This window comes from Metopolophium dirhodum, chromosome 4, assembly GCF_019925205.1.
Source record: "Metopolophium dirhodum isolate CAU chromosome 4, ASM1992520v1, whole genome shotgun sequence".
NCBI lineage: Eukaryota > Metazoa > Arthropoda > Insecta > Hemiptera > Aphididae > Metopolophium > Metopolophium dirhodum.
The window spans coordinates 3,762,378-4,030,185 of NC_083563.1; the positions used below are offsets into that span (position 1 = coordinate 3,762,378).

The following is a 267,808-nucleotide window of genomic DNA, read 5'->3' on the forward strand; positions in this document are numbered from 1 at the left end:
CAACACGTAAAAAAAAACTTTATCTGTGCAACAGCATGCTCTTTTTTTTTGATAGCACTATCCAATCATTTTTTATAAGCAAATGAAAAAAAAAACATAAAACCAAATGTTTAGAAGAAAATAACTTTTCTTGTATTTATGTTATCTAAAATATATGGGAACACTGTTGCATAGATAATTTTCCACCCGATATGTTCAGAATTTTCGGAGCCATTCCTACAAACACAGAATGATAAAAGTTGCCAAAACCGTTTTTGCTATGTTGTAAGACGGAGACAACACATGCGGGTGTGACATCCTCATAACACATGGTATAACTTTTGTTTCATCATAATTATACGCACATGCTATTTATAATTGGTTCAAAATAAAGAAAAAGTCATGTGGAGCCTTTTCAAATATTTTACAATAAATTTTTATATATTTATATAAATGGTTCGAAAATATATAACAAATACTGAAAGAGGGTGTGTTAAAGATGATGTTTTATAAATCTTCTGTAAGAGATGATATTTGTTATTGATAAAAAAATTAGAAAAATATTTGTCTTATTAAAATACTGTTTTATATGAACTATATAAAGAGATGTTATTTAATTTTCATTAATTTCCAATAATTATTGTTAAATTACCTACCTAATTAAAAAATTATGACAGTATGGTTATTATGTTTCGTTTGTTTCTGATGGGTCATGGGTAGAACGTAAAAGTGTACTTCGTAAATTACTTAATTGCGGCATTTCAAAGTCTGCACTCGGGTGGCATACCAATTCGTCAACATGCCACTGCCAAGTGCTGGTACTGATATAGCTTATTGAAGGTTATCAGAATTGTATGTTACAAAAATGGTAGCGATATCATACGATTTGTAACACGAAATTCTGACCACTCCGTATATAAAATGATTACAATATAGGTATATCGTATATAATCTACAAGGATTGTATGCCGAGCGAGGTGTGGTCTGGTGGGATATGACCGTTATTTCACGTTTGTTAGAGTTGTGTCAAATTAATAATTATATATATATATATATGGCTCAAAAAGTTTGAAACTGTAATTTATAAATATTTACAGCGGTCTAATGCAGACTTAATAATTGATACCGTTACCTAGGTACGGTAAATTCAATGGACGTAAAGACAATTTAATTTTTAATTTAGTTGGAAAACATAAACTGCATAGAGTATTCGAGTATTGTAGTTTGCCTAATAGTTTACGCCTAAGTTGATGTAGACATTTTGAGGTCATTAGTCAACGTCAATTTTTTTTCTAACATTTTCAGAATAATTATATCTTTGAAAAAAATCTATATTTATCGATATGGTAAATATAGTTGATAGCACAGTAATTAAATATAGGGAGCTTTAAAATAAAAATAAATCACGATAAAAAGATGAAAAGTTTTAAAGATGCATCAACAAATGTGCGTTGGGTTCGGTTTGTTTAAAAAAAAGTTGAATTTCCCATAACTAAAAAGTTAGACGCACCCTTTAAAGGGGTTTTTTTTACATAACTTATGATGGTAGGTATACTAATATAGTATATCATAGGACGCCGCCAGCCGGTCTCTTCTTCACGGAACACAATATTGTCCATGCGTGGTCTTATAGCCGACCATATTATGAGCAATAAAATTTTTTTAACAAAACATTAGACTTTAATCTGTATCGTATCTTACCTACATTAAAAATAACCCGCAGTATGTATGTGTAGCCTTTAGGTAATGGTTACAATAATCTTTATATGTACCTATTATAGTTTGTACCTACATATATTTATTTATTACCATAATACATATTATTATTATATTATGATGTGCGACGTCGTACATGCATTGTTTGAACTCTAATAATAAGTACTTACCTACCTAACTCTTGCATGATCTAACTTTGTTCGTTTTATGTGTAAGCCCTGAGGGGATACGCCGATGTCCCTATATCTATACTCTATAGAAGGGTTTCGATGCAGTTTCAATCATTAAAACGATATTATCGATGATAATATTTACAGTAGTTTGTTTCCCACATACTATGACATAGATGGTAGGTAGGTATATACTATAATAATGGAATGTTCAATAAACGATCAGGTGACGTCAGCCCTTTGAATTTCGATGCCGGTAAATATACTACGTGGTTCCTACCCACGATAATATTATATTGTATGGAAATGGAATAGAAATTCGATCAAAACTAATAATAACCACGAACGTAATCTAATATGACAATCAAATTGAACTATTAGAGGTACCTATTAAAAAAATAATCGTTTTCGAATTTCGAATACCTAATGATAAAAACATAAACAAACATTTAATTGTAAATTGGTTGTTTATTAAATTGGTGTCATCAGTGGCGAGTAGGGCAAAACGGTTTGGTGGAACATATAGACTTTGGTTTTTTGTCATTTTGACTTGGCGACAGTGGCATCATTTGTGCAGGTGAGGAGAGGGGGGGGTCATTTGTCCCCCCACCCTTGTAATTAGCGGGCCACTGTCGGGCCGGGTATGTGCTAGTTTTGGGCCTTCACATAGTAGCTAATAGGTAATATATTTAACTATCCCTCTTCAGTCTACATATATGATGTATTAATTATTTAGCTATTGTTATCTCACAAAAAAAATGTGTTACTTATATGCTTATGATACTATAACTAGTAAGTATAAAATTATGTAAAAAGGCTATATTTTGTATTGAGATAAAAAAAGCAATATTGTAATGTAATGGAATGTATAATTGTTAGCGAGCGGCTTTTTTTCAGTTTTATTTTGAGCCGGTCAAAAATGTTGCCCTCCCCCCCCCCCCCCTCTCAAAAACTGAAATGATGTCAATTGACGAGGTTGACAAATTTCGGTTTGTGGATTTTGGTGTACGCGGCGAAGCGAGGCCAGTTTTCTGTTCGATGCTCATCATCATAATGATGTAATTATAAAGTCGGAGCTGATACTGACCGTAATATAAGTTAAGTACTAATGTGCGCGCGCAGCGATAACGGTGCGGATTTGATACAATGCAGTGTACGTGTGTTCATTATTAAGACCGAACTATTTGTTTTTTATTATTATATAATAGCAGCCCAATGCCCCCACAAGCGCATATTGACTAAATTTTTTTGGGGGACTCAAGCCCTCCACCCCATATTGTCATATTGCTTAGTACCACGGAATATAAAATTTAGTACTAATTACTAGATATTGAACTGCCCAGACTTGACCAACATTTGGGGGGGGACTAAGTCCCCCCTCCCATATTTGCGCCAATGCCAATGCCATTGATTTTTTTATCTACCTATAAATTTTACTTATGTATATTGTGTATACTATAATATTGACAAATCTTACACTGGATGTAAACGAATTATAATTTGTTAGGTAGTTAGGTATAGGTACCTAAACGGTATGAGACCAAAACTGTTCATAATAGTACGTGTAACATACCTACGTATGGATTTAAGATATTTCTAATATACGATTGGGCCGAACAATGACTATTTCACTTATAAGTTGTATTCAATGTGTAATACACATTACACTTGGATGTGTGGTTTATTTTACGTAAAACGTACGTGTATGTTCCGTGTAAAAACGAATAATTTTTTTAATATCCTCGGCAAATGATTCGTATATTTTTTTAATAACCTGCGTGTTCTCAACGAATAATATTTAGGTTTATAGATCGTGTAACATAGATTTAAATTTCGTGTATATTTGGTATATAATTTGTTTAGAGCATGTGGGTAGTTTAAGATATGTATGTTTTTTAGGATATTAGGGGAAACCTGGATAAGATGGGACACCTAACTTTAATTGTTAACCTTCTTAGATTAATATTTTATTTTATTTAAATAACAATGATCCTTTATTATCTAAAATTATGCGTAGTTCTTAAATTTTTAATCAATTTTGTTGTATTATTGTTAACTATACATACCTAAATTTGTACTGAACATAAAAATTAAGTAGGTACCTAACCTAACCTAACCTAGTACCTACCTATTGTATTGTTCCATATCGTGGCGATAATGGCTGTGATAAGATGGGATGTAGGTCCTTATTCATAACCACCATTTAAGATAGTAACTATAGTACTATCTTAAATCGTGTTCATAACAAATACAATTAATTTCATATCATGTAAGTGATTAAATGTGTAATATAAACTAATACTCATAGGGTTATTATAGAATAACGTTACACATTTAAATCATTCGCATACAGTTGAAACAATTTATTAAATACATATCACATAGACACATAGTTATTACTTATTAGTTAACATAAAACGGGTTAAAATAAGACGGTGTTCAATATCAAAATTGTACTCACTCAACAGCGTTGCCCATCGCGCTACCCTGGGGTTCAAAGTTTTTTGGGTGTTGAGGTGGACAATCGCTTGACAATCCGTGACTACCAAAAACTTGATCCCGATCAAGTAAGGGCGTAACCTACTCATACTCCACACTACCACCATCAGTTCCTGTTTGCTTGAGTGATAATTACATTCAGCAGGGGTGGTCTTCTTGGACACAGCATGTACCAAATGCAACCTCTTGTCAACGCCTCGTTGCAGTAGCATTCCACTCAGACCTACACTGCTCGCATCACAGTGCAGTTCCGTATCCGCATTCGGGTTGAACATTTGGAGCACTGGTTTGCTGACTAACTTGTCTCTCAACTTGTTGAACGTCTCCTCCTGTAACGATGTCCATTCAAATGGTACTTTATCCCTCAGTAGGTCACTGATTGGTCGAGCTATCTCAGCATAGTGTGAAATAAACCTCCAAAAAAACCCACACAAACCAAGAAAACGTCGTACATCGTGTTTGCTCTTAGGTTGAGGATATTGTTGTATCGCTAGAGCCTTTTGATCACCAGGTCTTACTCCATCTGCCGACAGCATGTATCCCAAATATGCGACTTCAGTATACCCAAAATGACACTTTCCCAACTTAAGAGTCAGTTTTGCTTCTCTTAGGGCGTTTAAGACTTGTCTCAGTCGGTTGATCATGTCCTCGAACGACGTTGATGGTATCATGATATCATCCAAATACCACATTGCGACTCTATTCTTGAGTGGCTGTAGTATTCGCTGCATTAATCTCGAAAACTCATAAGGCGCATTAAAAAGACCAAAATCCATTCGTTCAAATTGCCCTGACTCACTAGGTGTAATAAACGCAGTTTTTTCTTTCGCCGTTTCGGTCAGAGGTACCTGCAGGTAACACGAGGCAAGGTTAAGGGTAGTAAACAATGTCGCCCCATGCAACGTTCCTAAGTGCTCGTCCAGGTTAGGAGTAGGAAACACTTTTCGTACCGTTTGGGCATTTAATTTTCTTTAATCTACCACGAGTCTTGCGTCCCCATCTTTTGTTGTCACCAACCGTACAGGCGACGCATACGCGGATTTTGTCTCCATAACCATACCTGCTTCTTTCCATTCTTGCACTATTTGGCTGATTGTATCCCGTTCGGATGCACTGGCACGATATGGCTTACTCGTAACTGGATTACCATCTTTTACGATATCCATTGCTAGGACATCCGTACACCCGAGCTCTTTCAAGTTAAATGCAAAACACTCATGGTATTGATTTAACAGTTGTACTAGCCTGTCCACTTCTTCTTCAGTAAACGTTGAACCATACTTCGCCATATCCGCAGTTATTGGTGCCTTCAGGTCGTGGTTGTTTTCAACTGAGTTTTGACCTTCGCCTTATTTCGGCATCTTCATCTTTGATGAGCATTGCCTCTAGACTATGCTCACCGGTATTCACTTCTACCACTTTCATACTTTTTGCTGGTATATTTTCGGATTATTCGCAAGCAACTCGCACTATTTGTTTGTTACCCTCCTGGTACGGCATCATCATACCATAGGCAAACTGCAACTGATCCGTGGTTTTAATGAATGTGACATTTTCACAATCTGTAAAGGAGCGCCCGATTATCATGTCATATTGTTGAACTTGGTCGTCGACCACCACCAGTGTGATCAGCTCCCTCACCTCATCGACACGTATGGTTGCTTGAGTTTCGCCACAACTGATTGTGCATTCCTATAAACGTACATGTTCACCATTTTAGGTCGAACCCTCAGTCCGTAAGATTCTGCAACAGTTTTCTTTATAATAGAAAATGCACTTCCAGTATCAACTAGACCTTTGACAGGTGTCTCACTATCTTTGAACATGAGCTTGCTCCTAGCCTGACTACTCACTAAACAGACATCCGGTGCACTGGTTACTTGACAATATTTTGCTGTATGTCCTTCTGACTTACACTTACTACACTTCAGTGGTCGTCGTGGTTGTGAACAATCCCTCGGAATGTGTCCAGTCTGCTGGCAATTTTAACATCGTGGTCCATCGTTGGTTTTTCGCAGATCATTTCTACCTGGAGTACTCGTGCTTGCATCAGATCTTTCGAAGTTCGTCTTCGATCCAATTCCCCTTTCACGACAGTTCCTTGCTTACTTGGAGTTGACGTATTGCGAAAACGTTCACCGTGATTTAAGTTTATTTCGTCGAATGCACGAATATCCGCAATTAATTCCTCTTCAAGTACATGACCATTTCCCATCAACGCACATGCCATATCTCTTGAATGTAACCCGACGCAAATCATTTTTTTTGTTTCGCTCCTTGATAAGTTCAGTCGACGACACATTCGAACTTTATCATGAAAGTAGGCGAAAACAGTTTCGTTCTTCTGTTGGACGCGCTCATACATTCTTTTCCATGTTTCTGTGATATTCTCTTGACCCATGAACATTCGACAGCTTCGAACAGCTTCGAACGACGTAGAAAATTGCTCAAACGTTGCGAGTTCGGTCATGTGGCTCAGGTACCAATGCTTGCTGCACCCTCCAAATACGAACGTCCCGCTTCTAACGCACTCGTATCAGGCCAGCGGTTTAACTGCACGGCGGTTTTCAAAGCATTCAGCCATTCCGCAACCGCATCGGTATCTCCAGTCTCACCACTGAACATCGGTATCGGTTTCGTTAAATTTGGCAACATCAACGGGGTCGTGTTCTTTTGGTTGTCCATTAGTTTGGTTATGATTAGTTCCATTTGTTGCTCGCGTAATCGGTTCTGTTCGAGTATCGCACGCATCAAAGCACTCACGTCGCTCACGTGGCCCGGCGAACTGCTCGCATTTTCCGTTTCGTTTCCCATCGCACACTCGTTTGTTTACTTTCGCGATTTATCTGATAAGACAATCTGACTGTTATTACCCAAGGTCTATAGATTGTTACCATGGTCCTGACCGCACAAATTGTTATCACTTATCACCCTCCGCTATTTGGGTTATGTACGAAAACAATATTAAAATGGCGCAAACGTAATATGACGCAAAACCAAGTTATTATATTTTTGTTATTGTAAAATAAAAAATATGTAAAAAGCACTTACTAAAACACGCAAGCAATTACGCAAATCGCACTCACGACGGTACCGCAACCGTATTTGGAGTATGCTACGGACGAGGTCGCTCGTTACCCCGTTAGGTAGCAATCAATCCCACTTCTGAATTGTAATATAAACTAATACTCATAGGGTTATTATAGAATAACGTTACGTTACACATTTAAATCATTCGCATACGGTTGAAACAATTTCTTAAATACATATCACATAGTTATTACTTACTAGTTAACATAAAAAAAAAAACATCGGTCGACACAACACATCGCGCTCATAATGGGCGAACTCTCACTCACTCTCTCAGTCTCTCCTAGACTGGTGTGAACTGCCCTAGCCCACCATTCCTTACTACAGTGCTGACACCCTTCCCTACTTAAAAGTAACATATATAACAAATGTTATTCAAGCTTAAAATCTTTGTTTTCATACATTGTATAAATACATTAAACACGTCATACAATATTGATGTACATTAACATTTATTAGGATAATGATAGTTATAGGTACCTATCTAGTCTTAAGTTTCATATCTAATGTCTAAATGATAATACCCATAGTTATATTTACTTGTAAAACATTTACTTTACTATACTAGCTGGTATATTCATATTTCGTGCATAAGGATAAACATAAAGCCATAGTGAAAATTTTAAACAAAAAAAATAATAACATAGGACATGGTTCATCTTCCCCATTGTATTTTTCCCGTCTTGCCACCAAATACCTTTAATATACCTACGTAGAATATACGTAGACTTTTTTTACCGCGGTAGGTAGGTAAATTCGGAGCACCTTAGTTGCGTCCCGTAAAAAATGTATACACGAATTGCGTCCCTCTATATATTGGTTAGGCAGTGGAGTTTTATTTCGTTTTCAGGGGTCTCCGTGGTGTGTTAATATTATTATAAGATAGCCTGGGCTCTAATATTATGTTTCGATAGTGATATAAATTACGATAATGGATAGCGAGTTCGTTTATCGTAATCGTGAACAATAAAATACCACCTATATTCTACCTATACTATATCGTTAAAGCTTTGTATTATATTTACGTGTGTATAGCATTTAGTTTCACAATATTCTGGATTTACCAAGCTGATATAAAATACTTGATTAGGTACAGTATCTACTGTTAATAATTGTTGAGTTTAGTATATTAAATTTGACTGCAGTTGAGTCTTCGTTCGTTACTTTTTCGTATACCTACATTTTAAAATGTAAGTGCAAAATATTATTAGTGAAAAACAAAAAAAATTGAAAATAATTATGACAAGTATAAGTTCTGTTTTCATAAATGTTTGGCTAATAATATTCAACGTTTGAAACGTGTAGGTACAGCATATTTGAAAATTAACGAAAATGATGATATTTTACTTAACGTAAGTGATACTGACCACAGCCACGATGCACTATCTGAAGCAGTTATAAATCGACAAATTGTAAGTAATTCTCTTAAGCGAAAAGATACACAAGAGTTGTATGAAAGACCAGCCAAATAATGCATCGAAATTTAAAAGAAAGTATTGATATCAGTGTTAAAAGTACATTAACAACTACAGATATTCGTTATAAAAAAATAATTTATATCGAACTCGAAGTGAACAACTACTATAATTATTACTGTTTATTTATTTTTGTTAGTTATTTAAGAACCCTTGATTAAAATACATGAATCACGTTCTCGATTTTTTGGGACGCAACTCGTGTGCTCCCCTTTGTCCATGTACACAATTAAAGTGAATTTACCGGGAGCACACTTTAATGTTGATGATTCACTTTAATTGTGTACATGGACAAAGGTACCAAAGACTCAATCGAATAAAAATAAACACTTTGTTAAACGATATAAAAAAAAAAAACTTAAAACAACGGTATTTGGATAACAAATTTGGTTATTACTGTTGGCGAGACCACTTAAATGGGTAGAAATCGGCTCCTGACGAACAGGTCCAGTGGCGCAATCGGTTAGCGCACGGTACTTATAAGACAGTTGTTCGTGAGCGATGCCGGGGTTGTGAGTTCGAGCCTCACCTGGACCATAACTTTTTTTGCATTTTTTTTCTAAACGCCATTAACTGTTTCTAGAGCCTTTACCCCCCCCCCAAACTGCCCAACACAATAGAAAACAACTATTCCCGATATGATAATTATTATTATTATTATTACCGTTATCATCTATTGATATGAATGATGAATCTACTTTGTTTTGTTTTTCATAAATTTTGAAATCCAACAAAAATTTTTTTTCGGCTTTTCACAATAATTGATATAACTGCTGCTTACCTATTATAATAACACTGTTCAAAACATTTTTATTTATACAAAATACCAAGCATGATAATGGTAATAATATAGAAATGCAAAAATTAAAAAAACTTGCAATAATTTTTTTTCAATAGATTATAGTTTTTTTTTAGTGTTAAAACATTTAAGTATTAAATCTTCTAGTTAAATAAAAAAATTCCAAATAACAATTTAGGTATATTTTTCAGTGTGAATTGTGTTATCTATAAACTGTACACAACATTTTGATATAGGTTAACTGAAATGCTAATAAGACATATTTCCAGAAAATAATTGTACAATGAATAATAATTATTGCTTAGGTCAACTAAACCAGTAGCGTACACAGGATTTTAGTTTGGTTAGGTAAAGACCTGAGACCATGGAGGGGATTCATCCCCATCTATATTATTTTTTGATAAACAGTTTTTATATAATTGCATAGATTCTTATATTATCTATGTATAATTGGCTAAAACAAATCATAGAGTTAGTCTCAAATTTAGTCCATGTTTAGCGTATTTAACATGGTCCATCTTAATAGGTCTTAAGATTTAAAAACGTTGTAATAATTGATGATACATGAGACGACAATATTATGGCAAACGTTTATCAGCCAAATAATAACTGAAACTATGATTCTTGATTGTCACTACAATTTATTTTATATCTATTAAAAATGATGGCCAATTAATCTACTCTATGTATTGATTATGGTAGATACTCAGATTTTTTTTTAGAAGGAAATTTAAGGAGTGTTAGAACCCTATGTATGCATAGTACATACACCACTGAATAACACCCACATAACAAATGTAAAATATATCATGTTCTAAGCAAATACGCATTATCATTTTTTAGAACACTCTTTTTCTGTAACAGTTTTTAACGAAAATAATAATTAAATATGTATATTATTGTGTACTATACTGCTTTTAAAATTATGTGTTAATTACTTATAATAAATGTTAATTTTTTTTATTATTTATAAACAATTCATCATGTTATAAATAGGAAAAATGATTAGTTAAGTCTGTCATTATTTGATTAATCCATCCCTACACAAACGACATAATATACTTGTCCATGTAATTATTTGACTGAAATATTATTTTTTTCATACAAAGCAAATTGTTGAATTTTAAAATTCTTTAGTAGGTAATGCATGGTTTTTTTTTTATTAAACTTCATAATTTATTTCCCCATGTATACAGTTATAATATATAGTACGGTAATCATAGATACACATAATTATAATTTACATTTAGCCATATAGTTAAAATAACAATTCATTTTATCGTTAATTTTAGACAATACCAGTTGGTTTTATATTTGGCGGACTGCTTGGAGTATTATTTAAGCTTGACATTGTCTCTCTAACCTAAAAATAATAAAATATATTATTACCATAGTTTTATACAATTGATGAATTGAAATTATTATTTACATGCATGATATTCAAATTACTGAGTTAAATAATCAAAAGTTACAACATGATATAATGAATTCAAAGTTAATAAAATATAATTATTAAAATATTTAAGAGGACCCACATATTTTGTTGCCGCAATAGTAAGAAACGTACAACATAACAAATTTAACATTCAAAATAATTCATTTTACTATATTATTTTTAAAAATGGAGTGAATTGATCTATCATAAAATTTAAAGGTACGATTATTATTTAAGGCATATCTCTGAGACTTTTATTAATATTTTAATTATCAAACCAGTTATGAGTAAGTATTTAAAAATGATCATATCTTGCTTCAAAATTATAATATCAATACAAGTCTCTTAGATAATAATGATACCTTTAAATTTAATAATAGGTCATTTCAGTCCAACTATAAAAATAACTCAGTAAAATAGAATTGTGAACGTATAATTTGCTATGTTATACATTCGTACACACTGAACACAATATGCTGGCGTGGCATCATCTTAAACAATATTGTTTGTCTACGTAAAATAGTATGTATTACAAAATTTAATGCGACCCACAAAAAATATAATAATGAGCCACAGTTTGGGAATCTCTGCAATAAGGTATACATTATTTAGATATAACAAAACTTGGGGTTAAGTGAAAACAAAGTTCTTATGAATTATATATGATAAATGTTCTTACTTTTCCGATATTTTGAAATATAAAACTACTGGCCATTGAAGAAATACCCATGTTTTCTTGATTTCCTCCTTTGCACTTAATATAACCATGCAAATTTGCAATGTTCAAAGTCAACGCTATACTGACCAATAACTATAGAAAAAAGTAGAAATTATATTGCACCATTGTTAAATCACAATAATAAACCCATACAATAAACTATGTGTTCTAGTTACCATCCATTTAAAATTTATGCTAAAGAATGATGTGATAAAGAATAAAATCCACATTCCAGTGACGGACCATAATCCAGCCCAAAATATTCTATATTCACTGGAGTTAACTCGATGCTGCACAGATCCCTGTTGACAAAGGGAACTCATAATATTTGCTGACTAAGAGCATATAAAAATTTACCAGTAATAAAGATTAGGTTGAGTTATGAGATGATAACATGAGTTTGTAACAACACAAATATCAACATATTGTCTAAAAATATATTATTTTCTTACATTATAAATACATAACATACAAAATTTGATTATTTTAATCAAAAGATTAGAATAGTTCAATGAAAAGTCAATATTTTTGAAATTCATAATATATAAAGTAGTGCAATATGTAAATCGTCTAATTTTAACCCAAGCTTAACATAATGGAAACCAATTTTGTAATTTTAAGCACTTATTCATGACAGGTCTTTTATACAATTATGAAAATACTATTGGTATTGTAGTTAGAAGGAACCAACAATTTCTCACCTTTCGTGATTCGTATACCCAATGTGAAACCCCATCATCGTCTACATAATTCCACCATCTCAGGCCAACCATAATACGACCTAAATATCAAAAACAATTATTAAAGTTTGCTGGTATCCATACAATTTTTTAAACAATAAATTGCTCAATATTTTCATCAAACAATTTATTTATATATATATTATATTAATTATAAATACACCTGTGTAGCCATGTAGAGAACTAACCTGTTATGTTTTTTACAATCCAGAAGTCCATGGATAATAATAAAATTATAAGAACAAATAATGTGATAAAGCTATCGGTAAATATTCTTCCAAAAAAATAGATGAGAACAGCAGACACTCTGAAGAATAAGTGAAAAAAAGTTACACATGGATGCCTGAAATAAAATAAATAAAATTGTATTTTTTCAAGAGAAAAGTTATTAAGCACAATATATAGAATATTTTAAGGCATTAAAATATTAGTAAGATTTGACTGCTGTTAAAAAATGTATAAATGTATAAAGTATTACATTTTAATGTATGACTGGATAAAGTAAATCAAAAAATTTGAGGTATTGAGTTTCAAGTAATAACAAATAACTAGGTATTATAAAAGTTTGCGTACAATTTTATTATACTCAATATACCAAGAGACTACTGCTTGTGTTTACCGGACAATATGTTAATGAAATTCATTAACACGTTCAATGCCGACGTCTGATTTGCTCTAATACAGAATACGGTCTCACCTGGCCCATGTCAAACGGTATCCGACAAAATATGTTATATGAACTTATATGGTTCTGAAATACTCAGCCGATAGTGTAGGATTATAGTGTTTGATATGGCTTTACAAAATACGTTTTTAATTAAATGGGTACAATTGGTTTTTAAATTTGATTACCAAACGTGTTGTTTGAAATAATTGGTATATTATTTCCACATTCACAACAGTAATCCAACGGCTTCAAAAGCCACAGAGTATAATATACTGTATAGGTATTCCATTCATATTCAACTTACGGTAATTTTGTAGAATTTGCCGTGTTCTCCTCTCCGAAAGGGATGGTATCGTCGCTGAGCGTGTCCTGTAATCATCAGAACAATCAGGGTAACCATAATAAAAATAATGAAATAATGACGATATTGACTTACCATTTATTTGAGTAGCGGACAAGAGACTGTGTTGTAACTGATGAGCGCCGCTTAATTGTGCATCGGTGTTGGGGCTACATAGTATCAAACGATATGATATTCTATATTATAAACATTTGTAATTATAACACTTACAGAACGTAGCCTTTTAAATAATCTAAAATTCAGGATAGAGTTCGACTTAGGCAAGTTGTAGAATATCGTCTACTGACTACTAGTGTATCATAGGTATAATTCGTAGTTCGTACTATACAATATTACAATATGAACAAGGTAGACAATATGACTAATTAATAATAATTATTATTATTATAATTAATTACCTCGAATACGACGATCGACCATTGACGTTTCACATTAAAGAACCAACGAATTTGTGATAGTGAATTTTGATACGACCATGGAAAATAGATAAAACGACTACGGGGCACTAAAGATTATATTATTATCTATGCACGTCGAAAGCCGTTTCATCAATAAATTCTGCAAACTGCACGTTATCGTTATCACGACAATTTTGGCGCCAATTATATTATTATTCAAAGCCCATATTATTATGAACTGGAAAGCTATTATATTAACGGCAGAGTAATTTTATCGTTGATGTTTATATACTAAAAAATCGTATTCCGATTCGGACAATTTAAGGAAGGTTCTACCAAACCCCCTCAGCGCAACTCTAGATAATACAGCTATATAGTAAATAATGTTATGCTATACATTTTGTTTAATTTTTCGCACAAACATGATGTGTTGCCAGTGCAACTAGAGTTCAGACATTTAGGGTGCTACAATAATTATGAATTGCTCATATAGTCGTGGGTGGCTCAGGCGCTCAGCCCCCCCCCCCCCACACCCCTCAATATTCCATATTTCCAATATTATTTTTAATATTTGAAATATTTCAACCATGACCAATATAATATAAATTATACTATTATTCACAATTTGTATGCTAATTATTGTTGAATACGCACATATTTATAAAAAAAAAAAATTCAAAAATCTTTAGGTGTATCTATCTTTAAAAAATTACAAAATATATTAGGTATGTTAATAAAAAAAAAAGCGGGTACAAAATTTGATTTTATTTCTTCAAATTAGAAATTTCTGTGATTGTCAAGTAGCATAGATAGGTATATATATCAAGAAAGGCAGCACACTCGCCTTGCCTCATCGATTATCAGAACGATTTTTAACCATACTTCTGAAAACGCTTTATCTGTTCTCAATGTTCTCATATTTAAGTGACTCAATGACACTACCTATTCATAATAATTTCGGTCTTCCTGAATGTAGCCGTTTTGGATTGTAATTTGTAGTACTGTCTACCGAGTATGTCTATAACTCCTAACAAATGTTTTAAAACAATTACTAAAATTATAAATTTACATTTTGTTATACAACAATAATAATAACATATATAATAATATATATATATCTAATCAGACTGCAAGATAAAACAAAAAATTCTTAAAAGTAAAATTACTAAGTTGTTTCGATTTTCTGCTAAGTATCTTGTTCGATGGGAAAGTGAAACTAGTTATTTGCATTTGGGAGGTCAACATTTAAAATTCCCAATAGTTTTCAAAAGCGCCGGGAAAAACAAAATAAAAATTAAGGAAAAACGGGAATTTTTACACAAAATTGGTGTTCGACAAAATTAAATTTTCACTGGTTGTTTATATTCACATTTTCTTTACACGATAAAATTTTAATTTGTTTTGTACTGTTTACGGAGATTTTCAGTTTCCAATTGTATTAGTTTTCTTTTCTATGTTATTTGTTGGGTAAAAAAGCTTAAAAATATAATACAAGGCTCTATATACTGTTACAATGACATTAAAAATATGATAGTAAAAATGCACTTATTCAGTTTGGGTTGGTGATTAGAACTTGCCAAATTTCAAGTCACACCACTGAACATATAGTATACTATACATTACTACCGAATGATTAATTATTATAATTTTTAAATACGATTTTTAAGTCAAGCTATACAAGTACCAATAATAAAAACTAGAAATTTTGTTACCTAGGTACCACAAAAAACTATAAAAATTGATTTTAAAATACAACAAAATATTAATTTAAAAATTGATTAGGTTGAGGGTTTAAAATAAGGGTTTTATAAGGTTTACAATATAATAATAAATTATTGTAAATAAAAACATTATAAAATCATAAGTTTTTTTAAAAAATATTTTTTTGATACGTTCTTGAAATAATGCATAGTCGAGATATACAGATGGTAGGCTGGTAGGAGGATGGACTGGCAGTGCTTGACTGCCACCAAAGACGGAAATTGGTCACAGAGCAATACAGTTCTTATCCTGAACATAATATCATACTCTATTCCAGATAAGAAACACCCACCATGTCAACTTCTAGTAGACCTGCCGTGTAGTACGCCCATGCGCACAAGTCAGCACTGTGGGTGTTTCTTCTATGGTATACAATGTATTAAGTTATTTAGTATATGTGTAAATTAAAAGATAAAATCCTAACCTAATCAAGAAAAATGTATTATGTGTTTTAGAATATTCAGCCGGGTTAACATTTTTTTTTTATCCTACTGGATTAAAAATGAGTTAAAAATGTAACTTACATTTTTACCTTTTTCAATTGAAGATCAAATAACATTTATTTTCATTTCTTAAATAAACAACTTTTATACAAATAAATATTACAGTTAGTACGAAATATATTTAATTAAGAGTTCATTACATAAATTATGTTTTTTTGACCTCAAATCAGTCTTTGATTACAATGTAAAAATATTAGTTTCTAATACTATTAAATTTTACTGTACCTATGGTCATTTTGAACTATGTTTTGAATATTTTTGTCAACATTTTGAACAGTTTTTTTCCTTAAAGTACGCATATGAGGAAGGGTAAAATGTTTTTGAAGGAAATAATAAGCTTTGGGTCCAAGATGATGAACAGTATGTGCGAATTGTGTTATTTCATTGAGATGTCGTTGGCCATTTGGTGTTTTATTTTTGTTTGACAAATAATTTTTTACCAACATATACATTGTTGAGGGTAAATACATTTCACACAATTTGAGACAATTATCTTCAGAGTTTGTTTGTTCTAATTGTCTTTTCAATTCGTTGACAGTTTTTTCTAATTGCTTCTTTAAACTGACTTCTTCAGCTAGTTGCTTCTTAAGTTTAAGTTTTCGTGGTGATTTGGCTGATAAGTAATTTGGAGTTTGGAGACTTACTGAATTTTTTACAATTCCAGTATTTGTTGGCACATCAAACAAGTTTTTGTTAATATGCTTATCTAAAATACATTTTTTTTCAAATTATTTTAATTTTATACAGTAATTAGTTATATTTAAATATTACTTAAATAGTAAAATATAATTTAAATACCTAATACAACATATTTTGAACAAGACGTTTGAGCATCAATTGGGATACCTGGTGGGACGTCATCGTCTATTGTTATAGTTTCATAAACATTTTGGGATGCAACTGTTGTTGTTACTGGGGGTTTATCTAAAAACACAGGATACATAATAATTAATAATTATGTAGTCATAAAATTAATATACAAACTAATTAATTATTAATCTACTAACTTGTAAATACTGTTGGTACTGCATTGGATAAAAGTCTATTCTTTTGGAAATTGAACATTCGGTTTTCAAAATGCACTGAACATAATTTATATCTTTTATTCAGATTTTCAAGGTCTACTTTTGGCAAATATTTTGAATCACAGTTCTCAACCCAAATAGCACATCTATAAATAACAAATAATACAGTTAAAACTAATAATTAGTAGATACTAGAGGTAGATAGTAAGCTCCTCAGTTAATGATTAAATATACAATATTCAATCAATGACTCTGTAAACACTAAACTTGAGTAAACATTTAGAATTATTGGTCTACTTATTTTGTATATTATTGTTTTTGGCTTTCGCCAATTGACTAGTTGTAAGTTGTATAATATTTTAATATTCTACAAGTCCTAACGTTTGTTATCAAATTAATATAGCGTATTGAAGCATATAATTACTAAAGAGAAGAAAACATATGGCCACGGACTGATTATGTTACATGCACTATATACTATGACTAAATAAGTTATGTGTACTAATAGTAATAACACAGAACAATAGCTACTAATATTATATATTAATATAGACAGTGTATAATAGTCACGGTTATTACTTATTATGGATATTGTGGTGTTTACCGGTTTGGTTATACCGCGGTACGAGTTGCCGGTAAAACACTACTTTTTTTTTACCAATATCAGAAGGTTTTTTGTGGATAAGGTTAGTAGGGGCACACGTTGTGAAGATGATCGATGGTTTATTTACACATGAACAACTAAAATAACAATAATGCGGTAATACAACAAGGGTGCGCGAATTATGGCCGAGTCGGTTTGGAGAGTCGAGACGTGGGACTGCTCGAGTCGGGTCGAGAGCGAAAAAGCTATAAAAAAAAATAGTGTCGTGACAGGCGAGCGAAGACGGGCCTTAAGCCCGTAACGGCGAAAAAGTCGACGCGCGAGGCGGGAGAAAAATTAATTGTGGAGGCGCGTCGTCACGCGACCAAAGACGATACAAAAAAATATATATAATAATTCACAACTAGTAAAATATGGGACGGGTACAGATTTCCCGATTTTGATAACAATTGATAACAGCGAACTTTATGAGAAAAAATAAAATAATGCTTATGCCAACCTACAAAAGTTAGAAAAAATCCCAATTCCCGCGGCGTTCACCAGCGAATAAATCAAAAATAAAATGCGGCCAAAAAAGTTTACAATATGTATAATAATTCAGATTTAGGAACAATTAATGTTAACGACAATACAAAAACGGACGCGCCAGCGTAAGCGGTGATAACGCGTCGTAATCAACACAATATCTTTAATCGTGATAATAGCATATACCTGTGGCAATCACGGTTGTAGGTATTAAGATAACCGTGGTGGCCAAACACATCCTTGATCTGTGGTTGTATTTGTATGATAACCATAACACTGATATTAAAAAATGATAACATTTTGGTGCCATATCATAGTCTCAAATACTCACAATGGTACATCATACAATAATTAAAAAAGTCAATAGATCTTCAACATTATGTGAATATTAACATATTTTAAAAACCGTTAATAAGAATGCTTCAGTTCGCAAGGAATGGCATATTGGCATCACTGGTGTTTCGCAAGGAAAGAACGCACCACCCGGCGCCCACCAGAGATGGCCACATCTGGATATTCCCGATTTTGTTAGTACAACAAACTGTGTAAGGTCTATATGGCTCTATAGCCGTAATCGATTATATTTAAAAGTTATAACTTATAACCATAACAAAATAGATCTATTTTTATGTTTATAATGACCCCGTTGACCGCATAGACTCACATAGATTATAATAGTATGACGTGTAGGTTGACTCAATGGTAATTCAATATTATGGGTTGACTGCCGTGTTGTTATCATGTTTCAAGATAATAAGTAACTACCTCAAACGGCGCAAACATCGAGATAAAGAATAATATACAAATAACAAATACAATTACAATGAATAGGTATAATATACTTCTACTCAAAGTGTATTGTTTATTGGATATTGATACACCTAACCTATCAATACACCTTGCTTCTACTAGAATCACAGAATAATTATAATATGATAGAATATAATATTCTTTATACCGATAATCGTAAAAAATTATTATATGCCTAGCAAGGTGTATTTAGTGTTTATCACCTAAACAAATACACCTTAATTCCTAGATAATAATACAAAAATAGTCCTTTATCCATGGCTTAATAAATATTTAACCATGCTTATACCTAATATTGTTCTGTGCTAATACACAATACACATTACACATAGTTTAGTCTTTAGTAAAATAGTATGCGATTGAAGATTCTACTGGTTAGTAGTTACCATAAGTGTTATATACGGTTTCGCGGTCGTGAGTACGTACAATTTACTTTAAAGCCTGATTAAAGAAAAATATTTTAACATATTATTAAACACAAATTTATTGAAATTAATTTCAATATTTTTATCGTATTGTTTTAAAGTTATTATTCAATATTATCTGTGGTGAGGATCCCACAATCTTAATTGCATTCAATCACTTTGTTAACTAGCATGTTCTTTGAACACTCTTCTTGAATAAAATGCATGTCCCATCTTTGTATAATGTATTATCTAAGGCTTTCTTACCTTACTGGATCCTCAGGAAATCTGAAAAAACGATAGTTGATCTCCTTCAGAAGTTCTCTTGTAAGTGTTTTTACAAAAACTAAGTGCACACTTAGTGTAATTATAGTTATATCTCATGTACTCTGCCATAGTATCATCAAAAAAATAAACGTAAGTAAAACTTAAAATAAGCACTTTTCAAATTTCAAAAAAGGAAATGGCGTTTTTTGGAATTCGGAGTCTTTTGCCATGGGGATTACTCGGCATAGATTTGATAGCAAACTTTGATATCTTTTAACAAACAGTGTGACCAACAGATCACGCATAAACATAACGTAAATAAATGGGAATTTCTAAGGTTAGGTTCAGTTAATTTCTTATAAAAGCAATACAAGCAAAAAGACGACAAAATGTTTCAAGTTTCAACTTTAAAGTTCGAAATCATATCACCGTGTCAACTGTCAAGATAGGTTACTGATAGCGTTTTCGATTTGTCAAAAAAAGTGCACTGAAATTCCACTAACAGTTAGCACTACGCGAATGTTTTCTATAAATCGAATAAGAAAAAAAACATTATTATTAGATATAAATAATAAAATAATAATAACATGATAAATAGGAAATTAGAAGATAATGTGTCCTGTTATAGTCTATAGAGAAAAACGGTTCATTCTTATAAAATGCATCCATTGCACTGACAAAATCGGTGGTCTGTGGAATAAATAGAATATAAAACACTGCATCAGTTCACCGAATAATGGTCAAATCGATTACGTATTCGCACTCAGTCCACATTCAGTGCAAAAAGGGCGTCAAATCTAAAACGCTACGAGTTACTCTGATATACAGTAATAAATATATATATTCATAAATTATATTTAATATTTATACTAAATGGGCTGCATCATTGCGCCATATCGGCCGCGACTATCAATGTTTTTGGTATGTATTTGGATCGACCTCTATAAGTAAAATGTCTATGGTTTTCGTATTTCGTTTAAAAATCTAATTTTGTTACATAGATAATAATATATTATTATATTATTATTATATTATTATCTATAAACCTTGGACCGACTCGACCGAAAAAGTCGTCCCGCATACGCAAACTGAGTGATCCCAATGACTGACTTCTGAACTATATTAAGAGGACGCCACACCCGCATGTGTTGTCTCCGTCTTACAAATGCGTAACATTCAAAATTTACGTTCAGAAATGCACGTTTTATGTCGTTGGATTATAAATTAGAGTGAATCGACCTATTATGAAACTTGATGGTAAGAAAATTCTGCGTTTTGTTGGAAGTTTTTTTTATGACAATTCAGTTGTTAAGTGAGTTACGCGTGTATAATAAATGTAAATTAAAAATGCTCATAATTAACTTAAAACATTTAATTATTGTGAAAAAACTTTCAACAAAACAGGTATCCTTAAATAGATACCATTACACTAATATTTATGAAATCACTTTATTATAATTGAATTAATTGTAAATGGAATCAATATTAATGTAGGTAGTAGGTAGGTACCCAGGTGTATACAGGGTTTTTTTTTTTTGGGGGGGGGGGGGGGTTATGTAGCCTATAAAGCAATAATGCATAGGTAATTCCAAAACTAATTTTTTATGTAACAGTAGCATAGAAGGGTATATGCTACTATTGCTCGAATAAAACTTAATTCTATAGAAATAAACGTGAAAACAACAACCGGTAGTGAATCACTGCAGATACTAATTAGTAATTATGTATAAAACCACTTAACAGGTATTTAAGACACGCACACACTCTCATAGAGAGAGAGAGAGAAAGAGAGTATAATGACATTCATATTATAAAAAGCAGTGTCATTAGAATTTAGAACGGATTTATATTGCCTACCATTTGCCAATAAATTAAATTACCTAATAGAATAATAAATATTAGATGAATGAAACGGAAAGTAGCAAGCAGTGGATGCTTGCCGACAATACTCACATCAACTGGTACATAAGTCATAAACATGATCCTAAATTACTAGGGACCTGTAACAAAACACGATACACTAAAATTAAATTAAAAACTCTATGTTCTTTGAACCTTGAATCTATATAGTTGTACATTATCAAATTCGTACATTTCCGCTAGGTATATATTATAGTACCTATACACGTATTAGTTAATATATTATTAATATATGAAATAACTTCCTTTTTTTATGATTATTAACAACAATTATATTTTTAATCTTTTTCTACAAAACATTATTTTTTTTAAATTTCCAAAAAAAAAGATCATGGGAGGGAATTTGACCCCCGCATGGCCACATCCCTCTCTGATATACGCCCCTGATAGGTATGGTATATTATTATGTTTCACACTTTCGTGTGTTCAATTATACTATATTTATATAAATCTAATAATGACCGCTATACATTGACAAATAATAATAATAATTATTATTATAATAACAAATGACAAACTTTTTAAACAACGAACCGACAATATTAACCATAATAAAAAAAAAATAATATACAATATAATAATAACATCAATAGGTATTGTAATAACGAATTAAAAACGCACTTATTACTGCCGTTTCGTATACATAACGATAATCTAATATTATTATATTAACATATTATAATACTTATAGGTATATATTTCTTTATAATATTGTTAGGATGTTGTAGATATTATTTTATACTATAAAATAATTTGTGTACACAAATGTTGAACAATACCTTATAACATATTATTGTTATTGTTATTATTATTATTATTATTATTATACAATATTATATAATATAATAAAAAAATAAATTCAAATGGAAAAACATAATATAATATGTACATACGTATAATAATTAATAATTTTCATGGGTAGAAATTAACACAGGTATATTATTGTTATTGTTGTTACCGAATCGCGTCTAAACTATATAATATATAGGTACGATCAGTATAATAAATAATAATATATATTAGTTAGGTATGGGTATTGTAATATTACCATAGATATTGGTACAGTTTAACGATTATAATATTATACGAGGTTAAATTAATGTAACATATTAAATATACTATACTATATAGTTTATACAAACTAAAATATTGTCGGTACAGATGCAAGTATAGTACTATAATATAGTGGTCGTTATATTATTACAACGTGTCCTGCAAAGAGCCACCCAATGAAACTACGACCACAACTACTATTTTTCATCAATCAGTGGAAGCAATAAGTTCATTTCGCGTTTCCGCGTTACGGTTGGAACCGCGGTTGACCAAATATTATACAATATATATTATTATAACGAAATATATTGGTACATTTTTTAAGAGCGACTGTAATAAATTATACATAATAACAAAAACCGTTTGAGCGCTTATTTTTTTCTTTCAAACCATCGTTAGGTGTTAATATGCATTATAATTAGAATACACGAGTTGGTTATAGGTACTATATCAGGCACAAAATATTTAGTAAGTTTTACATAAATAATCTACTTAAAAACGAAAAAAAAAAATTATTTTTCTTAATGGAAGACAATATTATGTTTTATTCGTATACTTGTGTTTTATATACAAATACAAATATATTATTATACACATGCATGCAGCTGTATTATTATATTATAATATGCCGAAATATAATAATACTCTTAGACTCAAACATGTTTTCGCTTAACCAATAATCTGCAGTATGATAGTACTTATGTCTTATAAAAGTATACCCTAACGGCTGTAAACCGCTTGACATACAGCGCGATACCCCTAACGGCCCCAACACACTATCTCGCGTATCATTATTATTTTTTGAATAAAATACACCATGAACCCTAGTTATTTTTTAAAAATATTTTTTTTGGGCGTGAAGTTTATAAAAATCGGAATAAAAAAACGTGTGTGGAGAGATTTTTGTATGGTGATTGACCATCGATGATAGATATATACCAATTCCGCGTAGGTATTAACAATACGATATGTCGATATCAATTAAATTTGTTGGAAATCTAGAGGTGTGGGAGGGATTTTAGGGGAAAAGCTTACATTTTTGTAATATGTAAGTATAGGTAATATATTAATGAATAATAGGCAACTATATTTTTTGTTATTGAATTATTATTAGAACATCATTTATTGTATAGCCATTCAGGTATGTCCTGTTAGCTATTTTTGTTCCTTTATCATAATTAGATATAAGTATCTGCATAGTGTATTAATTATAAGTGTACACTTACAAGAAGGTAGAAAAACTGAGAGAGAATAGGTTGAGATGGTTTGGTCATGTTAAAAGAGAGAGATGACTCAAAGGTAGTGGAAAAACATAATAAAGAATAACACGAACATTTTGAGTGTGATTTAATGAGAAATAGGTGATAAAGCTCTATGGCGGTGTAGGACAAGGATGGCCTACCCCATATAGTTGTGGAAGAAGGGTGAAGAAGTTACAGAATAGCGGTTAGCGTTTGTACTTATATATACTCGTAATAATGCATATTTTGTAAATTTTTAACGAGTAATTGTTGAGCGACGGACGATCCAATGTGATTATTGTAGGTATAGTTATATTAATAGGTGCAGTGTACTCAGATTTTCGAAAACAACAAGTTGTTTTTGAGTTATTTAATCGATCTCATTTTCGGGCGGGTCGAATTATATAATAATTATTATACCTAAATATAGTAATATAGTATGTCACATCCGAAGGATTGACGACGTTCCTATAATCAAACTCGGCGTTCTTATGAAATAACGAAATAATAATCATATAATGCGTTGTAATTAATGTGCCTATAAATTATAATGCATACATCTTAATAGCATCCAGCAAACTGTTTTAATGTAATATCACAATATCATGAACTTAAAATTAAGTTATAATTCAATTACAGCTACTCGCAGTGTACCTATGTATTCGCATGTATAATATTATGAGTCCAAGTTAATATATATTTTGTATGTGTTTGTAGGTATTATATGGGTATCCGGGGTAGCTGATCTGTTCACTTTGGAGTGTTGGGCACAAATTTTTGGTCAATGCGTTTTTTGTGAGTGAAATTTGACTTATTGATGATTATCGCTGTGATATTGGAGTTTGCATAACGTATTATATTTAAAAGTCAACGAGTTTTGCGGACAACACAGACAATTAATGTACATTGTGAAAATCACATTTCTGTCATGTTTTATTTTTGAAATAAAACGTTAGTAATTATATCGATATTATATTTGAATATCGGCCTGATTTAGAAGGATATCTGTAATTTTATATCACTCTTAAAATGTTATTTCTGTTTTTTTTTTTGGTTTATTAAAATGGTTAGTATTGAATGTTTTCCTGTAATGGCTTTATTGAAAAATTGTTCATAAGTCGAGATATTTTTTAATATGCATGTAAGCACAAGTTCAACTAAATACCGACGAAAATAATAATAAAAAAAAACAAATAGGTATGTAGGTAATAGAAATAATAATATGTACATATTTCATCACAAGCGCTCCTCGTGTGAATATTATAAATACTTATGCACCTGCCATGAATATGACGAATTTTATTTTTATAAACTCGTTTCGATACATGGAATTGAAAAAAAAATCGTATATTATAAGTATATTTCACTCACATGTACCTACCCATATTATAATTTACTTCATGTAAATTAATTAAACACAGCCGTGGTGCATCGAGTTATTTTTTTCAGCGAATTATAATTTTATTTTGTTAAACGCATTACGACGGTAGTTCTTACTAGTTACTACAGTTTACCGAATTTTTCCAACTGTAAAGCATAATCTATTATTTTATTCGCTTCTTATACGAAAGTATTATGACATTGAAACGGTAGGGAAATTGTTTGTAACTAAAATGAAATGAATATCTATGTGTTTGGTCATTAGCTCGTGTAAAATTTAAGTTATATGTAAATGGTCGTGATTGTACTATCGCCTAAACCTATTCGGATAAAATTTCTTCAAGAAGAGTTCAAGCGTTTTAAGGAAGGTCGCAAGTCATCGGAAGCAATTCACAACGTGTCGGCTAACTATATTAAAACTATAATATATACGTCCACAAAACGATGTTAGTAAGTACCTAACACATGTTCGTGAAAAGAGTAGTGACCGAAGATTAACGGGCATAGACCGTTGGGAGCGAATCGACTCAAAATGTGATCTGTTTGGGCGAATAGTTATGTACCGACTGGGCGAGTGTTTATTTCACAAAAAAATACCGCTTGGGTGAATAAGTATGAATAGGTTTATAGGTAAATTAATTTATATATTGAAATGATGTATAGCAATGCACATTGTCAGTTAAGAAATAAAGCCACAAACAAAATACATAATAAACAATTAATAATGAACTCTTAACTTGAAAAAGATATTGGGTTTCATCGCAAAACGTTCTGAAAAATTGCAAACAGTATGGACAATATTTTAGAGGAAATAATATTATGTAACCTACATATTTTCGTATATTTATAAAAAAATAAAATGTTCGAACTTTTGAACGGATAGTAACGGGTATTATATTCTGAGTAGGATCAATTTAAACGGTTCATAATTATGTATATATATTTATATAATAGGCTTAAGCGCAGCGTGTAATTAATACATGTAATTTAAAAATATATTATTTAAACGTCTTAAAAATGGCATGTGCCCGTTGTACGTATATAGTAAGTTGTTCAAATATTCAGCTTTCCCAGCTAGCCATATACATTTATAATATGATGGCCATAATAAACGAATCTATAGTTGGTCCTGAATATTCTATAGGTACGGCATATTACAATATATAATACAACACAAGTATAATAAAGATCAAGCTCGGATTAAGTCTTACAGAGGCCCTGTAGAGGCCGATAGTCGGCTATGATTCTAACTAGATGAAAATATATCTAAAAATACTGTCCTATCACTAACAATAAGATTTAAAAATTGGAATTCCTTCACATAACTTTATAATTATCAAATATTGCGGTCACTGAATCTAAGCCAAAAGACAACAATTTCAAACAAACGAATACATAATATGAATGTATAAATTGTTTATAAATTATATACAATATTATGTAAATATCGCAATGTATAATAATTATATAGTATTATATGCACCCCAAAAATAAAAACATTATTGTTTAAATTTAATATATTATCAATCAAATTATATTATTGTTTTTTTGTACTAAGAAATTAGAGAAGTACAAACAACCCCTGGATATAACAGTTTCAGGTCGATTACAAAATTAGCTTCTTACATCCGTGACTTAGATCATATTATAGTGACTTGTATATGATCTATGGTCCGTGGCGGAAGCGTGCCCCCTCTCCAGGCTATCACTTAATCCGGCTTGATAACGATATTAAATATTATAACATATATTTACGCTGCAGCAATGGTGCTTGTTGACTGCATGTCTGTATGTACATTGTATACTAGCCTTAAGTAAGTGTGTGTGTGTGTGTGTGGAGATATATAATAATATATATTATAATGGAAGGGTTTTTATTTTGGAAGTTTAAAACAGTTCGCGGGTGAAAAATAAAAAAATATTGTGTAAAATAATTAATCGATTATTGTCTTAGATCAGGAATAGTTGAGTGTCGAGGACACCAACCGGATAAGCGTCGTACAACAGTGGTATCCTCATTAGCGGAGTCGTCACCACCGAGATACGACCGGTGACCGGAACAGCGTGACTACGACGACGGCGGCCAGCACTAGCAACCAACGTGCCGGACATTCTGAACCGGAACCCTTTCCGGATCCGTGCCTTTGTTTGTTGTCATGATGCCGGACGCCGCCACCTCCACTGCCTCCATTACCACTTCCGCCTCCATGAGCAGTTTGTGGAGGTTTTTTTGTGGATTCTAATGGATGCTTCTGTTGTTCCTGTTGTCGTTGTTGGTCATCCGACGATTGGTTGTCCCCGTCGGCTGTCGGTTCGCCCTCCACAGGCACCAAATTTTCCTCGTCTGCACCACCAGACTCTTCGTCACCATCTTCTTCTGGTTCCGGCGGTGGTGCTTCCGAAGTGGTTGGAGCGCTTGGCAAATGCAGTTCTGAAAAAAAAACATAACGGCACTTTGCGTTATAAGACGTAATATTATCGGGCACGGTATAGTTAAAAGGTATTTAAAACATTCAGTATAAATTATTATTAAAATCTTAATTTATTACAAATTTATAATATTAATAAAATAAAAATATTGGTTTAGTTTTATAATATAATATAAATTTTTTTTTATTTTTTTTATTATTTAAGAAAATTTACAATCTATATACAACATATAATATTATTATAAATTATAATAGTACGTGTTATTGTTTTCAATTAAATACCTGCATGGTCTTAAATTTTTTTTAGGTTAAACCAGGGTTTGATATTTCCTGGATTTTCATTGTTTTAAACCCTATTATTAACCCTATTATATTCACTATTTTAAAATACAAATTTATAATAATTATAATAGAAATAGAAAATATAGTTAAACCTAGAGGGAAAAATGGCAAGTCTTGCTCTCAACTAACTGCTTGAAATTTGGTGAGTGATTCGGCACGCTATATTTGGGCACAGTATATTTTATATGCATGTTCTCAATTTTTGATTTACGAAGTTCACTACTTACTGGAAATTTTTCGGCAAATGATTTATGTAAGGTTTCATTATGACGTTTAATATTGAAAACTTTAAAAACAGCTACTGTCTGGTGGAAAATCAAATAAACTGGCAAGGCTCCTGAGCTTATACATAATATATTTTACTATCGGTTTTACTTTTTTTCTTGTCTGCGGGCCGTACCCGTCACGCCGGTAGCTATTTGGTTACCGCTGCAGTAGAATATTATACGATAGACGCTGCAGTTATCACACGTAACATTAAATTAAACTTTGTTACATAAGCGTATATACTGCAACTAGAGGATAATATTTTACAGAGATAAATGCTGTCTTGCGAGTATAGGAAACGAGACGGTGACTCCATATATTGTATACTTAATGTATTTATGACTTTGAAAACTTGGTAAGACAAAAGAGAAACGTAAAAACAAAATAAAGTTGTTAAGAGGACACAGCAGAGCACACCAGTATAATTTTTTTCTACATCTTATGATGACGCACGTAATATACTTACCTCTCATTCATTGATAATACTGTGATTATATTGTTTACATTAAGCTATTATATAAGTCATAACATTTTACTACTAGACAAGCAATGCTTGTATGGGAAAACGTAGAGGACAACATAGAGGATGGTTTTTGTTTACTCGATTACTCAAAATATTATGCTAGTGCGGGGTAGTAGGGTAATATATTTTGATATATAAATCGTATTTTGTCGTCAAGACAGAGTACATCACTGCAAGTTATGCTGCAAGTTATAAAAATATAAACAGTTCTTGTCTAGTAGTATATGGTCTACATTATACAACTATTACTATTATGTTAGGTATAATATTCTTTGAGTTATAATAAAATATTTTAAATTTTAAGAAAAATATTATAAAATGATAATTTATTATAAGTAACCAAAAAATTAAATTGGTTCTAATAACTTTTTAAGTGCCCTCTTAAAGTGTTCACATCAACACCGTTACAGGGTCACATAAATTAATAAATGATAAATATCTTTCTGAATAAAATTACTATTGATTGTTTTTACCTAAATGGCTAAATGGATAAACTTTGATAAAAAAAAAATTGATTTAAAGATATTCATCCTCGATAATTCCATTTAATTTTAATTTTTTTAAAGTTGGAGAGCTTTAGAATAATAGCCAATCATTATTTATTAATATATTATTGAAAACTACTTTGTACTTTTCAAATAGGTAGAATACTAATATAAATATATAACTTATAAGGAACCTTATATTTAATTTTCAAGCTTTCTGGTCAAGTAAATTTTTTTTACCGATACTTACAGAAAAAAAACTAAAAATATAAAAAGTAAAAAATGTTTTCTTTTAAAAAAAAAATTAACCCTTAAAAAAACTAAATTTTGTTAACCTCCCACTTTTAAAAATAACCCTTTTAAAAGGGTAAAAATAACCCTCTTAAAAGTAAAGATTACCTCTTTTTAAAAAATAATTTTAATTTTAGGTTTTTTTATTAACCTTTTTAAAAGTTCAACCATTTTAAACAAAATAAAAATAAATTTAACCCTTTTTAAATTATCCTATCTTCTTCACAGGTCTAATCTTCACATTAACATTCATTTATATATATATATATATATATATATATATATAATTGAATCCTAGTTGCATTACGGCTTTGTCGTGAAGTATTTGATGGTCTTGGTCGTGGCATGGTATTGTTAATGAGAATATCGGCACAATAAAGCAAAGTCGTACGTAGCAAATGCGTGATTGTGTAATTATAATACATTTATTTTATTTTGTTTTTTGTTTATTTAAATCATTGCTATTGATTACAAACAAATATTATTATAATTATTATTATTATTATAGACTAGCTGCTCCTGCGCACTTCGTGGCCCGTAAAAAATGACAATTCTTAAAAAAATTGTGATTGTTCAACTCATTTTTGGTGTAACTCATTACTTATTGCAGTAAGTGCATATCAGCCACCCTGGTAGGCAATGTGCGAAAATTCGATTCGCTTGTACTTGATCTGCCCGATTAACCAATGGCAACCAATAATAAATAAATACTTGATCTTATTATTTCTTCTATAACCAATAGCGACCATTTATATAAACAAACATTTCCATCGTAAATCTAAAAATCCCTGTTTGAACACTTCCCCGGGCTTCTATTAATTTGTCGTAGCGTGGTGTTATTTAGCCTATAGTTTTCCTCGATGAATGATCCAACAAAAAAAATAATTTTTCAATTCGAACCAGTAGTTCCTGAGATTAGCGCGTTCAAACAAACAAACAAACTCTACAGTTTTATATATTAGTATAGATGTATCGAGTACGTTATACATTATAGGTACATAATAGAAAAAAACACACGTTGGTAAAATATGTTAAATCAATACATTCATTGCTCCACTCAAAATCAAATAGTTGCAACTTGTAATTCAATAAAATTATTACCTAAAAAGTATTACCTATATGGTTAAATTATTATTTGGCTATTGGCTTCTTAGTTCATATAGGGCTTTATTATTATAATATTTTAATACATGCTAATAGCTATTATAGTATTAGTGATTTAATATCATATTTTACCATTATGTTATGTATATATTTTAAAAGTAACATAATATATTAATATCGTATTTTACTTAACACATAGTTTGATTTCCGTTAAATGTTATCTAACTACCATTCGTTATCATATTGTAAAAAATGTTTAATATACTTACTAATTTTCGTAATTTTCGTAATTTTATCATTAATATTGTTATACATGATCAGAATCATGTTGTTCATTCATTTTTAACTTTTCGTCAATACTTTTAGAGATGAATAATAATATAATATGTAATTGAATAAGTACACGAAAAACGAAAAAATTCGTATAGACGCGTCAAAATGTAAGTGGGTATTGCTGTTTGGTATCAATGATTTTATGTGGTTAGAGAACACATTACTTATATGCTGTACGATAAGATACGTGATATCGTGGAAGGTACAAGTTTGACTTTTCAACACACCTTGAAGTCTTATGGATCCTTCGGCTTTACCCAAAGCGTTTTTGGCTATACACAGATAGCCACCAAAGTCCTTGGGTTCAAGACTCGTTATGGTTAGGTCCATTTGCAATGAATATTCGTTTATGGGAGTCTCCGACATTTTATACTTGGTGTTGGGCATGAGATCGCCTCCTGGTGACAAAATTAAATACAGTCAATAATGAAAATGATTAGGTAACTTTTCAATAAAAATATACAAGTAGGTATATTAATTATTAATACATATGAAAATAATAAAAACTTGTTTAGTTTTTTTAATTATCAGTGGAAATGATTTAATCCCTTTTTATTACGAAATATATATTACTTGTTAATTCGATTACAAATCAATAAATAATATACAAAAATTCAAATAATTTTTACATCCAGAACAAAGATTTAAATAAATTTTAAATGGAAAAATCCACTGTTTAGCAAATCATGAATAGTGATATAGTCAAATAAATCATATAATTTATACTAATTATTACGATAGTCAAACAATTTTCTTGGCTGAATCTCGCACAGTTTGACATGGAATATTTTCTATGCATATAATAATACCTATATCATATAGTTCAATGAATAAACTGTATGTACCTATATAGTCACTGTATATACTTCCCTCCTATTTGAAATAACGATAATTTTAGAAATTAAACTTTGCGCTTAACAAAATTACGTTTCTCTCAAAGTTTTACATTATGTATTTTATGTTTCTATTTAATGAGCAGGCTATAAAAGGAACGAATATGGTCGTGGGATATAATGTGGAGGAGTGGTTGGAATTTATTACGGTATGAGAATTTTGAGAGAGAAAGGAGTTGAAATTATTTGGAGTAGGTACACGTAATATTATAGGAGAGCAGAAGATGAGTAATGGCTTTGAAGTCACTATGAACTGTGATGTAGAGAGCAGGCTATGTTAGATATAACACTTGTATTTTAAATTTTAATATGATTATAGGTCAAAATTTCGAGAAAACATTTTCACAACGGTTTATTTTTAAAACTTTTCTTCTGATAATTGTTCATTGCAAAAGGTAATAGAAAATGCGTTACTCGCTGTTACGCCAATGTAGTCGGTTATTAGTGATCGTTTAAAGCGATAACATTTATGACAAGGATTCTCTATAATTCCTATGGTGTAATATGATAATATTATATTCATCTAGTGAACTAGTTTATAACCAATAATAATGAATAAATATAAAAACATTGTTTTCGATCATAATTTATTCAGTGTGTGCTTTAAAAGATTTTGGAATATTTTAATCGTATTTAAAATATAAGATAAAAATAGTTTTTCATAACGTCACATTAAATACAAATAAATTAAATCGAAAAAATCTCTGATCTGATATAATTGGGTAACTTAAGATTTCTATACAATCCGTAATAAATCTATACAATAGGTAATATTGGGGGGGGGGGGTACATGTATATAATACTGCATGGTGTGATAGAAGGGGAGGGGGGGGGGGTCAAATGATCCTACTTCATAAATTATTATAGTTGATGAACAGCGTAATGACTGTCGGATAAAAAATTATCTATTAATAACTCAACTATATAATTAAATTAAAACTTAACATTGTATGGCATAAATTGTACAGTTAAGTAAAATTTAACATTTAAAAAAAATACAAAATTAATATTTTTGAGTAAAAAAGTTATAAATAATACTATAAACATTAATTTAAGTTTAATTTATTATTTTGATAATTTCTAACTTTGTCAATGTGAGGTCAGTGAGACAGAGAAAAACCAAACACATAAATTATTAAACTATTCACTCAATTCACTCGATTGTGACAGAGGCTTAATCGATGATATTGAATTCATGCCGGCACTTTTCTCTGTTTTTACAACGAAATGAATAAATGTTGCGCACGCGGCCTTTTGTTAAAGGTTCACTCACTAGGTAATTTCTCATTCCATACATAGTTCTATATTTTACTTACACTTTAATCAGGGCCTGTCGGCATTATACGTCACAAGAGTTAGCAGATACCTACCAGATTCGAGGTTATGAACTTTTGAAGAGCGTATTGAAGCGTTTTTTTTATTGAATAAATGAATGACTAAGATAATAATATATAAGGAACCTACCTATATATTATATTGTATAATGCGTTTATATTGATATATATATATATTTAAATATGACCAACGTACAAATATTTTTGAATTTAATTATCACAATATTTAACACAATAATAGGTTGAGGTTTAGGTCAAAATGTTAAAATGTATTCGCTCGCTTCTGGCACCCATGGAAAAAATCCAAAATAACGACTTTGATAATATGCAAAAGTCAATAGCTCAAGCTTTAGTGGTTACGATTTCTATTAAGATTCCACGATCGCATTATTGAATACAAGTTATTTTGAATAGAATTCTGGTGATGAGAGTATCTGTCAGTATCAGATTCTCTCCATTTTTGAGTACATTTTTTTTATGTGCCTCGAAACGTCTATTAAATTAAAAATGTTATTTATTTTACAGAATATATTCTACTCGTGATCCCTCGGTGACATTTGTTGGGGAGCGGATGTAAAATAAATCAAGAAATACAAAGTCGAGTGATTGATATTTTGGTGCTAGGTATATTATGCAAAAATGAGGAAGAGCTATATTTAAATATTTTATTTGTTTTTGTTATGATGCAAAAATTATTTACTGTTTAAATTATTATTTACAGTAGTGAATACAATATGTAACAATCAATAATAACTCACGTAGTGGATTTAATAAAATCAACGACAATTAATATATCAAAGTTTTTCAAGATAATATAAAATATTCTACGACAGAAAAGTGTTGACAATTCTACGTGATTTGTAGTGTAATTCAGTGATGAAGAAACAGAGAAAGATAGAGAGAGAGAAGGAAATAAATTGGTAGAGGTAAACCAAAAATTAATATTTTTAAATTGAATAAAATTGTTACTTTATACTATATAGACTGTAGAGTATTGGTAGTATCACTCGATTAAAAACAAAAATATTATTTTAAACTAACATTTTGCAAATATATATGGTCTGTATAAATGTTCGATTAATACTGTATAGGAAATCGTGTTGATAATAGTTCAAAGCAATTATATTTTGCCATTTTCCTTAAACTTTCTTCGAATACCAATATCGATGTCAAAGGAAAATCGTTTTATGCCAAAATACGGCGAGTAAGTAAACTGCAGCAGTTATAAATTTATATATATTACGGAGAAAACGATCGAAAACGGTACTATTATAAAGGGTGAGCTAAGGGAAGGGGGCGCCTGGCACGTTAGCGGTGGACGTGGAGAGAACCGTAAACGAGCGAATGCATATAAGGTGTGGGTTTTGCGTAAAAATTTTCCATGTCGTTATCGTACTCGGAAAGGTCTTGGTGGGGCGAAGGGAAAGGTAGTATGAGGCGCCGGAAGAGAGGACGACTGCACCGGAAACGCAGATTTTATGATCCTAAAGACGGTGAAAACATAACATGTGTCGCCAAAGCTCACACCCTTCGTGCCGCACCGCGATCCGCGTTGGTTATATATATATATATATTCAAAGATTTCTTCGACTCGCCGCCACCGACGCCCCCTTCAAATGTGTATATACCTATTCCTCGAGAGTGTGCGTGCGTGTAAATAGTATAGTTTTCACCGCCTTTACAATCAGAATAAAAACATTAAAGCGATATTCTTTCCGGCTGGTCTTGCTACCCCACCCATCACGCGACATAAATGTCCACATATTGTGTGCGAGACGACGGCTACACACAAATCCCGCGCAGCAGTATTAAGGTGGATAAAAAAAAAACAAACACAAATACGTATACGAAGTAATACGACGTGTATATATAATATTATATACAGACCATATAATATCGAACAGTATAGAAATATCGAGAAAATAAATCGTAAAAAAAACGACTAGAAAAGGATAGTTTTATCGGCGACGACCGTATATATAGCCGAGCGATCAGAGGATTTGACCGCCTGCCGCCGCCGCTGGACCGATGTGGTTTACGTACATAATGTTATTTATTTCTTGCTGCCGCAGAGGCTTACTCGAGGATTTCACCGATGGCCATCGTTTTTCGGACCGATAGTTTAACCCGGCGAAAAAGTCCGAAATTCATTAAAACTAATTTATATAATGTAGATACCTATACATTATACACACTTAGTGGAGATGAGGAAACGTGCATAAATTCAAATGTTTGAAAACGGGAAGAAAATAATAGCGTTTTTAAATCATCGGATACCGATTATATAGGTCTAGCACAGAACGCGTTGTTTGTCATTGTTCCATTTAAGTGGCATGTGCATTATTTTTAAAGTTGACACACCATAAAAAAAATCTTTCTTAAAAACACATTTTGTTTCTACAACGAATCACGAATGCAGTATGTATTCTTTATAGGATAAACATACTCGGTCTTGTGGTCTTAGAACTAGACTTCAGAATTTATTTTTTTAACATGTTAGCAGCTGACATCGAATGGTATCACATGAGTCATGTTGATTGCAGGAAGAAAACTGGTATGAAGTACGAAAAACCTATGGTTGTAATTTAAGTATGTAAGTAGGTACTTGATTTTCGTAATGAATTATATTCCTAGATGATTCGCTGTAAAAACATTTTATTATTTCCAGTCGCATTAAAAATATAGATATTATAAGTATCTAATCAACATTATATAGGTACTGCACAAATTAACCATTTAAAACGAGAGTGACGTAAAATGCGTGAGATTTAAAATAATAATATTTGTGAATAAGTACGTAAATATGTGCCTTCATAACTTTCGATTACACTGTTCCTGACATTATTCCTTTCAATCATCAAGGAACTAATGATATCACTCAAAAATATTAGGAGATTTAATTTCAGCTCGGTTTGACTTCGCTCAATGTATTTCTATGCATTATACAATATACTAGGATATGTTGTTATTGAAATAACTTATATGGCCTGCTTGTTTGAAATTAGATTCTGCTCATGAGACGTAAGTACTATACACGTGGAACTTAACCACACTTTCGAAAGTCAGCGGTAAGCTCCGACTGTTTCTAATCAGAAATCCCGAGGCGATGAATATAATAATAATAATAATAACACATGGAACACATTTCAGTCTAATTATTATCATTTTGGCCGCGCGACACCCTTTATACGCCGTTATCGCGCACAGCGTGAAATATTGAACGGTTAGTTGGCGTGCGGTCCGCGGTTGAAAAGTATTAAGGTCCATAAACCACGCGTCACATATTATAATGTGATGATATAATACAATCTCCTATTATAACGGAAACCATTCTCACTTTATATAATAATTATATTATTTACCCACAAAACAGAGGTTAGAAAAAATTTTAAAATTTTGATTTAGATTTATTTTTCGGAAAAAAGTACAGATTACTGCAGATTACTGCAGATCACTTCACTATATTATTGTATAGGTATTGGTTTTCACACACTCGTCGTTACAAATATTAAATCCCCCCTCTACCACACATATGCGTACACACAGCCCACATAGAGATGTTTAGAACAAATCAAAGTGCATTAACAATTTATTGTATACCTTCTACACTCGTAATAATAATATTATACAGGCGTAAATGTGTCGTGTGTGTTCAAGGTGCAATGTACTCGTATAAACAGTAGTTGTACAGTCATTATTACTATTCTGGCTCTTCAGATATTGTATAGTAATTTAATCAAAAGAGACGTAAAATCAATAAATGCTCGACCCTTCTTAGTTTTTTTTTTTTTTTTTTTTAATTATTCGCAAAGAAATTTCTTAAGGACTTCGTGTTTATAATGGCACGCGTTATTCCTCTTCTGTTATTATCAAGAAAATATTTCGAATTTCCTGTATACACATTATCATCGTCCAGCGTTTTCAATATATAATAAATATTTTTAATATAGACATTAAACATTGTACTAAGTGCGTTCGGCGGGACACGTTTTAAACATTATTTTTAAACAATTGAGAGTAAACAAAAGAAATCAAAGACGAAATAATATTGAACAACAGACGACAACGGTTAAAACATAAGATAAAAAGTACTTGTATAACGTAAAACATTATTATGTTTTATACTAAAATATAACTGTCGTTTTTTTGTGGAATATGATATGAACCATCGAACGAATCTTTCAAACGAACGAGACGATTCGTAGTGTTCGGTGGTGGACAAATAGTATAGATACTGCGGCTAACTGCTAAGGGTGTTCTCCGTGTACGTTTTCAACGAAAACTACTCCGGATATGCTTGAGTTCTCGGGGAGGGGAAAGTGGTCTGGTTAGAGCTGGTTGACGTGTAGGGTGGTTGGCTAGTGACCGTTAAAATATTATAAATCAAATAGCAGCCCAGCCGTGGCAGCAGGTTGCAGCAAGTCACTGATCTCAATTAAACAACGGTAGATCTTATTTGTATTGTGTTTCGGACGATGGACAATAAATAAAATCTTGTGCGTAGGTATACTGTATAGCCGTATAGTTAAACGGTAAAGTGTGTTAGGGAATGAATATACGCACACAATTGTGTATGCGTTTGGAGGTAAACAAATGAGTTTGCAATACGGCGGCGAGATTACAATTACAAGAATGTTTAGTTGAACATAATATTATTTTATTATTTTTGTATAATAATTATTTAACATACGAAAATGAATTGCCTTTCAGTGATTATATCGGTATAACAACTTAAAAAGTTAGGCAAGTATTACCAACACAATATTGTCACTTAAACTACATTAAAAATAATGTACACACGGAATCGTGTGCCGCCCATATTTTTAATGTAGCTTAAGTGACAATATTGTTGGGCGGCACACGATTCCGCACAATATACCTTATTGCCTACCCGATTCCACACATTTTCGTAACACAAAAGATTTTTATGTAACCCAAATTTAACACAATTCCGCATAAAAATTGTTGCGACGTTGCCAGTTATGAAGAAAAATAATTATAATAATAATATTAAATAAAACAATTAATAATTAAAAATACATTTTATAGAATGTATTTCAATTCTATCGGGAATAATATTTTAGTTTGATTTGTATGCATAAATATTAAATATATATACTCTATTGTTGAAGTAAAAATAAAATAATACAAAAATAGTCAAATAAGTTAAAATAAATAATTAAAATTGTTGTCAGAAGAGCAGCGCCACTTTAAAAGTTGATCGCATTTGCGAACACCAACAAATCTATGTTTATAACCATTAACAACAGCTAGTCCCTTATTTCTCTCTGACACTATAATACAAATTTCTGAATTTTTTTAACTATTCATTTTAAAATCTAAACTCACCCACAATTCATAAGTCAACTGACAACAGTAAGACACAATAATGCGATGGCAGTATATAAGTACGAACATGTATCGAACAGGTAACTGATGAGTCCAGATAAAACATAATATATGCAATACTCTGTTGACTATTCAGATAAGCTAGTGTTTGGGGAAAAACCAAAATAATGATATAATCTTAAATGGCTGGAGCTTATAATATGATTTATATGTAATATTAATATCAACCATTTTTATGTTTAAAATAATTTTTATAATACAATCGACAACGTCACAAATTAGTTTTGTGCGGAATCGTGAAATGAAAATGTATATGCGGAATCGCGTAATGTGGAATCGGGAATTGCCGAAAAATATAATATATATTATATATTACAATACAGACGTCACACAATAGGTTATGAGATATAATGATGCATTTTGTACGGTATTGGGTATTTGGGTCTTGTATGTGCGGTTGTGTATTTTCCAGTACAATACGATGAGTGACGAGTGATGATATATTGACATATGATTATAAAGTAAAAAACAGTGTTATTTTATTTATTGCATGATTTGAGACTAGTTTTAAAACCATTGTTGAATTCTGGTTAAAAATGATTTAAATATAAAAATAACTGAGTGTTAATCAGTATTAAAAATTTTAATCGGTTCAAAATGCTGGAGTAAAAAAAAAAGCGTGAAGCCATAAAATTAACTAAAAAGTTAAGCCGATGTTTGAAATCCAACAAATTATTGAAACTGGAAAAAAAAGCACCACCAAAGCTGGAACTATTTTTTTTTTTCAGTTCCACGCCTCGATCAGCGTAATTGTTATAAATGGTTATTGGCCTACTGCAGTAGTCGAAATGGAAATCGAAATCGAGATAATAATAATAATAATTATTGTCTATAATCCACGCACGAAACGTATAACAAAGTTAATACAATATTAATAACACCCACAACACAAAGTCATTTAGATTTGTTTATTCGTAAATCATTGATTGACTTACCGTCTATTTTTGCCCAGCTGTGCATTGCTTTCGGCGAGGTTTCGACATAACACTGAATGTGCACGTTGCTTCCGGTCGGCGCGGCCACTAGTTGATTGGTCACCTTGATCATCGGATGAACTGAAACATAAATCGATATCTCCTCAACGACTGCAAGGTCGTCGTGTTAATACGGGACACGGGAACCGCGCGATTATTGGCTACGGCGATAGTAATAATAACGGTGTACCATAGTAAATAGGTACTAAAATATATAGACTTTTAGTAGGTATGCACGCATGTATATGGCCGAGGCGGCAGTAAATCCGTTGTTATTGCTGTTATTACCAAATTAAATCTCCCCTAATGGACCGTATCGTGCGACCGTGGGACGCGGCAGACGTGCACACTGCACACCACTACGCACGCATACACACGTATAAACGTGCAAAAACCAGTATTAATACCCATAATGGATTTTCAGAGTCCCGTTGCCTGCAAGTGTTTCCTTTTTCCCGGGGTGTTGTGTGGTGTGTGTGTGTGTGTGTGTGTGTGTGTGCTCGCAATATGTTGGCGAGGTCCACGAATCTTTCGATTTCGACGCAAAACTTACAGTGTATCTGAACGTTGAACTCCTTGCTGACCGTCGGCGGCACGTTGTTCTTTGCTATGCACAGGTACTTACCCATGTCGGTCCTGTGCACGTTGCTAAGCTCCAGCGTGTCACCCTTAACAGTGGCTGACTCTAAAAAATACGAATATAATATTAGCTATAGCCATTGTTGTAAGTTGTAACTTTTCACTACACAGTATTACATGTGGGGGGTTGTGGCTATAATTATGAGAGCTTGAAAGGTGATATATCTAAAAATGTTTTACGCAATTTGAAAGCCGTAAAATGCCAGAATAAATAATAATTAATTGTCAATAGATTAAATATGTATGTTAAATAATAATTAATAAAATACAAACATATTAATAGAAGAATAATAATATTTTTATGAAAAAGTTTATTTTTAAGTATGCAATTGTATAATTGTATATTTTATTTTTTACAAATATTTGTGTAGTTTTTTCAAACGAATAAAAAAAAAGAACAGTTTCAATATTTTAATTTTTTTTTGCGGATGGTCCCGAAGGCCTTGTTTGGATGCTATTTGACAGAATTTCTAATTGGGCTTGGGCACCCGCAGGTTTCTGTCATGCCCGATTGTGGGATGGCGGTCTCGCCGTCTAAACAGTTACCAACCCAGAGAGCGATTCCGTACGTGGCCACTCCGGCCCCATTATTTTAATTGTAACATTTGATGTAAATCATAAACGAAAAAAAAGTCGTTATCAATATGGTAATTATTATTATATATTTTCTATATTGATTTGAATGTTACTGAAAATCACATTTTTAGTTGGTAGAACATCGTTTAAAGCGTTCTATAAAAAAAAAATGAAAATGAAAAAGTCATCAAGCTTACGTTGATATTTTTAAAGTTGGAATATTAATTACTATTACGTGTTTAAATAGTGTTGCGGGGGAGATGGGTAAAGGAGTATTATATTATACATAGGGTATACTATGCTCTATTCAAGTTAAGAAAATATACAGTCGGCGGTCGATTTGTGCGCAGGGGCGGGGAAATTCTACACCTACACGGCAGGTGTATAGATAGTAAAGTTAACTCTGTGGGGGTGACAAACGGGTGTTGCCTGACTGCCACCGACGAAAATTGGCTGTGTTTCTTAACTCGGACAGAGTATAGTAACCAAGTGACTGTCTACAAGGACACGGAGGTCAGAAAGATACCTTGTAATATAATATAATCGATAAATATCTCATTTGATATATTGGTTACGTCCTTAACGGGTTTTGCGTATATTATTATATTATTGTAGACGACCATTTAAATTATTTTTAAGTAGGACAACGTGTTTTTATTAGTTTACAACTGCAATAAATATCTACAAGAATAATGCGTTATATACATCACTTTATTGTATCTATGTAAATAGGTACTAAATATTATGTAATAAAGCAGTATACGATTTTTATTTACAGTATATTTTTAAATTACCGTGTAAAAGAAAAAACCCGAACATGCAAATTAAATTTAAAAATATGTAACTGATATATCTCACAACTTCCAAAATATTCTTCAATAAATATTGCCAAGGGCTAAATTGTATGAAGAAAAATATATAAAAAAAAAATGTTAAGCTTGTAGATTATTTTTTATAAAAACTAGCACTTTATAACAATTTATGTTTTTTTCAAGATAAAGAATTCGAAATATGTTAAATAAAAATTATTTTAACTTGTCTAGTTAATAAAAATTATTTCTGATGTGAAATTGTAAAAACAAAACAAGTTTTTTTTTTATTTTGGTATATTAAAAGTACTATAATTTAGTTGAAATGTTAAAACAATACAGTATACATTTGTAAGAAAAAAAAAACAATACGAAACAAAGAATAATTCTCTTCACTCTATTGAACTGTTTTAGTAATGAATAAATTTTTCGTTTATTTAACTTGAACGCAAAGTAGGTACGTTTAAAAACGATCGCCATTAGGATCGAAGTATTGTTGTATTGAAAAAAAAAAAAATACCTTTAATATAATCTCGAGTGATGAGTAATACAACGACCATATATTATGATTGCGGCTATGCGAATAAAAGTCTTAGGGTTCGAGCGTACGATATGTGTGGACCGGCTGTATCGTCTGACGACGGGGGCGGTTCTCACGATGCGTACTCGAAACAGACGCAAACCACTCCATCGTGTGTGATTCTACTGCAGTAGGGGGTGCACATCGTATCATATTTCAGTTATGTCAAGTCGAAAATCGCACAACGTCCGTAGATTTTTCTGGACGACTCGTGTATTTCGTATAACAATATCATGTAGGCATTATTATTAATACACCCATCCATATAACAGTATATAGAGATCGTCTGTGATCCACGTATACATCAATGATCGGCCGCGCGCACTGACAGGAATAACTTATATAGGTACATAATATATATATTACCATTTACCAGCCGTATATATAGTGCAGCATTAATAGTGGCAGCAGTAGTGTTGTATATGTATATTCATATTTATATACATATATATAGAGTTGCTTCCGGTTCAAAGTTTTGACAAATAACAGCGGATTTTTATTTGCCGCTTGATATCCGCGCACCGGTATTGGGCGGGGATGGGTGGACGGCCGTGGCTTTTGGTTAGTGGCGTGCTTGCCGCGTAGTCGTGAAGATGGATGACCGGGTGGGGGGTGGGGGGCGGAGAGGGGAAGGGTCGGTTTGCGAGTGGTAGCGGCGGCCTTTTATAACATTTGTCTTTGTTCGTTACAAACGACTGATTTCTTATTGCTAGCCGCGGAACCACGTGGTTTAGGGGCAGTGGGGTCGGAACAGAGCCGCAAACGACGTGAGGGGTGTTCGAGTGGAGGAAAGTGGTCTCCGAGACGTCGCCGGGAAGTGGTGGAGAGCTGAGGGTGAGAAACAGTTTTCCCCGAGAACGATGTCGGGTTCAGACGGGATATCGTTTTCTTTTTTTTTTTTCATTTTTCTCTCTCTTCTCGTGCTTGGCGCGAGAAAAACAGACTGCCGCGAAAAAAAAAGCAAAATAGTATATATATATATACATATATACAACATTCATTTATATAACTTTACAATGTTCTTACACCCTCCCTTCACTTTTCTGTTCCGGTTTGTTTTTAAACCGAGTTAATATTGTTTTGAAACTGAGCGTGAATTAAACTGGAAAAATCGTCTTGAACGCAAACGTCAAACTACTGTGCTGTGATGGTACACACCACCAGTCGCCAGTTGTGGTAGCAATAGTAGTGGCATTCGTATAGTATTAGTAGTAGTATAGTAGTTTAGAAGTAGTAAGCAACTCCATCGCGTTTCGGTGTAATTAAAAAACAATTGATATCATCATTTTAAATTTCTTCACGTCGACCAAGCGCACGACCAACTCCTTGCCACCCTTTATGGCTATAAGATTATTATGGCAAAAAAATTCAAACGAACCGAAATAATGTTATGCCCAAACACGTATACGAGACGTGATCTGTGTGTTTCTGATATTATATTTTATAGCAAATATTTTACCGAGTAGTTTTTGGATAATTAAATGTTGCCCGGAATGACGATGCATTCATATATGGACGAACACGAATTTCCTCCCAAATCTAGGTAGATAACATGTTTTGACTCGAATTCCCTCCTGATGTTTTCATAGGCAATTTGAGTATACCTAAAAAGCCTACTCGAATTACCTTCCATAGCATACGTAGATTATTATAACGATTTCCGTAAGGTCCAAAAATATTAACTACCTAGTTGCTTTTGCCAGCTTAAGCACATTAATTGTGATTTCATTTTTTTCCTTCATTATTTATTGTTATATTAGCCGGCATAAACATAATTATTAACTATTATATTCACTTTTATTACTTATTATTATTGCCGTGTTGTTATATTTAATACAATATTTACAATTTTTTATAGGTTAACCTAATTTTTTTGACAATGAAACATTTAATTATTTATCATTGTTATAGGTATTCATATAAACATTTGCGTAGTATTATAGTCCTATATTGAATTTATATTATTATCACACTTCCACAAATGTATTATAAAATTTAGCATTGACTTATCTTTCAATTTATTTAATTAATTATTTTTTTTTATAGTTTAAAGGTGTACTTTCATCTTTTAGGATTAACCATTGTGTGTTTGTTCATAATTGTTTTAATTAAAAAAAAAAAATGTTTGAGATTCATACCAGAAATTGATTATTTATATTTATTGGATATCTATTGGATTCCAGTACGAGATGGTCACAACCTAAAATAAGAGGCAATTCAAGTGTGAAGTGAATGTTAGTTTTGGTTCTGGTAAGTATCCGGTTCTTATATCTGTTACTTTCAGTTATAGGCTTGACCTAACCTCACCTATACAACATTTACACGCACAAACCTTGTTTTTCTCTAGCCCCGTCTGACCGGATGACAATGTGACGGTTGTCCTTGCGCTTCCAATGAACTTTTGGTTCCGGTTTACCAGTGGACCGGCACCGCAACCTTATAGTACCACCCTCCATGGCCGCGCTACCCGGGCCCTCGATGTCTGCCTCGTCCAATATGTACGGTGGGATCCGCACGTCCAAGTATCCGGTCTGAAATGCAAAAATGTTATGTTTACTTGCATTACGTGCCAGTTTATTTCACGTGTAAAAACAGTTTGTAAGAAAATAAAAATATACAAATTGTGTGCAATATAATATGGATATCACATTATAATATTATATCAAATCGATTCGCTAAAATTGGATTTTCGAGAGCGGTTTTACAAAAGCTTTACTCGTCGTACCCGTGCGGCCACACGCACCGTATACATAATAATAGTAATACCTATGCGTACATAAGTTGTATATTATAAGGACTTAGGACGGTAGTGCTCTCGCCCGCCAACATATTGTATTTCGATACACCGCGGGTTAGGTACGTAATGCGCGTCTATGTAATTTATTATGCATTATCAATTATACCATTAAACTATTAAAAAACAATATTGACTTTACACGGTTTGAATAAAATATACAAGCATTAGTTGTAATATATTGTATTCCCGTTACAAGTATAATTTTACATTAAAACCCAACCACGAGGTTCAATTTCGCGGCCCTGTACACGCAATGAAATTATACAGACATTAACTATTCGTGCCGTATATAACGTAATTTTGTAGTTTTGTATTATATGATTAAAGATAATATTATGGCGTATAAGCAAACGCGCACACGGGGGGGGAGGGGGCGTGCTAGGGCTCTTGAGGGCGCTTAAGAAGTTTCAAATAAGCACTTATATGGTTTGGGTTTTAAATTTTTGTTTAAAAATTTGTTGAGATATTTATGCTCACTTGCTTTGAAAATATAAATATTTGTATAACAAATTTGCGTTATTAAATCGAAAATGTAATCAATTACATGACAATACTATTATTTAATAAATGTAAGCATTTTTTATTGGTTTGTAATTAAACCATTATTTATTTATATGTTCCATTAATTCAGCGAAATTTATTTTTTAAACTAAATGAGCACGTAGCACATGAGGGTGGTATGTATGTCGTATGTGGACATATAATTTAATTTGGCACTCCTAAACCGCGTCCGTTCTATCAAAAACCTTAGCGGTTGTCGTGTGTTTGTCATGTTTATTTTTTTAAAACAAAATCTTTGTGTTCTTGACATTAGGTATATTACGCTCAGACTATCTCAGTGTCTCGGCGCATTATCAGCTTTTTAAATGGAATTAACTTTTATACAAATTGGATCACGTAGGTAGTAACATTGTTGCAAATAAGATTCTTATCGTTATAATTACGGTCGAAAATTCGTCATTCCTGACATAATTGACGATATTTTTTGTCTTCATACAAAATTAAAAATTGTGATTTACGGATTTTCTAACTGCTCTAATTATCATATTGACGTGTATTACATTTTAGCGTTTTTTGTATAATAATCGATTGAGTCGTGCCGCCAAGTAAATTATCACATGATTTACCCAACTATTATAATAAAAATGTTTGCATAATATTATTATTGGCTTTTAAGTAGATTAGTTGGGATTAAAATAAAAGTTAACGAATGAATGATTATAAAAATTAAATAATGAAAATTCTATATTATCAATTCACAAGGAGTAAAGGTATGCGAGTTATTCTATGCGTTTATGGAACCTTCGAACAGGGGTACGATTTGAGTAATAAAGCTTTAGAAGGAGTTACCAGATAATGCTTTTAATTGACTTAACCTAAATTTCGCAATGGTTTAGTTTGAATGGACTTATAAGGGGAGTTGTTTGTTTGAAACTTGTAGATATTAAAAAAGTTTCCTAAAATAAAATTGTTTGATTGGTATAATATTTTTATTCATTCAATTAAGTAGTATAAAATTAAAAGACATTACAAAATGTATTGTTATTTATTCTAAAAACGTGATAATACAATGATTGTCATAATGTAGCTCTAAAATATTAAATTAATTTATATTTATATTAGTATAATATATATTTTTTATTTTTAGAAGAAAATATACAATCTATGTCTTAGACATAATGAGTATATGTGCGATAAGAGGGAAACAAATAAAAAAAAAATTACATAATTTGGGGAAAGGAGCCACCCACTGATGACACTTTCGACATATTTTAAGATTTAATAAATTATTTCGTGGTATTTTTCAAACATTATAATTTAAATAATAATTGTTCAGGAAAAATAAACACAATTATACCTACATTTTGTTCTTCGAATCATTAGGCAACTCTGAGAATTATGATTTATGACGGCTTTATGTAAATAACAATGTTTTGCATGTTTGTATATTTTCAATATACGGTGAAACATAATTTCACAAGCCGTCGCTCAAGTTAAATCCAAAATGTAATATTGCATACATTTTGGTGGAAATAATATTTGGCATCGAAACGTTTATTGATTACCAATAACGTCAAAAATTCAACGAAAAAATGAAAAAAACGATAGAACAAAATATGTCGGTGATTAAAAATATGATATTATGATTACGCCAGAGTACGTATATATTATATTATATTCGCATAATGAATAATAGGTGGATTGCTGTACACATACAATTTTATAGTGTCTACTAAATTTGAATATAAATACTTGGTAAACATGTACGAAGTATTTTTTAAATACTGTAAATGATTAGCTTCGATCGCCCAAAGTAACAACAATAATCAATTGTGTACCAAAACGGTTCCACGACAAAATATCCCGGTCAAAATATCCCCGACCAAATATCCCTAAACCAAAATATCCCCGCAAAAATATTCCATGACAAAATATCCCGCATAAAAATATCCCCGACAAAATAATATAATATAATAACTGTTGCGATTAGAAGTAATAATCGAACTTTATCTAATCTAGTATTATTCGTTATTTTGATAATGGTATTATAGTGTGTCATTTTATATCATTACCTACAGTGCGTGTCGTGAGCATTTAACAGTATTAAATCAAATTATTTAACTAACACTTTTTATATAATTAAAAAAATGCTAGAATTTATCAAAAGCCAAACAGGCAATAATTTACTAATATTTGAAGAATATTTATTCAGTATACACCGAAAGAGTGAAGAAAAAATAATTTGGCGTTGCACTGAGTATAAAAGAAAAAATTGTTTGACAAGATGTTGTACAACCACAGACGACGAATCAGGTTTGTTGATTTATGATTAAATTTTAGGACGCGGATATAATAATATATAAGAACTGTCGATACCATTGATCTTATAATATATGTATAATATGTTACGGTTTTATCAGATTTTTAAGTAATATACAATTGATGACAATATTGTAAAACGAATACTGCTCGTACGATTATTCTCAATAGGCCTGGACATAATAATATTATACCTAACCTAACGCTCATGTGGGTTCCCGGACATTCGGGCATCATTGGTAACGAACTAGCTGACCAACAGGCTAAAATTGCCACCTCAAACTCGGGAGTAACAGTATTACCAGGGCTAACATACGATGACTTAAAATCCCATATTAGTGAGATGTCCAACGACAAATGGCTTCGGGTATGGAAGCAACAAACTACCAAACTGAACACAATTAAAAGTTCCATCAACCGATGGATTAACAGTTCTTTAAAAAGGAAAGAAGAAATAATATTAAACCGCCTGCGCATCGGACATACTAGACTTATCCACGGATACTTAATGGCCAATGAAGAAGCTCCTTTATGTGATGCTTGTGGTTTAAGATTGTCCGTGAAACACATAATTACGGAATGTTTCAAGTACGAACAAGATAGACAAAAGATCGGAATCGACGCGACACTCGGCTCCGCACTGGGACCAGAATCCGAGGACAACAACAAGATAATACACTTCCTAAAATCAACTAATTTATATAACTCAATCTAAATATTATGTTCTTTTTTTTTCCACAGTTTATAGTTATTAGAATACGATAGCATAATGAACCCCTATTGTTATTAACTTTTGTGCCACCATAGCTGTAACTAATGGCCACAGATGCCGGGTTGTTTATAAGATCAATAAAAAAAAAAAAAAAAATATTATATTGTCATATATTGTCACAATTATTATTAATATTTTTGTAGGGGAATTCCTTGGTAAGAGAGTAGATCATGAACACGCTCCAGATGCAGCCGGATTAGAATCAAAGAAGGTAATAGAACGAATAAAAAAAGCTAGTGATCCTAATCAGACAACAAGAAATATTATAAGCGAGGCATTTTCTCAGTCATCTATGCCAATTGCAGCTAGGTTACCTTCAACTGTTGCGCTGAGTCGAACAATTCAACGTTCTCGAAATCGAAATAATGTACTTCCGCCCAATCCTGTGACTGTTGATTCTTTAGTAATACCTAGCGAATACATATTAACCTTAAGTAATTTACCTTTTTTGTAATATGACAGTAAAAATAATGACAATTTGGCATATTAATAACAGAATATTGATATTCACAACAAGTGAAAATTTAAATATAATATAGCTCTTGCTTTTGTACCTGTTGATAATGTTATTTCTGCATTTGAAGAACTAATTAACTCCAACTACTACGTAGATAATGAAGAAGAATTACGAACAGTTGTTGATTATTTTGAGGACACGTGGATTGGGAGACCAACACGTGATGGTAGGCGAAGAGCGCCTACTTTTCCAATTAAAATATGGAATATGTTTGATGCTGTAACGGAAGGCTCTCCCAGGACAAATAATGCAGTAGAAGGATGGCGCAGAGCGTTTAATTCTGCACTGACAGATAACCATGTAACAGTGTGAAAGTTCATAAATATGTTAAAGCAAGAACAAGGTCTGCAGGAGGCCAAAATGGAGCAGCAAACAGCTGGTGCATCTCAACAAAAAAAAGTCGAAAGTATAAAAATTTGGACGAGCGGTTAATTGCTGTTGTAAAACGATATGACGACACTAGTAACAATAAATATTTAAAATCAATAGCACATAACTTAGTATTATAATAAGTAATAAGTATAATAATTTTTTGACGGAAAACATACTATTTTAATATATTTTTAAAAATGTCTTAATTCATTTTTTGTATTCAATAAATGTATTAATATCTATGTAACTTGTATAAAAAGGTTTAAATTTCTAATTAATTAATTAGGTACGTGGGATATTTTGACGTCTCACCACCAAAAACTGTTCTTAAAGTTAAAAACTGAAGCATTTTTACTGCTTTTAAAGGTGCAATCAACCACCCCCCAAAAAAAACATACATCACTATAAGATCATTGTATTCACCACTTTGCAAAGAATCCAAAATTATTTGATCGGTAACAATTAATAACATAAAAAATATATGTACCTATCTATACCTATATTCTTACCTATCATGTTTAACGGGACACCGCACGTATATTTTGTGAAAAGCGTTCTATCTTCATGGATATTATAGGTAATTTTATATTTTGTGAACATGATGTGTTGATTTTCAGAGTTTGAACAAAGGTGAAATCTATTTTTAAGGACTGCACATCATATATTATATACATTTTAATAACTCAGAAACTATACTCGTTTGAATTTTAATTTAGATACGTACGTTTTTTCAAACTAATGCCATAATGAAAATTCGAGTAAATTCATTAATAAAGGAAAACATGGGGTGAGCAAACTTGGTGTATCACTCTGTATATTATATAAATCTTTTAAGCGCCGTGCGCCAACTATTATTTTTTGATGGAAATCGGTTAATCAGAAGTGAAAGCTGGGCCGACACCTCACAGTCTATATGGAAGGCGAAAGAAAAGGAAACGATACAATTTAAAAGGAAAGAAAAAAAAAACAACCGAGGAAAAATAATACGTGACCTGAAATTGCGGCCGTTGGCAAATGACGCGAGAAATAAGGATACGGTGAGTGGGCAAGTTTTTGGAAACGCTGTATTTTTCTTCGTCACCCCCTACACGTCACCACCCTCCGCCACGAGACATGCCTGCGTCCGCCGCACCGATACTGAGGTGGGTGCTTGTATTTTATTTATTTATTTATTTTCATTTTGCGCGAGAAATCTCTTACCTGCGCAACTTTTAATGGACGTCGGTAATGAACGCGACAGTGGGTAAAGTTGTGTGTTGGATTTCACGGCCGGAGCAGTGAGCAGTGGCATAGGTCCGGACAAGGTGGTAGGAGTGGGTGGACGCTTGCTCGGACTGGAGGGTGGTACAGGAGAGTTTGTTCGACAACCGAGAACGAGGTAAAAACAAAAAGAGACATTTTTTTACTTTCCAATGGACGACTCGTGAGATACATAGCTTTACAACAGCTATATTATACACGTCTACGGGCCGATATAGTAATTGGCGAAGTATAGAGTGCGAAAAGGAAGAAGAAAAAAAGTTCGAATGTTTCGACGGTTATTTTTTTATTATTTAATTTTAATTTTAATTTTTTTACGAAAGATTTTTAAAGACGGATTTACGAGGTTATGGGAATAAATGTATGGGCGATTTTTTTTTTATCGTCCATCAATATAAACGTTCGGACGACTACAATCAAGTTATGAATTATTCGCAGCTTTCAAAACAATAAAATTGTACTTCAATAGTTTTCCGAGCATGGTAGAAAAAATTAATCGTTTAACGACACTTATATACGGACGTATTATATTATATATGTAGGTAGACAAGGACAAAAAAAAAACGCATAAAACTTTTGTGTTTTTCTGTAGTGTTCTTTAACTCTTCAATTATTTTTTCCCCTTCTAATAAATACTTAATTTTAAACTCCAATGTTTTTTCGATTTTTATCAGAGTATTAAGTTCAAATACCAATACTGAATACCGTATATAAATTATAAACTAGTTTTTTTCTGTATAAATTTAATTATTGCGAGCAATTTTTGATGTTGGATATATTTGTAAACATATAAATTATTGTCATAACATAAAGTTAGTAAAATATATATATATATATATTAGGGTGGTCCTTATTTTTTAAACTTAATTATACTTGGTCCGTACCAGCTAGATTTATTAAGTCACATTAGAAATTGATTTGGGTAAAATTTGGAACACGTTACTCAACCCCTTCTGGTGCCGATTTAGGGTTGAAAAATGGCAAAAGAGGGTAGTTTAATTGTTTTTCAAATTTATTAAAAAACTATAGTACTTAGCATAAAAATGTATAGAAACTTAATTATAAAGCGTAACTATGTCTATAAAAAGTAATAAAACAAAATTTTTCGTAAATTCATTATTTTCCAAGAAAAATATTAAAAGACAAAATACAAAAAAAAATTTTAATAATAATAATAATAATATTTATACTCATAATTGATATGGTTTACTCATCGTTTCGCGGTTGTGATTAGGATACTTTCTACGATAATCTTGAACTGTCTGTAAAACATTTTGAAATTTAATATTAGCTTAAATAGTTATTGAAAAAATGTATTTACTTGCAACAAAAACTGCTTTTGTTCTTCATTTTTGGTAATTTTCGAATTGAATTCTTCCATCAGCTTAACATGGCGTTCAGCGGTATCGTTAACGACTTTTAATGATCCAAATATTTCTTTTCCTTTTTTATACTCTTCATTTTCTTCCCAGTATATTGGATCCAGTGATAAAAAATTAGTCTGAATATTAAATCTATTAAACAATTTTATTGATTTATTTGTAATTAAATCAACTGGTAAATCTTGGCGTATGAAATTAGGGATGTCTTCAATTTTCAATAAATGCTTTTTATTAACTTCTCCTACTTGTTCATAATCTTCAAGCTCATTCGTTAACATTTTAATTGCCATTCTTCTTTTTTGTTCAATGGTAACACGGTTGTCAAAAATAGAAAATGTCACACATTCATCACTAAGGTACCATAAATGGTTTATAAATTTCTTTAATGCGGTTTCAGCTATTTTTTTGTCGTCGTTTTTATAACTGTATAATTTTTTTATAAAAAGTATATCATTAATAGGAGCCTTTATTGCGTTTGTAGCAGTGAACCACACTTCAGCATAACATTTTATAATGAAACAACTAATTTTTTTAAGTGACATTTCTTCTGTAGAAGTTAATTTAAATTGATTTTTAAATAATAAAATTTTTAATGAATAAATACCCTTGGCCATCCATCGTGCCAAATGATAAGCCCCAGGTTGCCGAAAATTAACATTTCCCTTAAGTTTTCCTCCGAGAAATATTACAATAAGTTGCAAAAACTCTTTGTAGTCATCACGAGGGAAACAATCTTGAAGTCTTTTTTCTGCAAAATCTAATATTTCATCGCGAACGTTATTTAATATATCGAAAGTCATAGAATCATCAGTCCACACCGAGTATTCGTTTTTATTAATATTTTTCCAATTATTAACAAATCTCTTAAAAAGTGGTATATCTGGGCCAGATGATGGTGCAAATTTAGCTTCAATAAATACTGCTTGTAATATTATTTCGAAAATATGGTGGCGGCAAGCTATAAATAATACATTTTTTCCTAATTTTTGCTCTAATAGAACGCAAGCACCATTTAATCTACCAGAGTTGGAAGCTGTAGTATCAAACACAAACCCTTGTATTTTTTCTAATAATCCCCAGCTTTCTAATTCATCATATACTGCCGAACATATTTCATTGCCCGTGCCACTTGAAAGGTGAGGAACCCCCAAAAGCTGTTCAGTTTTTAGGGACGTTATAACAACGGGAAGTCTATCACACTTTTCTTTTCCAACTAAAGTAGGCAGAATCTTAGAGTCCCAATGTACAATACCATAATTTAAATTTAGATCAATAAACTTAGATTTTATGTTACTTGTGTTGTTTTTTCGAAATATTTTTCGGGCATTTCTTATTGACGTTCGGTTTACTGCAAAATCATTTGTATCTAATGCTACTGCTTCAATGCATGCTGTTATTAAATGAACAGCGTCTCTATCGCTTATTTTACATTTGTCAAGACATGCTGAAAGGCGAGGTGTCAAAATATCTCTTCTTGCTCGTTTTTTAACTGGAGTACTTGAAGACGGAATATTTAATTCAATTTCAGGTTCTTCAATTATTGTCTCTTCAAACTCAGATGTGTCAGAATCAAATTCATTCAAAATATTTGCTAAAACAAAAATAATTTATATTTATAAATAAAATATAATCTAAAATGTAAGTAGTTATGATTTTAAACAAATAGTGATTACCAGTTTTTAAATATCCAGAATTTTGTTGTATATCTTTTCTTTTATATTCTGCGTCTATCCGTGTGGCTTTTCGTTGTTCCTTTTCAGCTAATTTTACATCTCTACCAAGCATACATCCAACACGTCCTTTTTGTCGTTGTAATAATAAAAATTCTTTGTCTTCATCAATTTTAATTGTGTTCATTGCATTTGAATGTGCGATGTCAAATAAATCATCCAATGTTTCTTCAAATTGTTTTTCTCTCAGTCGATATAAATTTCCAATTTTAGTTTTATTTTTTTCTAAACTGCGTAAGTCTTCATACAACTTTTTCAACTTTTTTGCACAATTATCACGATCTTGATTTGGAATTCGTGCCTTCTTCCAGTATATTAAACATTCGTCAATAGTTAGCAAGGCACTCGAGTTCAAATTTAAATGTACATTTCGCATATTGTAGTATAAAACACTTAAACAGTTTCGTTTTGAAGGCAATTTACTACCTGTAATTTGATTATTCATAGTACCGACTAGAAAAATTTTATTTCGTGACATTTTAAACATTAAACACTACCATAGAACAATGCTCTCGTGAGACAGTCGAACCGTAATGGCGTAAGGATTAAATACGTTAGTATTAAACGTCTATCTACGAATAATCAGTATATTATTATTATCTGAAAATAAATTCATATATACGATAATAATTGAAATATAAATAATATCAACAATTGTAGATTATATTTTATTGAAATATCGGCCAGTGAACCGTAATCTATTTATAATCAACGATAATAAGTATCTTTATGACGGTATGATTATATAATAATTGAAAAAATCGATTTTGTCAAAAAAACATTTTATTTTTGTTTTATTTATATTTTTCTTAGAAAATAATGAATTTACAAAAAATTTCGTTTTATTACTTTTTATAGACATAGTTACGCTCTATAATTAAGATTCCATACATTTTTATGCTAGGTGCTATAGTTTTTATAATAAATTTGAAAAACAATTAAACTACCCTCTTCGGCCATTTTCAACCCTAAATCGGCACCTGAAAGGGTTGAGTAATACCTTCCAAATTTTACCCAAATTACTTTCTCATGTAACTTAACAAATCCAGTGGGTACGGATTAAAATATATTTAATAAAATATATCACCTATGTATATAAGGACCACCCTAATATATATATTTATATTGTAAAGGTATTATTATATTAGGACGCTATTTATTTATTCTCTGATCAATATAATATTATGTAGAATACTATTTACTGCAATGAGTTTTTAAAATTTGAATTATACGTGTAAATAATATTAACATATGATCTAACTAAAATTAAATCGTAATTATTGATCTCCCTAACTTCAAGTTTCTAAATATTTATTTTAGGAAACAAATATTTACAATCAACAATGCTTAGAAAGTTGCAAAGGCATAAGGCACATGTAGAGTGAGTGCCATATTGGCCAGGCGTATTTGGCATTGTAAGTACTACAGAAAACCTTACAATTTATCTTAGAAAGATGGATGAAGCTCCATTCCTCTTGGGCGAAATCAGACTGATCACATGCATAACATTATAAACAAATATAAATTTGAATCGCAACAAAATAATAATATTATATAGATATAACAAAAAAAAAAAAAACAAAAATAATAATGAATAATACATTTCACGTCTAACAACTAAATATAGAATAAAATAAAAATGAATAATTCCACTAAAATCTGATATGCAATCATCCCAATGAAGTTCTTTCAAGACAGCATCTCGCCGGTGGATGAAGTAATATTTATTCTACTCACAGATATTTGAGATTACAATCCATACAAATAATATTATATACAACTATGGCCTGTGATCCTATACAAACTATATTTTATTTGTGATAATGGTTTATTATCAGTGTGCAATTCATCTAATTGTCGGGAACATCAATTCCAAGCACGAAAAAAAAAAAATAATACAAAAACTATAGGTATATGTTTTTATTTATATTTGTTTGTAAACCTTATATCCGTATATCTTATCATCATTAACTAAAACAATACAAAACACTACGAAGTATGAATAAGTACATCGACATTTTGTTAATCAGTAGGTGTATCGTTCATGTGCATTTTATAACCGTTTGGCCGTTTAGGCACTACGTCCTAAATCAGACATTTTTAAAAAGTATTTTCAATGAAACAATACATTGAATTGTAATATTATTAAAAAAACGAAAGTATGAAGACGCCATGATTTTTGTTATAGTTATTATATTACATCGGTGTATAGTTATTGCTTATTTGACGTTTTCAGCCGCACCTTCACTAGGTAACATAATAATAAGGTTAATTTATGTCATATATTATTCATCATTACTATATTGAACTATTAATATTATAATATTATTTAACGTTGGCGGTTTTAAAACACGACAAATAAAACAGGGAGCATATATTTTATACGTCATATTAAACTAATTGGTCGTGTACGTTTTTAATAAGCCACCGTGGAACGAGTTGATCTTGCGGGCGTGCTCGAACACAAACAACAAGTCCGTGGTGGTGGTCTTAACCCCTAAAACCGTTATAATACCTACCTTTATGTTCCTCGAGTTGCGTTTCATACACAAACAAATCCCCACTTATCACCCACGTGCTACATTCGTCTTTCTGCCGGACAATTTACTCGCGGGACGTTTTCAAAAATGTCTGTCCACCGCCACTAATACCGCACCGTATACCGCCAAACCACCACGACCACCAACTATATACAACCTCCATTACTATCGCCACCACAACCCCACCCGTATCAGTCCAACCCATCCGCCCCACCGCACTTCAAGCCCAATTTGTATTAGACCCCCCGCACGTTATACCGGACAGGCGACAGCGTATTAACCTGCGTCCCTCTCGTATTGTAACGTCACCACAGAACAGCCGTTTAAGTGATAAATCTTATGCCTATAATATATATTATAATCCTTCGAAATGTCACTACTTGAAACTGTTTACCCACTGCCGCAACACACAACACGATATTTTTTATTTAGACATACTATTTGTTAAATTTATAGCATTATACATTGTATAAATAATGAAATATTCAAATATTCAAATATCTATAAGTTAACGAAACTTGACTATGTTTGTTCTAACATACAACGACAATTTACCAAATGGTACAATAGAAATTTATAGTTGATTTGTTTTTTAAAATTCTTATTGTAAAAATTAAATATATAATGAACTATAACAATAATTAAATCACATTTTTCGTTAGTAATTTTCAATCCAAAACATTACACAGAAAACCGTACACAATCGTGTGATTTTTAATGTCATATTTTTCACAATTCATTGTTTGTTAAAAAAAACGAACGGAATCGTTTTCCTTAAAAAAAGTTAAGTGTATACGCAATTGAGCAACAATTGGTTTGCCCGTTTCAAATGTCCTCTATCTTTGTATAAAACATTTAAGGTGCATAATTTTAATAGGTTTACCAAACCTGAATGTTATCTGATTTGAATGTGCTAATTTAATATCACGATGTCTACTTATTATTATAATTTAAATTGTAAAACTACACATATTTAACATTGAAGAGGGTACAAACAATAATACTTATTAGATACCAACAATCTTATAATAAATTGGAATTATATATTATGAATCTATTTTACAGGTAAATTATATTATTATTAGTTTTTTATATTTATATACCTAGTGTTTTTATGAGATATTAATTTATAAAATGGATATGGTTTAATCCAGAAATATTATTAGTGTAAGTAATACATAATTAATGGTATATAATTTATCTATTTAGTTGTTAAGAAATTAATATTATGTTATTAGTTGAGGAAAAATATCACTCCTACTCTTCAACCGAAGGTCAATAAAATCCAAAATCACCAAAGTAAACTTTTATTTTAGTTTAGAAAAGTATATCGTTTCTAGTCGACGCGTGTGTGTCGTTGAACAATTTCTTTTAATTATTTTGATAAAGTTTTGACTTCTTAGATGGTTGAAATGTGGTTATAAGGACGTGGCAAGAAACAGTTCGACGAGGGTTAAACATTATGAAAGGAAACTGAGCATTCGAACAAAGGTAACTTTTGGAAGAAAAGCTTTTGAAAAAAAAAACTAACACATAAACATTATATAGATATAGACGTAAATATATAATATTATCAAGTCGTCAGTTCTAACGTCAATAACATATTATTTCACGTTTCATTATAGTTTTCACCAATATTATTTCGGTTTGATGGAACGCGTTAAGTAAGGATCCAATAATGCATCGTATTAAAAAATGTGCTTTGTTAAGGATCTTTTAGGATGCGCATAGCTATATAGCCTATAACAAATATATTTAATTCATATTACCTATCAATACTTACATAATATAAATTCAAAAGTAACACTGTCTGTCTGTTACGTTTTTATGGCTAAACCACTGAACCAATTTTGATGAAATTGAATTCTGAGAACTCTTAAGGGGGTGAAACTAAATAACCATTTTAATGCGATTGAAAGTCAACTACGTAGATAGATATTTTAAATTTGGAGAGGGCGTTGATTTTATATTGTAGACATCATTAAAAAGGGTTTTTTAGAAATTTCCTTATTTCGAACTGATAAGGGGGTGGGAAGGGGTGCACAATTTGTATGGTCAATAATATTTTTACTGTCAAGTTATTTGAAACTTGATAATAATGTTCTTCAACAGTATTAATGCAATTAACTTAGCTTAAACTAGCTTCCTTACTGATCATAAAAAAAACTGCAAGACTATACTGATACACGAGTGAAGTTGAGGAAAATAGCTAATACTTATGTATAATGTATTTTGTATATTATATGTATATATATATACATATTAATTCAATATTAAAATAGGTATGAATATATATTTTGTGAGAATTTTTGAATACGAAGCTCTCGTGTTTATTGTAGAACATCTCCAGGATATAAGTGTTTAAACGGCATAACTAGTTTTGCGCTTATATTAACTTTACAAAACTTTTGGTAAAATATGTTAAAATTATTGCATTTTTGTATGTAAATCAGCAGAAAAAGAAACATAATTTGTATGTGAACTCAAATTATTGTTTCAGAGGTTTATGGTGCCAAATATAATTATAAAAGTTATTGTTATCCTTTGGATTAAACATAAAATAATACTTATGTTATATTTATAAGGATTTTTCATACGATTCAAGCCAAAAAGTTAAAAATAATTATAAATATAACGACATTTTCTGAAATATTTTAGCCGTGTTAAGAATTAAGATCATAAAATCGGTTAATCATAAAATATCTGTATGGGCTGTCTTTTTAACGTTATTTTCTATTATAATATTTGGTTAAACAAAAAGACAATTTAATTTTTTGAAAATTCGCCCCCTAATTTTAATTGATAATAGTGATACACATCGACTTATAGTGTTCTACCTTTAAGCCGAAAAGAAATTTAACTTTATAGAGAAGATAGCAGCTATTAGGGATATTATTTTCAAAACTCTCCGATAGTCAATATATAAATCGTGCATTTAAAAACTATGATAAAACCGTGAAATTTAAACCAAATCGTGACACATTTTGGGATCACCTAACCAAATTTTAAATCATAATACTAACTATTTGGCGCCGAGATGAGCGAATAGTGAACGCAAAAACAAGTGATAGAGATATGGAAATTTTTAACTTAGCAGATTCTTTTTTGTTAACTAATTACATACATATATAAATTTTCTTCAAACCTGTAGTATCATCGGTTGCGTATTTATTTGGCACATGTAACTTCCAGTATCATTTTTCTGAACATTGAACACATGCAATTTCCAAGTATTGTGTCCATTGTGGGTGACCGTCAGCCTGTGATTGTGAGCAATCAAGTTCGTGTGGATAGCTAAAATTGCTTTAGAATCCGATTTTATCCAAGCTACCTATATATTAAAATGTAAAAAAAAACAACTTCATAATTATTTTATCCTGCAGCAGAAATGTGATGTATTAGAAGATCACCATATTTCAAATATATGTATTTTGCGTGTCAGTCGTTTGTATAGAGCAGTAGAATTAATCTTTGTATGTGGTTTCGTAAAAATACGACTAAAAAAATATAATATTGCCGTTGATAATTATATTAAAGAATTTTTGTTAGGTGCCTAGTCAATGTAAAAAAAAATTTAATCGAAAAATCTCGAAAAGGAATAACTGAAAAATAAACTCATCCGCATCAAGGTAAAACGCGACGACAAGATAAGCGCAAGCAGATATTCTTGAGTTTAGGAGCGCTTTATATACGTATACAATAGTGTAATAAAGTTATAAGCTCTGATGAAAACCCGGAAAGACGAGACACACTGGGCGCGTCCCTTATTATTGCGGGTCTGCGAACGCGGTACGTGACCTCCGCGAAAAGAAATAAATAATATGTTGTTAAATAAAATAACATATCGGGAAAAAATATCTTCGGTGGTATGGACGATGGACGACCACAAGGATAGAAGGGCGCGTGACGTTTTTAAGTTGATCCGAGATCGAGGGTCTATGATATTATTATTATTATTATATAATATTATTCGGCGCCGCCCGATAATAATGTTATTACAACGAACCACGCGTATAAAACACGCTGCAGACAAAGAACCCAATCAAGCGCCAATACACGCCAATTCTCCTTTCCATCGGAGGATGCTGTTCACACACACACACACACACACACACACAGACACAGACACAGACACACACAGACACACACAGACACACACACGCACACACACATACACACACACACACACACACACACACACACACACACACACACACACACACACACATACACACACACATACACACACACTTATACATCGGGTACCTTGGGGTTTTTATTATTGGATTTGTTAAGATCGCCCACGGAGTTTTCCCCTAGTTGCGTGGAGGACGCGCGTGGTTGACAGTTGAACCGGAATTCGGCACGCAACTTATTCGATCGAATCCCGGAGCACAACCGGTGTATATAATATTATTATTATTGTTAATATTATTGTTATTATTATCATTATTATTGTTATTATTATTATCATTATTATTGTTATTATTATTATTATTATTGTTGTTATCATTATTATTATTACGTTCTATAATCATGCGGTGTGGTTGAAAACAATGAGAGCTTCACTCGATATCGGCCAGTGACAGACAGAAACACTATGATCAACCCCATGTGTAGAAATCTGGTAAAGATTAGTCCCGAAAGATGGGAAATTTTAAAGTATCTACCTACTTAAGTATTCACTCGAAGAACCATTGGTTACAATAATTTCATGACAGATTATATTTTTAAGAAAAAATACGTTCAGTAAGTATTATACAATAATATACATATAATACGTATACACATATATCAATAAATCAATATTTGTATTGTATAGTTCTGTAGTGTCACTTTGGTTTTTCTAAAGTATTTTTTTTTTTAGAATAGTTTTAAAATAATAGCAGATGGGTTCCGTTCACACAATCAGTTCATGGAAAATAAGGAATTTTGTGTGTATCTATTTATATTATATTTATATATTATATTATAATACCGTTGGAACGATCCGACTTTTTGTCCAAACAAGCCTATATATTCAATTATAAGTATTCTATACATATTATATTGAGACGCATCCACCTCCCGATCTGTGTCGACAGCACATGCGCATCTCGTCCGGAATGCTTTTATATGGAATTTCCATTAGAAAGTTTAATTAACACACATTCGTCCATGGCAGCACATAAATGCGCAGCATTATTACAAACGTTTAGACAGAAAAACAGCGATTCCGAGTGTACGAAAATAATATATTAGTATTGTCACATATATTATTATCATCCTACATAAGACTATGTTATATTTCCAAATACATTGACGAAATTATTTAATAATTATTTAGTTATTCTATCCATTAAACTATTGTATCAATCTAAGTTATAATTTTTTACTAACGTTCATGACATAAGTCTTGAAACTATGTGTAGTACACAAACGCAGAACACAAAGTGGCCAGCATAATATTTTATGTCGCACAGTTATAGAACGAGTGAGTGAAAATTATGGAGATGAATAAAGGTAATCAAATGAAGAGTGACAACAGCTTTTAATCGATGTATTATACTTTATCTAAACTATTATATTATCAAGTAACTTCATCTGATCCAATTATAATATAATTATCATTAAAAATAAAAACCGTTCTCAAATTTGTATTCACGGTTAATGTTTCTGAGTACGAAATATAAGATATTTAGTATCGTTCTTACGTCGAATGCAGTTGAACAATAAAAAGGAAGCTCAAAATACAAAAAAGCATTTGTCTACTTTTAGTCCGACGAAACAATTGAGTGAAATTGTTTGTAAAATGATTTTCATAGAAACGGTAAGATGTGGACCAATCATGTAAGGTTAACCGACACTATAGAACTTAGTACTTACATTGTTATTTGTGGTCAAATCCATAGAGCTATAGAAGAAAAACGAAGAAATCATTACTACAGTATATCTATTAAAAAATGCAATACGAAAAAACAATGACTCCAAGTTAAATATTATTTGCTTAAATATTAAACAATATAGGTACTCTGATTGTGAAAAACAACAAGAAAATCTCTTGTTTTTTTTTTTTTAAGAACACTATAAATAATTATTTTCTCCTCAATTAATCTTATCGTGCTCTGGCCGGTTTCGGCACTTGTTCTAAAATATTTTTCAGATTTTTGTATATCATTAGTCAATATCAAAAGTCATTTTTAGAGCAGCTGTCAATAAAAATATCGGCAATTGTTTTGGGCATTTTTCGCGATGAAATGAGACGGAAAATTGGCGGAAAACACGCTCTAACACCTACCGCACGTGGCGCCGACGGTCGTCGGGGCGGGCATTTCTTCTTTAACCCAAACGCTTACGCACGACGACGGTTACTTGTAAGAATTAGATTGTTATAAGTAAAAATGTGTTGTTTACACTGCAGACAGAACCACTGCTACCGTCGATATTCAAGAAAGTTTTTATTTTAGATTCAGAATGGAGCGATGAATGTAATGATTTTCCAGTAATGGGTATTTATTTTTATTTTTGTTTTTGTGTCTGTAATCATCTTTGAGGCAGTAAAAATACTTCAATTTTCTACTGTTTAATATTTATAGGAATAAAGCATTTTAAATTTTTATTAGTTTTTCTTCTATAAATATCAATAAAACATTTTTTTGCTGGATAAAAAATCTTTAAAATTTAATACAAGGTTCTTCATAAGTTTTTATAATAGCAGCTTAAAAATATTAAAGATTTTTAGACACGATTTTTTTAATAAACATTTAAAGTTAAAATGTAGACAAAATTCATCAAATTCCCGAAAGTTTGCAAATTATATTATAGCTAGATACCTGATTAAAAATTAATAATTTTTAATTTGTATAGGTATGGTTGAAAATTAAAAAAAAAGATTTCCCACAAGTAGTTTATGCTGTAACCAACAAATCTAAAAAATATTAATTAATCACAGGTTTTTTTTTATACATTATTTTAAGTTCAAAATTGGAGGAAATTAGATTTTTAAACGAAGAATATTTTAGTTATTATTTAAAAATATTATGCGTGTGTACTTGAAACTTTTAAAGCATATTATTATTTTTTTTACACACAATGATAAAATAAATAAATAATTTGGGCAGCAATAATATCATATATTTCTTAGTAATATATGCTGACAGACCAACTCCGATCAGAATCGTTTTTCGTTATAATTTAATTCAAATTTAACATATACATTACAGTGACACACACAACACCTAATGTACAGCAATTTGGTAAATATACGCCTAAATTTTTATTGTTTTATTAATTTTATCTATTTTATTTTATTTGTCGGGGTTTATTGCCACGGGGTGGCTAATTATAACTTTATAAAATAATTTTCATGGTCCTGATTAAGTCGACACAATAAATATACCGAAAATACATTATCCATTGGATACAGTTTGTTATTGCTTATTGATCGATTATTTATTACCTTGTACTTTCCCAAATTGTTCACCGTGCACGTAAAGTATATGTCTCGGCCTTGGGTCACCGTCCAATTTTCCAGTGGCGCATAAAATTCAGGCATTATTTCGTCTGGTTCGTGCATTTGACCTGCAACATAATATACACCATTTACTCATTACACGTCTCATTAAACTTGCTTACGAACATTTATTGGACATAAAATATGATGTACCTACGAATAGAAATAAAAATCTATTCGTATAAATAATCCATGCGGTTTCATTATTTTATGATCAAATAAAAAAAGTAGAATTTTTAAACCAAACGCAATCCAATGTGCAATGAGACAACATCATTTATTTAGACTTATTAATCATTAGTTGTCAATACACATGTTACTAAATAAAATTATACATCCGGTTGACTACCGATATTTTAATACATAATCCACATGTTATTATTCAATTATGGTTGCTCATAATAAATTATTAGTTTTTTTTTATCGATGAATGTTTTCAATTATGATATGACCATTAAGGAACCTGTGTTTATAATGTTAATACAAAGTAAATCACTCCGTAAAAATAATGTATTTTTTCGTCAATAGTAATTTATCAAATATCGTTCCAAGAAATATTGGAGATGCAAAAATTGATTTTTTCAATGTTTCGTTAAACATGTCTGGGGTATAAGAAACTTAGATTTATTTAAATTATATTAATACACTAAAATATTCTTATCCGCTCATTATAAAAATTCATTCAACGTTCAAATTGTTTTTTTTTTTTGTTAATAAAGCAAAAACTTTTATACAACAATGTATTAATTATTAAAGCTTAAGTACTGCAAGTAGTCGAACAGTCACTTCATTCTCACCCTATTCGGAATCTGTAAGTTTGAGGTCATTCACTGTTCACCAATTTATTTAATCGTGTACACGGGTAGTTGACAAGTTATATTCATTAGTCCGATATCAAAACTAGTATAGGATACCTTTCAAAAACCACCGGCTACAATTCAATGTAACGAAAATGCCTATACATTGCGCCGGCAAACATAATATAATATACAATATATTTATATACCTATAAGTTATGAAAAACATCGAAAAAATATATGTTTCCAAATACATAGTTAAATAGTTTGACATCGTGTGCACACTTATAGATATAGTATTATTGTCATGATTATTTTTGTTATTATTAATTTATTTCTCCAAAAAAAAATACTGCGCCTCATGTTAAGACTCGGGGGTTATTATAATATAAACACGAACATGATAATTATTAATGACTTATCCATATAGTGCTTACAAATTATTAACTATACAATATAAAGAAAAATGTACATCTAGTGAGTAATAAAACTAAATGTAAAAAAATATTATATTTAAACTTGAAACGTCAACATTTAAATATAAATCATTAGTATAAATAATAATGGTCATAAGTCATTACACAACAGTAGATAAAAATTCATTTTCATTTTATGATAAAAAATCAGTGTTAAATTCAGGAAGAATCCATTTCGTAAAGTCCCTTTTAAACTTATGGTAGTGGTAATGTGTGTAGGTGTTTTGGTATTCAATTTAGAATCTTTGTACCGAAAAATCCATATTTCTTTCATGAGCCTGTTTTAAGAGTGAGGCCAGTGTATGGTATAATTATTTTTAGCAAACCTGTTACCAATACCAAAAGAACTGCTGATTTAAAATATAAGTTTTTGAGGACTAGGACATTTAAATCTTCATATAGTTTTATCGTATGGTATTTTTTAATCTTTTTTTTTAAGGTGGTCTTAATTAATGTATTTTGATTGTTTTGCAATCGAGGGAGAACGTTATTATAAGAACTTCCCCAGCCTATTATTCCATATGCGAAAATTGGTTCTATCTGCAGTGCCAAGTAAATCAACCTTAAATCTTTCTTACTTTTTAGATATAAACAATTTTTCTAGTCTTTTGTGTTATTGAGTTGAACAATTCCATTTCATGTTTGAACACATTTCACACCCAAATATTTAATAGTAAGTTGGATTCAAATGAAATGGCTGCAAGTGTGTTCTATTGAAGTATATAATAATTATGGTTCTCGTCAGATTACCAGATAGAAATGCCACTAAGCGAACGATAAACTTACAACGGAATAGGGCGGGATCACTGCCGTCCAAATACCAAATAATTCGTTAGACGTCGAATTAACTTCTATATTACGACCGCAACAAAACGTAATGAACCGTTTCTCGTACACGTTGCAGGTTGTGGCAATCACGAACCAGGCGGATTATTAATATCATAAGATTACGCGATGCGAATGATACGAAATCTTCAAAACTGTAATCAGACAAATTCTGTATGCGGTTGATACGTCACGCAAATTGTACACCGGCAACGCATCTTCGCTAATTTATTTACCGAACGCTCGCAACGTATCATTCATTCACAGTAACTTTGCACATAACGCGGATCCTGGTGCAATATTCGTTGTTTTACGGTAAATGCATTCAGAGACTTCAAATAATACAATATATTATATTATTGCCTATTTAATGACGGAGCGTATTTATATATTTCGCATTAACCGATGAATGGAGAGACTAAAAAGACGCACACGATGGAGGTTGGATTTTTAGATTGTTGTAATAACTCATGACATGTTTGATTTGAGTTGAATCTTATGAACGAAATTCAAAAATGAGTATGCATGATTCGTTTTAATAAGATCTACAGAATCAAACAATATTAAAGTTTTTTTTCCGTATGAAATACTATTTTAACGTTAAAGGTATCGTTTACCCTGACAAGGCAATTTCAGATTATTTTCGAAATTTTTGTTTAATTGTTATATTTAGTTTTATCGACAAAAATTAACCAAAACTACTATGAAGAATGACTTATGTGGTAATACTTAATTTTGCCTAATAAGCAGATTACAAATACCTACGATAAGTAACCTCGTTATAATTGATCTAATGTCATGATGAAAGACAATGACCATATGGCGTAGGTACAGCGTTAAGACTATTTAGATTAAAATTAATATAATATATTTTATTTATTAGTAGGTACTTTGATAAACAACTGATTTTAAGAGGACTCCACACTCGCTGCGTTGTCTTCGCCTTACACACGTACTACATAGACAAAACGCGTTTACGCAGTCTGAGTAGAACTCTCTCAACTTTAGTTTTAGAATAAAAATACTTATTATGAAATTGAAGTATGAGAATATTTCGGTGAGCAAAATAAAATATTTTTTTTAAAAGTTACAGGTCATTGAAAATTGTTGATATGGTCGTTATTTCTAAACAATATATTGAGTGTTATATTCGGAATAATGAAAAAATGCACCGTCTTGCTCTTCGAAATATTGTCATCTTTTCATTTTAAAATAAGTATTTTTACTCTATGATCAAAATTGAGCGAGTTCTACTCACACTGCTTAAACGCGTTTTTTCTATGTCGGACGTGTATACGACGGAGACAGCACATGCGGATATGGCATCCTCTTAATGATTATAAATGGCCGTTTTTATTTTAACCTATACATACCCTACGTACTATAACTGTTATACTGTTACAGTGTTCACGTTAGTTAATAGACAATAGTTAATATATTAACTGTCAATTTTATTTCTGTTATATGTCGTTACTCGTAACGACAGTTTTTAATAATCAAAAATAGCTTAAGTTTAAAAATAAACCAAAAAAAAAAATTAATTTATGGGCTCAGAACCAAAAGGTGCTAACTAAAAATATCAAATTGTTCAGGAGAGCTAATTTAAACGTTGACTGTTATTATAATTTTTCGTAGTCAATGATTTTTAATGATTGGCACATCTAAAAATGTACAAAGTTGTTCTGAGTTAATACTAGCAATTTGTGTTTTTTAATCAAAACTGAACGTAAAAAATACAAAAATGCTCAATAAGAACCAAAAAATACTGTAGATAGAATCTTTTGATATTTCTTGATAAATGTACGATAGTTAATAATATTGTACCATCATATTATTTTTGTATGGTTGATACAATTAATACGTGATAGTACTTTTAGGTTATCACTAATTCATTTTATCATGTAGATTGAACCTTTTGATTTTAACACTATTGTTAGGAACCAAAAGCTGCTATTTAGATTGCTATCAAATAAAAAATGTGTAGTAGATTTTCAAAATAATCGATTTAGCACCTTATAGTTCTGAGCCCACGCAATATAATAAAAAAGCCTTGGACATTTTTTATAACAAACTGCCAAATATATACCATGTGATACAATGTTCAAGTTCCAGATAATTTTTCACCTACTATGATTGTCAATATGCAAAAAAATCCACATCAACGGATAACAAACATTCATTAATCGTGTACGAAAACATTTTAAATAAACAACAAGTATGACAACAGGCAGTATTGAAAAATATATAACTGTCAACTTTTTCACTAAAAATAATTTCAATAACAATTATTTACTTACAACTGATGTTTTTAATGCAGTGTTAGTGAATCCATCCTCTACATAATATAATTCAGAATTTTTTAAAACTTTAGTCTTTATATCGACTATAATATAATAAAGAAACATTATATTATATATTATTACATACCATAACTTAATGGAGGCCTTTGATATTGTTAAAGACAACCTTCACTAAATTGTTATTGATCGCGTGACGTATATACTCGTCAAATCTACATAAAAGGTTCGTGGAAAACCAACACGTTGTATAAATGCAATGTTCCGTTTAAGTTTTCTTCAAAAATGTGAAACTTGTTGTCACTGGTATTTTATACTGAAGACATACAATATATCAAACAATGAATTCCATTTAAACCCAGAAGTGTTACCGTATCAAATGTTTGAAAGTTTTGGTTAGTACCTATAATATTTAGTGGAAGTATTCGAAAAAAAAACCAAAACAAAGTTACTCGGGTAAAGAACGTGTTGAATTCAAATTTTATAGAAAAATCTGGTTGATAAACTTAAATTATATACCTATATCTATAGTTTGGACAATAATTCTCAGAACATGAAAATTAATTAATTCTTCAAAGTACAGTGCCACATAAAAGCTCTTTGTAGACAGTTATACTATCGATAACGACAATATTACAAAAAAAAAAATAATACAAAAATTACATGATACCTATAATTTTAAAAATAAGTGTGTAACCTAACCTAACCTAACCTAACCTAACCTAACCTAACCGCCATCGGACACTTCTAAAATGGTATAGAAATGTATACAATTTAAAATAATATGGTCTATGAGCACATTTAAAATTATAATTTGAATAAATGTATTATTAAAAATGAGGGTGAGCATTCTTGTAAATCTCTCTGTATATTCGCATATTTAATTAACTGGCTCAATTTGAATTAAAATGTATTCCGGACATAGTAAGCATATAAAATCTCGTATCCAAGAAAATGGTAATCTAGTATTAAATTATAATTTATTTGTCTTTAATCTCGAGTTAATGTCTGTGTAACGAATCAATTATAATTTAATATAACTTTCGTACTATGATATCTTCAACTACAATAAATCACATTATGAATTTGAACAAGGGACGTGTGAGCTGCTATTACGCGGCAAGTCCATTGACTAGGCCGTATTTTCCGATGCCAAATATATCGTTAATGACACCTGAAACTGTTGAAACGAAAATTCAAGCGCCGTCCGCCACGATAGTCCCAACTAAGTCGAAATCCCTATCCAAACTCAATGTAGCGGAGCCGGTCACCTGTGTGAAACTGCAGGGTACAGATGCAGCAGTTGAGTTACACCAAAAACCAAAATCGATTTTTCGGAAAACCGATTTGGTGTAAAAATTCCCTTTTTTCTTAATTTTTATGTTGTTTTTCACGGTAGTTTTGAGAACTATTGGGGATTTTGACCCCCCCGAATCCACCAACTAGATTTACTTTCCCATCGAACAAGATACTGTTGAAGAAAATCGAAACAGTTTTACTGCCCCAAACCGTGATAAAAGACACATAAATAAAGAAAAAATAAATAAAAAAACACGCATCATTGTAAAATCAATACATTCATCGCTCCGCTCGAAATCTAAAAGAATTGGTAGACGTTTTTCGAAAACTGTACTAAGTATTAAAATAGACTGACTGAAATAGATAAAAATAAAATATTTTTTTTCAAATTTATTATTTTTAATTGTTTTAACATACACAATTATATAACGTTTATTACTTTACAATATAATTTATATTTTATAAAATTTAAAAGCTCTATGGTTATTAAAATAGTTTTCAAACAAAACAAGTCTACGCTAAATACAAATGGATGTGATTGATAAACACTAAGTTGTACGTTTAAATTAATCCAAAATGATAATCATATTATATCTGTATTTATTTAATTAATGTTTTAAAATGTAATTCGTAATATTAAATTATTTCTACACTAAAAAAAAAAAAAAAAATAATTTTGCCAACAATTTTTGAATATTTTCTTTACGTAATTTCAAAAAGTTATCATCAAAATAAACAATAAGCAAAGTCGTGCGCACAAACCTCAAAAAAACATGTGTGATGGCAGACAATGTGCTACGTATAGAATTATCCCTTCAAATACCTAGGATAGTTAAGACATTGCAACGCATTTTTGAAGGGGGGGGGGGTATCAATCCTCCCCATAGGCTGTATATAATATGCAAAAGTTTTCTGAGTCCTAACTGAGCGCTTTTAACTTTGAATGCGGGGCTACTGGATAAAATAATATTCCCCCCAAGACAAAAACCTAAATACGCAATACTGCAGTGCGGCTTGTAATGATTCACACTACGCACGGTTGATAAAATGCACAACGGCTTACGGATCTGTCAAAGAATACAAGTATAACTGGTAGAACCGTGGCAGCCATATTGTATCGGACGAGACATTGCTCAACAGCTAAACAACTTATCTTTCTGTTAAAATATTTTCAACAAATATTGTTATTAATAAACTGACTTACTAAAGTATGCTAAAATATAATATGTCTATATAAATTTAAATCATACAGACAATACATATCCTACCTACCTACTTAAAGTTCAGTTCCGTAAAATGGCTAGGTATAAGTGCTGTGTTATTAACACCTCCGTTTATGGACCGTGATACTAAATATTTGTGGCTCATAACAGCTGTATATAATACGTTTCCGGTAACATATACATCACAATAATATTCTATATAAAAAAGACATTTTGTTTGTCAAACATACAGAGCTGTATATGACCGGAGATAATTTTTCGAGTGTGAGATTAAAAAAAAAATTTCGACCAAGTCCGTGAAGTGTATTCTTTGTCGTCTTTTAGTTGTAAAATAAAATAATAATAAATAAATATTTTTTTTACACAGTTGAGATATGATTTCGCCCGTGGCCGCACACCACCTCGAGGCGAGTTTCCACTACGCTGTACGCACGCCGAGTATTTATCTTATTTTATTTTACAGAAGAATTGTTTTATTCCATGTTCGTTTTTTTTTCTTGTTTTTTTTTTTGCTGTTTTTGCACCACGTTAACACGGTTGTTGTTTCGTCAGCGACCAACGCCGTCGTCAATCTTCATCGAATAATAATATGTCTTACAGATCGCACTATTGCTACCGTGTGAATATTGTAATAGCCTGTTGCGATGTGACACTGAGAAATTCTGACGACTGTACAACATTAAGATGTTATTATTTTCCACCCGACCAAACCTGCTATAATATATAATGTCATACGCGTGGCGTAGGTCGTAGCTGGTTATATTATTCGAATCTCCCGTGTAATGTCGTGCGAATAAGACGACGACGACGACGACAATAATAACATAAATATAAAGATGAATATAATAATAATAATATGGTCGTCGTGGTCGTGTTTGTGCATCGGGTCCAGACGTGTACGTGACAGACGGCGCTGAAGTGTCAGAATCACTGATTTCAAATAGACTTTAACGGCATAATGTGCGCGTGTGAATCGTACTCGCATTATGTGTTTGATATCCTTTTTTATAAATATAATAGATATATATATATATTGTATGCCCGAGTAATATATGTGTGAATATAGCCATGTATAGGTGTTATTGACAAACCGCATTAAGCAGAGTGCGAGCTGCGGTGTGGCGCACGGGCAAGTGGAATATTGTCTGCGCCGACATTGTCCTCCGTAAGAATTTTACATATTATCGAGTGTGCGAAAAACATATATTTTCTCTGTCCCCGCAAAGTGCATTTCCACAACCCCCTCCCTCACCGGCAGTCGTATAATACGACGTGCACACAGTCGTATATATTCCATTACGGGATTTCGCGCGAAAAGAACGGAACTTTCATATCATATACATACGCAAGAACGGCGTAATATATACATAATACATATAATATTATACGAGTGTATATATGCGATGTATATATATTTAACTACTCGTATGCGTGTGCGTATAAACCTCGGTCGAGTGAAGATCTAAGTAAGAATTGCTGCTATCGTGCGTATTATAATATATAGCCGTTACCAATACGAACAAAATTCCAGTCGTACGGCGACGTTTTCTCTAAAAATGTTCACTCGCAATGCGCGTTTGGTAGACGGTATCGCGGCAATCTACGTCGTTAAGTTTTATTACCACACCTAGGGCAGAAAGAAAAATGTGTCTTGATCCATGATAGAATACACTTTTAGAATTAAAATTGAAGACACAAGATAAAGTAGGCACAAAGATCCATAATGAGTACAATAGTGTTATCCTCTAAAAAGTTCTCGATATTTTACTTTATGATGTACACAAACGTCATTTTTTTGTAAATATTTTAGAACTTTTATTAGTTGTAATATGTAGATAATATACAATATGCAAGATATATATGTATCAGATTATTAATGAATTTACACGAAATAATCTTAATTTATATGTGTCTTATAAGACGACTCCGTTCCTGCTGAGATGTCTCCGTCTTACAAACTTACAACATAACAAATAATATTATATTCAACAAAACCAACTTTGTGTTTATTAGCATTCATTATTAGGGTGAATTAACATATTATTATCGGATTTAAAAGTAATTTATTACTAGGTATTTAAAAGGAAATCGCAAAACCGGTTTTCATTGATAATTCAATTCTAAAGTGAGTTGTGAGCATTTTAAAAGTGTAATATGTTGTACCTTAGTAATATGGAGACAAAACATACAATGATAATAGTATAATGCCAGATTGAATATTAATGTATATTGTTTACATGTCATGATCTCAATTTTTTTGGTAAAAGTCATGAATTCGAAAATCATCGTGAGAATAAGAATCGCAATATGTATTGTATATGTTTTTAAAATTTGTATTTCAATTTTTATATACCATTTTATTATATATCAATAATATTACTATACAAAACTAATTTTTAAGTTGTAACGAGTACATTATAAAAAAAATACAGAATTATTTTAGCGTACATTTAATTTTTTTTTAAATTTAACATTCCCCAGCGAAAAAATCCAATACTCAAACGATTCAAGCTTTTCAATCAATTTGTCTCCGTATCATTGCCAAAGCTCCCTGGTACGTTACGAACAAATTACTTCACGACGACCTTCAAATCAAAACCATCCATGATACAGCCACCAATTTTTTCAAAAGGTTTCACGGGAAACTTCTTAAGAACCGCAACCACCTCATTACTCAATTGGCCTCAAAAACTCTTCCCAACAACCCTCCACGACGTCTCAATCGCAACTGGTGCAGAGATCTTCTTAACCTGTAAAATACATTTATAGTACTCATATAAATTTTATTTCATTGTAAAAGGTGACTCGACTGCGAGTCTTCCTACGCGTTACTCAAAGCCTTTATTCTCTTTATATTATTTATTTTGCCATATCATATTTACTTATTGTATAATGTAATGTACAGATTGTAAATTTTCAATAAACGCCATTTATATAAAAAAAAAAAAAATTTAACATTTGAGTACACGAGACCTTCCCGAAATATTTATCTACTTAAAAGATACAATTTTTAATTGTATGCACTTTAACTTTATACACAATTTTAACCGGCTAAACATATTACGTGTTGATTATCGTCTCCCTAAATTATATACTATATAACTATGTTACTTTTATAATAACGTTCTAAAGCGACCAGATAGGAATTTTTTTGGAATAATTGACGCGAAGCCAATTTCAAAGTTCGCGTTCGGACGGTTAAGCTGACGACGGCCCGTCAGAATCAAATCTATTACGTGACGGCATTTCCCGGAGAATTTTTTCGGAAAACCATTTGTTTTGTCTGTATTTTTTTTCCATCTACTGCCAACTAATATTATTCGAGTATACGACATGCACATTATTATAATGTACGACACGCACACGCACTGTGCACGACGCGAGAGTAAATTCACATTGGCCGATTGAAAATCGTATGGGCGCAAAATGATAATATATCTTATAGTACAATTTGTATGTTTCATAATGTAAACGGTTTATATGTTAAACTGAAGATAGGAGTATATGGCATGTGAAGCTAGGAAATGTCAATTATTATTATTTGTTTTATTTACACAATGAACTGTATCGGGATGAGTGGAAATTTATTTGAAATATAGTAGGTATGGAATCAGAGTCATTGCTCGCGAGAGGAATAGCACTGCGGGTCGACCACTATTTCTGGTTTCGAAAAACAAACCAGATCCGCCATTCTGCAGGATACAACAATAACGGTTTTCAGGAAATTATAAAAGCCACATTTCCAAAATGTTGTATTTCAGTATAACGGCTTTTCCTGCGCCGCAAAACATGATTTAAATTATTGAATTATATTATATAAGATCAGTTGGCTAAAATATACGGTATTACGATCGTACCATTCGTACTACCTATTGAATCGATGACACACCAGCTGTATTCCGTAATGCTTGCAACCGTTATGATATTCTGATTTGTTATAATAATTACATTATCAGGCGCAACTGTGTAATTAGGACTTGGTAACGGAAGTGGAACAATAAACGTGGTAATTTATACTAATTATTGCTTATATTAACGTTTGCAATATTAGTAATAATAATATAATATATATAGGTAGATAGGTACTACTACGGTCGCTGGTCGGTCGGTAAGTCATTTGAATATAGACGGCGAGCGTACCGGCGTGTCGGTAAAGATATCAATTATTATGAAATTCAAGGATGACCAAATGATAATTGTATAATTATTGTATTTTATGAGATACAATATTTCATTATGAATCATGGTTGAGTACTTATATTGAAATAGCTATTCCTCCCTTCTCCTCTATTATCGGTGAAATATCAAATAAGTATTCATCCTAAACATCTTAAAATTTAGACATTTTAACTAAATTTAACCAAAAATAGTTATAAATCAAATTGAAAAATAAAAATGTTAGTGTTTTTTTTTTTTAGTCTATTAATGCTTTATAGTTTTTAATTTCGTATTAATTAATTTCTTTTAGATTTTTCTACTGTCCAAAAAATGTACAGTCCAAACGGTAATTGAATCTTATTGAACTCAAAGAATCTGATCCCTATTACGGATTGGTACACAGTATAGTAATCAATCGGATCTATGACACGAAAATACAAAAAAGTTCTGGTTCAGTAGGTCGATTATTTGACGACTTCATCGGTTCAATGTGCGAGCGTTCGCTCTGGTATGTTAGTACATATTATTACATTTTCTTCATGGAGATAAACTTAATTACCATTTCGTGATAAACAGACCAGTCGTTTCTACTTAGGACATAGTAGTTTTCGAATTAACACCGCTTAAACTCGTTACAATTTTCCCCCCTTAGTTTTTATTTTACTCGTACCTATTTGTATTGTCATTATCATTTTTTATCAGCAAAAAATCAAAAAGTCAACCACCAGTGAGAGTTAATTTGTTAAGATGATTAAACGTTGTGATTTGAATGCGGAAGAAAAATGTACTTAAATAATATGACAAGCACCCACAAATGAGCATTCGTCAAGCTACTGTATATACTTAATATTGTGTATAATATGAAATATTTATAGTACAAAATATTTATACTTAATACATTATACAGACCTATTGTGGTATTAATAATTTGATAGTCAATAGTCATATTAAAAGATCCAATTTATGTGGTTCAAGCTTCAATTCATCAATTATTTGTTTGGGAAAAGTTTTAAATTTGTATGCACTGTAAAGTGACAATAGTGAAAAACTTTTTAAATGACTTTTATATGATAACATTTCTTTAGCCATTGTTTAATGATTGCTACAGAATATTTAGCCATTCAGGCATAACTAATATATTTGATTTATGCCTGATTCGCAAGAATGTTTTGATTAATTTCACTAATTTAAACATTTTCTATTTATAGTTCTGATGCTGTTCTTAGAACTTTTTACTTTAAATTTATAAATTAAAGAAAGTATGTAAAATAAATAAATATTTATATTAGTACGCTATTTTACGGTTATTATATTAATATTTTTAAACCACTATACCTCATCAATACTAGGCAATGTCCAAAAATGAAAAATTATTATAGGTCCTAATCAATATTTATAACATCTGGCTAATTTATCTTGTTATCAATAACGATATATGGGCTTAAAAAGAAATAACCATATATCGAATAATTATACAAACTTCCAAGTATAAAATCACGCGAGCTTCAAAGTTATTTTAATAAGGTATTCTTTAACTTTTCCTCATCTTTTGATTTTAAGTTTACTTTTATAAAGTTTGCCCCTCATACAAATCAATTAAAGATAAAAAAAAAATGCAACCGATCAAATGGCATCCATCGTTTTAAAATAAAAGTTGATACTTACACTAGAATTTTTTGAATATAAACTTTCCGGTACTTCACGAAAAAAAAATAGTAACAAATTGAAACTTTTATATTTAATGAAAAAAAAAACTTTAAAATAATATTTTATATTTTAAGTTAAATAAAGAATGACCGTATGGCGTTTAGTGATCATAATATTAAATAAAGTTATTTAAATTTATTTTTAAAATACAGTTATTTAATAATTATTATTGCACCTACTGTAAGGTTCAAGAGTCAATCACTTAAACCAAATGAAATATAAGCTCTAAAATATACATTTATGACATAAAACACAAACAAAATTACATAAATATATCTTATATTTGTACGTGTTAAATTTACACTGATTAGACATTTGTGTGTAAAAGTTAGGTCCTTAATAAATATTGTAATTAATTATCTATTTACCTTTTTTTCTTTTTGTATAGTGTGCAACCGGATTTATGTAAGCCATATATTATTATATTAATATCTTCCGTAAAATGCACTTGTAAAATTTAGTGACTTTACTAATGCATCTTACAAATTACATTCAAAAAAAAAAAAGAAAAATATTTAGAAACTTTTAAAATGTGAAATAAAGTTCATGATTCGATTTTTGTACAGTTAAAATCAATCTATTGGTTAAAAAAAGAGTTATACCAACGAATTTGCAAATGTCAATAGGATAACGTGGTGAGATAATATTATTTGTAACATTTGTGAATAGTAGTTAAACATATTAAAAAACGATTTAACAGTTTTGATCGTGCAAATTAATTGGGAACCAAAACTTTTTAAAACATATATCATACACCCACACCACATGATATAATATTAATATATTATTGCTTATATGGTATATGCCATGGGTCACCAAATGGCGGCCCGCGAACAAATTTTATCCGGCCTGCAGACAAAAAATAAAAACACATATTACGACAACATTCTATGTGTTATTGTTGTAAATTATTATTTTTGTTAAATATTATTGGTTTTCACCGACAACTGTTGATAAATTGGTCGCAAAGCATATCGCCATATCTTATCTAAACTTTAATTGGGTCATTGGGTGACTGCTAGTTGATTTTACGTCTACGTAGTCAGTCCATCGATTACCGCCGTTGTATTACATTGTAATTTTTTTCGTGTTAATTGCATTGATTTATTTTTTCGATTTATTATACGGTTAAATAATTTCTAAGTTCCACTATTTTTATTTGAGTATGGATAAAAAGAGAAGAAAAGTTGAAACTGAAAACAGACAATTTTTGCCTGAGTGGACGTATTAATATTCTTTTATTTTACCGGATCGGGCAGGGGCCTTGCCAGTTTGTTTAATTTGCCACCAGACAGTAGCTGTGATGAAAGTTTTCAATATTAAACGTCATTATGAGACTTCTCATAAATCATTTTACCATATACCATATTATACTATATGCAACGTATCTTTAAGGGAATTAAATTAACAACATAACAAAAACATATGAATGCAATGATGAAACGATGCTGATTAAGTTTAGGTCAAATGTTAGGAATGTTATAATAATTATTAGAACATAGAAATAATGAATACAACATATTATTTTGCGGGCTCCTGTGGAAGGCATGAGGCATGAGGAAAAGAGCCTAGATAATTTAGGCAAATCGACCTAATATGTTGTTTGATTGGGTGAATAGTTATAATTTATTCGTACCGTTAGGGCGAATAAAAATGAATATAAGCGAATAGGTAAATTAATTCCATGTAAAAACACAAAAAATCACATAATATCACATATAATATGCATAATTAATAATGAACTCTAACTTTAAAAAGATATCGGTATAGTTATACAAAAACAGTAAAAAAATAATAAAATAAAATCACACGTGCATCTAAATCCATATCACTGACGAAGATAGAAATAATTTTATTCACCCTAACGATCACTGTCCAACGAAAATATTATGTTGAAATATTTGACGTGAATCGATAGGTCAGTTAAAAACCGTCAAGGCGATTCACCGTCAATTCAAATTTACAATGCCTACATTATTATACACAGCAGACATATATACTTATGAGTTTAGTACAATAATATTAGAGTTGGAGACTAACATTTTGTCAGTGCATACGACATGGCAACAACAATTGCCCTCCATGTGATAAACGACACGAATAATTGCTTCTACGAGCGACGTCCAGAAAGTAAGGTTACAACACGTATTAATAACAACAGGTTAAAACACTCGTAAATGGTGACAATATACAACGGCCACATTTATATTATAGTAGCATTGTAATATACCGTTGTCTAAAATACCCATCTAATCAGACCTGCGACACCTGGCAGACAGTGGGCCAATAAGCGATTTTCAATTATTTTTATTTAATATTTTTCGTGTTGTCCTGCTCAAATGTAATACAGCACCATGGCATTCGGCATAGCGGATATGGTGCGCTGAACAGCTGACAGATGTGTCTAAAAAAAAATCTTCAACAATCACCAAACGGGTAATAGGTAGGTATCTCATTAAATACCATTTGCGCCAACACTGTTTTATAATGTCATATTAATCATTGAGTAAGTATTTAAGTGTAGTGTAACAATAGCTTAAATGTCTCAATGTTTTGTACGGTCCTATGAAATAATCTGTTAATTTTCACCGGCAAAATCCAAAAGGTAAATAACATCGTAGTTCATATTGCATAAAGAGCACAATACAATACGTTATACCTACGAGTAATGTGAACTGTGAATGAAATAATAATTAACCACTGAATCAGTTCTTAATGCTGGGTTAATTGTATGAAATACACACGACATAATATTATATAATAGATTTTAAAATGTAATAGGTACATAGAGAAAAATTGTTTACACTTCGTTTGCGGCTATACTACATTTTCAATACGAATATTTAAAAAAAATTAAACACACACTATAACTTTTTTAATTTTACAATGATTTAATAGATTATTTATTATTATATTAGAGATAATATTTTATAATTTTAACGATTTTAATACCTGTTATTTATTTGTATGGCATTTATAATGGTATACACTATATACTATGTATTATAATTTGGCGGTATTGGCGATGAGAAATATGATGTATGGTAAAAATACAGCATTATTGTGATATCATTTAAAATTTTAAAATAATGACAATATATATAAATCACAAAATGTACTCCCTCTGTTATATTTACATTAAATTTCCAAACGGAATATGCTTATTGACACATGCTATTAGAGTCGTTTTTAGATATAGTCACCCTACATGAGACCTATTGTACCCGACTGGCCATGAAACTTTTTCCTAAACAAAAAAAATGTGTCATTGTAAAACTGATAGTATGTAGTTCTTTTGATAAACTCCAAGTTTGGAGTCTAAAAATAAAAATAAAATATTGATACCGCACTCTACTGGATTTTATCTCTTTAGCGCTTTGCTAACAGTGTTTGGCCCGCAAACCACTTTGTGTCTGGAGAGCTTTATTTGTCGTCAACTCAATCAATATAGATACTATACTATATTATACGGGAACAAATTCCGTTAAAATTATAAATTCCAACAGCTTTGTATAAGTGCCGTACATAGGTATGAAGATGTTGAAAAAATGGGCCATAACAATGGAATGATATGTGTTTTATGATATGGATTTTTCTTTCCCTCGCTGAATACGTAGCACTTGATATTTCCCGGCAGCCATACCATACGAAACGCAATAAAAAGCGCCCGGATTTAATTTTAATCTGCAAATTTCCCCTCCCGTCATTGGATCCGTTGCGTTTTCAAAGGCAATGAAAATAACTTTTTGTACGCGCACTATTCTTATTTGCAGGTTCTTGCGAGAAATTTATTATTATTTTATATTTGGAACTGCACGATGTCACTGCACAAGCCGATAACACTCTAGTTAGTATATTGGGAAGTCCATATTTTCTATACCACTAAAATAAATTGTAAATTGTCTCTTGTACGTTAATCATATATTACGTACGTTTAATACTATATATTATAGGTATGTGAACATGTATATAAATTATAATATATTTTATATATTTTTGAATTTATGGATTATACAACACATATATAATATTATAATATGAGTTCATGTGTAGTTTTTTTATGCAAATATAAAAATTAAGCGATGGCATTTAACCCCAGCTATAATATGTTATTTGGACATTCAGTTTTATAATACTGTGACGATCGGTGTATATTGATAACGGGAAATCGTGTCATTTAAATAATTCAGTTATAACAGTCCGTCATCTCACGATCTAATCAGACTTACGTGTGCAAAGTTTTTATTATTTTGTTTGCTAAGTAGAGCTCAGACATATAGATTCGTTAGAATATCCTTTAAACGTAAGACTTGAACCGTACAGAACAATCGTCGTAAGTTTTAAAAGTTTATTGTTAATACTATTTTGCATAATGCTAAAGTAAACTAAAATACTATAGAAACAAGGTTAGAAGCGTTAATCTAATCACATGTCCACAAACCGGTGGCATAATACATAATCTATCGACTTCCCGGCGCAAGTAAGTTATAATGTTATTATTATCACACTAACTGCAAATAAACAATCAAATATGTTTAAACTTGATATTAGAAAAATATTAACTCTTTCCGTATATAACTGTACATAATATAATTTATGAATGTATAAAATTACGCGCACTTTGACATGTAACATTACTATTATTTTTTTCCCCAGTAAGTTTCTAACTAGACCAGTGATATTTTTGTCAGTTTCACAATTTAAAGTAGAATACATTTAATGTTTGTGTAAAATATCAAGTATCAAACTAATAGTTTTTTTTTTATTCAATTAAATTGTTTTACAATTTTCAGTTTAGATAACTGAGAGTAGTGTATGCCATTAAGTGGTTCTTCACTCTTCGTATTTAAAATTTAATTGGATATAAATAAAACTATTGCTTCAAAATTTTGACCATACTTCCATAACGTCTAATTGTGTCATACTATGGAATTAAAAATATAGTTAGCAATCTAAAACAATTAAAACCTATAAGTTTATAGTTTATCTATCAAAAAGCAAATGGGTAACGAAAAACTATATTAATATGGAATTTTTAAATTCAAATACAAAAATGATATAATATTTCTCAGAACAATCACTAATACCCCATATAGTATCAAAAATACATCATAATTTAAAAACCCGTGTACTGAAATAAAAATGGTTGAGAGACCTTTTAACCTAATTATTATTTATACTCAATTTATGTAATAATACAGATCACTTGCTATAGTATTATTACTACTTATGTGCATATATAATAATATTATATATTTTTAGAGTAATTTAAATGATTTTTTTCTTTGATCATGTGAACCATATATAATTTTTTTTGTTTTCTGATCAAATTTATTTATAGTATTAGGTACTTAATCAACTAAAATGAAAATGTTTAAATGAGTAACTTTTAAATTCTCATAGTTAAGACTTAAGAGTATAGAATTACTTTGTACATAATCATTAATCATTAATCGTCGTCCCGAATTCAAATAGTTCAAGTATTGTGAAAAGTATTAAGATTTAGGACTGTTGTTCTATTAATATCCTATCTTCTATGTCCCATCGTAACATGTGATGTATTATATTATTGCATCGATATGTGAATAATGCATTCCGTCTTAAATTCGATTGAAATTCGATACTAGCGCGGGAAAATCTAATCGTCGCCGGGTCGGTGAAGTTGTTGTGTGTTGTGTGGTAGATGACTGGGTGGAAGAGAAAGAGTGAGAGAGCGCAAGCGATAAAGAAAGAGGACCGTCGTAAAACTGATTGTCAACTGTGTTTGGAAAAAAAAAAACTATAAAATCCGGAAATGCAATTTATCACGTGTTAAACTTACATATGTGTACGCGGGTATAATAATATAGTGGTGCCGCACAAACGACGGGTAGGTATGTACGTCTCGGGGTACGACAACAAAACGTTATCGTGTCTTACCGAGTGTCCGACATATATATAGGCTTAGGTTAGGGGGTTGCGATGGAATTCGGCCTTGTCGTTAAATGCGGGGATTTGATGAAGGGAGGGCATCTCATGTATAACCGTATAGGATACTGTAAGGTGGCGATGACTACACAACAGCAGTGCAAGCTGCTATATATTATAATATTATTATTATTATTATATGTGTATAGCCACGTCCTTTTTCTGCTGCGGAACAAAAGTGAAGAGGAACTGATTTTTTTCCTACCGTTTTCGCCGAATCCTTACAAACGATTCCCAGTCTAATTTATGCACATTCGATTTTGACTTTGACGCGACCGGCCGGCATACGTGCGTGAAACGTAATAACGCGCGTTCCATGTTCCCAAGAGGATCTATATATTGTATAATATGATCATGATATGCGCACTCGTCGATATATTAGCTGAAAATTACATTTATATTATATATACATATTATGTCAATACAATATTATACGAGTGGCGTTGTATATGATATATGTATCCAGACTCCAGGCATGAGGAGGCGGAGGGGGGTGAAGGAGAAATTACCCTCGGGCCCTGAAATTTGGTACTAGTCAGTTTTTTGAACTAAAGAAACAATTAAAAATAAGATATTGACGAACACAGCGGAAAAAATTAATTTCTAACAGTTACCTTTCAAATTAAATGATGGCTGGTCAAAATAGTGGATCCCATAAAAGGCATTAGCCCAGAGCCCGGATATCTGTCTACACTGCCCTGTGTATATCACACTGTTTAACCAGCCTGTTGGTCGTTGGATCAGGTTGTTGGTGTGATAAAATAGATTTCTTATTAGTTATTCGGCCCGGATTTGAGTCCATAAATATTATAATAGATAATATTGTCGTACTCAGCCGGAGGAAACGTGATTCAAACCGGCTACGAGTGTGCGTGGCTGGAGAACGAGACACTTATATTATACTATATAATAGAACCATCGTACTTTTTTCCTGCGCAAGGAGTACGATATTAACATAACAATCGTTCAGGGGCTGCGGAACCGTATTTGCAGGACGAGCTGCTTCGCGCAATGTTATTATAGAGAAATAATAATAATAATAATAATAATATAAACCTCCACCACCAGCCAGCCAACCAATGCACACTCGCGCTCACGACGGTTTTCTCTGGAAGAACGTGCGATATCGTAAAAACAGTTTATCGTAGAACACCCGGTGTTTAACTTTGACTCACACACACGCACAATCGGAATATACAGCTCTGTTTAAAACGTTTCTCTCTTTCTCTCTCTCTCTCTCTCTCTCCTCCTGTATCTCTGTCTCTGCCTCTCGCAAGCGAGTGCTATCCAGCGTCACTGTAGAATAAGTTCTCTCTCCTCCAAACTTGCTGGGAACCAAACGCACGCTTCGCGCCAGACTATAATATGTATACACACAACGACTCCTGTGCACCGATCAGCTTTCCACGTCCCTCCCGAGCTTTCTCGATATAATATGCTTAAATATACACACACACACACACACACACACACATACACACACACACACTCTCCGTCGCTCCGTGTTTGTGATATTATAGTACCGGCACCCCGTGTATATAATAATAACACACATATATATATATATATTTTATATACGTACAATAATGAACTTCCTCCGGTTTGGACTCGGTCTGAGTTATTGGGTCGGCTATTATAATTAAAAGTCGTAAATCGGGCACGGGTTACACTCGGGCGGTAGCACGGCGTGTGCGTGCGCTATACCGATCCGAACGATTAGCTTTCTCCCTCAGCCGCCGCCAATCGCGCGGATATCCCTCTCGCAGCACTCTCACTATATATAATATATCTATATACGTGGATAATATAGTATTAATATCTTTTGCCCGCCCGTAATAGTCGACATTCCCGCGATATTTTAACGCCACACATATTATTATTATTATTATAAGCGCGTCGGTGTATAACGTCGGTCCGCCGAACGCCGCGGTACGTCGGCAAATGAGCACGCGCGATTGTGATAGTGAAAATCGGTCGTTGTAAATATGATAATACTTCGTAAAATAGCCATCGGAGCGTATCGCGGTGAGTAAAATGACGTGTGCCGCAGTGTCGGAGACGCGACTTGAGAATGTCAGGTGAAACGAGAGATCGGCGATGGGGGAAAAAAAAAAACGTGGACTGTATAGGTTTTTTGAAACTCTGGACGACGCTAAGTTTATTTTAAGTCATTCGCGTATTACCTGTGTGTTTATTGCGATTTGTCGAGTACACCGAGTATAACAATGTACAAAATATTATATGCTATCGATTGATCCATTATTTGTTATGTCGACTAGATGGAAATATCATAGACATATTATTAATAAATTAATTATAGATTATTTATATGTCTATGGGAAATATGGTAACCAGTTTATCCAACATAATATAATATTGCACAAAATATGTTTGATTAGATAACATCAAGATGAAATTCCACGAACTCTTCTATTTATTTTTCGCGCAATTGATGGCACTGGCTGATAGTAAGGGATTTTAGTTTCGGAGTTTTCATTCCAAGAACATTCATTAATATTAGCTCTAGAATTTCTTTGGAAACGTGTTAGATATATTCCCACGGTCAGTTGGGATTCGTTTGAATTAGTTTCCACGAATGCGCAACTATTAAACTTTCCGTTTTCAATGACTGGTTTTGCCTGTTCGTATTTTCCAAGTTTTTTTTCTCGAAATTGTTTAAGAATCTATACATCAGATGCATTAGTACTTATCGATTAATTTTTTTCCAATCAATAAATAACTATAGCTAAATGAATAACTGTTTAAATGATATGTGGCCATCTGGGTATCGAATATCGATGCCAGGTTGTTTGAATAAAATCGTGCATTATATTATAACGATTATAAGACCAGTAGAATGTTAACTCAAGTTAACACAAAGTTGTACTTCGTTATACTTCATATCAATCAACTAACGTAGTGGTGGCCAAACTTATTTACCGCAAAGAAAATTGTTCTTAGTGGGGAAAGAATTAAAAATTTTTCTATAAAGCTAAAAGTATATTAGATATAATATTATTATAGGCATTTAATTTTTTAAACTTTACATTTGTATGTGAATGTAAAATATTTATATATATGTGAATAAATACTAGAATATAGATACTTTTACAGACCGGATAATAAACTATGGTGAGATATAGCCTATAGATTTGGCCTGCAGATCGTAGTTGGGCAATCCAGAACTTAAGTTATCACAAAATAAATACGAAAAACACACAACAATTAATAATATCGATTCTAAAAATATAATATAACGTTAACAGAATGATTTTGTCTGTAAAGCCGGAACGGCTTATTAAATTACCACCACCTCGAGGGACAACACCTTTTATATTTGTTTTCAGTTTTATTAGGTATATTATGTTATCGACTCTTTCGTATCATAAGCGTATTCAGACAACGATTTTTATTACAAAGTCGTTCAAATCACGTCTTAATTGTTCTGTACAATACATTTTATGGATTGATAATATTCAATTGTTTTTAGTAATATCTTGTTGATTTTCCGATTTTCGTAGAAAAACAAGTTGTTTTGCTGTAATAACACAATTAGATATTATATTATTATATTATAGGTATATAGATATATTTATTTATTTTAACTATTTAAAAATTTAACGGATCATACGATCCGAGTACAATATATGTATATAGTACAATATTGACAGTAATACAAAATTATATTAATACTACAAATGATACAAAAATAATATTAATATGTATAGAAATAAATATGGCATAATTTCAAAACAACGCCGTTTCACAAACCGTGACAAATCGTGTTACAACTGTTGAGGAAATTATAATGCTCGTAAAACCCACATACCACTTATAATCAAACAAATTATATTATCGTTTTATTTTAGTAAAATGTCACCTACATTATTTAAAAAAATCCCGGGGCTGAGATACAAAATCAAACAAATTTTTTTTAGTTTTACATTTAATTTAAGCCGTTGGGTTTTTATTAATGAAGGTAATTGATTAATCTAGAGGTTTATTTTTATTCTTTTTGATTTTAATTATTATTACATACATATATTTAAATGTCGTGGAGCTGAATAAAAGTTACTACAAATATACTTGCAAGAATTTTCATCAGTAAATATTTTTGGTAAAAAAAAAAAAATTATTATGAATTATTATTAGGTATATTATATTATAAGAAAACTGATAAGTCAAAAACAAAAGACAATCACAATATCATTATGTTATTACAGCAGAAAAATGGATTGCACGGAAATGGGAATATGATAATATTGTTACTGGATAAATGAGGATGGAAAATGGATATTCTGTGAAATAAAATGTAACATATTTTTACCGAATGAAATGTTTACATTATTATTGGGTGTGTAGGACGGTTCGAATAACTTACGTATTAAATAAGTAGTACTTAGAGGGGTCGTCAAATACGTTGTATAAAGGATAAATAACGCGGTTTCGTGGAATTTTACCAACAGCCATTTGTCCTAATGTAAATTTCGGTTTATTCATATTTCATAGAAACGAGTGTATAATATAAATTCGGACACATTAAAATAAGTATCATTGTTCGCGGGAACGCTGCGAGATAATGCACAAAGGTTAAATTAATAATCCAGATTAGTATCCAATGCGCTTTGCTTTTTATTGTACCACTACATTTTATGCACAATTATTGAAATATGTGTGAATACAATTATTATTCTGGAACCTACATAAATTGTATGTCAAGCAAATCCCAGAAAAGCATATAATATTATGTACGGAAAGACTACAAATGCCTGATATAATTATAACACGACAAATTGTATCTAATACCACTCATTTCGTTATTGATATTATATTTTATTCTTATGTTTTTAATATAAAAATGATTTATAATTTAAATAAATTTACATGTTCCACGTAGAAGGTTTCAATTTTTCATTGTACCTCAAACAGTATTAAATATTTTGTTCAATCGTGTTTTCATTGATGTTTGGTACTCATCATTATATTGGTATACTATACATTATACGTGTAATTAAATTATTATTTATCAGTCATACTCAACGTGATTTAATTTCCTAGTTCAACAATATGTTCTATTATATTTTAACGTGTACGTTTATTGATATACTTTATGCTGGCATTCATAATTTATTAGCTTTTGCTATATAACTTATGTACGGAATAAAAATATCGCACTTGTAGAACTTGTAACGTAAAGAGGTGTTCACGTCCCATATGCGATAAGACGTTAAGAAGATGTTTAACTCGAAAAACTTAGAAGAACATTCATAAAGCTTGTTGTGTTCAATCATTTTTTGTTTTGAACATTATTATTTATTGTTTGTTAATTTCAAATTTCTTTGGTTGGCGTTCGCAATGCAGAGACGAATGTCGAAATAATCCGAAAGGTATTTATTCAAAAAATATAATATATGAGTGAACCAAAACTACACACATCCAAATATCATAATATAACCAGTGCGTATAGGAGGAGCGGTTCGCGTTGCAATGCGTCAAGTCATCCGAAACATTAGCGGTTGTTCGTATACGGTGATTCTTTTTCAGTCGTATAATATACATTTGAGAAGTTGCTGCCGGTCCTTAAACACGGATGAACGAGTGCACAGAGTTAAAGCCTTTGTAACGAATTAAATCTGTTTTTGGTTATTAACCGAATTACGCGACCGCGTTCGATGGCGGTGGTTGCAAGGTTGGGAGAGAACAGTGTGTTTTTATTGCCAGACGCCCGCCTAATTAATACTTTTCCCCTGCTATTCCAAATAATGTCCGCTCACAATATATATAATATATAAATAAATAGCGATAAGTTGTAGGGCTGACGGGGAGACCGTTGACGGAGAAACGTGTAGTTTTTAATATAACTACGTACTGAATTGACAAAGAGAAATTGAATAGAAAAAAAAACTAACTCCATTTTTCTTACTTCTTGGTTAAACTAAATTGTTACAGATCGTAAATCTGAACACAGATTTAATATTTATTAAGATTTCGAGTGACAACCATAATCATAAAGCATTCAACCACGACGGAAAAACTATGACAGAGTCCTATAGAGAGGGTGTGAGGGAGAAAGAAACGAGAACGACAAAAAAAAAGCTCCTTGCCCAATAAATTAAACCAAAACCTAATAAGAAAGTTTCTTTTTGAATCTTTCAATTCGGTTACTTTATGAAAAACTCTGAAGAAAAAATATACATATTATATGCTTTTTATTTTATTTTATTTCATTCAATGCATGTGAAACTGAACAAATGGAAGGAAAGTACATTATGTTATATTTATTTATATTATAAACTATAATAACACCGAATGGATTTTATAAGTACATATTTTTGAAACATAAAATTTTATTTTTTTATCGGTTCCGTGAATATTAATCTGTTACACTCCAAACGTTAAATAAATTATTTAAATATGTGATGCATTGAGAATACATTTTTAAAAAAAAATATGACTCATTGTAGGTTTACCCGGTTAAAGCATGAAGACAACGCCTTTTTATTAAATGACACAAATAGTTCATTGAAATCATATTACCAAGCATATGCAGTGTGTGTACTAACATATAATTATTAACTACATTGCGTGAGTGACCTACAGAAAAAGAGTTGGATAATTAAGGTCAACGTTTTTCTTTTTTTTTTTGATTCAGGAACATAATTAATTATAATAATATACAGCACTATATTGTAAAACGAACAACGTCTATGAAACTAATTAAAACAAGTATAACAAATTAAATATATGAGGATAATTATAAATGTATAATTTAAATTAAATTTCTCCGTTTATTTTATTATAATGAAGATAATAAAATTATAAAAATTATATTCACATTTATTACGACCCATAATCGTAAATTGTAACAGTGCACTATTATATTGAAATAAATTTTACAAAAATTTCGAAAAATTGAAATCACAAGATATCTGTGATGGGCGTATAGTAATCTCAACAAATCTGAATGCTAGTTATAATATTATATGACTATAATACTGATGGCTGCAGCAGTCGTAGGCGGGTATGGTTACACTTCAATTTGACATTTAACGATACGTCTTACCTCAATCCGAAACAATACTATAATTTATCACGAAAAACAAAAACAAATATAGAAATACGAGTAATAACGCTTTTTTACGAAAATAATATGAATAACTCGATGGTTTGTGTGTTTATTAAGTTCTGACCACACTTGACAGCAGTCATTTCCTTGCGGTTATTTATTTCAAAAATCTCCCATCCAAAAACATTGGATAAAAAAAATTATAACACAGGAAATAATAATGAACCATAAGTCGAGGTCGATACGATACGATCATATTTTAAAAACCTATAATAATGATGATATAATAATAATATGATCATCAATAAATTCATCATGTACGCATCTTGCCTACACATCGCGCCGTGTTACAAATTATTATAATATGAAAAAATATCCACCACGGTGCATGAATCGGAATGTTGGTAAATCGTTTTGCTTCGCTCAGATAAGTACGATGATAAACTATTATGTCATATTTAAATTGAATTATTAATAATTGAATTCAAAAATTGTTCTAGACAGATATTGGTTATCATTTTACGGATTGTTTGTAGGTATCTCCTTATCTACATAAAAATATGTATTATACGCATTTTGACAATAATAAATTATTGACATAAAAACAAAAGAGGCAAAATGTACACAGTAACGTCGAGAAAACTGGCAGGCCTGGAATGACTGGTTTCAATCGTGACATGTATAGCATTGTATTTAATGTTTTGATGGATAATTGCATAAATGTCACCACAGAGTAAACTTACTGTATTAAACCGACCGCAAGACACAAACATTTAATCTTTTAACGAATACTATTCTAATAGCGCAGAGGAGTAGAAAGACGTTTACACGGCGATGTGTCCATAAACAATGATAAGACAAAAACCCGGACAACTTCTTTTCCGTCTCGACTGTCCTGTAATAAAGTCATATTACAGAGCGAAACGAACGCCGTGATTCTACGGCCGGAGAACTCGGCAATTTAACGCCACGTTCAAATTTTCCAAATGCTGCTATAGTTTTACGGGAGCAGTATATAAGTATAAAAGTACGACAGTAAGACGGGTTCAATTAACTCGTTCGGAACGCGTCTCCCGTAATATTTTATATTTCTATTTACTCCTGGTTGTAGCACACACACACCCATATACACACTCACACACACACACCCACTCAACACTAATTGCGATACGAATTCGTTTATTGTGTTCTGAAAACTTATGCGGTTGAGCCACCTTAATCCGGCAGTCTAATAACTTTCCAACTTATCCACTTTACTTGTAAAACGGTATTTTCAAATAATGCACTGCTGGATAGTGGGTGGAGGGTAGAACAGAAGGGGTCGAGGAAAAAAAACGTAAGAGATAAAAAGAAATATTAGTGCAGATGAGTTCATATTGCTTTGTAATATATTAAGCGAAATTATTCAGCTATTAAACAAAACGGCGGAATACTTTGTTTTGTATTCCGAGGTAGTCCGTCCGTTCACCTCCCTTTCGTTCGTACCCCGCCAAGTCGACATTAAAAAATTCAGTTTTCTTGCACACGCGTTATACAGAAAAAAAAATCTCCATTGAAATGGAAATATATAAATACAAAAAAAAAAAAAGACAAGGGGGAAGATAACTGAAAACGTACTTTGGTGGACATTTTTTATGACGAAACTTTGTCCTGCCAAGATTTCTATTACTAGTGGTTTTGTTTATTCTGTCGGAGTATTTGCTTGTGACATTATCATATACAACAGGAGAGGTTAAAATATTAATACCATTTCGGTTTTCCCTCGCATATAAGTTCACAAATTACACTTGTTGGTCCCTCGGGTATTATTCAACATTTTTCACAATACAATTTCAGCTTACCTGCAACGGTATTGTAATATTCATAAGCAAAAACCATTATACATACCAATCAATTGATATTATTAACATTATATCGTGCGTCGTTAGAAAACATACAAGAGTACCGTTGCTATTCAAATGAACGGCTTACTGATGCGATGAAATATTATTTTACGCCTTTTTCAACTGAAAATCGTACAAGCAGATATAACGTCTGCTTTCAACAAACAAAAGTTGAGTGGACTAAACAGTATCAAGTGTCTTCTTTACATTATATTATCTTAATTCACGTATTCACGTGTATTGTATTGATATTACATTTTTTGTTTGTTTATTTTTTATATTTTATATTGTATATTAAGTAGGTATAATTATTTGTTGTGTAATGCTGTCCGTTTGTTTTTTGTTCTAAGAGAAAATATATTTCATCGAAAATATCATGACAAACATAAATATTATAAGTTATAAACTTTTTAAGTGTCATAATCATAAACATGATTAGAACTTATTATGAGACCCATATTTTTGTGCCTAATTGATAAAATAAATCAATTAAAGATTGGCGCAATTTCATTATATTAAAAATAAAAATATAATAGTTTTTTTTATTGGTACCCAATAATACAATAACGGATAAGTGCATCACTATAATTGGCTCCTTATTGATACATTAGTACCAAATAGCTTGTGTTGCAATAATCGCGCCTATTGATGAATATCGTCGACAACTCAATCAAGTTCAATTTTATTATAGAAGTCATACGTATGTAGGCAGACCATGATCAAACCATAAACATAAATATATAATTGCGAATGAGGTGGTATAGTAAAAAATTGATTATACTATATTATTTTCCGTCGTCCTGTTGAGCTCAGAAGTCGAGAAACTTATTTTCAAAACACATTGACCGATTGGAAACATATTATTCAAAATGGTTTTTACCGCTAAAAACGGATTACACCGACCAACAATGCGGTGTACTGCGTTTATCGTGAGTACGAAATGTATTAAGTGGCTTTTGAATAGCGCACGGAGGGGGGAACTACCCTTGGTGTGCGCGCGTTTTCATCGGGGGCCGTAGCTGGCGCATCCACCTATAGAAAATATCTGTTATTATTATTGTTCATTGTAATATTTGTCCGTATAAAAAGGAAAGATAAAATAATAATAATAATAATATCGGCTTTCGGCTGATTGGGTCTTGATTGTGGGCGCTCGGAGATTTTTCTCGCTTCACGGCGAGTGAAATACTCGGTAGTGGACGAGAGGAATATACCTGCTTCAGTCAGCCGGCGTCGAGGGCCGGATGAACAGGATGAGGTTTTCGACAGCCGTGCTCAACCATTACCCCTACTATCAGTACTACCGAAGCCGCTACAACAACGGTGTGGGTCTCTTATCTCGGATTATCCAGAAGTTTTTGAATGCATCAATCATTTTTTTTGATTTCTTTCGTCGGGATTCTCTTTTCCGCCCTGAAAGGTGGATCGTGCAGACGTGTACGAGAGGATTAATAATAATAATAATAATTTTAACGATAATAATAATTATTATTCTAATCATATTTACTCGGGACTCGTGTACATAATAGTATTATGAGAGATCGGATGACGTCATGGCACATAATATGCGAATACCCGCCGTAAATTTCGGATGCGCAATAACAATATTATTATAATATTATATACCTAATATAACAGGCTAGTAGCGCCACTGCATTAGGTTAGAGTAGACGCCGCATGTGATCCTCATAGTAATTTATTGTATGTGGCCTGTGAGTACAATTTATAATTTGGATAAAAATCACAAACTACGATAGTAATGGACTGAATTATTCGGATTAAAACGTTGTTTGTTTGTAGATATCTTGTTAAATTAATAAATGTAATAGTTATGAACTTAAATAAAATCAATTTCATATGGTAATTATACATTTTTCATTAAAATAAAATAAGGTATATAGTCAAATTTCGGCCCGTGAAAAATTTATATTTATTTGTTGGCCCTTTCCATCAAACGTTTGCTGACCCATGGGTTTGAGCACCGGTTGATGTGGTTTGTCAGTAAAAATTGTGACATAAAATTGTATGTTGACATTTTCTCTGTGCAGCAATAATTTGCCCCATAAGTGTTATCGGTATGGTGTGTTACCATAAATCTGACCAAAATCAACAAAATACTTACCTATCAAAACCATTATTAAAAGTAAAATATTGTACCTATATCAATCCAACAACCATAATTAATTATTTCAATAACAATATGGCGAACCGCGTCCCATAGATATTAATATTTTAATATGTTATACGATAAAAATATGCTAAATAGTAATTAAATATTTAATACAAAAGTGAAAAGAGTAACTTCTCACAGTTGAGAGTTTTATTTATTTATTTTTTACATCACAGCTGGACGCTATATATTAAATTGTATTTTTTTTTTTGTAAATTTAGGTTTATTTAACTGACCTAGTATAATGATACGCATTCCTTATATACGCGTGTGTATTTCTATGTGTATGTGAAATTCTTTGCAGAATTAAATGAATAAATAAAACATTTTTGACATTCCTCATATGGTATCAACTTCGGCTAAGTAGATAATGCACATACATACTATACACTCGAGTATCACAATGCAACTATTGATAAATTCCTTTATAAGTCATAATATACCTCTATACTTTTTCAAGCCTAAAAGTAAACTTTTTTTGTCGTCAATATATTCTTTGATAAATTTAACATATTGTGCAAGTTCTTACAATACGCACGAAATTTTCAGAATTGAATCGGGCTAATGGCTTCTTTTGTGGCTTTTTAAGTTGAAGAATCCATTACAACGTCTAAATCCGTATTGCCGGCACATACGCGCACATATACACGCGCACCAATGCGCGTGCGCGTTTCAAATATACATTTCGGTATTGAAAATCTCATTCTCACGGTACTCTTTTTTTTCTCACCCTCAAGAACTGCAGATTTACAACAACACTTTTCCGGATTTAAATAACATGCGTCAGTTGGTATCTATGCATAAATCTCGGAGTTAAAAAAATAAAATAAAAATACTATAAAATGCAGAACGGATTGAAACGAGTGAATTAAACACGATGTATGTAGAGGAAAAAAAATTAGAAGTTGGTCAAATGGGCTATCAGCGTATAAGGTTTATCAAATCATCAGCACACACTATTCATCTGCGATGTTAATAAAGATGAAAAGTTTGTTTTAGGAATGAAATAAAGGTCGAATTTCTGTGAAAAAAATTTGAATAAGATATGAATGAATGATTCAACACATAAAGTATAATGCACATAATATTCTATACAACAGTCTGGCTTGTACACAAAATGTGCTGTAGTAAAGAGAGGAAAGGGACATAGGGTTATAAATTACAACATTTTAAGTTATAATGTGTAAGTTAAAAATGTATTCGTATAAAATTCCAGTGGTGGGTGAGGTTTAACCCCTCAGAAATGCCTGCAATAGTGTTTGTGAGGTTGAAGAAATTAGCTTTATTAGATATTATTCTTTGTTGCGTCATATGTTTCTTTTGATTGAATTCGGATAAATGACATACAAATTGCGTAATCATTTTTTTAATATTCGAGTGATAATCATTTTTTAAACTGATGACTTAATTTATTTTAAGTTCTAAATACAGTATTATAATCATGTATATCCTACTTACGAGTTTAAAAAAAAAAAAATTATAATGCAAATTAGATGAGAATTTAATTAATAATTGGGTTAGTTTTTGGCGTTTAGTAAAAGGTACTACCTAATTAATTTAATGGTGAGTTCTATCATATTACAAAATATAACTAAGCAAAGCATATTTTAGTTGTGATATTTAAATCTAATTTGTCCAAATTGTGTATAATTTTAGAGATAATCATATTATAGTTCGGTATTAATAGTTGTATTGTTAAAGCACTTCAAACACGTCAATATAACTCGTGTTTAATAAATTATAAATCAAAATATACTGATTAAATATTTGTACATTTTTCATAAAAATATAATATCTAAATAAATAAAAAAAAAAAAAATCAGTTATTTGCAAATTAAATAATACATGACAAGTGTCGAACAAAACATCATAACTAAACGTTGCGTAATTTTTTTTAAATTCATTTGTTGGGTAAAAAATTTTTAAAATGTAATACAAGGTTTCTCTTAAATAGTTATATTAGAAAATGAGAAATATTAAAAATCAAAGGCATGATTTTTTTTATAAATAATTAAAGTTAAAATTTTGACAAAATGTATTAAAATCTTGAAAATATTCAAATTATTTTGTGGCTAAAAAATTATAAGATATGTTCAATATGTATAGTTAAGAACTGAAAATGTATAACAAGGATTTTCATAAATAGTTTGTAACCAACTAATCTAAAAAATATATAAATACATTTATTTTGTATATACATTTTAAGTTCATATTTGGACGGAATTACAAACCTAAATATTAAAACCAATAATAACAGTTTTAGTTATTTTGTTGTAATTTATTAAAAATATTTTTTGTCACGCCTGCACCGAAAGTTTAGTTTTCGATGATGGTTGAAACGTTGGCAACAGAATTTTTTCGTCCAGCGGATGCTAAAGTGGAAATTCCAAAAAGTGCCGGGTGGTAAAGTGGGAATCCCCAAAAGTGCATACCACGCGTATCCCTTGCACAACCAGACACTCAAATCTATACCATGGTCTTCACAAAACATAAACTTTTGGTTACATCTTACATCTATTATATTCATATTATAACCTCCTCATTGCATGACGTGTAAACATTTTCCAAAACAATTGTTTTCGTAGAATAATCTGTTTGTTGCATAGATCCCTGCATAGTGTATTACCTATGCCGTGATCAATATAGTGATTACATTATTTTATTTTAATATAATAATTATTATTTATACTGAAATCTTTGACACGGCTCTTGCAAAACATTACATTTTGGTTACATCTTATATTAATATTATAACCTCCATGCATGACGCTTAAAATAGATAAAACTAAATCGTTTCTTTCGTGAAATTGTTTTTTTGTAGAATAGTCTGGTTTTAACATAAATTCCTGCATTATACCTTTGCCGTGATCGATGAATGCAGGGGCATGACGAAAAATAGTATGTGTGGCCCGTGCGGGAAGGCAATTATTTCAGTCTTGTATTAAATACGGCACGAGCCGCACCGTGACTGATATAGTTCAATTCCCGCCTTTGCCATGCAATATACTATTTCGTGGCTCTACGAAACATTTTGAGTTTATTATTATATTTTATACACACAATGACTTTTTCAAACGTTATTTTTTTGGCAAAAATAATTTACCCTATTGTTGTACTTATCAATAGTAAAATAAATTACTTTAATCACAATAATATCATCCAATATACTTAGTAATATTATAGGCAGATGGACTGTCTTCACTCAGAATCGTTTTCGTATACAATGGTTTTACAGCATTGAATTTAAATTTAACACATCCATTACAGTGACTCTCTACACATCTAATTATACAGCAGAGAGATGATACCCACTTACCTGCTTTTCCTATTGTAATTTTCTAGAATTCGTTTAACGAACGATGACGAATAATCTATCTTTGTTTAGTATTGGGCTGTTCTTGGTTACAAAAAATAAAATAGTCATTATGATTGAATGTAATTTTAGGCCTGTATTTTATATTTGATCAATACCATCAATACGAATGTGACCATGGATGTGTTGAAAATCTTTAATGGAGATTGTGGTGGGATAAATCGACGGGCATTAACTGACGGGAAACGGTTTATTTAAATATATTATAATGGTTAGATATAATTTTAAAGTTAAAACAACGTAGGTACTACAAAAACATCAGTCATTAATAGATTTGAAAAAAATTCAAGGGCACGATATACACCTAGCTTTTATATTAAAGCCATATTATAATAACGTTGTTTATGTTAAAAAAAAATTATTACGTGATCTTTAAGTAAATAAATAACTTTACGTATTACGCGTAATCTTTACAAAAATAAACCCAGTCTTAAGTACAAATAAATGTGGAATGTTATGATTAATGTGTGAAAAATTAAATAAAAATCAAAGTTAAACTTTATCTTTTTTTTTGAAGTTTTAAACATCAACAAACCGGGTTTTAAGTCACGAATTTAACACAAAATTTGAATAATATCAGTGGTGGGATTCTTTACCGGGGACAGCTATCTTCTATATACATAAAATATACGGTATACACTTACGCACGCACCTCTCGGGGTCTTCAAAATATAATAATAATATTACCCGACAATATTATAATACTGCTCGAATAATCACAAGCTTGTCTCACGGGCAACGCCACCCTTGTCGGATGACTATTAACTAGTATAATATAATCGAACATGTCCTGACCGACTCAATGACTGATCAACATAGAGACATAGAACTTGAGGCTTGACATTTTCACGGTACCTTCGTACCACTATGTAAGTGAGCTCTAAGAAAGCATTTTCCAAAACTCGAATTTCAAGTGCTTACACGAGTATGTTGAGATTTGAGATGATCGATGGACATTTTTAAGGTTTAAACTCCATACTCGTATACCTATATAATATACGCCACACACTGACATTAAAACAGACCTATGGAATAACGTCCAAAAATATTGTCATTATTTTTATCAGACATTGTGTTCGAAAGAATAAAAATTAATTATTTATCTTGAAACACTAATACCACACAGTTTTCATTTATATTATACAATAGTATATTATGTTGTTAAAAATGTTCTTCCACTCAAACAATAACGCAGTTGCATAATATGTGACGCAAGTCTTGTACCTATTATGTCTATTTGATTTGAAGAAGTAAGAAGAAAAAATGAAAAGAAGCAATAGTAATGATATTATGGAGCTACCACGGTTAAGACTTTCAGAAACGAAGAAATTCTATTTTGCATTGTTTCGATTAAAATCTAAAAGCACCATAATCCACCGGGCTTACAAGTTAATTCTACAGTTATTATAATCGTTTTTAAACAAGACTTTTTGTCTTATTATTAGGTACCGTTATCTCTCGTAAAAACGCCTGACGGCTGTCGCGACGTACTTATCATCGCGGCATAAATTGTCGGCGTCGCTACGTAGGAACTGAACAAAAACTAACAAAAGAATAAAACAAATCCTTTTCAAAAAAAAAAAAAAAAAAACCGAAAATCACGAGCCACGTGCTAGGAGGTGTATGTCCACAGCACGTCGCTCGTCGGTTTGATATTATTATTATTTCGTTTGGTGCACAAATACAATTTCAATCGCGATGGTCGTTGCGCGCGCGGATTCATTATTGTCGGCCTGGCCCCCGCCATTCAATTTACCCGATGGATTAAAAAGCAATAGCAGCCGACCAGCTTTCTCGACGGCAGCGGCTGTGGCGGCATCCGTTCCCTCGCATACGCTCCCCTCCCCACCCCCCCCCCCCCCGGTCCACTCATCTGGTGCTCGCTGCTATCCCCGCCCCTCGTCCCGCTCTTGATAACCTTCGGCAAAGACTTTTATCCTCTTTTATATATACGAAACGGACCTTTCCGACAAAGGCGATATCCAAAGCCGCCCCGGCAAGTACTCTGATGTAAAAAGCGCGTGCGATATATAAGCAACAAAGCAATTACCCGCCGCCACCGGATATAATATGTTTTAGCCTTTGCGCGGGTTAATGTACCGTGGTGTAATCATTATATGTATATATAATGTATATATACACGGGGAGGACGGATGTGAGTGAGTAGGAGAAGAAAGCGGACAAAAAACGCGTGTGCGGCGGTCAAAAATACTTGTACACCAATACTCAGTACCTGAGCCCAACTACTGTGCTGCCTGGGTACCTTTGATATTCATGGTCAACGTTGGAACATTTATAATTTCACCATGTTACAAATTTACAATATACGTATGCGAGGATAACATTTTACGCGTCTTTACTCTTTACACGTGTATTCGCCGAGCTCTATTAATTCTAAGCCGAACGATTATGATTTATTAATACAATACAAAGTCGTGGCCCGACCGATAGACTCCACTGCCGTGGGCGCTTGGGAGCAAGTCGCCAACATGAAACGTGTTGTCTACAGAGTACCTATACAAAAAAATGTGCAACGAGTATAATACAATCATAGTAATGTGCATCTATAGCTATTTGTGTTATCGTAATTTTAATACTATCGAAATATTATGCACAAGGTGGAACGAAAAACGAACATTATTCAATACCGTATATTGTATACCATTCATTTTTTTATAGTCTTTATAATATAATTGAGTATTCTATTGCAATATCAAAGAAGACATTTCATTAAAAAAAAAAAAAAACTCAAATTGTTAAAATTAAACGAATAACATAAAACGTTATTACATTTTTCTATTTTTGTATATTTCTTTACCAATGGATAAGACAAAATGCCAACGCATGAATCGTAAATTTTAAGGGAAAAAAATACAGGAAATAATAATAATAACTCACAAGGCCATGGTCCAGCCCCTCCCCCAAGAATGTTTGAAAGCAGAACATTTTTAGCAGTGAATAATGAATATTATTGTTTATTGACTATTGTAATAAGAATTATTTTATATTTTCGGTAAAGAGGTAGTAACGAGAATAAAGAAATTTTAGATTTTGAACGAATAAATTATGAGTGACTGGATAATGGATATTTAACATAAATACCTATCAGGGGTAGCCAATTCATGGCTTGTGTCATAGACTTATGCGGCCTGCGTCTTAATGTTTTTATATACATAATAATAGGCATTATTCCTTTTCCTGCTCTTCTTATTATTTTTCATTACACTGTATGGCTCACGATTTTCTTATCTATATAAAAAAAAATGTTGGACCATTGATGAATAATATTCATTGAATATTGCAAATAAAGGTCCTCTCCTTATTTATACCAAAATATTTTTTTGCCAACATCTCTTTTGTGCTTGATGGTTAAGCTCACTATAAATTGTTTATGATTTTATCTTCTTATACTGTTTAATAATTATTTATTGTATTTTGTACAGCCTATATATAGTATATAGTATATATAATATGCCTATTAGACATATTATAAAATAGAATAGGGGGACGGAGTGGCCGAGTGGAGTAAGGCGTCGGTGACGTCTCTAATCTCGGTCACGTGCAGCACTTATCTCCGGGCAGACATTCTGTCTGGAGCGAGAGGCCGCCATCCCCCGACCGGGCATGGCAGAAACCTACGGGTGTCCAGTTTGAAATTCTGCCAAATTAAAAAACAAGTGTTTACCAAAGCCTACAGTACCCTCCCCCACAGTTAAAAACTACCCAATGGCTTAAGTTACTGTGTGGGTTTATTTATATAAAAAAAAAAATAGAATATTAGTTTACATTTTAAACACCTTATAATTTTAAATATTTTAGATTATTATTTATTATTATTTTATTCGCAAATAGTTTTTATTATTATGATTAAAAATTAACTAATTTATGTATATTTGACTCTATCAATAAACAAATAAAATTTACCATTGAAATGAATACATTTTCATGAAATCTACAGTGATTGTTACATTGTTATTGTAAGCGTGGTCCAGCTTTTGTATGCCTGTATCTAATAACTCGCGTTTAACTTTCTTGAACTACCTTACTTCACCTCTTCGTTTTTATAAAATGTTTTCCACCTAAAAACTCCTCGAGATTCTTGAAAATATGATAATAACTAGCCAAAATATCTGGGCTGTAAAGTGGGGTTCAGGTACAATATCCATTCTAAAAGAGATAAAGAGTTCGAAAAGTGTGTAGTGTTTTGTGTGGTGTCTGGTGGTTTGTCACCAGAAGCTAACACCATCGGTTGACATAGTTTCCAAGTAGAGATTTTTTATTTTTTTTTCGCTTTTTTCTAAGGGTTCATAGTAAGCCATTAAATTGATTGATTCAAGTAGACACATAAAATTCCTCAAACAGGAGTTCCTTATGGCCCCAAAATATGGTGGCATAATAATATACCTAATATGATCTAACGAACTGAGGGAAATATTTTAGTCACCGTTATAACGATCAACTATTATATTATTTTGGATACTTTTGGAGTCTGGAGTAATAACTTACCAAAGTTTCACGCACCCGTTTCAGGTAACTGATACGTATACGCTTATTGCAAAATAATCCTGCAATGAACAATGGTAACAATAAATTTCTAGAGTGATCAACGTAACCATTCACTCAAACTGTAATGATATTCACTACGTGTCAAATGAAAAAAATCAATAAAAAAATTACATATGGCTCATGGTGTCCTTGTAATCTTACTTTATAGACAAAATTCCTCAATTTATCCTTAATTTATTTATTTTTATTTTTTGCAATGCAAATATTTATACAGAGTGATTGTTTAATCGTTGAACAGTTATTTATATAAGTTAATAATATAATAATGTATGGGGCATCATATTATGTGGGATACAAACCTCTCTCATTTAAACCATGAAACCTTATTAAGTTTATAATATAACAAAGATCTTCGTAAATTGTATTTTAATTTAAAATAATAACTATGATTATTATTTTTAAAAAAACAGAAATATAAAAATAAAAATTACTTAGATAAAAACAATTGTTTTCAATTTAAAAATTATGTTGTTAAGATATTTTGATGTGATTGTGATTATAAATATATGTATATAAAGCTGAATTAAATGCACACATAATTTCCGATGAATAATAAAATTGTAATTTTTCGGTATAATTTATTAGGCGTGCGTATATTTGTCTGCGTGAGAGGTGTTTATTCGGTTAAAAACTTATAGGTCGAATTAGATATTCCATTACGATAATACGCCCCCACGACAAAATACTGCAGGAGGGATCGATATCAAAACAGAGTCCAATATTATATAATACACGTGGTGTAACGAAATGCATTCAATGGGTAAAGCACGTCTGGTGCATTTAAGTCCCGACCTTATATAGCTGTGCACTGCCATCTACGACAATATAACCAATCCGATTAGCCCCACTCTCCGTATTCAAAACACGACTGCACTATCTGTCTGCTTTGCATTCGTTCATTATTCAATGAAACTTCTATGCACCACACACACACACACATACACACACACATACACATACACATACACATACACACTACTCACACCGATGCACAAAGTGCACACGAATTTGCGTTGGCGGACAGCCGTTTGTTAGGATATGTAATACAGCATAATACATCCGAGAGACTTCCGCCGGACGCCCGCTGATAAGGCAGTCCCGCGACGTTTTGACCTCCAAAGTAATGACGAATGTCTTATCTGGTGTTACCGGAGACTGTAATAATATAATATAATATAATAATAATAATAATAATAATAATAATGATATTAATATTGTCGTCCTCGGGGTCCGGACTACCTACAATAACGGTTGTATACGCGTTATCTGCTGGCCAAAATGTTTTGCAATAAACAGCAATACCCTATGCAATACCTGATGATAGCTGGCAGAAGTAACGCGATATATTGTTATTAAAATTGCAGAGCGTGTAAAGTAGTTACAAAATTATTTTTGTTGGACTAGCTAATAACCATACTAACAGAAAATGTGGAAAACAATTTATGATTCAAAACAACTGTTCAGAAAACGCACTATGTAAAAACTGAAATTATCATTGAATATTTTTTTGCATATTACAAATTATGGTTAAGCTACAATGGAAGACGGAGTGGCCAAACGGGCTAAGGCGTCGGTTGCGATGCGCACCGACGCCGGTTCGATCCCGGCCACGAGCGGCATTTTTCTTCAGTGTCCGGAGAGAGAGGCCACCGCCCACCATCCCCCACCCGGGCATAACAGATACCTACGGGCGCCCACTAGAAAATTCAGTCAAACACAAAAACATGTTCCTCCAACCGTACCAAAAACCCTACAGTACCATCCTACAGATAATGGCCTCAGTTGCCGGACTCAAGACCAATGAATAATAATAATAATTAAACTATAATGAATATCATGTTCATTGTTTAGAGTATTATTGCACGGTTTGAATTTGATAAATCAGAATTAAATTAAAATATTTATTTAAACACGAATGTGTTATTTATAGATTACAATCTTCATTTACTGTCGATAATACCGTTACTCAATAAATTACGTAAGTTTGTAAATATTTATTTTGTTTAACTTAAATGGTTATGTCATTTTCATATTTTAGTTATTTTCATGACGAAAATACTTTCTAAATATAATTCATAATCTTAAAAAGAATTTTAAAACGCTTAGATATAAATTGTTCATATTATAATAATTGTATTATGTGGTGGCTTATTGTAAGCATTACTAATTAAACTAAACGATTCAATTAAACTCTAATTGGGGCTACCTATTAAAAACTTTTGATGAAGTCAGTTTGCAGGTTAATCCCATTGTACACATTGTTACATCCATCTTAATAACTTAACTCTGATTGTGTTCTAAAAGTAAGCTCCCTGTTCGTCGTTGATTATATATCAACTTCTGAATATATTTTACCTTTGTGTTTAAATATTAAAATTAATAAAAGTCCACTAAAGAAAAGTTAAATAATACATTGATTTAACATATCAATTCAGCTATTTATTATGTATTTATCATGACTGTGATAATTAATCTTACAGCTGATTCGCTATTTGCGTAAATTAAATCGGATTTAATATAATATCCTCTTAGTGTTATTGTTATAGAACTCACAATTCCGTTATAATAAAACAACAAATATAGGATAATATAAATATTATATTTCAAAAAAGTATCTAAGTCTTGTCCAACTCTGTGAGACTCTTTAAACTTTAAAGATGTAAGGTACTTTGTTTCTATATGTATCTATACTACGAATACCTATCATGTAGGTATACTTAAGACAATATGTAGGTATATAATTATTGTTATACAGGGTATTCTAAATGATTCATCATATTTGAAATGTTTATGTATTTTTAGATGTCAGGTCTAGAGTAATATATATGATATAAAATAATAATATATCAAATTAATTTAATAGTATCTATACAAGTTTTACGTAAGCTCCTTTGTCACACAAACAACGTCTAAGCAGAATTCAAATTCATTCGATGCGTATCCGTTGTAATTTACTCCGCTAATTTCTTAACACGTTTATGATTGATGCTTATAGTGGTACATAGTAAGTATCTTTTTTAACATGATCTCAAAAGAAATAGTGACATGGTATAAAGACAGGTAACCTAGGAAGCCAGGTGCAAAACATCGGATGATTAATTTTGAACAAGTGAATGACCCTGTATTTGCTGTTTACTCGTATTTTACAACGTTTAATTTAAATAGATAACCAACTGTACAATTATTACTATACACAATTTTAAAAAGGTTATATTAATTGGTAAAATATATCAGTAATTCTTAACATCTGTATGTAATATGTGTGCAATATATATCGAATTTCATTTGAATAAACATGATTCTGATAAACGCTTTAAAAATACAAAATATAAATACTCATGTATTCTGATAATGGCTTACTTAATTAAACGTTAATAATATAGATACACCCCATTAAACGCAACTCAAAAACAATTTTTAATTAATGACAATTAACTGTTATTTTTTAAAAATAATAATAGTAAAACCTAATCATAAAAATAATCTCCTGTCAAATATTATCTAGAAAATTCTTTGTATTCTTGTAAATCACACATTTGAAGATAACATTTAAATAATTATAACTATTGAGAATGTAGACAAGACGTATAATATACCTTTACAAAATCGCTCAAATAGATGTGTGGGCCATGGATAAGAAATATGTAAATATAAAATTTATAATTTTGTTTCCATTACTACCCTGCTTTGAGTCACATTGACGGGAATAGTTAATGAAAGATTATACTTATCGTAAGGATTATGTAAATCGCTTACGAAAATTCTTCGTCATAGACATACTGTTAAACTCAAAACCCAATTCTTTTCTTTCCTTCAATTATTATTATGTAAAACAAGAAAATGACCAAAAACGAGAGGAAAAAGTACGCGACAAAATTATAAAGTAAATAATAATGAATAATCATCGTCTTGATCAGCTTTAAATATTTTAACCGTTGTTCCAGGCAAGCCTTTTGATTTGATTAACATTTTAAGCTTCGTTGGCGTTTCAATTAGTGAAATTATTAATAATGACAATTCCAATGAAATTTCTGAAAATATTCTACTGTATTACTTATAAATACGTTGGATCGAAGATGTACAAATGATACAATAGCTTATAGCAGACAAAAAAAATATATTAAAATTGTATAGAAATATGTTAAGGGATGTAAAATAATTGTACACGCGTTGAATTTTTATGAACAATTGAACCATAGTGCTTTTTTAAGTTTAACATTTCAGTTCGTAGGTATTGATATTGAAGTATTTCAAGCGAAAAAAAAAACGAAAAAAAATCGTTTTAATATTCAAGAATTAAAAAAAAAAACAATAGTAATAATCATCATTGCTAAGACGATGACGATGTCGAAATTATTAACAGTGGAAACATAAAAAGGCAATGGGTACTTTTATACTCTTTTGAACGTACCTTGTTCAGAAATAATAATAATAATAATAAAAATGCTAGTTGTGTTCGAATATGCGTGAGCTGAGTTTTGCTATTTTCCAGTAATGAACGCGCCCATCAATAGATTATAACACGACATTATTATTGGATACGTCGATCGAAGCCGGGCACGCGTCTGTCGTGATTCGGCGGTACACTGTTTAGCGTGTTATCGCGTTCAAAGAAAAAGAAAAACCCCGTTCGGCGGTGGTCTACGATTCGCTGACCCGGAAAAGCGTAAACGTTCGCGTATCGTCGATCGAGTAGTGCGCGAGTACGCCCGAGTGTGTGAAATTTCCCAAAGCGTTTAACGCTAAGACACGTGACGTCTAGCGCCCGAAGCGCTCGAAATTTTCGCAAACCCCGTCGCGTCAAAATTGCCATCGTCTAAGGCTAAATCCTGTTAGAAGAACGGGTTGCGGGTTCTCGTGGCAGAGGCGTCGGAAAACGTAGCCGACCGTATGCAAAACGGTACAGGAATAATAAAATACGCGTACGGTATATATATACATAGGTACATTATACGGCGGCCGCAAATGTTTTCACGAAACAGTCGTCGCGCTCCCGCCAAATAGGTATTATAATAATATAATTATATTATCGTTACAATGCGAGTACAATGTCATCATTGTGTGCGTATCGTTGATAAACCGCGCGCCGAGCACAATGCGCGTTTTCGGCTGTTTACCGTCGATAAAACGTTTTGCACATCCCAACGAATTCGGATCCGGTTAAATAAAAGCGCATCGCGTCGTAGGCAACAGTCGTCATTGGGTGTGCGCCCGTCACCAAGTATACGCACTATAGTTGTGTTACCATTTTCCGGCGGTTGCTCCCGGTGCGCGTGCAACGTTCTTATACTTATCGCCAGTGTTACTGGACTTATCCAGACGAATATTTATTCATCTTTTATCTTATCTAGATAAATATAGTTACGAGGTATCTAAACGTTCGTCTTGGATAATTTTTTTACTAATCGAAATGAATTCGTCTGCAGGATACGTTTTTTATTGATAAAAATCGCGAAATTGTACGAACGTATTTTAAATATTTACACAGATTCTCAAACCAAGTGTATGGCTTATAAATAATGTAATTTGTGTAATTTATCTTTATCTAAATAAATATGAGTTAAGTTATCTTTTATATCTATCTAGATACATTTGAGTTGCATTATCTCTATCTTTATCTAGATAAAAAAAATACTTATCTAATCCGAACACTGCTTATTGCGGCGCACTTTGATACTTTCGTGTTATTATAATATTATTATGCGACCGTCGGCTATAGAATATTATTACCCAGACAGCAATTTTTTGTTTGATAATATTACTATGACATTATAATTACGAACAATATTAGTATGACGTTATTATAATTTATAATATTATATCATTACGAAATGCTGTCTGGGTTAGCCGTTGAATACGACGGGGAATACCCCGCGAACATCACCTGGTGGTACCAGACGTTATTGTTTGCTGACGATCCGACCGAAGTCGATAAATATAATAATATTATTGCTATTAATCATTGTTATAATACCACGGTAATCGTCAGCAGCTCACCACTTTAACACGATTGCGAAAGCACACGTTGGCTTATCGTACGATTATTATTTTAAATTGGCTCTGAATTATTATTATTATTATTATTATTATTATTTTTTTTTTTTATTTTTTTCATTGATTAACCCGCGGCCACATAGACCATTGGGTGGTTTATCAACTGTGGGGGAGGGTCTGTTGTAGGTTGGGTTCACACGTGTGTTTTGTATTATTATGTGAATGTATTAGTACTACATAAATACAAAAAAATAATGGGACGAGAATGATTTGAAGAAATTTTACGACTTCCAGATATCGTGATGAACGAAAACCGATCCAGTTTAATTTCAAAAATTCCTGGGAATAAGTCAGTATGATTATATTCTCATTAAAATAACAACTGCAAAAATTAAAATGATTTTTTTGCAAATTATGGTTACGTAAATATTTCAGTTCAGTTCAGCTCTTGTTAAAATTTTAATATTATTAAAAACTACCGGGAATTTAACACTTCATACTTTTTTAATGACGATAATATTCAGCCGGTATTTAGTTAATCGTCGCACTAATATATTATTATTATGTACTAATGTACTATAAATGTCTACAATCGATTAACTAAAAAAAAAACAACTTGTGGTCAAGTGCCCAAATATAAACCTTAATTAACAAACATTTTTAAAATGTTCCTTGAAACAAATCAATTATGAATTTACTTATGTATACATTTTTACATTTACTGTCTAAAAACTTAGTCTTGTTTTTTGAATCGTTTGCCGTTTCTCTACATTTGCACGTACACGTATGTAATACTATCTCCGTTTATATAATATGGTGTATAAAATGTAAAATAAGTTCGGTTGAATTTCGTACCACGTGGCAACCCCGAACTTCTCCAACACACAATTGTTATTATGATGACGACACGATGAATGGGTAAGCACAATAAAAAACATAATAAGAAAAAGACGCAACTGGATTTGAATATAATACTGCTCAAAAGTGATATGGGTTAGGGAAGAGAACACATTCTCAAAATGAAATTAACTTGGTAAAGAAGTTGGCTGGATACATGTGCGAGGACTCTTGACTTTAATAATCATCCCGACTTCACCAAGACCGTCTTACCGTATTTACACTCAATATTTTCAACGATATAATAATATGTTGGAAATAAAATCCAAAGTTTAATAACGTACGATTTCAATGGACTGAATAAAAATAGAAATTAAATTAAATAATACATTCCTTTAATATGTGTAACGTTTTATTCAGTGCAGCTAAAAAATACGTAATATTGATTTACTTATGAATCATAATAATATGTAAGTTCATGTAAGCATATATTATAAGTCAATTACCTATATAATATAATTAGCAAAATAAAATTATTGAATTGATATAATTAAAAATATAATATAATTTTATCAACTACTTATTACTCATACATTAATTTAGTTTTTTAATTTTTTCAAAGCTAATACATATTATACATTATACATATATAGTGAGCATACATTTGCATAAGTTTTAAAATGTATACAACGTAAATCTTCATGGATGTTCTCTATAGGGATCAACATTTGATTGAAAATGTATAAAAAAAAAATAATATAATAATACAATGATACGTACGCCGTATTGACACATGTGAAATGACAATGACAAGTTTCTTTATCTATTTTTATTAAACTTAGATTATTTTAATTTAAAGCGTTAATACAACTTTTAATTTTTGCAAAAATTCTGTTTTTTTTTTTAATTTTCCAAACTGGGTTTTTCGGAAATGTTTTATTTTAATATTCTCCGGTTTTTACATATTTTCCGAAACTGGAAAAAATGAGGTTTTCTGACATTTCCCGGAAATTTTCCGATTATAATGTCCTATTACATGATATTTATCATTAACTTTACCTGAGTATTTTCGATATATTATATCTACGTTAAGCATTATCTACGTTATTATTTAATCCAGAATATTAAAATATGTATAGTGGGAAAGTGCGTATTCTTTGAATGCTATAGGTATACAACACTAAGTAGGTAAGTAACTTTTAAATTACTATAATTTATTTTACATTTTAGTGATATACTTTTTTCTTAGAAAAGAACCAACGAAAAAATATATCTATTTTTTAATGAATGGTTGTGTTTTTTTTAAAATAAGTGTCGACGGCCGACGGCGTAACAAATATTATCTGTAAAATTAAATCTAAAGTCCCTTTTTTAATTTAGGTTTCGGGAAATGTAATTTATTCATATTGTGGTGTTAAAAACGTTATGGATAGACCGTTTATATTAAAAACAAAATAAATAAATAACTATCGTCTATCAGCCTACACAATACTGTTACAATAATATTATTATGTACAACCATACGAGATACTCAATGTGCTACGTTCTATTATTTTTGGTCAACTAACATTGCAAAATGTTTCGTTTCTGGTTTCCGGAGCCGTCCGTATAAAATTATAAAACCCTTTATAATGTAATATAAATAGCATTTTTGAAGAGACAATTGTGTTGTTTGAACATAATATCGATTTTTTCAAGACATTATTTTTTGAAAGTTGGATGAGTTTTGTTTTGCATAATATTGTTCTATAATGTCCAGTACCACAAATAATATATTATTACTATTATTATTAATATGAGCGTGTATTAGTTTGCAGAAAAATAATACACCAACGCAGAATGTATACCATGTAATAATTTACTGAATAACAGTTTTATCATTGATGTACGTTCATATTATTTGCAAATATATTTGTTAAATATTTAAAATGTTTTCAATTATATTTGTTATGTTAAGGTTTTTGTCACACCTTTTAAATCTTATATAAATTATGTGAATAATAAAAAATTGACAAAATGGCTCAATCTTTTGACTAATTAAAAAGTTTTAACATAGCATTTTAATCGAAACTCTCTTTGACCACGAAACTTCAAACCAGATAATATGACAAAGACGACAAACGTCTATAAAAGTTTAAAGTGTACAAAAGTTTAAGAAAATATCAATTGCTGATAAATCAGTCATCCATAGTTTTGCGAACCATTTAATATTTATTTTCATACACTTTTATACTCATAACTTTCTTTCAATGAAAACACTTAAAAGTGAATAGTAAAGTGAGACTTAGTTTTATAGAAATTTACACTGCAAAATATATTTGAACTTCTCTGACTATTAAACATTTGATAATAATTGTGACATTTTTTTAATTAACCACTATAAACTAACAGTTACTCCCATATTATTATAGTTTAAATATATGAATTTATATTATAAATGTGAGTCAATTAAATTGAAAAGAAAACCATAAGCAACTTGAATTCCAAAGTTACTAAGTACTTTTGGAAAATTTAAAATAATTAATTTCAACAGAATATGTGCAGTTTTGAATTTTTATAGGGATAAATATTTTCAAAGGAATTATACAAACACGATATTATAGTATCTCTTAAAGTCTCGTGTCACATATTTCTGAACTATTTTATGATTTACATTAGCCATCGTTCATGGAACTAATACTTTACCTCACATTAAAACTATAAACCTCATTTTTTTTTTTTTAGAAAATGTTGATATCAAATGAAATACAATACATATAATATAATATAATGTTTGAATAGGTAGGTAAAAGTATAAATTATTGTCAAAACTCAACGTCCAATGATGTGTATAATATTTTAATTGCCAGTAAAACTGTAAACAAATTTCAACAAATAGCTACAATTTGTAATCAATCACAATATTACACGCAACTATTTGAAACTAATTTGTGTCTTATAGCGATTCTCGTGGGATTACTGCTATACTGAAAACTATAGATATCCCATTATTATTTTTCACTTCTGAATATAGCGAAAAATAAAATATTTCTGGAGTCTTAGCAGTCACATATAACAATTGAAATGTTTAATTCTAAAGTAAATTTTACACTACCTACATAGTACCTATATAATATAAACTTTTTTTAAAACAAAATTTTTCTTTTTTGAAAATAATTAAATGGTGGATAAAAATGAATATTTTACAAATGATTCTATAATTTTTTACACAAAAAAACTCCGATTTTTAAAAAAATAATAATAAAACGTAGATTTTAGAGAAATATTCCCACCAAAACTACACATCTAAATAAATTTCTTTCACAATTAATGTATTGATTTAAACCAAATACATTTTTATCAATACCAAAAATGAACTTTAAAATTATTCCAGAACTATGAACGCAAAAATGAAAATTGCTGTTTATAAAATTATAACAAAAAATAGTTTTCTTTACTTACAGTTTACGTCTAGATTGCCATACAGAAAAATCAACGCAACAATAACCAAATATCTGTGAAACATTTTTGATTGAAATTCTCGATGACAATTTTTATTTCAACGTTTGTTTTCACTGCAGCCCTCGCCTGATTCTTTCGTTTCAAACGCCATTCCCGTGCGACGAATTAGTTCCCCTAAAAGAAAAAAAGAAATATCATTTGAATCATTTAACTATGAAATATAGCTAAGTACATTTTTTTTTTTATTGTGTTATTTTCACAAAGTCGAACAACAGTTATTTAAACAAACATTATATAGGTATTCTATATAGTCACGCCCAAAATCATTATTGCCAGTATAAATTAACTAACAGTATAATTAAATTATTATTCATATATTTTATGTATGTACATATTTGTATATACAATGTCTACTCTAACGTAAAAAGTTGATAATCAAAAAGTAAACTCTAAACAATACGATAATATTGAATTGGTTTTTTCTACCACTGACCCGATTCATACACCGTTACAGTATAATATAATATGAGTATAATATGTGACGTACAATTAAACGTTGCTTAAATAATTAAATGTTTATATTATCATTGTACTATAATGTACACCTACTATAACGTATGTCTCGTACTTTCACGGAACAGAACGATAGGGTTAATACGGCAACTTGTAAAGGTCAATTGTACGGGAAAACTGAATAGAGTGATATTTATTCAAACGTTACCGGTGATAAATGTTTATCCCCGAAACGAACTTTTTTATTTGTTTGGTATATTATACTTTTTCATTTTCGGTCCATACAAAGCTAGTCGCATACCTACTCAATATGTATAAAGATACATCATAATAAAATCAATATAAGTATACTATTGTACTGAATTAATAAAAATAAATATTAATATATTATTATTGTATACAACACAGCGAGTATAATACAGTGTTTCACCAAGCCCCTTTAAGGGTTAATAATGCATTTAGTAAAATTAGGATTTTCAGAGATTATGCAATATTTAAGTATTATCTTTTGTTGATACGAGAATATTTTTTTTAAATGAGATTTACCTTTTTTTCTGTATATTTTTAACTAGGTGATTTTTTTTACATTAAAGCATTTTAATCTAAATTCAAACAAGTAGTTTCTGAATTATTAAGCTTTATGTAATAACAATAGTCCTTAATAATGATTTTACTTTAAATATTAAATATCTACTAAAGTAAATATTATAATATTTAGTCTAGTATTTATTACACTCCGAACATGTTTAAAAATTATAAAATGTTAATGAAATCATATTAATTTCAATAATTTTCAAACCATATTTTATAGACACATTATATAACCCTCCATATTTTATAGACACATTATCATGGACTATTATACTTAGTACTTAAAGTTTAATGACTCAGAGATGATACCTACTTTAAATCAAATTTCGATTAAAAATATCAACATTTAAAAAAAATCATTTCCATTAACAACTTTAAACAAAAAGGAAATTCACATTTGGAAAATGAAGTTTGTATCGCCATCACAAGAAACTTTTTAAATGCTATAAAAAATCAAATTACCTATTTGAAAATATGGCCCTTAAACTTACTTAAAAAATTCCAAAAATTATAATTCGAATAAATGTATTATCAAAGGAAAAGTTGGCTTGGAGAATCATACCTATTATACATCATACGTACTGACCTCAGCAATCTACTATGTATAATTCCTTTTAATCATTTTTTTCTACTGCCTACTATACATTTAGTAATAACAATATTAGACACGATAAAATATGACTATATTTAAGTGGATATTTATTTATTAAAAAGCCTTAGGAATTAGTCTCATTCGGTCAGTCTACGTTGATTAATTGCATGAACCCATATAAACGGTCCTTAAATTAATTAATATTCGCGCCTGTTTAATAAGGAAACACTTTCGGCTGATAATATTTTCGATGAATGTCACACGATTTATCGTATTTTATTATTTTCATCACCATTGTGTGTACATTGATTGGTGTGACGTAATAATCTGTATTGCAATAATTTACGTTTTTAGATAAAATAGCTGAAAGTTATCGCGAAAAAATACTTCATAGTATATGGCCCCATATGGGGTAATTATTCATTACAACAACAAGTTGATTTTATTTTGTTTATATATATTTATGTTCATTAGCCATAATCACGACCCGCCAATATCGGTTTGTCCACGGTAAAATACCATTTATCATTATATAACAATAGCCGGCAGTGGATAAAACATAATATTATACCACCACCAAAACAATATAGTATATTGACCGACCGCCTCCTACATTGACTGAGCACAGATATAAATTAAGTTACGCGTGGTCATTGATCGCATATCGATGCACATAATATTAAGTATACAAAAAAATGAAAAGGTTTATTTTTGGGCGAGTTGCTCGGTAGCACACATACATATTATGTAATCATCGATTAGTATTTTATGTTATTGGAAAAAATAGAAGCCGTTATATAATACAATATTATCCTCTACACGGCGATGATGACGTCTTCTATGATATCACGGTCGTAATATCCTGCAAACAACTTTTTCGGCGACGAATCGTGCAAAATGTCAGTCACAAATATCTTAGCACACGTATTTTGTGCAGTTCATTTATTTTATTTTTGACTATTTTTGATCTTGATATTATGAAAAATCGTTTTGAACAATAAATAAATACAATTTTAAAAATTGCATGTCTGCAAATTTGAATTCTCAAATAAGATGCAAACGTGTAGTTTAAACTTGCATAGTTCATTCAAATATTTTTAGTTATAATTCTACTATCCTAAGCAGTAAGCACTTATATTTTTTGTTTCTTTTAAAGAAGATGTGTATAATTTTGGAATCAAAAGTTTAAACTCAAATAATATGTATACTGCAGCTCGTATAATTTTCAATTTACTGTATGTTATAAAATCGCTTACGCATAAATGTTATATATGTTATAAGCATTCCGCAAATAGATGAACTTTTGAATTATAAAAAAATGATTGTCAATTTAAATTACAACGTTTTAAAATAATATTATCAATCAATAAAGATATTATATTCTGAGTGGGGCGATGAATGTTTTGAATTTACGATGATGTGAGTTTTTTTTTGTGTGTGTCTGTCATCACTTTTTGGAACTGTGTTAATTATTTGGTTGGATAGTAAATGAAAAATAACGATTTTAGCTATTTTGTTGTAATTTAAAAATATTATTTTGATTCGCAAGTACTTGGAACTTTTAAAGTATATATAATTTTATTTTATACACACAATGACATTTTTAAATGCATTGTTTTCGGGAAAATGTATTCAACCTACTGTATTACTAACGTCTGATAGTAAAATAAATTACTTTAATAGCAATAATATCATAAAATATACTTAGACTAACTTAGTAATATAGGCTAACAGACCAATTTCGCTCAGACTCGTTTACAACAATTTTATATCATTAAAGTAAAATTTAACATAATATTCATTACAGTTATCCACGTGACACCGAATGTACAGCTAGGTGGTACCCACTTGCCCGTCGAATAAACGATTTTCACTAAGTATATATTATTTAAAAGAATTTATTTTAAGGGAATTCGGAGGATTATATTTGACTGGGAACAATAACAAAGCATTTTAATGTTTTTAGTGCATTTATAGAATAACTTAAAATATAAGTGCCCACACTAATTGGCTAGATGGTTATAATATTATATTACCAGTAATTTAGTATGATAAGGCGTAGTTAATTTTTCTAATTGATGAAATAAAATAAACGAACTCTTCAAAAATGATACCAGTGTTTCGTAACGATTGGGCGCTGAATAATAAGAGACTACATTCGAATTAATCTAATCCGGTAAGCACTAATAGCAACAGGTCGTTATTAAAGTAAAGTCATCGCGCTTAGTCAATCTCCGATCCCTGATCTCTCTCTTCTCCGCACACGTAAGAGCTACTCTATTCTAATACTGACAGAGCTTAAACAATAGTGCATGCGTTTTAGATTCTTAGCGGAACGATGATTGATTTTACAATGATGCGTGTTTTTTTTTGTATTTGTCATCACCAGGGTTGGGATTTTATAGCCATTAAAATTGCATAAATATGCGCTATAATATTACCTTAAATATCGCTAAATATGCGTTAAAAATATGCAATAAAAACACAATATATGCAAAAAAAAAAAAAAGGAAATGTATTAATTAATAATTTTTTAATCACTTATAAATTATTATAGGTAGTTACTTAAGATTTGAAATAATTTAGTCACTCTGATCAGAATCCAAATGAATTGACTATACAACGCATTCGACGTTCGTTCAATAGTCGCAGTAGAAATCGACAAAAAAACCCAACTAAATTAGCAGATAACATAAAAATTAGAACCAAATACCTAATACGAAACTATCGTAATAATTCGACTGACAAACATCGAAAAACACTTTTACTAAAATATAATTTCATTTTGATCCGAAAACAGGTAAAAATGCAAAAAAATCTCAAAAAGTCCAAAAATAGCAAAATTTTTAATTTGAGTTCTCTGTAACATTTTTAGCTTACTCTGCTATTTTTCAAGCATCTTATAGGAAATATGCAAATGTTATAAAATCCCAACCCTGGTCATCACCATTTGGGGCAAAACACTACTTCGATTTTCTTCAACAGTATCTTGTACGATGGGAAAGTGAATTTAGTTGGTGCATTTGGGAGGTCAAAATAAAAAATTCTCAATAGTTTTCGAAAGCGCAGGGAAGAAAAAACAGTAATTTTTACGGAAAAAACAATTTTGGTTTTTGGTGTAACTCTAAAATAAATAACCGTAGATACAATTTTCACAGAATGATTATATTAGTATTTTCATAACATTGGTTATTTTGTTGCTATTGCTTCTATTGCTTACTTTTATAGAAATATAATTGCATACGTTGTCTAAGTACAATCAAATATATATTATTGTCTTATTTTTTTTCAATAATTATATATTAAATGTATTGTGAATTTTAATAAATTTGTAAGAATAGTAAGAAAATATGGTAAAATAATATATTTTATGGAATGAATACTAGTCAGTATAATCAAAATGTCTAGGTACCTAGTACCAATGTGATTTATCGAAGCGGAATAACCCATGTGTAATACTTACATAATACCATATAGAAGTAGTATAATATTATGTATTTGATAATCAAAATAATACTAACATTTTAAGGATGAACAATTTCGTAATATAAATCAAGAAAATAAAATTGGGAATGATAAGTATTAACATGTTTAGCTAATCTTAGATATTTTTATATGATTCTAAAAACGGGAATGAAAATGTATTATATACATGTTAGGTATCCATACGACATATTATATTATTATATAAACTAACCCGAATGATGTATTAGATATATTTATAGGCGTTGATTTTGTCCAAATGATATGCATAAGTTCATCCATAGGATAATATGCGATTTCGGGACATTAGGCCAAATGAAAACCAACCAGTTGAATTAATTAAAATGTACCTACGTGCTACAATTTTTATTGTCATACACTCTTGATCGCGACACCGCGCGAATTGTGATTAAACGGCAAACTTGTAAAATTGCTCGCTCGTTATATCATCAGATGTACGTACAAGGAGTATTCGTTGCACCGGAGATTCATATCAGACTCACCGCGATCACAACACTTGCACAGAATACAATTGTTTGAGTAGATAACACTAACCTTTTTTTTTTTTCTTCTTCTCGAGAGAGTCTAATATCATGCGGTAGGGACGGAGTAGAGGTAAAATCACAGAGCATATAGCTACTATGTGTTTTTATTTCTTTAAATCGCGTAATAGTGCTGTACATCAGCTCTGGAACCTGCTGCAGTTGTCAATGGCCGATGTAGATAAGTAAAAAAAAAGGCTGAATTCTAACGACGGTTTATGGTACATGCATTGATATATGCATTGTAAATTGTAGTAGTATCACTTAACAGTTGACCAATCATTATCTTGATAAATGTATGTGTTTTTGAATTAATTTTTACTAAGAATCGTAAAATAATATGTTTATTAAAATCGGTTTTTTTGTTTAATTTTATTGTAATTAAAAAAATATAATATATAGGTTTTTTTCTATAACGTTGTGTATAATGAATTCAAATTTACTGAGAAAATGTATTTCGACTCATATAATGACTGAAAATACTGCTGACATCTGTTTCAACTGATATTAGATACGGCTCGTAAGTGCGACAACTAAGCTGGTTTCAGTGGGTTAGGAAACGCAGTTGTGTACTTAATGTCTTAATAAAGTGTAAAAGAAAATTGTATTTGAATATAAACGACGGGGTGATATAATAAGTAAATTATTGTATATAGAGATACATTACATATTGCATATTACTATAGTAGGTATGTAATATTATAATAGATTTTGGACAAACTAAATAGGTAGTATAAAAATTACGTTTGAATTATTTATTATGAGATATTATTTTTATAGATGAACGATAATAATATTTTGATCATAATTGCGAATAATTATTGTGATTTCTTTTACAGTAAATAATAGTAGGTATATTATTTTAGCATGATAAACAAATCATTTTAAATTTCAACTTTTTACTTAATTTCCTACATTTTATTTTTATTTTACTTTAATTTAGAGAAAACAAAATATTATCCATAAATATAATACATTAATGCATTTATAAGACACGCCGATAGTACCTATACCCCTACGCACCATAATATAATGTTTGCTTGTCAACATCTATAAACCGTGTTTGTGGTTTGGTTGGACTTTAATGGCATAGTGTGTAAACTATACAATGAAATGAATTAAATGGTTATTAAAAGCCATTCTTTCAAAAATTAGAGTTCGGAAATTATTCATTGCTATACCTAAATTAATACGATGGTCTCATCGTCAGAGAGGTGAAAGTGCCGATTGTTCAAAAGCACGTTCTGTTTTTGACGATGTTTACACTTGTTGCGTCGGCTTGTCTGTTCTGTTTGTAACCACCAATTTAACAATACGAGTATCTAGGATTGAAACAGTTGAAACTTATCAGACTACATATTTATCACTTATCAGACCACATATTTGAAAACTCAATATTAACTAAAATGTTATTTTGATCAATAATAATATCACCAAATATATATAATTTTTTTAAACTATATAACCACGGCAATTCTATTATTTGCAAAAAAAAGACTATATCATACACTATACTATACCATACGCTAATAAAAATATCATACTTCAAAGTTGATAGTCAAATAATATATGGACATATTTTGTGGATATTTTTGTGTTATATGATCGCAAATATTTAATATTTCCCAAACCATAAATAAACATTTATCTTAAAATCTTTAATATTATGATATGTATCGTTATTTTTGCATAAGTACCTACCTATTTTTCTATTTTTGTTGGTTTTTTTCTACTAAAATATTTCAAAAAGCAGCATTAAGGAAAAAGTCTCCTGAACATTCGTTGTGTTTTTAATAATACAATTATATTATAATACTATGATCAAACGATTAAACAAAATTGTATTTTGTTTATTGATTGGTTAATTTAATTGTATTTGCCAAAACTACCTAGGTAATACAAAATTAAAAACATTACTCAAAAAAATGTCCACACATAATTTTAATTGGCCAATGTTGTTATTTTTTTTTTAATGTTAAACTATCTTGTAGAAAAAAGTGTTCTTCATAGTTATCACATATATTACAAATATTTTAGGTTTTTTTTATCTTAAATTATCCGTGGAAAATTAAAAAGTCATTACGGTCAATATAAAATAGACGGTCTTTCGTTTCCTTCAAAGTAGGTGAGTGATTTCGTCTTATTTTATAATGATAACAATCATTAACTCTATTACCTACTCGTGGTCCAATTATTCATCAGTCATCGCATTATTTGAATGTTTTGTTCTTTATAAATTTTACAAAATATTGCATTTATGAAGAGTTAGATTTTTAATGTACCTACAGTCTTACATTGTTACATACTATATGAACGAAACCGTTTAAGGAGTTAGCTACGGAGTTCAACGGCGTCGCAGTTGTTGCTCAGAAATACAGCTTGAAGTTTATTGTGATTTGGATTACTGTAATTGGATGTTTAAAAAAACACTGGAGAATTTTTCACTGTATTTTTATTGAGTTTCGTGACATAAACATGAACAAGAGAAAAATAAGTCTATCAGGATTAGGTCCACGTCGAAATAAATCAGGTGCAGCTTTTGTAAAACTAAACGAAGCGGATGACAGACGTACTACACAGCTACTGAGAACTGTGGAGGGAAAACGCTGGAAAAAATCAATTTTAAGCTTTAACTGTAGTGTCTCGTTTTTTTTTTCTTTCCACCCGTCCCGTGATTTGTGTGTCGACTTTCGAATAGCCCGATAATAATTACCGTACGTAAAAAGCAATTACGAACCGAAGAGCATGAACAAAATTGTTAATACCTACCCACGACATATTCTTTCATATTTTTGTGTCGAAAATTATTACTACGCGTTGTAAGTGGGAAAGACATAATACGAGTATATCAATTCTAAGACGACTGTACATATGAATTAAACTTCCGACCGGGGAGACGTTATTTATGCTCTCTTCAAGATTAATGGAACGTCTGCACTATATTATTACATTACATACACAAACAGACGAACACAATATACATATATTATATCTATACACACGAAGATTGTAGTAAATACTTGAATCGATTACTAGGTCGGCGGGTGTAGAACATGCCTCCACTATTATATTATTAAAGGTTTATCACCCCACGTTCATACCCTTTAAAAAAATATTCAATTTCCACTATGTATAAATCACAGAAAAATAAAAATACATAATATATTTAATTTTGGTGGATACGTGTATCGTATCATATATTTTTCGTTACCAATTTTTATAAAAAACCAAAAAATAAAAACGTAAGACGTGGCTTTTTTTATGTATTTATTTTTTTTATTTTGTCAACCAAATACGGTCGCCTATTAATATCTTTAACTTGGCTACGTACAATGTACGTGGCTACATCAATCGTGTGCATGTAGGAGGAATGGTTTTAAAATCCCATTCAACTCGGGCACAATATCGAAGGCAATCAATTGCACTACGATTTTGAATCATTTCTGGCGAATAGTCTTGAAGTTTCACTGACGTCCGTAAATAAGATCGCAAAAAAAAGCTATCAGCGACTTCTTTTTGTCTCCTGTAAAACCAACCATCTCCCCTCCCCATCATGGCCCAATCTTACCCATGACCTGAACTTACGTGTGTAAAGTGAAACCGTGTCTGTTACACAGTGCGCGCGTGGGGTTGTGACGGAGGGGTAGCACATTTATTGGAACATTTATTTTACAGTCGACATTTTGTTGTTGGTCGGTATATAAATCAGCTTATTTTAAAGCATCATGAAATCTTTTTTTTTCCTAAAGGGCAAATCAATTATCCGTTGAATTTAAAACTAAAATATTAAAATATTTTTTCGATTGTCTAGAAATAAATGACACAAAGATATTCGTGGACAACAAAAACTATAATCGAATATCAAATTTTAGAAACATAGTATCAGTAATCCGTATATATCAGTAAACACTTATTCGGTAGTAAAAAAATAGCACACGGTTTATTCTATGTACTTGTGGTTTGGAAATTGTATAATATTTCACTTTAAAATAGTTTAATTAAATAAATTGTCATATATCATATCTGTAATAACCAAACAAATTTAAAAAATAGTAATAGAAAATTTAAAAATAAGCCTTTACCACTATTCATAAGAATAAATGCAGTTCAGATTTTTTTTCTTTCTAATATAGTAAACATTTTAGTGAAAAAAGTCAAAGTTTAAGTCTCACATAAAATTGATTAGACACTAGCAGGCGCACAAAGTTATAAAAATTATACCACTTACCACTTGTGCCAGTTTATTTTTTTATAAAAATATAATATAGTACTTTCATAGTCAATAAAATGTATAAAAGTACTCGACAATAAAATAACCTTATATCAATATTATGTGATCTCAATTTACTCGTACATTTATTTTACAAACAACACTGAAATCTGATAAATTGATTTTAATATAATTACAAATTAATTCTACAAGCAATTAAACGTATATACGTACAATGTCAATATGTATTCGTTATTTTCTAGATGACTACACATCTAGGTTGAAAAAGAGTTACTGAAAATGCGGGGATCCGACACAGTTTATCGAAAGAAAAAAATATATAAATCCTTCCTTTGTATTCGAATTTGTATAGTGTATAGGTATAGTTGAGGGGTCCCTCGCAGATTCCTAATTTAATACGATTTAGGTACATTGTTTAATGGTCTAAAGACTAAAATTAAAACTAAATACCCGCGCGAATTGTGTTTGTTGTGCTTACAACTTGCTCTGGTTGTTAAAAATATGATACTATTGAGTTTTATGTGAAAATATAAATCGATAAAATATCGGTTTCACTGTTGAATTTTAGGAGGTACTGGTACAATGGAAAGACGTTAAGATCTTAAATTCTTGGTGTTCTGGTAAATCATAGACAGGGTTGAATTCAATGATGCGTTTACTCGGAGTATTGTTACGGGAGTAAGTAATAGTTTTTTTTTATGAGGTCGTTAAACGAAAAATCATTGGCAAGTAAATTGGGTGTATGAAACTCGATACCAAAAGTAATTTAACCGTAACTACCTACTACTATAAGGTAGGTAAGTTTTAACTTTTTAACAATATAGTAGTGTACAAAATACGAGCATAGTATTATTAATGCATGCATGCGTATGGTAAATATTTTATTGTAATATTAATGTAGTATACGGATAAGTCACTTGTATATTATAATAACTTGATTTGTATATTTCATGAGCGTGTACCGTAATAAACATATTACTTCCATACTGCAAGTCTAATAACTATTACAGCTTTGTAAAAAAAAAAAAATAATTTAAGTGAAATACGCGTGATATCACACAACGGGAGAATAAAAACAGGAAATCATCTGATTGTTTTAGATTTATTTCCGTCGAAACCTTTAATGTGTCTCTTTTTGATTTATTTTCTATCTAGCTATAGGACCTATGACTATATGCGCGGAAAGTGATATATTATCAGTCATTAAGGACTCTGTTTTCCTTTCTTGGTGAGTCCCATTCGTCCAAAATCCAAAACACAAGTCTGTACCGAACGGTAAACACCTAAATGCAGAGTTTTTGATTAAACACACACATAATGACGACTACCTACTCCACCAGCGTACTATACCACCGTAGCAACGTCACCGAAATCGTCGAGGGGGGAAAAATAAATAAAACGGAAACACACACTTGAGTATTATATTCGTGAATGCAGGTTAGGGTTTCACTGATGCTTTTAGATTTTAATTAAACTATGAATTATTATAAGTAATAAGTAATAACTATTATATTTCTGTAATTGTTCGTTTACGGCGACCGGGTAAAACATAATAATAAGTATGGTTCTATTTTATTTGCTTCCGATTTCCATCGGTAGATCAACGCGATAATAGAAACACGCGTGTTTTTACACAAAACAAATCGCCCGACCGCCAAGCAAATTCTTTTCAAAGTAATCTTTTGTGGGAAAGAATTTAAAGGTCCTTAGGTATACCGTATACGTACCCACAATAAAGACGACTTTTAAATTGTTTATTTCTAATGCATTCGCTGGTTGAATTGTCGTAATCATTATAATATTATACGGTAAGGGTAGACACGTGTTGCAGCTGCAGTACTGTGTAAGCCGATAAACCGTGTTGGTTGTTGATATTTATTATTTATGTCAAGGGATTAATAAATAATATAATCAAATCTGTAAACAATAATTTTCTAAGCATTCATTGTTTTCCTGTATATTTTGGTATTTGTAAAATGAAATATTAATTTGAGGAACGAGAAATACTGAATCCCGGTACAGGCGTTTGTACAAAAACTCTCCTTTGACTATGATAAAAATATTTTTAAAAATAACTTATAAAATATTTTAAATCATTTCCCCACGAGCGTATATATTATCGGTTGTCAATGACAAGAATTTATCGAGAAAAATGTATAAATTTGTAATATTATTTGTCTTTATTCCATGCATAATATTCAAACAATTTACTGCGATTTAGTTTTGTATGAAACATACTTACATACTGTAACCGATCTCTTTTGGAATTTATCCATCGTAATTGATATGATGTGATATAAATATATATACACGCACACACACACACACACACACACACACACACACATATGGTGGCGGTGTTGTTGGTCAACAGGTCATTAGAGGTGGACGGATAAGGTCAATAGAAAAAACACGCATAGCATGCAATGTCCTTTCTTCCTTTCTCCGAGGAATTCGCTGCGAAACGGATATATTATAACTTATAAGGATATCGGCTATGTATAAACATATATATATATATATAATTGTACGATATACAATGTGTAATATATTGCGTACATAATATATATGTACAACGGTGGGCTAGAACCCTTCTTGTCGCGCGCTCACTCACTTCCGGTACGCCAATTAATAACGACATTACTGGTCCAAGTAATAATAATAATTAATAACGCGAAAGGACGTTTAACGAGGTTTCCCCTAAAATCGCGTGTCGTAAACAGTTGAGGCATGTGCACACAAAACGGCGGGCGGCGGGGGATGACCGTCTCCGTCAGTGCGATCGTCCACCCGTATGTGTGTGTGTGTGTGTTAGTATGTACGCCACCGGTCATGCCACCGATATATCACAACACACACACACACACACACACACAATACGGTGTTTGCCGGGAGACTTAGCACCGTCCAAAGGATACACTGCTCGTTATCTAAAATAATAATATTATAATAGGTAATAGGTATGAAACGTGTGCGTGGTATACGCCGTTGGGTATCCGGTAGCTGCAGATACCTGCGCCTTGCCAAATACTCAGGTCACCTGTCCGATGATAAATTACGCGTATCGGACGCCACGTGACCATCCCTACCATGTAAGCACGTCCAGTGAATATTATTATTATTATTTGCACCGGGACTGCCAAGCCGCAGGCCGCACACATTTCATTGCGAGCGAGGCGTAAACGTTTTGTTGTATGTACCAACGTCGAATCTAGACTGACACGGAAAATATTTATACATGCTGATTTATAAGAAGAATTTATCATACATTTATACTAGGGCTGGTACCTGCAATAATAACCGAATTGCGTGACTATAAATTATAAAATATTAATAAAATGTTTCAATCGAAATAATTAATTACAAACTTATCATCGACCGTGAGTATGTACGGTAACAGGTAATGCTTACGTATCTTATTACCCTAACGAAACACAGCTCGAATGGTTTCGACAAAGAATACATAACAAACTTACGGATATTGTTATAGTATAATATTATAATATACGATAAATTCGCAACGATAATTAATATATCTATAGGCCATATAACTAGTCGATACTCACCAAATACCCTTCAACTACGAAGTAAACTATATACCTACAGGTTACAATAATAATATTAAATCACTTATTTACATTATAATAACCTAAGAACTTGAAACTGTTTATTATAATATCACTATAATGATTTAGTATAAGATAAAAATAATATAATATTAATAATGTATATAAACAATTAATATAACCGAAACCAATAGTGTGTAACTAAACACAAAACTGGTATTTATGCAATTTGCATTTTTGAGCAGTCCAAGAAATTAAATTTACTATTTATTTTATTTTCAGTGAAGTTTCTTGTAACAACATTTTAAAGCAACCCATTAGCTTGTGGGATAGAATTCAATTTTAATAGCTTTTAATGAAATAAGTGTTTGAAAAGAAAATGTTATTATCTTTTTTGATTTTGGGAAGGTAATGAGCTTTGGTGTGTGGTATGCAATGTTATCAATGAAAATAGTTTCCAATTCAGTAAGCAATAACCGTTCATCTTTAAAAATGTTAAAGAAACGTATGTGTGTCAAGTGTCAATGACAGATTCCTAATTATTTTTGACAAAGATACTGTCATATTTGTTTTCGATTTCACTTGATGACTGCACGTTGCTACATACATCCATGCACAAGTAAATTATACAATTTGAATATTTTACGGGTACGGTTTAGTTTCCCATTGCAATAATTTTATTACTTTTAATTGTGTAGGTATTTAATAATATCTTAAAATCACGTATTTGAAATAATTAATTGGTTGAGTTTTATAACTAATAAGCTACTTTTTAAAAATCCAATACATATTTCTATGTAAGCAAATTTGTAACTTAATTATTATCTTTCCAAATGTATACTTAAGAAGGTAATATATAATAATAAGATTTAAAACTGACTGATACTATAACTTAGTTACAAAACACATAATATAGTCTAATGCGACAATAGTTGAAGGAGCGTATTTGTATTTAATAGGCATCAGTTGAAAAATAATCCACATTTATTTATCCATCATTAATATCAAAAGTATTTATTACATTTTCAGACTTTTAGTATATACGAGATAACGCAATATTAATTGGAAACTTATCTTAATAAAATAAAAGTAAAAACAAAAATACCTTTGAAAACAATCAATTCCCGGTTTGTGGAAATGTCAATCTGATGTCCTTCGGTCGGCGAATAGACGTATCGAAACGGTAAACAGGAACTCTGTCAAATTATACATTTTTTAATTAAAAAAAGGTTTATCAGAAAATCCCCCCTAAAAACATATTAAACCAATATTCTAATTAAAAAACAACACAAGATTTACATTCAGATAAAAAATTATCAATTTTCATTTTTAGAGCACATAGGTACCCATACAATATTAAGTATGAACCAAATATTGATCGTTAAAAACCGACATTTTCGAATATAATTTTTATTATTCATCAATGCATATAAATGTTATTGCTATATAAAGGAATATAAAATTATAAAATATGCATGAGTTAACAAATTTTGTACCAAATGAATTTACTGTGTACTTTACCGGTCATTTCATATCAAGTAGAGAAACTGAATGTTATAAATATAAAATTGAATATTTGTAGCGCCTACCTATGAATTCACATTGAATACAGTTCAACAACTATAAATATAGATATTTGGTACATACCAGTATATTGTACATATTATAGTATAGTCTATACTGTATGTACTATATTATATATATTTTATAATAGACATAAGACACATATATGGTTGTTCGTCAATTGAATACTAACGAAACTTTATGAACGTGAAATCCCAAACTTATAAACAGAATAATAAAAGTTATAAGTATTTTCTTCAGAAAAGTGAAAAACCATTTCTTTTACTGTTTCCCGGACAAATTGTGTGAGTTTTGTTTTTGAAATTACGTGATTTCGTGATTTCTACGTGAGTGTGAAAATTACGAAAAAAATAAAAGATATTCGAATACCGAGGGTTTCGTACTCGTTGTTGTTCTATAGCTTTGAGCTACCGCTCCTTTCAACCTTCGCAATTCGTCTTAAAACGATTTTGTTTTTTATGTTTTTAATACTAATTTTAATACCTTTCGTAGCAATTTCAAAACTCGTCAGAAAGATAAGAAGTTTACGTCCGGAGGGTTAACGCGGAAAGTAGCTGTTCTCTCATCTCAACTGTCAGTCAACCCCCACACTTACAACAATTACTGCTGATTATTATACTGGCCAACAACGGCTGACAGCGAGAGACGCATCCGGCCGAAAAATTACGTCGTCGAGTTCTCGGTAGTTTTCCGTTTTTCAAATGACGGATGTCGGCAGGAAGATATAACGGGATTTTTCGATTTTCTGCATTTCTTACTTTCTGCTTAGGGATTTGTTGAAGATAATAATATTAAACTGACTGATTTATTATTGTTCTTTTTTTTTTTTGTAACGTATAAATATTTAAAATTGCGTAATCTAAACATCCGCCAGCATTAAAGTGGCATAATGTTATTTAATGCTAATTCTAGTATAAATTACGAAAACAAATTGAGTAAAAGACAGGATAAAAAACCCGTGTTCATTTTCAAATTGCTATGTATATTGTATAACGCATATGGAAATATGATAACATTATCAAAAAAATATATTTATGATCATACTATCATAATACTAGTATGCTTGAAATACATAAACAAAATATTCGTCATTATTTTTTCAAACATTTTAGTCAATTTAAAATTCGTAACTATATGATAACACTAGTATTTCAATAATTATTCCAAGTCTCTTATAATATCCTCTAAACAAATAACTAAATAAGTTATGCAAATACATTTATTATTTAACGACAAATTATCAGTTATTATGGTTTCGTAATTAGCATCTTTAAATAAGCGATAAATGTATTTATTTTGTAATCATTGATGGGTTTTTTTTTTCTGTGAACACTATTCTAAGTACAAGATCTATTATAAAAACGTTATGTAGCCCATCTATGTATTGGGAAATCGTACAGAAGGGTTGAAAAAAATGTTAAAATTAAAGAACGTGAGATCTTACTGAGATCTATTTAAATAACTTACCACACAACTTTTGTATTTATATTTTTGAAATATTAACATTGTTTTTAGTTTTATATTATACTATAAAAATATATAAAAGTACGCGCAATAAATAAATGAATATATAAGACTGGTATAACGAACAGGGTTTAAAGTATTAACGATAGACCTTCAGCAGTTTTATTATTATACCTGCCTATGTCTAATTAACCTTCTTAGAAAACTACTAGACGCATAAGAAAATGTCTCTTCAAATTATAATTCACTGAGAGATTTGGAAGCGAGTAGAATGAATCATCAGAATTCTGATTAGCAAAGTACCGAAACAGTATATTCTTCTTTACTGTGGAGTAGCTAAAATTTCCCATGGGGGTAAAAATATGAGATTATCTAACGAGAATTTTTTAGTTCACTATTTTATATACCTTAGCTGTTTTAAAATATTTCAAATATATTGACAAGTGAGTAGTATATTATTTTTATCTGTGTTAAATAGTTTGGAAACTTTTGAACTATACTCAAATCGAACTACAACTTATAGTGTATGTTTTGAACCGTAAAAAACGAAGAAGTCGCTCTGCTGTATTTTTACAAATTTCATCGACATTCGAACTTCAACCCCTAACAAAAATATGTGACAATATTATTATTTGAAAATGATAAAATCGATTTTGTTAAAAAAAATATTCCTGTTTTTATTTCAGTTTTTTAGTTTTAATGTTTCAAAATTTAATTTAATTATGATAAATTATAAATTCATGTACTATAAAAGACCCAATTACATAAACATAACCCAAACAGAACATGAAAGCATCAAAAATCGACTGGCCGTTTCTGCTCTCGAGAACATCGAGACTTTGCCATGTAGTGAATTTGACGGGCAGTAAACTTTAGAAACAACTTACTTCTACGACACCTTAACTAATATAAATTCACAATCAATCAATCAATAAGTATAAGCACCTATAACATTTTTTTAGAGTTAAAATATAATTCATATAATTCTATATCATTGATTTATATTGAATTTTTAAATTTTTTTAAACTTATTTTATTCTCAATATAGTTAATCTCTTGTGTCATATTTTTCGTTCAACTACATTTTTTCCAATTTTCACATACTTTGTTAAATTTATAGTTTTTTTTTTGGTTTGTCAAAAAGTTTTTTCAATGATCTTGCAAAAATGTATTTTTTTTAACTTAAATGTAGTTATTATTTAAGAGTTAATACTAATCTTATTTTCTTATCCATATAATATAATATTTATACAACATGTGAATTAATTTTATCTACGAAATTTATTATGTTAATATATCGAATATTTCAACTGAGTTTAAAATACAAAGAATATAATAATAATGAAATTCTATTGTCAACAATTTCTTGATATAGTTTCAACAGTTATTTCATTTATTAATTTATTTACTTTACATGAATGTGGTTTATAATATGTAAACATTATGTGAAAAATATAAAGAAGTACACATAAAAAGTTTTTTTTTTTTAGCTAAACATATTCTCTTTGTAACACTGCGAGTATAGTAGATTCAATCAAAAATGTATTCTTAGCATGGTTGGTTGACACTCGTTATTTTATACCCTCAAGCCATTTGTATTATTATACTTTCAGTGGTTTCAAGCCTCGTACTGATGCGGAATTCCCCTCGGTCTTTTAATCCTATTATTAAAGGAGTAACTAATTGGTCTAATAACAGCATAATGGGCGCTGCCATGATTCTCCTACTTCGGTCAGTTTGCTCAATGGAATCAGCAAACAAAATAAGAATATATAATATATTATTTTCTCTTATTATTCAAACACTAACATTTGACAATATTTCAAGAACTAACATTTTTTAAAAAAAAAAATAAGCGGGAAAAGTAGGTTCAGTAGGTGTAGAATATACACTATACGTCTATACCTCGTCACTGTAATGGATGTGTTAAATCTGATTTAAATGATAACTCATTGTACACAAAAAAGTCTTTTAAGAAAAGGTCGTCTACCAACCTACACTAGCTATTACTCATTAGTTATTACAAAAATTTTAATTTAAAATTTAAAAATTAAAAATAATTAGTATAATTTATAAATGGCGCTACCAGATGTGGGGGCCCCCCACAAATAAAATAAATATATAATATATTATAGGTTTGATTTTTTTTTTTAACAAATTATACAAGAACTGCCATGTTTGAAATAGTATCAAGTATAAACACCGAAGTTTCCCAAGGTGGTATTTTATCTCTATTACTCTACAATATCTTCTACCCACATCACCAAGTACCTCAGTTGTAGACTATGCTGATTTTTTTTTGTTTAATCTGTATATACTATTATGTCCAAGATATAGATTGTATATTTTCTCCTAAAAATAAAAAATAAAAAACAAATAATACATTGTACGTAGTAAATTTGTATACGTCTTCTATAATCTGTCTAATCTCTAACTATATAAAGCAGAAACCCGAGGGCGCTCCTCTGACGATTTTTCGAACTAGCGTAAGAGATTACCAATGAAAAAATTCGATGGGCGGTCCCCCGGGTCTCTGCTTTGTAATATTATAAATATCAGAAAAAAAAGGTATTTTTACGAAGAACTTTGTATTTTTATATTTAAAGATAAAAACTAATATATTTTATTGATGTTAAATTATGTTAAAATATAAATATGAAAGAAAGAAATTAATTATTATACATAATAACATTAGGCTCAACAATACTTTCGATTGATAAACATTTTTATTTTTGAAAATATCGCTTAGCATAAAACTATATAGTGTTGTACTTCACTCAGACTTATATTATACCCACCAACACACACTATAGTTATAGCTTAAAGGAGAGTTGTTATCACTACAATTTATTTTACTATAATAATATATTGTATTGTAATTATTTGTTTGCTAAATAAATAATATATTATTATTATATGCGTAATTCTTATGGTATTATTGGTGTATTGTTTTTGGGTGTTCGCGTAACAATACTTAAAGGACTAATTTATTAGTATACACATTGTTGATCGCCGCACAAACGGACATAATGATATGAAGAAAAATAATATCGGCAAACCTAGGATCCATTTCTTAGATTTATAAATTAAAATATTGAAACATGAAAAATAATAAATACCACACGAAATTATTAATAACTATCCAAGTTCTCTAACTGCAGATAATCGATATAAGGTTCGAAAAAACCAGCAATGATAACAAAGAATATATTGACATCTTTTAAGAGTACCAATTAAATGCAAATGCTATTAGAAATCGGCCAAAAACTCGAAGTCCGAACTACTATAAAACGTGTTCGCACGTACTCAAAAAAAAACACGTCGTTGTAAAACAATTGATACATTCATCGTTCCGCCCAGTGAATGTAAAAGACTTCACCTAAAAGTATAAGACGAGCACAAATACAATTCGAAAGACGAATCCTCGTTAAAATAATATTATATTATAGGTACCTACCCGTAGGCATAAGTACGCATTGATAATAATGATGTTTGGGAAAATAAGCCGTTAAATAAACGACGCGGTCGTACTCACGCTGGCTAGCAATAAACGACGTCATAACCGTCGTCTGGGCAATGTTTGTATTTTTCGGTGACTGCTTAGACCTAATTTGTTTTTTATAACTCACTTACAATTTTGTCTCCAACAGTATTAGATACTTGTTCCATACTATACCGAAAAAAAACACTGTAAATAAAATAACATGGCCACGACGGAGATCGATATAGACGCAATCCTGAGGGAGATGATTAACAGGCTTATTGACGAATTTTTCGTCGACGAAAATCAAGAGCATATCGATGAAGAACAAATCCCAGAGGACATCAACGACATGAAAGACCCAGCTTTAGATGATGTCGTAAACACCCTTTTGGGTGAGATAGTCGAAGCTGTCTGCGTCAAAGTCGACGAAGGGCAACATTTGGATTACGACAAAAATCAAGGGAATATTGAAAACGAGAGCAATCAAGAGCCTACGGACGAAAAGGAAGTTCCAGAGGATATCAATGACGAAGAAGACCCAGATGACGTCGTGAACACCCTTTTGGGTGAGATTGTTGAAGCTGTCTGCGACGAAGACTCATCGGAGGCTATGGCCAGCGGAGACGCAGAGACAGTTACAGTTTCGGAACAGATGATAGAGACACCGGCCGAGGGCAAAGAGAGGGACGGAAATGGACTGGCCAGGATAACTGAATTGGAAGCACCAAAACCAGCAGACCCCACACCTCCACGCGGACGCGCAAGGCGAATAGTGGCCACCACGTGGAAGGGTGTGAGGCGGGTCACACGCCTGATGCTGTGCGGATGCTTCCGAGGAGAGTGAAGCCGCAGTCCACCCCTCCCTCCTCCTCGGACCGAAGAACACCAGACAAGACGGCGGCGACATGGGGGATTTGATACGTGACAGAGCACTTTACGGTGTACGGCGGTAAGTCATCCTGTACGTTTTCCGGCCACCCGCGAAAAGACGAGGTCGTGGTCGATGGCGTCGCGAGCTCGCGGTTGCCGACACGCGAGACCATCTGTGGCTGCTCGGCGATGGCCCAGCAGCGTAGATCGTGAGAGGAGCGACGGACGGACGACGACGACGACGACATACGACGGCTAGCTAGACCAGCGTGGGCAACGATACCGCCCCGACGGTACTTCGACGACAGCTGCAGCTTGCACGAAGGCGACTAGTGACGGCGGCGGCGGAGATCTCAGAGCACGATGGGTGAGCGACAGAGCTAAGGTAAGCTATGGGAACACGGACGTCGCTGCATCGCCTGACCCGCAGAAACTGATCATGTTTCAGGGTTCGGCGGTGCGCGACTCCACGGCGGAGGGGCCATCGGCGCGGCAGACACTGTGCCGACGGGACCCCAGGACGAAAATCACGGAGAGGTTCAGGACCGCGGTGCGTTGCGCTGTGGTCTACCGATTCTCTCCCCTTTTCGGCCTGCGGTCATCCCGTCGGCTGAGTCTCGGGACTCCAGGACGAAAATCACGGAGTGGATCAGGACCATGGTGCGTTGTGGCGTGGTCCGACGATTCTCTCCCCTTTTCGTCCAGTGGTGGTCCCGCCGGCCGAGTCGGAAAGCCAGGACGAATATCACGGAGGGTATCAGGACCGCGGTGCGTTGCGCTGTGGTCTGCCGATTCTCTCCCCTTTTCGTCCAGTGGTGATTCCGCTGGCCTGGCCGCGCCTCCGGTCGCCGCTGATTCCACAGCCCCAAATAGCTTTCTTCGCTCGCTCAGTGCTTTGGTGTCTCCGTCGTCGCCGTCACAACAGTCGTCTTCAGCATCTGCGCATCGTCGACGCGCATGACATCGCGCACTAGCTGCTCGCCGTCAATCGTCGTCCAATGTCGCTCCCGCGGCCTTCGCAGTCGGGTCCAACCCGCCGCGCCGTCACGATGGTCGTCACCCGCGAGCAAACGCGCCAGCGATCACACTCGTCCGCCTTAGGGACCGGCCGCGAAAACGTATGGAGGTGACCAGTGGCCTTTGCATATGCACGCACCTCGCCATCACGTATCAATCCCCCTGCTTTTGTGTCTTGTCTGGTGTTTTTTTTTTTTTTTTTATATTAATATTTTTTTCATGTTCAAAATTGTTAAATTTTCTGACCATTTTGCGTCAAACCTTATCTTTCGGCTCAAAAAATATAAATTTTTTTTGTATATATATTAACATTCATTCAGACCATTTTGCGTCAAACTACTTATCCTTTGGCTCACCAGAAATAAGTTTTTTTTTATATATATCATCATTAATTCAGACAATTTTGTGTAAAACTTCTTTCGGCTCAAAAAAAATAAAAATTATGTGGTTAAAATATTGTTTCTTTTTTTCGTATTAATAGTGTATTTGAATTTTTATTTATTTCAAAAAAATAATAGGTAGAATAATATTAATATAAAATCGATATATTACACTAACTTTGAAATTCTACAACTATTAGCTAACTTTTCCTTCTTAAAAATAAATAAGTACACTTATTAAGATTATACATGTACGTTGGTTTGAAATTTTGTAAAATCGTAAAATTATTTATTGCTGTCTAAGATAACTCAAACACACACATATATATTAGTTATTACTTATGAGTTATGACAATAAGTATTGTAAACAATTTTGTAATTTAAAAATATTATTCGTGGGTACATTTAACGTATTTTATTATATTTTAATATTTTATACACACGATAACGTTTTCAAATTCAATGTTTTCGGCAAAAATTAATTAAACTCACTGTACTATACTACCTAATACTTTTTGAGATACTTAACTAGCTGACTACTGAGACGTTGAGACGCTGGTCGCTGACTTACATAATTACTATTCGGCATTCGCCCTATACATGGGTAGGTATGAAAAGATTGAACTGGCATTTATTTAGTAATAATATTTTGTTTATTTCCATCAAATTAATTGTTATGTAAGTTTTTGATAATTTAAATACACTGTTAGTACATTTAGTAAGTACTCGAAACTATAATGATTCATTTATACAATTTGCTTTACTTCAGACGACCGTTCAATTCGTAGGCCCATTTTCACAAAGTCCGATAATGACAATAATTGACAATAGTCGTTTACGCAGTACCAAAGACAAAAAAAAAACAACAATATTGTAATGATATGCTCACACATCATTATAATAAATAAACTAAAATCTTACAGAATAATAAATAACGGCCAGACTGTCGTTTGTAGAAATCGGTCATCCCCAATAAAACTATTGTCACAGACAAAAAGGTCTTTGCCGCCGAAGAGAAATATAGTTCGGGGAAATACAAAAACCTTTGATAAAACCACCTACCATTCTCTGGTCGGCATATCCGTGTCGTCCCTTAAACCAGTGCATGAGCACCAACCACCAGAGTAACAACCTCTCAAGTCTCGAAAAACCGATTTCAACGAGCGACAACTGGACTCCTTATGCGAGCAATAATCAGTGCGTTTTTTAATTCAATTTTTGTATTTGAAGTATTACTTTGTTTCATCTAAAACCTAAAACTCCTACAGTATTATCTACAAACAACTGCGGATCAGGTAAGACATATAATATAATATTTTATATTGATTGCAGTTAATACATTATATGTGCTTTTTACATAAAATTACATTGTACGGTGTATTTGATCTAATTCTCGAATACACGATCTCGAGAGCCCTCCGAACACCTGGAGAAAGGTAATAGCTTAATTTTACTATTTTAACATCTGATTTTAATATAACTATCGACAGGAGTCGTTTTTATATTTATTTTATTTCTAAGTTATTACAATATATAGTTATAAAGTATAAAATGTATTTAAATATTTAATAAAAATATTTATTTTTTTTCAATATGCATTACCTATCTATAAATAAAAGGTAAGCAATTGAATATTTTTCGTTTAAAGATTTTGACGTTCATCGTCCAGCCAAAAACCAAATTTTTGTTCCGTCAAAATGAAAAAAAGTTCGGTTTTTGTTTCCACCAAATCATTTTTCTTCCAAAATTATAGTTTGAGATTTGAAAACCACTAGTCATAGTTCTGGTTTTACTTTATTTTTAATTATTGTTTTATAGTATTTTGAAATATATATTTCTAAAATAGTACGTTACCACTATATAATTTAAAGTGTTCAAACTAATGATGTAGATATATTAGAAAAATAAATGGTTTTAAATCAAATATGAAAATGAACCTTGGTTGTTTACCACTGTAATTTATTATATACATTTATTTATTTATTATATTGCTACCATAATAATTTATTTTACTATAAGTAATACCCGTAAATCGAACTTGTTTTTCTAGAAAACATCGCATTTATTATATTATTAATTATTAAACTATTTAATATTTTTATAATTTAAATCAGTTTTTACTGCTGAGTCAATACCAACTTACCATAAAACGGTGTGAATATGTCCATGGTATAATTAATAGTCAATATCATAAAGTTAATCTAAATGTATTGAACATTTCATGGTAAAATAAACCTACGTAAAAGTTTTAAGCTCCCATGAATAATATTTTTGAATAATAACAATAAATAACTAAAATTGTTGTTCTTCATTTAAATATCTAATTTTATCAAAATTAAAACACTTTAAATTACTATAGTAAAAGTTGTGCTTTTATATTTTTCAGATTTTTAAATAACTTTAAGAACAACACTTATGTGTGGAATATTTTCTTAAACTTTACTAAAGCTTTTTGACCGAGATTAAATATTTTTGTCAACACTTAAAAAAATAGACGGTTCGAAGACATTTTAAAATGCCTTATAAAATATATTAAATAACTTAAAATAAGTCTAAATATTTACAACATGTCATTAAGTATAGAAAATGATAATTTAATTGACAATGCAATGTTACAAGTTCCTACAATTAATACTTTTTGGTTAAAACTAAAATAGTTTGATGAGAAATTGTTAGTTAATAATATTGGACGTACAAAACAGTACAATAAATACATTATATTATATTCTATTTAAAAATATATAACTTATTATGTAAGATTGAGATGAAGTAGACTTACAAGTCACAAGTATGTACTATAAGTCCATAAACAAATAGGTAACTAGGTACCTATATGCATTTAAAGAATTCATTAAATTGAAGATGCAAATTAAAATCATTTTACGTAAGCAATATTGACTTGGTTAAAATTCAACCATCGATTGTTAGTACCCTATGCACGTTAGGTTAGGTTAGTACCTTAGATATGTGTGTATAAATAGATATAATAGCAAAAAAAAATTGTAAGACTAAAGAGAGTGTGCGAGGAAACCAATTCTCTAAAAAAAAAATTCATAGTAGCTGCAGGTGCTGGACGAAACTTGCGATACAATATCATTATGATTAAAATACCACACGTAATCAATAACAGGGTTATCAACATCATAATATAGCGAAATAAATTTGTATTCAATAAAACGCATCTGACATCATATGAAGTCGTGGTAATAACTCCGAATGAAATCCGATATTATTGGTGAATCCGTGGTGGTTAGCAATTGGATAGCACACTGGACTCGTGTGTGTTTTTCTCTGCGTTTATATAATGTGTATCGTCCGTGTGTTGCTGTTTCGATAAGCGAATATCTGTGGTGAAAATATGTGTATCTCACGGAGATATAGCCACCACGCGGGTCGGCGGAGGGTGAAAATACGCGCGTTTCGCCCGGCGATATTTGGCCGAGGGCTTCCTTAATCTGATTCCACACCCCCTCCCCCTACGGCACATTTATCACGAAACAAGACCTTTATTGGGGATGTATTGTTGTCGGAAAACGGAGAGTTTGCATTCGAGCCGAGATTCGCGGCACTTGACGCCACGTCGTCTGTCGCACGAATCCGTCATCGGTGGAATTCTGATTGAGGCCTATACCACTCGCGACCACTCGCCAACTTATCGATTACGACCGATCATGCACGGCGCAGAACACGATATAATATTATCATATACACTATACGGTATAATATGTTATTATTATTATTATTATTATTATTATTATTACTATGATTTATGCGTCGGTTGTAGTTGAGTTGATCGGATAACACGAGAAAACTATAATATTATGTAACGCATATAGTTCTATTACCACTTCGTGTAGAGCGGAGACGAAGTGTGGTCCGAGAATATGATATACAAGGCGTAGAAATTTTCGACGGCGTAACGAGACCGCGGTAAATTGTTTTTATCGTAAAGTCAGCCGTATATACAATACATAATATTATATATATACACATATACACATACACATACAACACGTTGAACGCGTGATATATTATTGTTAGCCCCCGCGCACACGGGAAAGAGCCCGAAAACACGACCGAGAGACTATATATTATATTATATATACATTGTAAACAGAGAGCGTGCTATCCGCTTAGAGAATGGTCGGCGGCGTGATATATTATCGCCTATCGGTCGGTCGGTCGAGCGAGCGCGTTCTATATTACACAACTCCGAAAAATGAAGACGTCGCCCGCCACCGTCGAGACGACGACGACGACGACGACGAAGAAGAAGACGACACGATGACGCCATGTGGCTGTGCCGGTATATGAACAGACTTGCGGGTATAAGGGGGGAGGGGGGTATGATTTTGGTGGGGTTGGTGTATCCGAGGGGTAGTGGCGGGGTAGGATGCATCGGGCCGGTTTGACGAAGATACATCGAGGTGTGTACACGCGGACACGCGCTGCACACGGTCTCCGGGTCCGAACTAATTAAAGGACCATCGGGGCGGGTTAAGAGCAGGGCTGCGGTGGGGGTCGAATTCATATATTGGGCCGGACCGAATTCGTGTGCGTCGAGCGAGCGTCGCGCGGGGGGGGGGGGGGGGGAGAGAGAGAACGTGTGAGAAATGGCGCCGCGGAATGGGGTGGCGGCGGCTTACGATTGTTTACACGCTGTCAAACCCGACGAGCGGCTCGTGTGCGCGCAGACGGGACACATAAAAGGTTATTTATATACGCGTTATCGGGCTCTGGCGGTGGCAAAGGCGGTTTCATTTATCACGCTCGGGCCGCCGGCGTTTTTAAAAACCGTTTCGGACGCGCGAGTCCGCGACGACGCGCGTCCATCTGTCCATCCGTCAACGATGGACCCGCAGCCGTTTGCGGTGTTTTTCGCCAGTGTACGGGACCGGAAGACCGAAAGGAAATCGGAAATTGATGGAATCGACTCCTCGCGGGCGCGGCACTCCGTGTCCGAGAAAATAATGACGTGGGCAAGGTGGTTATTATATATATATAGTATATAATATACCTATACGGCCGGGTGTGTGTCTATGATATAAGACGTATATGCGGATGATTGACGTATGTGGATTTGAAGAGGAGGCTATGGAAACACTACTACCGGCATGATGCGTTCTTGGAGAGTGAACGCGAGACCAAACTCCATTGTCGAAACGTGTAATAATACATCGTGTCATCGAAACCACGGCCTTAGAAGATAAAAAGATCAGGACATTCCGTGTTCCGTCTCCTCGATTATTGCTCGCCATTATGTTGAGTGTCTTCAATTGTTATAAGTGAGCGCAACAAGTAATAGAGCTAACCGAGTTTTTATGAACTATGCACTAGCAGCCGCGAACAAATAGTTAAACTAGTAATTATTAGTAGTTTCAATTTAAAACCATAAAAATTACAAATATTTTATTTTATTACGTTTTAACAAGCAATACCTGAAAAACCTTCTGTTGTTGATCTAACATAAAAATAATAATCTAAGCTAAAATACTGACAATTTGACGCGGAGTCCTCGTCGAATTACGTGTATATATAATATGTAGACACTATGAACAGTAAAAAGTCTTCTGTAAGCCGACGCAGTGATAAAACAGTATTCTAACCTTATTCTCTATAAGACTTTGTTGAAGCCTTTTGAACGGTCGTCTATTAGAGGTTTTTATTGCATTAACGTTATCAAAGTACATTACGATTAAACGAATATGAGAGAATACCTACTACAGCAGTTTTGTATTAAATAAAAATCGCCAAAATCAAATTTGAATGTTTTGAATATTTCTGATTTATGTTTGATGTGTAGCCCAATGCAAACAATTGACATATGATAATAATGGGTCTGTATGACTATCCGAAATAGGGGGGGGGGGGGGGAATTATAGACAACTTTGAAAAGCAGTACATTTTGTTTAATTTCGTTCCTATAATACATCCATCGTCAAATATTTGCTGTTTTTTTTTTGTTGTGTAATCCCTGACTTTATTTGTCAACTTATAACACTTAGAAACGTCACACACACGCACTGTATGTTTTAAAACGAAATAACTGTACAGTTTATGTGTATATTATGCATAAAGGTTCTTGCCATAGCCGCCACTTACTATTTGATGGTTTTTTGACGATTTATTATTATACAATTTTCGTACACAAATATATATATATAGTGTATATATATATATATGGTGGTCAATAGTATAATATTTTGTGAGGGGAAGGCCATAGAAAAGTAGTATGTTTTGCTGTTCATAGATCTCGCATAGATTGTTATATATAAAAATATCATCTATATAAAAAATATTCCACTAATAAAGCTAAAGCTAGGTTACGGCTAGAGCTAGTATTATAAAAGAAAAAAAACATTTTTATTAACTTAATTTCATCCGATTATTTTTTATTATCATTTAATATTATGCTTCTAGTACAATAGATTTGCGAAATAAGGTTTCAAAATATTATTGTACCATTAAAAATTGTTGACATAAATAAAAATTACATATTCAAAAAACACTTTTGATATAAGATCGAATGTACAAGAAGCGCAAAAGAGTTATTTCTTTAAATTATTATAACTCCATTTTCAAAAAAAAATCTCTTTAACTTACACCGTAATTAGACTGTGGTCGAGAACTTGACATAATACATCAAAGATGACTCAAACTGATGGGGAAACACAAATACCAAATTAGTATTTTTTTTTAAATGACAGTGATTCTACACAATTCAGACTCACACCAATAATATTATTGAACAAAAATCTTACATCTATGAAATGTTTAAGATTTTAGATTTATTTTAAGTTATTCCCAATTGACATTTGTTAATATTTTATAACTAAATTTAAAAAAAAAAACATTTAAAAATATTAAGACATGTAATAAAATTATTAAGAGACAAACTCGAGATAAAAATATATTATGTTAGTACATGTATCACAAGACGCTGATCAAGCCAATTTGTTGGTAGTAAATTTACTACCTATTAACATAAAATTAAGATCTGAAACTCCACCTCAATATATTATGTTAGTAGACTATTATAGCATTACACTAACTATGTATAGGATCTAACTCAGCCACATTATACTTTATCACTAGGATTTATATGTAGGTAATCGATACCATCGATTTTATTTCTTTAAACTTAAATATTAAAACAAAATGAAAACTATATTAATTGCGTAAGTATTTTACTCGGAGATATCATTATATCATAAGATATAAGCTACATACTTAAATATTTATTTTCAAGAAAAAAAATGTATTGACTCTATGAAAATAGTTAAGTTTATTGCAATTAATTTAATATATAATTTCCTTTACGGTAAGTTTTAATTGAAGTCAAAAGTTTTCATTTGTTTATAATAAAATTTTGTTTACTTAGAGTTTATCACGAGAAAGCAAAATGACATATGAGTGAATGCAATTAATTAATATATTGTTGAGATCTTGAATATATTAAAACATACAATATAAATTATGTAAAGGGAAAAATAAATATGACTTCTAACTTATTTACTTACTGAACATTTGTAATACAATAACAATTTAAATAATAATATTTTGGTATTATATCATTTACTGTACAATATCACGTATATTTTATATATGCGCATAGTAAATTGTAAATGGGTAAACTCATATAGTTCCTTTTTAGATCATATTAAATATTTAACCAATATTAAAATATACTCTATGTATATTTTGATAATCAAACCAAATTCAAAAATATTTTTTTCAAATTTGATATGAATTCTTACCTAGATCGTATTAGGTACGTGAAATTAAAATACGAAATAATTTGCTACCCTTTTCAGAGTATCGATCTTTACTCTAATTCAAAATTTTGCATGAGTAAAAAAAGATGTAAATGCTATAAACTTCATTCCCCAGATGACTGATACCAATTTATTATAAAAGAAAGTAATTGCTATTTTTAGAAACAAAAATCGATTTACTTTTAATTAGTCTTGAATATTGGATATACACTGAACGATATTATGTAAAACTGTTCAAAAAAAAAAAATAATAATAAAAATTGAATCCCACTGTGTTGGGTAGTTATATTTCGGTCGCATCCGTTGGGATACAACGTCACGAGAATTACATTAGTAAGGTCACATGAGTAGATATATTCAGTATGTGTTCAATTTTCTCTTTTATTTAATAATACAATTTATTTTAAATTCTGATAAAAAACCCGAATTCCACTATACATGTTCTGATTTAAACAATTACCTATTTGTCATTTTGTTCGTTCAAGTCAAGTTTTAAAATCTGCATTAAGTTCCTATCGATTGTTACTTTTGCTATTATAATAACTAATGTAAATATTAAATGATTGTCCTAAAATATCCAGTACCAAGTAACCAGTAACTTATACCAAAAATACATAGGGTACCTGTATTAGTTTTCCCTCTTCGTTCAGGATGTACATATTAGCAAAATCTAATAAAACTCACAATTTATTATTGTGGTATTAGGTATAATAAATAGTATTAGGTTTAATCGCGATCAAATCAAAATAATATTGAAATACCTCAATAAAATGAAAAATGAAAATAATAATTTTAATTAATAATAAAATAATAAAAGAAGAACAAAAATAATAATCGATTGAAAAAATAATTCTTTTTTTAGAGGAGTGACTTAAATTTATTATTTTATGTGTAATAGTTTTTAAATTTAACACATTTACTTCATAAATATGTTTTAAGAATAATATTTGTATAACAAAGTATAAATAAAATGTATATAATATAAGAAACAAAATTAGACGGGTGTAAAAAAACATAAGTGGACTTCCAAATTGTATTTTTCCATATCTTCGCTTTCCTAACGTAGTGTACGAATAATATTAAAAACATTGTCACAGTGGTGAATATTGTGGTCACGGAATATTATTTTAATAAAAAGAAGAACAACCGTGGAAATCACTTGTTTAGAATCAGGTGACCATCGGAAAGTATTTTACAATGGCTTATTGATTTTCGCGGTAGCCCGTGATAATCATAAGCTCGTTTTCTGCCGGGAGGACCGATGATCAGAAAAAAATATATACTCATACGTATACGCAATAATAAAAAATAATAATAATAATAATAATAATAATAAAAAATCGCAATATAATAGTGTTATATAGCCACCAAAAGCTGATGTAACACATGTTCGAACAAACGATTCGGCGCGTTTGCCGATCACAATGCTCTCTGAAAAACAATATATTACACTATGATATTATATGCACTATGGAGGGCCCCCGTGGTTTTTTCCTACTGCTTCGACGTCGACCAAACCAGCTAGCGGCCCTGCGAAATTGGGTTACACAACTTACACGGCAGGCAGATGAAAATCAGCATTTTCGTCACCATGTGCGCGTTGTCCGTGTCGCACGAAATTGACGATCGGTCAATGTAACAAAACATGTTAATGTAAATTTCACGCATTCCCACCATTGAGTGATCTGATTTTAATGACTTTAGACGCACGCGGTTTTCAAAAATTAAAACTCAATTGTGGGTCGAGTATACGGGGCAAATATTATTACACCGTTATTGTTTTCGTAACAATTTTTCCACAAATTATAGTGACCTTATTTGAAATTTATTCGGCTCGTTTTTATCCGGATGGGGTTAATTTATCGATCTACTATTACAAATTGTTTGAAAGCCACTTCCCGTGAAACTCGTGGACAGTATATTTTTCCGATGATTCCTATGATATTAAATCAATAATTATTTTAATATAGTAAAAAGTGTACGCTTTATGGTTTATCTTATAATGAGGTGTAATTACAATAAGTGCAAAATAATAATACTATGATATCCATGTAACATAATATTGTGTTCTATATACATATGTGTAGTCGTGTGAACTATAATATTATAGAGCAAGGCATTAAATAATAAATAATTTAATATTATCTATTTGTATAAACAGATTTGTTGTGTAAATGTTGTTATATTAGTATACGATCGAATATTGTACGAGTAGTTAAATATTATATTAACTATATTGTAATAAATTATTTATAATAATTTTAATATATTATTTTGCTTTTAATTTTCATTCAGGTTGTCAATTTTTTTCAACCACTACAGCTTAGAACTTTGAATGTTAATTTTTAATAAGCTACAAGTTAAATATTCAATATTAAGTTATTCACTGTAAAAACCGTCGAAAACATGAAAAAAATGAACCTTTACTCAAATATAGAATTATAATTATATTAAAGTATTTACATTTATACATTTTTTTATTAAAAATAATCATATTTTATAATATTAAAATACTGTAAATACCTATGTATATATTATTATAATAAATGATTACGTCAAAAAAGTATTTAAATATATATTATAATGCTTTATGGTATAATTTGTTATATACATATAAATTATATACAATAAAATATATACTAACGTTTTAATTGGTTTCTACTTGCTGATGACATCAGAGTCTTGCGTAACCCAAAACACTTTGATTTGGTATAACATCTGAATTTTCGAGAGAAAAAACTATTTAATAAATTTTAAAATTACATTCTTACATGATATATTTTAATGAATTACCTACCGACTTTTTACTTTTTAGTAATCATTGTTCAGTTACATGTAACTGAAATGAACATGAAATTGTATGAAATCATATCATGGTATTGAATTAATAACAATGAAAATGTAAAATTAATTATTTACATTACAGTGGCGTGTTTTAATAATTTTTCAGGGGAAATTAAAAAAAAAAAATCCAAATTTCATAAAAAAAAAACTAACATCATATTTGATGCTCTATACAGATAACTACAGTATAGTTGGATGTAATAAATAGTTAAACCTTAAAAATAAAGAACGATATTGTATGCAATTTCAAAACTAAAAATAAAATGTAACTTTATAAAAACACTTGGTAACTACTTATTTTAAAACAGTTAATTAATTAAATTAACAAAATCAATTTGACATCAATCATTAGAATGTCTCCTTAGATTATCTTATTCGCATAGGTATTTATAACGATAGTGGAACACAAAACGTAAATTTTTAATTCAAAATCAATAATATGGTTGTGCAGTAACTATAATATTATACAATCGGGGTCACCAATTAATATTTTTGGTAAGCCACATTAGGAATTCAGGAAGTTTTCGGGGGGCCATAAAAATGCAATGTATATATTTAACCACGAAAAATAGGTAAAGGCTAAAACAAAAAATAAAATGATAACTAATAAAACCTACATGCGGTTTACCATAAAAATAATAATTTTAAAATAAATGTCTTGTATGCGGACCAGATAAAAATAACCCACAGTCCACAGACATAGTACGGGTCTGCAAACTGCCATTTGTTGACTACTGCCACTATAGAGTTATTGCTCGCAAAAAAGAAAACATTATTCTTGATAGCTGTAAGTGATATATACTTTGAAGGTGGTCATAATAAAAGTCTAGACACTGTAATGAAATAATGGAGAAAAATATTGCGTAGATATTTGTTGATTAACAAACCTCAGTTATAAAGTTAAACATTTCTGTGAGATACACTTATCGTTATTGATTGCACAAATTATTGATATTTCGTTTAACTATAAAATCTAGATGATAAAAAAATTTTAATTATTAATATGTACCTAATTTTGACTTTTTTGTAAAAAAATGTTTGGTTCCATTAATTATTTTTCCTATATTTACCTACTCTAATAATTATTGCAAAATAGTAATAACTAAGTACTGTAATATTTTACGTTAACAAATTTAGCTAAATCATAAATTATAGCTGTTAGTATAATTTGAACTTAGAAAATCAAGCTATCTCATGCTACTTAAATGTGCAAAATTTGTACTCGTAGATGACTGCTAGAAGAAAACAAATCCACTGTTTCGCAGATTAATTCAAAGAAAATCCGTTGACTCCTGGACAATGAAGAAAACGAGATCGTCTAAAGCGGCTGATTAGTTTTTCCAAACAGTGAGTTTTTATAAATTTCCAAAGAGCCAAAGGACCATGACTGGACATATAGATATAGTTAATAGGTTTTCTCACTGAACTTAACTATATTAAATATACACCTGCGCGACCATCGTTACTTTTAATGTGTGGAAATACAATAAATAAATTTGTACTTGCAGAGTTTTCTCTACTCGAAATACCTATCATTCTGAAAAACTTAACCGTACAAAGTAAATGTAATATATATTTTTTTTTATATATGTTATTTATTTATTGAACAAAAATTACAATCTTTACAAGTTATACAATAAGTAAATTGGAGGTGGTTTGATTGACGGGAGGGGGAAGTCACCCAATGGCGGCACCCCGTGTTATATGTAATAAATTATTATATTATTATAATACGAGAGTGTGTCTACATTTAAATATCGTTAGTATATTTTTAGTAAACAGTATAGTATCTTAACATTTGATAATTGATATAAATAAAAGTATTATACGTTGATAATTTATTTCAAAAACGTTTGTTCTTATGCTATTTACAAGTCGTATTGCAATTAACTTTTTCAAAAAAATATATTTGCACAATCAATGGATGATTCAATTTATTTGTTTTGATTTTTTAATAAGAATTTTTTTGATTTTTATTTAAAATTAAAGAGTTAATTGTTTTTCCTTAATCAATCAATTTAAAATGTAAGATTATGACTATCAAATACCTGAATATTAGCGGTTTACCCTAATGCAAGTCGTGTATGCAAGACCATATTAATATTTTATTGTTATTTAACTTCACTCATCCGATAGTCACCATCAGTCGGTGAATATCAAGAATCACTGAATTATCATCATACTGTGGATTGTATTACACGGTTCTGGCCGGGTGGAAAAAATAACGGAACCATTTAAGTACAAGGTGAAACGTATACGAGACAATTGAGGGTGGCTTGTGACATGGAAAATAAAACCACGTATTTACGAGTGAGTGGGCACGAGGGTGGTGGTAACTGCGCTCCACATTTCTTTACTCCGATCGCAACACACACACACACTCGCACACGTAAACAAACCTACCGGGAAGAGCCGAAAAACCAGCGGTGAAAACTCGGGTCGGGGCGCAGGAAATGGCGTGTTTGTTCTGGTGTTGACACGAGATTTATTTTAGGCTATCGGCGATAGATTAAAACAAACTGCGGCGGACTGGTTGCGAACCGGGGAAACGTCCCGAGGTTTTACTTATTTGGCTGGTTTTTTCCTCCCGATATTCTACTCTCCCGTTTCTCCAAACCGCACACCCCTCGACCACCCCTTAAATCACTCCGAGCGTTCCATTTCGAATTCTACTGATCATTGTTTTTATATACGATGACGTCACATAAAATGCACCTACTCCGTACAGTTTGTGTGTATCAGAGTTATGTGTTGAGCGTTAAAAAAAAAAGTAGTTAATAATAATAATAATAACGGTCTTTTACAGCTGTAATATAGATGTGTCTAGATCGGTACATTTCAAGTCAACATTAATAACGAGAAAAAAACATATTTAATATTTATATAGTACATACATTTAGGTACAAAAATTAATCATACTTATTAATACTACTCATACCAATTATTAATCATATTATTATATTATTGTTGAGCGAATTTGATACGATGCACATTTTTCATTAAAAATATTGGAAATATTTAATTTTCACGCGCCAAGACTTAAAAACAAAATAATTGTAATATGAACAAATTATTAAATCATTCAACATAAGTTTCGCATATTATGTACATAATATATATTTTATGATTATTTGGTAAAAATATGATATTCAACTATAGTCTATGATAATCATATTATAATGATTTAGATGCGACCAAAAATAATAATTTTTATGTTTCAATGAAAATAAGTTCCAACTAAATTAACATAGTACCTATATTATATTATAATATTATAGCAGTTTGTGTCGTGTCAATGTATGTAAAAAATTGTTTCGCCGTCTAACTGTATATAGGTATATACATATTATTCAGTTTATACTAATAAAACAACAATCATTAAACATAAAAGTGTGTGTTCCGAACTAATCCGAAATAATACAATAATGTCGGACGTATTAGGATCACGTGTAATAAATAATAGTGTGTTCTTTGCAAAAAATATATCGGTCGTTTTTTCGACATCGCACAATTAAGCATTCTTTACCGCGCCATTATTCACAGTGACTATATTATTATAACCTGCAGGTATCCATAGCAGGACGATAATGGTCACCGGAAGGACATTATCAATTTATGGGCAACGCCATTTAACATTTTATATGTTTACTGTTTAAAACTGCGTCAATGAATTTTACCATTAAATTAACTATAGATTATTTATAATTTACATATTTCACGCCATGGAACGAAAACCTACATATTATATTGAATGGCTTAAAACATTGTTTTAATCATCTACAGACGGGTTCTCTGCCTGTTCCTTTATTCGTGCGTTAAAATAATATTTAATTAATTCGATGAATATAATTATAATATATATATATATACTTAGAATATACTATGTAGTTATGTTGAGACAAAAATTAAAATAATAATTTTAGTAGTTATACCTGTAATGTAGTTATTTAAGTAATTATTATTGAGTGTTTGACACGTACCTAATCCAGTAATATTATTTGTTTTAGATATATTGTTGGGATTTACACTTCCCTATAACGGAACTATGATACAAAAAACTCCAAGATAATCATTTTTCATTTATTTTTAGATGAAATATTTCTCTTTTTTATTGTCGTATAATACTTATGCGTTTCTTGAACAAGTGTAATATTATTAACCGAGTATATGGTTGTAAACAATAGCGGTCGAGTATAATTTATGGCCGACTCATATTTTGCATACACAACGGTACCGCTCGTTAGGGAAATGACGAATGAGTAAATGTCGTGCATTCCTTAGTATTAATATAGGGACGTTTAGTTTAATTAAAACGTTCAACTATCAATGTTTCCGTGAGACGATTAATGTTGTCGCGTTGGAGTTTATTTCATATGGATACCAACATACACGCCATATTCCCTAGGTTCAAAATATACACAAAAATAGTGTCATGTACAGAAAATGTTTGGATACAATATGAACGTACCTACGCTAGACATTTCCAGGAATTGTTGAATTTAAACTTTTTATTTTTTATTAAATCATGTTTTTATTTATTGTACGTGTGCCCCGACATCACCACACTTTTCTGATAATATAATATCATACATTAGATATATATATATCAAAAGTAATATGACCCTAAGTTATTTGTAAATTAATGAAAAGAATTTATTTTTTTTTCAAACTTTATTAGAGCTGTCATAGTATGATGTATTTATTTACATGAGAAAATTTTTTAAAATTATTTATTTATTTGAAGTTTAAACACCCGAAAGGGGTAAAAAGTACAGTTATAGTTGTTATAGTTACACAAGAGGTTATTGAGATAATATTGAATATTTTAACAAAGAAGAGAGAGAAAAAAAAGCATCAAATATTTAATGTACAATAAATACACGTAGGTTTAACTAATAAAGTTTATTATTATGTTTTTTTTAATATGAGTTGTGAATCAAAAGAAAAATCAAAGTTAGGTACATTATTACAAGCATCGGAAAGGCGATACTCTGGACTATGTTTAATTAAATTGGTCGAGCATTGAGGTACAACTTAAAAAGGGCTATTATTTATAGGATTGAAAGTTAGAAATTCAAAGTTGATCTTCATTATAAATTCCGGGCAGGATTGTTTACCATTTATTAATTTATGAACAAAAGCTATGTCGTTATATAGCCTTATAGAAGCCAGCGATTCTGAGCCACATTTTACAACCAATATATCTAGATATTAGGGTCCATTCGGCCTAATTCGTATGCCAAAATCCTTAAAACGTCGTTGGATTTTATCAAGTTTGTCAATCAGATAATTCTGTTTAGGATACCAAATTACTGACGCAAATTCTAATATGGACCTGACAAGAGAGCAATATAGTACCTTAAGACAATTAATGTTTTTCAATTCGGAACAATTTCGATTTTTTTTTTTTTTTATTGGTCTTGAAATTTATACAATTTCTGCTTCGACAACTTGGTCATTAGTATTACAATTTCGATTTATGAAGCCTGCAATGGCCCGTAAAAGCTCTGCTAAACTTTTTTTGTAAGTAAGTAATAATTTATCTATCAAACAAACATTGAATGTTTTGAGTAAATATAATATATAATAGGCAAAATTGCATTATTAATTAAATAAAAATGTATAAGGTAAATCAATATAAATTATTTATACTTCTGTACTTCAAAAATGTTTATATTGAATAAGACAGATTGAGACTATTTGTATGCTGTAAATATATTTTATTTTCATTTAACAATATTACAATACTGGACCATTTAGATATTTTCAGTTAACAATTTAATTATGAAGTACTTAAAAGTTAGATTACCTACATATTAATACACAATAAATGCTACATTTTACTGATTGTTTTAGATAGAACGGAAAAGTATAACAATAATAAACATAATATTATGAGAAAAGAATATTTATTGTGAAAGTTATATCTAATAGTATTTCAACAATTGGGATATTTAAATTACAAAATGAAAGTACATCTATTTTTGAACTAATACAATAATGTTAAAGAATTAATTTTTTATTCATACCAATAAAATCATCTAAAAATTTCGTTGATAAGAACAAAATATATAGCTAAATTATTCTTTTAACTTTAAACCATCGCATGTTATTTCTTAAGCCGGTACGTGAATTATAACTTTAGATATTCAATAAGACTTCTGCAAGACTAGAGATATTTTGTCAATAGATCACTAACGAATAGATTTTTAGAATTAGACTATCCATAAATAAGTGTTTGAAATGTATTGGCTGTTGTTATTAAATACATACAGAATAATAATAATCAATAATTAAAGCAAATGTTATTATGATTTATTTTATTATAATTCGCATTCAAAAAATATTACAATATCTATAGTACAACTAAATAATTACATTTAAGTTAAACTATTAAAAACTATATTAATGAATATCATATTAATTTGAGGTACCTACATTATATAATATTAATTACTGTCTTTAATGATAAGCACACAAATATTCGATTTCTTGTTTTATACATTTTCATATTATGATAAATCATAATTCATAAGAACAAGAATTTTTTTTTAACAAAATTTGAATAGTTAACATAAATCTGATGAGTAGAAAACACTGACCATCAATAATTTTGATGAAATCAACTATCAATAACCATAATGCAATATATAATCATAAAGTTATCTGATATGAGTCAATAAATTAACCATCCTTTCAAAAGAATTCACACAGTTCATTTCTTAAATAAATGTAATAAGTACTATATATGTATATTATATACATATAATACTATACCTACATATTATATGAATGTAGTTAGATGTGTTTTAACTTTTAAGACAATTGAAAATAGTAAATTTTGTGATTAGGTACATTTATATTAGTTTTCTATATTTATAGTTTATGACATATTTGGCGTGATATGGAAATACAACGTTTTGTAATGATATTAGATTTAGTCTGTTTTCCACATTTTTTTATACCTAGCTTAGATTTGTCATGAGTAATACAACTTTTTATGTAAATTGTAAATAATTTGTTTTGCCATAATGTTATGTATGGAAATAGTACGTTATAATATAATTATAGTCACTCATTTTGAAACACCGTATTTAATGTAATAATATAGTACGTTTTTATACAATTTGACCACGCCATCATAGTTTTTGTTATTTTTTCAATAATAATCGATTATAATTAGATGTATGGTATTTTTGAAATGGTATGTTTTTAAATGTCCAATAATTATTTATTAGATACCTTCACGTATTATATAGGTCAAATATTAAACTCTACAACACGACATGCATATAGGCTCCATTATAATAATAATTGGTTGATCGACTAGGTTCAAAGTAATCAAAATGTGTATTGTCCGAAAATAAAGGAAGCAAAAACGTTACAAAGATATAAAAAATAAATAAATAATTAAGTACATTTAATTATACTTTGACTTGAGATTTAATAAAATATAAAACAGAAAACATCGACAATCGTTTTTGAGTATTACTTCCCTCGGAAAATAGATACATTTATAAGCACAGGAAATGCGGGTGCGTGCAGTGTTTAAGATGATAAATCGAAAAGAAAAGTTAGGAGAAAACTTTCAAAGTCACTTAACAGGCGGCCGCTTAAGGTTAAATATATAGGGCCTGAAATCCGAAATATTGTCTCGGACTCGAATGGCGATGAGCGCACTGTCCGTTCCGTGTCAATTAACTGCTCCCCCCCCCCCTTCGTTATTAACAATTATTGCACTCGAGACATAGTGGCGAGAGCGGAGCCATAGTGACGTCAAATTGGCCACACCATATGAGGATAATATTATGCTTGACACGCTATGTTACATTGTTACCACACACATAAATCACTTAGGTATTTTTTTATTTATACTTGCGACCTTTACGTCTCGATGAGTAAACGAGCTATGCACCTTATACTCTCATTTTACATGGTACAGTTTAAAATTAATTTTCCCCGACAAAACATTTAAATCATTATTTTATGACTACGTCCATCACACTGAAACTGAAATCAAAAATAATTAAAACCTCGCAGCGTTATGCCCGACGACAAGATAAGCGTAGTCACTAATTGAACAATTTACAACCTACTTTTTACATTATTCTATTATTAATGGAGACAATGTAACTATGTAAGAGTACAAAGTAAAATTGAATTTAACACGTAGGTACGTATTTCTAGAAAAAAAGCACTTAAGTACTAAAAATTGCATTAACATTGTTTCTATTATTTATAAAAATGTATTCAGTGGAGTACAAGAGAATTTACTCCGGCTGTTACTAAAGGCTCGATTCGATCATCAAAAGAATTATTCCTGTTTAAATTTTAATTCTTTGAAAATAAAATGCAGAAAATTTAATACAACCGTTGACGTTATTCATAATTGAATAAAAAATAATTTTTTTAACTACGTTCACGTATAATTTAATTTAGTTTTTCTCAGATCATTATTATTATTATTATTATTATTATTATTATTGGTAAATTATGTATACAGTTATAAGTAGTAGTTAGTAGTAGTATTCAATTAAAACGCCATTGATTGTCATTTTCGATAGCAAAATCACCCACTTGATGTTTCCAGTTTTTCGATTCGGAAGAAAAAAAAATAAAAAATAAAATAATTTACGCTCTACGTGAAATAAAAAAAAATACCTATAAACAAAAAAAAAACATTATTTTTATCATAAACGGAGTTAATCGTATTGCATATAAAACTATTATTAATTTCACTTTTGGTGTATGAACGAGTGGCAAAATTGATGACGTTGATTTATTCGTACTTTTTGGGACTCACGTCACAAAATGCCGCGGTCATCGCGGATATAGTCACCAAAACAAAATCCGACAACTGCAGATAATACATAATAATATATAAACATAGATCGACACTATTGGACGTGTGGATAATATTCCTCGTTGTGTAATATAATTATAAAATGTTTTGGGTGGTTTTTGGGTGGACGTCCACTATGCTACAATAATATTAATATGTAATATAACCAATAACACCGCTCGCCATTGATGTACGTACATTTATCACTTCGCGCCACTGTTCGTGCTAGCCACGGGGTCGACAAGAGTTAGTTTTTCCGAGGTCGCGGAAATCATCTCGCATTTTAAATTATAACAACCCCCCCCCCCCTCCTAACCCCATAACACAACAAAAGTGCACGGACGATTGACGACCGGTAGAAGTGGAGTGGTGATAAAAAGGGATCATGTCATCTGTCCGTCGCCTCCACCTACCTTGACGACGACCGGTGACGATGTGTGGATTACGCTGTACTGTTTGGCTATTATATAGAACACGCGATATTTTACGCGTTGGAATATCATTGTTAGAAATCATTTTTTAGCGTAAAGGAACAAAATGGAACTGTTTAAGGCACAATACAAAAATGTTTGGGCTTCACAAGCTCACGCACGCGTGATTTTATTACTCACAAGTTATAACGTAACGGGTAAAACACGATTTCGGAAAAACTTGAAAAATTATTCGATGTTTTTATCATTTTACTTTTGGGCATTTGTGAGTGCACCGAATTCTTTAACATATTTTTATATTAATTGTCTTTTCTGTTATCAGACATAACTAATGAACAGCGAGTCTTGTGTTTTTAATGGAAATTCCCTTTTTGGCAGAATACAATCCAAAGATAAGAAATTTTCGTAATATTTTTTTGAGCCGGTGTTTTATGTATTTTTAATAACATACTTAAGGTGAAATATGATTAACTTTGTAATACATTTTTACGTAAAATAAGATATGTAAAGTATATAAAGTTTAAAACAAAATAAAAACCAGTGTAATGTTTCATTTTATGTTATGCAGGTACACGCAATAATAATTTTTTGATTATGTCTATTACACTCGTACTGTCCGTAATGTTTCTATTGAAAATATGTATCTGATAAAACGATTATTAAGTTAAAGTTCCTAAATATCTGTGTTTAATAATTTCTTAATATTTTTATCACTATAAAATAATTAATTCCATACCAATGGTTTTTCTGGAAAACAATATTACTCCAGGCTCCATACTTTTGTTTAGTTTCGATAAAAAAAAAAAAAAAAACTATCGTGGCATCGACACATAAACGCTATAAATATATTATATCATAATGTATACAATTTACATGATGTAATGTTAAGCGACTGATTCATAATATTTTAGGTACCTACCCGACTACAATCTATATAGGAACCTACTCGGCTATTTAGTCACGTTTATGATTCGGTCTGGTGGTGCGTCAAGGGGGGGGGGCGTACAACGGTACGAAATGTATGTTTAATTCGCTATTAGTTTTTCGGATAGACGACTTAAATACGGTTTGAGGCAGGGCTAAGCCCTTCGATCCCTCTCGTCCCACCCACTTTAACGCTGCAGATAGGAAATATTGTGGACAGGGACGGGGCTGACGGAATGGTGACGATGCCGCGCGGTCGTGGATGGGGGGGCAACAGTGGGGGGGGGGGGGGGGGTATTAGTATCGCGAGCCCGATAGCAACGTTCGTCGTGCGGCAGCAATAATAAATGTGCGACGGGTTAATACTTGCGCACACGCTCATTAAGTCCGTCCAACGCTCTAGACGGAAAATGTTGGGGGGGGGGGTGCACAGACGGACGGTGTATAGTGTTTGCGGGATGGAGGGGGGGAGGGGGCGCCCGGCCGACCCGATAATATTTTGTCCGATTTGCTTAATCAACCGCGTCATCTCTCCCGGATTTATACCTGTCAGTCGGCGTGACGTCCGGGATAAACACAATGCACGGCTGTTGGCTCCACACGAACCCGTCTGCCGGCTGTACGTACAAACAATATAATATACGGCATAAAATGATACACTACAATATATACGCTTACATAATAGTATATAAGCCAGTCGTGTGCACGGTGCAGTGCGTGTGTTTATCCGGGACGAGTCGACACTGCTCTGCACGAGCGGGGTAGGCACTGGCGCGAGACTCCGGCAGCGAGATCATTAAAATTGCGCGCATCATTTTACACGGTATAATGTGAAAAATGTGAAACATACACTATATTATACGGGAACAACAATACTGTCCCGGCGATTGGCATCTAGAAGCCGGCACCCACAACCCCGATGCAGTTGTGTTTTCTGTACCTGTCCCACGATTTTCTCAACATAATAATATTATGTCGGATGCATGGTATATGCAGGTTTTGCGTATTATTCAAAAATTTTGATTCCCGTGCCATTAAATATCTCGCCGTTGGATCGAAATTCGGTCTAATTAGTACTAGAATAGATTCGAGGGTTATAATTTTGTATCCATTATTTGTATTCCAGTACCTGCTATTTACCGATCAAAATAAACTATACATTTCAGTCTAAGGCCAAATGTCTTGAATAATAACGGACACTCGCCGTTAAGTGTCCCGACTGAAAATCTAAAATAATAATCGAAACTGAGGTAAATTTGTTATTCTTACTTCCCGGAATCTCACGATTCAAAAAGACTATCGTTGGGGCTGCAATTCCCCCTCGATTCCCTCCACGCAACCCCAACGTATCACCGGGCAGATCAGTTTTAAGTGCTGATATTTTACTGTTCTTTGCTTACCCTCCGATTAAACTCGACCCTGAAGTTATAACTATATATATAATATATATATTATATCATACTTCTCAGCATTTGGCGTGATGGTGTATAAACATTTTCCGCGTATTCCCTCGGGCACCAACGACGTCTCGGATGTTTTTTTTTTCAATAATACTACAGATTTTCGGTCAAAACTCATATACCAAATAATATACTGACTAGTGATGTTGAAAACTTTTCTCTCCCACGTATTGGTAAAAACGTATCGAAAGTGCAATTTAAAATTAAAATAATATATGTATATTTTGTAGGTACCTATACTTGTCCGCTTCGCGACAATAAACAACCACCATGAAAACAACGAGCCAACTGCAGCTGTATTTGTTTATATATGTGTAAATAATAAATACATTATAATATGTTAAGTCAACGATGATAATTGATTAAATATATTGACCCTGTATTTTTAAATTTGTTTTATTCTCAAGTATACTATCTATACATTTATTTTTGAACAATAATCATATATTTTGTTCTTTTTTCAATTTTTATACGAAGACTTGAAAGAAGGAGTCACTAATAATTAGTGACACGTTCGTCTATGAAGAAAATTGACTAAGTGTTGTTGATAAAGACTGACATTGCGGGTAAAATTGCTGAGGGGCTTTATAATTTTAACGACTTATTTATACGTTTACGATTGTTTGTTGGCAATTTTAGAATTTATTAAACACGAAATACAACAATATTTTATTAATATTGTATATATTTTGTATAGTAATAGTCTTTAAAGGCTATTTAAACATTGAAATAAGAATGTTTTAATAATATATTATTGTATACATAATATTATGTTCAGGAGGACGAGGTGGCCGAGCGGTCTAACGCGACGGATTCGGCACAGCCGGTCCGAGTTCGATCCTCGACCACCGGGCGGCATTTTTCTCCGTGCAAGTCACGGTGTCCGGAGAACAAGTGCCGCCATCCCCCACCCGGGCATGGCAGATACCTACGGGTGCCCAATCAAAAATTCTGCCAAACCCAACACACACGTGTTCCTTCCCCTACCAACACTAACAACCCACAAACAAACCACTACAGCTAATGGCCATAGTTGCCGAAGCTTAAGATCAATAAAAAAAAAAAAAAATACTATGTTCAATATTGTGGAACCCAAGCAGTGATCACGTTGTTGATGAATGCACACACAATTTTTAGGAAAACACACATAATCATAACTATTGTTTTGAAATTTTAAAAATAAACGTTAGAATAAAAAAAATAGATTGAAAAATTGTGAGCAGTATTAAATAATAATAAAAAAATGTGGGCAAATTGGTACCGCTCTGCCATATATTGTACTATACCGTGTGGGTCATTCTTATGAATGTGTTAAATTTGAATTCAATGATATGAAATCATTGTATACTAAAAATAATTGTGAACATATTTATATTATTTATTTGTGCTTTGAAGTTATTTATTTTACTGTAAGTTCTTTAAACAGTAGATTGAATTGATTTTTTCGAAACATTGTATTTAAAAATGATACTGTGTGTATAAAATATAATAATATACTTTAAAAATTTCAAGTATTCATGAATAATATTTTTAAGTTACAACAAAATAACCAAAGTTGTTAATCTTCGTTTAAATATCTAATTTCATTTAAATTTTAACTTAAAATCTCTAATAAAAAAAAACCGGATTTATATGTTTTTTAGATTTGTTGGTTATAGTAAAAATACTTAAGAGAAACCTTTTTTTTAAATTTTCAATCCTAAGCAATAAAAATTTAACATTTTATATATTTGTAACTAGAAAATAATTTATTAGAAAATGTTCGTAATTTTAATGAATTTTTTCAAAGGTTGAACTTTGAATGCTTATAAAAGAAAAATAGTGAAAATGTATCTTTAATATTTTTTAACTGATATTATAGCTATAGAATGCTAGATACTTCTAAGGAATCGTGTATTGAGTTTTAAATGTTAGCTATAAAAAGAAATTTTATTGTGAATTTCTAACTATAAAATCATGAATTAGGAGTGGACTTACTATGTATAGTATACTCTTTAACAAACAATAGTGGTGGCCAATGGGGCAAAGTAACAAACTACTAACCATTAAGGTTCTGGGCTATCACTCGATTAAGCATAAAACACATTTTTTACGACACGTTCGTTTAAAATTGTGTCGAACTTATTTTTACATCTTTATTGCGTTAACTCAAATAATATACAGGTGTTATATTATTATGTCATATAATAGGTTTATAAATGAGTCGAGTATAGTGATTGTGTTGACCGTCTACTCTTTAATTCGTGTTCACTCCAGTGGCATCGTGAGATTTTCGTGTTTTTGGTCCAATCGAAACATGTAAGCACAGGCGAATAACGCAAAGAAGTTATGCAGCTGTTAAAGAATGGTGTAATAGAACCAACCGCGGGAGTTCTTCAAACAAGTCTATGTTGTGGTATGAAAAATTTAAACATTTGATAAGAGATATTATGTGTGGAAAAATAGATTTTCCATCCTGAATCCAATAAAAATCAGCTTATTGAAATATTTCTAGTATGCAACTTACATTTTGACCTCATATCACTATTAATATCATAACGTAAATATTCTGGTAAGCACGTGTGCGTATACGCGCGTAAATTATTCGAAATCCTTTAACGCCGGTCATTTCGCATTCCATCGGACTAGTTTCGTCGTTGTTTAAAGCCCGAAATACGTCATTTTCCGAGAGAGTAACGGGCACGAATTCTTCAGATGACGGCTATAATACTATGACGGTGGGCGGACGAACGGCATGCGAGTCTCCGCCGCCGCATTCGACAAAGGTAAAGGGCCGTCGTGTGGTGTGTATGCTTCCCACAAAGCGACAAGTTGATAAAACGTCTACGGCGGTGGCACTGTGGCAGTATAGTTAAAGTCTCCTTCTCTCTCTCTCTCTCTGTCTATATCCTACCTACATGGTATTATATTTATTAAATAATAATATATAATACAACATGTTATACACTGTATCTCCTCCACCCCCCCCCCCCCTCTCACTGTTCTCTTGAGCGCGTGTCTCCTCGATGGTTGTTTCAATAACACTGGAATACTGCTACTGCGCGTATTATAACAATATGTTTATAACTGTTTATTACAAACACGAATACAAGCACTATACCTCGGTATATTGTTTACCTGCAATGACATTCTTCGGCCGACTATTTTCTCGCCGCGTATGCATATACCTCCTGTAAACTAAACGGTTGTTTCCCACCCCCGTAGACCGTAACTATGATAATATAGATCGTTATAGTTATATTAAAGACATATTCACTATGCCACTTAGGTTTAATAGGTGCTTAAATTATTGTAAAATAATATGATATTGTATCCTTCGTGGAAACGTTTAGAACGGTAAACTAAAATTCTACGACGACGATGTAGCAGTTTTTTGTGCACTGAATTTGACAGCGATTTGGTATATTATTGTGGTATACTATTACTAGGGCTCTGAATTTATGCCCTAAAATGCAAAGGTGCTTTACAAAATATTGAAATATACACTGTAAAAATACGTGTAAATTGTATGGTTCAAAAAACTGTAAAGCGGCAATCGTGTCGTATAATATAGTGAATTTATTTTTGAGAAAACACTTTAAAATACTGAAATAATATACTGTTATAGAAATATTAATATAGCCTCTTCAACTATTTGTAGATATGAAAACAGTAGTTGATGTACTGCTTACCATACTATCTACCATACTATGTCACTAACTGACCATTTTGTACTTCTACCAATAAACTGTATGCTGTTTATTACTAGTATTACTATACGATGCAATTATGTGGGCGTAGTTCATTTACGAGTGTAAGTGCAGAATGCAATGGTTCTCAGACTGCGTTATATTTAAAGGTCTTATAATGGAAGATAGACGGTTTCCCGTTATTTTGTTTTATAAACATTACGGCGTGCTTTTTGTAAACTCAGCATCCTTTGTACGATGCTATGTGAGCCTCTGCACAATTGTGGATTTTTGTCAAACATTGTGATCTGTTGGGCACTTGTCCGAGGAATTTTCCGAAATGAAGCTTGTGAGAACAGTATGACTTCGTGTGACCGTGACCTTGGTAGTTGTGACATTAAGGTGGACCACGTTTTTTTTCATGGTTTTTCTATCCAAACGAAAGAGTGTAGTAGCTTAGAGGTATTAAAATATCGGAATTTTTATTTTTGTATTAATGTCTGAGGACAATACAAAAAAATGGCAATGGAAATTTGTTCTTCTTAATACATGGCCGGTAGTTATGACACTGGTGGGTACTTCTTTTTAATATTCCCTGCATTTGATATACATACGTATATTATCTTATCATATTATTATACGGTGGTAATTTCAATTTACTTTCACACGCTGATAACTGCTATTATTTTCCAAATATTCGTTAGTTCGCCACCCAATGCACCCTTATTCCCTTTAGAGCACAACAACATAGTAAAGTTTCAATGTGATTCAATTTCAATACCTATAATGATTCCATTGAATTCTAAATAATAAATAATACAAAAATATCGTTATTGACACGACTTAATTCTTTTCAAAATGGCACAATCGGCTGTGTTTGCTAGTACCTATACTGATTACCGATTGTGTGAGTTCATTAACGACACTGGGGACGCAAATATTTCAAATATTTGTCCAGTCGATATTCTGCTTTAACGTGCGCATAAAACATTTTTGACGAAATGCTATACATACAATATGGTATAAAAGGAAGACTGGTAGAGATGAATATCAGAATATATATACTGTATTGAATTTTAAACCTAAACGCGACATTACAATAAAATACAACTGAATGTATTCAGTCACGTAAAATAGCTTGTACATTATGGAAAAATATAAATGAAAAACAAAACGAGGGAATTCGGTTGAAAAGAGGAGCATTAAATGGTATGGCGGGCGGAAAATTTAGGGCGAACAGAAAACCAAAATATGTTATTGACGAGCCAGAAGGATGACATCGAATGGGGGAGCCTAGCAATATTTATGTAATTCGCGTTCGACGGACACAAACATTGAACGGCTGGAATTGACCAGGGTTCATGTTGGCTATTATATTGTCGGCGATCAAACGGAAGTTTAACATTTTCGGCAACCAACCACGTATTATAAAATACATAATATTATTATTATATTTCATGTCATTCCGAAAAATCGTTTAACGAATACGAGATAAATAATATAATAGTGTACAGGTACGACTTTTAATTTTATCTCAAACCGGAAATGTGGGGGAAGAAATGACGGATTAGTGTGATTAAAAACAAATCTACATCGCATCATATAGCCACCATTATTTCCACTATAATATCATAGTAATATCGTATACAATCGATCAATCGTGGTTACAATAACTATTAGGTAGGTATTACTATACTATTATTTAAAAGCGAACATACTGAAATTATTTCGTGTTGAAGTAGTAATGATAACGTTTTTACGGACACGGTTTTTAATTGTTTATTAATACGAGTGACAAGAATGCCTCTATTTCGGGCTTTTTCGTATTCATTAATGTGACCAATGTAGGTCACTTAGAAACATAGTCAATCACGATAGTGATTATTATTGAATCACTGTTGTGCGCAATATGAACAGACGACGACTATACCCATTACCCATGAATAATTAACAGCTGAATCTATACACAACAATCATATTATTATTATTATTACTATATGTATATGAGCATCGTTAATTATTACAACATATTGACAATATTATTTAAACACATACTACCTCTGGTCTTTATTACTAATACTATTACTAAAATGTATACGTTTAGCACTGCGCACTAACGTTTTGACCGACATGATGTGAACGATAAGACACGGTAAAACTCCCATGATAATTATTATACGTCTGAAATGTCTGCAGCCCTCGAAAAATAATACCTACACGGTGAACCATCTCGATTTATATAATATATCAAATAAAGGGTAAAAAAAAGTCCATTGCCGTTGATTTCTATTACCTTCTGTCGCGTTCTACGAGACTGAAGAAACCCAGCTTGATTACACTCACGAAGACAATCTGATAGCATTGTTACCTAGTACACCTTATGTTTAAATCGGAATAATAATAAATAAAAATGACGCTTATGCTCACAAAATATGTGTTAAATGATAAATTCACTATTAAATTATCAAATTAAATAATGCTCGAGTATTCGCCACATCTTAAACTCCATTAAATGTAAACCAAAACAATAACACAGTCGTCATTTGGGTGCACCGTGGTTTCGACTAAACGTAAAACATAAGACTAAAAATGTATTATCTAATCACAATAACTATTTTGTTTCATGTGACCGCATTGGCACATAGAATAGAGGTGCCCTCTATACGAACAATAAAATAATCATTTTTCGAGAGCTAATATAAAGCTCTGTGTACATTTCTGTTTAAGATACGAATTTTGAAAAATCCTATTTCAGTGCACCCCTTAAATAGTGGTGCAAAGGTAGGGTTTAGGCAGTCAGGATTTCTTCTTTGACAGGTCCTTTTTCAATCATACAATTATTTTGTCCAACACTTATTAAGTATAAGGGGTGTATTATTAGGTATTATTGCGTTCGTATAAATTGTGCGCTGCGCTGTGATTCTCCTGGTAACTCGCCGCCTCCGTCTGGTCCCGGATATGTGCTATACCATTTACATTCCAAAGATTAAAGCCAATAAAGACAAAAATAATGAGAAAATCTTTAATGTACTCGTCTAAATCCCGAAGCACTTCAAATCACATTGAACTCATTAAAGCGACTTTTTATATATTTACATTAGGCGATTTTTATAACAAAATATGATTATTTTTTTTCCTACACACTAACACTATTATAATATTATGATAAATTAGGTATAATAAATTATTTTAAAACTGTCTTTATAATATCATCTTTAAACACGTCGAATTGGTTTCAATATTTGTATAGACTTTTCCAGATGCGGGTTTTAAATATTTTTATACTCCTTTTTGACTGAATACAGTATGAAAATATGACGGTATTTCAGGTTTATAATTTAATAGTTACATAAATCGTTTGTTTGTTTGAATTTATAATATAAATAAATTAAACGAATTAATCTGTTTTTGTAATGCTTTTTACAGGCTATTAATTTTTGATCTTAGTTCAAATCGATATTCTTTCTGAGATCAACATTTTTTTCACAACAGTTAATTCGACTCGATGATACTTCAGAAATTATTAATATCTGAACGTGAACACTAAACTTCTTTTCTATAAGTTTTCGGTATTATAAATTTATTTTATCATTTAATCTTATTTTGAAAATACTCAAATACTATTATAATAATTGTACATTATTTCTACCCTCGTTATTCATTTCCGGTTAAAAACATTAAGATATCATAATGAACTTATTATTACGGAAACTATCAGCTGTAGGAGATTAGCATGGAATATATAGCAGGAGAAGTAAAAACAACAATAATAAGTCTATAACTAAAGTAGGAAGCGAAAACATGTCGATTAAAACAAAACTAGAAATGTTGTGATTGTGCGTAAATCATAATATTATATTATACGGTCATTCGCAGAAGCACGGTCGTTTCAGCTTCATCGAGACGAGATGAAAATCCGGTTTCGACAATAATAATGTTATGCATTCGACGAGTGGTGTTTTTATTATTATAAAAATAAATATAAAGGCAACCGTTACGTATCAATGTGACGATGTACCCTGTAAAGGCTTATTTTACAATGAACAATAATAACCAGGTAGTATTCTGAGATCACAATGCAATAGTACAATGACTAGTAAAAATACCATAATTTTTCGTTGAAAATCTACGGTAAACAACGCGACGGGGCAATAATATTATTACAATCGTAATACAACGATAAATATTCGTTTATTTATTGTTTTTTTTTTTTTTTTTTTTAACGACCCGCATTACTGAAACTTTTCACCGCACTTACATTAATACAGTATACTGCGCGTATACGGTTATTACGGTTTACGAATATAATGGCGAGTAAGTGTCAAGAGTCGCGATACTGCGGTGCAGTTAGTAGGAATATAATATTATGTATATACACCCGTGTTATATATAACGTATTACCATAACGACCCAAACTCATAAAAATAATACGTATATAAATCGTGTTCGGGGTGAGGGACATGTATAAAGTTAAAGAAAAAAAAAACGTGTGTAGACGATCGCGCGCTCGTGTGCGCGTATAATACGAGTATTTCGGAAACGGTCGAACGTCGTGGAAACCATATTATTATTATTACTATTATATCGGTCCATAAAAACCACGGGTTAGTCGTGTGTATCTACATTATATAATATTATGATATGATGTATTTTGAGACGAAAAAATATAAAATCACTGTGATCCATTCTGACTCGATGCTCGATAGTAACCACGAAAAACAGAAATATTTATGATATCGTACACAGAGTGATTCGTTTCATAGAAAAAAAAAACACATTAGATGGCCAATACATACTCCATTCAATGGCGTATCCAGGGGGTGAGTTAAGGGGATTCAACCACCCCCAAAGTTTGTTAAATAAGAAAACTTATAAATAAATAAATGCAATGTACCGACATTTAAATGTATGGTAGGTATATAACAACGGACGAGCATGGTTCTTTGAGAATATTTTGTACATAGAATAATTCGAACATAATTCGGCCGTACATGTATACCTATAAAACATATTTATATTACACTATAGAATATAGACGTATAATAATAATTCAAAAACGTTGTGACGGTTGGACAAAATCACGGAATTGGCATGGTCAACGCATGGTGCAAACCACTTATACCTGCAGATAGGGATGTAAATAACAAGAGCGATAAAAAAAAAAACAACAATAAACCACAATTTACTATCATTAAAACGAACCTAAATAACATTATACCATACGCATTATTATGATTTGTATTGTGTACATAATATTATAATACCAAAGACCGAGTTCGAGATTAGAAGCGAATATACAAACTTATTAATAACCATGATTAAAGCGGTTGCGGATAAAACATTAATGCGGATATAGTACATTATACATATAATATGTACGATAGATATCGATTTTTAACGGTAACAATGAAACATCGATTACAACGATTAATTTGCAAGGTCCCCGGGATACTTCCACAGGAGTGGATATGATATAATGGTAGATACAACAGACCTTTTAAACCTAATCCAACCTTATAACAAGTATGCGACGAATCTAACTAGCCAATATTTTGGTATTGGTTGTAAAGAGTTATTATCATTATAACGATCGACAATTAATATAACTCCGACAATATCCAGTAAAAATCATACGAAGAGTCCGTAACTTAATTGATACACTAAACCTACTGTACTGTTAATTTGCATAGTTCATTAATCAAATGCAAATAATATGAATAATATCATTTTTCTTTTAGAAGAAATATGAACAACCCAAAACTTGTGATTAATTCGCCTATTTTAAACAAGATGATCGGAAAGTTTTCAACATTAAATAATTAACTGGTTGATGATCACAAAATATAATATTGACTCGAGTTTAATAATAAACAAATGTGTGAAACCATTCAAAATTGCACAATTTTGTTTTAATAACATACCTATATACTTCATATTAAAAACTTCTTAACACAAATACTCATTTACCTACTAGTATCATATATTATTTTTTTATCTTAAATTTTCGTCTAGTATTATATTATATAATATTCATAATGTACGCAACGAATTATCGGTTAAAACGTTCCTTTCATTTCGTTAAAACTAATATTTTCTACTTTACGTTTTAAATACTGCTCTTTTTACATTTAGTATTAATTGTAATTGTAAAGTATGAATGTAATATAACATGTTTACGTTTGACTTCATTCAGATATTCCACAGAAATTAAATCATATACATAAATGAAAATTAAAAACTAGTATGGACGTCATAGTATCATATCGTATTAATCTCCGTAAGTATGAGTTAGGTACTTTACCGAAATGTTATATTCATTCTGCGGCGTTTGAAACAATAACATTGGCAAAATATTATTTATGGAATGGTTGACAATAACATCGATCATTCGAACTTGATTATAAATATTTACGCAGTCAACGATCTTAGTTTGCAGACATTTTTAGTGTCTGTGTTGTGTGTTTAATGTTAATTATGGGGGGAAAAAATGCTAAAACAAAAGTGTAAACAAATCAAAAACCATTTCTGCTAATGTTTTAGCCGCCGCCGCAACTCTGTCGGCATTTTGGTAAAGTCGAAACAATTACTTTGTCGTGGATGAATGGATTGCGAAAATCAAAAATATACCCACTACGACGGCGAAACAATTAAGCACTCTTTTCGGGTCAAATGTATAGGACAATAAGTGCCATATAAATACCTAATCAAAGGGGTTGACCTTTTTATTATTATTATTTTTACAATTTTACTCTAGGGACATTTTTCAAACTTTTGTTCTTCCGGAATAGGGGGCTGTCCCCGACAGGACGCTGGCGACTGGGGAGGTAGGTACTTATCCGAATTATATATTCTGTAAACTGCACACCAAGTGCACTTGTTATACGGCACTTGGAATGCCTTGTTCAGGTTAACCGGTAAATTAAACGGCTATGAAAGTGACAGTACCGACTGTAAGCACTTGACTGACTTTCGATAATGCCCCTACTCACCATATCCCCGGACATTATCATTTGTGTGCGATTTTTTTTTTTTATTAACCATTTTATATGACGTCTTAAAAACACATCAGAATCATAAATGTACCTATATGACTGATAAATCGTTGTTTTGGTATAAACTGTTGTTATAATACGAGTATACTCATAGTATTATAATAGATAGATGAAATGTAAAACCTTAAAACGAATTTCAAGGTCTCTGAATCTGATAAGTAAAACTATTTGACATTTGTTTCAAACACAGGATGAGTAAAATAAATAAAGTTATTTGTATGAAGAGATTTATCAATAATTATTTGTTTAGAACTGCTAATAACAACAAATTGCATGACATTTCTAAAATATTACTTTTTAGTAACTGTTAAAATTATTTTGTTTTGATGTTTTTGTACATGAATAATTCTTATCACTAAACCTTGAAAAAATAATTTGATTTAGTTTATCCTAAGTACATACCTAACAAGCGTGTCAAATTAACCACGTTATATTAAAAACCAACGGTGAAATGTTGACGTGAATTAAAGTTATTGTACTAAAAAATGTTTATCGAAGAATTTAATATAAATGTTTATCTAAGCCAAATATATGTGTTTACACATAAATCCTATCTCAAGTGGGTGTGCAGATTCCGCAAGTGATGTCACTTTCTGGGTCCTTTCCCCGTTCACCGTTTCTCACTTGAATCTCATTTTAAGTACATTGTTTATGATCTACCAGGTCCCACTTGTCAAATACAAACAAGTTTACAAATGTTATCCATCACAAATCACAATATTTAAATCCCTATTTCATTTTTTGTTCAACCTATTTTAAATGAATATGATAAAATATTTATATTTTTATTGCGTAAGCACAATTAACCGTAGTAGCTTTAGAAAAATAATTATTTTAACCATATAGTAAGTACTATATAATATTTATATTAAAATAGTTTTAAAAAATAAATAAGATTGTTTAGAACAAATTTTAATAAGCAGTTAATAAATTGTTCATTGAATTGTACATAATAAATATGAAATTATAATCAAACAACTGCTGTAAATTCCATGAACTATTACGATTCATTTCAAACAATATTTTTTTTTTTGCTAAATATTTACGTTTAGCAAAAAAACTTCCTTTTGTACTATTAAAGAATCAACTTTGCTTATTAATTCAATGCTATAACTAAAACGAATACCTAATCATAATAATAACAATTAAAATAACCTTGATGTCGATGCCATGATTTAAGTGAAAATATTTGAAATCCGGGCAATAATATATTGTTAGTTGTTATTGGTGATTTTAAAATCAGTCTTTTATGATAGAATTATTTTGTAGAAATATAATGTAATATGCTTAACTCTAAATTATTTTCGCAAAAACAACATTCTTAAGTTGGTTTATAGTTTATGTAGATTGTACATGAATTATTATAGCACGTATAAAATATAAACTCTAATCGGTCGTGGTGATACGAAAAAAAAAAAATGTTCGGGAACCCACATTAAGCCAATAATCTGCTGGCGGTAGACCCAAGAGATTTTTTCTCGCACCCGATAAATTTAGCATTTAGAGAAGTGCACTTGAATGCAACAAACAAGCCTTAAAACGATTTTATTGCAAACGACAATATTCGTTTAATCTGTCGTACAAATAAACTCAACACGTTCTCGCTATGAACATTAAATGCGCATATTCCATCGTTTTATGACCAAAATCCAACACTTATAAAATGCCGTATTAACGATAAAGTGCTTGTAAAAATAAGAATCGAAGAAAATTACGGCAAAAAGTTTTCATCCCAACATGTAAATAAACGTATTCCCGCTTGGTGAACATTATAAATCATATTCTGTAGAATGTAGATAATAAGAATAGTTCTAAGTACGTATCAAAAAATAATATCATACATATTATTTTATTCTGTAATCGATACTATGTACAGGTTCAAAGCTTGGTCGGTATTATTATTTTTAAATTTACATTTTTATTTCCATATTTGTTTGTATAAAATGTATCATTAATAAAATTCCTTTTAGGAACTATTAAAAATCGTATAGTTACTGTGTTATGACGATTGAACTCTAATTTAATGATCTGTGGAGTTTTCTGTTCGTTTATTTTTCAAAAATAAATAAAATCATAATATAAACTTTGATTAAAGTACCCATATTATAAACTAAAGGTTTATAATAATATAGATGAACATTACGTGAATAAAATGTCTTTTGATGATTTTTTGCCTGATTGAGTCGTTGAACCAAATATACTTAAATTAAAAAATTCACTAAATAGATCATTAAAGAAATTCTTCACCGTAAAGTTTTCGTAGTTAATCGATCCGGGATATCTCACTGACGCTGGATTGACGGTTGGCTCGTTCCCCAGGGCCCATAGTCCATTCAGACATACAGTTAGAGTTCTCCAGTATGGTAACCGTTGTCTACAGATAATGGTAGTTAGAATGTCTCTTGTCACTAGAGAACTTTACGTGGACTAAGTGGCAGCCTTGTTCGAAGTGTCAAACAGGCTAGCACCCCGATGGCCTACATATATATAAATAGTTAAAATTGCCACACTGCAAAGGGAGTTTTTTTACTACTCATGAAATTCGTCCATTATTATGCACATATAATATGGTGTAAATATTTTATAATTTCACCTCCAAAGACCACTCCTGTCATCACGTTTTCAATTGTTTAATGATAATATGTATGACCAGATACTTATATATGTAGTATGTACATATAATGCAACTCGGGTAGAACGCTCTTGTCGCAATAACCGAGACTGTTGGAGACAGACAAATAATATTTATAACATCAACACTCAATATAGCATCCAACAAATGGCACTGTTCATATTTTAATCTTATTTCCTGATAACGAAATAGTTGATCTGTCCATTGACAAGAGTTTTTTTATGAAATTAAAAGCCCTCGAGCACCCACTGTTATCTAAGATCATTTAAGTCACCATTTTACAGTTGAAGTCCCGGCAGTATACTTGGTTGTTTTGTGTAGCATTTTTTTCTCGTATACATAACGATACAAATCACTGTTACAAACTTACAACAATAGTCCGATGATAACTAAGTCACTTTTAAACGAAAACCAGTCCTCGCATTCGTATATTTCGTCAATTTCACGTAATTATCTACCTAATTATCGTTTAACTAAAAAAATCACATCCGAAATTATAGATCAAAAGTAACATGGAAGAGAGACACTAAAGTTTCAGTGTTGGATGCGATTTAAACGATCTTAGATGCATGGAATGCACGATGTAGAGAAGATATCTTCTCTACATGGTGATGGAATGACATCTCTGCCATAGAAATGATAAAATATTTTCACCGGCATGCTGGGTTTTAGGCTGCAGCATTCTGTTTTTTATATTATGTAATAAGGTTCACATTATATGTGGACTAATATAAGGTTCACCTAATATGTCAAATGAATCAATATATAAACTATTTAAAAATGCATATTTTTTTTTTTTAATTTCAGATATAAAGAATTTTGTATGATTCTTTCGGTCCCTTGAAAATAGTTATAAGTGAATAAAAGTGACTTATAAAATAAAAAAATAACTATTCATTATTTATTTTCACTAAACAACAAAAATAGAAATACCTAAAAATAATGTTAACGGTGATAAGTTAACTAAAATTGTATAGACTGAATAGAGAATACAAACCCATACTTCCCCCCCCCCCCCCATAAATTGGCCTTGCGACGCCTCTGGTTCTAGCTCTATAAACATAATATATTATTATACCTATATGTTATTGTTACATAGGTACAACGAATGTGTGTTTTTTATTAAAATAATAATTTCTTGAATAATGATAACCAGTGAACCATAACGATCATTTTAAATTATAATACCTTGTATCTCTATAAAATTCTTACCTTTATAATAATTTAGAGTAATATTAAAAAAAAATTTCAAGTTATTCGTTTCAAATAGATACAAACATACTGAGGACACAAAGTTCGATTGAACATAATATATAAGGTTATGGTGTAGCCCTGGTGAGATACTAAGAGCACTGACGTATGACTTGTAAAATATCCTCTAGAGATTCTCGGAAGAGTGCGTTGGCCGATGCATTTTCTTGTTATCTCAAAATATACACATTGCTACAATTTCACAAAAAAAAAAACATTATTGCGGGTTGTGAATGATTGTTCTACAACTTGCAATATCAAAAAAAAAAAAAAAATGTTTGTATATGCATATAATATGTACGCTTTGTACGTGATTTTCTTGACGTATTTTTATCCGATTGATAAAATACAGCGAGTTTGTTGAATAAATCGTTCATAAAAATAAATCACATAGTGTTGTAAACAGAACTTGCTTGTATTTCATGTTAAATGTTTTCTCTCCGCGCGTACTTGATTATGTAACATCTATGTGATAATTAATTTACCAATTGATTCATTTTAATAAATATGAAATATTTCAATAATTAATCATCGGGTAGTTATTTTTAAACGTATTGTGGTCTGGAGTATAACAACTTTTACGTGAAGTTAGTGTACAATAAAGGCATGATTTCAGATTTTCATAAAGAGCACAAACGGAATAAACCAGACAAATTTGATTCTCAAGCAAATTGTTTTATATTGCTCTATATTCGTTCATGAAATATAATAAATAAACGTATATCATACATAGTATATACTTCCAAAAAGAACTTAGTGCGATTATTACAAAAATTATTCATTTGCAGAAATGTAATACTGGAAAAACTAAAAGTTGTAAAACCAATGTTAGACTAAGTTTTAGTCTAATATACGAGGTTTAAGAACATTATATTGAATATCCTTGCATATATACTTGTTTAATCATACATTTATAAAGTTCATTTTATTTGAATATAAAAACAATTATTTTCAACTAATAAAATTGAGTGAGGAAATTAAGCCCCACGTCAATCACGGATACAATTATTATTATGATTATATACAGCGTTTTCCATTATTATTATAATTTACAACTTACATATTTATTTTATTATTCAAACTACTTTCAGAATATTTTCTAATTCAAAAATATTTATGATTTTAAGTTGTGATTAATTGTTTAATGTACTGATCGTTCATTTTTTTTTAATTTTAAATTTTATTACTGATTTTATAATCATTTATATGTGGCATTAGTTGATAAGAATTTTATTATAAATTACATTTTTTAAAATATTATTTTTATGTTTAACCAGAAAATAATATAATAATTCAGATACTCGTACAATTTTCTAATTATGTTAAAAATAATATTGAAAATATTATGAATATTGCATAATATTTTCAATATTATTGAATCATTACATCTTTTTTAAATTTTTATAGTTATTCATATTTGCCGTTATTAATACCCCAATCGATAGAGTTGTTTGCGCTTGTATCTATTAATAAATTGTATTTATATTATTATTAGAACCATAGAAAATTAAATAACTCTTCGGGAAGTAGTTCTTTTTAAGTACCTAACATAAATAGTTTTAACATTTTAGGGGTTAACCTAACCTAACCTAACCCACATACCTACATTATAATTATATACCTAGCTAAACAAATAATACTATTCATATTATACAGATTATACTACAGTATATATATTATTCCACGAATTAATGAATGATGTGTGAGTAAAAGAAATTTAGACAAAATTTCGGTAAGCAAAAATCACCTAGGTGTTCCGTGTTACGGGGTAGTAATTATAAAACGTTATCTATTTTTGATGTAATGTATCAGTGACAGATAATTAGTAAAAGGGGGAAACGAGAGGATTTTGATGTTAATAATATTAGACAAGATATTTAGTTATACTGACGATAAATTTAGTGTTAATATAATATTTTTTTATTTAACCGACGACCTGAGAGCAATAAGTGTAACAAACGATGAAACGAGAATACTTCGGCAAACGAACATAATATTATGTAGCAGACCAAAAAATTATTATTATACAGGGTGGGCCACGGGAATAGGGACGAAAATAGACAGGTTTTTTTCAACGTCGAATGTGAGTAGGAAGGTATAGATTAGCTCATTCAATCCATCAGATAATGCCATTTCGTTGTCACTATGGCGCAGTACGACGCATTTGTGAAAAACAATGAATCGGTAGTTGAGGTGCAGCGCGCATTCAGACTTCACTTCAGCGTCGGACGTCGCGGTGCTGCTCTCGATGGGAAAACAATTATGAGATGGGTAGATAGTTTTCGAACGGGGGCAGTTATTAAAAAAAAAAACAAAATGGTCCCAAACGTCCAGTAACAACTCCCGAGAATACGAAGTCTTACCGTCTGGATGCGCGCTGCACCTTAACTACCGATTCATTATTTTTCACAAACGACACTCCACTGCTCCATAGTGACAACGAAACGGAATTATCTGACGGATTGAATGAGCTTATCTAGACGTTCCTACTAACATTCAACATTGAGAAAAACCCGTCTATTATTGTCCCTATTCCCGTGGACCATCCTATACATTTTGTAAACTAAACAAAAATAGTCTTACCTATATGGTGGACCAAATGACACACGCGTCTAGGGTATTGATGTATAATAATAAAATATTAATATTAAATACTGTAGTAGTACACTATAACATTGGATTTTTCATTGTTCATAGATAGCTAATACATTTAAGATAAAAAATAAAATATTCCAATAATTATAAGTTATAACTATTTAGAACATTTTATTTTCAACAAGAATATTCGAAAAATTGCCAAATTCACTTATTCCTTATAAACAATATTTTTTCAGAATGAAAATTTAAAATCTCTATAATAATATAGCACAAAATGATTAAAATTTTTGAAAATTGTATTATGTCCATAATATAATGGAGTAGTATAATAAAATATTATACAATGCTAACATATAATATTTGGTGAAAAATACAAGTTTTTACGGTTATTCGTTTTTGAATAAAAAAAAAATAAACATTGATTTTGGCGATTTTTTTTATTTCCCTCAATTAATTTAAAAAAAGTATGGACATTGTTTACTTTTTACTTCTCCGAATACTAACTAGATCCCATGTGGTACCAGTAACCATCTTCAAAGTTAAAGATTGAAGCATTTTTACTGCTCCAAAAATTAATCAAAGATACAAAAAGAAAAATTTTAAACACTCACTTCATTGCGAAACCAATAAACATTCATAACGCTTTACTCAGAATCTAAAACTAAATCCATAATTAAATTGAAAATCATGGTTTTATAAAATTTAATTAAAAACAAATATTAACCATCTTTATATGTAAACAGTAAACATAAAACATATATTATATTACCTGTAGGTACAATATAATACTATGTACATAATATAATATGAATATTATTTTTAAATTTAATAGTAATAATCAGCTGATGCTTGGGTGCTTGTTTAGATAGTTAAATTCTCGTACCGCATTTGATTTTGTATTAACAATGTTAGTTTTAACAAATCAATAAAATAGTATACAATTATTTTACATATTTTGAATAGAACATGTATCAACTATAAAAACACTTTGCACATTTAGACAAATAAATAACAACGAGATCAACGTTAAATATTATGTTGACGAAATGGAAACTTTAAACATGAATATTAATAAATGTACGTACACATTAGAAAGTAATACAATAAATTATCGTTTGAAAACATAAACGGTATATTATATAATACTTGCCTAGTAGTAATAATAGGCATCTAATTCTATTCTTTACTTCTAAAATGTTTATCAACTGAACAATTGCTACATATTTTTATGGCCTCCCGTTCTATAATTTTGAAAATGTCTACATCTAATAAACCATGTGGTTTTTGTTTCGTCTTATCGATTGATTCTCACCGTGTTCAATGGACATAGGTTTTAATTATTTTTGTAAACCAATTCTAATCTCTTGCCTTTTATGCTTCATAGTTATTAATTAATAAACCTGGTTGAAATGTATTTAATTACACTGCCTGCATGCGAAGACTATGATACAATAGTAACGTCTAAGAGTTATAATACTTATGTTAAAATAAGGAAGACACCTAACTTTAAATAAAAATATTGCATGAAGTATAAGTTTTTCAATATGACGAATTGAAGAGTGATATACAAACTCAAATGTGTATAGGTAATAAGTAACGGTTTTGGAAATGCAACAAACATAAAATAATGAAAAGTAAAACACTTTTATTAATAGGTACACTAAAAGAAGAAATTACTTTGGATTATTATTTTCTAACAGTAACTTATTTAAATACGTTTTAAATGTATTTTATCTAATTATTACATATCAAAATATTGTATTAAATATTATGATCGCATAATAACATTATAATGTTGATAACTTTAAAACCGTTTTTTTTATTCGTGTTACTTAGTTGATGTTTTTAGAATTTATATTGCGTAAGAACATTGAACAATTAATATTAAACTATATTATTGATATTATTTTTAACAATCTCAATTTATTGCATGATGGTTTAAATTGAATGCAAAAATTCGCATATTGAATTACTTCAAGGTCATAAGTTGCCAACGAATTAAAATAGTTTCCACTATTTAAAAACTAAAAAAAATCTCTAATCACATAAAAAGGTATTCATGTTTGAAAACTTATAAACATTTCAATTGCAATATGCTACGTTATATTTTATTTGAAATGTAGAATGTACAGAATTTTACAATTCATTTAATTTTCATAAATATTTAAGTACTTGTTTTTATTTATTTCTAAGATATTAAAGAATACAACAAGTTTTACCTAATTTATCTTCTTAAAATATAATTTATCACTAGATAACATTTTTGGAATACTTTGTTACAGCATACTTCTGTTTTCAATTAAATACTATTATTTTAATACGTTGTTAAGTTTTTATTCTCTAATAAATACTTATTCTTATTTTAAACATGGTTTTGATATTAAATATTAATTTTTTTTTGTGATTTAAGGAAGAGAATTAATTAAATTACTTAAACTACCTTTACGAAAATATGGAATTCTTTGATTTTATTACCCTTGGTTTATTCTGTTAGTGTTCAAAGAAATTAATATACTCATCTTAACTTTATTTTAAAGTGTTTTCAAAAATTAATTAAATCATAATAATCGGGTTTTTAACAGTCAAATATAAATAAGGTTTGTAAATCACTAAAAAAATTATGAAAAGTCTAGGTACTTTGAGATGCCAAGGACGTCATGCGTCAACCATGAACCATTTTTGTTCATATTTATAATTGTTTTTTTTTTTTTTAATTATTAGTTTGTTAAAAATTACAATAATGATATAATATCGTAAATAAATTGTGAATCAAAAACTACACGAACAATAATAATATGAATTAAATTATTTAAAAATAAATAAATACCTTAAATAATTTAATCACTGTCGAAATGTGCAAATCATTGCTGCCAAAGACTATAGAGTTTTACGTAATTTTAATGTGTTGAAAATACCAATGGTCAGTCATTCTCAACCACCTCATATTATGCGCCTTCGGACGATGACTTTTGATTACTAAATATATAATATGTACTTATCGTATAACAATAATAATATTATGATAACTCGTTGTGTTGTTATTACCGTCTATACGACATAGTATTATCCTTGTCACGCGATAACGATATTTTATTTAAATACACGACGGAGACTACTTACCGACAATCGCGTGCGAGTAGTTCCGGCTAGGTTGGTCGACGATCGCCCACTTGTTCGCGTACTATGATGCGATAATATTACATAATTTTACTATCTATGTTGTTATCATTAATTACGGCGGCGGATACGCGTGCGACAGTGGACCGGCGGCAACGTGACAACGTGTTGTGATGCGGCGGCGGCGATGCGTTTGGCCCGGAGCCGAATTAAAGAATGCGGGGCGCGTGCATCGGGTCCGCCGCGGTCTGTCGTCGAGCAGCCGCCGTTTCCTGGCCGCCCATTTCCACCCCGCCCGCCCACCGACGATCGCGAATCACGTTCGGTCTCTGCCGACGCCGCCACGCGGGTTAATAATATTCTTCTTATTCGGCGGTGCCTAATCCGACGTGGCGGTGGTGGTCCTCCTGTTGCTCCGGTCACCGCCACTGTTACCGGAATCGCGGAAAAAATCACTCCCCCCCGCCCCCCCCCCCCCGCAGACCCACGCAATTCCTACCGCCGAGGAACATATTATTATTGTTTTAAAAATTAATTTACCGTTCACTGTGATCGCCGTAATTGCAGAGTACTGCAACTACTACAGTCGTCGTAGTACGACGTACAGGTGTGAAGAAATTTTAAAGTCTGCACCCTCTACATATACGACCGTTGAAAAATGTTTGGTTTCCTTACAATTCAGTAGCAGATTATAACGAGGGGTGAGATTTACTAACATATTATATAGGTCGTAACGTGTTCTGTAAATCTACAACGCACTCGTCTAATAAATTAATGTTTAAATTAATAATGCCAAGTTATTGTTAAGGGTGTCTATGCCGGTTTTTCCAATTTTCAACTCCAAAATTCTATACGATTTGAAAATTATATTTTATATTTTAGTGAATAACTTAGTTATAATACTTTTCCACTAATCTACAGCTCGATACCTATTTAGGGGGGATTGATACGGTGTATTCTATCAACGAAAATGACTTCACAGGAAAGACTCTCGATCATGCCCTGTAGAATAGTCGGATTCCGTTAATTTTTCGTTAATATTCCGTGAATATTTTTTAGGTTGGATAATAGGTTGAATTTGAATTTTACTTTAAATAGTGGTAGTAAAATACGTTTGAAAACATATGAATATTGTACATTCTTCAAATGCATATTTTAGCTTCTATAATTATAATTTTGAAAATCAGCCTTTAGTCCGACTTGCAAAATATTCTCTTCTTTTAAAAAAAAGAAAATTAACGAAATTACCTATTCTAGAGAGCGTAAGAGTTTTTCCTGTAAGACATATTTTTGTTCTCCAAAACGCACCGGCTCCGATGCGCCCATAAAACGAATTATAATTGTTTGTATTGATTATGTTATTTTTTTATTAGAGAAAGGTATTTAGGTATTTTTAAAGCCTATTTGAGATCTTATTCAAATTATTTGAACACTATAATATTATTATCATCTACTGATGATTGATCACATACCTACATTGAAACTAGTTGACTCAATTTAATATGTTTTAAAATATATACTTTTTAGCAAAATTTTAAGTCATTATCGATATTTAATCCTAATTTTAAAAAAATGATGTTAATATAGTCACCATTATGTTCCATATTATACAGCGTATCTATTATAATAATTGTACATTTTACACGATACACTCTATACACTATACACGACGACGACAATGTGAGTCAGTTTCCATCGCAATGTTATTGTGGTATATTCACATCCGTTAGCCGGCGCGTCGGGTATGCAATTTTGTAACATAGGTGAGTAGGTGTTTTCGAATGATATGTCGAAGTTGTTACCGGTAAACGTATTTAATGTGGGGATATTTCCTTCAGACGTCAGTAACAGGTTACATGTCAATCACTCACCTGGGCTCTTTTTCAAACTATTTCAATAGAAAATTATAAAAATTTGCAATTGTGAGAATTTGTGCGACAACGGAGCGTCTGTTTTAGTAATGACTACCTCAGTTATACAATTTCATAATAAAAACCGTTATCCAGTCGTACATTCAGTATTAATACAATAATTAACTCAATTTTTTTGGTATAATCTACTAACAAAAATTATTTAAAGTAGGTAAAATTCATTACGTATGATTGTTGTTAATTTATTGTTTATATATTTTATATATTACGAAGCAAAATATGTCATGTCAATAAGAGAATCTATTAAACACTAAACTGGTAAATCGTAGCCATCCACGAGTTAAAATATTATAACAACACTTAAAAACTATTGAAAAAAATAAGCAGTTTACGGGCTACAAGTTACAAGTGTTACATTTTTATTAATTCTGACATTACCACTGTGGAAATGGGCATATATTGAATTATTTAATTTTAAGACCTGTTAACTATCTACTCACCAATCTACTGTATCATATATGCTCTTAAGAGTTAAGAAACACTGGTAAATTTAAAAAAAAAATGGTAAAATCTAAGTAATTATACGTTGTATTTTGACTGAAAGAGATGGACTTAAATTAATTTCTCTATAATTTATTATTTTTTTAAATTAATATAGGTCAAAACAAAATACAATCGATTATTAAAAATGCTTTTAATAAGTAATAAGTAATAACCCAGTAAATTTACTAAATTTGTTTTTAATAATAAAGTCGTATTTGGACTTGGACATTCATTGTAGGTTATTGATTTATATAATGTTCATGATAGTCTGGTATTTCGTCCAAAATTTAACCATAAATCACCTAAGTATATTCAAAAATAATTTCCTACGCTTTTAGGCCCCTACGGGTGTTGTTCTTGTACATATAACATATTATGTTAAACCTTTATAGTTTTTACACTTTTTTATATTAATTTGATAAAAATACACATTGTATGTAGGGTTTCTTTCAAATACCAAATGGTTTTCGCTTTCGTGATTTGAATTATTTACATTGTATCATAATAATTTAATATATAAATAAAAGTACATATTAACACTTTATATGCGATATGTAAAAGAATGTAAAATATGACGTGGCGTTAGCTCATCAACAGATACATTTCTACTATTCAACATTTGGTACGTAAATACACCTGTACAACAAAATCTTCTTTTCTATGCATAAAAAATTTAACACACGCGAAATAATATTTAAAACTATAGTGGTTAAGAGTTAAATTTTAATAATATTTTCCGTTTTTATACTCAAACAATTCGATGAGTCACAACAATTTTTTTCTTACAGAATTTACATACCCCGATAACGTAAACTATTGGATACCCATCAGTCATTTTCTGGGTGAACTTCAAAATAATATCATGGAATAACATGGAATAGCAATACCTGCTCACGTCATGGTCACGGTTTTTTTACATGGTATAAGAATAATAAGAACAGGCTTAAACGTCACTTATTAATATTGTAATCCATGTCAAAACGTTTAATCCCAAACGGGTCATGTGCAACACGTAGCCGTATGTTGTACGCATATATTGTATAGGTACAGGACGTAAATTGTATTATTCTTTGTACTTTCGAAAAAATGTTTTGACTTATATTGTAACTTTATAATATAATAACAAATAGGAAATGAATATTCGTTAATCCTTAAAGATAATTATTTAGGTGAAAATCATTTCAATTATTGAATTATTTACGTCTGTAATAAACGATTTAAAAATTCATAATAATATAAATTTCTAAATCATGTCTATCTTTTCTATCTAGTTTTGAGTAATTATTGTAGTAGGCAGTGGTTACAAGATTTATTTTTAAAAAAACGGATAAAATTAACAATTTTATTATGCTACCAATGCTGGGCTATATTATTCAACCCCCGCATAGAGTGTAATAAACTACCACTGTTGTCATAAACGCTATTTCAGTCAAATATTTAAAGTTAATTTTTTTCCAACGGAAAAGTAACAATTATTTCAAAGCAGGTGGGAAGCAGCGGGGGCTTATAAATAAGATTTTACGGAACGAATGTTCTGCATTTTACATGTATTATAACTTTCATATTTTATACAAATCAGTGGTTGTTATTAAATATGATATCACATAATAAATATTAATAATAAAATATAATTTTGAATTTTGAATTTAAAAAAGTATATATTTTATACATCCAATTATATACATTAATTTTAGTGAATGATAAAGGTAGGACGACAGTTTTTAGAATAAAATATCTGTTGCGTGAGTAATTTGATTTTACAATGATAAAAATAATTTAAAAACAAATTAAGAGTGAATAATATCTAATATAATAATATATACCCTGATCTATAATATAAATGTTTTAACAGTACAATTATACCTATTAGTTGGTAATTTATTTATTATTTATTCCACAGATTATTTTTATTTAACAGTTTTGTCATAATCACTGATTAAAAATAAAAATAAAAAATATTATTTTTATTATTCGTACTGTTTTTTTTTTATTTACTTCAAGTATAAGTCTATTAGGATAATGTAAATTATTAAAAATCTAAGTAATAGTTCGCCTTATTTTAATTAGGTTAGATTATGAACAAATTTGTTTTTCCTAAAAAATTTATAATTTTATTTTTGAGATTCTGGTTTGGTCCTAGTGATGAATCCGAGTTGTACGATATGATGAAGCTGTTGAGATTGATAGTTTATTGGTTAAGATACACCAATAGATACCAATACTATTCGTATATTTTATGACCATAATATGTTACACTGTAGGATAAGTAACATTCCGTATGATATTTTTGCGTTAAATTTTTTTTAATAACAAAAAAAAACATATTAATGAAATGTGAATGTGGTACAATTGATGAATGTACGTAGCTAGTTAAACGAATCGAAATGACACTGAACCCTTCAAAAAAATAATGTTGATATTTGTTTTATATAGTAGTTATGTTTTCATTTGTTATTAATATTTTTTAAGCTGTATGACTTTGGATGATAATATTCAACAAATATACTCAATCTCTCCTTAAACGCCCATAAGTGTATAGTTGTTGAATAAACCCGTAAATCTCAGGATATCCCCACCCCCTCCACCCAGTGTCTTAATAATTGCCAGACCTACGAGCACACCAAAAGTTTCTGCAGGCATTCTCTAAGCGCTGTTGTGTGAAATACGAGGAGAGAAACCTAACCTTTGGAATCGCCCACCTAATGTGCTTTTTGCTTCGACGCCCATTCATTACATTACTAAAGCCTGTCCGATTTACACAGGCAAGTGGTTAAGAAAACGACAATTCATACCCGAAAACCATCAAAACTACCAGATCAATCGTTTAATTCAAAACTTCCCATCTCCAATTTATACCTACCATGTTTAATGTTTATATACATAATGCATCAATAAAAAAAAAATTCTTATGATAAAAATCGAAAAATGCACCATGTTTATTCGGTGCATAGTTTTCGAGTTTTATTATACCTAAATTTGTAACGTTTAGCATTATGATAACGATTTGAGTTCTGCAATTGGAACGACAATATTGGGTTTTAAAAAATAACTATATATCAAATTTAGTCTTTATATCTTTAGAACTTTATATCTAATTTTATATTTAGACACATTTAATCATTATATTTATACTATGTAAACAATTGGAGCTGAGATTTTTTTTTTTTATTTAAATGCTATTAAATCAGATATTTCTGAAAATAAAAAAAAACAAAGCAACGATAATAAATAAAAACAAACATAGGCTAATAAAACTATAGGCTTAACTATAGGCTAATAAAATTCAATACCTTTTTCATTTTTGCACCATTCTTAGCATCAATAGTAAGTAGTATTATAATTTATAAATAATTTAAGGTGAATTTGGGTTTCTGTTATGAATACAAATTATCATATAGTACTATCACATTCACTTATAGTTTTAATAAGTTAGAGCGCGAGACTCTTAATTTCGGGGTCGCTTGTTCGAGCTACAAGTTGGTACCACTTTGTCGTGTACGACGATTTTTTCCAACGTAAACTAATAAAACAAAAAACGCACAATTAATAAATAATACTTTATTACCTTAATATTCTACATTGGCCGTAATGCACGATAACTGCAGAAGAATCACTTTTCGTTTACGTGTATCTCTGATGTATTATAGCTTAACCTAGTTTTCTTTGTTCTACAATTCTACATAATTATTGTTAGGTGGAATAAGTGCTTCGTGAAAAAAAGTTAAATTTTTCCTTGCTTACATTTACAACTTTGGAAGATTTTACTTATTTTACTATATTGTTTAATAATATGTCAAAGCTATATGTAGTATGTATTTTACACATCAGTCAAATTTCATTAATAATTGCCTCCGTGGCAATTTTTTTACTAAACAATTTTCAAGTGACACACTTGTTCCATAATAATTCGAGGTCAGTACTTTATCAGCTAACATTTTTTTTTATTCAATCGTACACTAAAAGTCAATGGGGAATGTTTGTTATTCTAATGCAAGGTTAAAACTCATTTTTGAATGACTAAAATAACTTTATTAGTTCGAGAAAAACAAACGAATGAAACCTAACCTTGTTTCGAACCATGCCTATACTAGAAGTCAATAAACTTTTTATTAGGTACCTATACTTTATATAAGAACCAATATGTATAAAATGAGTATTCAGAGCAAAATATGGTAATTTCCACTTGCCAGAATTTATGTTCCTCACTTGTTTCTGAGATGTTTTTCACTGAGCAAGTGCATTATTACGTAAAATGCCCCTTAAATCAACTAATTTTACTTTATGTTGTACAAAGAATCAAAATATATGTACATAGAATGAATAATTACTAAAAATCACCAATGTTAACATTATTTTTCGTTGTAAGTAGATGTCCAAATATTTTGTGGCTGATCACAAAAGTCGGTAAACATAACCGCGAATTTTTAATTAAATATTCAAATATATTTAAATACAAATATAATATTAAATATTATAGCTTTTTATTCAAAATATATAAACTTTTTCTATAAGTGTTTGACTAGTTATATCATTAAATTACCACTTAAATAGTCTCATACAATTAATTCTATGTAAGTCAAGATTTCACCCTTCATATTATGTTTTATATTCCGAATGGATTATATTCACATTATACTATAATAATCTTTTACTTACTGTGCATAAAATATACAATCATTTTTTTTCTTATGTAAAACTGAATATAGCTGTAATATCTTACTAGAAATAGAATTTCTACAAATTTAATTTTCTTATAAATTTATTAGGATAGCAAAGTTTAATTAATAAATGTAATAAATTATATAAAACATTAAATATTAGTTTATATTTTTCTCCGATTTCGCTTTATTTGAGAAATTTATAATCAAGTTAAAATTTTAAGAAATCGTTATTTAATGTTATACTGAATTATTTGATATTATTTCAAGTATATTATTACGTATCATATCATATTAGACAAGATTATTTCACTATTTTCAGTTACATTTAATCATAGTTTAACATATATGTTGCGTCATAATATATAATTGTAACTCTTGAAAATCGAATTCTCCCCTATAGTACAAGTATTGTGCTTTTGAAAGGGAAGCTTGCAACGATGTATAAAATATTGTTATGGTTGGTGGCAATATTGCTCAATATAAGATTAACATAGTACAGAACTTATACTAATAACATGAAAGTAAAATGACTACTTAGTCACGTTGTATTAAATTATATTATGTGCATGTAAATTGTATATTCATAACATATATTTTGGATATTTATTTATATATGATTGTTCATGGTTCAAAAAAAACGTTTATTACCTAGATTTCAATATTTAATAAATATTGCAAGATACTTTAACAGTATTGGGCTTTAACTTACCCCTACTTTTAATTTTAATACAATGAAATATCCAAATTACAAAACAATCAATTTTAAAATTGATTAGAGGTACCTAATAAAAATGATAAAATAAAATTTTTTCCTTTAATAACAATAATTGTTTTATTCCATTCTGAAGTAAAATATAAAATAAATACAAAATTAGATTTCCTATTTTAAATAAAAAAATCTATCGTAACAATCAAAAAGAGACGATTGAAAAATTATATCTATTGTTAATACTCTGTTATGAGATATTATAATATAATAATATGTATAAAAGTACGTCTAATAGCCTAATAGTAATTGTCAATCATTTATAATATAAATAAAATGATAATATATGCTATTAAAAAACCCATGGTCTTAATTTATAAACTAATCAAATAACTTATTTGATTCATTATTATTATAATAAATTCTAAAACCCTGGAAAGTTTCTCTACTATATGTCTATTATATGCCTATGACCTATATAATAGTAGGTATAGTAGGACGTTTTAAATATACCTCAACATTGAGTAAGATACTGTAATGGCTGTATACATTTTAACCCAATGATAAATTATAGTTTAATAATATAACGATGGTGAGCGGAGACTGCAGTCTATCAGCATTCAGCCAATTAACGAATAATATTCGAATATTAGGTGATATTAGGTACTCATAAACCAACAATAAAATAGTTTTTAGAGAAAAAACATTACCTATCAATAATAACGATGCTTAATCAGACAAAACATGGCAAATCGCGACACTCGGCCAACCTTTCATAAAAATGTGAAGAACACCAATTTGGTGTTTTTATCCATGCAAGTACTCGATTGCTTCCGAGGGCCGGTGCCGATTCAAGTGGTGTTCCCCTGTTCTCGCGCGCAGGTGAATATTATATGATGGGACGAGTGAACCGATTACGCTATCTTGGCAGCGGTATCCTGCAAACAAAACCACTGTGTGAATCCCGGCGCGCGCGTGCCAAGATGTAACTCGAGTGCAGTAAATAACGAAATATGTCGAAAACCAAACGCGTGTAACTGAAATCAACGGCGAAATTACACGAGAAATCTAGTCGAAAAAAGAATAAAAAGAAAATATAATAACTGAAAACGAAAAAAGGAAAACAACCACTACGTCGTAGAAATGAGACGTGAAAAATATTGGCGACGATAAAACGGTCGCGGGACACGCGGAAACTACTGCACACTTGGCCAACGATGATATTGTACAGACGCTTATACTCGGTGGCGTTAAATCACGAGCTCGTCAGAGTGGAAAACATTCAGAGGGGAATACGAGTGAAACGTATCATATTATCGTAAACAAAAGTGTATACCTATGCATACGTTTATATGCGTACGGAATGCCGTTGGCCTGACAGTGCGTCGTTATTGTAATGTTGTACCACGGCCGCCCAAGGAATCGCAACTGGTCAACCGTGGTTATCCTCGAAGCTCGTGTAGTCGTAGTGTTTGTGACCTAAGACGCGGTACGTGTTCTTCGCGTGTAGAAGTTTCTCTCCACGGTTACCCTGGTCCATATAGTTTTTCCGGACGATACAATCAGCGCGGAAATCGATCGTACGCGATTGTTATTACCGTAATTACCCCCACCCGCCACCCGTCACGAGACACTTCGGCCAGTCATCAGTCGTCCTTCTCTTGGTATTTCAAGTCTATAGTAAAAACCGTAATATATTATATTGTACTATGTTCATGGCGATTGGAATGCTAACGCAACACCGGGCATTGTTTAAACAAAATATTTTAATAACTTAAAAGGTTCTTTATATACGCCCGTGAATACGTGTAAGTTGCCGCAAGTGTAAATATTAAATATACACCTTCACCATCCGTCGTTCATTCGTTAGTTCTTTAAGCTGATAAACGAATATCCTCGGTCTTTTCTGGTTTTTTTCTCAGTACCTACGTTAAACTGTTAAACATTTTAACGGAAATACATTACAATATTCACCTTATGTTCTCACAATGCAACCTTTATATCCAACGACAGTTTAGGTATTATAGCATAATACAAACAGTATATTATCTTCTGATACAATTTAAATCCTATCACTGGTAGGATGGTTAACGTAAATGTATTAAAATTTAAAATTATTTATATCTAGATAAGTAACAACTAATAATACAAACGTTTCCTATAAATGTTATCGGATAGATTGTTCACGTTTTAATCGATAACATTTCTGGATGTCTGGCAATTAATGTACATTTAATCATTTTCATTGCGTATTCAGGTCTTTGATGTTAAAAAATAAAGTGTTATCATTTTTAGTACATAATGTTAAACAGATATCCTAAAAGTAATAATACTGATTTTGAGCGTAAACAGAGAATTCAACTTAACATGATTAATTGTTTTAAATTATCAATATAACAAAATATTACCAATATAACAAATAATTGTAACTGATATACAATATTTCAATATTAATTAGTTAACATAATATATTTTATGAAGTAACCTAATAGATTGCTACTGTGATTTGGACAAATAAAACATTTACCTAATCAAATTTATAAATATTTTATTCAGTTATAATTATTGCAGTATAATATTATTTAATTGTATAAAAAATGCATGACACAATGTAATTAGATAGACACTGATTTTTTTTTCGAAAACATTATACGATTTTTTTTAATGTCTGTATGAACTGAATAAATAGTTTTATTTTGACTGTATATACAGTTTTGTATGTAAAAACTATTATAATTTGGATGATTATATATTTGGAAATTAATATTGATATTGATAATTTATTAATTTATTAGTCATAATACAAGTCCTAAATTATTTTAATTTTTGATTACATAATTTTACAATAAATTTAATGAAAAATAAAACACATCAAACAAAACAAAAAATAATATAAACATAGTATAACTTCTCATTGAAAATATTATAAACAAACAAAACTAATAAAACAACCATATTTATACAGTGCGTGTCAATTTTATTAAAACTATATGCAACATTTTTCAATAAAACATATTAATATAACGTTTGTACAATATTGTACATATATATACTGAGTATAATAGTTCATAAAACTAAAAAGATTATTATTTAATTAAACCATCAGTATTTTTTTAGACTGTTGGTCAGTGGTAAAATTGGGCCCCCTGTATGCGTTTTAATATTTTAGCTATAATATGTAAATTGTATAGGTATAGCATTATTTGAGGATCTGATGCGTCCCGTCCCGTCCTTTTCAATTAATTTCGCAGGATAGAGACGAGATCGACGAGCGTATTTTTCGGTATTGATTTTTTTTATCATTCGTACATTTTTCAGGTGAATATTCCTGTACAAACAAAAAAATTATATCCATTTGTAATTTCGTAGTAAAATAAAATCTATGCCTATACGATATTCGGTACCTATCGGAATAACTGCAGAAGAAAAGAAATTCAATTTTTCCACTCGATTATCGTACACATCAAACTAAATTTTTTGATTCGCCTGACCGACCACACACGCGCATACTCTTACGTGTTTCACATATTATTTAGGTGTATCACAAACGGACAACAGTAAACGGGTATCCCGTTGGTTCGTGAACCATTGGCGAGCTCAAGACAAACTAGAAAATGTGTCCAATCTAGATGCGCTGCGCCCACTGCAGCGTCACATAAACATATTATACACGCGAGATTATTATTACAACACGCCAAAGAACGAATGTTATTCGCGTCGCGATACGCACTGCGCGTACGTATGATAATACAAATTTTGTATTGTGTGACGGAGTAGCAGTCGGCCCATTAAAACGCCGATAACACTCAATGCACGAGTGTTATTTACCGTCTGTCAGTCGTAACGAAACGAGTGAACTGCGTAAGGGGAAGGTCAGGCATATCGGTTGGGATGAAAAAAAAAATGAGAACCGTCAGATATTTATCAAATGTGGTAGAAAACAACCGAGGACATGTTTGTGACTCGTGCTCGCGTTTCGTCGAGATTGACGTGTAAGTGGAATCTCTGCCCCTCCACACATCCACCCACTCACCCACCCACACAACCCAACAATCATCTCTTCCGTGTTTATGCGATGCTATGTGATGTATGTTTATTATAGTCAAGTTTGTTGTCGGTCGCGAATAAAATCCGCTATTATATTCTGAAAGTTTTGTACCATCGATCAAATCGTGTGACTCATAAAACCTACTTCCAATTCACTTACCTGCCAAGCCGTTATAGAAATTATTCATTTTTCTTCCGAAACTCGAAAGTCAACGACGATTTTTCGCACTTGTTAATAAATACCTATAAGGTCCGAATCTCTTGAGAAAATAAGCTATATATATTAAAATTGTATAAAATAGTAACTGAATAGCGTTAAAATTCTTAACTGAAAAGTAAAGGTATTAGTTTATATTTTAATGAAATAAGCAATCATTTATGCCAAGTGCAGTAGAACTATTCCCATTTCAAAGACAATGATGTATTATTAACAAACCAAATAAACTCTACCAATAATAAAAAGGTTGTGTACATTTTTCGTAAATTTTTAGAATAAACCCGTTTGAATGGCATCAAAGAAAAAGAAAACAAACAAGCATTCGTCATAAAAAAAACATACCAAAAATGTCCACAAAGCATTTTTTATTATGTGTACAAAATGTGTCTTCTCTTTTTAAACTATTAAAAATATAAATTTTAAAAACATAATTCACTTTGTTTGTAAGCAACAAAAATCAAAAAGAGTCGAAAGAAGTTGATTATGAGGTTACATTGTGCGACTAAAAGAAAACAAAAGTATAAATGTCACATAGGTACTCGGTATAACAAAAACAGTTCCAGCTGAATTTTAGAAATTGAATATTATTTGGCATAATATTTGCTTGGAATCATTAGTATAGAAAAATTATACAAACTACCTTATTATTGTAATACAATTAGTAATAAATATAATATTAATGTCAGGGGGGACGAGGTGGCCGAGTGGTCTAACGCGACGGATTCGGCACAGCCGGTCCGAGTTCGATCCTCGACCACTGGGCGGCATTTTTCTCCGTGCAAGTCACGGTGTCCGGAGAACAAGTGCCGCCATCCCCCCACCCCGGGGCACGGCAGAAACCTACGGGTGCCCCATTAGAAATTCTGCCAAACACAACACACACGTGTACCAACCTACCCAATATAAAACCTACCAAACCTACCCAATATAAAACCTACAGTGCCCTCCCCACACCCAATGGCCTATGTTGCCGCGGGTTACCCAATAAAAAAAAAAAAAAAAAAAAAAAAAAAAAAAAAAAAATATTAATGTCAAGTACATTTATATATACATAATACATTTTAGATTCTGAGTGAAACGATGAATGTATTGATTTTACAATGATGTGTGTTTTTTTTTTTATTTTTTTTTTTATTTTTGTGTCTGTGTACACGATAAGTAGTCGAAATAATGCTTCGATTTTCGACTTCAGTATCTTGTTCGATGGGAAAGTGAATATCGTTGGTGCATTGGGGAGGTCAAAATTTTAATTTCCCAGTAGTTTTCAAAAGCGATGTGAAAAACAAAAGAAAAATTAAGGAAAAACGGGAATTTTTACGCAAAATCGATTTTTAACAAAATCGATTTTGGTTATTGGTGTAACTCTAAAACAAATGACCGTAGATGCATGAAATTTTCACTGGTTGTTTATATTTGCATTTTCTATACACAATACAATTTTGAAAATAATTTGACTTTTTTTGAACTGTTTACGGACATTGTCAGTTTTCAGTTTTTTTAAATTTTTTTTCTATAAATATCAATAAAATTTTATTTGTTGGGTAAAAAAGCTTGAAAATTTAATAGAAGGCTCCTAGGTTATTGTTTCAAAGGCAGATGAAAAAAATTAAAAATCCTTGGTCACAGTTTTTTTTTATACACGTTTAAAGTTCAAATCTTGAAAAAATACGGAAAAATCACAAAAATTTGCAAATTATTTTGAGTTAGAAATTCATAAAAAATTTTCTTTTTAAATCTAAGATTTTAAAATGTAATATAAGATTACTCATAAGTTTGTCTACCTTTATCAAAAAAAAAATGTCTAGAAGAAACTTAAATTAAATTTTTATGAGCGTCTGAAATTTATATTTATACAACATTTGATATTTACTCGATTTCTCATGTAACAATTTTCTTATTTTATTGTAATTAAAAAACGAATGACTGTAGATATTTGAAAATTTCACTGAATGTTTATATTAGCATTTTCTATACACCATAAAATGTTGAAAATATTTTGACTCTTTTTGAGCTGTTTACGGACATTGTCAGTTTTAAATTTTTTTAGTTTTTTTTTCTATAAATATCAATAAATTTTTATTTGTTGGGTAAAAAAGCGTGAAAATTTGATATAAGGCTCCTGATATATCGTTCTAATAGCAGTTGAAAAATATTAAAAATACATAGGCACAATTTTTTTTTATAAGCATTTAAAGTTCAAATTTTGACAACATTTATCAAATTTATAATTTATTAATTATTTTGTGGTTAAAAATGTATAAAATGTTTAACTCTTATGGCTAAAGATTGAAAATTTAAAACAAGGCTCCGAGTAAATAGGTTATATATAAATGACTTTATTCACAATAATATCATCAAATATACTTGGTAAAATCATAGGCTGACTGACCGTTTTCGCTCAGAATCGTTTTTCTTATACAATGATATTATATCATTGAATTCAAATTTAACACCATCCATTACAGTGACCCACTTGTAACCTACTGTACAGCAGAGCGACATCCACTTATCCACCTTTTTACTGTATTAATTTCTTTATATGTAGATTTTTGAGTACATATTATAATATAATATTTTACAATGAGAATACATGATAAGTTTTATTTTTAAAATTATTACGGTTTTAATTACTGTTCTAAAAGTTTTCTTTACTCCAAATCCGAGTCAATAAACAGAAGACCTGATGAAAAAAGACAGTCGAATCAAAACCTTTAAAACTTTGGTTTACGCCACCACTTTATCGACGAGCAATTGAACTTGGGCAATTATCGGAAAACAAAATGGTATTCATAGAGATAAGAGAAGTTGAAATGAAAACCGGGAAGTGGTTTTTTCTGTGTGGCCTCTTAGGAAGTTTTCTCTCCTTATTGTTTCATCGAGTTTTTGACGTCTTATTGTTTCGCCAGAGTTCATGGGCCGAGTTACTTTTAACTTATTCCGATACGGTACTTAAAATCGGTAAGTTTTTCCGACGATAAAACCAAAGCACAAATTTCTACTACCGACCGCAGCGGGAAAACTGTTTTCTCCGTTCCACCTTTATCATCCATTGGATTACGGTTTTCAATCAATCCCATTATACTGCCTTGTTAGCAGACGATAATAAGATTTACATTATTAATTTAATGAAAAATAAAAACCGTTTATGACGTCCACCTATTGGTACCTATTATTATTGCGTGATTTGTGATTTGTATAAATGCATCTTAAGTGGTTAACGTTCAAGTATAAAAAATATCTATGAAATATCCCTTGAAATATCTATGTACTTCATAAACTGACCAAATAAATACGGTAAGACACTAAAACGTATAATTCAACTAGATATTTTATAAATTCCCCGTGATTGTTCAGTTACATTGTGTTATACTGTATTGAAAGTAGTGAAGACAAAATTAGATTTCTGTGGCGTGTGAACTAGTTGGTGTTGTTTTTCGCTATCTATAACAGGTACGACGATTGAATTGAATATTTTATTTAATAATAAATATGAATAACAATGATACATACAGCCAAATAGTAAAAGTCTTCAACCCTTGTGCATCGATGCGTATAATATCATAATTCATAACACTAACGTATAATTAACAACTCACATTCTCGCCTCTATTCGTGTCCACGATACTATTGAATTTACAAGAATGGTGTATTGTGTAGGTACACTTAGTTCAAACTGTCACTAAAGCCAATATTGTAATAGTAAATAGTAGGCATTCTACTAGCAAACAAATTATATTATATATTATAAATTGTTGTAGTTATTTTTTCCACTGTTTATATATGCATATATATTCATACTGAAATTGTAAAAATATTTTTGTCACGCCTGCACCGAAAGTTTGATTTTCGATAGCGGTTGAAGCGTTGAAAAGCGTCATTTTTCCGTCCAGCGGGCGGTAAAGTGAAAATCCCCAAAAGTGCTGCGCGCACATTTCACGTGCGACGCGCGTATACCCTGCACAAACAGTCACTGAAATCTATACCACGGTCGTCGGTTCCTTACAAATCATAAATTTTTGGTTACACCTCATAATCATATTATAACCTCCATGCGTAACGCTTAAAATAAATAAAACCAAATCGTTTCTTGCATGAAATATATTGTTGTCGTATAATTATAGTCAAGTTGTTGCATAGATCCCTGCATTACCTTTGCCGTTATCGATGAATGCAGAGGCGTGACAAAAAATAGTATGTGTGGCTTGTGCGGGAAGGCAATTTCAGTCTTGGTCGAAATGCGGCTCTCACATCGTTCCGCACACGTCGCCCGCGACTGAAATAGTTGGCTTCCCGCCCTTGCCACACAATACACTATTGTGTATTATTTTTGTTCAGATTTCTATTTTGTCCTAAATGTACCTAACTAATATTTTTTAAGATCAAAATTATAATTTTATATCTACTCTTCAACTATAGTTAATATTTTAGCTCCGTTTCGCCAGCACTGCCACTCTCGAATTTTGATAGGTTTTCCTTTCTTTTATATTATAGCTGTCCATATTATTATGTTTATTAAGACAGCGGCGCACAATCGACGGTCACATTTCTATTTTGTCACCCTTCACAGGAGCACGATGGTGTGCTTTTTCGTTTTTTGATTTTATATGTAATATTTTTTACAAAAAAAAACTATGATCACCATAAATCACTCGCCGGTGAGTCGAAATCGGTGGTTTGTGACAAATGTATGCACAATCGAAATAAGTATAGGAACATAATATGTTTTAGGGGAAGTAATGCTAGGGGAAGTAATGCTAACGCGGTTCCCCCTCTGGCTCTCGATACCACAAAAAAAAAAAAAGGAACATAATTTGTATCATGGCCATTACGTATTTTATTCTTATTTTATTATGAATCAAAATTATGTAATGTGTTTCCTCGGAGTTCACAATCGTATGTGGGCACTTCGTGGGGAATGGACAATAAGGCCGTGGTGGCAATACGACCAAGTCTGGTCTTATTGTCACCATTTTTCAACCTTTAGTCTAATTGTGTCAATACAATTTTACAAAAACTGGGGACAATCATTGTCACCGGCAAAACAGTGAGGAATGACGTGTATATTTTGTGTAATTATTTATTCTTTTATATTTCTGAACTTCACCCAACTTAACCAATCAATAATGGGTTTTATTCCCGTTTAATAAATAATATTATGTGTACCTATACATATATACACACGCATGTCACATGTGGTAATATTCTGAACTAAACGATTATTATTTATTATTATTAATATTGTGTTTATTTTTCTCCAAATTGTATTTACCCAGTTTGAGTTTTTTATGACATTCAAATTTCTTGGATGATGAATTTCAAATTTCAATAAAATTTGCAATCTCTTCAGATAAACCCATGCCTACTACGATTATTTATTTATTTTCTTCCCTTCTATCTCGCATCTAATTATTTCGTTCCTATTGATAAAAATCCTATTTCTACCATCTCTATATAAGTATAATTTAGATTTAAAAAAAACGACGTTCCGCGCTACGAGGACTTGACTTGACTCAAAAATCTTACTCGACCTTAGAACGCTGTGGAAAACAAAATATCACGAAGCTCCACATGCTACACACAAAAAAATGTTAGTATACTAAAATATAATATCTATTATAAATATATCAATAAATCATACAACAGTTTAATAACAGAAATACAACAGTTTAATTTTTTTATATATAAATAATAACACTCAATTTAATTTGATTTAAAAATATGTTGAAAACGTTTAACTTAAGTTGGTGTCTAAGATAGGAAAATTCATGTCTCTCAGGGTGGTTATTATACCTTAATTTTATTTTTGTGTAATAATATTAAAAATAACTGTTATGAATATATTTATAAACTGTTCAACTACAGTAATAATATTCAATATCGAAGAGTCATTGTTAAGTGTAAGTCACTTTGTTGGGTGTGTTTTTGTTTATAAAATATTTTGAGTAACGCTGGTTGGGTAATTTTATCAGTTTTTTTTTTATTGGATAACGTGATATCCTTTTACGATCGTTATGTTTATAATGCGCTTCTATTATTTTACAATACATTTCTCATGCGTTTTTATAACTCATTCTAGTATTATTTATGTGTTTTTAAACTTTTCAAAAGAAACAAAAATACATCATAATATTATTAAGTTAACGGCTTCCAAGCTTTAATATCAGAATGCGTATTTCAATGTTTTTAATTTATTATAATTTTTTTGTGAGTATCACGAATCACGAAATTTATGAAACAAAATTATTAAAATATAGGAAACATTTTAAGGAGAATTATCCCTTAATTATTTCAAAGCGAAACGAGTACAATATATTTCAATTAATTTCAAGTGTATAATCTTAATACCAAATTGAAGTACCGTAATTATTTAATCTACATTATGAAATTCAAATACTAGAGTTCCTAACGACGGATTTCAAATCATTATTTAGTTGGTGATATTTCATTCACGAAATTAACTATACCTTACGACTATTTGAAGAAATAATTATTAAATTTGTTATGTGAGTTTTATTTGTTATGAGTTTATGACTTAATTTGAACATTACATAACGGTAGGGACTTTCAAATAATATTGCAACTAATTTATTTTAGAATTGCCACTTATTAGATCGAAACAGTTAAGTTAAGTTAACTTATTTCTCAGAACTAATATCTTTTAAAACTTCATCAATGACTAAAAAAAAATATTTAATATACTTATAGTGTGACTGCATCATACTTTATAGGAACCTGGAACATATCATTATATTATATAGGTAGGTATTATATTATTCAGAATTAGCAAAAAATATTAAAAATATAATGTAGGTATATCCCACGGTTGATAATTTTCATTAGACAATAGTAAACATTTAATACTAAAAAGTTGTATTATAATTTAATATTAATATTACCTATATTAATTTTAAGATTATTAATTTATTTTAATCTATGAACTAAAACGTAGAAAGATGGGTAAGTGGATGTCGCTCTGCTGTACAGTAGGTTACAAGTGGGTCACTGTAATGGATGGTGTTAAATTTGAATTCAATGATATAATATCATTGTATAAGAAAAACGATTCTGGGCGAAAACGGTCTGTCAGCCTATGATATTACTAAGTATATTTGATGATATTATTGTGAATAAAGTAATTTATATATAACCTATATACGTGGAGCCTTGTTTTCAATTTTCAATTCTTAACTATAAAAGTTGAACATTTTATAAATTTTTAACTACAAAACAATTATTAAATTTGAACTTTAAATACTTATAAAAAAAAATTGTGCCTATGTATTTTTAATATTTTACAACAGTTATTGTAGCAATATATCAGGAGCTTTGCATTAAATTGTCAGGCATTTTACCAAACAAATAAAATTTTATTGATATTTATAGAAAAAAAAACTAAAAAAATTGAAAACTGACAATGTCCGTAAACAGCTCAAAAAGAAGCAAATTATTTTCAAAATATTATCATGTATAGAAAATGCTAATATAAACATTCAATGAAATTTTCAAGTATCTACAGTCATACGTTTTTTAATTACAACAAAATAAGAAAATCGTTACACGAGAAATCGAGTGAATATCAAATGTTGTAAAAATATGAATTTCAAACGCTCATAAAAATTTAATTTGACTTTCTTGTAGACATTTTTTTTTTGATAAAGGTACATAAATTTATAGATAATTTTGTATTACATTTTCAAATCTGAGATTTGGAAAGAAAAATTTTTATGAATTCTCAACTCAAAATAATTTGCTAATTTTCGTGATTTTTCCGTATTTTGTCAAAATTTGAACTTTAAATGCTTATAAATAAAAACTGTGACTAAGGATTTTTAATTTTTTTCATCTGCCTTTGAAGCAATAACCTAGGAGCCTTTTATTAAGTTTCCAAGCTTTTTTACCCAACAAATAAAATTTTATTGATATTTGTAGAAAAAAAAACTAAAAAAAAATGGAAACTGAAAATGTCCGTAAACAGCTCAAAATAAGTCAAAATATTTTGAAAATGGCATGGTGTATAGAAAATGCTAGTATAAACATTCAGTCAACATTTCATGTACGTACGGACATTTGTTTTAGAGTTGCACCAAAAAAAATAAAAAAATAAAAAAAAACACACACATCATTGTAAAATCAATACATTCATTGCTTCGCTCAGAATCTAAAATGTAACATATATATGTATTTATAATAATATCTACTGGTTTTCCCTATGCATCTCCTGCTTAGATATTATGCATAGGTTATACTCTATAATACATCTAGATGCTGAATCCTGATAAAATAAACCTTTATTAAAAACGTAACATTCAATGCAAATTCGATAACTTATTTTCACTTGTTAATTAATTGATGTATTTTGCGTTCATTAAATAAAAAATAAAATAATTTTAAACAAAATTAAATTAAAAGACAAAAACTCATGATTGTGTTGTCATTGAAAGAAAGTTAACTTGATAAAAATAATTAACAGCAAAGGAGATGTATAATCGAATTATCGATTCATTGCAGTAAATGACAACCTCCGCAATAATTGAAATAACTTAGAAAGTTCTTTATTACGAGGGTATAACTTTACTTGGTATTTTTTCAGCAGAGAAAAATTGAAATAAACTTTTCTTATTTTTATTTAAAAATTTACCTTTTTGCATTCTCAAAATTTTTCATATCCTATAATCGTGACGAATTGGAAAATTTAGCATCTTCATTTTTTTTACTAAACATGTAGACACCAGAGACGGATCTAGGGGGGGGGGGCTTAGAGGCCAGGCCTCCCAGACATATTATTTCTCCAATTTTCATAGGAAAATTTACATTAACATTGACCTAATAATCGACCGTATTGGAAAGAGCGACAATATGAAAAGACGTTTGGATTTTGTTATTTAACATAATATAATCATTAATTTATTTATTACAATTAAGATTATACTTATTTTGGGAAAAATTTAAAATTAAAAATAAATAAGTGTATATTGTAATTGTATTTAGTTGTAAAAAAATTATTGCTCCCCACCCTTTTGATAAATATAGTAAAAGTTGTGTTAAATAGAAGAAAAATGATTTCCGCTTAGTAAAAAATATAAAAATACCTAACACTGTCACATTATACATCTTGAGCATTGTATAAATACTATTATAATATTAAATTCCACGTGAGACTCTGTGCAAATTATATTAAATAATATACCTTTATTGTTCACTTCTCACGAATGAATGCGATTAAATCACTCCAATTCTCGACCAAATTCGATCTCCTTCCAAAAGTACGTGGGAGTTATAACATTGGTTTTTTTTGCCGTTTAGGCTCATTTCACCGTTTACATTTTTTGTTCCCCTCAAGCAAAGAGTCACTACAGGTGACTTCTGCACGTTACCATGTTTTTTTTTTTTAAGTCTCTTATCACATATACTCATTATGCTTAGTACCTAGTATTGATTGTATATTTCTTATAAAAATAAAAATAAATATAAATTTAAGCCCAACATTGTGATCTCGTGCATAACATCACCGCCTCGCGCCGTCCTCAGTGTTCAAATATTATTTTCCGGATATAAATCATTTCTCCGGAGAGAAGTCCCGCCGTAGAGAGATAGAGAAAAACATGAAAAGTCAAATGGTTTGAGATTAAAGACGGGGATTGACCTATCCCTGACCGTTGTCAACATGTACCACGTTATTTATTCTGATAATGAAAATTGACTGCGACCCCCGATCACCTTACCCCGCACCACACATCCAACACATCCACACACTCAAACATACCGGCAACAATCGTCACACAGCCATGCAAATATACGGCGAGAACCTTGTTGGTGGGATTATGCTTATCAGCCTATTGATAATATTGTATTATATTGTATTTATAATTTCCGGGCTTTTTTTGTTTGTTTCTGCGTGTTTCCCTACACTTGCGTATAATATCGTTAATGGTATTTTTTTATTTTTACTGTAATTGGATCGATATACTTATATTATGCACATCATATTATTACCCATAAATACATTATGATTTATGATACACCATTAATATTAAAAATTAAAACATCATTGTTAGGTGGTGGGTAAGGGTGATGTAAGGGTGCTGTGACACCATACGACAATTATCGAATTACCTACAGCCAAGGATTGGTTATCACTTAAATAATGGTCGTTTTATTATTTTGATATTATAATATAATATCATACAAGTTTTAATCAACTTTTTACGCCATATTAAAGAAGGGTGGGGTTATCATACCTCTAACTACACAGGATGTCCAATATACAAATCCCTCATCGAGTGACGTAAAATCACGATTCATCTTTTCTTAACTCCCCTCCTCCCCCTCTACAGGCTAAATTTTCTTATGCCTTCGCCACTAACTCTAATAAGATCATCCAATAATTATTATTCTATTACTGACATATCGCTTTCTAAATTTATTTCAGACCCTACTGCATTAATTCATTCTCTCATTTCCCTCCTCATCAAGGTACTTATAGGTACCACATAAACGTAGTAGGTAGGTACCTACAACTATATCCTATAGTATATTAGTGTTATTATTTCTATCTTATATTACCTTTAACTATTAGTACTTGTTTAAAACAAATAACAATTTTAAAAAAATTTATTAATTTAGCAAACAGGTACATTTGCTAAAAACATTTGATTGCATTTATTTTTCTAATTTTAAATCCCTTTCTATGCTGACTAATAAAACATTACGTATATAGCCATATTGGTATCTATTTCTTTCTAATAAATTTCAATTATTTACATAAATACTAAATGTATAATATATAATATTTAATATATTATATATAATATATAATACTAAAATCTACTGTAATGTAATTTTTTCTCGATTGATTTATTCCGTGTTCTAATCATTAATCTTTAATATATAATTCTTAACGTGCATTAATGAACAAGTACTTTTAGAAATTAAAAAATGTGTATTTACCAAAACCAACAATATATAAAAAGATGATGTACATTGTACAAAGATATAATATAGTACAATTAGGTTAAAGTTAGATTGTTGATTCTTTCGATAAAGCTGGATCTCTCCATTATTTTATTATATTACACTTATCTTGAGATAAGCCCACCTCTAGCTGTTTATATAAACTAATCGCGTGCAATAGAAATCGTTGTTAAATAAACGCAAATTTAAAATTAACTTTTGAATCTTTATATTTTATACTACCTTGTATATTTTTTTTTTATTGTCATCAATAGTAATCCTCATTGATCCAAGTCTTGCTCAGGCAACACCTTAAATATGGGTGGGTCGTGGGTGGGTATTGATAGAAGAAAAATAGGAAATTTTATAGGTTGGTATAGCAGTATTATGACGGGTAGGTCACCTAAAATTATTTGATCAACACCAATTTTTTTTTATGATACATCCCACAGCATTGATCCAATGTACCTACATATTCAATGGTAAAGCATTTTTATTTGTATTATAGACTTCTGTTAAGAATTTTCTTTTACTATAGAATCTAGATACGTAATAGTTTATAGAACTATAAATATTTTGTCAAGACAAAAACATCACTTTGATTTTAAACATAAAGTTAAGATATACGTCATGGTAGTCACTATGGTTAGTGTTCATTTAAACACGTTTTGGCGTTATTAAGTATGACAACTTGTGTCGTTGGGTCACCCTTATTTCAACAGTTCAACTAAGCCATCACAATTTTAATGTTTTTAACTGATTTTCAAAACGGTAAAGAGTGAAAAGCAATTTATAATACATGTTGAATGCCCGCTAAAGCCTTTTTAAAATTACAAAAATGCATAATGTAACATTAAGTATACAATTTAAGCAAGTGTGACACAACGGTTCCGTTGTGATTATTAAATTTAAAAGAAATTATGGAATAATGCGTCATCAAATATAAGCAATATGCTTACGGTACCTAATTAACGATTTCTGAGTAAAAATAAATGCTCTTATCAAGAATAAAAAAAACATATCAATAGTTCTTTTACATAATTAAATATATTGTAGTTGTATAATAATTATAAAGCATACAAATTTAAAAATTGTGTTCATCGATGACAATTTAACGTATTTTCCCTATAATTTATTTTGTTAAATACAGAAGACAAACAAGCACTTATTCGTATAATATACGTTTATAATCGTTTACATCAAAATATTATCATAAGAATAAATAATAAAATAAGACATTTATATTAAGTGCTCCAAAATTAAACGTAACCATATCCCCAATGCTAAGATTTTCGTGGCTGCGGCGTGTCATATGATGACCTCGATGGCCGAAAACGCATCACAGAATGTAAAAAAGTATATTTTATAATATGAAATATTATTAACAATAACAAAAAAAAAAAAAACTACATCGATAAACCGTCGTATTACTAACGGCTGTACACATCTTGTATATAATAAATTATTATTGTATTATAGGTTGTAGGCGCGGTCGCAGGATCGATTCTACGGGAGAGCTGATAAAGGACCATCGGAAGCAAAACTCATCGCCTGAATAATATCATATCATATTATTATTATTATTTATACACGTCGAGAGTGTTACAAAACGCACGTGTGACAGACGTTCGACGATGATCGCTTATAAGACCGACAGCGTCAACCTTGTCGCGCGCATTACGTTATCTCACGTGCTTCCAATGCTTTCCATGATGGCAGGTATAACGCGAATTACGTACACTATGGTGCGAATGTGCAATGCGCAATCAAACACACACACACACACACACACACACACATACATACACCCTAACGTATAATCATATTACATAATATTATATTTATCGTACGTTGTAAGGGTACCTATTTTTCCTGCAGTCTACTCGGTCGAGCGCGATCGACCACCGATAAAACAATAATAATAATAATAATATCGTATTTCGTCTTGGACCGTTATTCGAGTATATTATAAAGTATATCATAGTTCGTACATAATATAACAATATGTATATCGATGGTATTATACACTACTAGACTGCACGCGCACAATGCGTCGACGACGGCGACGATGATGACGATAATAATAATAATAATAATAATAATAATATGCTATTCAATTAGCAGCGACGTGCCGCTGAGGAGGAGTGGGATGAGGCGTATAGGTATATAATGTTGTGGCGGTGACGGCTGGAGGTAACGGTCTGCAGACCCAATGGGTATGTATAGCGTGCATTGTAGTTATATCACCGGGGAGGACGAAAACGACGACGACGACGACGACGACGACGACCGCAAGTTTAAGTTTCGCTCGCTCTACGGCAGCGGACGTGGGTGGGGTGGGGGGGCATCACTGTAGGTGGGGGAGGGGTATCCCCGGGGTGGAACACGCAGACAGGATTACCCACCGATGGGTGTTCAACTGTGACGGAGATAACGCCGGGCGGAGCAAAGAGTTGTTATTCTCTCTCTCTCGTGGCGGCGTCGGCGGCGTAAGTGATTCATTCGTAAACTTCGGTGGCCCACTGCGAGAAGGCAGTTCCCACCCATGGATATACACACGGACACAAATACTTGCACAACTACAGGATTGGCCGTAGATAGAGGTGGTGGCGGAGGTGGTAAAGCCAAACGTATTACGGTCCCTATTCATATTATATATACCGTATCATAGATAATAATAGTCATATACAGTATACTAGTATTATAGCGCGTGTGTTTCGAGCGGGACGGCGTGGTGTAGTGCGAGACTTTGGGGCTCCACGCCCGCCCCTCCACCGGGTGGAGGGTGGGGGAGTTAACCACCGTGATTAAGGAAGCATCCATGGCGGTGGTGGATTAGCAGAGCGACGACCATCGAAATGAAAAAAAAATAGCAATAACCGCATGAGTACACGCGGAAACGACGCTGCAACTATAATAATTGTTGTCCGGTGTTGGACCCAAACTATAATACGCGTGTAAACCATAATATACATAATATATAATATTAGGTACCTATACGATATGATAAGTGGAAGGTGACCAAAATAGTTCCAGCGATAGTATCTGTGGTGTAAGTGATTATTTTTTTTGAACAGGTTTCACGCGAAATGTAATAATGTTTGAGAATTCGCCTCTGCCATCGCAATGTATCCTTTATAGCCGGGCTCTTCAATCAGCAGCCCGAATTGTCTTCATTTGAGGCTCAAGAACACATTTTAAGCATAAAATATAATATTTGTTTATACATTTTTAATCATTTTAAGATTTAATACATATTTTTATTTTGAATGCGACCCAGAAATTTTTTATATATAATAGGTGACTAACAAAAAGGTTAGTGTAATATTAATATTCTGTTGACAAATTGTAATAACTTCTAATGTATTAAGTATTAGTTCATACAAAATGATCAAAAATGTTCATTATCTTGTCAAAATATTAAAGCTAAGATAATTTTTTTTTTTTACTCTAGTTCCCTAGGTATCTAGTTAATTTTCTAATTAAATTAAAGACTTAACTGCCTAGTTAAAATGTTTGTTGTGATACTTAGCATTATCCAGTTAATACAAAATTATACGTAAGGTTAATACCCATCATGTTTAGACATATATTATTATACTATTATACGACACCCTTCCATCGAGACCGATTTTCTATGGCGTATTCTCCTCTCGCTTGACATATTATAATACATAAGTTGGTATAAATACAGTGGTTTTAAATAAAAATAAAGATCTATATATTTCTTAGTCCAGTTTAATTGACACTTGGCACAAAGGTTTAATTACCAATACAACTATGATGCAATAATAGATGGTAGGTATAGTAATAGATGCATTTTATATAATAAAATATTTGCTTAAAATTTAAAAAATGCACAATCACTTTTTGAACATTTTTGAAATTAGCAACATGAAAATTAAATAAATAAAATAACAGTCACTTGGTTTTATAGTGATGATGGAATATAGTAAAGTGGGGTGGTAACAAATAGGTAATAATAGGTAGTAGGGGTGGGAAATTATGTTTAACCTGATACGCAAAATTTCTAGCAAAAGTACCACCTGATGGTAATAAATCAAATTGGTTGATTTTTTTTAATTGAGTTCAGTCAATATTTTTTTCCATATTAAATATAAATTTAAATATATTGGCTAATAACTATTAACTTATAAACTAACATTCTTAACTTTTACTTAACTGAACTAACTCAAGTCAATTTGTTTTTCATCAGAGAGTATCCTTTGATATTAATCAATTATTAGCCGTATTACCTAATTTAAGTCTCTAAATATTCGTTAGGTAACTCTATATTATGATCGTTCAATGTAAAATATTTTATTAAAATGTATTATAATATAAGTATAGTCTATACTAAAAAATAGTAAAATATAAATAAAATTCCACTTTTAGTTATTATATACCAATTTGTTCAAATCTCACATTATTGATTAGTTGGTGGCGTTTGAAATGATGTGACACATAATATTATTTAAGGGTTTTCATACCAAATTAATATAGAAGAGCCAACTATACTATTTAAATCCTACAATATTTGTTCATAACTCGAGCTAAATTGAATAGTCGTGCTTGGGCCTATTATACGTATACACAACTCTATAAATTTATTAGTCAATTCAACTATAATTTTTCAACTAAATCATTTGTGACATCCAACTAAACGGTTTAGTATCAACGGCCCACCAAACATTTGGGCTAGCTATTATTTAACTAATACCGCTCAAACATCATTAACCATTCAATATAATATATTGATATTATTATATTCTACTACCAACTATATTGTGTTACCAAATTATTTTTACCCGTGGTTTTAGTCGGCACGAATTATTATTAGTCTGTATACGCATTGCTCAGTACACCGTGCAATAATCTCGCGAGTGGAAAATATGTTCGATAATCTCGCGAGTGGAAATGTTCGATAATCCCGGTCGGTCGGTACACCGTCGACGTGTACGGTGTACCTATCCTGGTTTAAATGCGTATTAAGGTGAATAACTATATACATACATTCCAGCTAGGAGGAGTTTGTGGCTTTTGCCTGCAAATTATCATCATGACTGCAAACCAGCGCTGCAATACTGAGTTGATAATAATTATTCATCTGCTTCTTTTGTCACGGCACAGCACGTTATAGCGTGCATTATAGGTATTATATTAATATTATTGTGATGGACGTCCAAAACAACAGTCTCGAGATTTCTTAAATTGTATACCCACCGATCAAATCGCAGTACCTACCTAAAAAAATTCAATTCATTATTTTAATGCTGATGAGCAGCAAAGTTTTTCACACTCGTAAGTTAGAATTGTATCAATTTTATATTATATTTGCAATTATTAAACCGAACGGCAGTGTATTCGAATTCGCAATTTGTGCATAAGTAAAATATCGCTTAATAGCGGGTTACGGATAACCGTACAATTTAATACCATTAAAAATTAAATATTTACCATGAGGTTTTAGTTTTTTTTACTCCTATATCCCATTATTACATTTGGGCAGTGTCAGTGTTTATATAGAGGCCTTCTTATGCTCCAAACTACCGTATGTACAGGCTTCTTCAAAGTTAAAAAAACAATTTATAAAAAAGACCCGCAAATGATGGTATAGACAATTTAAAATTGTAAAAACAATTTCGTTCGATGGTGAGTAGAAATATCAAAATGAAACGTATATGTATTTTAAAATATGTATATACTCGTGTCTTGATGGCTTTCCTCTTATTATAGAACCGACTGTTGGTGGTGCAGAGTCTGTCCGAGTCTTGGCCCCGCTCGGCGAGCTGCGCCACTGTTCATATAATATATAATAATACTATGCATAATCGTTATATAAACTGTCGTGTAAAAAGTGTAGGACGTTACGTTAACTCGGACCCGGCCAAATGTTTTTGTCACGCAAAAACGGTCGTAGAAATGCGCTCAACCGACTCGGTGTGTATACGCTGCTGTTACTCGGACGAGCATAAATATGTACGCGGCGTACAGTGCGTAATAAAATATACGCGACGAGTACGATATAATATGTACCCATAGGTGCAGTGTGTGTTTGCAGTACGCGATACGCGCATACAGTGTTCGTACGATGTGAGCCATTCGGTTATGGTAACCTCGGGTCGAGTGCACCTTTACATAATTATATATATATATATGTGTGTGTGTGACGCGTGTGTGGGTGTGTACAGAACCGTTGGAAAGGCGAGACCCGGTGGGACCATCGTTCGCCGTGGCCACGGTATTATATTATTATTATTATTATTATAACCTGCGAAAGAGATTGCGCGTACGACCGATGTTTACGGTTCGTGCGGGAAGAACCCTTTTTCGTCTCTTATCTAGCTCGTACATACGCCGGGCATAAATTATAAAACGTGCCGGACAACCGGTGCGCTTTTAAATTTCTTCGGCTTTTGACACGGGCCTCCGCCACCGCCACAGCCGCCGTACGCAGTCCATCCGATATTATACCATATTTTAATTTTTTTTTTTTATGCAAAAATATCACTTGCTCCAGCTCCTTATTACAGCGCACGCAGATCCGCTCCGTGCAGCCCTTTGCCCCCTCCGAAACGCCGTGCTACTAATTATAATGCCTGCCGTTGTGTTTGAACAACGGTGATACAGAGTGCGAGACGCTTCGAATTTTCATGAGAACGAAATAAAAATTACGAGTTTTTTAATTTCAATTCAATCGAGTAGGCATAGGTGCGCCTTTTCTTTCGTTTTCCGTTTCAACTCACATTCAAAGTAAATGGTTTTGATAGATTAGACAGTATAATATATACGGTGCATTGGAAAATGAAAAAACTACCAATCCCCGCGAAACCCGTGATAGCATGTGTTGGCCAGCTGACTGGCGTTATTATATAATTGACAGTACATGCACGAATGATATTGTATAGTTTTAAATTACCATGAGTACCGCGCGTGTGACTTTGGCACCGTAAAGTGAATGTGGTACCTACATGTAAGTTAATACGGATGAACAAGTTCTGTAGGCAATATTAAAGAAGAAACGAATCGCCAATTTCGTTTGTACAATATAAAAAAGTTAACTTGTATAAAGTCCGGAGTACCTGGGTTTTTTTTTCTATCGTCAAAAACAATAAAACCTCCGCCGTAAGTCCATTAATATGTACACACTGCAGTTAGGTATAGGTGGTTTAATCGGGTCGAAGAGACGTTATTCGGAACAAAGTATGAGCAACTCCCCTTTGTCAAGTGGCTATTAATAATACCGAACAGTTTAGTTAGATAGTTGTCATAAACTCCTGGCTCGTTGTATGGCAGTTAAGCAGTTTATGGTGTATATAATAAACTATACGTATATTATTATAATATGCTTAGCTATTATACGTATAAACAACAGCGAATTCAAGTCACCGATATAATATATTATTATAATATTATCTTATTTATATTTATAAGTAAAATGTCTTGTATACGTTGTTGATCATGATTATTTTTAATTCACGGCCTAATCCAACCTATGGGTGCATCAACGGCCACTTGTTGACGAATCGGAGAAAAAATAAAGAATGTTTTATACTTTTAATCTCAAAATGCGTCTGGATAACACGATTTTGTTGTAACGACTTGATTGGTAAACAGTACCTACAAAAATCGGACTCAGTCTTCACTATCAGCATAAACATCGGGTTGGATAATATTACACAGTATGTCAAAATTATCGAAAGCCGATACTCATACAAAAGAACCAGGCAAATGAGGATACTGTGGGCCGCCGGTTGAGTATGGTTGTTTTCGTCCGTATAGGGTAGGGCCTACGCTGTAGGTTCATATTGATATTATAGTACCTATTCACATGCTATAATAATATGTGGAAGACGAATACAAACTGTTAGCGTTCAGTAAACGACAATTTATTAGGAAAAAAAAACAATAGATTTAGAGCAGTTTTTTTTTTCCACGCCTTTCGTCGGACGATCGCCGTTAACGTCTCCGGCCGCCCGTCGTCATCGACTTAACCGGGTGCAGAACTGTCGGGGCTACAATAACAATATACATAAATATACACACACACACACACAAGCGCGTCATGTGTACATCGCAACGACTGTGATCAGCGTCGTCGGAGATTTTATACAGCGCTGTAACAGTATAATATAATAATATAGTAACTTATCCAATTTCCTCCGGTTTAAAGACATCGCTGTCAGATGACCCGCGCGCGTGTGCGTGGGGTGGCAGTGCGAGAGGGGATGAAAGTTCGTCGGGTGGGGGCGACGCGTCGGCGGGGGAGGACGGGTGTACACGAGCGCGGCGGCGGCGATTGCATTCGACCGTTTGGCAAGCGTGAAATTAGATTTTCGGACCCGTAATTAAAATATATACACACATGTATATACTTGTGCATACAAAAAGGCCAACGACTACAACAGTGTACAGCATATAAACGTGTCAGAACGTTTTAATGGTGTCGTTGCGTTTCGCGTCGGTTCGTTTTGTCCATGTGCGCGCGAGCGAGTGGTGTTTTTGTGCGTGCGCATACTTTTTTCGGTTCCGTTTCGTCGGTCCGTCTAGATCTCGCGAATCGCATTTCGCGAGAAACTAATAATACGTATGGCCCGCTCGGAATGTCCGTCGACCGTTGTTAGAAGAACAACATCAGTGTTAATAGCCGTTACACGTCATCCTAACCGCTGTTTGAACCAGCGATTAAGTCGGGGAAACAATCATAATATATTCTACTAGAGAAACCCAAGACCGTAGCCAGCCCGCAGTTTATTTCAATTTCCCCCATATACGATGACAAACGAAAAAAATTTATCATGTGACGTACCTACTCGGCTTTACTCGCGCCTGCCTCGCAGTTGACATTTAAAACAATATTGTATTGTAAATTGAACAGATAAATATCGTTTAACTCGATCCCCGATGATACTAGCCTGGTAACGCGAGTGCAGTTAAACACGTACGATATATATTCTGTCATGCCTGAAGCGCGAATGTTTAGATTTAACATCGAAATCGATACACTGATACACCGCGCACTACGTATATAATAAATAATGATTTGACTTGTGTAAAAAAAACGTGTGTACAAAATATTGGGTACAATTTTAATTTTTAACAAAATTGTTAACATTATAATCAAATAAAATAAGAGACCATTGACAAACGAATTCAATTTAAATTTTTAACAATCATTTAGGGGCGATTATAAGGGGGTTGTGGGTGCCGATCTCTCAGTGGTCTTTTTTGATGTAAAGAATTGTACAATGTACATACCTAAAAACGCCATTTTTCGTGCATAGGTGATAAGATACGTTTTGTGACATATCTGGACCCCCCCTTCCCCCCCCCCCCAATACAAAAGTTATGCACATATATACTAAATGTATGTACGCTACTGCAAAATAAACACTCAATAAGCTTTGATAATGCATTGCAATTTGCAACAATCGGTTTTCAACTAAACTAATAATATTATTATCGTTACTTGAAGAGCAACCAGTTATAATATGTTATTGCCAAAATTATAGTTCTTCAGAAACTGGTTTTTATATTTTAACTTACACCTTATAAAGTGCTATGTTTTACTATTTTATATTTATCATTCAACTCTCAGTATAAAACATACCAATTTTTACCAAAATTACATGTTTTTCATGCCTTCGTGGATTTTTCAATAGCTTTAAATAATTATTTTTTTCAAAGCGTGTTAGGTATTTAATTTCAGGGAATAACATATTTTGATAGAGTTTTAGTATTTATTGCGTTGTATACTTCATGATTAATCTTTTATTTTCGTAATTTCTAGATAAGTACAAACATACTTCAAATAAAAGAATATAATATTTCAACAATCAACTTTATTGATAAATTACCCTAGTAGGTAAATACCTACTATTATATTGGCTTTTTAATATCTTCAATGTGGAATTTATATTATACGTTTAATATATAGTTATAGACGTGATATAAGTCTGAATTTTATCCAATATTATTATTGTTATGACTTATATGTTTAATCATGTTATCTTATAATTATATTGAACATAATATATCTCTTAATTAAATTAAATAAATAAATTGAAAAACATTATTACGTAAAAATTGATTGGGTACATCAAATAAAATCGCTTAGACTTATGTTACTAATACCATTAGACTTGACACTTTTATATCTTGATTTTATTATGACATACGTCATAGTCATTTACATAGTATAACAGTTGGTGCTACTCGAACTATATGTATTGTAAACCACCCCGTATTATATGTTTCCTTGCTTTCAACTGACATAATATTAATATATACTATTAACCTTAACAATAATCTATTTTGTTGGGCCAATTTTCTCTACATACTACATACATGAGTCAATGAGTTACCGACCACAGTAAGTCGGTTTTTCTCACAGGCCGATCGTCGAGCATACATTCTTTATATCTACTAATATGTTTGACGATGGGAGACATCTAAGGCGTTACTAACCTCCCTCCGGCTATGTGGGCTGGATCTATGTATCATGCGAACGAGGGACTGACCGGGGAAAGTATACCGCGGTTGAAATAAGGTGCAACAAGTGCAAACATGCTCAATCAGTGGGCGACTACTCCACTAAAGATCATCACGATTATTTCATATTATCCTACTATTGTGCCAGCACTGTATGCAGATGTTATACTTTTAAATATTAAGTGCACACAAGACATATTTATTGAAAATAAATTATTTATACAATGTTATACTCAAGAGTCTAGACACGTAAACAATAACCACAGCCATGTTTAATTTATATTATTTTTACATTTTATTCTCAGTTAAGTCAAACGGATTACATTAACAAGCCAACATTGAACATAACACATAATTATTATAAAACTGATTGATTTGTTTAAAACTATTATAAATAATGTACATTTTAATAATATTTATTCAACTCAAGAACGTCTGGAAGTATAAAATATAAATCTTAAATAGTTTTAAAATATATTACCAATAAATGTGACTGATCGTCAATGATACAAGTATTAATTGTTATAAATACAAAACTCTGAAAACTCAATACAAAAAGTAACACAAAAACATGATTAAGTTTAACGTCGAACGGCACACTGTGTAATTTCGCTACATATTTAAATAGAGACCACGCTGTACTGTGTGCGTTTTTGTAATATTAAGGGTTACAATGCCACTATATATTATAATGATATCGTAATTCAGTGAAACATATCTACAGTGGATACTATAGGGGAAATGATATGTGTCCTCTTTTAAGGGATTAGCTGTATATTATAATTTGGATCAATTGGCTTCAATAACAATAAGGCTAATTATATAGCTTACCAATTATGTATCGAACTTCTTTAGATTATTTACAAGTATAGATTTGACAATTTTTAATATAATGTTATATTTTTATATGTGTAAAAATATAGGTAACTTCAAATGAACAAAATTATATAAATACAAAACAACAACATCAACAATGAGAAGCATAAAAATTAAATATTAAAACGTAATTATATAGGTAGGTATTATACTTTTGTTGGACGCCTTATTTAAACGTCCATTTTAACATTTAGAATATAAAACAAAATATATGGCCATGAACATAAAAAAGAAAATAGTTGACAATTCATACTTATATTTAACACTATTGTTACGTATTATTATACTATCTCTTTCATATAGGTACATAACTTATCAAACATTTCCATTAACATTTCATTTTCTTTTTTTATTGTAAAATGCCAACTACAACGAAAATTCACAATACGTTTAACATTATCAATTATTATTTCTAATCCAATAAAGCCAACATAACTTAAAGTTGTATGCATATAACTAGATTACCTGTATACTTTTTGAAGTCAGTGACCAAAAATGATTCCAGTCGTATGTTTTTCTTCGCTCTTGTTTGGGAATTGGCCATTGGAATGGAATGAAAAAAACCAAAGATTCGAGATAAGTTATTATTTCATTTTTACGGCAATCTGTATGATAATCTGTAGCTGCTATTCGTTGTTCACATTGTTGGATATCATAATCGAAGATGATTCCATCATCAGTAGTCCACAATATTTAATCATTTCTATGGTGTACTTGAATCTTGGAGTTTTGGTTTTAAACAGGTAAGAGTATAAGATAGCATTATATATATTAGTTAAAACATTTTAAAAAAAACTAGGTATTCGGCCAAAACTGTTTTTGGACTAAATATAAAATATTACTTGCATACGTCGATAACTTGACACGTCTTATATTATATTATTCATCGGAGTAAATAGTGGATGTTTTGGGGGTTGTACGCTGGAATATGGCGTTTTCCAATGGGCTAGTTTTACTTTTGACGATTTAGTGTATTATAACCCTGAAAAAAAAGTCGAAATACGGAAGTATACAAGCAATGCAGCCGAATAATATGGCATCCGTATACTTACTAATTAATTGTCCTTCTCTCTTCCGGCCTCCCGGTTCCCCCATCAGACAAAAATTAAAATTCTTTAATTCCTCTATCGGTCTCGATTTTTCATAATATATTAATGCTTCCCCTCCAATAATACCATCAATCATCATAATTAAAGCTGTTCTCCAGTACGTTCCCCATATTGGATTAAATGATTCAAATTTTAAAACGAATGAGCTTCGTGTTTCACTTGTTATTATCTTTTTTAATTATTATTTACTTTTCATATTATAATGGTTGGGAGATATTATACAGTAAAAAATAAATATCTATTAATTAAAATAAATAATAACCAATCAAATGACAATTGTCAAAATATACATAATAATAAGAATTAGAAAATAACATATTTTTATCTTAATTGTGTTATGAATGGTGTCTATAATATCAGTAGGTATTACTATTTTTGATAATATTTATAACTCATTATAGGTACTATTCGTTATTATAATATGTCAATTTTTAGTTGTTACTTTTATTTTTATGTTTATAATACGTATACCTTTTTAAATAATCTAACCAGATTAGTAAGTTTTAACTTATAAATTTATAATTATTTATTGAAGAAAATGGTCAAGTTCATGTAGGGGCCTTCCACAACTTGATGGACTTCACTCAGTAAAAAATTGAATTTTTTGATTTTTTTGGTAGTTAGAAAGATTTATTTTGTTTAGCCTCTTTTTGTGTTTAACCTCAAAAAAAAAATTGCAAAAACATCACTACTTATATTAACCTTATATTATAGTATGTCTTAAGGCACCCGGTGTCGATGCCATTTTGTCCTCAAAAATACAATCTGCGGGAATAACGATACCGCCTTGTAGAATCAACCAAATTTCATATATTTTTTTTAATTGCTAGAGAGAAATATTCTACAGCTCGCATCGATCTCTGTTTTTCAATATTTTATTCTCAAACTTTATAATATGTCTAAAAAAATACAAGATAAAAACCATTTATTTACAAATTTTTTAATACATTTATTTGAGATAAAATACAAAATCAGATGCGGGCTGTAGGAAGCCTTCTTCTTTCAGATAAAAAAATAGTCATCAAAATCCGACAATTCTATAAAGCTTGAGATTTATTCCCGTAAAGTCATTTTGTCGATATAATACACCCTATCCACCCCTCCTCCCCCCTCTAAATAGGTATAGGGTAGTAGATTAGTGGAAAAGTCTTATAATTGAGGAGGCAACTAAAATATAAAATTTAATTTTCAAATTTTATAGAATTGTGGAAAATTTGAAAAACTGGCACCGGGACCCTTATAATCAAATCAACTAAAATAACAAAAGTAGAAAAATTATTTGATCCCGAGTTATTATTGTGTTATGTTTTTGAAAATAGGGACATTTAAAAAGGCTTTTTAAAATATACAGTAAGTATACTTTAAATACTCGTCGGTTCCACGAAATTTTGTGTTTTTTTTGACACAATAAAATACAAATTTGGCGTTTTAAACGCATCGGACTATAATAATATGCCGTCCCAATAAATAATGTGAGTTTTACGAACCTCCCGTACGGTGTCAATTCCATCAGGTTGATAAACGCCAGGCACAGCGTGCGTTTCGCCGAAGAACTGAAACGCGACAGCGGCCGGACTGTGGAGTCGGGCAGACACCTACCGGAGTTCTGGCTCCGGACGGCCGTGTCCGCGGCGTTCCTAGGCATGTTGCACTACAAGTACCGCAAGTTTACGGACATGTCGACTACCGCCATCGTGGTGCAAACCACATTACCGCTGGGCTGTTGTGTGTACGCCGGCTCGACGATGGAGGGCCAGTACACGGCGGCGTGCGGCGCGCTCGCCCAAGAATTCGCCTCCGTCAACTCCCGGGCCAGGGGCCTGCGCCGTGACCTGCAACCGGACATCCGCCGCGACCTCCGTGACCAGTGGGCCGCGACCGAGCGGTTGGCTAGGCTATCAGACGCTCATTGCCGCCTCGTCAGGCTCGTCCGGTTGTTCAATGACGAGTACGGTGCGCCCATATTCTTCACCACGGCCGGTCTTCTCCTGAGTCAGATATACGCATTGAACGACATCGTGTCAGTGGTCTTCGTCAGCGACACGTTCGAGGCCACGTACGAGTGCTACGCTTACGTGCTCGACGCGTTGACGTGGACGTTCGCGTGGGTCCGGCTCTGGTGGATTTGCTACCGGGCTGACGATCTCACAGGACAGGTGAGCAAGCACCTATACCTGCACATGATTAATAAGTAGAGCTGCAACGGTGTTTAAACATCCAACAATATAAAACTATATAACATAACATTATAACACCGTTCATATATGATCATAATATGATGAGGGTCAACTAGACAGTAAGGTTACAATACATTGATCAATCATGAAATGTTTAGCTTATAAGAATAATATCTAGAACATCTCGTAGGTTTTTAATATTTTATGTTTAAGCGAATTACCTATAAGCATTTTATAATATTGTAATATTTCACATTTTTCTAGTTTTCTTTAAAATTCTTACATTTAAATTTGATAACGGGTCAACACACCCTAATATCATGGCTAACAACACAAAATTATTGGTACCATTAAAATTGGTACTATTAAACTAAAAATTTGCTATGTGGTAGGTACGCGTTTGTGAGGCAGAGATAACATGTTTGGATAAATGTCCTCTTAAAGTCTCAGCCGCCAGTGGTATGCTGTTTTCGTGCAATATTAGATATTACATTCGTTCGTTATTGAACTCTTGAACGCATTACAAATTGCAATGTATTAATTTACAATAAATTACTAATTGTAATTCATATTATTTGTCTAGGTTCACTTGACAGCAAAAATAATGCTTGAAAATGATATAAACTCGTACACAGAAAATACAAGAAAAATGGTAGGTTACATTAGTTGTTTTATTGGTTTGACTATTATTAGTTTATTGCTACAGTTATGTATTTGCAAACAATCTAATCTCGTTAATAATTTAGGCACTAGATTTCTTAGACCAATTGCTTCATCGTCACGTGAGAATTACGGCGTGGGGGTTCTACGATGTAAATAAGGAATTACTGTTCATGGTAAATATCAATGAAAATGTAATTTTAATTCAGCGCAAATAATTTATTGATACCTACGTATTAAATTAAAAATTATTTATCTTGCAGGTGTTAGGTTATCAATTTGGTTTGTGTTTGATATGCACTCAATTTACGACTTCGGGCATACAACTAGTTAATAATCTAACGACAGTTCAAAAGAATTCCACATATTCTATGGAAAACTAACACCTAATGAAACAATAAACATTTTTAAAAAAATAAGACATATTTTTCAGTAGATTGTAGCTTAACCTAACTGGCTATACCTACCTACCTATAAATATCTCTTTTTTTTAATTATCTACAATACCTTCCTACATGACCACAGATTGTTTTGCATTTGCGTGTGCTTTATTTAAACTTAATAGGTAGGTAGGTGATATCATATATTATGTGTTGAATACCAGAATACCAATAGAATGGTAGGATTGCTAATGATTAAAAATCTGGAAATTTATTTTAGAGTTAAGGTTTTAACCAGAGCTTTGCACCCGAAAAATTTATTCGGGTTTCGGGTTTTGGGTTTCGGGCGTTCAAACACCGGAGTAAAAAATTTCAAAAACAAACGTTATTGTTCGAGTTTATATTGGTATTTGGTAAAATATGCGGGTGTTTAGTAGGTATAGTCTAGAAAAAACATCATTTCTTATAGTTACCTATTTTTATTAGATATCTTTTTAAAAAATGTTGTATTGTTTCAAATATAAATTATATATTTCGGTGTTATATCAGTAACTATATTTGGTTGCTGTCAATACACATAGCTTAGTTGTTGACTAAACTCCAGACCAGACCCTACCCATTACACGCCAAACGTCAATATTTTACATTGGCTATATTTGGATTTATTCAATACTAATAAAGTATAATTTAAAACTCGGCGATTTGGTTTATTCAGAAACCAATGATAAAATTGGATTTCATTTTCCTGTTATTAAAATATAATTAATATATAAAGTATATTTTTAGTATTTAACTATACGCTGTAATTGATTGTAAATCCTGTCCTAATATCATTATTATCAAACAAACAGCTAACCATATAAAAATCATACAAAATGTAAAAATGATATTAATATATTATACAACATAAAGATTAAAAAATAAAAACTATTCCAGTTTCGGGTTGACCAGAATGTTATTAAAAAAAAAATCATTCGGGTTATGTGGGTTTAGGATGTTTTTTTAAAAATGTTTAACTGTTGGGGGGTTACGATAGTCCCAGTTTTTTCAGGTGCAACTGTGTGGTTTTAACTTGAAATATTAAAATAAATATTGTTAATCGATATTCGATATCTACCTAAGCCTTTTTTTTTTTTAATTTAAACGTTATAACTTATAATATTATAATATATATCTATTACATTAATATCTCACGACGTTGCAATGCAACTCGCTAATAAACGACGCCGTGTCCAATGTTGTAAAATTAATAGCACAACTTTATCCAATAATTTACACTCGAACAGACCTGGCACGACAACGATAAATGTACCTAATACACGCCTAGTCAAATCACTTAATAACGATTCTTCATTGGAAAACATAAACACTTAGGTTAAGCGGCGGCGCGGCGCTAGGCTAGGTAGGTAACATAAGACAAACCTGGGTAGTAGGTACTTACGGGAGGGATTAGACCATACCGGAAGCTGAGGACTTCCAATGATGAGAAGGGACCAGCACGAGACAACCAGGGACCGCCAACAGGACCCGACAGAACGAGTATCCAGAGCGGCGGACTGCGGTCGGCTCCAGAAAAACCCCAGGAACGAAAATAAAATGTATGACTGTAATAATTTATTTCTATTTTAATTGTAATGTAAAACGTAATGACCTCTGTGAGGGGGCTAGGTGGGGTATTGTCCCACCTACGCCCTCATTTTGGCCATCGGCCGGTATGTTATTGTTTCAATAAACGATGGCGGCGTCGCGGAAGTAATGCAAAAGCAATTCCCGCGGCGCCGCCGGTTCAAACCGGAAAAAAAAAAAGGTAGTAGCGTTAGTAGGTACTAGGTACTTGGGCGATTGTAAACTCCGCCAGAATACCGGTTAGATAAAAAGGTAATTAAAAGGTCTAAACTTGTAAACTCCAACAGTTTTATTATGAATATTATATTATATAAATTGTATACTCTTAGCCGTTAGGTTAGTAATTTTTAATTTTGTCAAATATATTATTTACTTATAACTATTATATTTTTTATGTGGACGATTATTAATTAATATTATGAAAATTATGAATATTATACTATATCAATTGTATGCTCTTATCCGTTGGATAATTTTTAATTTTATTTATATTTGGCTTCTATAACTATTATATTTTAATGTGGACTACTAATTATTATTATTATCATTTTTTATTATTTTATAATAACGGTTATATTCATTTTATACTGTTAATTGATTTTCTTCACTGGCAGAGTTTACAAGAAGAAAAGGTACTTGTGACGGAGTTTACATGCGCCCAGGTACTTATGCAAGTATTTACAACTCATATAACATTTTGAATAGAAACATAGTTACCTCTAATAGACATTCTAATGATTTAATGGGTTTTAGTATTTGGATAAAGTAACAAATGTCATAATTTCCTACTAAATGCTAATAGAGGTACTGGCCACCAACGCTCTATAGGAAGGTCACTGAATGATGGGAGTGCAGCCGTACAAGCAAGACCAATATTATAATAATATATGACGTATCATAAAAATAATATTAAACTTCACAATTTAATTTTTGTTACGATTCACTTAATCGCTTTTTCAAATGCATAATCAATTTTTTTTTACCAACGATTCTTTGTTAAACAACAATTAGTCTCCTTGATTATATTATAAAAATAGTATATTATGAATTTAATTTAATATAAATATGGGTGTAAATTACTAAAAATAAGCTTGTAGAAATATAGAATATTCCCAAATTATTTCATGCAAGCCCCAAACAAGATATCTCAGTCACTCATTTTCCCGTTATCCACCTTACATATTTTATACAATAGGTAAAAGTATGAGTTTCCAAAAACTTAGAAATAGAAAACCTATGTGTAGCGATTAGCGAATAGTAAAATACTCCTTATTCTTTCTATCAGTACAATTTCGAAGGATACAGAATATATCATTGCATAGTTGCAACAGATAATTTGACAATTAATGACACAAAGAAAAAAAGTTTATCATTTTGAGTTAAGTACTGGTGCAGTTGTACAGATAACAGATCGTTATCTGTATGCAATAACTTAGAAATATAAAGATGCCTATCGTTCACATTCTCACAATGTCCTACCACCCAATTATATAATGCTATTAATTTTATTATTATATAAATACATAAAAGATATTTTTAAAATGCATTATGTAATCTCAATGAGACAATGACCTAATATAATATAAAGAGTTTTTAAAAATATTCTTTTTATGTTTTTAAGGTTTTCAAAAATTCAAAACAAGCCAAATATTCAAAATATGTAATACTAAGAGAAAGACAAACAAAAAATAGCAAAATGAATTTAATTTAATTAATACAATTTAACTTTGTACATAGGCATTAGATAATAAATAATTAATATTTAATAGTCTTAGAATCAACTATATAGGTTGATAAAATATAAATACAAAATTGATAAAATAACTGTCAATATTATGTTATTTTAATAAAATTAAACATACAAAATATGAATAAATGTGTCCAATTAATAAAAAAATAACACTTTTTGGTGTATTTTTACGTTGATGTCTAATTAAAATAAATTAATATATATATATAGATAAACGCACTGAATAGGTCTGAATAAACAGACTGTTCAGAAGGAGCGAGTATGTTTTGTACTGTGATCAATTATTATTTACATGGGCACAGAGTCTTTAAAAACTATTTATTAGCGATCTAAATTATATCCTGGGAACAAATACAACAGCGTTTTAGCCAATTTCACATTAACATTCATGGGATAACTCTTCCCCAATTCTGCTCTACATGACGGACATTGGAACACATCAGCATTGAATGATCTTCTAAGACAACCCTGAAAAACATAAGTAATAATTATTAATTATTAATTAGTATCATTAATAATAAACAACTAAAAATATAAATACATCTCAAAAAAATTAATTTTTACTTACTTTACAAATGTTGTGAGAACATTCAGTTGTAATTGGTTCAAAGACAATTTCTTGACAACATATGCAAGAAAACATTTCTTCAACTCTATCCAAAAATGCCTAAGAGATAACCGCCACAAAAAAAAAGTTATTAGTATGTTTAATATTTCAAAAAAGTAAGGATGTCGTATAATATGCGGTCACCGGTGATTTATAAATATAGTATGCAGTCTCTAACAAAAATTAATAATTTTAAAAGAAATAAAAAATTCTTTAAAATATAATAGTATCATTCCATAAAATAAAATAAAGTTTTTCGACATCCCTATTGTTTACAATGTAATACTCTCTTTTCTTTGCCCATTTCCTAACGCATGTACAAATTCATCTCACACTTGTAACATTGGGCATTTTTATTGTTCATCAAAACATTTAATTAATTAAAAAATTGGTGGTTAATTCATCACTACTTATGATTCAATAAAATTATTTTGCCTCCACATTGTGTGCCAAAAAAAAATGTGGAATAAATTGCAGTGTCGCGCATAAATGACATACTGAGCGACTGAGTCCATACTTTCACGAAATGTCGAAGTATTGTTATCAAAAGTCATAAAGTATAAGGTTATAAACATAAAATGCTCATCAAAAAAGAGATTACATCTATCAAAGACCATAACCCGGTGTAAAAAATGGCCGGCACCAGGTAGATTACATCCTATAGCAGATGACAACAGCTGGTAGAACACGTTCACGGGTAGACCGCATATTTAAGACAGCCAAAAGTACTACATAGCACATACTTTTTTTCCTTTTTCTAAATACTCTTTACAGTCTTCCCAATATTTTGTATTGGCAACATCTGCTGTAATTAGTGTTTCTGCTTCTTTTTCAAGTTTATACAAAATTTTTGATTTTTTTTCAGGATTATCAGTGACTTCTCTTTCCGAAGAATTTCTCTTTGGATCATTATTCTTACACTGCTCATTATCCTCAATGTCAGCGTCCTGTAGTGTTCTTTTTCTTTTAGATCCAGGTAATTTTGATTTTGTGTCATTGTTAGTAACCGTAGGTATATAGTTTTCAGGATACTAAAAATCACATGATATTATTAACACAATTTACAATATTGTATATAATAACATATATCTCACAATTAATTTAAGGCCTAATTGTGCTATACGCTTTTTGCCTTGTGCAGTCCAAGGAGCTGGCGTGGAATCATCACGTCTTAGAACAAAACGCCATACAGTGAATCCTGATATTCCAGTTTCAGGATAATATTTTATTACTTTATAAAGACCATCATACCTATAAAATAAGTAATTTTAACATGTATTATATCAATACTTATTAAATTCTCATCCGTAACAATTTTAAAGAAAATCTAACTAAAAAACAATTAAATATGAAATTTTGGGGAGCAAAACAAGTACTGAAGTAATAAATATTTTTAAACTTTTAACTAATAAATCTTAAAATCCAGATATATACAACGTTGATAGGCCCAGTGGTGCTGTACAGCTGAAAATGACTAATGGAAAGATCTTGTTTTAAAATGGGAGGAGATTGTGTTTTCTAAAGATGAAGGAAGGCTAGAAGCTAGAATACAATGGAGGGAAGCAGCAGAGGACAGAGATAGATGGAGGAATTTATACTTGGAAGGCTGGTCTTAAAGGCCATTACCACTAAAAAATAAAAAACTTATACATCAAATTTAGTGAAATGTGTTTTTAGGATGTTTTGTAGGTTACAAATATCACATGGACGCATATCATACGCGAAGTACTGTATGTGCGCGTTTTCAGTTACATTGGTTAAATTCATATGCCCCACTCCAATGACCCTCGGCAGTATGGGGCGTGTAACTTTATCAATGTTAACTAAAAAAAACACGGTTACGATATGTCGCGTTAATACGCGTCCTATGTGAAACGGCCCTAAACAAATTATCAATACATTGTCTATTAGCTTATTCTGGTTTACTTCAAAAACTGTAAACTAAAGATATTTTTTTTCTACTACTATACAATTGTAGAGTATAAATTAATAAATTATATTAATTAAATAAAAATTGCAGCTTGTCAACTTTTGAATTATATATATTGATCAGACCTATCATTTTTTTAATTTTGTAATTTTGGTAGTTCATAAAAAATATTCAATTTTTAAGTCCTACCGATTTCCCAACTCTGGTGCATATTTGGAATGTTTACTAAGTTTATAATTTCGTACAACTCTAACTGGTTTGCCTTTTTTCCAATCCACAGCTGTAGCTCCTTTTTCACTATCAATTTTTGCATTACAATTGAGTGCCAAAGCTCTAAAATGTAAAATTAAAATCAGTATCATGAAAATATATATGTAAAATTTTGCATAAAGTGAATTGTATAATATACCTATTATAGCGTGTCAATTCTTGGTCACAACTCTGCAGAGCAGTACGTTTGTTTCCTGACAAATCACGTCCACCAGAACCGGTATACAAGAACTCGTCACCATTGTCGACATCATCTTCATAACCACCACTTAATACAATGCTAAATGCACCCTGATTGTCTCTACCGTGTATTCCTCCAACAGGAGGACGATGAATGCCAGCTTCAGATACCTTATAATAAAACATTTATCAAAATATTTTAAAAGATTGAAAAGATTTTTTTCAACTTACTTGTACACGGAATAACCATGTGGTTCCAACCTCAACGCCAGGAATGGGACCAAAATGGTTTGATGGCACAATATTACACTTTTTTGTTCTTCCAACACATGCCATACCCTTACCCCAGTCTCTTTTTGATGTAGACATAGATTCTGGTGTCTTTTTTTTCGAAACTTTTAATTTTTCGCCAGCTTTGACAATTTCGTTTTCATCATTTTTACATGACGGACAATACCTTAAACATTTTAACAGCACATCAAAACACTCAACATCTCATAACATAAATAAAAGTGAATTGAAAAATTTGCTAACCAATCATCACGTGGCATCTCTTTTAAGGGTGGCGTAAGACATTCCATATGGTAAGGATGATTACATTCATCACACATTAACTGTTTGTCTTCATTGTCTTTTCCACCACAAACACGACACCCACATTCCTTACATGATTTGTTCATGTTGTCTTTGCATTTGATACAATACAAAGCAGCCGCTCCTTTTCAAGAAAAAAATATAAATTTAATATTATTTTTTTTTAAATAATGTATATATTATTTGTTATTACTCATGACAGCAGGTTCAGTTTGTAAAATTTTATCATCTTCTGGTGTCCGCTCCGAAAGTAACTGATAGGGTTTTACAATATAGATATCATCGAGAAACATCAAATGACAATTTTTTAACACTGCATTATCTAACCCAACAGATACATCTCCAATAACGTCACGGCCTCTTCTATTAGTTTTTATCTCTTTCACCAGTACATCATACCAATAACCGCGTTCTTGAGGGTAATCAACATTGTAATTCATGAGAACTCTATCGTTTGTTTTTAACTTTTCAAAAGGCAAAATATCGAACGCATGAGGCCGTATTTCTTGCAATTGAACTTCAATGGGAGGTTCTTCAGGACATCTAAATAAGTATTTATCAATAGTCATGGAATATAGAAAAGTGTAAAAATAAATATAAAGCATTTACCGTAAGATTTCTGCAACATAAACTAGCCCATCGTTTTCTACTGGACTTTTAGGATCATTTGGTTTATTTACTACACAGCTGTCTTTTTTTATCTTGATCAATTTACTAATAAACCATGATCCGTAGGTATAATCTTTTACATCAACATAATCACCGACTTTAAAATATTTGCTCTCCTCAGAATTATCCTAGAAAAACATAATATAATAGAATCGTATAGTTCAGGTAACTAAAAAATATTTACTTCATTCAATGTTGAACTGGTGGTAGAAGAAGAACTTGGAGTAGGTGTTTCTTTTATTGAATTTATCGTTACTTTTGATTTTTTTGGAGAGTTTAAATCAGCAACAGCTGCCCTAACCATTAGTTGAATAACATCATTTACATTTATACTATAGTCAAATAGCCTATATTGGTCTTCCAACTGAAACATAAACATCACAATAATTTACTGTTGAGAACTAATACAATTAAAGTTAATTTAATTTAACACATATGCTGTATCAAAATATATCTATACAAGCAAATTTCAAAAAAAAAATAAATGAAATAGTTAGGTACCTATAGGCAATATTTCATAATATTATATAAATACATATTGTATAAACCTATACATATGTCACATACAAAGTACAAGTCAACTATAGTGAGTGTCAAAGAAAACCGTTAATGTAAGTAGGTAGTAATTCATTAGGTATTTACCTAATGAATTTACCTAATACCTACATAGGTATTTATACCTATGTGGCTATAGTGTATTTGAATATCAGTGAAGTATTATAATAAATAGCGCATAAACCAGTGACATATACAAGAGGGATGTTTTGGGGTTATGATTTATAACCCTAAATTGTGTCATAACTTATGACACACTCCTTGAACCATGTCACATTATATGTTATTTAGTATATTAACTAATTTTATGGTTTTTTCTATCAATAAGTACCAATAATAATATATTTAATACAACATATTGGACAACAAAAAAATTGTTTGTATTCATGATTCAAATGGCTCACAATGTAAACATTGCCCATAACATATATTTATATATATAAAAAGACCTAACACTATGGATTTTGACAAAAACCCGCTTAAAAAAATTCTAGATATGCAACCGGTTCTAACAATCATAAATAGTTCTTTACCATGTATAATTTTAACCATAATTGTATTGTTCAATGCAACAAAATAGTAAGCACATATTTTGTTAATATTACTAACATTAATATAATATAAACAAAATAATACCTAAATAATTAACATTGTCATAGATAATCCAAAACACAGAGTTAAAATGGCATTCAAAAACATTTTAAGGTTGTTGTTTGTACGGTTTCATTGTACTTTGAAAGATAATAGAATAAAGTATGGTCAATGAAGGTTAACAAAATTATGATAGAATTGATTCTATTGGCTGTGGTTTTAGGATCATAAAATAACCATCATAACAGATAAGTTATGTGTATGTATTTTATTTGTATGATTATTTATTATACACCAGTGCAATACCATACTGATGAAAAAAAATAATAACATGAGCTAATAACTAGGAAATTTAAATAAAACATATACTTAATGCGATAAGAGAAAATTATAATAATCTTTGTTATTAGAAGAGTTTGGCCTACGTTCAACTAGATAACCGAGCATATACAGTGTAATCCATAAGTTGTGTTACAAAACTAATGCAGATTACATGAACATCTTATGCAATCTACATCAAATTTGAACACATACAATTTGAATAGTATAATTTAAATAGAGTTAATACTAAACAGTGTTAGGTCATAAATAATGAAATTAACTAGTACTATAATTCATCATTATTTACTATATTTACATTATAAGAATTACCTTCTATGCAAACATAATCATAAAATACTTTAATTCTTAAGTTGTATATACTGAAATTTATTAATATGAATAAAGAAAAAATTATAGGTATATACCTACATTAAGTTATTGGCTAAACAAAAATAATTTTATAGGTACCTAGGTAATTATATCATAAATGTGAAAAAAGCAAAAGGTATGAAGAAAACATTATATACCTAACTTAAATTACATAAGTAAATAAGTTCTATACAGATATTTTTACAGAGCGGAATAAAAATTAAATATTATCAAAATTGTATTATGTATACAACTCTATTACCTATAACTATAAGCTTTTATCAATAAAGTTATATTTATTTCTAAATTTTAACAGAAATTTTAAGTTATACATTTTACTAGTTACGGTCTATTAGATAACTCATACATTGAGTGTACCCACATATTAAATTGATAATTTTTTATATCTGAGGTACAATAGATTCAATGAAGATGTCAGCATGAAATAAAAATATAAAAACAAGCAACTGCAAGACATTGTTAATACATATTAGTGTGCGCACGCCAATGCCATAACATAACCATATTAATGGCATGCACTCAACCAGATTAAATTATACTATTTGTACACGCATCAGGAATTTGAACCAGAACACTCAACCAATCAGTTGTTCTTACTTGCTTGCCGGCAAAAAACAATCTCTGGTTTTCCGGCTTGATGTTGAATTTGTCTTCGACGAGTTTCTTGAACTCTTTGAGCACTGTTGTCCTGGATGTGGGTATTGTGACCGACACGCCAGTGTCCATCATTCTTACTTGTACGTACATGATCACAATGGCTTGTCTACTGTAGTTAGCGCTGTCAGACGATCTATCTTTAGTTTCTCGGTCAACGGTGGCAGTACTACCCTGCAAGAAATGATTGGTTAGACTTCAAGAGTACATCAGGTTAAGGGATGGTCAGAGGTGCATTCCCCTCTCCTACTCTAGTACCTAAAGGTTAATAGGGCAAATGCGAGTTCCCACACAAGACAAAGCAGGTAACAATCATCTATAATTAAATTCTTACATGAAAATAATACTACTATGATACCTAAGCTAATACTGCATAGTATTTCGGACATCCAAAAATATATTCTTACAAGAATGAAGAAAATGGAAAAATGTTGATACTAGAAGTAAAAGAAATGTCCTCCCTACTTTATTCAAACTTAGGACAGACAATTTGAATGTAATAGTTGTCGTGATTAAAATTTGTTTGTTTTTGTCATAAAAATCTACTTGAATCAGTTTTTAACATATATATATATAAATACTTATTGTTAATTTTAATTTTATGTTAATATTCCTTACCTACTCTGATACATTTTATGGTAATAAATATGAACACGTATTGTTCATTAAACCTAACTAATAATATGTCAATAAGTACGAGTGTTTTTTTTTTTTCACAAATATCGATTTAAAAATAATGGGCTTCCCTCCCCAAACAAAAGTCAGGTACACACGTCCGGCCACTCCGGCGGAACGAGTCTCCCGAGCTACCAATTTTTAATTTTACCTGTTCTCACGAAACACAGTTGATCATCGTCGTTGTTCGTCACGTCGGGATCAAAATATGAGGAGATACGAAGTAGATACTGGAATACAGGCGAACAGCGGGATCAATGACGAAAATTGCCAAGTTGAAAAGCGGCGAGTGCAGAGTGGTAACTAACAAAGGGCAGTGGACAGCGCCTGCACTCTGCTCCGGGTCGGTGAACAATCGAAATGGAAACACAAAACGATTTTGGCGGGATAACAGGAGTGCGTGTCGCGTGAGTGCGTGACAACAACAAGGTACTAGCCACAAGGTTGAAGGTACTATAGCTGGTAAATGGTAACGAACGGCGCCAAACGGTAAATGCCAATACGCGGCAAAAAGATAAAAGTAAACTGACAAGATTACTGATACTAGACGCGCACGAACACGACCGCAGCCGACAACTTACTGCAACGGACTCTTTAAATTACGATTATTCTGTGATTGGACCACGGCGAGTCTAATAACCTGAGGATGATAAGTGATATCACATTACACAACACACATGACACATATTTTACACATACGCGTCAATGCGTCATTTAAATCATAGACCTATTGGCTATAAAAAAAAATAAAAAAATTGTTAATTGGTCTATGATTTAAATAGTATACACATGGCCATGATATAAACAACATGGTATGATCGCAAGAGTCCAGATCTGGTCCAAGTCCACGCAATACGTCACTTGTTTACCCGTATTATCATATTGTCATTAAATTATTATTACTATACACTACTCTACGTCACGTGCTTACCAAAGGTATATGACCGTCAAAAAGTTACGATCATACCTTGTTTTTTTTACATCATGCACATGACAAAAATGAGTATTTTTACGATTGTCATGAGTATACATTATTGAATACATATAATATTATATAATATGGGCATTTCATATAGGTATAATTAATATTTATTTTAAAAATCTAATTGATTTTCTAATACTTTATTCAATATAAATATATTATATTTGAATTTGATTACTATTCTTTATACTAATTATACATGCCTACAGCTTACAAAATAATTTTAAATAAGTTATGTTTTAGAAACTCATTAAGTATTACTAATTTTTGTGCCTACATAATATTATTATTTTTTTTTATATTTTCTTATTCTTATTATTTTTTATACCTAACAAAAATATAACGGAAATCCATTATAGTTTGGTAGGTTTATCTACCGTAAGAATAAAATTATAAGGGATAATCAATATTATCATTTATTACCACGATTAATTTATTATATAAATCTAGATAATATTATAGCCTATAGGTATAGCCGTATAGGTATTTAATGTACCTACTTTTATAGTTTTATCTCATGGATATATATATACGATTTCATGCGAGAGACGTCCAGGACGAGAGTTGTAAATTGAATATTTAACTTAATCAGTGTACCCCGAGACGTTATTTAATTGAGATGGAGGTTGTGATATGGAGGTTATCGTACAATAAAAGAAAGTAAAAAAAATTGTTTTTAACGGATATTCATAATACACGGTTCATTGAAATCTTGTTAGGAGTATTCGGTGGAAATGTCTAATAAATAAATAAGAATTTCGAAAAAAAAACCGGGCAACTTTGTAACTTCTAGATGCGTAATCTTAAAATTTTAAAAAATGTATTAATTTTTTTAATAAATAATGTTTAAACGTTTAATTAAGATTATAAAAATACAATAATTGAGGTTAAACATTCGCATGCTGGTGATGAGAATTTAGAAATAGTCTAAAAGGGCAAGTCTGAAATGTTAAAACATATTTCAACAACATTCTAGACTCCTTCACAAATTTTATAACTATAAAAAAATTTATAAAATGTTAGGTTTTAATTTTATAGCTAAGATTTGAAAATTTAAAACAACGATTCTCATAAATATTTCATACCTACTGTAACCAAAAAATGTGCAAAATATATAAACAGTTATTTTTTACAGACATTTTCAGTTCAAATTTGGTCAAAATCAAAAACAAAAAACGAAATCATAACATGACCTTTTTTTGTAGTAAACTGGAATTTCCAAACACTATATTTAAAATGATAACAAAATCGAAATTGATAAAAATTAACTTGTCCCCTTTCTGCAGTTACCGATTCACATAATATGACATATTGTAAAATTAATTTATAATAATACGAGTATTATACACAGATATACATACTATAAGTAGTAGTATATATCTGTGGTATAATATAAATTAGGTATTATTATTATACTATTGAAGTGATCGATTATGTTGAATTGACGACAAATACAGTAATGGGAATACTTTTAAAATACTTTTTGTAGCTCAATTTTTTGATTGTAGAGCTTGGGGACTAAGCCCCCCTCAAAAATGTATTGACTTTTAAGACGATGTCAGCGCAATGTTTGTTTTCTCTCTAGCCCACGTGCAAAATAAACAAAACGCATATACGCAGAATCATTTTTTTTTGTTTTTGAGAATCTTAGAGTAAAATCACCCATTACAAAAACGATGGAGAATAATATTTTTGACGGTATTTCCCTGGAAAATTTTTACATTGAACTCAAATTTAACAAATCCATTACACTAAATGTATAGCAGAGTGTTACCCACTTAACCGCTTTTCTTATTTTTGTGTATTTTTTGTGATGATTTCCAGGGTAGTAAAAATTATATAATTTTTAACTTCTATGGTGGTTTGTGGAAGCAAATTGGATATAGTTGGCTCATGAAGCCCTATATTCCATAATAAATAATCTATTGTAAAATACCTAGGGAAAATATCAATGGTACACCTAAATTTATTTTAGTAAAAGATATTTATAAATGTATTTAATTTATATGATTGATGTTTACGATATTTCATATTGTTTCAATGCATAAATATATTAATTGAGTTTTTACCTACTACTTACAATTGAATTACAATTCATCTTTACATATAATACATATATTATATCTGATAACTGATAAGTTATTATAAGTTATTATGTCTATGGTCGAATAGCATTGTTGTTCACTCCCGAAATTAATTGAAATTCAACAAACCATACTAGGTAACTAGTTTTCTAGTACTATTATTCTAAGGACTAAGTGTTTCATGATTTTATCTAGCATACCAAAAATCAAAATTATAAATGTAAGAGATTCATATAGCTAGGCAACATGCCTGAACAATTTAGCTCAACATTTTTGATATAAAATAAAATGTAATTATTTACATCTATAATATACATACATCTAACACATTAGAATTCATTATTTGTACAGGTGAATCAATAATTATTTTTAAACTAATTAATTAGAAATTTTACCAATAATTTTTAAAAGCTTTGTTTTTTAATTAAAACATTATAACTTTTTTATTATAATGAACTTATGAGATTGATATAAAAAAGATGGCATGGTCGTAACTTTTTAACGGTCAGATCTATCTGTATTCAGTAAGCGCATGACATAATATTTTGTAATGTCATTTTTAAAATTTTGATAGTGATAGTAATAATATGGGTAGGTGTATGAAGTATTCCACAGAGTAGAACCAAATCCGGATTTTTTAAATCATTTAATTTGTTTATAATATCATGTTATGAGGCATAGTGATTTACCATTGCCATACAAATAAATAAATACAATTATGTACCATACTTTCTTTACATAGAAAAACAAATTAAGTAATGTATTTTTAGAACAAAATAAACTTAGTTAATACTTTAGACCCAAACAAATCAGTACAAAAAGTATTAAAATCTATCATAATGGTATATTTATTTACATAATATAATATGCAGATTATTGGCACAACTACTAAGATGTATGAGCATGATGAAAACTATAAACTCAAAATGTTTGAATTTTAATATTAATTGGTTTGCTATATTATTATACTTATATATCAGAAATGTCCAACAATATAGAAAAGCTACAGTCAAATAATATATTTATATGTATATTACTTCATTAATTAAATACAAATTTAATTCAATTTAACCATCCATGGGTTCCACTTGTGTAAATAATATTTTTATGTCCATTGTTTATGTACCACAGCATATATTTTTATACATTAATAATGTCTTACGTATGTACTCAATTGTTTGGCTTATGTTAACATCTATTTTAATATTATTTCCCAACTAGATTTTTGGGCAGCATTATTAATTAGCATTTCAGTTTTAAGAATACTCAGGATCCTAATAAATAATATTATTAAAACCAACTTCTGGGTTCAATAACCTTTTATAGGCTTTAAAAAGATAATAAATAAACCAATACAAATTATTTTTAAACATTACATATTATATTGAATATTATAAGTTATTTTAGAAATATTTACCAATAATCAACAGTTTATTTGATTATTTCATTTTTTTGTTTTATGAAATTTATATTGATATTAAACTTGAAATTTAATGTTACCATTGTATATTCATTGCAAATTATGGACAATAATAAATTTTTAAATAAAATGTACTTAGAAAATAGTAATTACTAAATATGTCTTGAAGAATTGTTGTACCCAAATATAAATTTAAAATGAAAAAGTTTTAACCATTAATAGATACATTTTAAGTCTGTGCAATTTTTAATAAATAATCAAAAAAAAAAAAAAATTAAGTAGATTTTCATTGAATACTCCATTATTTGATCAAAAAGCTGAAAAATAAATGTATATTTAGGTTATCCAATTGTAAATTGTAATAATTAAAATTTTTTATATAATTTGTTGATATTACCTGTAAGGATATCCATGGGCTTTTGATTTAAATATAGATAGAATAACGCTGAATAAAAATACAACCAATGCTAAACCACCAACAGTCATTATTTTACGTGTCTTAGAATCTGTTTTCTTTGTATAAGAATCGATCATTATCACAGCTCCAAACACCAATATTGTATCTATAGAAGTGTTAAGGAAAACTTTTATTTGTTTAAACAAAATTGTGTACTTATTTTAATATTTATTAATTAATTCTTTTAGACACGTATTTTTACAACTAACTGAATGTAAAAATGTTACAATTATAGATTCTGAGATCTGTGGTGTACACACTATTGTCATAGATACATTAACTTTTAAGTTTCTTAGAAATAATGTACATCAATATAGGTTAATTTGTATTGATCTGAGGTTAGGTTAGTTGGTTTTTTGTGGAATTAAATGTGTACATTTTAAACATTATTAATTATAACCTAATTCCTAATAATTAAAAATATTTGAATCAAGTTTATAGGAGTTGAGAAACAAAATTGAAAAAGTGAATAGATTAATTTCTAGAACACATAATAACTAATTCAAAATCAACTTTCAATAGTCACATCGCATCACTAGGTTAGTAAATATAATTTACAATATATTGGTATGTTTTAGTTAAAATATCTGATCGCTACAATTCCACTAAAATTAAATTAATAATTATCCGTATTATCTTATTTTTTAAAAGTTATAAATAGCAATGCCGGGCTGAATTAAATTTATATTTTTGTCATTGTTCATTAGTGACAACCCACATTTAAAATCTTTTTATATTATAATTTATTAATATGCTTAAATAGATTTATTTTGATAGTCATTATTATTTTATTTTAGCATTAAGTTTATTAATTTACATGGTTCAACACAGCTGCCTTAGAAAGATTACAGCCCAATTGGACTATTCCCACTGTTCTAATTCTAAGCATAAGAAAAAAAATATAATTTAAAAGCCCCAAAAGATTTCAAACATTTTGGTTTATATTAATTTAATAGATATGGATATTTTGTTTTTAAATCTTAACACATGGTATGCAAATTCAGCCAAACTAAAACTATACTGTACCATAAAAATGATAAAAAGGATACTCAATATAATTATGATGTAGGTTTCAACAATAAACTGTCCTTGTGAAGAATTGTGAATATATGTGATAATGCCTTGCTGATTACGATGCATTAATGGTGGCCCTCTAATATGATTCCACATTTGTCCAGAAATCATGTTCAGACAAAATAACTACAAAACATAGTTTAATGAAAGTTGATTAATAAAAAACTACAAAAAAACTTACCACAGAAAAAACTCCCCATAAATTTTTATTGAAAAACATTTCCATATTATTTCGTCTGATATATAAAAATGATGAGCATATTGCAAATAAGATGGATAACGCCAATGTACTTGAATAATTTGGTGGTCGGAATATTCGAATCTATAATAAACAATTTAATTCATATAATAATAAATATTATGCAAGATTAATTTAATGAATAAATATGCAAAATGTATTTTAAATAGTAACACATAACAGTATTTAAATAATAGCACATTACAGTAAATATAACTTATTATTTTATTAAAAACTAAAACTTAAAAAACTAGAAGATTTGTATTAACAGTATAAACACTGAACTGCAGAAAATATATACTAACTTGTACGTCAGTTCTTTCTTGTATCCATTTTGCAATCATTTCTGATGCAAAACCAACTCTTTGTATATCCATAGTATCTAAAGGTTTTGGTTTACCTTTTGCTGGAAAATGCATAAACACTGGAGCGGTATTGATTCGCAACTATATAAGTAAGAATATTGATTAACTAATTGTTAAGAAATTAAAAACAATAACATCAATTTATACTAATATATACTAACCATTTGAAAAATGTCAGATCCCTCATCAAAATCAACAATTCCAAAATATAAAGGACTTTCAGTTAGTCTATGGGAATAGCGATATGAATTTGCTACAATTATAAATTCATCACTAGCATGCCTAAAAATATAATAATTTTTTTTAAATATATTCAATACATAAAACTGGATAGTAAAATGCTTCATTTTTAATATTTATCAATGAAAAATTAAATTATTTAAAAAAGAAAAACATTTCAAGCACAAATATAATAAAAAATCACCCGCAAATTGAACATTGTCGATGTGATGCCATTGCAGTAAACATCATGATAACCGAATAGTTTCTTGGTGGTGATTTGACGAATTCTTTAAATTTAGGACCATTAAATTTAACCAAAAATTTCTTTTGGTATAGATCATTTAGCTGCTGTACTTTTTGATCAAGGCTCTAAAATACAAGTTCATACATTGATTAATACAATTTTTGATTGAGTTGATTAGATGTTATTTATCCTTAGTTATATAAATATTAAATATATATGTATCCTACCCTTAACACATACTAATTATGTCCATTAATATAAATTGTATATTGCAAATAAAAAAAATAAAAAACATGAAATATCTTTAAAATATATTTTACTCCAAAGATATAAAATTATAATTAAATGTTTAAGAGGTTAAAATGATATATCAATCAATTTGTGATCTGAAAGTCTCAAAGCTCCTCTAACAGAGTTTTTGTTATATGAACCCTTAACGCAGATGATTTACCTTATTTATCAACAAATCGGACCGAAAACATAGAAAATCTCAAATACGTTATAGTGTACTTTTTGGCATTACTCAATGTGAAATAAGAGTAATTAGTATACCAGTAGTTATATAAGAAGACAATATATTAACATCGCTTATGCAGTCATGCTATTTTAAGTGTTAAGTTTATATTAATTATTATTTATGTAAAGATCATTAGTCAAACAGGGATAAATATACAAATTGTGTTTTACGTTGTCCAAATGCTCACTAATTATGTTCACCCAGTAAATAGAAACTGACTTTTTAAGTGATCAAAATAAATTGTCGAATACTTATTATTTTGATGTATGCTTACATGCTTACAGTAAATAATGTTCTAAAATCATTTATAGATAGTGACTGATTCCAATTAAATTTTTTCAGAAATATTAGTATTAAAAATATGATAGGTATTGTATAAAGACCTTACCTTAGGACGTTCTTCCCTAGCGCTTTCGACTAAGGAATTTAAAACAATAAAAGCACAGAGAAGAATGGTTTTTAAATACATTTTTTAAAGGTTTGAGAATGTACGTGGATTACAACAAAAAACGCATACTGACACTGAAATACTGAATAACTAACGTTGTTCCAACATTCAATATAATATTGTGTACAATTTTACATGAACTTCGAATTATTGAAAAGTTGTCTGTATAGAAATTAATGATGTACTCTAACACGTATAGGCTGTAAACAAATATAATAAATTGAAAATAAAATGTAGTGACGTTGACGTTATGATAAAATTGCAGAAAACAAATTTCTTGCCGGTTTGATAACGTAATTTCATCAAAAAAGTACTGCCAACTTAAACTGTTTGTTAACTTATATGTTTGTTCTTTGCTTATATTAATTGTAATCACCAGTGAATAGTTCACCACAGAACAATAATAATTATTATGAAGAACTGAAGAACTTAATATATTATTATTTATTAATAATTAATAATATATTATCTTCGATCTTCCGTGTCCGATGTACCAGAGAGTAGATACCAGTATCCGATGTCAATGACCAGTATTTCATCTATTTGTTGTCAGCAATTCTCTGGTCCCATCGAGATAAATAAACATTACGAGTATTACAATATAAGTAGTAAATAAATATATAATATGTAGTAATACAATATAAGTAATGTTAATTTAACTCGATGCCTGGTCCTAATAAAATTGTCAAATCATGAAAACTAGAGATCTAGTCATGTATAAATTTGTATATTATATAGACCAAAACTAAATAAATAATTACGTCTAAATAATATGTTAATATAATATTATCTAGGATTTCGTGGTAATCATTTACGTCCGAGATGGACGGTAATAAGGAATAACTAATAATGATAAATGATAATGTTATTGTCGTTATTGGTATTTTGTACGTCTTATTATTGCCTAAAATTGTTTTCAGGTTGTTTTTTTTAAATTGTATTGTTTTAGCAGCGTAGCATGGTGCCACAGTAAACTCGATTTTTATCTTATTTTTTCATGACGCATATTTTTTTAAATATATAAATAACAATTTTTCAAAATATTTTTATTTTTCGCTATCTAGGTAGTTTAAATACAATAATATTTTTGTTTACTCATCCTAAGTTTAACCTTTTTGACCTTATTTTTTACGTAAAAGTCACAAATAATGTATACCTATGTCCTATATAAATGTGAATTTTAGTTCAGAACAAAGAAGTTTTCAAGTGCAATTATTATTAACATACTAACAAAATCATTGTAATACAAATAGTCTGTATTTATCATAATAAAAATGACAATTAATAAATTTGATTATTTATACAGAAAATTGTTGCTTACTAAATACTTTGTGAACGGTTGGGGTGATCCTGAAAAACTTAAAAGGTGAGTAAACTTAGATAATATCCTTATAAAAAAATTAACCATTTGTTGATAATTATACCAAAACATTGGTATTCATTACAAACCTAAGTCTACATGACAATGAAAAATTTATTTTTTAAAATCAAGTCATTATTTTAATTTTTTACTTACAATCACACTCTCCAGACACCTATACCACCACACCAGTAGTTATAGCCTTGCAATTTGAATGACTGTTACTATTACTGACCAATTTTTATTTTAATAATTTATTTACTTAGGTACTGCTAATTACAATGTAATAATAATGTTCACATGAATATTTATATATTTAATTTTGTGCATCACTATTTTAGTTTGTTTCAGTTTAGAAATCATATTATAGATCGAGACTCCTGTTTTAAACTTGTATCAGCTGATTATCCTGTAAAAATTGTTAAAGTAAATAATTAAACACACATTAACTAATTCTAAAATATATATTAGAGAAAAATTATAATTATTTATTTCAGAAAAAGGAAGATTCCGATTCAATAACATTAGAAGGAGTATTTCAATCACCTTTTTCTTATTATCTTCCAGATATAGTGCCAAAAGAGAGTCACCTTGCACATTTCCAAGTTTTGTTACCAAAAAAATGGCCTTCCAAAAATGTAAAACCTATGTGTGTACACATGGCTGGCACAGGAGATCAAGTAATTGCTTTACTTAAAAATATTAAAAAAAATAATTTTCAAAACAGGTTACTTAGGTAATAAATAATTTTAGATATAGTATATTTATAACTATAATGTATTTATTATTTATTTAAATGTTTATTTATGTGATATATTTTAGCATTATTGGAGAAGACGAGCTATGTTAGCAAAACCACTTTTAAAAGAAGCAGCGATAGGATCAATCATATTAGAAAATCCATTCTATGGAAAAAGAAAACCAAATAACCAAGTGTAAGTATACACTATTATATACATAAGTATGTCTATACATGCCAATAATGGTTAGATAACATTCACGAGCCTGATATTGGCAACTATAAGTGATTTTCAGATGAATATTTACAAGCCTTAATAATTCAAATTTTTTTATTGCCTCTTGAGGTATTTTTAAGTTTTTTTTTGAGGTAAACAACTCAACAAATACAGATGTCAAATTTATTTTTATTCTCCATGAGATTCAAGTTCTTAAGACATAATTGTATTTTAATTTTACTATATTAAGAGGATGTCACCTCACCATTTGTTTTCTCTCTCTGACCCACGTGCAACATAGCAAATTTAAGTTCAGATAAACCAACCTTGTGTTGTTACTTTTAATATTAGAGTGAATTCACTTATTTTACAATTATAAGCTAAGGATATTACATAATTTGTCCCTACTTTGGATTTTATACGATATTTAAATTTTTATACAATTTACAAGCATTTTTAAACTATAAAAATTTACACGCTCATAACTTACATAAAAATTAAAATACCATAAAGTAGCCAACGTAGGGACACAGGTAACAATATGCCGGATACTACGCCGGTGCAAGCTGTCCATTGCACCTGGGCCCCGACTCTGAAATATTTTGGGGGCACCGATATTATGGATATCGAGTACTATACTATAAAAGATGTAAAATTAAAAACTATAAAACTTTTGGGTGGTTTTATTATAAATAATGATTACTAAGTAGTTTTTCAGACGTTTTAAGTGCTTGTATAATTTTTTTGACAATGCCAATCACTGTGGCAGGAGCAGAACAATCATTTTCTAAACCAAACTTATAAAGAATTACATAAGAAACACATGTGGACAAGAACGTTTATCTAGTATATCAATTTTAAATATAGAAAAAGAACGAACTAAAACTAAATATTGAGAAGATAATTGACAATTTTGCCGATGCAAAATCAAGGAAAACAATTTCTTAAAATAGAATATCTTAATATTTTACTTTTCACTATTATATTGGAGGGGCTTTATTCCGTAAATAATAATAATATATTATTCATTTTATTATACCTACTTTGTACTTAATTTTTTTTTTGTAACTGTTGAGTTATTTAGTTGCATAGTATATTAGTACTTTTTTTATAACATTTTTAAAAATAGGGGCCCCTATATTTTTTTTGCACCGGGGCCCTAAGAGTTTAAGATCCGGCACTGACAGGTAATGTTCTTAACTTAAAGGTTGATATTAGGTAAATCACTATAATATTAAAAGTAACAAAATGGGTTGATTCTGCTAAGCATAAAATTGCCATGTTGCGCGTGGGTCAGTGAGAGAAAACAAATAGTGCGCTGACATCCTCTTAATGTTCTGTTTTAGAGTATGTATTTTTACTTTAAATGGTAGTATAAATTAAATTTAGAAGAAATACTTAAATATGATGGAATATTAAAAAAAAATTTGCTTAACACTTGTTTGGTCACTTAGAATTTTAATAAAATATCCAAGCAATCTTTTTTGCCTTTTTTCTCGTCTAAACTAATATATTAATATCTAATTTCTGTACCATTAAATATTACATGCACCTCCAACTATATTGATTATTTATTACTATATTATTTATACACAACTTTTAAACTTTGTGCACCTAATAAACATTAACTAGAATATCATATAAACAATTGGTAAATTATTTATGAGCTGTGTAAACATTCCAATTGCGTGATTGTTATTTAGTTGCTATACTTGAAGCATGATACAGTCATACGTCATATTCACATGTGTATTTATTTACAGTAGGTCTATTTTATGCAATGTTTCCGATATTTTTGTAATGGGAGGTTGCTTAATATTGGAATCCCTTGTATTATTTCATTGGTGTGAACGTGAGGGATTTGGACCTATCGGTGTCACTGGTTTATCAATGGGCGGACATGTAAGTGTTCTTAGTAAATACATTTGTATATTTTAAGAATTAATAAATTAACATTTATTATAAAATAATTGCAATAGGTAAAAATTTTATTGTGATACTCAATTTCGTTAACCAAAACCAAACTACTAATCCAGGTATCAACTATAAATATGCAATTATAGTTCTACATTTTGTGTAACAGATTAAAAATTTAACTTAAGTTCTAGAACTAAATTTAACTCAGTAATTATAATTATGATTTGTTGTATTTAATATCCAACATTTTAAATCTTTAGTTGATCCTAATATTCTTTACCATAATTATTTTTTAGATGGCTTCACTAGCTGCTGCAAGTTGGCCAAAGCCAATTGTTCTTGTTCCTTGTTTATCCGGTACAACAGCTTCTGGAGTATTTACGGAGGTTAATATTACTGCTATTAAATTATTAGTATGTACATAATATATTATAGGATGTCTTACTATTCCCCCCTCAATAAAACTTAATTTGTTAATATTTAAAAAAAAAAAAACAATGTTTGTGTCCTTGATTGTTAAAAATCTAAGATAACAAATTTATTGGGCTAATTTATTAAAATATTTTAAGAGTTTTTAATTTACATCAAGTACTCAATTAATTAGGCAAGTGCTAAATTCTAGGTATGGGGATGAACATCCACAAGAATATAATTATACGTAATTAGACATATTTATCTTTGAAATAAATCTAAAATATTACAACTTTTTTTCTATGAAAGTATACAAATCATTTTATAGTATTCTATAAATTATATACATTAGTCATGTGTAATTTTTTAATAACTATATTTTTATTTTAATATAGGGTGCTATAAGCTGTGCTATTGATTGGAATTTACTTGAACAACAATATAAATCAAATTCTGTATATAAAAATGAAGTTGTGAACATTGATAATGAAGTCAACAAGTTGAATGTAATTACTTTTATCTGTTGTTATAAAAAATGATTTTAATATGAACTATTATTTAATTGCTCACATAATATTAAATAAATCAGTAATTAGGTAGTAATTTTTATACTCAAAGTAAGACTGTTTTTTTTTATTTATTATTATTAAATTTGGAATTTTTTTGACCAAGACTTCCTAAAAATAGAATGCAAGTTTATATTTATAATTATTATTTCAAAATTATTTATCATTAACCCTTTTTATGAGCAACTTTTAATGTTCAAACACTTGTAATCTAAGCTTTGCTGTAAATCATTTTTCAAATACCATAGTTAATCATAACAACATTGCATTATATTATTCAAATGTAAACATTTGATCTTAATGCATCATTATAAAAATGTTTATGTACCTGTAAATGGCTATTATAATATGTTATTAACTAAAAATATTCCTACTAGATTTCTGTTCACCTAATATCAAATATAAATTTGAAGCAAGTTCTTTTACAATATTATACTTTTATCTATAAATATTAAACTCTGCATTGAAAAGATTACCCTTAGTTTTTTTTCCCACTTAACTCAGTAAATATAATTTATAAACAGAAAATGTCAGGCCTTACCTATAGCTATAGGCTATAATGTAGAAACGTAACAGTGTTCATATAATGTATATTTGTAATTGAGGCATTCGTGTAGCATGTGAATATATACAGTTAATTATTGATTTTTTTATTAGTTATATAAATTAAAGTAAAATTAATTAAAAAATATATTTGAATTTTTATAATAATTAAAAGTTAGATTACTTGCTAGACAAATGTCCTAATTGATGATTATTATTTGTTTCAATGTTATAGGTAAAATTTAATGCCGGTAAACAATTTATAAAAGATATGAATATTGATTCACATTTTAACATCCAGTCAAATTTTATGCTTGATGATTCAAAAAATGATAAGAGTTCATTAAACATATGTCAACCTCAACAGTCAAATAAATTAAAATTAACCAATGTATTCGATAATTTGGATGATTCGTCAATTGAAGAAGACAATGAATTACAAATTAAAAAGGACTTAAAACAAACTAGACACATGATGAGATTTTTCAATAAACATTCAAAAAGTGAAGGTTGTGTTTATAATACAATATTATTTATGCACATATTAAACAATATTATGTACTGTTTATGTTTTTAGATTTAAATTTAGAAGCATTAAGCTTTATGAAAGGTATTATGGATGAATGTACTCATTTAAAAAATTTCAAATCTCCTGTTGATCTGGACTTAGTAATAGCAGTTTGTGCAAAACGTGATGGTTATGTACCTCAACATACCATGGATAAATTAGAAGATATTTGGCCTGGTGCAGAGGTCAGATATGTCAACACAGGACATGTAGCGGCTTTTATACTTCACCGAAATACATTCAAGTAAATTTCAAAATTTAGTTTTTTTATTTAAGTACCTATTTATTTTCACACTTTATAAAGTTAAAATATAATACGTAATCATGATTATAAAAACTATTATTTTATAATTCCATTGACATTTTTTACTTATAAACAAAATATATACATTAGCAGGGATTCCCACAGAGAATTAGCTCACTAAGTGCAAAGTTACTTACTACTAAAAGCTACTAAAACAAAATAATATTATTGTTAATGTTTGAAAATAATTTTAGATGCTGAGCGGAGCGAGGAATGTAATGGTTTTACAATGATATTTATGAACTTTTTCTCCCTCTAAACTTGCTCAAAAGTATCAAGTATAGCATCTTTTCTGAAAGGTAATGTTCTTGAGCTGGTACTTTAAAGAGGTCATTTTTAGTCGAAACGCTACTCGAAATAAAAGCGATTAAAGGAAAAAACCGTACGATTTCACGGTTTTATAATATTAAATAATTATGGACGACATTTTCTACCAGAAATGTTGCTTCAAATGAAAAATGACAAGAGATATTTTTTGTTGTATTTTGGATTTTGTTTTAGCCATTTTTGAGCTATTTATAGACATTTTAATTTTGGAAGTTTTTTGTTGGAATTCGGTTAAAAACATTTGTAAAAACTTGAAATTTGGGTTGTTTTCTTATATTATCCATACCTAGACTTGGTAAAATGTTCAAAATATTTGAGCAAATTATGAGCTTTTTCTTTTATTTTATATTTTTTTTCATTTTTATGATATTTCCTAATTATAAATTATAATTATAATTATAAATTACCTATTTATATAAATTGTTCTTAAGCTGTTCTTAAAACGCTTTGTTTATTACCATAGAAAGGAATAAAATTAAATAAAAAAGATTCCCTCGTCCGCTCAGAATCGTTTTTTATCGAATGCAATCATTGCATTCAAATTGAATACAGTAAAATTACACTATCCTGTCCGAGATCCGAACATCCACCACCAAAATGCGCTGACCTACTTTTTATTATATATTAATTGTTTAATGATAAGTATGTACAGTAAAACCCATTTAAGATGCTTTCATAGGGACCAGTTAAAAATAGTGTCTTAAGCATGAAATTGTATTATATGGGTTATGTTGAACAATTTCAAAAACATGGGATCCTTAAAAATGACCGTTTTAAGTGGATTCTACTGTATATATTTATAGTTAAATATTAATAACGTGTTAATTACCCTGATTAGCTTTTAAAAAATAGTTGATTAATCATTTTCATGTGGTTGTGAGTAATATTGTAATCTGAAATATTTTTATTCCGCAATTTAATTTAGCCCCCCATCCAAAATGTATTTAATGTAAATTTCTATACTTTTTGTGGTTTTCCTTTTTTGAACCTTTATTTAAGAATGGAAGTTTTATTATAATTTTATGATTTTTCTTTTGTTTATAGAACTGCAATAATTGAAGCATTTCAACGAGCTCAAAAAAAATATTATGATAAATCTTTATAATTGTGTGATAAATCAGAGGTTTGACATTTAATTGGAGTGATTAATTTAATATAAGACACTATTGTGTCACTATTGTGTTATTTAGATTATCTGTGGTTCGCGTTGAACAAATCACCCCATGCCCCCCTTACAACACTATTTTTATGAATATATTGTATAGAGTTTTTTTATTGTAATATTAAATTTGCCTGTACAAACTACAATGTGATCCTTGTCATTTTATACACCGAGGACCAACACAAATAAAGTTATGTTTTTTTTTTATTTGTTGAATAATAATTGAAATTTCTATAAACTTCTCTTAATATAGAAATACCGGTATTTTCCTGTTATACGAGACTACAGCTATTATCGTGACTACCACCCAAGACTACCTCCTTTATCGTGATTACCACTAAATACTTAAGAATTCAAATTTGATGGTACTTAAATAAAAGTAAAAATATTTTTAACTATGAATAAAACCTAGAAGTTCATGCATTTGCATGTTTTTACTGAATGATCCAATAATTGCTAAATCAAGCACAAATTTGAATTACAATCTCTCAAAAACGCAGTCTTAATTTGTATACTCAATGCATATTTCAAGGTTTTTTTTATTTTGTGATTTTTTCCACATTTTGGTTGTTATGTACGTAATAATCTAATTTTTTGTAATAATTAAAAAAAATACCCGTCACATGTAATTATAAAAAACACAAAAATAAATACATGAATTATTATTTTACTATTTTATGTGCTCCCGGACGTGGCCTTTTTTAACATACCAGCATATAAACCAGTTTATATTTTTCTACTACCTATCAAATGTTGAAATTAAATTGAATTGTTGAATTTAAATTATTGTGTCTATTAAATGGCTAAACAACTATTTTGAATGCAGTTTTTATGAATTTCTTTTTATCAAATTACAAAATGTAATGTGTATTATGTTTAAATATGTTTATTGTTAATAAATGTTTATGATTTTGACAACATTTTACTTCAGACTAAAAAATTGTGCCTTTGTATTTTTAATATTTTTAATGGACCGTCCAATGTGTAAACTACTGATAAGGCGACAAATGGCTATCAACGATCAAGTGTTGTATGTTTTTATAGGTAGAGTTGAGGCTCTAGTGCTCTCAGCATAGTTGCTCTACATACCTATAATAATCTAGTAAAATGTGTGATAGTAGTTCTATATAGCGAATTTCTTGCATTATAGTGCACCGGGATGTTTGGACCATATCATATTATTTTTACCGGTGCGATAATTTGAATGCACGTTTATTTTTGGTAGCGTTGGCATAGTCATGCAGCAGAGTGCTGAGTGGGGTGATTGCCCGAAGAAGGAGGTTGAGTTGGTGGATCCATTTAGCTGTGGTGTAAGGTTGGAAAATTGGTGGATTTGCTTGAGGCCGATTCATTTGGAGTGAATACATTTTTGGTGAGGTTCTTAGCAACTTGGGAATAAGATGGACATCCGCGAAAGTTGGCTGTATGGGCACCGTTGCAATTTGCAAACGTCGGGGGCTGGTCACGTGTCTTAGTGCATTCGCTGGTGATGTGTAACTGTGTAAGCCTGCGCATTTGACGCAACGAGAAGAGTTTCCGCAGTTTTTCGACCCGTGGCCTAATTTTTAGCAAGAATGGCATTGAGACGGACCAGATTTCTTAAAAGACTCGACAACGATTTTTAAGTAGAATAATTCAGACAGTTAATAAATATCTTTGGCTCGAGTGCCGGATAAGATGACGAAACAGATAGACATGGGTCTGTCCGCCGGCCCGAAGCGTCTTATCTGCTGGACTTCAAAGTTACCGACTACCAGTTCGTCTTTCATTTCATCAGCGAAGATGTCTGTGCACGCACGGAGGGATACGTTTGATGACCACTTTAAGTTGGCGGTCTTGGCGAGAGAATAGGTATATAATTCTATGTTGTTCGCAAGAAGAATCTTTTGAGCAAAAAAATTGTTTTAATTAGTTAATTTCATGATGCAGATAATATGATTTAAATGCTTATAAAAACAATTGTCTGGATTTTTAAAAACTAAAAATAAATTTGAAACTGAAAATATCCGTAAACAGTTCAAAATAAATCAAAATATTTTGAAAATTTTATCGTAAAAAAAAAAGTACTAACTAGATTTACTTTCCTATCAGAAAAGATACTGTTGAAGAAAATCTAAGCATTTTTACTGTCCTAAAAGATGATAACAGACACAAAAAAAAGTACACATCATTGTAAAATCTAGGGATCAAAATGCCTGAAAAATTTCGGAAAAAAACCATTTTTTTCCAGGGCTTCGGAAAACGTGAAAAAATTGGAGAATGTTAAAATAATACATTTCTAAAATAGTTTTCGGAAAATTAAAAAAAAAACAGAATTTTAGGAAAATTAAAAAATTGTATTTACGCTTAAAAATTAAAATAATATAATTTTTATGTAAAAAAAAACCATTTTAGAAAATACATAAGGAGACCTGTCATTGTCATTTCACATTGGCCAATACAGTTATCAATATAATTGTATTAAAATTTAAAATTAAACTATTAACTATCCATTATAGAATTTAAAGTTAGGTACCGTAAGAGCGGGATACTTTGCTCCAAATATAATTTGTTGTGTTAATAAGAACAATATAAAAAAAACTACAATCTCTTATCTCAAAATAGTAATGTGCTACGATTGATATCAATAAATATTTTTTTGGAGCAATGTTTAACCCCTTGGAGTAAAGTATCTGTATCCCGTTCTTACGGTATGGTATGTATAATATGTATATTATATTATGATTATCAACTATCATTATTTATTAGATTGTTTCCACTATACATTACTTTTCAGTTCTTTAGAAAAAAACCATTTTTTCCGGAAATTTTAAATGAAACAAAGTTTTCCCAATTTTTCCGAAAAAAACGGGAAAAATACCGGGTTTTTTTTCGGAAATTTTGATCCCTGGTAAAATCAATACGCAGCGGAGAGACCGGAGCGCTCGAAATCTAAAACCGATATTAAAATAATGAATTTAAAATTGAGTGCTAAAAAAATAATCATGGTATTTACTAATTACTAATTATTATCTGCCGAGAAACACTGGGTAATACAATATAGTTTGTAGATAATAATATAATATCTAGCAGTACCTTTTATTCTACCTATTATTCTGTTGAAATAAATAAAAATACAAATACACTATTAATACGAAAAAAAGAAATAATATTTTAACCTCATCATTTTTATTTTTTTTAAGGCCAAAAGAAGTTGTACACAAAATGGTCTGAATTATTGATGACATATATAAAAAAAAACTTATTTCTGGTGAGCCAAAGGATAAGTGGTTTGACGCAAAATGGTCTGAATTAATGGTAATATTTAAACAAAAAAATTTATGTTTGGTGATCCGAAAGATCAGACGCAAAATGGTCTAAAAATTTAACAATTTTGAAACTTGATCAGTTTCTGCGGGTCAGGCGATGCAGCGACGTCCGTGTCCGGGTGTTCCCATAGCTTACCTTACCTCTATCGCTCACCCATAGTGCTCTGAGATCTCCGCCGCCGCCGTTACGAGTTGCCTTCGTGCAAGCTGCAGCCGTCGTCAAAGTACCGTCGGGGCGGTATCGTTGCCGACGCTGGTCTAGCTAGCCGTCGTATGTCGTCGTCGTCCGTCCGTCGCTCCTCTCACGGCCTACGCTGCTGGGCCATCGCCGAGCAGCCACAGATGGTCTCGCGTGTCGGCAACCGCGAGCTCGCGACGCCATCGACCACGACCTCGTCTTTCCGCGGGTGGCCGGAAAACGTACAGGGTGACTTACCGCCGTACACCGTAAAGTGCTCTGTCACGTACCAAACCCCCTTGTCGCCGCCGTCTTGTCTGGTGTTCCTCGGCCCGAGGAGGAGGGAGGGGTGGACTGCGACTTCACTCTCCTCGGAAGCATCCGCACAGCATCAGGCGTGTGACCCGCCTCACTCCCTTCCACGTGGTGGCCATCTTTTACATTCACTGGGCGGAACGATGAATGTATCAATTGTTTTACAACGACGTGTGTTTTTTTGAGTACGTGCGTACACGTTTTATAGTAGTTCAGACTTCGAGTTTTTGGCCGATTTCTATAATAGCATTTGCATTTAATTGGTACTTTTAAAAGGTGTCAATATATTCTTTGTTATCATTGCTGGTTTTTTCGAACCTATCGATTATCTGCAGTTAGAACTTGGATAGTTATTAATAATTTCGTGTGGTATTTTTTATTTTTCATGTTTAAATATCTTAATTTATAAATCTAAGAAATGGATCCTAGGTTTGCCGATATTATTTTTCTTCATATCATTATGTCCTTTTGTGCGGTGATCAACAATGTGTATACTAATTAGTCCTTTAAGTATTGTTACACGAACACCCAAAACAATACACTAATAATACCATAATATTTACGCATATAATAATAATATAATATTTATTTAGCAAACAAATAATTGCATTCAACGATTCAATATATTATTATAGTAAAATAAATTGTAGTGATAACAACTCTCCTTTAAGCAATAACTATAGTGTGTGTTGGTGGGTATAATATAAGTCTGAATGAAGTACAACACTATATAGTTTTATGCTAAGCGATATTTACAAAAATAAAAATGTTTATCAATCAAAAATATTGTTAAGACTAATGTTATTATGTATAATAATTAATTTCTTTCTTTCATATTTATATTTTAACATAATTTAACATCAATGAAATATATTAGTTTTTATCTTTAAATATAAAAATACAGTTCTTCGTAAATATACCTTTTTTTCTGATAATATTTTCTATACATATTAGACCCCCCCCCCCCCCCCAATTATTCAGTACTCTTCCAGTGACTACCACACGTTTGGTGAAACTATTTTCATTTTTAGATAGCATAATAGTTTAACATAGAATTATGGTAGATAAAATACTTAGGGTAGATAGCATATTGTTATACAAGTATCCATTATACCTATTGTCTATTTGTAAGTTGTCTATATCATATGCAATATTGCAATAATACCGCATAAAGTATGATTTATATAATTTAACAAAATTAAAAACTGTATAACTTAACTCAAAATAAAAATTAACATATTATGAAACATATTTAATACTTTTTACTTTTTACATGTTGAAAGTAATTGCCATAATTTGTATTTTGGGTCTTCAGTTGTAGTGCGCTGGTATTAACTTTTTTTTACCTTGATCGTTGTTTTAAGGAATTTCTCCATTTTTGGCTGACAAGAAGAAACACTTTTTTTACACAACTACATATAACATCTATGCATTAGACAAAAGGTAGTTGTGTACTAATATTTTGTGCAGGATAATTAGGATAATATCATATTTTATATCGATGTTATTTTTGCTAGTAAAACATTTTACTATTTAATAAATAGTATCCAATATAATTATTTACTTTGTAACGTTAATACGTCTTGCTCATGGTCTGTGTACCTGCGTACCACGATTTTCGTTAAGGGTACACGCATAAATATAGAATTAGCAGGTTGTGGGTGGGTAGGTTGGGTAGACGCCGTGTACCCGCTACAGTGGAGGACTACACCACTATAATTAAAGACCGCTTCTACCGTAAAAGGTACCATGGAAATTTCAAATCTCTATACAGCTATTAGCTAATATTTATCATAATTTAGGCACAACGTTGATCAGTCAGTCTGTCGGGAATCATCCAATTATAATATATAGGTACTATAGGTACGTAGATTTATAATTCATAAATTATAAAAGTTATAAAATTTAGGTAAACTTTTATTTTAATTAAGAATATAATTTTAATATTTTATCAAAGATTCATTGATAAAGAATTTTATTTTATGTTCTATTTTAATATAATAAACTAGTAAAATAAGCCTAATAAGTTTTAAATACCTAATGGCTAATACCCTTTTAAGTGTTCATTCAATGTCATAATGTCTCCGCGAGGCCGTGAACCTTTGTTTCTGTGGACATTAGTCAAAATAATATGACATTGGGCGATGATGTAATTGGATATTTTATATAGTATTTTACGCGACAGTGTTACATTTGTTTTATCAGTTATAAGTTTATTTATAACTAATTATTATAAAATAAAATTGGTACTTTGGTAGGAACGAAGTACAAATTAATTTTATAAAATATAACTACATAATATACCTACTTGTTTGTATTTCACATTTGTATACTACATATACCTATTTGTAGACAAATAATAAAAGTGCATATATAGGTACTATATAATAATTAAGAACATAGAAGGTAATAATTATAAGTCAACATGATTCAATATTATATTTAGAGGTACCTAAACCTAAGTAACTTATATACCTCCTACTTATAACCTATTTGAATATTTTAGAGCGGTTAGTGAATATAAGAGAACCTATATGTAGTTTTATGATGAGTTATTATTTACTTATGAGTCATTGAGTCATAAATTATGACCATATCATGATGGTTACTGTATAAGTGTTAAACACAAAAATCCATTCTATTTACATTTTACATATGTCATGGGTAATATACATGAACATAGTATTATATTAGACATATCCCATGATAATGCAGATAATGCATTAATGCACCAATGCGGTATATTATATCTACATTGTTTAGAAACTTCTGTATAAAGCTGGGAAACTGGAATACCCTCATAATTTGATTATTGTGCCTATTATTTACTATTTTAAATAATTTTATATAATATGTCGTCATTACATCTTTAAGTTTTAAATGTCAATGATTTAAAATCAATGATATTATGGACAACAACAGTTAATTGGTTGATAAACTACAAACATCAATACCTACCTACCTACATTATTTTTCATTAATATAAATAATATAATAAATTAGTATCATTATTAATTCACCAATACTTATCAATTATCATTATTATGTGTCCTAGGTATATCATACAAAAAACTAATCTCACGTTATCATTATAAATATATATATTTATACTTTAAAGTTTAAAGTTTAAATTGTATTGTTTTATTTCGTATTAGGTACTTAAATATTATAGGTTAATATCCTACTCGTAAATATTACCTATAACTTTTTTTATTTTTAATGTGCTAATTAGCAAAGTATCGGCCCACCACCTAGTCTGACTTTTACTACAACTATACTATACGGTTTAATAATTTGATTTAATTATATTTTATACTAATTTTTATACCAATTGGCAATTTCACATTATCATATGAAATAAAATTACGACCAAACACTCATAAGTCACAAGTCACAACTCATGACCGGCCCATCAAAATTTTCTCGGCAGCTCGCCGGCACTAGGGCTGCTCACCGGGGCAGCCCTCCATTGCCCCAGTGAGAAATGACCGCATTTATTCATGAATAATAGTAATAATAAAAAAGAAACAGATAAATTTAGTAAATAATTGCATTTATTTAGAGATATTGGCATATTGCTATAGCATGTAGGTCAGGTGAACTATTTTAGGGTCGAGTGCCAAAATTTTGCAATCAGATTTAAAAAAAATTAATGTGCCAGCAATATAATATTTCATGATAGGTAATAACTAGGGTACATATAAACAATTTTTTCTCAGGGTGAAGCCAGTGGAGGTTTTTAAAAAAACCACCAAAGTTATTTCAATATCAGTTGTTTTTTGTTATAGTAGTAAAAAGTGATGACAGACACAAAAATAAAAAAAAAAAAAAATTTTATTAAAAAACTAAAAAAAAATTGAAAACTGAAAATGTCCGTAAACCGCTCAAAGCGAGTCAAAATATTTTCAAAATTGTATGGTGTATATAAAATGCTAATATAAACATTGAGTGAAATTTTCATGTACCTACGGTTATTTGTTTTAGAGTTGCACCAAAAACCAAAATCGATTTTCTCGAAAACAGATTTTTGTCACGCCTGCACCGAAAGTTTGGTTTTCGATAGCCGGTGAAGCGTTGGAAAGCGTCGTTTTTCCGTCCAGCGGGCGGTAAAGTGGAAATACCTAATAGTGCCGGGCGGTAAAGTGGAAATCCCCAAAAGTGCCAGGTGGTAAAGTAGAAATCCCCAAAAGTGCTGCGCGCACATTTCACGAGCGACGCGCGTATACCCTGCACAAACAGTCACTGAAATCTATACCACGGTCGTCGGTTCCTTACAAATTATAAACTTTTGGTTACATCTCATAATCATATTATAACCTCCATGCGTGACGCTTAAAATAAATAAAACCAAATCGTTTCTTGCATGAAATATATTGTTGTCGTATAATTATTATAGTCTAGTTGTTGCATAGATCCCTGCATTACCTTTGCCGTTATCGATGAATGCAGAGGCGTGACAAAAAATAGTATGTGTGGCTCGTGCGGGAAGGCAATTTCAGGCTCAGGCAAAATGCGGCCCACGCCTGCGGTTCGTGCCGCACACGTCGCCCGCGACTGAATTAGCTGGCTTCCCGCCCTTGCCAGTTGCCACACAATATACTATTAATAATATATTAATAAAAATTCCCGTTTTTCCTTAATTTTTCTTTTGTTTTGCATGGCGCTTTTGAAAACTACTAGGTATTTTAACCCCCCCCCCCCCCCCCCACCAAAGACCCAAAGTACCAACTAGATTCAGTTTCCTATCAGAAAAGATACTGTTGAAGAAAAAAATAAAAAAATAAAAAAACACATCATTTTAAAATCAATACATTCATCTCTCCGCTCAGAATCTAAAATTATTTTTTAGTGAAAAATGTATAAAATGTTCAACTTTTATAGCTAAGGATTGAAAATTTGAAACAAGGTTCCATGTAAATAGGTAAATAAATTACTTTATTTACAATAATATCATCAAATATACTTAGTAATATATCATAGTCTGACTGACCGTCTTTCCGTGACGGAAAATCTGTCCAGTCTTCTAAAGAAAATTGAAGATTGAGGGCCAACAGCGACACTATGGATTCAATATTTCCGCATGCGCATGCTAATGAAGAACTTCATCAGAGCTGAAAGGACAGGACTGGAAACTACACTTTCATTCTATCAGAGATATGGTTCCATATTTTCATGTGGCAGGCCACCTAAATTACGCCAAAAGTACTCATCACTACGATCAGGATATGCTGACACTGCACCAGAAAATGAAGCCAGAAGAATTTGTAAAGTTCACCACCAAGGGGTACTTGACTATTCGAAAATGCAATATATTCTGGTGTGGGATCTGGTTGGATATTACTGTTAAGCAGGTGCTCATGGGATCAAAGAAAAGCTTAGGCGGGCTGACACATGGACGTGGTATCAGCGATAACGTTGTTAAAGGTTAACAGGAAAACAGATTAGGGTGAGGATCAGGCACGAAAATATGGAAATAACTGAAAATCACAACAAAAATCTCTTGGTTAGCAGCCCCCCCCCCCCACAGGTGACATCACATTGCGTGATATACAACTTATGAGTGTTTGCCGATTTTGGTATAAGAGATGGTTTTTTTAAACGCATTTCATATCTACATTAAAATGAGACATATTCACGTTTAGCGAAAGGGAATGGGTAGGAGAGGGAAGGTCATAGGTGTTCCTAGATGTGGATGTTGATATACTTGATATAATTAACATAGAAATTATGGTATTAAATAGTTATAGAACCTTCCTATTTCAGCTATTTTTTTACATTTTGAAACTTTAATCGGCTGTATCTTGGTTAATTTTTAGTCTAAAAATTAGTTTTACCAACTAAATTTTAGAAAACTTAATGTCCTGAAACTTTATTAACCCCTATAGAACACAAAATATGATTATTTTAAGAGATATAAACGAAAAACTGTAAAAAGTCTGAAAGTTTTGAGGTTTTTGCACCCCTCTCCCATAAGTTAGCACAGGGCCCTCGACTCTCGAGGTCTAAAACTTAGGATAAAATATACCCCAAGAAAAAAATTCTATTAACTTCGGAATACTTTCCAGGTAAAAAGTGGATATCGACTGGACTATCACCCACTTGTAACCTCAGTGACACCCACTTAACCGCTTTTTTTTACATTGTAATTAAAAAAAAAAATCAGTTATATAGGTACCTACATTTTAACTAAAATTAATTTTAACGTGAATAAATTACTGAATAGGACCTATAACCATCCTAATCTATTGTTCTTATGAAAATGTATTTTAATCGCCTATAAGTTGTCGTTATTATTATACACGACACACGTAGTACCTATATTTAATTGAGGATTGATATATTATGGTTGGACTTATGGAGGATGTGGTGAACTTTACTTTTTTCATGTCTATGAGTCACCCCTTTTTATTTTTCCAATTTCAGCACTAATTTTGCTAAATATTTATGATTGACTGTTTTTACTTTTTTATAATTATTTATTTATTTTTATTGAAATATCAGGCATCAGCAGCTAACTATACTATTTATTTGGATAGTAAATAACGGCTTGAGTCACTGGACAGTGACTATATTATACGATGTAGGTACTAGCAACTGGCGTATTAATGGGGGCGGGTGACGTAAATATAATATCCGCCCCCGTATAGATCGTTATTACGTCTAGTAATTTTATTATATTGATATTATAGTGGTTTTCAACAAAAATATGATATGCTCCTTACAAAAATTGTATTGCCATGACTGTCAGTCGTCTGCAGAGGCAGATCCAGGAGGGGGCTAGGGGCCCAGCTCCTCACCTATGACAGATTGCCTACTACCTACTTGATACTACCTACCATTTATTATAAATACCTACCACATAAATACTATGAATATTAAATACTTAGCTACGGTATTTATAATCCCCACCTCTCCCCCCCCTCCCACCCCCCAGAACTGTGCACTGGGTCTGTGCCTGATAATTTTTAGGTATTGTTATTATTCTGCGGTAAAGAAGACACTTATATATATAAATATATATTTTATAAATAGCTATAATATACCTACATAATTATGTATATATTATACGTCTAGTGCACGACTGGTTAGTGGTTACATATCTACCCGATACCGGCGTACCGTGGATAAAAAATGTTACTAATGTTGACCGAGTCAGCGGAACACAGTTAGCATAGAAAAGAGGTTTGTATTATAGGTAGTAGGTACTAATTACTAAATAGTGTAATGTTTGATTAGCTATAGCTTATAGACTATAGTTGTAACTTGTAATAGTTTATCATTTTTGCCGCGCATCCGTCGTGGTGGAGGGGGGGCACCGTGGAATTCGGAACGTGACGTCATCGCCGCTTATTGGCGTATACCGTTTGTCGTCGTCACTCATCGCCGACATACCACATACCTAAATGTTTGGCCGTGCCCACAGACACCGCCGAGGCGCTGATTACCGTTTCGCCATGCTTGCGGTACCACCAGTAAAGCTTACAAGTTACAACTGTATCAGCACACTATAATTTACGGTCGACGACGTTTACGTTGCTCCAATAAATATTAATATATAATAATAATATCGGTAGTTTCAACCGTACATCGGTATATTGTTAATTATATCATAGTTTCTTTTATCTATGGTTACAACAGTCCGTACTCTGTACTCTGTAGCCCCGCACGGCCACGCGCCGCGTATCGTTGCCATTGATAGGTTGCGCTCTTGCGCCATCGTAGTCATCAGTGGTCGTTCCGTTCCACTCGTTCATCGTTGTTCGCCTATCACGGTATCACACCATAATACAATATTATATTAATTTAATAATATAGATAATAATAATACTAACGTCTATTCGTCTCAAACAACATTTTTTTTTTTTTCAGTAACGTTCTTGATTCTTATTTCTTCCTACCTACGGTAATAAATCAAATAACTAATGCACGCCTATCTCCTCTCGAACTGTTGAAGAGCTCTAGTAGGTACGATCACGACTGTTTCTCGCCGTCGTCGTGGATTTGGGGCGTTATCGACGACGTGCCGTTTGACTGTTTCGCTAGAGTAGTTTAGTTCGTATAGGGTGTACATCATTTTAACAAACCACTCAAACTAGGTAGCTCCATGATAATTGTTTATACTCCGATCCGTGGTCACACGGCGTCTTAGCGTTCAGCCAATATTCCTACACAAGTTGACGTTCAAAGCATCGATATGGAATTGTTGAGGTAACAATTTTCCTCTCGGTGAACCATCGCCATGTCCTCTGTGTCCGTCATGGACACATTGTCCTTCACGGTCTTATCCGTGATATTCATCCCGTTTCTCCTTTTCTTTCTCAGCATCGTTCTGTTGGCGTATGTAGGCAAGACGCTAGGATTACAACAGATCTATGTGGATTTCTTAGTTAAAGTATTTGAGGTGAGTACTACTTGATATATTAAATATTTTGTTCACAGTTTATGATACTCAAAATGTATATTATTATTGTTGATATCTATCTTTATACTTTTTGATAAATTACCATCAAATTATGAATTAAGTAATTATTGACTACATTATAATTGTCCCTATATCCCGAGTATATTACAATATTAATATTCTAGTAAAAACTGAATATTAGTACCTTTGTACCTAAATTGTAATTCATTAAAATGAACATTTTCAATTTTACTTGCATGTTACCTAGTCTAAGGTCATTGAAATATTTGGTAATTGAAAAAAAAATACATTAGATAAACACAAGGGGATTTAGTGATGCAATTAAAATGTTTTGGTTATTTCTCCATTTGATTGATTGCACCTCTATCAATAATCTAATAGAGTGATATTTTTTGAGATATTCAAATAGATAGGTAGTTTTTTTAGTTTAATTCTCAATTTTCATTATTAGAAAATATTTTTATTTTTTTTTTAACTGCTTGATAATAGTGCCATTACCTATATTGGTAAATTTGTAATTCAATTCATAAAATAGGTTTGTAAAAGTATATTAACAAATATATAAAGGAATATAATATTATGTGTTAGGTATAACATATCATACTTTTGGTGAAATCATACTTTTAAAATTATGAATATTAAGTAGATAATTAAATTATAGTTATTGAAATGTAGGTACTAATATAAGAATTTCAAAAATTGGAAAAAAAAGGTATACTTAAATACTTTTACTCAAATTTGAAGAATTCTGAATTAATGAGACATTAGTGATTTATGATTTATACTGATACAGTGATACAATATGTAAGTAGGTAGGTGTATAAGAGACACACCTAAAACTAATTACATACTATAAATAGGTACTAAATACTTATATATAATATCTAAACATTAACTTAAATACATTTGAATGTATAAATAAACTTAATTGAAATGATTAAACCTTTATTTTTTTTCACAGTAAAATATAATTTTAATTTGAAATTAAAATTTAATTTAAATAGGTACATGGTAGGCATAATTTTGATCACACCTGAAATTATTTAGGCTGTGCAATGCATTCTACTGCACCCTCATACCCTAAGCATTTTTCAATACTGGTTGTCAGTAGTTTGGTACATTTTCCCAATATTAGGTGACACACACGACTGCCATCCCATCAATCAGATAAAAGTAGTAAATTTTTTAAATTTTTTACCTTTTACCTTAAGTTAAAAATTTGCTCAACTTCATTGGTAAGAAATTAAAATTAAAATCTAAGAAATTTAAAAAAAATATAGGTTACTAGCATAGAATTATTATATTTTTTTTCATACCAATTGAAATTTTAGAATTGTTCAAAGTTTCTCCTAGTCTGCGTTTATGTTTTTATACATACGCCAAGTACACTGAGTACACATGTGATAATAAAAATAGTTGTATAAAACTAAGTACAAACATTTTCTAAATTAAATAAGATTTAAATTGATTTTAAAAAGAAAAGAAAATTTTAAATCTAAAATCTAAAATCTTAAATATTATATTTAATATTTATACGAGTATTTATATGTCATAAAAGTAGTGAATATTGTTTGTTAAAATTTAAATCATTTGATGATATCAAATTTAAAATAATTTATTTTTCATTTGATATTAAAAATAAATACATATTTTATTTTGGTAATAACATTATAAAAGTTTAAAGTACAATATGTCCATGATACATATGAATATTAATACTTAGTTTAGTATTAACTAAAACATTTTCAAAGGTCGTGAAAGGGTAATGTTCTTTAATGATAAATGATAATATATGATATTCTGTGTTTGATAAACAAATAGGTATTTTCATAACTTATCAGTAATATATATATGTTGGTTCATCTCTATTCACTATATTACTTTTCATCTTGCATAACTAAAAAATATGTTACTCAATCTTTTTTGATATTCATACATTATATCATGTAAGACCCAGAAAGCACAAACCTGTTTTTTTAATTTTACTTTTATTTATACCTACTCATATAATATAAGTTGTCTGTCTTTATGTATCTATTGTTATTTATTTATGCGTCCTAACTAACTATACTACTTTATTATTTTCTAGTAACTTTTAATTTAACAATATAAAGTAGATATAGCTATAGAAGTTAATTTTGTTATTTAAGTGTTACTGTAAAATAAAATATTTAAGATAGGTATTATGTTCCATATTTTCCATCATAGGTATTATTTACGGGGTGCCGCCATTGGGTGACTTCTCCCTCCCATCAATCAAACCACATCAAATTTACTTATTGTATAACTTGTAAATACAGATTGTAAATATAAATTTTTGTTCAATAAAAAAAAAGGTATTATTTTTTTTTTTTGGTTTTAATTTTGTAACACTAATTAGTAGGTAGATACTAAATATTAACAATCTTCAATAATTAAGGAAATTATTTAGTATATTTATACAAATAATATGTGGGTACAAATACCTAGGTAATGTAAATATAAAGCAATAAAGTAATGAAATGTATATTGAAAAACATTCTGTATATAATATTATGTTCTATTTTATATTCAGAATTATATACCTTATCTGTATTACTTCCACAACATGCATACTTAAATAGAACAATAAAAAGCCCTTAGTAAAACTAAAAAATTCAGCAAAATGAATATAATCATTGCACTAAACTAGTTTTGAACCTCATTAAGACAAACATTAGTTAATATGATTTGGTTATTTTACTTATTAAAAAATATTTTAAATAATCAATTTATTGAATTTCTCTGTTGCATTTTATTGTTTTAGCTAATATTTTGTTATTTTATGCAATGAAATGCGTTAGGTAGGAAATTAAATAATTGGCTTTTATACAATTTAATTAAACTGCTTAGTTAAAAACTGTTTTTTCTACACATTAATATTTGATAGTTGATATCGATAAATATATTTTTAAAAATGTCTGTTAAATGTATAATAAATAATGTCTATTTTTAAATAAGAAGAAAATTTCATAAATATTAAACTTATTATAACTTTTAATATGATTTTTAATGACCTTGCCAGTTTGTCCTGATAACAAATAACCTTATAATAATATATAAAATTAAATATATATGTAAATATGTATGCATATACATTTTTAAATTATACCTATTAATTGGAATAAAATAATTATACATTTTGTAAAAAAAAATCTATATCATATTTTAGGTTATAGGTTAATAATATTAACTAATAATAATATATATTTTATTGGTAGGTTACTTATAATATATCATTAATATATCCACTTAGAAGAGGTCTGAAATTCCTTGAATTTTGTAGGTAATGCAATTTGAATTCAAATTATCTTTTCACACATTTTATACGATCTTCAAATTATATTCTGCACTATTACTGTAAGGCAGTGTAACATAAAACCTTAGATCATATACTATGGATGTAGCCACAATGTATTATTTTGTTGCTGATATTAGCGATGAGTCTCCGAATTAGGTGATTGATGTGTGCATGTGCGATGCAACTCCTCGCATAATTATCCATAGGTTACTATCACAGAATTATTCTAAATCTTAGTTTGTGGTTAATTATATTATATTACATAGGCATTATACTATTTTTTCAATTTAATATTATATAAAATATAATATGGTGATTTGATAGCAAATTATCCATGGATAAATATGCAAGAAGTTGCGTCGTGCATGCGACTTTGGACACCTAATTCGGTTGCTGATATCGGCAACATTTTTTGTATTAATTTAATATGCTGTGGCCCCATCTAGTATATAATCTAAGCATGCAACAACATTTTAGGCCTCTCACTTAGATTTATTTTTTTATTTTTATTTATGTGTTAGTATACTTATTTAAAATTTTGGGATTTTAATTTATTAAGTTATTTATACTAGTAATTTAAATACCATTTCTAGTACCTACCAATTGTATTCGCATTAAGAAAAATAATACAATTAATGTGTTATAATTCAATGCAAAGTCTCAATACAGGCAGTACCTTTGTTTTTCAGTTCTTGAGACTTTTGTCAGCCTAAAGCTCTTTGTAAAAGATAAAAGACTAACTTTTGTTGAAATTTGTAATATAATAATAGGTATTCTAAAAAAACAATCAACTTTTATGTAGATACATAATATTATATCTTTTATAATTTACATTTATCAACATATTATTTTAATTTTAGTATGGACGAGAAAATCTAGAAAAACAGTCGAAAAAACAAATAAAAAGAGTCGAAGAAACTGATAGTGAAGAAACTGATGATGTTGATGATTTGGATTTAGTGACTGAAATTGACCCGGATACATTAAATGAATCTTCAACACATTTAGAGCCAATAAGCTCAAATGGATCTATCTCTCGAAGTAACTCGACTCATAGTCTATCTAATGGAAATGTTGATAAGAAAATACAGAACGGAGCTCCACCTTTAATAAGCAGACAAGATTTAATACTAGTTCCAGATCCAGATCAAAATTACAATGGCAACAATAATGTTAAAACTGAAGGAGTAAGTTTAAAAAATAATAGTTATATTTTTATATAGAAAATATATTATAATAATTTTATATATTTAATGATATTCAATTGAAGTTAAATTAAATTTATAAATATCCATATTTAGGGTAAACAAATATTACAAAGAACTCGTTCTTTTAATACTTTAAAACGAGAATTTGAACTTGCTGATGTGCTTGATTATGTGAAAACTGGTGTTGAAGCAATTATAGAGGATCAAGTTACTTCACGATTTGAAGCAGAAGAACTTAAGGTAAAAATATCTAATGACATGTGTTATAAATTTATAATAAGTAATATTATAATACGATAGTTAAACTAGTTTAAATAATTAATCTGTTGTATACCTTGTAACAGTAGGCTTGTAAAATATGTTATTTGTGTAAGAACATTTATTTAATTTACTTAATATAAATTATGGTTTTTAAAACAAATTATTTATACTATAACTATATTGATTACAGTTCAATAAATAAAACAATTTTAAATTAGTAATAATATCAGCGGACTGGGGGGAAAAACTGCCCGAGAAAATCACATGTTCAAGCGACCCTAACTTAGTTACAGTCACCTATCACCATCACTCTTAATTTAACAATTTATTTTTCTATATAAAATTCTCTAAAATATTATATTATATTTAATTAAAAAATTCCTAGAAAGTCAAATTAATTTTTTATGAGCGTTTAAAGTTCAAATTTGTACGATATTGGATATTGGATTCACCCCGTACATAAACAATTTTCTTATTTAGTTGTAATTCAAAAACAAAACACAGTACATATATTATTGTTTTCATATACACATAGGTATCTACTATCTGATATATGTGTTAATTACTGATATAAATGTTATTATTTTTAGTCATGGAATTTGTTGACAAGGACAAATAGACATTATGAGTTTATCAATTGGAAAATAACAGTCATTTGGATTATTGGATTTATTGTAAGATATACATTTTTGTTGCCATTACGTGTGTTGATTTGTTTCTTTGGCGTAAGTTTTTATTTTTCATTTATTTATTTTTATTAATTTGTTGACTTATATTATACTTTTGAATTGCAAGGTTTGCTTAGTCTAAAGCTATATGTATCAAGGTTTAATGTCAAAATTAACTCTATCTATTGTATATTATTATTTTATTTTATATAAATAATAATTGTTTTTAATTAGTTATAATTATTAGGTTTGTTTTTTAATGTAGGGTAAAGCTTGCATAAGTTTAAAAGTATAAATATTAATAAATTATTAGGTCAACTGAGCCCGGCTCAGAATTTGATGACAAAAAAGAAAAATGAAAATCTTATTTTTCAATTGACCCAAAAACATTTAAAAATGCTCTCAAAAGTGTAAAATCCATAAAAAATACCAAAATAAATATTTTTTAAATTAATTTTATAAATAAAATGTTAATATTAAATAGTAAAATACATCAAAGTTATTATTTTATCAAAAGCGATTATTCTTGATTTCATGTAACTAGACCTCTCCCGTTTAGATCTGAAATTTATAAATTAAATAAATATTAGTTGTTTAGATTTATATGTTATTGAAACACTTTTTTGAGTAGGAAAGTATCTGTTTAGACATTCCAATAAAAATTAAAGCCATCAACTTCCAAGCTTTATTAATAAGTAATATTGGCGATTTTAATGCTGTACATTATAATTATTAAATATGCATTGTAATTATTATTTAAACAATGGTATTATGTAACACAAAATATAGAGTACTTATTAAAAATTAATGTATAGAAACCTATCAAACGTCTTCTTGTTTCAAAAATGCAATGTATAATTCGATCTACAGGTTATGTTGTTTAGTTTAACAATATGCACTATTTGGTTGACCATAAAGGACGAATCAATACAAAAATCATTGATTAACTCTATATCTCAGTATATTTTTGTATTGTTTCAATATGCCATGACAATGGTCATAAATGTCCATAATCCGCAATGGATTCCAAGACGTAATGGAATCTGTGTAGCCAACCATACATCGCCAATTGATATTCTTATTCTATTTGCTCACAGTTATTATATTTTGGTAATTAGTCAATATATGCATGTTTGCATTATTTGATGAAGATACATAATTTATGAATAAATATAATTTTAACTTTCAAATTATACTGCACAATTTAATTTACCAACAAAAGTAAGGAGTAAGCAATATATTTTTTTTTATCAATAACTGTTTAACTAATTTAGTTTTTTTTATAAATTATAATTTATTTTACTTCCATTTTTATGTGTACATAATTTTTTTATGAAAATTATGAGTCAACTGAATTAATATTTAATTTGAATGTTTTGTTGGGCAACATTTTTAAATTCTTGTTTATACCTTTTTGAGTTTTTGTCATATTGCTTACGACATACTATACACACTGGCAGACCTTTATGAACCTCATATGTATATTACCTACTTTAACTTAAAAGTTATTAATTTCTTCTAATTTCACTCAGTGCATGACATGTAATACACATTTATAAATGAATCTGGTTAATTGTTCACATTTCTTAAAACATTTCTATTACTAAAGTTTTCCAAGTTATAAAAATATTTGATTTACATTAATATTCTACAAATATTTGTTTAATATAATTTGTAGTATTTATGGTACCTTTGGTATAATTAAAATTTCAATATAAGATTCCAGATAACTTATACCCTCTGTGCTTGAATTGGAGAGATGCTTAATATCCCTTCTTTTTTAAAATATATTTTAGTGTACCTCTTTTAATTATATCCCAATCAATAAGAAATTTAAATATTAGGATACACGTTTTTAAAAAATATTTTTGCATCCCCTTATTATTCATTCAAATTCAAGCACTGCATATACTCACAAATCAACTATCAAAATTCAAAATAATAATTTTAATGTTTTATATATTTATTGTACCGTATTGTACATTATAGGTTTTGCCAAACTCAAACCATAATTTAATTCCTAGACTGATATATGTATTTTAGATATTTGGAAATACTTAACTAAAATATAAAAATATATCTTAATAGTTTAAATGAGGAAATTAGATTGTTTATATTATATAGTCTCATGTAAAATGTATATAAATTTTTTGTTTTGGAATAAAATCACCTTTTTATTACCTGACCTTTGTTCAGTTATATGATAATTTTAATATTTTATGTGTATAGGTCATGTGGCTGTGGATTTGTACATTAATTGTTGGTTTTGTGCCTGATAGTATGGGTAAACGTTGGCTGAATCAAAATACATCTATTATGTGTTTTCAAGTTTTATCTGCTTCACTATCTTCAGTCATCACCTATCATAATCGCGAGAACCTACCAAAGCGAGGCATTTGTGTTGCCAATCATACATCTCCAGTTGACGTACTAGTGTTGGCATGCGATAACCCTTATGCTCTGGTGCGTCTTAATAAGTGCACCATCATTATTATCATAATGCAAATATTTAAAAGTAGTTTATCCAAAAACATTATATTTTAAGACGCACCTCTAGAAAACACCATAGATTTAATGATTAAAGTAATACACGTTTAACATATTTTGCTTTGTCTAACAGTCATTTTATTTACAATAGGGTTGTCAATTTGTTAAAAACTATAATCTGGAACACTGCAAAATCCTCCCCCTCGTCCTGTAAAAAAAAGTCACAAGACTGACAGTCTTTACTCTTTAGTCATTTCTCAATAGTCAATAGTCATTACTATTGTTTGTCGTAGAACAAATAAGAAAGAACAAATTATACACCCTATTTTTTTATAGTACCCTACTGGCCTCTATCAGTTATGTTTCATTGATGCTTAAAAATTAGTTTACTATTATTTCAATTAATTTTGATAGAAAAATAATATTTTGTAATACATTTTTTAAAATGTTATTTTATTTATACTCGGTACAAAAATTATTACACAAGACTTAATTTTAGAAACAATTATTTTTTTACATACTTAACGGGAACTGTAAGTATACTAAAATCCAGCAGTGTGTCTTTACAAAATTGAGACGAACGGCAACCCTGGCTTACAAATATATTAATTTATCTATCTATACTACACTACATATGTAACATTACATTTCTACAAACTAAATTTAAAATTTATATTTTGGATAAACTATAATTACCTTCCAATAATAAAACTAAAACTATAAAATATTAGTCAAATCACTTTTACATTATATTTATATTAGATTGGCCAGCGACACGGAGGGTTTTTAGGAATCCTTCAAAGAGCATTAGCCAGAGCTTCTCCTCATTTATGGTTTGAACGATCTGAAGCCAAAGATAGAGAAATTGTTGCAATGAGGTGAATATATTTTATTGTGAAATTTAATTACTAATTTTGAATGTTATTTATATTGCTACAGCATAATGACTATGCTATCAATAAACTATTGATTATCTTTACTTACACCTTCTGCACAAAACAACACATGTACAATTAATTTTAAAAAAGTGTTTTGGTCGGCCCAGTGGTTCAATCTTAAACTGAATGGAGTATAGTAGATTTTGATTGAACCTCGTCATTGTAATAGATATTTGTGTTAAATTTGAATTCAATGTTAAATCATTGTACAATATGAAACATGATTCTAAGCGAAGACTGCATGTCAGTCTCTATGGGCATTTTATGGTGTATTTATATTATTGTTGGTCATTTATTTTTCTATTAGTAGTGTACAGAATGTTGAACTAATTTTTCCGAAAACATTGCCTATATTTTGTTATTAACTTATAAGTCAATACCACGTACTGTAGAATATTGTGAATAAGTTTGTGGTATAAAAAGGTTAAAATAAGTCTAAATATTTTGAAAATTTCATTGTCTTAATATTAAATGATTATTTATATATTTTTCAGACTACGAGAACATGTATCCAATCCAATTAATCCACCAATATTAGTATTTCCTGAAGGAACGTGCATCAACAACACATCTGTTATGCAGTTCAAAAAAGGAAGTTTTGAAGTTGGCAGTGTTATATACCCTGTAGCTATTAAGGTTGGTTACATTTTTTGAAGTTGATTTATCACTTATAAAATGTTAACAATAATTTACAAAATGTTGTACTTGTGTGGTTTTAGTATGATCCAAGGTTTGGAGATGCATTTTGGAATAGTAGTAAATATTCAATGATTCAACATCTTTATTTAATGATGACATCTTGGGCAATTGTTTGTGATGTGTGGTACTTGCCTCCAATGTACCAAAATGAAAATGAATCAGGTGCCGATTTTGCAAATCGAGTAAAACGAGTAATTGCTGATCAAGGTGGTCTTGTTGATCTAGTATGGTAAGACAATTCTATAATATCTATCAAGAATCAATTATTACATATTAAATAAATTTGGTACTCTAGTAACAGTATTTTGTGGTTAAAATTAGAACTCAAAAATCTGAGCAATTTTGGTAATATAATGTTAAAAATAATGGGTATTTAGCTAGCCTTGGATATTATGGTTCTAATATTTAGCGGAAAGGGGGCCCTTAACAAATATTTAATTAGTCCCTACAATAACTCATATCTAGGGAATGGATTTTATTATAATAAAAAAATCAAAACATGTACTTATTTTTATTGAAATATATAAAAAAAAATCTAATTATTAAAACAATGTGAAACTACATGTTGTCTAAGATTTAAAAATGTAAATTGGCGGCGATTTGGTCGTAAAATGTTTTTGTATTGACTGAATGAACGTTCCACATCGACTGACGTAATGATAGCATACTTTATATTAACTATATCAAGTGGTGTAAGTTCGACATCCAATAATTCAGTTGGATTTGGTCGTTGGAGTGTATCTCTAATTATTTTTTAAATTTTTCAGTCCTTGATTTTTTTCTATCACATTTTTACATTTCAAATTTTGAGTTTCCAGTTGTTTTATAGTACAAATCAAAAAACCAAAATTAGCAGAAATGTATGTTAAATTATTATTTTCCATCAAATTATTTGCTTTATCGATAGCGGTGGCAGTTTCAGTATTTAGATTTGAAATTATATTTTTAACTATCACTTCCTTATTTTATATTTTTATCATCCGGCATTACCAAGATCAACAATACTTGAAATAGTTCTAATGTATATAGTGGCATGCCGCGTGCCGGAAATAAGTACCAAGATAAATGCCAAAATTACTAATCTTGTTAATTTAGTTGAAGCAGATAATGTTTAGTCACCGAAAATTAATGAAAAAATCAAAAATTACAAAAATATGTAAAGTAAATTTGGGTTTATTTTAATTAAAATGATCTTAATCGTACACATTTGTTATCAGATTAAAAATATCTCATTTCAATAAAAATATGTATTTACAATAAAATCCGTTCCTTACTCATATCTATAGTTGTGTGAGGACAAAGTCCTCATGGATCACATTGATGTTGAGTTAGCCCCCCTCTTGAAATTGTATTGGATTTCCGCCTATGTTTCTGATTCTAATTTGTGTACCTAATAAAAATCAATTATCATAATATTTAACGTAATATGGTTTAACAAATTTTTTTTCTAATCTAAAATCATCGTTATTTAGATATAATATTATACTGTATTTTGTTAGGACATGGAAATATTAATATGGAATTGTAGTTTGCTATAAATTGTGATAAATTCAAGTTTGCTTTTTTCTTTATTAGAAGAGTTAGTTTTATATAAACATTTTAATAAGTATTAAAAATTGTTACAAATTAATATTCAATCAAAAATATTAGGTATTTAATACAAAATGTTAAAAAAACAAAACTAAACATAATTTTAAATCAAATCCCGACACTTGGGTCGAAATATTTGTTGTACTTGTACTGTCACTTGAAAATTAGTTTTTGATTACCTAGACTCAAGAGATATTTTATGTGCAATATCCTACGAAAAAATATTTCTTAATTAACCTTTAACTTTAATTTACACTTTTAAAAATTAGTGCACTTATAATCGTTATGTTATTTTGTGTTTGAGATGTAATTTTAAAAAGATTTTTGCAAATTATTTTATGCAATTATTATAATTTAGTGTTTTAAAATCAAAGATGATATTATATAGATTATATAATATTGTCCATGTTTAAAATAACTTAATGTAATTATCTCTGATATTAATTATCTAAATAAAATATTTTCAGGGATGGTCAACTTAAACGTAACAAACCGAAAACAGAATGGAAAGAAAGACAACAGGAAGAATTCAGTAAACGATTAAAAGTTGAATAGCAAAATTTTATATAATTTTTTGAAAATTACATATTGGTTATATAACAACGCAAAATGGGATTGCTTAAATATGTCATGACAAAAATGGAATGACTCAATCCATTAGAACAAAAACTAGTCGTACATTAAATCACCATTTTATTTTTTTGTTTAATATTCATTTTAGGTTTAAATAATAAAGTAGATATTAAATGAACTATAAATTATTCAATTAAGTAAACATTTTGTAAACCATAACATTGATTTTGGTGGCACTGGATTTCCGTCTGTGATTTAAGTAAGCCTTTGAATAAGAATTTTTAATTATTGAAAATGTTCATCATTTGGATGTTATTAATGTTGAATTTAATATTTAAATTTATTTGTTGAAGCCGGTTCCAATTACATCTTTCTTTATTTATAAATGTTGCTTTAAATTATCCAACATATTTACTTCGATATTTATGTTAATCATATGATTAATTAAGTTAGTTCCTTATTAGTTCGTTTTTATGAATTATTAAATTATACATACCTAAACATACACCAATTTATTTTTTATTTAAATTTATTTTGGTATATTATTTTGTTTCAAATGAAATTGTTGTATATATTGTTTTGTAATTATATATTGATTCAAAAACTTGAAATTTACACAATGTAATAATAGTACTAATAATAAAACAAAACTTTTTTGTTAATATGTACAATGTGCAACTATATATTATTTTTATTTAAGATATATTTTCAATAAATAATAATTTAAATTATAACTATGCTAAAAACTGAAATAAGTTACAATTTTTCATATTTAATTTGCTTACTATTATTAATCTTTTGAGCATATTCATCAATATAGATTTTATTTTATTTTATAATAATCATGTCTGTATATAATTATTTTTTGTTTGTAATTAAGTTGTTTAGGTTTGCTGTATGAAAAAAATATGAATTATGTTGGTGTCAAATGTTATTTTAATAACAATATAATATATTAAATATATATTTGAATTTGT

The 267,808-nt window shown here is 30.5% G+C and overlaps 7 protein-coding genes, 1 non-coding gene and 1 pseudogene across 18 annotated transcripts; 4 read left to right on the top strand and 5 right to left on the bottom strand.

Moving 5' to 3' along the window:
* Positions 1-9,373: 9,373 nt before the first annotated feature.
* Trnai-uau (transfer RNA isoleucine (anticodon UAU)) lies at positions 9,374-9,466 on the top strand. The gene is given in 2 exon segments: positions 9,374-9,411; positions 9,431-9,466. It is a non-coding gene; the product is annotated as a tRNA-Ile (tRNA).
* Positions 9,467-9,888: 422 nt separating this feature from the next.
* Positions 9,889-14,158, bottom strand: LOC132943707 (uncharacterized Golgi apparatus membrane protein-like protein CG5021). Of its 6 annotated transcripts, XM_061012760.1 has the most exons (9): positions 14,048-14,158; positions 13,860-13,971; positions 13,725-13,798; positions 13,593-13,657; positions 12,810-12,964; positions 12,583-12,662; positions 12,058-12,216; positions 11,843-11,974; positions 9,889-11,091 (listed from the first exon to the last, which is right to left on the bottom strand). In XM_061012760.1, the coding sequence occupies exons 3-9, from the start codon at positions 13,725-13,727 to the stop codon at positions 11,017-11,019; spliced, it is 669 nt and encodes a 222-aa protein (XP_060868743.1). In that variant the 5' UTR covers positions 13,728-13,798; positions 13,860-13,971; positions 14,048-14,158; the 3' UTR covers positions 9,889-11,016. The 6 variants fall into 6 exon arrangements, with proteins under 6 accessions (XP_060868743.1, XP_060868741.1, XP_060868742.1 ...); XM_061012758.1 differs by having other exon boundaries at positions 13,725-13,971; XM_061012759.1 differs by lacking the exon at positions 13,860-13,971 and having other exon boundaries at positions 13,725-13,825; positions 14,048-14,148.
* A 2,257-nt stretch (positions 14,159-16,415) lies between these two features.
* Positions 16,416-20,191, bottom strand: LOC132942983 (uncharacterized; annotated as a pseudogene).
* A 7,114-nt stretch (positions 20,192-27,305) lies between these two features.
* On the bottom strand, positions 27,306-177,394 carry LOC132942980 (lachesin-like). Of its 3 annotated transcripts, none has more exons than XM_061011720.1 (10): positions 177,204-177,394; positions 126,913-127,003; positions 112,290-112,463; positions 64,157-64,278; positions 59,864-60,049; positions 44,861-45,059; positions 40,478-40,609; positions 39,886-40,005; positions 31,542-31,712; positions 27,306-27,971 (listed from the first exon to the last, which is right to left on the bottom strand). In XM_061011720.1, the coding sequence occupies exons 3-10, from the start codon at positions 112,351-112,353 to the stop codon at positions 27,571-27,573; spliced, it is 1,395 nt and encodes a 464-aa protein (XP_060867703.1). In that variant the 5' UTR covers positions 112,354-112,463; positions 126,913-127,003; positions 177,204-177,394; the 3' UTR covers positions 27,306-27,570. The 3 variants fall into 3 exon arrangements, with proteins under 3 accessions (XP_060867703.1, XP_060867704.1, XP_060867705.1); XM_061011721.1 differs by lacking the exon at positions 177,204-177,394 and adding an exon at positions 176,911-177,183; XM_061011722.1 differs by lacking the exon at positions 126,913-127,003.
* Positions 177,395-212,092: 34,698 nt separating this feature from the next.
* LOC132942981 (uncharacterized) lies at positions 212,093-216,001 on the top strand. The gene is made up of 5 exons (XM_061011723.1): positions 212,093-212,305; positions 214,185-214,827; positions 215,432-215,500; positions 215,595-215,684; positions 215,772-216,001. Exons 1-5 carry the CDS (start codon positions 212,172-212,174, stop codon positions 215,889-215,891), a joined length of 1,056 nt encoding a protein of 351 aa, XP_060867706.1. The 5' UTR covers positions 212,093-212,171; the 3' UTR covers positions 215,892-216,001.
* Positions 216,002-219,198: 3,197 nt separating this feature from the next.
* On the bottom strand, positions 219,199-227,295 carry LOC132943383 (E3 ubiquitin-protein ligase UHRF1-like). Of its 2 annotated transcripts, XM_061012356.1 has the most exons (13): positions 226,852-227,295; positions 225,969-226,199; positions 223,699-223,878; positions 223,455-223,642; positions 223,039-223,388; positions 222,786-222,969; positions 222,483-222,708; positions 222,211-222,422; positions 221,991-222,134; positions 220,966-221,122; positions 220,615-220,902; positions 219,833-219,931; positions 219,199-219,732 (listed from the first exon to the last, which is right to left on the bottom strand). In XM_061012356.1, exons 2-13 carry the CDS (start codon positions 226,116-226,118, stop codon positions 219,586-219,588), a joined length of 2,325 nt encoding a protein of 774 aa, XP_060868339.1. In that variant the 5' UTR covers positions 226,119-226,199; positions 226,852-227,295; the 3' UTR covers positions 219,199-219,585. The 2 variants fall into 2 exon arrangements, with proteins under 2 accessions (XP_060868339.1, XP_060868340.1); XM_061012357.1 differs by lacking the exons at positions 225,969-226,199; positions 226,852-227,295 and adding an exon at positions 224,706-224,725.
* A 3,485-nt stretch (positions 227,296-230,780) lies between these two features.
* LOC132942655 (tumor suppressor candidate 3) lies at positions 230,781-235,013 on the bottom strand. Its single transcript, XM_061011223.1, has 8 exons — positions 234,692-235,013; positions 233,745-233,911; positions 233,482-233,602; positions 233,261-233,401; positions 232,899-233,039; positions 232,693-232,843; positions 231,584-231,749; positions 230,781-231,503 (listed from the first exon to the last, which is right to left on the bottom strand). Exons 1-8 carry the CDS (start codon positions 234,770-234,772, stop codon positions 231,488-231,490), a joined length of 984 nt encoding a protein of 327 aa, XP_060867206.1. The 5' UTR covers positions 234,773-235,013; the 3' UTR covers positions 230,781-231,487.
* A 166-nt stretch (positions 235,014-235,179) lies between these two features.
* LOC132942654 (protein ABHD18) lies at positions 235,180-243,071 on the top strand. 2 transcript variants are annotated; one of them, XR_009664303.1, is made up of 12 exons: positions 235,180-235,342; positions 236,058-236,117; positions 236,453-236,537; positions 236,609-236,791; positions 236,934-237,046; positions 238,831-238,969; positions 239,281-239,370; positions 239,791-239,901; positions 240,740-241,013; positions 241,082-241,316; positions 241,571-241,675; positions 242,748-243,071. XR_009664303.1 is itself a non-coding variant. In XM_061011222.1 (11 exons), exons 1-11 carry the CDS (start codon positions 235,269-235,271, stop codon positions 242,806-242,808), a joined length of 1,425 nt encoding a protein of 474 aa, XP_060867205.1. In that variant the 5' UTR covers positions 235,185-235,268; the 3' UTR covers positions 242,809-243,071. The 2 variants fall into 2 exon arrangements, 1 of the variants encoding a protein (XP_060867205.1); XM_061011222.1 differs by lacking the exon at positions 241,571-241,675 and having other exon boundaries at positions 235,185-235,342.
* An 11,050-nt stretch (positions 243,072-254,121) lies between these two features.
* LOC132942631 (glycerol-3-phosphate acyltransferase 3) lies at positions 254,122-267,336 on the top strand. Of its 2 annotated transcripts, XM_061011192.1 has the most exons (10): positions 254,122-254,438; positions 254,536-255,067; positions 259,268-259,594; positions 259,709-259,855; positions 260,467-260,601; positions 262,774-263,007; positions 263,794-263,909; positions 264,464-264,605; positions 264,689-264,897; positions 266,726-267,336. In XM_061011192.1, exons 2-10 carry the CDS (start codon positions 254,906-254,908, stop codon positions 266,811-266,813), a joined length of 1,560 nt encoding a protein of 519 aa, XP_060867175.1. In that variant the 5' UTR covers positions 254,122-254,438; positions 254,536-254,905; the 3' UTR covers positions 266,814-267,336. The 2 variants fall into 2 exon arrangements, with proteins under 2 accessions (XP_060867175.1, XP_060867174.1); XM_061011191.1 differs by having other exon boundaries at positions 254,122-255,067.
* Positions 267,337-267,808: the final 472 nt, after the last annotated feature.

Excerpts from the sequence above, each read along its gene's own strand:
- LOC132942655 (XM_061011223.1), bottom strand. The coding sequence starts at position 234,772 with ATGTATTTAAAAACCATTCTTCTCTGTGCTTTTATTGTTTTAAATTCC. Across the intron at positions 233,402-233,481 it reads GATCTGACATTTTTCAAATG|TTGCGAATCAATACCGCTCC; the intron begins GTTAGTATATAT and ends TTACTTATATAG. Across the intron at positions 231,750-232,692 it reads CTACATCATAATTATATTGA|ATACAATATTGGTGTTTGGA; the intron begins GTATCCTTTTTA and ends ACACTTCTATAG.
- LOC132942981 (XM_061011723.1), top strand. The coding sequence starts at position 212,172 with ATGATAATCTGTAGCTGCTATTCGTTGTTCACATTGTTGGATATCATA. Across the intron at positions 214,828-215,431 it reads CTGACGATCTCACAGGACAG|GTTCACTTGACAGCAAAAAT; the intron begins GTGAGCAAGCAC and ends TTATTTGTCTAG. Across the intron at positions 215,685-215,771 it reads ATAAGGAATTACTGTTCATG|GTGTTAGGTTATCAATTTGG; the intron begins GTAAATATCAAT and ends TTTATCTTGCAG.
- LOC132942631 (XM_061011191.1), top strand. The coding sequence starts at position 254,906 with ATGTCCTCTGTGTCCGTCATGGACACATTGTCCTTCACGGTCTTATCC. Across the intron at positions 259,595-259,708 it reads ATAATGTTAAAACTGAAGGA|GGTAAACAAATATTACAAAG; the intron begins GTAAGTTTAAAA and ends ATCCATATTTAG. Across the intron at positions 263,008-263,793 it reads GCGATAACCCTTATGCTCTG|ATTGGCCAGCGACACGGAGG; the intron begins GTGCGTCTTAAT and ends TATTTATATTAG.
- LOC132942980 (XM_061011722.1), bottom strand. The coding sequence starts at position 112,353 with ATGTTTCACAGATATTTGGTTATTGTTGCGTTGATTTTTCTGTATGGC. Across the intron at positions 40,006-40,477 it reads GTTCAACGTTCAGATACACT|TTCATCCGATGATCAAGGTG; the intron begins GTAAGTTTTGCG and ends TTTATGTTTCAG. Across the intron at positions 31,713-39,885 it reads CAGCTGGGCAAAAATAGACG|GAGGCGATCTCATGCCCAAC; the intron begins GTAAGTCAATCA and ends TTTTGTCACCAG.
- LOC132943707 (XM_061012760.1), bottom strand. Across the intron at positions 12,965-13,592 it reads GCAAATTCTACAAAATTACC|GCATCCATGTGTAACTTTTT; the intron begins GTAAGTTGAATA and ends ATTTTATTTCAG. Across the intron at positions 11,092-11,842 it reads TATTTCAAAATATCGGAAAA|GTTAGAGAGACAATGTCAAG; the intron begins GTAAGAACATTT and ends TATTATTTTTAG.
- LOC132943383 (XM_061012356.1), bottom strand. The coding sequence starts at position 226,118 with ATGTACGTACAAGTAAGAATGATGGACACTGGCGTGTCGGTCACAATA. Across the intron at positions 223,879-225,968 it reads TGTTTTTTGCCGGCAAGCAA|TTGGAAGACCAATATAGGCT; the intron begins GTAAGAACAACT and ends TTTATGTTTCAG. Across the intron at positions 222,709-222,785 it reads GAGATGCCACGTGATGATTG|GTATTGTCCGTCATGTAAAA; the intron begins GTTAGCAAATTT and ends AAAATGTTTAAG.
- LOC132942654 (XM_061011222.1), top strand. The coding sequence starts at position 235,269 with ATGTCAATGACCAGTATTTCATCTATTTGTTGTCAGCAATTCTCTGGT. Across the intron at positions 236,118-236,452 it reads GATCCTGAAAAACTTAAAAG|TTTGTTTCAGTTTAGAAATC; the intron begins GTGAGTAAACTT and ends TCACTATTTTAG. Across the intron at positions 239,902-240,739 it reads ATGAAGTCAACAAGTTGAAT|GTAAAATTTAATGCCGGTAA; the intron begins GTAATTACTTTT and ends TCAATGTTATAG.